The following is a 218876-nucleotide window of genomic DNA, read 5'->3' as shown; positions in this document are numbered from 1 at the left end:
GTCAATTCTCCTGCTCCTCGGATGCTGCCTGACCTGCTGTGCTTTTCCAGCACCACACCCTCAACTTTATACATACATTGTGCATATATGGATATTAAATATCCACAACTGTGTTTGTGAATGATTGTCACACAGTTTTCTGTTTTCATTTTGGTCTTTAGATGAACCTCATGTTTACTAGTTGTCAATATTAATTGCGGCATTGCAAGCTTCTGGTTTCTAAATCAAACCCAAGACTTCGCTTGGTGGTACTTTTCACTACAACAAAAAAACAGCAATTTACATTCATGGAACACTTTTAACATAGAAAAATGCCCCAGAAGTATTCACAGAAGTAGAACCAAAAGAAGTGGACATTAAGTCAAAAAAGGATTAGGATAAATCATCATGAAGTTTCTTTGAAAGAGGGTGATTTGAGTGACAGAGACATTTTAGGGAGGGATTTCCCTGTAAACCAAGGTGCTGAAAGCAGACCTTGAATAGTGGAGTGAAGAGAAATTGTAACTCTTTTTGTTGAATATTGTGACTGATGTTTATCTTACACTAGTGATGCAATGTAGTGGAAGGCAATACTGTTGTGGTAATATCACTGGACAAATAAATCTAAACCCAGTCTAATGTTTTGGAATGTCCATTTGAAAACCACTGGTAGATGGTGAAATGTTAATTCAATGAAACCTGCAATTATAAAGCTAGCCCAATGATTATCGTCTGACTAATGTGGGTTTTCATTAAAACATATCTAATTTACTAATGTCCTTCAGGGAAGGAAGTCGGCCATCTTTACCTGGACTGACCTACATGTGACCACCGACTCATAACAATGTGGTTGACTCTTAACTGCCCTCTAAAATAGCCTAACAAACCACTCAATTGTATGAAACTGCTACAAAAATCTAGCAAAGAATTGGAGCCAGGTGGACCATCTGGCATCAACCTAAGCACCGAAAGAGCAACAGCAACAGCAACAATTGACTCTGCAAAGTCCTTTGTACTTATGTGCAGGACTTGTGCCAAAATTGGAAAAGCCACTTTACTAGTCAAACACTAACCTAACATGGTTATACTCATGGAATCGTACATTACAGACAATGTCCCAGACACCATCGCATGTGTTCTATTCTACTACAGGACAGGCCAACCAGAGTAAACCCCTATCCCTTTCCTAGATGAACCAAAAAGTGTTTGCCAAATCCTGTTTCTCAGTTCTAAGCTTTGGAATAAACCTACAACAATAACTTTTAAGATGAAATCAATGGTAGGATTTATTATCAACAATACAGGGCAACAATACAGATAACAAAATTTATGTGTGCATGGGAACCTTGAGATCTTGTTCAGATAATCCGAAATTCAGACAATCAGTGTTCAGATAACCAAGGTTCAAATTGGGGAGAATTTCTTTTCTACTTCATTTACACACACACACAAGCATACAAGGTAGAAAGAAAAGAGAAAGAAGCAAGTTACAAATGATAAATTGCTTTAAAAAAAATCAAATATGTTGGTATTACTTTATGTGACCTAGTGTCCAGCAAGCCACTGTCCAATTGGGAGTCTGTCAGTTGACTGACCTTGTAGCAGGTCTTTTCCTGGGAGCTGTGATGCAGATAGATAGCAGTGGAATGTGCAACAATATCTCTTGTACTTGGAGAATTTAGGCTAGTTCGAAAAATAAAGTTTGAGATTCTCTCTGGAAACAAAGTTTTTGAAAGAGGGAGAAATGGAGAGCATGCCTTCAAGATGCTAAGATGTGGAGCTGCTCTTCTTGTGACTTTAAGACAGTAGCTGACTTAGAATCCCAGAATTGTAGATTTAAGCAATTCAACCAGCTGATTTGAGTCATGGAACAAAGACACACATAGATAACGTGCTGATGACCTATGTTGGTTGAATAGTTTGCCTTTAAATTAACAATCTTCAAGGAGAAAGTGAGGACTGCAGATGCTGGAGATCAGAGCTGAAAATGTGTTGCTGGAAAAGCGCAGCAGGTCAGGCAGCATCTAAGGAGCAGGAGAATCGACGTTTCGGGCATGAGCCCTTCTTCAGATTTATTTCACCATTGGAATTAGATTTTTATTGTCACGTGTACTCAGGTATAGAAATACATTAGAGTTTTCATTGTAAAGTTAAGGTAACTAAAGAATGATCAGTCATAGAGTCATAGAGATGTACAGCATGGAAACAGACCCTTCGGTCCAGCCCGTCCATGCCGACCAGATATCCCAACCCAATCGAGTCCCACCTGCTCAGCAGCCGGCCCATATTCCTCCAAACCCTTCCTATTCATATACCCATCCAAATGCCTCTTAAATGTTGGAATTGTACCAGCCTCCACCACTTCCTCTGGCAGCTCATTCCATACAAATACCACCTTCTGTGTGAAAAAGTTGCCCCTTAGGTCTCTTTTATATCTTTCCCCTCTCACCCTAAACCTATGCCCTCTAGTTCTGGACTGCTCCACCCAAGGGAAAAGACTTTGTCTATTTACCCTATCCATGCCCCTCATAATTTTGTAAACCCCTATAAGGTTGCCCTCAGTCTCCGAGGCTCCAGAGAAAACAGCCTGTTCAGCCTCTCCCGATAGCTCAAATCCTCCAACACTGGCAACACCCTTGTAAATATTTTCTGAACCCTTTCAAGTTTCACAACATCTTTTCCATAGGGAGGAGACCAGAATTGCGCGCAAAATGTGTCTCAATGTTTTCTCTTGGCCAGAGGTAACTGAAAGCAGTTCAAATCTAATTTTTTTAATGTCAGCTTTAGTTGAAATGTGAATGAGTTTCAGAAAGTCTGGAAATATCATCACCCTTGGCCATTTTATGAGTTCAGCAATGTTTACTTTAAAAATAAACAAAATTTCAACACAAAAATACAGATGAGAATACAGTTTTCTTTAGGATTTCTCTTTGTGCCCTCTGGCCATCACACCTTGATCAATTCAAATTTTTGAAATCAATATGTTGTTTTCAAGTTTGGTTATTTGCCAACGTAAGGAGGAGATTGTGTACTGTAACAATGGAGGCGATTATCCTGAGAGAGGTGCACACGGACCATTCTATCTCTTTCTTTTTCTGGGTAATTTAAAATGACCAAAAGTGGAACGTCTGAAAAGTAATAATATAGCATGACTAACTTCTACTATAATATTATTCAAATAAAAAATGAGAAATATACGTTAATGCTATTTTACAAACTAGTCATCAGGTACACAGTAGAAAAACAAAATTTGTGCCAAAACTGCAGTGACACATTTGTGTACCTTGTATCTAGGGTGTTCCCATTGATCACCAAAACAGACTTGCCTTTGAATCATACTTGGTTTTGTGAGCGTGAAGTATCAGAAAAACACAACACTTTTCACTTTGTGTTCCTCCAGCAGGTGGAACATGTTGGCTGTATTGATCTCTGTAAACCCCAGAAGTTAAATTTCAAGTTACCTCAGTCACTCTCAGACTATGACTTGGAAGTGACTATTGGACTGGGGTGGACAAAGTTAAAAATCACACACACCAAGTTATAGTCCAACAGGTCTGACAACGACCTGATGAAGGAGCGGTGCTCCGAAAGGTGGTGCTTCTAAATAAACATGTTGGACCATAGCCTGGTGTTGTGTGATTTTTAAATCTCAAACTAGTTACATAAGAGAAACAACCTTTTTATGATGTGTTGTGAATAGTGATAATGGACTAACAGCAATGTGTATGTCGGAGGATAGAAATACATATGGAAAGCATGTTGAATTCTGTTCAGGCTTTATGTTGTACCCTTAGGAGTTTAACCATTAAATCAGACTTGTGGGGAAATTTTTAGGTCATGGAATAAAAGGTACCATAGCAATGTGAATGCAAAATTGTTTGATAGGAAAAATTGTAATGGCTAATGGACATTTTCAGACTGGAGTCAAATAGTATGGCACTGGAAAAGCACAACAGGTCAGGCAGCATCCAAGAAGCAGGGAATTCGATGTTTCGGGTATCAGGAATGTGATGAACTTTTCAGACCGGAGGAAAATTGTAGTGATTGATATTGGAACCCTTGTTTTTTTCTGATGTATATTAATGTACAGGAGACAAATTCAAAGTTTGCAGATGACACAAAACTTGGAAGAATTGTAAATTGTGAAGAGGACATTATAAAACTACAAAAGACAACAAATTAGTGGAGTGTGCAGATAGGTGACAAGTAAGTTTCAGGTTGAGTTGAAGGTTTTGGTAGAAAGAACAGGAGTAGAGGGTTCTACATATATATGTGCAAGACTATTGAAGATTGAATAAAGCAGATAATATTCTTAGTTTTATTAACAGGGCATAGAGTACAAATGCAAAAGGTGATATTGAATTTGTACAAGACACTTGTTAGACCTTAGCTGAAGTATTGTATACAGTTCTGCATGCCACATTATGGGAATGATGTGAATATACTGGAGAGAACCCAGATGATTCCAAGGATGAGAAACTTCAGTTTTGAGGATATATCGCAGAAGTTGAGACTCCTACTTGAAAAGAAAAAGACCCAGAGGAAATCTTGAGTGGACTGGATAGAATGAAAACAGAAATTGCTGGAAAAGCTCAGTAGGTCTGGCAGTGTCTGTGGAGAGAAATCAGAACTAATGTTTAAGTGACTCTTCCACCGAAGTTCTGTGATTCTGTGAACTATGATGGTACAGAGTATCCTAAATCATCTGTTATGGTGTCTGTAGCTAAATCTTTTACAAACCTCAGTGATACTCCAAATCAAACTTAAGTTCATGTGATCTCTGAGCAAAACATGTCATCACACGCCATTATGGAGAGGTGATGGCCTAGTGGTATTATCATAGACTATTAATCCAAAGATTCAGCTAATGGCAGGGGATCTAGGTTCAAATCTTGCTGTGGTAGATAGTGGAGTTTGAATTCAATAAAAATCTGGAATTAAGAGTCTACTGATGATCATGAATTTATTGTCGATTGTCAGGAAAAAACCCATCTGGTTCACTCATGTCCTTTAGGGAAGCAAGCTGCCATCCTTACCAGGTCTGGCCTACATGTGATTCCTGACCCACAGTGGTTGTCTCTTAAATGCATTTTGGCAATCAGGGATGGGCAATAAATGTTGTCTTAGAAGTAACACTCGCATCACATGAATCAATAAAAAAACCACTTCTGATAATCCTGATATACTGAATATTTCTGAATTATTCTCAGTTAACCTATTTGTTCATCAACAAGAGTGTAATCTTGCTTTGTAGGACTTTCAGATAGTTATGTTTGGCAAATGTTTATATACAACATTTGTAATAAAATACCTTTTAAAGTATTTTCCACAAGAACACTTGTTTGCTAACAGTTAATCACCCCATGATGACAGTGTTTTCTGCATGTTCCGATCAGATGTCTTTAAAATTTAACAACAAAGGTCATCAAAGTTTCTGAGCATTATATCTGAGGAATGCTAATTTACAGACTTTAGTTCCCTCCCTGATTAATAGACCACGTATTACAGCATTTGGCAGAACATTGAAATACTCTGATGGATGGGTTGAATAGAAGAATGGAGAAAAAGTACATTAGGACATGGTCACAATATGAATTTGGTAGAGATGTAAGTGGGATGATCAACATGCTATGTAAGTCTTTATTTGAAATGTAAATCCTAACCTTCATTTACCTTTCCTTCTGAGAAAGTTTATAAATTTGATTAACACAAGGTAACCATAATAATATCATGCATTGCATGAAGTGTGAGAGATTTTTCCACAACACTTTAAATTATTAATCAGAAGTATTATTGTTATTAAGTTTGCATCACATACTTTTAGAATAAGTTGCAAATCTCCTTCTTTGAATGATTTCCACAATGTTATCATTATATATCGCTATAACATTATGTAATAGTCCCAATCCATTTGCCACACCCAGACTGTGTATGTGGCAAATTAAAATGAGCTTTGTTCAGCCCAGTTATATTACATTGTGAGAGTTGTGCTGGGAAATTTCTAAAGTATTACTATTGGGATGCCTATTGCTGCCAACCTGGGAGAAAGCCTACATTATCTTTCATAAGCCTATTTTGGGAGAATGATTTTTATAGTTTGATTACTGATAATAGACTGTTTATTATGAGTAGGCAGACTAAAGCAACATAAAGTAGAATTGAAAACTAGACAGTGTCCGATAGACAAGCATTTTATGAGCCCTAGTAAACATATTAACCTATGAATAATATGTTCCTGTGGCACACTGCCATAATAAATGGAAAATTTCAGTTGAAGAACATTTTGACATGCCCATTGATGGTTAATCATGGTGATTGCCTCAAAATCTTTCATGTTTTAGTTTTAAGACATTGTAAAAATTGTTTTTTTTGGTAAAATGCAGCCAATGGACAACCACAAACCACTGCTCAACAAAGCCGTCAAATTGCTGATTTATGGCTGGATTTTAGTTGACACAACGGGTCTCTGGGAGAATAGGCAGAGTACACCTGTTAGTTCCAGCAAAGTGGCCTGACCATATTCAAACACTAACATAGGTCTTCAGAAACCTGGTAGCAGAAATCCTGAGCATAGTGAGCTGCTAGATATGTAGAGGCCAGCAATTTTTCATTTGTTCACGTACTAACCCAAGGCCCAGGATCACCCAGGAATCCCTATGCCAAAACTGAGTCAAGGCAGGATGGGAATAGTGAGGGGAGGTGGGAACAGAGGCAGAGGCCAGGGAAAAGGGTAGTTTTCAGCACCCAATCCCCAACATCCACACCCGATGCCAGCTCCCTAACAATACCTGGAAACCGAAAAAAAAACCCTCAAAGAGGCTAGGGCAAAACTTAACATCAATTTCTGGGCTACCATCAGAAAGTACAGGAAAGCTGTAGGTTCCTGATTTAATTCTTGAACAATCATTGTAATACAATGGGTTCAGGGATAAAGGGGTGTCAATTGGCTCATTTTTAATTCTTGAACCACCATTGTGTTACAGTGGGCTTGGGGATAAAGGGTGTGAATTGGCTCAATAATAAATTCTGTGGAATTCCATGCCTGCTTTCTGCGTTAATTAAAGGCAGTTCCCTGCCCCCACAACAATGAGACAGGGCCTATTCCACAATTTCAGCATAGAGCAAAGTTTAGGGAAAAAAAATCCACAAGCTTATCAAGCAACTTCCAACAATTCCCCTCATCTAAACAACCTGCTTAACATTCTGGATTTTAGGACTGACTTTCCTCACTCTTCATAGTTCATGATCACGATAAAGTAATTTTACTTCTTATATTTAGAGACTGCAACGATACTGGTTTTCCATCGGTTTTCCCTTTCAGCTTCTAAGTGGTTTAAATCGCTCCCAGCCCCTAGTTCTAGACACTAATTTAGTAATCGTGATGTAATCAAAAGGCAGTGGACAAACGTTTGAGGGCAAAAGAATCTCTATGTTTATTGATATTGAGAAAAGTAACCTAGCACTACAAGAAAGCAAATGCACTAACACAAGGAAGATAATAGAACAGTACAAGAAAAGTAACACAAAATACCACCCCCCTCCCACTACTAAATTGGCTTTGGGGTCTCAGAATTATGCTCACCACTCCTATTGCAGTTTTGAGGTTCGTCAAATGCAGTTGTTCTGGCTCTCCGTATCCCGAATGTGTTAGGGGACTGCTCAGGCTAGTTTGAATCTGCTCATGCAGTTAGGTGCATTTTGGATGTTGAAACTTTATTGCTGGAACAGCACAGCAGGTCAGGCAGCATCCAGGGAACAGGAGATTCGACGTTTCGGGCACAGGCCCTTCTTCAGGAATGAGCAGAGAGTGTTCAGCAGGAGAAGATAAAAGGTAGGGAGGAGGGACTTGGAGGAGGGGAGTTGGAAATGTGATAGGTGGAAAGAGGTCAAGGTGAGGGTGATAGGTCGGAGTAGGGTGGAGGCGGAGAGGTCAAGAAGAAGACTGCAGGTCAGGAAGGCGGTGCCGGGCTGGAAGGATCCGGCTGAGACAAGGTGGGGGGAGGGGGGATGAAGAAACTGGTGAAGTCCAAGTTCATCCCCTGCGGTTGGAGGGTTCCCAGTCGGAAGATAAGACGCTCCTCCTCCGACCGTCGGGTTGTTGTGGTTTGGCGGTGGATGAGTCCAATGACCTGCATATCCTCGGTGGAGTGGGAGGGGGAGTTGAAATGCTGTGCCACAGGTTGGTTGGGTTGGTTCGTCCGGGTGGCCCAGAGGTGCTCCCTGAATCGCTCCGCAAGTAGGCGGCCTGTCTCCCCAATATAGAGGAGGCCACACCGGCTGCAGCGGATGCAGTAGATGATGTGGGTGGAGGTGCAGGTGAATCTGTGGCGGATATGGAAGTTTCCCTTGGGGCCTTGGAGAGAAGTGAGGGGGGAGGTGTGGGCGCAAGTGTTGCACCTCCTGCGGTTGCAAGGGAAGGTGCCGGGAGTGGTGGTTGGGTCGGTGGGGGGTGTGGATCTGACAAGGGAGTCGCGGAGGGAGTGGTCTCTACGGAAAGCTGATAGGGGAGGGGAGGGAAATATATCCTTGGTGCTGGGGTCTGTTTGGAGGTGGCGGAAGTGACGGCGGATGATGCGCTGTACATGGAGATTGGTGGGGTGGTAGGTGAGGACCAGTGGGGTTCTGTCCTGGTGGCGGTTGGAGGGGCGGGGCTCAAGGGCGGAGGAGCGGGAAGTGGAGGAGATGCGGTGGAGGGCACCGTCGACCACGTCGGGGGGGAAATTGCGGTCCTTGAAGAAGGAGGCCATCTGGGTTGTACGTATTTTGAACTGGTCCTCCTGGGAGCAGATGCGGCGGAGACGAAGGAATTGGGAGAATGGGATGGCGTTTTTACAGGGGGCAGGATGGGAGGAGGTGTAGTCCAGGTAGCTGTGGGAGTCGGTAGGTTTGTAGTAGATGTCCGTGTTGATTCGGTCGCCTGAGATAGAAACAGAAAGGTCTAGGAAGGGGAGGGAGGAGTCCGAGACTGTCCAGGTGAATTTGAGGTCGGGGTGGAAGGTGTTGGTGTAGTGGATGAACTGTTCAACCTCCTCGTGGGAGCACGAGGTAGCGCCGATACAGTCATCAATGTAGCGAAGAAAAAGATGGGGGGTGGGGCCAGTGTAGTTGCGGAAGATGGATTGTTCCACATACCCTACGAAGAGGCAGGCATAGCTGGGGCCCATGCGGGTGCCCATGGCTACTCCTTTTGTTTGGAGAAAGTGGGAGGATTGGAAAGAAAAGTTGTTCAGGGTGAGGACCAGTTCGGTCAGTCGAAGGAGGGTGTCGGTGGAAGGGTACTGGGTGGTACGGCGGGAAAGGAAGAAGCGGAGTGCTTTGAGTCCTTCGTGATGGGGGATGGAGGTGTACAGGGACTGGATGTCCATGGTGAAGATGAGGCGTTGGGGACCGGGGAAGCGGAAATCCTGGAGGAGGTGGAGGGCGTGGGTGGTGTCACGAACGTAGGTGGGGAGTTCTTGGACTAATGGGGACAGGACCGTGTCGAGGTATGCCGAGATGAGTTCGGTTGGGCAGGAGCAGGCTGAGATGATGGGTCGTCCGGGGCAGTCAGGTTTGTGGATTTTGGGCAGGAGGTAGAAACGGGCGGTGCGGGGTTGTGGTACTATGAGGTTGGAGGCGGTGGATGGGAGGTCCCCTGAGGTGATGAGGTTATGGACGGTCTGGGAGATGATGGTTTGGTGGTGGGGGGTGGGGTCATGGTCAAGGGGGCAGTAGGAGGAGGTATCTGCGAGCTGGCGTTTGGCCTCAGCGGTGTAGAGGTCGGTGCGCCAAACTAACTGGCGTTTGGCCTCAGCGGTGTAGAGGTCGGTGCGCCAAACTCATTTTGGATGTATCGGGTCAGCACTTGGGTTTTCTCTACTTCTGCTGGTTTATTGAGCTTAGTCTTTGCCTCAGTTGTGCCTGAGGACTTGTAGTGTCACTCAGGTTAGTTGGTACTTCCAATTTTGTTGGACTTAGTTTCTTTTTGGCGTGGTTGGTCACGACGTTTGTTGAGGCTTGCCATTGTTTTACAAACACACTCTCTCAGTGTTTGTCTTCTATTTCTGTATTCCCCGATGTAAGGTCAGGGCCTATAGCTGTGGGGCCACCCCAATCTCTGAGCCAGTCTCTGGGCCCATTGTCAATGTTTCTTTGTGGGCTTGATTGGTTTAATTGGATTTCTGACGCTTGGAAGAGGTGCTAATGATTTTGAATGATATTAGTATCTTCTATAGGCTGTGTGGCCGGAGGCTTGAAGACAGTCTTGCGGCTGGATTCCTTTGGTTTCGGGTTAATTGTCTCAGATTTACTTTGATTGTAACTGCAAAATGTTTAAGTCAATATTCCCTGCTGGACAGTCATTTCTTTGTAGTTGCCTCTGGAATACTCACTGTTCACAGGTCGATCTCATCACCTGCTTGTGGTTTTTAGTCTTCTGCTGACCCAATATAGTTTATTTTTAAAGGTCTTTAAAATTCCAAAGCTCTGTCTATATATTTCTAACACTGGAGATTTTTGCATAATATTACAAAGACCAACTATAGAAAATAAATAATTTCTAAATAGAGATACATTCGCACTGATTCCAAATGATGTTGTGCTCACAAATGACCATTGATTCATGAGCAGGAACTCCTTCGTGCCTTCCACACCATTTCGTAAGATCACAGCTGATGTAACTGTGGCTTAAATCATTTTTCTAAAGACCCTCAATACTCCTTTGTTAGTCAAGAACCTTTCTACCTCTTCATTAAAAAATATTCTCTGGCTCTGCCTTCACTGCTTTCTGGGGAAGAGGTGCTAACATCCTTTTCCAGCCATGAATTTGTGTCACTGCTAAAACTTAGATCCTGCAATGTGTAGCAGAATGCAATTTGTCGGCATAAAAAATATCCTTTGGCTTCAAAGCAGAAGTAAATGTTATTGGCCACATTGTTCTTGAGACAGCTTCCTTTTGAGTCCCCCTAACAGATGATGATGGTAGTGCAGTAGCTTGTACAATTTTAAGGAATGTGCACATTTTTTTATGTCAATAATAATGTCACCCTAGTATATATGCCCATTCTGCCACTGTAATTACATGCTAATAAAAGAGGCAATTTCCAGCTGGGGTCACTGTTTTCTTTCTTCATTGTATTCCTAAGGATGGGTGATAATTTGCATGTATGAATAGAAGATTAAAACTCATTCTTGATCATTAGGTAAAATCAAGACCAAGTGAATTGTAACCTGAGAACAGCAACAATGCTGTCACTATTGAGCAGTGTTAGCAAGAATCACAGAATTGCTATGGTGCAGAAGAAGACCATTCAGCCCATCATACCTGCACTAGCTCTTCAAATGACCATCATTACCTAGTGCCAGTCTCCTGCTTTTTCCCTGTACCCATACACATTACCCCTATTCAAATAAGCATACAATGGCCTTTTGAATGCCCCAACTTAACTTGCCTCCACTACACTTCCAGGCAGCGCATTCCATACTCACTGAATGAAAAAGCTTTTTTTCTTACAACACCCTTGCTGGTCATCAAGCAGACATCTTTCTCATAGTAATCTACCAAGAATCCATTATTGGTCTGTCTTACTCACCCACAAAAACATACAAAGAAACTACAAGCAAGAAGGAGGGACAGCCAGAAGAAAACAAGCTCTGAAATGCAGGCAAACAAAGATAGCTGACACATCTGCTCATGCTTTTATCTGGTGGTGAGGTCATGCAAAGAAATTTTAATGATATAAAATTAAGCATTCATTGTCTGGCTACGTTCATTTTCGAAGTACTCCATTTTTGAGAACCAGAACTGGTGGGATTCAGCTATGCAGTGACAACAAAGACCATGAGCAACTCAATGGTACTTTAGTACATGGATATAATTCGATAGCTGACAACTGAATAAAAGGAATGTCTATTGGGGTAATGATATAAAACAATATAGTAGCATCAAGCTGTAAAGTAATGGCAGACCAGGAGCAGCAGAGTTGCTGTTGGACCTGAACAGGTAGAAATATAATGGCTACTGTTGCATTGTTACATTACTGGACTCTGAATAAGACACCTGGATTAATGATTCAAATTCCAGTCGCGCAGCTATATTCAGTTAGCTAAATCTGAAATTTAAGGAAGGAAAAGTACCTATAAAAACAGTCATAAAAGCCTCAAAGAAAGTTGTTGTTCTTATAGAGTCTGGCCTGCATATAATGTCCTCATCCACAGCAGTGTGGCTGGCTATTAATTGCACCCTAAAATGGCAGAATAAATTACATTCAAAAAGATGGTTCACCATAACCTTCTGAAATTAGAAATGGGACATAAATGCTGATCTTACCAGTGATGCCATGTCCTGTAAATGGATTTTTTAAAAGTAGGATTTGTGGCAAAATTACTTACATGGAAAGTAATCATAAATGGCAAAACTGCCACTGACTGCAAAACTATCAGACTCATTGCAGGAATGTAAAAGTTGCTTATGTGTGCTTGTTTGCTAGGACTGTGCAATAGAATCAAGGCAATCTTGCACAATCTCAAGTCTGAGATTCACAAAACTCAGACAAGACTTTGAAGCCAAGCAAAATAATTCTGGGAGTATTTTCAACGTGAAAAAATACTTAGTACCATAACTAATGCTTTAAAGAGTAGAGCTGTGGAATATTTTGATTTGATTTAAGGCAATCTGGCATGGGGATGTTGGACTGAATAGTCTCTTTATTTCATTCTGTATGAATCTATGATTTGATTTATTATGGCGATTGTTGTTCAAATTATAAACTTTGCCTTGATGGGTCAATACACGCTGGCACAGAAAAGATCTGCCTCAGCGATGTGACATCTCTCTCTATTTTATCAGAAACTTTATGGTTCTTTGCATGTGGGTGGTGTTTACAACTGTAATTGCACTCAACCCAACCCTTTTTATTTGATAGAGTAATCTAAAATGATTACACTCCTTGCAATCAAATATGGCGTCTCAGCTTTTTTTTGGAAATCCAGAAAATGGTTTCATTAAATACACTTTTTTACTCACAGTTGTCTTTATATAACCTAGGTATAATGTATTTTGGCTCAACTGAGGGAACAGAAAGGAAAATAAAATGAAACTGGGACATTAATTTATTGGCTGTACTGAAATCTATATTCAGGTATACAAAGTGAGTCAGAAGAGTATACGTCATTTCCAAGTTTTACCGTTTTTGTAGTCATATAACCATAGAAACATATAACATTGGCCTATCAGATCTGCACTGACCTATCCGTACTAATTCTAGTTTCCTCCATTTGGACCATAGCCTTGAATGTTCTGACATTTTAGTGCTCATCCACATTTTTTACATTTTTTTTTACATTAGATTACATTATATTACATAACTTTTTTTTACATTACATTAGATTACATTTTTACATTACACTACAGTGTGGAAACAGGCCCTTCGGCCCAACAAGTCCACACCGACCCGCCGAAGCGTAACCCACCCATACCCTTACATTTACCCCTTACCTAACACTACGGGCAATTTAGCATGGCCAATTCACCTGACCTGCACATCTTTGGACTGTGGGAGGAAACCGGAGCACCCGGAGGAAACCCACGCAGACACGGGGAGAACGTGCAAACTCCACACAGTCAGTCGCCTGAGGCGGGAATTGAACCCGGGTCTCTGGCGCTGTGAGGCAGCACTGCTAACCACTGTGCCACCTTGCCGCCCACATATCTTCAAAGGTTATGAAGTTTCCTGACACTGCTCCCTTCCAGGCAGTGCATTTCATATTTACATCATCCTCTGGGAGACTACACATTTTAGCAAGAGAGATTGGATAGATTCTGGTTGTCTCATATGCCATCTTAACCACCTTATTAACCTTCCTTGCCATGTTCAGGGATCTGAGTATAAGAGTCCCAAGATCCCTCTGTTCTTTTGAGCTCCCTACTGTCGCATCATTCATTGAGTTCCCTTATTTTGCTACTTGTTCCAAAGAGCATCACCTCACACTTTTCAGGGTGAAATTCCATCTACCACTGATCTGCCCATTGGACCAAATCATCTATATCTTCCTGCAACCAAAAACCTTCTTCCTCAATATTAATTACCCGGTCAATCTTTGTGTCATCTGCAAACTTACTAATCATTACCAGCTCCCCCACCCCAGACACACATACACAGACACACACATCCTCATCTATATAATTTATACATATCACAAACAGTAAGGGATCCAACATTAACCCCAGGATTTGCCACTAGATTCTAGCCTTCAGTCACACAGACAACTTATCTGTCTCTTATCGTGAAGCCAATTTTGGATCCATCTTGCTAAGTTACCTGAGGTACCATGTGCATTTACCAACATTATCAGTCTCCCATGTGGAACTGACTTTGCTGAAATTCAAACAAACTACATCAATTGCACTCTGCTCATCTATGCACTGATCACCTCCTCGAAAACTTCAATCAAATTTCTGAGGAATGGTCTCCCATTAACAAAGTCATGTTGACAGATGGGGAATATCTATCACTGACTTAAAGTTTTTAAAATCATTTGTTCTTAAAATATGGGCAATGTAACCTCTTACTAGGTACCTTGAGAATATTTGTGATTAACTATATAATATTGGACTGCAGGCCAGATCAGATAAATGTTCTTAAGCTTTTTACAACATTGGTCAACATTTTACAATAAAATAACAACATTTGTGATAATTTCCATCAATTCCGAATGTTAATTCGCAAAGTGCTAAATTTATTAAATTTGAGTCTTGTGGCTTACAATCATAACTCTTTCAGACATGTTACCTAAGAGTCATTAATGCTGTAGAAAGAATAAAGGGTTATATCTTTGACTCTAAGCTCTGCACCACTTCATTCATTATTTCTGGTTTCCTCCCACACTCCAAAGATGTGTAGCTTAGGTGAATTGGCCATGCTAAATTGCCCATATTGTTCAGGGATGAATAGGTTAGGTGCATTAGTCAAGGGTAAATGTAGAGTAACTGGGTAGGGGAATGGGTCTGGGTGGGTTACTCTTCGGAGGATCAGTGTGGACTTGTTGGGCCAAATGGCCTGTTTCCACACTGTAGGAATTCTATGAATCTATGAAGTACATCAAAGCAGCCCCGATCTACTGGTGCAATTGTTTACTGTATAATATTTAAAAGTTGACTAAATTCAAATAGACTTCTGTTCCCTGGCCAACAGCTGTTCATCATGCATTCTGATGAAGAGTCATTGGACTCTAAATGTAAACTCTGCTTTCTGTCCACAGATGCTGCTGGACCTGCTGAGTTTTGCCAGCAATTTCTGTTTTTGTTACAGTTCATCATGACCATTTTCTTCCAAGTAGTAATTCCTAGTCATGTTTATTCAGGCAGCATTGCCATGGGATCTCCCAACCTCCCATTATAACTTCAGTGAAAATGTTGAAAAAGTTTTGAAAAGTGATTTTATGCCATTTCTGTTAACAATTTACTAACTTTGATCTATGAATGAAACTTTAGAAATGTTGTTAGGAAGTTGTCTTTATGTTCTTTAATGCTTCAAACTCACTTTATAACAGCATAGGCAAGATATTTGTTATCCTGGTAAATTACTGATATGTTAAAAGTATTTTCAATCAATGAAAATATATATTGAAGTTCAAGCTTTTTATGATGCCTTGTGCCATGCTGGAGGTAGATCCTGCATGCACACTGACAATGACATCAAACTGTTGAAGGCATGCCAAATCATCAGGTAACTCTCAGTGTAAACGCTCTCCAATTTTGCCTCATGGGTGACCCCATTGAAGTTCTCATGTGAGTCCTCTTAGAACAACACATCTCTGACTGCACCCTTTTGGGAATTAACAAGTAACTTTCCTATCAGCTGATCTGACTGCAGCTGTTTGTGCCCTGTGACACACAATGTGCCGATCCTGAACCTACAATGTCGCCTAGACTACATGTTGTGCTAACATTTGAATTGGAGGCTGTCAGATCAAGTGAGTCCTTTTTCTGCACAGGGCAATTGCAGTTCTTGTCCTATTAAGGCTGAAATAGCTGACCAAGTGGCATTGCTTGCATAGCTGAAAGCAGACCATGAGAAGAGAGTTTGGATGTGGGAGTGGGGATGAAGTGGAAGTCAAATTGTCCGTAATCACTACCATCTGCAGCTCTCACTTTATGCCACATTCGGATGAGGTGGCATGAAGGGAAGGTCATATGGCAAAAAAAAAAAATCATCCTAAAAATACTCAGTTGTATCAAATACAGCCATCTCTGTGATTAGCATCCTTATAATCCAAGAGTCAACTCCTGTGGACTTAGATGGTGCTGGAGTACCTCTAGTTCTGATTCTGCTCTGTGTAACCTGGACTTGAAAAACAGAGAAAAGAATATTAATAACCTTTCATGATGTATCTGCTATAACTGCATGACGGAATGTATGTGGAGGTGACTGTGGGGTTGGCACCATTGGAAGAAATGTAAGGGAAAGATAGAGTATCCCCAATGTTAGCCTAATTCCTGACTGCTGGAGACTGCTCATAATTGGGGGTGTCAAGCATTGATGATGGTCAGAGTCCTGAAACATAATCAGTTGGTAACATCATATGAATATGCATTCACTGACCTTCACCATCTGCATGAGGTCAATGAATTGCTGCCAGGGCCTTGGGATCACAATCTGGGATTGACGTCCCTGGTCACTATCTCCCATTCTATTTTGAAAGGTGTATCTTTTCCCTTAGCTCCATTATTACCCTGAATGGAGGCATGGCTTCTGATTTAGTCTCTGGGCTAACACCTTCTGTCGTGAATGCAAGGATCTCCTTTGTGTGTTTCACCATTTAATGTCCTTTTTAAAGCCACTTGTGCTAAAGAACAGCAGCTTCTGAAAAATGAATACAGCTCTTTTAACCCCATTTAGCAGGTGTAGCTACGTAAAAATTAGACAGGCTAATTGAAGTGTATGCTGCTCTGCTCTCCTTTAAACTAGTTGGGTGTACTTGACAAATGCTACATTGAACTGAAGAAGCAACACAAAGGTTGTGCTGCTTGCCTTTATGGTTCTGGGTACAGGCTAATCCCCATCAAAATCATATAAAGAAAAGGAACAGAGAGGGATGTGAAGAGTTATTTTGAACAAATTATGTTATTTATTTCACATGACCACAGCATTATTGGTACTAATTCTTGGTCAACAATATTGTTTCAGAAGCTCAGGTGCAGAAATTGGTCTTTTGTAAAGGCAAGAAACTGACTAGAGAATTAGTTTCTATGGAAAGAAAATTGTAATGTAATGTAAAACTTGGCTGCTGAATCTCTATTGCCTGCTTTGCACTTTGCATCAAGCTTATCTTTTCTTTCCATGTGAGGTGCACTATTTCACTGGACAGGGTGAAGAATTGGCTCAAAGTCTGAGCCTGAGCCATGGCAGTCACTAGAACCGCTACCTATTTTATCTGGAGATCACTAGTGGACCATGTCTGCAGGGAAGACATTACTCTAATGTCTGTCATTGTGACTCTAGAAGCTGCATGTAGACTCGTAGGTATACATACATGCAAAGGTCCAAATTTTCACCCTGACACCTGGGCTTTCTGGCACTGTAGAAAAAGCCAGAAATTATAAGGCCTGCTCCACACACAGTACTTACCATTTTCACAAGAACGAGAGTGTTATTAAGCTGGGTTTTGTACATGCGTGTTTTACTGAAACAGCTGGCCACCTAAATCTCTAGCTGCTTCTTTTGAAGTGGGCTTTTGGCATCCCTGTAGCATGGAACCTATAGTATACATGCTCAGAGTATGTTTGAAATTTATGGGTTCATTTGGGGAGCCAGGGTACCCTTTGGAGCGATAGGTTACCCCAATGGACATGGTCCTGGCACAGACCAGATATCCTTTGGAGGTAGAGATGTGGGGGAGTAGCTTTAAGATTTCCTTAGAGGGTATGGGTCAGGTATCCTTTGAGATTAGTAACAGCAGAGAAGATTGTGCCAAAAGGTGCATAAACCTGTTGAACAGTCAAATTGTGAAAGAAGTGGCAAGCCTGTCAAGAACTGACAAAATGTATATTTTTATGCATGAGAGTACTTTACTCAGTAGAGGTTAGTCTGCACTACTGGCTTGAAATTTCGAATCTGGGTAATAATCAGACTAAAGATTGCTCACTAACCTTTGGAGGAGTTTTTCAGGTGAACTTCCAGGCCATATGAAACAGAATAGTTAAGCCCATAAATCCGTGTAAGTAGCAATGGTGTGGGTTTTCAAAGTTGTATTTTATTCACTCATGAAATGTGATCATCACTGGCTAGGGCAGTATTTATTGCCTGTCCATGGTTGCCCTTAAATGCCTTCTTGAATTGCTGCAGTCCATGTACTGCAGGTAGACTCACAATTCAATTAGGGAGGACATTTCAGGATTTTGACCAAGCAGCACTGAAGGAATGGCGGTAGATTTCCAAGTCAGGATGGTGTATGGCTTAGAGAGGATCTTGGAGGTGATGATGTTTCCATGTATCTGCTATCCTTGTTCTTCTAGATGGAAGTGGTTGGGGGTTTGTAATGTGCTGTCTAAGAATTTTCAGTGAATGTCAGCAGCATATCCTGAAGATGGTACATACTGCTACTACTCATTTATAATGGTGGTGCGAATGGATGTTTGTGGATGTGTTGCCAATCAGGATAGCTGCTTTGTCCTGGATGGTGTCAAGCTTCTTGAGTGTTGTTAGAGCTGCACCAAGGCAAGTGGGGAGTATTCCATCACACTTTGACCTGTGCTTTGTAGATAGTGGACAGGCTTTGGTTACTCAGGAGGTGAGTTACTGGCTGCAGGATTCCTAGTTTCTGACTAGTTTTTGTAGTCATGTATTTATATAGCCAGTCCAGTTCAGTTTCTGGTCAATTGTAATCCTCAGGATGTTGATAGTGGAAGATTCAGAGATGGTAACACCTTTAATTGCCAAGGAGTGGTGTTAAGATCGTTTCTTATTGGACATGGGGCGGCACGGTGGCAGAAGCAAATGGTGGCACAGTGGTTAGCACTGCTGCCTCACAGCGCCAGAGACCCAGGTTCAATTCCCGCCTCAGGCGACTGTGTTTGGAGTTTGCACATTCTCCCCGTGTCTGTATGGGTTTCCTCCGGATGCTCTGGTTTCCTCCCACAGTCCAAAAATGTGCAGGCTAGGTGAATTGGCCATGCTAAATTGCCTGTAGTGTTAGGTGATGGGGCAAATGTAGGTGAATGGGTTTGGGTGGGTTGGGCTTCGGTGGGTCGGTGTGAAGTTGTTGGGCCGAAGGGCCTGTTTCCACACTGCAAGTAATCTAATCTAATGACCATTGCCTGACATTTGTGTGACATGAATGTTACTTCCTACTTTTCAGTCCAGGCCTGGATATTGTCCAAATCTTTCTGCATTTGGCCATGGACTGCTTCAGTCTCTGAGGAATTGTGAATGGTGCTGAACATTGTGGACTCATCAGTGAACATCCCCACTTCTGATCTTAGGTTGGAAGAAAGGACACAGATGAATCAGCTGAAGATGGTTGAGGCTCTGAAACTGTCCTAAGGAACTCCTGCAACAATATTCTGGAGCTGAGGTGACTGATTTTCAACACCTTCAACAACCTTACTTTGTGTCATGTTTTCCCTGTTATGCCTAATGGCTTCAGTTTTGGTTGGGCTTCTTGATGCCATACTTAGTCAGGTGAGGCCTGATGTCAAGGCCATTCACTCTGTCTGACCTCACCTTTGGAATTCAGCTCTTTTATCCTTGTTTAAACCAAAGCTGCAATGACATCAGGAGATGAGGTGGCCCTGTCAAAACCCAAACTGGGTGTCACTGAGCAGGTTATTATTGAGCAGCATTATGTGTAAAGAACACACCTAGTCCAGAAGTCTCCATTTGAATAATAGAATTTGGAACGTTCCAATGAAATGAAGTAAAACATTTTGTCAGGGAAAGTTAATTATTAAATAACCTAACTCCTGAGTAACTCTTCAACTAAACCCATGCTTACTTCATAACCCCACCCCACAACTATGCCTCCCCTAAAACAATTACACCTTGCAAATGCTGACCCAACATCACCCCAAGACCTGACCTTCGCTTCCCCTGCTACTGGACCTGATGTGAAACACTTCCCCTGCCTGCTGCAGTACCCAATGTCCCCCATTCCACTGCTGGAAACAACCAGAAACCCCACTTCACCCCCTCTCCCATTGCTAAAACTGACATGATCTTACCTGGCATCTTACTCTGTCCTTTGACCAGATTTCAACTGAAACCCCACAACAACACTGGATCTGACTGATCTATACGCAACTGGAACAAAACCTCCCAGACCTGACAGTCATCCTCCCCGATCCAACTCTGGACCTGATTTCTCCCACTCAGCCTGATCTACTCTAAACGTTGCTTCACTTACTTTGCCCCCTTGCCATCTTGCACCCTGGCAGGATACCCACTTTGCACAAGGCATCCTTCTCACTTGGCATCCTACCCAGCCATTGCCCTATTCCCTTCCCAGCCGGCACTCTGATTACCTGGGACCTTACCCACTGGATACTCTATTCGCTGAACACACTACTCCCTGCTGTCAGAATGGAAGCATGGCTGCTCATTTCTGAAGAAATGTGGAGATTCTCTAATTCTTAAATAAAGTAAGGCTGGAATAGCAATCTACACAATGCTGTCACTTGTCAAAAATCCAGTCCCTTATTTTTAAATTGTGATGCCTTATTCTCGATTCTTACACAAGAGAAGACATCCTCTCCACATCCACTCTATCAAACCCCTCAGGATGTCATCTGTTTCAATCAAATTGTTTCTTATCCTTCTAAAATCCAGCAGGTGCAAGCGTTGCATCATCAACTCTTTTTCTTATAAGAAAATGCACACATACCAGGAATAAAAGAGTCACGTTTGCTCTTTTCCAATCTAAAGGAAACTTTCCCAAATCTAGGGTATTCTGGAAAATTAAAGTCAACACAACAACTATTTAACTCCCTAGCTGTACTGTTCATTTCATGAATTATGATGATGTTTGAGTGATTGACTGTGCAATTTTGGTTCAGCAGCCACATTTGGATAGCAGTGAATGCAAATTGTGTAAATGAGAACAATGCTCCACCCACTTGTTATGATCCCAGCTGAAGTTATTACTGGATTAGTCAGATCTCAGACTTAAATTTGGCTTGATAGCTCATATTTAGTTTTTTTTAGTTGTTTAACAGTGTGGTCTTTCACTGAAATACAAGCAGGTAACACACAGATTTGTTTTAAATATATCATAGAAATTTATTATGTAAAAGGAAAGAAGGTAAAATAGAACAAACCAAAACATTTACATACAATATAATTTGAAAAATTTAAAAATACACAGCAAAAATATGAAGTTACATCTATTTCACCAGTATCACTTTGCAATACTCAAATACCAGAGAGAATTCCCTTCTCTATTACATTGATCAGGTTTGATTCAACTGTTGCTTTCAATTCTCAGTCTTGAGAGTTTGATAGCTTCTTCCTCGAGTATTCAAACAACTGAGTTTAGACTTTCTCAGCTTCAAATAACCCCTTGTAGGTTCTATCCAAAGTTCTGGTACGGGAATGTTCAAACTAAACCCTCATGCTGAGGTAATCTATTTCTTCACCTTTCTGAACTAACTCCTTTATCTAGGAGAAATTGTTTCATACACCTAACCTCAATCAGGATGCCGGCAAACTGAAAACAAAAAAGTTTCAAACTCTTCATGTTTCCTCTAAGGAAAAGATCAAATCAACCCCTGATCCTTCAAACCGAAAGCAATGTTTACCCTGTGTTTTCATAAAATTCACCCAGTGCAAACAAATTCCTATAACCACTCCAAGAAGGCTCTTTCTTATACTGGGTTAAAACAAAACTTGCATCCAGAAATACTGACACGTCTTATGTCCTAACGCTGATCCCAACAGCATCAGACTCAGCAATATCCTTGTTTTCAAGACTGTTTTTGCCAGCTCCTCCCTTTTGCTTACTTCCTTAGTTATTTACACATCCATCATTTCTTAACAGGTCTAAATATTTAGAATTAAGTTTTATTGTCACGTGTACTCAAGTACAGGAGTACAGTGAAAAATTTACAATGTCGCCATTCACAGCACTATCTTAGGTACAGTGTACCTAGGTACAAAATCTAAGGTAAAAAGTAGAAAAATAAAGAAATAAGTTAAAAGTTCAACATTATGGATATTATTAGTCTAATATAATAAATAAGAAATAAACTTTAAAGTTCCAAATTACAATCCTGCAGTTGCTCCGTGCTGGGATATCCCTGTTAAGGATCGATCTCTCCCAGCGCTGGGTTTGATCTCTCTCCCTACAATGGGCTTTGTCTCTCTCTGCACTGGACTTGTTCTCTCCCTGGGTTTGATCTTTCTGCACACTGGGCTCCATTTCTCAATCCCCACGCAACTGCACTCCCTTCTCACTGCTGACTACCATCCAGGCTCACTAGCCACCTCACAACGGGCCACTGTAGCCTGTTCTGGTGCTGCTGCAGATCCCTAGCCACTTCCATGATGCTGCCAACCACCAGAGTTTGCCTGGGTCCACCAACCACCTCATGGCTGACTGCCAAAGTCCCTGCTCTGGGCATTTAGCCCCTGCCACTACCACTCTGTCTCCATGATTGAGCTCCCTTCACAAGTTGGAGAAAAACGTTTTTTAAAAACTTCAAAAAGGAAAACCGTAGCAAGAAAAGAAGCAAAACAAAAGCAGTCAGACCCCTTTTTCAAGGGTCCATACCTGAAACTTAAACTTGTATTGTTTGCACTGAACTGTTTATCTGCTGTCTTTCAGTTTTTTGCATTAATTTAGATTTTGGGTACATAAAAGCTTATTTTGATTCATTCATAGATATGAAGGGAGGATCCACTGACTGAATGCAAAAAAAAAGACCGAACAGTCTAGCAACCAGGAAAGAGATGCATCCTGAAAGTGGAAGTGAATAAAGCAGAAGGCATTAGGTAAGCAAAAGAAAGACTTGCATTTATGTTGTACCTTTCACAATGTCAGGATATCTCAAAGTTAAAAAATCGCACCAGGTTATAGTCCAACAGGCTTATCTGAAAGCACTAGCTTTCGAAGTGCTTCTCCTTCATCAGATAGCTAGTGGGACAAGATCTTAGGACACAACATTTATAGTAAAAGATCAAAGTGTCAGACTGTGACAGACAGCCTCAGAATACAGACATATTGTAACCTCACATGTCTTTAATGAATTGTCTGAGCGGAGATGTCATCCTTTTTTATAAAACCTTAAGTTATCTTGGGAATGTGACTTGAAAGAAATTCTGGGATTTACATATTAATGAATCAAAACCTGCAACTCCTTCTAAGTGATTAAGACTTAACAACAATCTAGGTTTGTTCAATACATTTCATCAGTTGTATGATACATTAATGTTTTTATTATTAATTCTGTATCCTATGATCCTGCCCCACTAGCTACCTGACAAAGGAACAGCGCTCCGAAAGCTTGTACTTCCAAATAAACCTGTTGACTATAACCTGGTGTTGTTGATTTTTAACTTTGTCCACCCCAGTCCAACAACAGCACCTCCATGTCAAGGATATCTCAAAACGTTTTACAGCCAGTTAAGTACTTTTAGAAGTGTAGTCGCTGTTCTGAGTAAGAAACATGCATTCACATGCACACAATAAATAACAATGTACTAAGTATAACAAGCCATCCAGAAGCAGGTGGCAGCAGTGATGGACAGCACTTACTAGCTGGTTGTGTAGTGTTAATGCCACTAGACTAGTGATCCAAAAGCAAAAACAGATATTGCTGCAGAAACTCACCGGGTCCGGCAGCATCTGTGCAGAGAAAGCAGAGTTAACATTTCAGGTCCAAAGACCCTTCTTCAGGTGAAGAAAATGTGTTCCAACCATTTTCTAGGAGCCGCAACTGGAGAAGGGAGAGTGATGGCTGGATGCAGATTGCACTGGATGCTGCCAGCACTATGCACATCCTGGTTGCCAGATACCCCTCCCTTAGAACTTTCATTGTCCCTATTAACTCACACTACGCCAACAACGCATTTCAATCTGTCCCCACAATCTGGAGAGCTAAGACATTGAACTTTATTTCCAACTGTCCTTGCTGCCCCAATTCCCTGCCATTACACCTTGGTCATGCCCACCTTGCTCCTTTATGCTGCCCCTGTGCAGGCCCTGGTGGTGGTCACTGGCAGTAATCCCCAACTTTTGTAGTGTATTAAGCTCTCTGATACAATCCAAATTCCCCCCATTCAACTTGAGATTGCATGCTGTCATATTCCTTGTCCCAGCATATCCTCTGCTTGCGCTGGCCTTAAAAGATTTACTGCTAAACATTTCCTGTTCCGTACTGGGATTAATCCTTGGTCTTGAAAGTTCCAAACTGATGGTTGATCCTGGCACAGCCTCTGGTGTCTGTATGCAGACAGTGCCTGTGGCTAATAGTACTGGGACCCTCAGACAGACAAGACAGACCCCCTCCCCTACCTCCAACTGGACTGAGGACTGTCTCCCTACCAGTTTATGACATGTTTATTTGATAGAATGACTGTCTAGTATGTCTGTCGCACAGGCAGCTGGCACATGCTGGAGGCGTTGGATCGTTTTTTTCAGTGTGCCATATAATAAGATGTCCCCAACCCTCTGCTGAAACATTCCAACATTGATAAGCAAGGCCTGCCTGTGTTTATGCACTGAAGAGCCCCTTAATATGGCAGTAATGACAGTTCTCGGCTCTGCCTGAAGTACCAACATATTGACAGGCATGGCACAGCGTGGCAACGCAGTGGAAAGGCATGGATGGTGTGAACATGCAGGTAGGCACAAATGGGAGAGTGCTAAGAAAGCAAGCGAGCAACCTGGTGATATAGCGTGGTCTATTCCGTGACCTAGTCGATACAAGCAAAGTGTCCTTGCTGCAGCCTTCTCCATGCTAGTTGATGCTGCACCCTGTGTCTTGTGAGCAGTCTACCAGTGTATGGTAGAGATGCCCCTGATAGCTGTGATGGGTTGGCAGATGCTGGATGTTAGTGTCTGTAGATGAAAATTTTTTGCAGCTAGTGCCCAGTGTCCAAAATGGAGATTGTTTGGAGCAAGTGATAAGTGGAATCTGCCAGATTCATTATCAGCTTTGGTTTTTGAATCTTACCAAAGTTTAGCTTTTCTGATGAGTTTGGCAAGATGGGAGTCTGAATATTAATAAGAAGGCAGGTTGTGGTATTTTCAAGGTGTTTAATAATCACTGCCAAGTGAGAATCTTACCATGCCACTTGTAAAAAGCATAGTAACTGGAGTGAGATAATCTCAAAGTTGAGATGGGCCTGCTGCATTTGTGACCTGAATTTGCTGCATATTTCACTATAGGCCATGTCACTCAAACCCGTATAAGAGTCAGCCCATAGGGACAGAATAAAAAGAGGAAGATGAAAAACTAAGTATTTGAGAAAGAATAGGACAACAAAATAAATAATCTTGTTTTTGTGGTCTGGAATGGAAGATAAATTGTGTTTTTCAGATGCATCATATTTTCTTTTTTTTTATGGTGTAAACTTAGTTCATCCATAAAATAAAACAAAGTTCAGCAAAAATACAACATTTTTTTTGGAGTAGTTCTTTTCTGCTTATGGAAAAAATATTCTGCAAGTTTGAGCTGAGGAGTGGCAGGTGAAGTTTAATTTGGATAAATGTAAGATATTGTATTTTGGTAAACCAAACAAGGGCAGGGCATATACAATTAAAAGTAGAGCCATGGGTAGTGTTGTAGAGCAGAGGGACCTAGGGGTTCAGTACGTAATTCTTTGACGTTTGCATCACGTGTAGATAGGGTGGTTACAAAGGCATTTAGCATGTTTGCCTTCATTGTTTAGACCATTGAATGCAGGAGTTGGGACGTCATGTTGAGATTGTGCAGAATGTTGGTGATGCCCTTTCTGGAGTATTGTGTGCAGTTTTGGTCACCCTATTATAGGAAAGATATTATTAAGCTGGAGAGGGTTCAGAAAAGATTTTGCATGATGTTGCTGGGAATGAAAGGTTTGAGTTATAGGGAGAGGTTGGAATAGGCTGAGACTTCTTTCATTGAAGTATGGGGATTGACAGGTGACTTTATAGATTTTTTTTAAATCATGGGGCGTATGGATAAGGTTAATGGCAGGTGTCTTTTCCCTAGGGTGGAGGATTTCAAGACAAGGCATTTTTTAAGGTGAGAGGAGGAAGATTTAAAAATGACACAGGGAGCAATGTCATTTACACAGAGTTTTGCACTTTGTATGTGGAACAAACTGCCAGAGGAAGTGGTGGATATGGGTACAGTTACAACATTTAAAAGACAGTTGGATAAGTACATGAATAAGAAATAATTTGAAGGGATATGGCCAAGTGCAGGCAGGTGGAACTAGTTTAGTTTGGGATTATGGTCAGCAGGGACTAGTTGGACCGAAGGGTCTGTTTCCGTGCTGTGTGACTCTGTTGATCATTAATTTTGTGGTGACTGATGAATATCTAGAAACTGCAATATATCTTAGAATGGCAAGAATACATTCTCAGAATAGGTTAAACAATGCTGGTTTTCATTGTGCAGAAGTTAAAGCCGATTCTTAAAAGCAGTTGCCAAATCTGTTTCAAACATGAATTAGCTTTTTATTCATATAAGTGGAAAATAAACTGGAAAAAGATGAACCAATTGTATCAGCAACTAAATGCTGATTTAGTGGGCAGCACGCTGGGTGGCACGGTGGCACAGTGGTTAGCACTGTTGCCTCACAGCACCGGAGACCCGGGTTCAATTCCCGACTCAAGCGACTGACTGTGTGGAGTTTGCACGTTCTCCCCGTGTCTGCGTGGGTTTCCTCCGGGTGCTCTGGTTTCCTCCCACAGTCCAAAGATGTGCAGGTCAGGTGAATTGGCCATGCTAAATTGCCCATAGTGTTAGGTAAGGGGTATGAGTGGGTTGCGCTTCAGCGGGTCGGTGTGGACTTGTTGGGCCGAAGGGCCTGTTTCCACACTGTAATGTAATCTAATCATGTAATCTAATCTAAATGCAGGCACATTTTAGGATGTTCCAGATAGTCACATTTACTGACAAGATTGTGAAAATAAACTTAATTGGCTAATCATGTCATAAACAAAAAAGCTCCATTAACTCTGTCGATGTGGCATTTGTTATAAATGTTATGCAGTGTAAGCATGTTAGCTCGGTCATTGACATTTTCTGCATGTACAACAGATAAGGCAACTCTGATTATCAGTGTTGGAAATTTCAAGCATAGCCTGGATATATGCCAAAACTAGAATGATGCCTAGTGGAGCAAAATCTTATCTTGAAACTATGGGTATTGCACACAAACAGGCCATTTGGCTTAACTGGTCAATTATACTCTACTTAAGCTTTTTCCATTCTTATCATCAATTTTCACTCCATCTTTAAATTGCTGTGTAGAATACAGAGGAAGGAGCGAGGCATCAAAAAGTTTTGGACTGGGTGTGGCTGGGGGTGCCATGGAGGTGGTGGTGAACATGCAAACATATACATGGGGAGGAAAAATAGGTCATTTGTTCCAGCTCTGATATTTAGTAAGATTATGGCTGGTCTGATTATGGCTTCAACTTCACATTTACACCTATCTCCATGGCTCTCTTGTTAGTTAATAATTTATCTATATCCATCTTAAAAATATTCAATCACTTTGCTTTTGCAATGCTCTAGGAATAAAAGTTTTCCTCATCTCTGTCTAAAATCCTTTAATTTTAAACTAATTCTAGTTGCTCCTAGTCAGAGAAACATCCTTTCAACATCCACTGTCAGGATCTTGTATGTTTCAATAAGGTTACCTCCTATTCTTCTAAGCATCAATAGACCCAAGTCTAGCCTGTCCAACTTTGCCACCGAAGATAACTACCCACCATCCCACATATCAGTTGAGTGAACCTTCTCTGAACTGATGGAGAAGAAGATCAAAGCTAAAGATAAGATGGGAATCCTACAGAACCAAAGACAAAATGAGGATGGGATGGTGGGTTTGGAGCAGAACAGAGGAACCAAGGGTTGGTCAGGGGTGTAGTTTGGAAGAGTTGATGGGGTAATCAGAAAGGATTTTGAGATATTAGAAGGGTCATTGATGTCCAATCACAGAGGTTGATGAATCAAATAGACTGGGTATGGCAGGTAAGTGAAAAGCTAACTAACTGGGTCCAACTCAGTCTCATTTCTCTTAACATATTAATTTCCGAGAATTCAGAAAAATGAGCTGGCCAGAGGTAAGATTAAAGTGGTGGCTAATTGTGAGTCAGGAAGCTTTCTTTCAATTAAATTAGCAACTCCCTTCCTGGCAAACTCGAAATGTTAACTCTGCTTTCTTCTCACAGATGCTGCCAGATGAGAGTTATGCCAGCAATTTCTTTCTTTGACTCTGGTTTCTTTCTTGGAAGTCTCCCACTTATCTATTATAACTTCATAGAAACCTCAAATGGAACATGGAAACACAGAAACTGTGATCTTCAACATGTAGATTGTAATCAACTGGTAAATTGCAGAGTCTTTGGCAATCACCTCTTCACTTTTGTGGTGGCAGTGCAAAAACATGAGTAAGAAATATATTAAGAACTGACGTGTGAAGTATATTGCAGTACTAGGAACATAGGAGGCTATTCAGCCCATCATATCCATGCAAGCAGTCTGCAAGAGCAGCTCAACTAGTCCTGTTCTCTGTAGACCTAATAGGTCTGCACAGGCTGAAGAAAAATTATGAAGAATTCTGCTGCACCCCAATCTATCAAGCAACATCTGACCAAGGTCCTGGAAACAAATCATGACCACAGCAGTAACATCTGATGCCTCCACACTTGAAAGTAACCAATCATATTCTGAGGCCAATCTGCAGTGTGAGCAGCAGCATAGTAACATCGCAAATACAAGATGAAGCAATGACAATGAGCAATGAACCTGGACAAGTTAAAAAGAAATCAAAAATGTCAAACTTCCATCAGGAAAGGTAAAATGTTTTTCTGTTCACAGCTGGGAAACATGGGAGTGTTCACTTTATATGTCACAAAGTATGTTGATGAATTAAAAAAGGAAGCTTTGAAAACATTATATTAGGATGCAAACTGATTTCAAGGATAGTTTCCCCTTGAACATCATGCTTTGTACAAGACATTTGATGAGCTAAATACTGTTTTGGAAACTCAACAGTCATTTTTAAAAAAAATTCAGCAACACAAGTTAAGGCCTGCACTGAAGCTTCCCGATAAAGGGCTCCGGCCCGAAACGTTGATTATCCTGCTCCTTGGATGCTGCCTGACCTGCTGTGCTTTTCCAGCAACACACACTCAACACTGAAACATTTCATATTTGCCATCTTCTGGCAATTCACAAGAAATCATTCATGGGTGGCAAAGTAATTAAAAAGCAATGACTGTGGCCGCTGATTCTTTATCGAAAGACTTTAAGACCAAAGAAGAAATAATGACAGCAATCCAGAGCATGTCACCTGCTGCTTCCATGCTGGCAAAGGAGAAGAATTTTAGTCTGAAAATGCCTTTCAGCAGCCACAGCAGGACCTGAAGGACTGTGAATACTTCTCACTGCAGTTCAATGAATCTATCAACATGACCTCCACAACCAACTGATTGTTTTCGTGCATATGGGTTTAAAAGACAACTTAATAACAACTAAAGAGGATCTTCTCAACCTTTTACTCTTAAAGAGGGAACAAAGTGTGAGGACAAGGGATGAGTTTACAAGAAAATCAAAAGGTATATGCTTATGAAGAACACTCCAATTCAGAAACTGATTTCCACCATGACTGATGGAAAACACATGCTTGCACAAATGTGGGCTTTGCTGTAGTTTGCAGAATTGATCCTGATTTCCCTTTTTTTGTCAATTACCTCTGTATGATTAAGGTAATAGAATTTTCTCATGTAATGCAAGTTGTTGAGGTTATAAATTTGTTGTGAGCAGGAGTCATTTAGCACTGCTTGTTTAAACCCTTATTTGATAAACTTGATGCTGCCTATTGTTAGCTAATCTTCCATGCTAATGTGAGGTGGTGAAGATGAAGGAAGATTCTAGAAAAGAATGTTACAATCTGTTGCTTGAAATTGTCACTCTTCTTAATCAAGAAATGAAGTATGTAGTCAGCTGTCAGACAACATTTGGTTGTTCGACTTTGGGTTCCCTACAGACATAATGTCAAAGCTGAACAAACTGAACCGTGGACTACAAGGAAAGAACGGAGATATAGCACTTATCATTAGTGCTGTAAATTCCAACTAGATAGTGGTCTTCCAAATTAAAAAATAAAATGCTGCCCGAGTCTGGAGAAAGTACTAGAAAAAAAATCAAAGGAAAAGAAAAATGACTCTGTGCACACCTGAAGAAGTTAGCAGAGGAATTCATCATTCTAATTTCAGGAATTAGCTGTGACAGAACTAACCTTCAAACCCGTCCCTACAAGTAGATATTGCTGGTTTGGCTACCAAATTCCATCGGGTGTGTGATTTACAAAGCAAAGGAATTGATATGGACATAATTACTACGCAAAATGAGATTGAGCTGAAAGTGAGATTGAAGGATACTGATTTTTAGGGTCTGAGAAATGGAGACAAATACCAGCTTCTATCATTTTTAAAGTGCAATCTTACTTTCATTCCATGTAGCTCGACGAGACAGTGGTCTCCCGAATGAAGATAATCAGGTCCAAGTATCACACCCGACTCACAGATATCCATGTGATGGACTATGTAAAACTAACAGACTCAAACTACAACTCAGACTTCACGGCACTGGCAGATAATGTACAGTCTCTGATGTCATACTGAGATTGTGAGTAAAGAGCATAACAAATTACTAGATATATTCGGTTTTAGATTTATTTAGCATTAAAAATAAGCTGTTTTTTTCTGTAGTTTCTTAGAGATGGATCCTGGGCTGCATTTAAATTTAAAATGTGATCTTGTACTTAAAAAGATTAGATACCACAGCCCAAGAGAAATGTATTTTTTTATTTACATTTTTATTTTTATTTGTATACATAGATTTCCAGAGCTCTACTGTTGCTGGATGAATAAAACAACCCTCAAAATTTATGTCACATGCCCTTATTGTCACTAAGGCCTAAATTATCCAATCTATGGTCAGCATGAACATGGTACATCTGATTAAAGGGAACACCTTTCCCCGGGCTCATTATTTTCTCTTTCCAGTGGTGGGTATACCCATTCAAAATTGACTTATTCCAGAGGGAGTCTAAGTGTAGGTCCAGTCAAAGTTAGAACTCATGCATTCCAACTTTATATTTATCGTTTGAGTAGCAGTAGATCATTCGCACTTTATAAAACCTACTCTAAATGAGACAGATTCTATGAGGGCTGAATGATTTACTCTGCTAGATTACTGACCAGAAAGTGAAAACAAAACAGTAACCTCAAGTTTTCTATTTGTGAATTGGGTGTAGCACTTTGCCAACCATAAACATTTGAAAAGTAGGTCTCCACTAAATTTCAAAATGATTTGATATGAATAATGGGAATGATTGCTTTTAATTTCAAAACATTGTATAGTTTAGTTTTGGGTAAGATAATTTTTATTGACATTAATAATGCAATACTACATCATAAAGTTGCAAACTAATAGGGATCATCAAGGTCAAATTGTCCTAATTAATCTCATTAGGAAAGTTTAAAAGTGTGGTGCTGGAAAAGCATAGCCGGTCAGGCAGCATCTGAGGAGCAGGATTTTTTGAGCATAAGCTCTTCATCAGGAATGTGGGGCTGAGAGATAAATCGGAGGGAGGTGGGATTGGGGGGATGGTAGCTGGGAATGCGATAGGTAGATGAAGGTCGGGATGATGGTTGGAGAGGAGAATGGGGCGGATAGGTGGGAAGGAAGATGGACAGGTAGTACAGTTCAAGAGGGTGGTGCCAAATTGGCGGGTTCTGTGATAAGGTGGGGAAAGGGGACATGAGAAAACTGGTAAAATCAATATTGATCCCATATGGTTGAAAGATGAGGCATTCTTCCTCCAGGAGTTGGGTGGCTAGAATCTGGTGTGGAGGAGGCCCAGGATTTGCATGTTCTTCGAGGAGTGGGAAGACGAGTTGAAATGTTCAGCTATAGGGTGGTGGGATTGATTGGTGCGTGTGTCCCAGAGATGTTCTCTGAAAAATTCCATAAGTTGGCGAGCTGTCTCCCCAATGGAGAGGAATCAACACCGGGAGCAATGAACACAGTAGATGACTTGTGTGGAGGTGCAGTCCTGGGCCTCCTCACCTGATTCTAGCCACCCAACGCTTGGAGGAAGAACCTCCCCCTTGGGCCTCCCCCACGTTCCTGATGAAGAGCTTACACTCACACCATTGACTCTCCTGCTCCTCGGATGCTGCCTGACCGGTTGTGCTTTTCCAGCATCACACGTTTTGACTCTGATCTCCAGCATCTGCCATCCTCACTTTCTCCTCAATAGGAACGTGTCCACACATTGAAATACCATAAGATACAAAGTTCACGTACTAATGCACTTACACAGATCATTGATAGTAATACTGATGTTATATCTCCAAAGTCTGTCATTAAAGGAATATTACACCATTGGATATGATTGGATAATTATAACTATTGATTTTCTTCTAGTAGCCAAAACAACTTTTTCTCTAATGTTACACAATAAAAATAATGAAGTTACTGAAGAATACGTCTGATAACTTAATACATCTTTTTATTTGCTGGTGATATTTGCCATGTCATATACTTCCAATGTAGTTCTGTCTAATCGCTGAGCTCTCCATTAAGATATATAGTGCAAATAGAAACAGTGAAAAATATAGAAAAAGATCTTATTTATTATTTCTGTTTTTACATGGTTTAAAGGAATGACAACAATACATTAATAACTACAGTATTCAGGACTGTGGCAGTGTACATTAGGGGCTTAAGGGAACTGTCTTCATTGCAACGAAATATCAATATCAATAGAAATACCTTACACAATGAAAATTGCAAGGACAAAAATTATAAAATATGCAATGTACAGTTGTGCTAAAGAATTATGTTATTATCTTAATTGCTATTAATCAGTGATATGATTTACAAAAATAATGTCAGTTCCATGAAAAATTATATCCATATTACAATAAATTAAGAGCAAATGTCATTATTTGTTCTATGTACACTTTAATGCTACCTGGCTGCAGATAGATGAAGAACTATTTTCTTTTTTAGAACCTCCGGCAGTTTTGAGCACTAGAACCACACCCAGATGCTGTAAGCACTAAAATAGTTCCATATGTGAAGTGCAAAATCTACAGTTACAAATCTATAAATGTTTTATCATAGGCACTTTTGCTACAAGCAGATAAAAATCAAACTCCTTGTCAATATATGTTTTGCCACTATACTGGGTGGGAGATCAACCTTTTGATAACTGAACAGTGGTTTGTAAGAATATGCATATTATTATTATCAGACAAGATGTATAAAAGACAATTTTTAAACTAAATTTAAAGTTCAACACATCAGAAGACGGAGAATGGTGTATTTTGGAAATTAACATACATATTCAAGTTCTATGTTTTTACAATGGTATTGAGAATTGCTGTCAACCCTAAAGATAATTCTGAGGCTCGAGATAATAACCTGCACCTGGGATAACATGAAATCATGTTAACTTTTCAGAAAGCTATGGTTTATGATGGGTTGTTTATTTTTGTATGTTAACATTACCACAAGTTTTCAGCTTGTGAATTTTGGCCATGTGTTAACCAACTGGCATTATCAATCAATAATCTTCATTGAAAGACTATTTCTATTTAATGCACTGGAACACAGGATGCTCAAACATCTGTTATTGAATGGCTGAGAACACCAGCACCCAAACTTCCAATGAATACCAAAAAGTCACCATAGTTCTACTACACCATGTGACTGTCCTCTCATTAGAAAGAGAGACAACTGGTGGTGGTTTGATCTGAGGGTCACCACACTTCAGGCAAAGGGTTGAGAAGGAGAGTCCTTCATGATAACCTCAGCCAGTGGCAGGAATTAAACCCATGTTGTTTAAACCCATGACAGCCTACTGAGCTTAGAGTGTTAGGCACCTGGTAGAATTTTTGGTTTGAACCTCCACCAATCTTTTCCTTTGTGATTTCAGAGTTAACTGTCAGAGGCACGTGAGCTGAAATATTGAAAGTGGATTTTCAGACTTTGATTGGACAATTGACCCTGAGGGTTCAAGAGAGCAATAACCTTCAGGCCATTCAGTCATTCCTGTACCAAATCTATATTTACAGATTTGGTAACTATGACTGTGCCTTTGCCAGGTCACTATCTTTTAGGATGTTCATGCCTTTGCATACTAGAACATCAATGGGCAACTTGCAACATGGTAAGATTTTGTGTACAGTATTTGATGGATAAAACCACTTAGATTACATTACAAACATTTAATCCATAAATTGTTTAAAATACATGTTGTAAAGTAGTGTAACATATTCAATCAAGAATATTTTAAACAGTCTATTCATTATTCTATTATAACCGGTGTCTTTTAAATATATTCTTAACAATGCAGTAAAGATTTCGCCACAGTGCTATTAAAACCCTGTATATTAAATAGACCAAATGTTACCCCAGAATTATTTCACAAGAAGGAAAGTAGAGTGCAGTAGAGGCTTTTTTTTACACAAAGAAAGAATCATCTTAGTTTAAATAAAATGGCACAAAATAAATATGTTTTTAAAACAAAAATATCTAGCTGTAATGTCAGAAAGTATTCTTTGCTTTTTTAGTTTCAGTAAGTAGAATAACAATATTTGGGCATATTTGTAATTCCATTGACTGATAAAGCAAAGAATTATATCAAAAAAATTACATTTTGCTGGCATTTTCAGCAGGTCATTTTAATATTTTTAATTTTTTTTTACTTTAAACAAATATGGGTTCCCGAAAAGAGCAAATCTGTTCAGTTTATAGAAAAAAAAACAACCTGAATATCATTTGATGAGAGGGTCTTTATATTAAACAAAATGTTCCTGAGGTAGTGCATTCTAAAAGGATGGATTAACCAGGGACAGTCAGCATAGGTTTGTTGAGGGAAGGTCATGTTTTACTAGCTGAATTTAATTTTTTGAAGAAATAACAAGGAAGATTGATGAAAGATTGCAATGGCCACAGAATACATAGATTTTAGTGTGGCATTTGACAGGGTCCCACAAGATATAGTTAGAAAAAATTACAACCCATGGGATACATGGGAATGTGTTGATTTTGATCCAAAATTAGCTCAGTAACAGGAATCAAAGGATAGTGGTTGATGGATGCTTTTGAGAATGTGGTTTCTCGCAGTGTTCCACAGGGCTCAATATTGGGCCCCTTGCTGATTATGGTGAAAGTTAATGATTTAGATTTGACTGTAGGAGGCATAATTGGGAAATTTGCTGAAGACAGAAAAATTGGGTAAAAAGGTACATAAATATATATTTAATTACTCATCCCAAACCTGTATGGGTCCAAGTAACAAGTCTGGTGGAGAAGATACAGCAGAATTGTTTTTCATGTTTTTCAAAAGGTATATTTTTACTCTTGTTAATCTACTTGCATTTATTAATGCATTAATGTAATTGGTGACATAATGATAATATGCAAAACCCACATGTTAATGGTTTGTACTGCAAGAAAATATTGTAACCACAGTAACAGAAGTATCGCCTGTGCTCTTAAAGAGATCATAAAACCACTTGCTTCGGGGTATGCCCAAAATCCCACTTAAACTGTATTTCTGAGGTTTCTCTGATTGCCTGCTAAAGGAAAGGGGAACAGTTAGGAGAGTTCCCATAGATAGCCTCCTAAAGGTATACAAAAAATAAAAATACATGCAATTATATAGCATATTTCACAACTCCAGGACGTCTTAAGCCTCACTTTGATAAAAATTACTTTTCATAAATAGTTTCCATTGTGATGTACAAAACATAAATTGGCAGTTTATTAGTCCTGGCTGTTTTTAATGCATGTGTGGTTTGTGTCTCTCTAGAATAAATGAAATGATACATCGCTGCTGCTGTGTGGGGGAAAGTGGCATTTGAAAGCAGGACGTCCTATCTTGGTGTCGGATCCACTTACTGGAAGTTCAGGTAAGTGAGGCTGATTTAAAACATTTAACATTTAGTGTGTATTGTACACAATCTTGTATCTGTTTGTATATGAAGAATAACTATAATTTACTTTCAGACCATTGGATGAAATTACAGGATCAGCAAATGTCAATACTTTGTATTTGTAGCAAGGAAAACAAATTGTTTAAGTAGACTGAACATTTTAAACATATAAAATCTTTTTTTTCATATGTACATCTACTTAAATTTCAACAATTGAAATGGTATAAAAGAGAATTTAAAAATATGGTACACAAACCTTTGCTAATACTAAATGAAAGGAAGGACATCCGAACTGAATTTATAGAAAAATTCAAAGACTACCAATTCATAAATATTAAAATTGCTTACAGTTCAATAACATAGGTCTACTCATCATAGGCGTGCACTGAAAATTGCACTGCGAATCGTCACACTCAGAGTCAAAATATTGCAAATTAGTCCTGAGTTCATGTCAAAATCTAGTTCACAGTTGGTTGTGCATCCTGACCATATGTCAGATGCTGAACATTACTTAAGAGAGCCGAGTACAAATGCTTTATTCATATAAGTTTACCAGAAAAAGCTGCTTTTAACTTGATGAATGCTGTGGTGGGTAGGATGCAGGGTAAGTGTGAGGTTGTCATGATGACTTCAGCATGAAATTAAGATTGTTTAAACAACCGGACCTCTTTTTGAATTACAATCTGGTGGACATGGCTGACATCAAGGTTGGAGGGTGGAACCAAACAACCTCAGGATTCAAAGGGATCATTTCTGAGGTTAAATTGTGGGATGGTTTCATGGGGATATGGCACTGAGAGCGAGAGCCAAAGCACAAACGAGAAGGCACAATAACTTGAATATAGCTTGGGGGACCCATACGTAATGTTCAAACAAGTTCAATTTAAAAACTTGACCTGGCCTTTTCACTGATTCCCACCAGATCCCATGGTTGGCTCTTAAGTGTTCCAGTTAAATTCGTGAAGTGATGTTTTTCATGACTGCTGTGTTCTGGTGCTGTCTGATGCTCTTCAGTGTCTCAGATGAGTAAAGATGTGAGTAGGGAACATCCATACATGCTATAAACCCTCTACTGTCTTATACTCCATCATTATAATCCCCTTCCTCTGCAAATAACCACCAGGCAACCAGAGTTAAAATCAACTATTAAGTTGAAGGAAATGACTATTATATATCTTGAATTCCAAATTATTAAATTAATTAATTCATTTTTTTTCTATAGTGAAAAGCAGTCTCTTGGATACCTAGGGGTATGATATTACAATGACAGTTTAACACATATTAACATTAATCTTTTGCTTATCTATGAATTCATCTCTGTCATATTTTTAAATGGGACACAGTTCTTATTAAAATTGTGTTCTCATGAAACAGTTCTCTCATGGTGGTAAATCTGTCAAGTTTTTTACTGATGACTTTTGCTCTGAGATGTTTCCCATCTGTTAAATTGCCTCTTGCTTTGGAATAGTTTGCTGAGGAACTGATGTTGGTGGTTTTGATACAGAACCTGCTACCAGTTTGTATGGTTCTGATGCAGAACCTCCAGGTGGAGAAGGTAATGGAGTTTCAGGTGTGGCTGTGGTGCATATATAAAAGGAAGAGAAAAAAAGTTAGTAATTCTTTTAAGACAACATCAAAAATAAGACAAATTAAAGAAATATATTAGATTAGATTACTTACAGTGTGGAAACAGGCCCTTCGACCCAACAAGTCCACACCGACCCGCCGAAGCGCAACCCACCCATACCCCTACATTTACCCCTTACCCCTTAAGGGGCAATTTAGTATGGCCAATTCACCTGACCTGCACATCTTTGGACTGTGGGAGGAAACCGGAGCACCTGGAGGAAACCCACGCAGACACTGGGAGAACATGCAAACACCACACAGTCAGTTGCCTAAGGCGGGAATTGAACCCGGGTCTCTGGCACTGTGAGGCAGCAGTGCTAACCACTGCTATATTTTAAAAAGTTGTCAAGTCACAGTAATGATAAGTAATAAACCATTATGAACCCTGTTAAACACATCAGAGCAATTGTCCTTATTGTCTTACTGTACCCTCAAGTGTGGATTGGGTGAAGTGTCTAACAACTTAGCTGTCTAACAACAGCATGCTAAAAATGTAATTACTGCAGGTAAGTTAACTCAGTTGGTTAAAGTATGGTGCTTAATAACAGTGATGGTGCAGCTTCACCTGACAAAGAAGCAGCACTCTGAAAACTTGTGATTTCAAATAAACTTATTGGACTAGAATCTGGTGTCGTGTCACTTCTGTCCTTGTCCGCCCCAGTCCAACACTGGCACCTCCACATCACAACTTTCCAAATTATCTCTATCCTGCTGTACCCTTTGATAATCTTCCTCACTATCCACAACTCCATCAATTTTTCTGTTGTATGTAAATGTACTAAACAGACCACCTATGTTTTCATCCAAATAATTTGTATATATATTACAAACAAGAGAGATCCCAGCACTGATCCTTGCAGAACTTCTTCTGGGACCTCACCTGTGGCTCAAGAGGATACATACAAAGATCCCTTTCATGAACATTTCTGATGGAATTGGTTTTTTAACAAATCATAAAAACTAAATTAGAAAAGAATTGATATTAAAACATATGAAAAATACATTTTGAGCAGTATAAAATATAAAATAATTCTACAGATTGTCCAGTTATAATTTCAACTTTGAATACTTACAGATCTGCCCATTTTGTACTGGAGCAGGCATTGTGCTGGCTACTATCACATTACTTGCCAGGTGCTCCTGGACTAGATGAGGATGTAGTGAATGGTGTGTGTGTGGCGTCTCATTTGCAGTACCTGAAATATAAAGGATATTTGAGAATCTGGCAAAAAAAGAGACTGCTTAAACTTCTGTGGAACTTCTCCAGATTACCTGTTGAATTTCAGTGAAAGAGGAGTAGAAATTTAAATTGACCACCATACCTCTCCCTTTCCTGCAACACCATTCCTTGCAAGTACAGAATATGTAATATATTAACTTTTACCTTTTCCTTTCTCATCATCAAAGGTCACAAACACTCTATCCACGGCATTGAATGTTTAGTATTGAAATAACTTCACAGAGTCCATTACCCAGTCACCAAGTCACCCTTCATTTATATACGCACAGTACACCCTTTATTTACAGGTGCCCATTACACTGGCTGTGAGGCAGCAGTGCTAACCACTGTGCCACTGTTTATTTTTTTTTCCACACTACCGCCTAACTGCGGTAGTGCTTATTTTCCCCAGCACCCATGTTGTGTGTGTGCAGGTGTGAGACACAGTGAATGACACAAGGTGTACGAATCTTTATTCATTTTCCACCACCAGGAAGAAAGGAAACACCCAAGTGGCCAGTGACAAGCAGTACCCTTCACAAAAGGGCAATGCTGTGTGATCAAACAGTGAAGAGGAGGGCAGGGATTAAATCAAAATAGAGTTGGAGGGGGAAATAATGCACTCCACTCCCTGCGGCACCCACCTCTCCCTGAACAACTCCAGGGTGTTGGTGGACACCGCGTGCCCCTTCTCCAAGGACACCCGGGCTCTAACGTAACCGCAGAAGAGGGGCAGGCAGTCAGCCTTAACGACCCCCTCCACGGACCTGTTTGTGGCCAGTTTGATCTCCTATTTAGATTAGATTATTTACAGTGTGGAAACAGGCCCTTTGGCCCAACACGTCCACACCGACCCGCAACCCACCCATATCCCTACATTTACCGCCAAACCCAACACTACGGGCAATTTAGCATGGCCAATTCACCTGACCCGCACATCTTTGGACTGTGGGAGGAAACCGGAGCACCCGGAGGAAACCCATGCAGATACTGGGAGAACGTGCAACCTCCACACAGTCAGTCGCCTGAGGCGGGAATTGAACCCAGGTCTTTGGCGCTGTGAGGCAGCAGTGCTAACCACCGCGCCAATGTTTATCTTTTTTTTTAAGGGCAGTGCTGTGTGATCATCTGATTTTTTTTTCCTCTTTTTTTTCTTATAATTTAACCCCCACACTACCACCTAAGTGCGGTAGTGCTTATTTTATCCCCAGCACCCATGGTGTGTGTGTGCAGGTGTGAGACACAGTGAAGACATTCCTGTTCTTTTTTTTTCTTTTTTTCTTTTTTTTCTTCCTTTTTTTCTTATTAACCCCCACACTACCACCTAAGTGCGGTAGTGTTTATTTTATCCCCAGCACCCATGGCGTGTGTGTGCAGGTGTGAGACACAGTGAAGACATTCCTGTTCTTTTTTTTTCTTTTTTTCTTTTTTTTTCTTCCTTTTTTTCTTATTAACCCCCACACTACCACCTAAGTGCGGTAGTGTTTATTTTATCCCCAGCACCCATGGTGTGTGTGTGCAGATGGGAGACACAGTGAAAGACACAAAGTGCACGAATCTTTATTCAAATTCCACCACCAGGAAGATAGGAAAACACCCGGGTGGCCAATGGCAAACACTGCCCTTCACATCAAAGGACAGTGCTGTGTGATCAAAAACAGTGAGGGGGAGGGTAGGGACTAAATCAAAATAGAGTTGGAGGGAGAAATGATGCACTCCACTCCCTGCGGCGCCCACCTCTCCCTGAACAACTCCAGGGTGTTGGTCGACACCGCGTGCTCCTTCACCAAGGACACCCGGGCTCTAACATAACTGCGGAAGAGGGGCAGGCAGTCAGCCTTAACGACCCCCTCCATGGACCTGTTTGTGGCCAGTTTGATCTCCTATTTAGATTAGATTATTTACAGTGTGGAAACAGGCCCTTTGGCCCAACACGTCCACACCGACCCGCAACCCACCCATACCCCTACATTTACCGCCAAACCCAACACTACGGGCAATTTAGCATGGCCAATTCACCTGACCTGCACATCTTTGGACTGTGGGAGGAAACCGGAGCATCCGGAGGAAACCCATGCAGATACTGGGAGAACATGCAACCTCCACACAGTCAGTCGCCTGAGGTGGGAATTGAACCCAGGTCTTTGGCGCTGTGAGGCAGCAGTGCTAACCACTGCGTCACTGTTTATATCTGTCAGTCCAGGCATCTTGATTAGCTCAGGTTAACAACCCAAATCAAGGATGCCATAGTCAATAAGATCCACTGGTCAGTACAAGTATATTGTACATATTGTTCACAAGTTGATCCTTGTTATATTATTTAGTAATTCATGGGTTCCAGGGGTTGCTGGCAAAATCAGCATTTGTTGACCTAATTACACAGAAGGTGATGGTGAACCACTTTCTGAACTGTTGCAATTCCTGTAATGTAGGTACACCTATAATGTTGTGAAGACGGGAGTCCTAGGGTTTGATCCAGTGGCAGTGAAAAAGTAATGATCTGGTTCAAACTCAGGTTGTTGTGTGACTCAGTGGAGAACTTGAAAATGGTGGTGTTCCAATACATCTGCTGTCCAGAAGCAGTAGAAAGCATGTCTGAAATGAAATGCCAATATGCTGAATCTATAACATATGCCTGTGTGTAGAATGGCAGAGCAACATGTTGTGCATAGAATTAAGTGATACCAACAGATCAGATCAAAACCCAGCAGTCTTGTCCATCTTGTTCTGAATGTTGGTGAGCAATGAAAACTCAACAAATATCCACATCCTCAATGATGGTAGAGCCCAAACTGTCAGTGCAAAAGGCACAGCTGAAGCATCTGCAAATATCTTCAGTTATTAGTACCATGTGAAAGATTAATTTCAGTGTCCTGGGGTCTCCAGCATGACAGATAATGGTCTTCAGACAATATCACCCACTACTCATGATATTAAGAAATGGCCAAAGAGAATTGATACACCAAAGTCCATGTACTTTTACAATACTCAGGCTGTAGCACTATAAGATTTGTGCTATAGAATGAGAGCCAAAACTAGTCACATTTTTAAAGTACAGTTATATCGATCCAGAAATGTTGAAAATTGCCCAAATTGGCCAATAAAAAATGCAGGATAAATCCAATCTAGCCAATTGCCACTCTTAACCATTGGCAAAACGATAGATGGTGTCATTGACAGTGCTGTCAAGTAGCACTTACAGCATTAACATGTTTATCAATACTAATTTTTAATTTTGTTAAGGCAATATGGTTCTAGATCTTATTACAGCTTTGGTTCAAATATAAATAAGAGTTGACTTACAGATAGAGTTGAGAATAACTGCCTTTGGGTAGAATTTAAACCGGTGTGATACCAAGAGACCCAAGAAAAATTGAGGTCTATGGAAATGGGGAAAGATTTCCTCTGTTGCAAGTCATACTGAGGAAAAAGCTGAAAATTGTTTTGCTGGAAAGGCGCAGCAGGTCAGGCAGCATCCAAGGAGCAGGAGAATCGACGTTTCGGGCATAAGCATCGATTCTCCTGCTCCTTGGATGCTGCCTGACCTGCTGCGCTTTTCCAGCAACACATTTTTCAGCTCTGATCTCCAGCATCTGCAGTCCTCACTTTCTCCGTACTGAGGAAAAGGTGAGGTTGTGGAGGCCAATCATCTCAGCCCCAGGGCATTGACATTGTAGACTCTAAGTCCAACTACCTTCAGCTGCTTTATCAATGGGATTCTCCCCATTAAGAGGTCCTTGGATGCTCCTTAGATGCTGCCCGAACTGCTGCGCTCTTCCAGCATTTTCAGCTCTCCCCATTAAGAGGTCAGAGTGGGAATGTTCATGAAAGACTGCACTGCGTTCAGTACCATTTGTAACTCTTCAGATACTTGCTGGTAACAGTGATGTCTCACTGTTGAAGTTCCAAGTGAAAAGTTACCCTACTTTGGTACCCTACATTTGAATTCTCTCTGATTTTGCTGCCACTGAGATCCAACAAAGCTCAGCAACAGCTCACAAATCAGAACCTCACCTTTTGATAGGTCAGTTTCAAATCTTTAGAACTCAAGATAAAGTTTAAAATAAAATTAGAATGTCAACTCTGCTATGATTTTGTTTTGGTTTTCTTGGTTGGTTTAGAGTCTTCTCATTTGTTTCTCTCTTATTTCCTTTGCTTTCAGATGGTAACTATATAGTAATCTGCCATTCACACCTTCCCAGCCACATCTTTCGTTTCTCTTTTTGTCTCCTTACTACACCACTTCCACTTGTATCATGAAACCTTTGGTCATTTAATCTCTCCTGTCTTCCCTGTTATTGTTTTTGCTATCCTTTCCCTTCTGTTTATGTGTTAGAGGTAGTGGTTTAGTGGTAAAGTCACTGGCCTGGTAACCTCAGGCTAATGTTCAGAGGACATATGTTTGAATCTCACCATAGCCAATGGTGCAATTGAAACTCAAATCTAGAACATAAAAGAGGTGGACTAAGGATAATCAGATAACAACTGTTATTTGTTGCTGAAAACCCATCTGGTTCACAAGTTTCCTTTAGTAAATGAAGTTTGCTGCTTTTCTATGATCTGGTGTACATGTGACTCCAGACTCAGAACAAGGTGGATATCTCTTAACTATCTTCTGGGCAATTAGGGATGAACAATAAATGCAGTATCTCATGGGTGAATAATTTAAAAACTCTTCCCAGTTCATTTGAAAGGTCACAGAGCTACTTTTCTCTCCACAGCTATTGCCCGGCATGATTATTCCCTGTATCTTCTGTTTATATCTGAGATTTCCAGCATCAAAAATATTTTATTTTTATGTCAATTGAAATCTTGTCCTAATCTTTGGTGTAGGTTTTCTTTCATAAAACTGCTGTGTAAATCTCAGCGACGTATTTTATTTAAACTTTCCTTACCTCCCAGCAGCATCTCTTGAAGCAGGTTATCAATTTTAGCCATTCCAAAGAGTTTAACAAACTGGATTTGTTCTATCATTTGCCAAGTGATGCTCTGTAGAGTGGGTAGCAGTAGCAGCAGCTCTCCAAATCGACCCCGAGAATCATACTGTCTGTCATTAATATAGTCCTCCAAACTGACTTGCACCTGGAACCGCATACGTTTGATTTTGGCAGGGTTACTGAGTCCTTTGGCATCTGTGAACAGATGTTAATCATTATTTTAAAATTGCATTATTTCACCATATCTTTTGGTCTTGAATTCACAAATGAAAGGAAGATATTATCTTGACATAACTTTTTTGCATCTTCCTCAACTTAGGTATTTATTTCAATATATTTTTGTGTGTGTTAAGATATTTGCATTAATGCAACATGATTATGGCCATGGATTTTATGCTCAATCATTGGTGGATTTGAAGGTAGGTAAGGGGATGAAGTGTAAACTAAATGTATGGCCTTCCTGCCATGTACCAATCTTCTCCTGAGCTCGCTGTAATTATAAGAGAGTGGATTTTGAGGGTCAATGGCTCTTGGCTTATTGAGGCCCTGAAGTGTCAATCAGGTGAAAGCCCACGCAATGGCTTTAGCAGTGCAGGCCTACCTTGGACAAGGGTAGTGGGAGTAACTCTGAGTGTGTCTTTGGGAGGCACACTCCAAAAATGCAGGAAAGGCGAATTAGAGCAGGACTTATACATTTAATGGGGAGTGTTACTGAACAAAGAGACCTTGGAGTGCAGGTTCATAGTTCCTTGAAAGGGGGAGTCCCAGATAAATAGGATAGTGAAGAATGCATTTGGCATGCTTTCCTTTATTCGTCAGAGCATTGAGTATAGGAATTGGGAAGTCATGATGTGGCTGTACAGGACACAAAAGTGGTTAGACCACTTTTGGAATATTGTGTGCAATTCTGGTCTCCCTGTTATGGGAAGGATGTTGTGAAACTTGAAAGGGTTCAGAAAAGATTTATAAAGATGATGCCAGGGTTGGAGGATTTGAGCTATAGGGAGAGGCTGAATAGGCTAGGGCTGTTTTCCGTGGAGCATCAGAGGCTGAGAGGTGACCTTAGAGAGGTTTATAAAATCATGAGGGGCATGGATAGGGTAAAGGTCTTTTCCCTGGACTGGGGGAGTATCATTTTCTCAGTTTGTGACAAGTCAAATATTATTTGCAAATGTCCCTTACAAATATCATTTGTTTGAACACCTTATAGTTGCTAATCCATGCAATGGTCTATAATGCTGACATATGCCTGCTTCCCACCTGGATCAAAGAAAACGACTGCTTTCAGGCAGGCATATTCATTGTCATCGATCTGAAGCTCCTGAAATGTTTGCACCAGTTCATCCAGAATTCTAGTTGCTACACGGTTTATTTCCAGCTCTGGGCAATTGCGGGGAATGATGTAGTCATTGCCTTTCAAGATAAAAGCAAACAACATAGATTTTAGGGATATATTTTCAATATTTTGATCAGACTTTATTTTTTGTTTAATAAAGAAATTCAAAGATTCAATAACTCACATAAAGTGAACAAAATGAATAATTTTACCTAAGAGCAGAACATCTTTGTACATCATGGAACGCTTTGCTGCCCCAAGCAGTAAATGCTCCCCAGCATGTGCTCGCAATAAGGCAACCTATTCACATAAAGCACATGGCAATTAATCACTCTTCATTCCTAATAAACAGCATTGTTGATTACTAAAAAAAATTAGTGAACCTTGTTCCTGAGTATCTCATTAGCTTCCTTGAATGCACATATAATCTGTGATTAATTTCTCTTTAAATTATTTTATGGTCTTTGGCTCACTAGATTTTTAGGTAAAAATAATGACTGCAGATGCTGGAAACCAGATTCTGGATTAGTGGTGCTGGAAGAGCACAGCAATTCAGGCAGCATCCGAGGAGCAGTTCCTCACTAGGTTTTTAATCTAGGCATTTTAAAGTTAGAATTAGGCCATTCAGAGTGACATCAAAAAGGCACTTTTCACACAACTAATAGCAGAAATCTAGAACTTTCTTTCTCAAAAGACTTTGAATGTGGTGTCAATTGAGATTTTCAAGGCTCAGGTTGGAAAATATTTTCTAGTTCAAGGGGATCAGGGAATAAGACGCATCGATGGATCAGGGACACATTAATTGAACAACAGAACAGGCTCGGACTGCTGCATTGCCAAATTCTATGCTTATCTTTCCATGAAAGTACAACATGCAACATCCCATGAAATAGTACGGTGATATGGTATGAATCCATAAACTTTGCTAACTTTTCCCTTAATGCCAGTCTATATTCAATTTGACGTTCTATTAAAAGTGAAATTTTAAAAAAATCTCTCTCTCTTGGAACAGCCTGTGCTGAAATGTTGTCACTTCGGCTTCTTGGGAACAGATAGGGCATCTGTTGCAGCACAATCTGTACTAATTTGAGCTTCTTCCTAGTGCTGGCTCCACCCAAAGGACCGGCTCAGTTTGATCAATGCTGTAAATTGTTCTCCTGATTGAGGAATGAGCTGATGCAGGAATTTGTTGTGACAAAAGCATTTGTGTTCACTCAGCATGGGTTTTCATCTTTAGCACCTGTTTTAAGATATCCTTTTCATACCATGTTAGATTGGAATGTTTGACAATGCAGTTATCCATCTCATTTAAAAACTGGGCAGAATACTGCACATTCCAGCACATCTAACATTGTTGAAATATACTTTAGTCATCTCTATTCAGATTTATTTTTGTTGAAGACTGATTTTCTTTTCCAGTAAGTAATTCAGACCCAACTTTTAAAGTTACATGATCTTCTTTGTCTAAGCATGGCTACTAGTTTTGATCCAGCCCTGAACTTGCTGGATCCAGGCCAGATGGGAAAAGAGAAATTACTGCATGATATTTCTGACTAAATATGCTAAGTAGGAAAAGCAAAATCAATTTTATCTTTCAGTTATTTTGGGAATGAGACTATTCATCAGTTAAGAGTGGGAAGTGACACAGAAGTGCATGTAATTGTGTGCATATTCATATCTACGGGATGTTCAGGTGATCAACTTAACTGTTTTTGTTAATTGTGATATAAATACAAAGATCTAAACTGAAAAAAAAGTTGAAGAACAGATGAAAAGGCAGAAGGTATAATGCAATAGTCTAACTTCAGGTGTTTCTAAACCCTGAAAGTATTGGATTAAGTCTAATGCATGAGTGGAATTGTTGGAGTGTGACAAAATGATCCTTCTAGCCAGCAGGTGCACTATCTGAAAAGGTTAAAAAGATGTTTCAGGAAACTGGTGTTATCTAGTTTTTTGGAACAGAAATGCTGATGTGCTCAACAAATCATATGCTTAACAATGAGTGACTTAATACTTTATTTGTCCAGTGTTAATGTTTCTCACACTTGCATGAAGTTAACTGTTAATCTACAAACAATGTTGTGTACAACAACAAAATGCTTAAACATTAGCTCGAAGGAAAAAAAATGTTAATGAGGAAAGTTTTGCCTTCATAGTGAGTTTTCTATTAAGAGCACCAATGATAGATTTAGTATTACCTGAGACCATAATTTTATTATTGTAAACTTGCCTTTTGGCTATTTCGACCAATCTTCAACTTAATTCACACTAACCTTTCTATTTCCTGACCTGGGGAACTTCAAGTACCTCAGCCTCTACAAATGTCACTATAAAACCAACTGTAAATGTGAAAGAGTAGTTCAGCATGCAACTAACATTGCCCCACAAATATGTGAGTGAATTTGGGAACTTAGTGGGGACACAGGAGTGAGAGGAAAGGGGAGAAGGGGGTCTAAATCAAGCATTGTCAGCCTAAAATTAGTAGGACACTCCATCAACGTCCGTCAAGCATTTACTATAGCTTCGTCATAACCTCCAAGCTCTTATAATTCCATTGAATATATTCAGATGCAGTAACATCTGGAACTCTAACAACTCTACTCATTGGAATTTAGAAGACTGAGAAGTGATCTGATTGAAACATATAGGATTCTTAAGAAGCTGGAGAGAATAAATATTAAGAGGATGTTTCTACTCATGGGAGAGTCTAGGAGCAGAGGACATAGACTCAGAATTAAGGAATGTATTTGGAATTCCTTGCCAGAGAGCTGTGAGGCAGAGACTTTATGCATATTGAAGGCTAAGATAAGTAACTTCTTGATCAGTAAGGGAGTCTAGTGTTCTGCAGAGAATGTAGGAAAGTGGATATGAGAAATATTGCATCAACTATAATCCTATTGAGCGGAAGTGCCAAATGACCTACTTATGTTCCTATTTCTTATGTCCTTTGCACTCTATGCATTTTGCTTTTCATTGATTTCAAATCACTTCATCTTTGCAATATAATTGTAATGTTGTTCTCCTCATACATTCTTCCAAAATATCTATTATTTCTTCCTCCATGGGATATCCCAAAGCATCTTTAATCCTTGTATTTAACTGTCTGATTGCAGGCCAGAAAGAATGATATGGATTAACTTGGCTTCAGATATATCTTTTGTCACTACAAGAATGCTTCTGCTCTCTACCTTCTCATGCTGTGTTTATGAAAATCACAAACGCGGGGGATAAACTTTTAGGGGACTTTTCTTGTATCTCTTTTTATTGATAGAGGCATGGAAAATTGTGTAATTATTGTCATTGAATTTCTGTAGTGTTTCTGTTAAAGTTAGTAAAGACCAATGGGAGAGCCCTCATGGAAATTCACCTTTTGTTTTAGGTAATCGATTAGTGATTCCATTTCTTGCTGCACCGTTGTATAATTGTTACGTCAATGGGTCACATCTTATTATGTTCATTGTTTTAGTCACCATTACTGAAGTTGAAACATCTTTCAGTTCTTTTTCGATGTAAATCTAGCCTGCATGGAACCCCTGTACACAAAGCACATCGCCTGAGATATAACTTTGAATTAAATATTTTGTCAGTTCAGCTCTGCATTTGTGTGGAAAAGTGAGTTCTGCTGCTATTAATAAGTTAAATCAAAATTCAGTTGAAGCTCAGGTGACTCGACTTTAAGTGAAACAAACAGAAAATACTGGAGAAAATCAGCAGATCTGACAAGATCTGTGGAAAGAGAAACAGAGCTAACATTTCAAGTCTGGCATGGCTCTTCTTCAGAATGTCTCTCGCCACAGATTCTAACAGACCTGAGTTTCTCCAGCATTCTCTGTGCTGATTTCAGATTTCCAGCATCCCCAGTATTTTGTCTTTATTTGACTTTATGTAAGGTTGAGTATTAATGCTTTTCCACCAATGGTGGAATGGTGACTTCGTGGTTAGCACTGCTGCCTCACCGCATCAGGGACCCAGGTTGAATTCCAGCTTCGAGCAATTGTGTGTGTGGAGTTTGCACATTGTCCCCGTGTCTGTGTGGGTTTCATCCGGGTGCTCTGGTTCCTCCCAAAGTCCAAAGATATGCAGGTTAGGTGGATTGGCCATGCTAAATTGTCCTTAGTGTCCATGGATGTGTAGGTTAGGTGGATTAGACATGGGAAATGCATGGTAGGGAGGTGACTTGTTAGGCTGAATGCCTTTTTCCACATTGTAGAAATTCTAAGATTGTAATATGATTAATTGAGTGAAGAAAGTCAAGGTTCGTAATCAATAAACTGATGCAAAAGTCAGTACCACCAACATAACATTGTTCAGTTGTAACATTTTGTAAATCTGACTAAAAATAAGCATAAAACTGAGTTGATGAAAAGGATTACAAACCTGATCATCCAGTGGTAACTCACAGAAAGCTGGTATATATTTAGCCCACTCTACCAAGACCAAAAGTTGCTGTTTCATAGACTCACATACATCACTGATTACTGCAATCTTTTTAGACCTGATGTCACTGTTTATCACTGAAACAGGAGATGAGATCTGGAACCACAGAGAATAAAAATGACCATTTAAAATATTAAGCCCAATGTTATGATTTTCTTCAGGATGAACAAAATATTATCTTGATATCAATTTGTATTATTTCACGTGAAAACTTTCTGGTTGCCTTCTTAATAAACACTATGAAGAACAGCCATTGTTTGTCACTTAGGAATGTTTAAATACAAAGTTTGAAAGGGTATTAATAAATTATATCCAAATTATTGTCTTTCCAGAAACAAGCAGCCCAATTTATGGAAAGTCCACATTTTAAAGTGAAAAACATTTTAATGAAAAATGGAGAGAGTTTCTTCTCCCTGTCACTATGAACCTGCAAACCACATTCTTAGAAATAATGTAGAGTCATAGAGATGTACAGCATGGAAACAAAACCTTCAGTCCAACTCTTCCATGCCGACCAGATATCCCAACCCAATCTAGTCCCACCTGCCAGCACCTGGCCCATATCCCTCCAAACCCCTCCTATTCATATACCCATCCAAATGCCTCTTAAATGTTGCAATTGTACCAGCCTCCACCACATTCTCTGGCAGCACATTCCATACATGTACCAACCTCTGCGTGAAAAGGTTGCCCCTTAGGTCTCTTTTATATCTTTCCCCTCTCACCCTAAACCTATGCCCTCTAGTTCTGACCTCAGGAAAAAGACTTTGCCTTTTAGTAATAATGATTACGGTGAGATTAAAAATGGGAGTCAAGATACTGCTATTAGATTTGATTTGCTGAACTATGGCTTTTTTATTGAACAAAAAGAAGTGGAATGCTTTCTAAAATCTTTAGAATAATTGAAAACATTATAGTACTTTTCAATATATTTTATCAGCAGTTTTTTTTTTGAATGTTAGTTGAGAACTGATTATGGTCTTGCTTAAAGCAATATTTCTGTTTGGTTCCCGTGTGAAGGTCTGTTCTGTATTCGTGAAGAACTGTTTTGGTTTCTGCAGAAAGTACTGATTAATAGCTTGGCATGTGCAAGAAATGTCACTGTGCCTGAAATGTTTGGGTTCCTATTGGCTTAATACTCAGCAGGTTTATTCTTTTTTGAGATTTTTCAATGAAAATGTTAAAGGGGCGGGGAGAGGAAATTGTCTCAAATTCAAATATTTTAAATTGGTTTTTAGGTAGTTACTGCTTAGAATTATAACCATGTCAGTTTTTTTACTGAATTATTTTTGGCTTTTCTTTCTTCATTCACGGGATGTGAGTGTTGCTGGCTCGGCCAGCATTTATTGCCCATCTCTAATTACTCAGCAGGTAGTTCAGAGTTAGCCGTATTGCTGAGAGTCTGGAATCACATGGAGGCGAGACCAAATGAGGATGGTAATTTTCTTCCCTAAAGGACATTAGTGAACCAGATAGGTTATTCCTTATGATTGCATGATGCAATATACTTTCAAGGATTGATGAGTCTTTTTCATTGCTGAAAAATTTCAGATGGAAGGAATATCTACACACATTGCATCTGTTTCATCTCAGCAACACAGGTAACAGTCGCTCTCTGGTTCATTTCTCAGGGCAATTCCTGACTAATTAAAGTCAATCTGCTGGGGTTTAAACTCAAATTAAACTTGTCAGTCATTATGAAAGTGGTGCATTCTTCATGGCAACATCTCTGCAAATCAGCATCCACTTGCCAGCTAAATAGTATTCTCTTCTCATGGAGTATAAACACGTTGACTTCTCCATATATTGATATTTCTCTTGACAATCGACCTGATGAATGCTAAACTAGAAGTTTCAACAAAAGGTGTATTTTATTTACCAAATCTCAAGTTCTGTGCTATTTATGACTACTTATATTTCCAAATGGGATTATTCGGCACAAATAGGGATCCTCTATGAAGTTTTGGTACCTTGGAGAAAGTATGGGAAAGCTACTTTTGTAGCTGATGCCACTGGTTAAAATTCCTTAAATTAATATTCCATTTTACAGTGTTTGATCACAGAGCTGGAATTTTAATGGAATTTTGATAGGACCCAAGAACAGAAACGTTCCTCCATTCCTTCTGAGCGGTCATCATTTTTGCTGTTAGGCCACGTTCAACCAAGTATTTACAATGCTGTGCATGAGGGAGTTGAAGTCTTGGAAATTCCTACTGTTGGGTATTATTTCTCTTCAGCACAACTCCACATGATCTCTAAGACATGGGCTGCATAAACTGTGTCCCTGCCATGCTTTGGGTGGAAGGATATGTAGTGGAGAGAGGGGAGCTTGAACACCTTCCCAGCTTATTCCCTAACAATGTGTTGTATATGCAATCCTTCTGCTAGCCAGGAAGACCTTACTAGGCGAAAGTGAGGACTGCAGATACTGGAGATTAGGGTCAAGAGTGCTGTGCTGGAAAAGCACAGCAGGTCAGGCAGCATCCGAGGAGCAGGAGAATCGTAGTGTCCAGAAGAGAAAGCTTCAAATTTTACAACTGTTATTAATACTATTGTAAATGCAGGATAATTGTTTATTATAGTGGGAGTCAGATAATGTGATAGAAAGGATCATGTTTTGGTTTAGTATGTAGTCCACTGGGAACACTTATATTGTCTGAAAATTATTTTGTTAATATTTCCTATCAAGAACCAAAAAATGCTTTTGGACTTAAAATATCATGACTGATATAAGTTAAAACACTTTAAAGCCAATTAATAAAACTGTGTGGCACAATCTCAGGTTACAACCTTTGGGATTGAAAGATAAATACTCTCAACATTTTTTCCATTTTCAAGCATGGCATTACAGTTGTTACAAATTACCTATCTTTGAAAGATACATACCACATTGATGGAAGCTTTGCAAAGGACTCAAAGCAGGCAAAACTTAATCTCAGAACATAACTTATTGGTTAAACACTCAGTTATTTAAGGCTGACTTAAATACGTCATGTGCAAAAAGCCTTAAAATGAATCACAAGCCAGTGACCTCAGGAAATAATTTAAAAGTAAATGATTATTTATCTGGTTAATCTTATATCAATAGCCATCTTGAATGGCTATATCGACACTAATAAAAAAAAAGTCATGATAGTTTTGCCTAAAATTGTCAAACTGAATTCCCCATCACTATTTGTTAATTTGCTAACATGTTCTACTTTATTATTTGCAGACAACAGTCTCAATTTCCAGTATACTAAAAGTATAGTTTATTAATCATAAAGATGTGTCACTCATTTGGTAAACAATTGGAGTCAGTTATGTTAAGGACAATGACAGTCATTGTTCCTGAATCTTTTCTCATCTAACTGAAACAATGGACGGAGCAGAACAGTGAAGCTACGTCAGCTATAATAAAGGTGAGCAATTGAACAAGCATAACTCAGAAAGTTGTAGGGATACTTGCTAAATACTGATGGAGGAGTAACTGTAAACAGGCAGATTCTTCTTCTCCACATAAATGGAAAGATTATCTTGTTGAATATTTGGAAAACTTCTGATTTAATATTGGCTGCAGCACAAATAGGTGGATGGTTCATTCAGCTGCAGGATTTATAATAGTGATATTTATGTCTTTGATTTAATATGTGCTACCATAGAAATTTACAGTACAATTCTATTTTCTACAATTTAGGTTTCAGAAAAGTATTTATTATGATCTAATTGAGGTATATAAAATGCTAAAAGGGATTAAAAAGGTAGACACAGAGTGAATGTTTCCTCTGGTGAGGCAATGTAGAATGAATGCCATCATTTTAGGCTAAGGGTGACAGATTTAAAACAGGGATGAGGAGGAATTACTTTTCTCAAACGGTTGTGAATCTGTGGGATTCACTATCTGGATTACAGTAGATACTTGTACACTGAATAAATTTAAGGAGGAAATTTTTAATTAGTAATGTTATGAGGCATGGGATAGGAAAGTGGAGCTGAGGCTGAGGTGAGATCAGCCATGGTTGTACTAAATGGCAGAGCAGGCTGAATTGCCCATTCTTGTTCATAGTTCTTATAGTTCTTATGTTCTAATTTTAAAAACAAATAAATAAACAAAGCATCAAATAGAAACCAACATTTGTTTTACTCATGAAGAGAATGGAATTCATCAAAAGCTATTGCCATTGTATTAGAAACAACTGCAACAGATTTTCCCAAATTTTCAGATAAACATTGAAGTATGGCTCCATTGTTGTTCTGTTAAAGAATTGACTTTAAATATAGAAACTTATGTTTGTGGTACACTTTATTAAAGCAGTTTAAGCAAAAGAAGAAGGCAGACCTTATGTGTTTACTCTTTGGTTAGTAAATAGAGATTTTGGCTACAAAACATATTTTTCAATTGCACCTCAGTTGGCACCAAATTCAGCTGAGTCAGAAAGTTGTGGATACAGATCCTATTCCAGAAGCTTGAGCATAAAAAGCTAGATTGCCACTTCTGTGCAGGACAAAGGAAGTACTGTACCGATGCAGGTGCCACCTTTTGGCTAAGACGTCTGAAATCTCAGGTTGATATAAAAGAACATTTCACCTTTTGAAGAAAAACATGGAATTTATCCTTGCTGGTGTATTCATTATTTAACTATCAAAAAGCATTGCAAAAACATATTTCCTGGTCATTATCATTTTACTGTTTCTTGGATTGTGCTGTGGATATATTAGCTGCCATGTGTCCTACATTGAGATACTGAATACTGTTTAAACAAATTGCACTTCATATGCTGTAAAACACACATTAGAACATCCCAATGTTTTGAATGGTGCTATAAACATATACATTGCTTTTCTTTTCATAGATATCAACAATTATTCATAGGAAAAGATACTTATTTGATAAAATAACAGCTAGATAAGCTAAGATTACGGTACCTGACGAGAAAGAACCTCTGCTTGTATGAGTGCATTAATTGAAGGCAAACTGCTGTCCTCATAGCTGGACCGTCTCGTACTTATCCTGTCTCTTTCATTCTGCACAGCTAGAATGAAGATGATAACATTCAAGGCATTTGTACTTTATAGGTGTACATTTTAAATAATATTGCCTTGGAACAATTAAACATGTTGAAGTTTAGATTTAAAAATCAAAATGTTTGGCATTTGAAGTCATGTGTATATTATTGTATGTCTAAATATGATCAAGTTGAACAACATATTAAAGATTAAATAAATATTTTGACTGTTAAATATTTCAGAATATTTCTATCCTCATACTAGGTGATACTGGGTTGTAGAGTATATTTTATATGATCTGCCAGTGGTTTATAATATATGATAAAAAGCCTGAGGTTGAATATTGTTTAATCACAAAGTGGAAGGGAACCTTTGGTCATTCATATAAATGCTTAATGAGTGATCTCAAAGTTTATGAAGTAATATTGTCCTTGGATATGACTAAAAAATTGGCAGCTCCATATTAGCATCAAATTACATATACTGCCTAACCTTAAAGTTTTCATCAATAATTTTTGAGATTAAATATCCCTTTACCTATTCCAACAGGATAAAAATGTATTTTTCATCTATTCTCAACACTATCAACAGTGCTGCCTGCCCAGGGGTCCTGATGAAATCCTACCAGTAAGTGGGGACCTGCAGTTGGCTTTGAAGGAAATTTGTACAGAAATGTTGCTTAAGCGGGGATAGAATGTCACTTAGAGGTGCCTGATAACTGCAGAAACAAATAGTTTATGGAAGATCCTAGCTCTGATGGAAATTTTCAGAATATAAATGTTCAAGCTGAAACAGAGTCTGGATAAATTGCAACCCTCATCAAAAATCTTTAAGACTTTTGCAAAGATCTCTTGGCAATTATTGACAGGAGCATAGAGAAGCAGCATTAAGAAATGCAGAAAGGAAGTAAATGGGTTGAGAACCTAGACTGTGCTGTCATTTTCATAAAGGGGCAAAGTGCAGCCAGCGCTTGCAGGGACTAGTGGTTGGAAACTAAGATTTGGCCAGAATAGTGGCAGTAAATCTTGTGCCTCATACTCATATTGTATCTGCTGCTATCCTACCCAACTTGGACTGGGTATACAGAGGAAAATTCAGACCATCCAGTTTCTTCCCATTTGAAATGTGATATTTGTGGCTATTAGTGCCACCTGTAACCACCCAAAATTGTTGGAGGATGAATTGGACAACCCCAAAAGCAAACTTGATGATTGTGGTGCATGATGTCTATCAAATTGCCAAGCATTAACTTGCATGATTCCCAACCTATGGTTACACAGTGTTTAGGCACTAAAGAAGAGTTTAGATTAATTATTAACCTAACCTAACCTAACCTTTCAGTTTAGGTTTCAGGTAGAGTTGACATGGGACCCTTTCTAAGTGAATTCTATACAGTCGATGGCACTGTAACATGGAAAATCCTGTAATCAATAGAAGGTGTGCAACATCTTATTTCTCACAAAAGAAAAGTGGCTAGCTCTCTTACAGTAGGGAACATCAACAACTCCCATATGCATCAGCAGATGGAAAACTGCAGTATTCTGGAAATACCTCTGGCTTCAGCCTGGATAGCACTCAAGACATACTAGTCTGTCACACAATCACCACCATTAACAATGGCAATACAGTCGTTGCCTTCATCTGGCGTTTCAGTTATAACTACCGCAAGTGATAAATTTTAGTGATTACTGAAGCAATGAAATCTCAGACATTGTTCCTCACTGAGGTTCAGGCATAGAATTGCTCCTCAAACAACCTGAGTGGATATATTTCCTTGCTGAGAATCCTTCTCCTTTCCTTCTCCTCTCTGTTCAGCAGCCTGTACTTTTTTTGCATGGTCTCTGTTCATTCTCCAAGTAATGCTGTGTTCCATAGGGAATGCTTACTAGTGCGCCCATGAGCAACCGATTTTTGTGGAAGCCTACGTCACCATAAAAAGTCCTCTGGCACTCTTTGCTCTTTCTGTTGATTTTTGAAACATGAAACTATTACAAAAAGCAACAAACATTTGTAGATTTGTAGCAATAGCTAGAAATAATCAACTAATAGGGGCGGTACGGTGGCTAGAACTGCTGCCTCACAGCACCAGGGTCCCAGGTTCGATTCCAGCCTTGGGTGACTGTTTGTGTGGAGTTTGCACATTCTCCCCATGTCTGCATGGGTTTCCTCCGGATGCTCCGGTTTCCTCCCACAGTCCAAAGATGTGTAGGTCAGGTGAATTGGCCATGATACATTTCCCATAGTTTTAGATGCATTAGTCAGAGGGAAACGGGTCTGGGTGGGTTACTCTTCGGAGGGTCGGTGTGGATTTGTTGGGCCGAAGGGCCTGTTTCCACACTGTAGGGAACCTAATCTAATACGTGTAAGTGGTTTATGGTTCCTGTAAATAGTGCTGATTGGAGGGGACTGGGGTTGCACATGTTGTTGAAAGTGTTTCTAGCTACATGAGGTAAAGAGAGGAAATGAGCTATACTTTAGAGTTATCCAATTTCAATAAATTTTTTCAATGGTGCACAGGATCCATTTGCAGGTGTTGCTCTCCCATTTCAGCAGCTGTCAATTATTCTGGCTGTGGGAAGGAGAGCAGCCTTAAATACACAGACAATACATTCAAACTCAGCATTTAAGATTGGTGCTGAGTTTAAACAGACACAGTTTCTGCTGTTCAAAGAGCCTTAACTCTCATTGTGGAAGTCACAAATTTAGGAAATAAGAGTAATCTATCTTGCAGTATGGGAAAGGTCTGCTGAATTGTTATGATCTAAACTTGCTTAATCCCTAACTCTTTAGCAATAACAAGGAAGTGACAACTGTCGGCATAGCCTGGACTGGTTGGACTGAATGGTCTGTTTTTGTGCTCTATGACTCAAATAAACGATGGCCCATTGCTGAAATATATCAATTAACAGGCACTTATTGGAATTTGGAACACCTCACTACCATTTTTTCCTGCAATTTCAATAAATTTAATTGCTAATATTTTACATGGGTTATTATTTCAGCTGAGGCAAAAGTGAGGACTGCAGATGCTGGAGATCAGAGTCACGATTAGAGTGGTGCTGGTAAAGCACAGCAGGTGAGGCAGCATCTTAAGAATAGGAAAATCGATGTTTCGGGCAGGAGCCCTTCATCTGCCCTTCATCTTTCCTGATGAAGGGTTCCTGCCCGATACTTCAACTTGACTATTATTTCAGCTGAACACTCTATGAATGCTTAGGTGAGTTTCAAAATCTTGACATTAATTTATGTGAATGGAGTCTGAATTCAGATTTTAATTAACAATTCCAAAAAAAACTATTACAGGATTAGCTGATTTTGGTGTGGCAAACCAGAGTTTATTTTGATAACTGATTGATTCCTTGAGGTGATTTAAAATCTTTGAGCATATTTCATGAATGAGCTTTTTCAGTATTAAATGTGCATGAGTGAAAGCTTTCTTAGATTGTTAAAGGTTCACTTTTTTCATTTCTACATGACTTCTGAGGCCTGGATACTAGGAAGGTAGCTATGGAGATGGGATGATGGGTGCGAGAAGTCATGGAGGTATCATGGAGATATGGAGATGACTTTTGTAGGTATGAGGTAGTATGGGGTATGTTAAGGCATTGAAGGTGAGTACTAGCTGGTCTGAATGACACAAAACCTCAGTGAACCAAGCTGGGCTTTCTAGCCAGCCCACACTGGCACTCTCCTGCCTCCATCGTTATCTTAAAATTAATTCCAGAGCTGTTGGGCTCAACCTGCATATTGGTTGTTTTTCCATGGAGCTAGGTCTGCTGATTTCCCAAGTCGAACTTTCCACTTGATGATGAAAATATGGCCCAGCATTGGCAGGAAAATTGAGGCCAAAAATGGCACTGTAGGGACCAATCAATGTTGAACCTTTATTGAGATCTTGACTGACCTGTTGTGACATTTCTGGCAGATTTATTGAACAGAAGTTTAATGCTTGCCCCAATATGGAATCCAGCATGGCTCTTTTCCACAAGTGTGCACACATGCAATGAACAGCATTTGGAGCTCCCATGGCATCCTTAACAGGGACAAATAAGCCCAATTTCTCACTCATAATTTCCAAGAGGACTATTGGCAGAATTCTGGGAGAGGATACAAAGTTTCAATTTTTAAAAAATAAATAATGGAAATCTTTCAGGAATGTATTGGTTAAATGTGATTCAAACCTGCTGCCATTGTTTGCGTAATAGTTTACATTGGTTATGCTCACAATAACAAATGCTTTTATAAAGGACATTTCTTTCAAGAAGCTTTTTGGCTGAGCTCTAAACCCTCAGTTGTGGAAATTCCTCACAATCTTATTCATTAACATGTAAAAACTTTCAGGCATTAAATATACATAAGCCACAAAATTTTGCAATAATAGACTTTGAATGATCGTTAGAAAATCTGTAACACTGATGCATGCAGGCTGTAATTTGAGCAGTGTTGTCGGATAAAGGAATAATTGGCACCATTATGGGTATTGCTGGCAACGGAAAAAAAATGAAAGTGACGAATGGCATATGAACATTTGTGTAGAAAATCTACATAAAATATCTACTTAAACTGGGCTTCAAATGACAGCAATGAATTATTTAAATTTTTCTCTTGTATAATTTGGGCCCTTTAGTCAGGTTACAGCTAGGTTATTAGTGAGGCATATAGTATGCTCTATAAAATATCTTGAGTATTTACAAATAGCATTGGTTAATGACACATCAATTGCAAAATCCAGAATTGTTGTACATCTCTATAATGTGTATAAAATGTAATCAGTTGGATACAATGAATAACTTTTATGAGAAAAACATAGGAGTGCAGTCAACTGTCATAAAAGCAGTTCTCAAGGTTATGCATTGGTTTATCAGTGGAGACACTGTGTTCAGTCACACAATGCTGCTTTCTGAATGTTTGCTCAGCACTAACTGGTCATGGACCTCAAGTAAAGTCTATTTAATATTAACAGATTTCGGAAAAGATTCCAACAGACACTGGGGATGTCTTACTTTCATTTCTTTAGCTTCTGCTGGACGAGGGGATACAATAATACCAAGGTGTAAAAATTGATTTGCAGCTGAAAGGTTTGTAGAAACCGGATGCAAGAAAGACTGCAGAGACTTCAAAAGTCATTTTATCAAAGTCTGCTAGCTACAGATCCACATTTCATGTGCTCACATGGCTTGTAGGTGAAGTTGTAATGAACGTGGTGCTAGCTGGGGAATGAGTGCTCTTGGATGCAATTGCAACAGGAACCAGATCAGGGTTCAGCAGAGTTTAAGGTACGGAAGAGAATATTGGTGCTCTTGGCTCCAAATCATGGAATGCATTTTAAAAATAAACCACTTCTCAAAAACCCTTTTCAAACAATTTATTTGAGGGTTGTAAGTTAGGCTACAAGTAGGCTTGTTTTGGTCTAATACGTGCATGCACTTACTGCAAATTCATTTTTGGAATGCGTTCTAGACAGTAAACAGACATTAGATTCCTGGTTAACATATTCAACAATTTCAATTTCTCCATTAAGTGGGAAGTGGCACACTCACAATTCTCTCTCTCTCTAGACAAGTTCCTGTTTGTTAGTGAAACACAATTACAAACAAAGTAACACCATTCATAGGTATCCACCAGTTCCCTTGTATAATTTTAAATATAGACCAATCAATTCTATACTCTGGAAACGGAGGGTGCAAGGATAGAATTCAAAAAGATGGACTGTGAAGTTATTGAGCAGATTGATATAAGAAGCCAGGAAGCATTGAAAGTTTTGCACATTTAGATAAAAGAAGAGATCCTGGGCTGCTGTGGGAGATGAGAGAGGAAATTATGGGAGCCCTGACACAAATCTTTAAATCATCTCTGGCATAGGGAAAGTGCTAGACGACTTCAGAACAGCTGACATAGTTTCACTTTCCAAGAAATGGGATGGGGATAGACCAGGGAACTATTGGAGAAAATATTGAAAGAGAAAATTAATCTGCAGTTACCAAGACCAATTTGGCCAGGGATTGTCAGCATGACTTTGTCAGAGAGACTTTGTCATGCCTAACAAATCTGGTGGAACATTTGAGGAGGTGACCAAGTGTTTGGATGAGAATAGGGTAATTGATGTAGTTTATATGAATTTCAGCAAAGCCTTTGACAAGTTCCCATATGGGAAACTTATAAAGAATAAAAACACACATGTGATCCATGTTAACTTAGCAAGTTGAATTCAAAATTGGCTTCATGCTGTTTGCATGACTGGAGCCCAGTGTACAGTGGTATTTCCCCAGGGATCAGTGTTGTGTCACTTATTGTTTGTGATATTCATTACTGATGTAGATTAGAATGTGCAGGGGGGTCGGATATTAAGTAATTTTCCAGATGACACAAAGATTGGCTGGGTGGTTGACAGTGAAGAGTGAGGTGCTAGGTCCAGGTGAGTAGAAGAAATTAGCCAGATGGGCAAATCAATGGCAGATGAAATTTAACTCTGATAAATGTGAGGTGATGTACTTTGGAAGAAGGAGCAAGACAAGGAAGTACTCAGTGAATGGCAAGACACTAGGATGCTCAAAGGAACAGAGTGATCTTGGGATGGTTGTCCACAGATGCCTTAAGGTGGCAAAACAGGTTAGAATCATAGAATCCCTACACTTTGGAAGTAGGCCATTTTCCCCATTGAGTCCACACCAACTCTCCAGAGAGTATCCCACCCAGTCCCTGCATTTCCCATAGCCAAGCCACCTAACATGCAAGTCTTTGGACTGTGGGAGGAAACTGGAGCATCTGGAGAAAACCCACACAGACACAGGAAGAATGTTGAATGTATAGGCGTAAAGTGAGGACACAGGCTGCTAAAGCTTGAGAAAATTATAGATTAGGAATCCTTAAGCTGAAGAGCATAATGAGAAGACCATTGGAAAAGTTGAAGTGCCCAGCAGTTGAGAAGATATTTGTGTCCGCAGTGAGCAATGTTTCATAGAAAAAATAAAATGTTTTAGTCATAGACCAGATTTCTGGAAGGATACTTGTTCAAGTTGATCAGTACATTAAAGTACAATGCATTTAAACTTAGCAGAAATCAGTTGTGATGGAATCAATATTGATTAATTTTTAAAGAATTATTTAATAGGATGTCTGGGCATCACTAGCTAGGTCAACTAGTGCCATCCAGCATCTTGTAGCTCTTGAGAAGTTGGTGGTAAATTATTTTGAATCCACAGCAGTTCAACTATCCAAGGTGTAATGACTGTAATGAGGTCAGTTAGATGAACATCATAGAGTATGAGTTCCCTAATTGGGACTGTTAATCTGGTCCAATCAGAGAACCCTAGCAGACAGGTGAAAATAGGAGTGTCAGACATCCTGTTCACTCTGAGAGCTAAATCTGATGGAGCTGAGTCAGTGTCAAGGACTCTCCACATGTAAATAAAGAGTGTCTTGGTGATGGGATCATGGCGTCCGTGGGATTATTTCAGTAGATATATCAACAGTGCTGTTAGGCAAGAAAAATTCCAGGCTTTTGCCTCAGCATTAGTGAAGATTTGTTGATATATCTACCAGTTAAGATGGTCTGCAGCTGAAGGGGAACTTGGAAGTGGTGGTCTTCCTATGTAGTTGGTAATATCAGGGACCATTTTGTAGCATTGGAGTGATTGTAGAGTGAGCCTGTGTCGATGAAGAAATGGGTACAGTGTAGATAATGGAAAGTGGATGAGACAGAAAAAATGTGAATTGGAAATGGGGGAGCTTGGATGAAGGGATCATGTCATTTTTCACTTTGAATACCATGAAAGCAATGTTGTTATAACATTAACAACAAGAGGAATCTGGTAGAAAGGTTAGAGATGTTGTGAAGAATAAGGCAGTCAACTTTTAGGTCAGAGAGGAGTTATCTGAGCTTTTTGGGAAGATCAAAGACTGAGTACTGCATTGAGGTCAGGAATCATTCAAAGAGCAAGAGCTAAGGTCAATAAAGTTCGGTGAAATATTGCACAATCCAGAGATAATCAAAACTGATGAAGATTTTCTTCTTGACAACCTGAAAATTGATTAGAAGATGGAGATCAATTTGAAAGGCTGATGTATTTTAAATGTTTGTGTATACATCGGTGTATGTGTATGTGCATGGTTACAACTATAGCAAAATATGTTCATTTCATGACCTTGGTTAGAAGTGACAATAATAAAAATATTTTGTTTATGGGAAGGATACAACCACTAATGATACAGTATTTAGTTTTCTTCATAGACCAACATATTTCACAATTTATCTGTATTTAAGTTAGGTTGAGATTTAGCAAATATTGGCAAAAGATTGAAAGGAGTTGGACATGTTTAAAAGTTAGCACTCAGCATTGCTTTAAAGAGAAGCATCTGTGTACAGGTACACAAATGATCTTTAGCAGTGCATACTGAACTACATAGACACAACAGAGGAGGAGGTCATTCTGGTAACAACTTAAAAGTGTCTCACATGTTACCATTGGGTAAACTAGTAACCATCATCTAACTAATTTTTATTCAGTTGAAGATTTGGAGATTTTGGCTCAGTGATCCAGCTATTGAAATGACTAAAAGGTAAACATAAACAGCCAATTTGATTGGTATTGTGAGCCAAACGGCACATGTTTTAAATTATTTAGATTAGATTACTTACAGTGTGGAAACAGGCCCTTCGGCCCAACAAGTCCACACCGCCCCGCCGAAGCGCAACCCACCCATACCCCTACATTTACCCCTTACCTAACACTAGCAATTTAGCATGGCCAATTCACCTAACCTGCACATCTTTGGACTGTGGGAGGAAACCGGAGGACCCGGAGGAAACCCACGCAGACATGGGGCGCACGTGTAAACTCCACACAGTCAGTCGCCTGAGGCAGGAATTGAACCCGGGTCTCTGGCGCTGTGAGGCAGCAATGCTAACCACTGTGCCACCGTGCCGCCCAAATGACTAAAAGGTCCAAATTGGACCATAAGTCCAATTTAAATTTTGTCCTCACCCACAGAAATATGAGTCAAATTCCAAGTAAAATTAATTAGTACTTCAAAAATGGAGCTGAGGTGATGCGGCATAACATTTGTTGATTGGTTATGCGTAACAAACAGATTCTGTTGTACGTGATCTTGGAGTCATTACAATACAAAATGGTACAATTTAACCCATTGAATCTATGCCAGAAATTGAGGGAACAAGACTAAAAAAGAAAGGATTTATGCAGAATTTCTGCTCTCCAGTTATATAATAAGTGGGATAAAGACCATGACTTAAGATACCTAGTTCAGGATTCTCTAAGGTTAACATGCAGGTTCAGATGGCAGTTAGGAAGGAATGTTAGTGTTCATTCTGCGATAGCTTGAAAATGAGCGGGGACGAACAGCTAAGGCTGTACAAGGCTCTGGTTAGACCACATTTGGAATATTACTAGCATCTTTGGGCCCTATATCTCTGGAAGGATGCATCGGCCTTGGAGGTAGCCCAGAGGAGGTTTGCAAGAATAATACTGGGGGAAGAAAGGCTTGTCATGTGAAGAGTGGTTGAGGCCTCTGGGTCTGTACTTACAAGGATGAAGGGGAATCTCATTGAAACTTACAGAATATTGAAAGACATAGATATAGTGGATATGAAGGAGTTGTTTCCACTAGTAGGAGAGACTTGGACCTCAGAGTTAAGGGACAGCCCTTTAGAACTGACCTGCAGAGGAATTTCTTCAACCAGAGGGTGGTGAAACTGTGCAACTCATTGTCACTGAAGGCTGTGGAGGTCAAGTCATTAAGTGCATTTAAGACCGAGGTGGCTAGGTTCTTGATGATTAAGGGGATAAAGGGATATGCAGAGAAGTCAGGAGAGTGAGTTTCAGAAAAATAGCAGCCATGCTCGAATGGCAGAGCAGATTAATGGGCCAAATGACCTAAATCCGCTCATGTATCTTATGGTCTTGTGATAAGTATGGTTTGTGAAAGAACCAAGCCTCAGACTAAATGCTTCTTATTTATTCCTGTTAGTCTCCTTCTCTGAATTTAATTTACATTCCTTTACTTTATACGTATTAACTCCTTACAGGATCATAATTTCATGGACACACAAGCTGCTTTCTGATACTTTCCATCATTATCTATTCTGCATGCGCTAGCAAAATTGATGAGAGATGGGAGATGTTTTTCACCATGAAGGTAATTTAGAGCTACTGCTGCTAATCAGGAATGAGACCGTTCAATCATTTTTTTTTCTGTAACCTTAGATAGTAATGCTAATTCTAATGCCTCTATTGAAGTCAATGATTACATAAATCAAGAGAAATATAAAATGGATTGCCAATTCACCATTATCCCTTTTTCATACAGTGACAAAATTGTATACTCCTGGATGTCTTCTCTAGGTTAGTAAAGTGAGGAAGATAATTTCTGGCTGGGACATGTGAAATAATCACTTCTGAAGTTGAGGGCTCCAGATATTTTTTAAAAAAATGCTCTTTTTAAATCCAGAATCAAAGTTCAGTTTTAATTTTTTCCAACTATTCTTTCTACTCGCAGTACTTCTTGAGCTCTGGCTTTCTTAAGCCAGAGAAAATTCAAGATATCTTTTTGCATAATTTCTGTGAATAGTTTGAACTCAAGCTGTATGAAGTAGAAGGTTATTAAAAAAATCTCTTTTCAATTGGATATTTATTGGACTAGTTTAAACATATTTTCTTTATTTCAAGTTAGTGACAATAACAACTGCTCAATGGGACTGTTGTACATGCAATCCTTCTGCTAGCCAGGATATCCTTATGAGGCGAAAGTGAGGACTGCAGATGCTGGAGATTAGAGTTAAGAGTGTGGTGCTGGAAAAGCACAGCAAGTCAGGCAGCGTCCGAGGAGCAGGAAAATTTGATGTTTCAGGCAAAAGCCCTTCATCAGGAATGAGACTGGGAGTCTCGGCGGTGGAGAGATAAATGGGAGGGGTGGGGCTGGGGGCAAGGTAGCTGAGAGTGCAATAGGTGGATGGAGGTGGGGATGAAGGTGATAGTCGGAGGGGAGGGTGGAATGAATAGGTGGGTAGGAAGATGTACAGATGGGATGGGTTATCCTTAATGTTCTTGTTGAATATAGAGTGCTTTGGATTACCATTCAGTACACATTTGGATTTGTTACTTATTTGTATAGAATCATATAGTCACAGAGAGGTACAACAAGAGAATGGACCCTTCAATCCTATTCATCCATGCTGACCAGACATCCTAAACTAATCTAGTCCCATTTCCCAGCACTTGGGCCATATCCCTCTAAACTCTTCCTATTCATATACCCATACAGATGCCTTTTAAATGTTACTATTGTACCAGCCTCTGGCAGCTCATTCCATACACACACCACCCTCTGTGTGGAAAAGGTGCCCCTTAGATCCCTTTTAAATGTTTCCCCTCTCACCCTAAACCTAAGGCAATAGTTCTGGACTCACCCACCCCAGAGAAAAGACCTTGTCTATTTATACTACCCATGCCCCTCATGAGTTTATAAACCTCTATAAGCTTGAAAAACACAAAAGTTGTCAAATATCATAAGTCTTGCATATTTTTGTGTCTAGTTTACATTAGCAATTAGCAAAGTAGATTGTCCTTCCAATAATCTCCTTTGAAGATCTGAATCATATTTTTGTTTGGGTCTTATCTGACTGGGCACAGTGAACTGGCAGTGTGAATTGTGCTGCTTTAAAGCAGCGTACTATTTGGAAGGGTGGGAAACCTGGCAGAGAAGAAACTGATAATGGCCCAACTGTGTCACTTTAAAAGGAAATGTTGTAAAGGTAGAGAAGTCAATAAAGTAATTTATTTTACAATTGGAAAATTTAAACAAACTCTGAGTGACGAGTTCAAGTTAAAGAAATCTTCAAAGCTTACAAAATAATTTAGATAAAATGGTTGCCATACTTGTTTCCCTAAGTACTTCTTTTAAGTCGTGTTTGAACTGCACATTATAAGCTCTGATTGTCCATTTCCTGAGAGTGGGTCCTGATTATTTCTGCTGAAAATGTGTTGCTGGAAAAGCACAGCAGGTCAGGCAGCATCCAGGGAACAGGAGAATCGACGTTTCGGGCATAAGCCCTTCTTCAGGAAACTGATTATTTCTGGCCAGAGAAGTGGTCATCCATATCAAGACACCTTGAAAACTGAAGTCTGGGTCTTGGCAGTATTTCGATTCTTGTTTTTCTTTAAACATTTTTCTTGCTACTATCCAGTTCATGTTAAATAATGACATAAAACCTAGATAAACAGAAAAAAAGGTCCCATTCCATTGATGTATGATTGCATCTGTGTTGGCTACTGGAATCAGGCTTTTGTCGGTATGTGGCATTGAACTATACAGTACTGCATACAGAAGGAAGCCATTCATCCTGTTATGCTTATGCCACCTCTTTGGTAGAGCTATCCAAGTAGTTGCACAGCCCAGCACTTTCCAAACAGCTCTACCTTTCTTTCACACATTCATCTAATTCCCATTCTGGAATATTGACCTGAATGTTCATCCTCCTCAGGCAGGTAGCGAGAGCCAAGAAAATTCCAACTTGATCCAGTTGCTTCAAGGGAAAGTGCTGACAAGGAGGGGATTTACATAAATGGTGTCAGAACAGGCTGTAGTCAGGCAGGCTGACTTGCAAAAGTGTTTGGAGGCAGCTATATGGTCTGCCAGGTGCGAAGGTGGTCTGTTTAAAATGCCCAAGTCAATGTCTTGGGAAGTTAGCCCAAAGGTGACAAACCTATTCAGACTTTCCAGGATCACTTTTGCCTTTTTGTCCTGTGTCCAGTGTCTGGCCTCCTCAAGATCCATTTTGTCCATGAGAGGGTACGTTCTGAGCCAGCAGATGACCCTGGTTCCAAGGTTAGTCAGTAACCACAGTGGAAAAATATCCCTTATTTATTTAATTAAAGTTAGCTACTTTGCTTTAGCCTTCACTCCTTTATTCCTCACATATTGCCTATGCCTCTGTGCTAAGTTAAGCACCCCAACCCTCTCTCTATGACAGTTCATGTCCCCAAGTTGGTATTCCTATCCACCCCTATGCCTCCTCATAACGTTAATGCCAAGCTATGGCACCTCCACTCATCAACTGTACTCTGTATAGAATCAATGAACTATAGGAACAGTGGGGCATGTAGGGAAAACCTTTGGAAATCATTCTTTCATTAATTTTCACTATGGCTAAATACATTCCTTTTATTCCAGGCCAATTATATTGCTAATCAACTAGACTCTTTTAAATTGTCAACAGTGGAAATTGTAATACATGAAACTACTTTATTTTTTTGTAAATAATCTGTACACTTGGCAGAAAAGATCAAAAAGCCAGAGAAGTCAATTAAATAATATTTTCTTTGGGGTTCAAATGGAAATCGAATAGGTGCCTGGGCAAAAGTTAATAAAATGAAACAAGATAAGGAGGACCTTTTACACTTCACAAAAACTTTAAGACGCTGCAAATGACAACTCTTTGAAGGGTTGACACAATTCCATGAAAATCATATAGGAGCAGGACAATGGAACCAGCCAGCTCAGGAATATATGATGTGAGGTTGTGACCTGAACCAGAGCATACCTTTAAAAGGCCTTGGTGAACACTGGAAACCCTGAGAATAAAATTAGGAATCCAGACTTTGGCTATGGACTCCATTTCCAACTGGTCTCAGAGTCTCTCCAATGCCATGTTAATCCAACTATTGCATTAGTGCCTTTACTTGAGACTAGCTGAACCTATAGCTGCAAGTCCACTGAAATGCATAATTGTATGGTCCTGTAGGCTGTGCAACACGTTTAGTAGAAATTTGCCAACTCCATGTTTCTGTCTTGCTGCAGATGCAAATTCAACATAAATCCTTTAGGGTAATCTCAAGCAGTAGTGCAATACCTGTGCCAATGTTTATTCTGCTCTTCATTTTTCTCAAAAAAATAGTATTATGTGATGTAATGGAGCATTTTTCCATTGTTCCAATGAATGTGAAGTAACCAGAAACCAAACTTACATAAATGCTACAGATTCTGGTCTTATTTGGAATAAGACTCACCAAAGTATTTCATTTGGGTTTTGGTTATGTCTTTCCAGCACAAGAGCATTTCTATATGATGTAAAGACTCCATTGCCAATGTAACCTATTCTACTCAAGTTTCTTACCTTCTTTTTTCATTCCTGCTCTGAAGCACTTTTTTAATCTGCAGTATCTACATTGGTTTCGTTTGTCCTTATCTACAATGCATTGTCTGTTAAACCTTGAAGAGAGCACAAAAAGGTCATATTGTTAGTACAGTGTATTTATAGATGAAGTGAGAGACTTCAAACACTCTTTACAGTTAAACACAAACACCTTTAGCTTGTGTATTTCTCCACATCAGCATGCTATAAATAGAAGAATCTGATATTGAAACAAGTGTCCACTAACATTTTCAACAGCACAGAATGGAAAGGTAGGTCAGAGTGACATGGGGTGGAGGATGGGAGGGTGCATGTGAGAAGAGGCAGCATTTTGCTATGTATTACTCTATTTTATTGTCTCACTAAGGTTACAAAGACATGAATTATAGCTCCATAAGTGTCTTTGAAATATTTTGCTGTGCGAGACACAGTTCTTTGTTAGAACTTCAGCACTGAACCTCTGCTGTGGGATTAAATATACCTTGTTATTTGTGGTGGTTGCTCATTACAAGTTAAAAGTTTAATCCTTTTCAAAATAAATTACATTACGAATGGAAATAAACTAAAATCTTTCAACTAAAAGAATTCTCACTTTCTGATTTAATCATTCCTGTAAATTACAGAACAAATTTTCCATTTGAAAGTTTTTCTGTCTATACTCATAGTTCTTAAATAGGAAGGTGTAAGCTACTTTCTTGACAAAATTGATATAAGTATCAATTACTCTACTACAAACTCACTGACTCCCACAACTGCCCCAACTATGCTTCTTCACACCCTGCGTCCTGCAAGGACACCACTCTATTTTCCCAGTTTCTCCATCTCATCTATTCTGATGATACCATCTTTCACTCGAGTGCCTCTGATATGACCCCTTTTTCTTCAATGACAATCCTTTCCCACATTGGTTAACAGAACTCGCAACCAGGTCCAACTTATTTCCCAGACTTCTACCCTCACTCGTTCCCATCCCTGCCAGAAAATGATTGAGTTCCCCTTATCCTTCTTTCCACCCCACTAGTCCCTGCATTTAAAAGATCCCCTTCTGCCACATCTGCCACCTCCAGCAGGGTACCACCACCAAATACACCTTCCCTTCCCCTCCACTGATGGCATTTCACAGGAACTGTTCCCTCCAAGACACCCTGGTCCACTCCTTCATCACTCGTAACACTTCATCACTTCCCCCAATGGTGCTGTCCCATGCAATCACAAAAGATGTAATGCCTACTCATTCATTTTCTCCCTCCTCAATGTCTAAGGCCCTAAACACAGCTTCCAAGTGAAGCAGTATTTTACTCGTACTTCATTCAATCTAGCCTGACTAGTTTATTTCTCACAATGCGGTCTTCTTTACATAGTGCAACCAAATGTAAACAAGATGATCTCTTTACGGAACACTTCCACTCTCTCTGCAACAATAACCCTGACCTTCCATTTCCAGTGATTGCTATTTCAATGAACCACCTTGCCTCCTGTGCCAACACATCTGTCCTAGGCCTGCTCAATGCAAGTTCAAGGAACACTACCTCATTTTCTACTTCAAATCTTTAAATGCCCTAGGACTCAATATTGAGTTCCACAACTTCAGAATGTGACCTCTGTATTCTGTTTTTCTCACATCCTTACCCTTCCTGGCTGTGTGGTGTATATGTCTTGTCGGCTTTGCTCTCAGTGGATTAGACCCATTTTCTCCTTTTTACCATTAACATTTAAACTTAATTTAAATCTCTGTAATCTCCTTTATCACTATTATCACTGCCTTTGTCTTTTGTTCCGGGTAAGCTCACTATCTGTTCCACTTGCTCCTCCTCCCCCTCTAGCATAACATTTTCCACCTCCTTTTAAATCAGCAGAAGAGTTATACTGGATTCGAATAAAAACTCCATTTCTCTCTCCTTACATGTTACCAGATCTACTGAGTTCTTCCAGGACTTTCTGTGTTTTTCTCATCTATTTTTCTAATCGACCTGTTCACTGATTTTACTATGCACCTCTGGAACAGGTGGGATTAGAACCTGAGCCTCTTTGTCCAGGGTTAGGGACACTACCACTACACCACAAGAGGGCTCCACTTGCTCTTTGTTGGAAATATTGTTATTCTTTAAAGGGAAGATGGAATTTATGCATTGAATCCAAGGTTTATGCTTGAGACACAAAAAGAACTAATCATGTTTCAAATTTAATATTTTAGACCTTTGCCTTTCATCCATTCCCCATTAACAAGCTACTGTGAGCAACAATCCCTTTTAACAAAACAGTAATGTAGACAACCGCAGCAAATTTCACTTTCCTTGCTTTGTTTCAAAATATTTAACATTTGTAAGATCTGGCTGGAAGTCGGCAAGACCTGCCTTTAATTTTTTTTTGTTAATTATGTTAATTTTAATCGAACAGATTGAGATTCATACACTGATTCAACCATGACTGTGGCATGAGAGAGTGCACAAAACTTTAGTCACAGTTGTAACTTGGCAAGCTGTTAAGTAAATGTCATATTTTAGCCCTTCATGTCTGAACTGGTTACAAGAGAACCATCCAACATAATCCCATTTTCCAACTCTTGGTTCACTTAGGCTCTGGCACTTCAAGTGCATATCCAAATACTTCTTCAATGTGATGAGAGTTTCTGCCACTACCACCCTTTCAATTAGTGAGTTCTAGACACCTACTGCTTCAGGGTGAAAGTATTTCTCCTCAACTCTTACTACCAACAAGTTCTTGGCCAAGTTATTCACATCTTTGCTTGGAGAAGTAAGCCTGTCTTATCCATGCTATTACAGGCCCTCACAATTTTCTTACCTCTATTAAGTCATCTTAGATTTCAGTCTTCTCTGTTTAAAATAAAATAACCCCAGCATACCCAATCTATTTCAAAGCTAAAACTTTACAATGCTGGGAGCATCTTTGTAAATCTGCATTACACCTTTACTAATGTGATCCTACTTGTAGGCAAGGAGGATAGTATTGCAGGTAAAGAAAATATGGATTAATAAGTCATTCAACCCCTCGGGTCTATTTTTTTTCCACAATGAAGTACAATTTACCCTTTTATATTCAACCTACCTTATCATGGTTTCTATCCAGAATCCAATCTGTCAGGCAAAGACAAAAACAAAAACAGAAGTTGCTGGAAAAGCTCAGCAGGTCTGGCAGCCTCTGTGAGGATAAATCAGAGTTAACGTTTTGGGGGGTCAGGTGACCCTTCCTCAGAATCCCTGTCAGGCAAGGAGCTTGGTTGTGATGTACGTTGGTGAATGGACTGATGTTGTTAATGTTTAAACATGATTACCAACAAACTGAATGAAGTACTATTGAAAAAGGAAAAAAGTGAACATATTCTCTGAACTGCAAGAAAAGAATGAAAGTAGACTACTCCAAAAAGGTAATTTTAACCTACTCCATGATGATCCCTCTCGTGTATGGCAAGATTGAGTATTCTGTTATGTTGCTCTTTGCTGAACCCTCTGTGGGGAATATTAAAATAAATTAATTCAATAATGCGTGCCTGCAGTCAAACAAGTATTCATGTTACTCAGTGCAAAACACAGCAATTCCCCAGCTGTGGGGAAAATTACTTCTCATTGCAGTCAGAGAAAGAAACCGTCAGTTATTAAAGTGACCTAAATTGCTGTAGTTTCAATTGTTTTACTCAACGGTTCTGCAGAATCCAGAAGACATTAAATTCAATTATTTAATTTGTTGCAGCTTTAATTCCTATTAGGTGCGTGATGGATAGCCACCAAAGACTAATAATTATGATGAAATATAGAAAATGACTGCACACATGAACAGTGAGCTATGTAGCACTGATGCCTTGCAAACCTGACTGTTGTTGAATTATAGTGATGAACTTTTACAGCATTCTGCTCAAATCAAAGGTTGACTCTCCCATTGCAAACATGAATTGCTATTCAGACTTACAAAACTATCTTGTATTGTTCATGGAAAACCAGTTGTTGGTATAATAATTTGAACTAGATGGTACCATATTTAAATAAGCATGTTTAACAATGATACACATTACAAATGCAAGAAAGAAGAAAATGAAACCATGCTGAATTGTCTTAATTTGAACTGATGTGGAATTTCCTTTGTGTCTGTGTTAAACCAGTTTAATACCCTTTTATATTTTAATAATGTGGAGTATTTTTGTATATTTCTGTGGCTGAGATTCTGAATGAAATTTCATATTTATGACTGTACAAACTACTTGCTGAGTAGATGGAGTTCTACCTTTATTTCACTACCCTGTAGCAAAATTGTTATAGAGTAATAATTAGTGCTAATCATTAACAGACTGGGGATCAAAGAAGGAAATTTGTCGACATAATTCTCTTAAAACTGAAACTAATCTTTGTAAAAGTCCTTAATTGCTATGGCAGAGTCTATTTAGTTGCTGAAATAAGCCACTATTATATATCATAGACATATCGTAAAGGTTTTATCAATGGAAACTCTTAGCAAAGTTGCCATCTTTGGCTGGTACTAGGTGCTAATAGTAACCTTAACTTGAATCAAGCCATTCCTCAAACACTGAAGTCTGCTTAAGATCATTTTGCATTTGGCAGAAAAATGTAACTGCTTCAAAGGTTAATTGATGTCTTGCACAGTTAACCTTAAGCAAGAAAATTTACATTTGAGTGAATGGAAATTTCTTGAGGTGAACATTTTTTATAGGCCTGTGATTTAATCTCCATTTCAGATCCATTTTGACCTTTGCACCCTGCCAGTTAGTAGTGTAAAATAGTTAAGGTAGTGGAATTGGTGTGAGTATTGCTCTGTTCGTATGGGGAATAAAAAGCTTTTTGGAATAATTTGAATTTGAATTTTACAAATTTCTGATGAAGCATTCCACTATAACCAGGCATCCAACACAGAAGCTAAACAAAACAAAAATTCCTTTTCCATTGAACTCATTGAATATCTTGGATTGGGCAATTCTTTTCAGGGCAATTCGAGCCAGAACGTTGCTGTGTTTTGTTTTCATAATTTAGTTATCATAAATGGTTGAATAAGAACATTAGGGATAGCAATGGCCCATTCTCAAGCCTGGTCTGCTATTCAACAAGATCGTAGCCAAACTACACTTGCCCTATCCTTTTAATCTCTCATTCTTTTAATACCCAAACGTCTCTTGGTTTCCACCTCAAATTTAATCAATTATTGGCTATCCATTACCCTCTGGGATAGAGAATTCCAATGATTCATAACCCTCTAAATAAACTAATTTCTTTCATCTCAGTTCTAAATGCCTGATCCTTTTTCCTGAGACCATTATCCTTAGTTTTAGACTCTCTAGCCAGGGGAAACAGCCTGTTAAACCTTCTAAGAGTTTTATATGTATCAAAGAGATTACACTTCTTATACTGAACCTTAGAAAAGATTGGCTCCTTCTACTCAATCTGTCCCTCTGAGATAACCTTCTCATTCCAAGAATCAATCTCATAAACATTGGTGGCATTGTCTATGGACAGGTATATCTTTCCATTGATTCAGAGATCAAAATTGTGCATGATACTCTAGTCAAGGTCTCTCAAAAACCCTGTAGATTTGTGATAAGGCTTCCAAACTGCTATACATCAACTCCTTCCAAGAAATGTTATATCTGAATTGCTTTCTTAATTGTTTGTATTAACTTCCTGCTTGATGATCCCTGTCTCCCTCAGAATATCAAAATTTACTAGTCTGTCTTTTAAAACATTGATCTGCTTTTTCATTCTTTTTAGTAAAATGTACAATTGCACTATTTACATTTTATTCTATCTTCTACCTTATTGCTCAATCATTAAACTGATCTCGAGTTCATGATGGCTTCCTTGCATTCTCTTCACAGCTTCCAATGCACAAATTCAAAACTAAACTGAACTGAAATTAGTAAACCTGCTGAAATTTATATCATAAATTCCTCAGAGAATTCTGACATGCATAATTTACCTCCTAGAATTTATTTAAATTTAATGTGCAACATAAGGCATCTCATCACTGTGAAAATGGTGATAATCCTGAAAATGGGAAATCCTGTCCCTGAATGCAACACTTTCAATTTTGCAGGGGTAGGTTTGGGGATGTCCTGGGCTAAATGCATGGTTTGTGGACACATCTGACTATTTAAATGATCACTTGTCTCTATTCAAATCCCAGTTTGGAATTTCAGTTGAGTGCTTGGGATTCCCCCCATAATCTAAAAAAAGACAGGTTGGTTGGATTGGCAGTGCTAAATTGCCCATAGTGTCCAGGGATGTGTAGGTTGGGTGGATTAGTCTTGGGAATTGCTGTTTGATAAACAGTGCCAGGTTACAGGGATAGGATGGGGAGGAAGTGGGTTTGGATGGGATGCTCTACAGACAGTCTGTGTGGACTTGATGGGCCAAATGGCTTGTTTCCACACTAAAAAAATTGTATGATTCTATGATTTTGCTATCTCCACTATTTTAGTCGAGAAGTGTGCAGAGCAAATTTGTTTCAGTTAATTGAGTTTCAACAACTGGGCTATCCATTTGGAGACCTGAGGTGCCTCTGTGATTCTGATTCCTGTAAACCTCAGAAGTGGTTCAGTTGCCCTTAGAGTGTCATGTGTCCCTAATGTGTTCAAAGAGGCACCCTTTTGGATTATTGAAAATAAGTGGGAATGAGCCAAGGAAGTGCATAAGCCCAGTGGAACTACTGAACTGCCAAAGAATTGTCAAACTGTCAAGGGATTTTCCATAAACATTTCTATTACTGGATTAATACAGATTAATGGATCAGCGCTGCATGTCTGATTTCACAAGGATCCATTATGATAGTGGGGTGCCTTCCATTTCAGCCTGATTAACTGCTTCAAGTTGTTTTAGCCTCTTTGATTTGGGACTGTAATTCCAATACTTGGATATGAATTAAACATTTATTTTTCTGAGGCTTTAATGAAACAAAAGAATTCAAATGCATTAAATGTGATTTCTTTTTACAGACTTAGAACATTATTTTTCTTTTCTGCCTTGGTCCTAATGTCTGCTCATAGTGCATACTAGGTGAGTTGGCATGGGCAATGAAGGAGCAATGGTTGTGGTGAGTCCAGTCATACAATCCTGGACTGGCATAAATTGGAACTGAGCTATCCTAGGGATTCCCACCGCGCTGTTTGATAGAGAGTGCCAGGTTTTTAACTCAAAAATAATGAAAAAACACAGAGTATTTGTCCACGTCTGGATGGTTTGTGACTTGGGGAAAAATGTAGAGGTGTTAATATTTGAAAGCATCTGCTACCCATGTTCTTCTAGCTGTGACTTTGAGAAGGGCTATAGCAGGAATCACAGCAAGATATTACAGTGCGCCTGGTAATTATGCACTTGTAACAAACCTTCTCTCCTTAGTTCAGAGATTAAGAAGTTTTGCAAACATCAGACAGAATATTTTGACATTTATGCCAGATGCAGAAGGCATCCAGCACCATTCTTATAGACCCCAAGGCCCCAATATTTATTCAAAGTCATGAAAGAATCAGAAAACGAAAGTTGGATAATAAATCTGTCTGTGACTCCCACATCCCATGAATGAACAAAGAAATATATTAAAAAATCTAGAACATCTTTCTTTCTTAACTCCCTGGTACCAACGCATACTGATTATTTAAATTCCTCCATCCTGTAAGGACTTTCCATTCATTATGTGAGTTGTTGCTTATTTTAAAAGTAAGCTATTTCTCATTACTTCTGTCTTTCTCCCAAGCACAGTAACCAGATAATCATGTTACAACAAATTGGAGTTGAGTTATGTATACTGCCGAATATAATTATCCTGGAATAATTTAAATTGAGGGCCTGAAATTCTCTTTAACTAATTTGTTAATTTTAGTAATACAACCTAACCAAATAGTCCAAATGTTTGATTACACTGACTTCAATATGTCAAGTTAAGCTACATTTGGGGTATTGTCTTCATGTCATTATATCTATGCATGGGGATGATTAAGAAATAATGTTATTTTGCAGGTCGCATTAGTCAACAAGAACCAAGTTCCTCTTCTTTGCATTTTGTCATTCTTCAATATTAGTCTATAGTGCCAGTGAACACTGACCAATTTGCTGCAAGACCTTTGTGTGGTGCATAAGAAATAAATCACTCAAAGTACTGAAATAGTTTGAAGAATTTTACCTGCAGGAATACATGTGATTTTTTCGGACACTTCGTCTGAAGAACCCTTTGCAGCCATCACAACTGGATGCACCATAATGCTTTCCTGTAGCCCGATCACCACAAATTGCACACAGAGCGCTGATCCCAATGTTGTTAGAAGAATTCATGTTGGTGGCTTCACTTGGAGATGTATCTAAGAACAAGAGCAGTACATACAGTATTTCTGAATAAAGCTCAAATGCAGTTTAAAAAAAAGAAGAAAAAAAGGAAAGTTTATAATTTTATAAGTTATAAACTGGATCTTCTACAATTTGGAAGGGAATGTGGCCTGTCCTTTGAATATGTTGATTGTCACCATCAAAATCAATATATTCTGGTCTGAAGTAGAGTAATAGGAGAAGAACAGTTCTTGAAAAATCATTTATTTTTGATGTTGTAACCAAGTTTGGGATTTGAACCTGAGCGTTTTGAATGGAAACCTAATGCTTGCAAATCATTTTCTTCTTAGAGTAACTTCAAATTATATCACTACTTGCAAAGAAAAAGCTTCCCCTCTATAATATTATGTGAAAAAAATTACACAAAATATGGGCTGTATTTTAATGGAGTGGAGTACTATCAGCTTTTGTGTTAAACAATTTTCTTTCTAAAAACTTCTCTTCACAACTCATGCAGAGAGAATGAGGAAAGGGTTCTTTCACAGAAAAAAAGAAGAAAATACAGAACTTAGTTGAAAAGGTTAATGGAATGAAAAAATATGCTTCAGAAAGAATTATAGCAACAGTGGTAAAACATAATAGGAACATTTTATTCAGTAAGCAGACAGAGAAGAATAAAATTTACAAAGGATGCAAATAGAACATGATTGAGGACAAGATGGAGGCAGTTAAATATTTAGAATGGTCATTTATGCAACCATTGAATAGTTCTAGCATAGAAGGAAGCTATCTGGCTGTATTGTCTGTGTTGCTAAGTCTGGATGTACACTAGTTGTCATATTTGTGTGTACGTTTGTTGTCATGTCGGTGTATACACTTGCTGCATGTAAAACATTTCCCTGGTGCCACCGTTGGATTTTTTGCCATTCAATTTAAATCAGCTTCCACTGTTTCTTGACATTTTCTGCTCATGGGAGTTTCTCTCAATCTACTTTTCTCTAGACCCCTCATGATTTTAATACTTCTCTCAAATCTCCTGTCAACCTTCCTGTCTTGAAGGAGAACAACCACAGATTCTCTAAAGCATCCAGCTAACTGAAGTCAATCATCTCTGAAACCATTTTTGTATATTTTTTCTATCTTCTCCAAAGCCTTCATAACGTCTGTAGTGTGGAATTTAATGATTGCATCAAGAGTCTCTGGAGAATTAGCAAGAGCCCATATGTCTACTTTTGTTTTTGGGAAAGGCTTACTGTATTAAGAGCACATCAGTTAGTTCAGTGGCTAGCATTGAACCTTTTCAAGATTAAGAAACTTGGAGGAAGCCATAGCTTGAAAGCTCTCCATTCACATCAGTGCCACTGAAGGTGGTGGCAGCTGCCATTCATCCACATACCAGAGGCCCAGAGTCAGTGAAGGATCACAACTAAAGATGTGAGGTCAAGAAAGGGGTTGTGAGCTGGGAATCATGGAAGGGAAGTGTTGGATGGAAGGATAGGGGCATAGTACTTTGTATTCCCACCACCTTCACTTCCTTGACGCTGGCTTCCTCAATCAGGCAATGTGCACTTTTGGACAATGGATAGCACTTCTCCCCAGAAGCTCACAAGCAAACCCAAAACAGAAGGCAGATAGCAAATCCCCCACCCACTATTAGTTGATCGTTGGAAGCAGCTGGATAGCCTATTTGCTGAGTGCACTGCATCCTTGCTGCAGCATTACAATGATAGTTGTTGGTTGAGCTCTAAAGTACAGCTTTAGAGTGCAGAAGCATCCAGTCAGTAGACCAGGAGGGTTCTTAGAGGATGAAACATGTTGAATGCCACTTCTGAGGGCATGGGTACATGTGGCTCATGCCCACAGAATGTGTCTTAAGATGCTGATGCTTGGTTTCCAGTTTTGAGATCAGTTAGAGCAAGCAGCAAACTGAATCCATTAGACATTCTCTCTGGTTTACTCGTTGAGTTTTTCTAACACTGAGATTGTTTTATTGGCAAGATGGGAGGCGGAGTATTAATGAGGCAAATTGGGCTATTAACCAGATATTTAACAAGCAACAATCACTGTCACTTAACAACTTGCCACAGCCTAATGGGAATGCCACCAGGCTGTTTGTGAACGTTATAAGCTATGATGCAAAGAATGCTCTTGATGTCAAGATGGGCCATACTGCATTTGTAGGCCAATTTTCCACCACATCTCACCATAGTCCTCATCACTGAAGCTGCTATAAAATTCCACCCCTGTATTCAGTGCTTGACCGGTCACAAGTATTCACCATGAACTCCAATTAGTTAACTTAAGTAAAATTCACAATGTTGATATCAATGAGATAAAGCCAAAGATAGGTTACCTTGGCTCAAAAGTGAGAAAAACAATTATGATCAGTATTATGACATTAATAGAAATCTGGAATGAAATGATAGGCCATGCCTGCCATTATGAAGGAGTCAATCGATATTAGAGAGATATCACTTGGTTGGAGTTAGGTCAAATGTGCATATTCAAGAAGGGTTACAATCATGGGCACTGCATGCTAATTATCCTTGCCTCCATTCTGTGTAAAATAATGGATTAAATTATCGGGTGGAAGCTTAAAAATCATCTGCACAATAACCTATCGATAGTGTCATCATAGATTCACATATCATCATATCTAACCAAACTTTGAGGAATTAACAACCTATGTTGGTAGTAGAGACTTCCAAAGGCATTATAAAAAGTCCCCTTTGTAAAGTTATTAGTTAAATTCAAAGGCATAAGATTAGTGTAAATCTTTGTGATGAATGAGAAACTGATTTTGCATGGCGCAGTTGAGCATGTTCAACACAGAATGTCTATCGTGTGCACTAATGATCTGAGAATATTGCAACATTCAAGGAAAAGGGAGTTTCAGCAGTTGCTATGTTCAGTTCTGTCTTATAGTTAAGGGCAGAGCTTGCTTTGAGGTTTTTAAAAAGTTGCTCAGAACAATTCAAGGGTTATTGAACTGTCAATTTTATTTAGTTAGATGAAGGCATTTGAAGGAGAAGTCTTTCAGGTTACTATCAGTCAGGTACTTTGGGGCAGGGATTAAAGGCTGCATCTGAAATGGGTGTTACTTGAGCAAAGTCAAGATTAGAGTGGTGCTGGAAAAGCACAGCCGGTCAGGCAGCATCCAAAGAGCAGGAAATAGAAGTTTCGGGCAGGAGCTCTTCTTCAGGAAGGCATCAGGAAGGATTCCTGATGAAGGGCTCCTGCCTGAAACGTCAATTTTCCTGCTCCCTGGATGCTGCATGACCTGCTGTGCTTTTCCAGCACCACTCTAATCTTGACTCTGATCTCCAGCATCTGCAGTCTTTGCTTTCACCTAGTGACTTGAGCAAACTCTGAACAAAAGGCTGCAGAAGAATTCCAAGGAGCCAGTCGGTGTAGCTAAGTGCTGAGGCCAGGACTCAGAAGCAAAAAAAAACACTGAGGTCTGTGGGGCCTCAGAATTTAATGCAACAGAGAATGGTGTGAATGAAGCCCAAGAGCAAAACTTTCTTGGTGCAGATGAGCATGATTTTGAAAAAAATGCAGAGGCAGAGCCAACTTGATGAAGAAGTTAGTTGTCTGAGAACAAACTGGAATTGTGCCCATGAAGTAGCTGCAGGAGTGCAGTTTCCAGAATCCAAGAGAGTGCACTCCCATTAGGGAGAGTGAACCATAAGTACCTGAGCAGTCATCAAACCAGTCTACGATGGAACAGATTTGGAGGGAGCTCCAAAGCTATATCTTTGAAAGAGAAGAGTTGGAATCTCTTGTAAATTTTACATGAGATTTGATAACCCATGGAGTCTGCAGTCTGCAGTCCTATGAGATTTGATAACCCATGGAGTTACTAATGTCTGGGGGGAGGGAGGGAGCTTGTTGAGAAATCTATGGAATCTGTCTTGATCACACTTGCTATTTGATGTGCTTTGTGAGTTTGTTGACCAGTTTATCTGTTATCTGTTATCTCATGTTCATTCTGGATGCTAGCATTTAAATTACATAGCTTTGTGAATTTTTAAAAAGTTCTCAAGGGAATGTGGGCATCGCTGTTTAGCCCAGCATTAATTGTCCATCCCTAGTTGCCCTTGAGAAGGTGGTAGAACATAGAACATAACAGTGCAGCACAGGCCCTTCTGCCCTTGATATTGCATTGACCTGTGGAACCAATCTGAAGCCTATCTATCCTACACTATTCCATTCTCATTCATATGTTTATCCAATGACCATTTAAATGCCCATAAAGTTGGCAAGTCTACCATTGTTGAAGGCAGTGTGTTCCATGCCCCTACTACTCTCTGAGTAAAGAAATGACCTCTGACATCTGTCCTATATCTTTCACCCCTCAATTTATAGCTACGTCCCCTTGTGCTAGCCATCACCATCCAAGGAAAAAGGTTCTCACTGTCCACCCTATCAAACCCTCTGATTATCTAATATGTCTCAATTAAGTCACTTCTCAAACTTCTCTCTGATGAAAACAGCCTCAGACCCTCAGCCTTTCCTCATAATACCAGGCAACATCCTAGTAAATCTCCTCTGAACCCTTTTCAAAGCTTCCACATCCTTACTATAATGCGGTAAACAGAACTTTATGCAATATTCCAAGTGCAGCTGCAACAGAGTTTTGTACAGCTGCAGCATGACTTCATGGCTCTGAAACTCAATCCCTCTACCAATACAAGCTAACACACCGTATGCCTTCTTAACAACCCTTAGGCTGCCTTCTTGAACTGTTTTCATCCATGTGATGTAGGCAATCCAACATAACTTTAACATTTTGTTTTACTTTTATAACATGGCAAAGTAAAATTTATTTTTGTTTGTTCAAAACCATGGAATCTTGCATTTTTTTTCTTACATTTAGTCCTGGGATCTTTATCTATTTAAAAAAAAGTATTAGTTACTGCCAGATTGAAACGTAAATTTGACGGTTTAGGCTGGAATTTTAACAGTTCACATATTCCTGAATTTGTTATAGGGTGAGAAACAATGAATGCTCATTAGAAGAGTTCTGAAACAGTGTAGGCAAATATTAATTGGGTTCCTCAAGTATTTACTGTGTCTAATTGATATTACAGTTGAGGACTATATTCAGAACCTCAGTGCCATTTAATTGGATTTGATGATCAGACCAAACTGGGAGGAACTAGAGAAAGCTGTTCAAAATTGGAAAGAAAAGTATTCTTGGCAGATAAAATTTAGTGCAGAAATGTACAGACTATAATTCAAAACCAGTAGAAAGAATACCATTGAACGCTGAACTGAATACAGAAGGTAGAGACTTCATTAGCAGAAGTTGTGAACAAAACACAAAATATTCTGGTCAGCTATCATTGGAAAAGTACTTTCAGTTTTAGGTCACCATGACATTCACATGATAGAAGCCAATGAAGAATAAAGGACATGTAATGAAAACTAATCTGTATTAGCAGGCATTTAACACATTAAGGAAATTTTAAATGACTTAGGTATTTCAGGCTGGAAATGGAATCTCTAAGAGGAATTGGTTTACGGTATAGAAGATAATTAACGTTACAGAAGAAGAAGTCCAGAATATTCAATTCAGTTGTAGAAGTTGGAAAATAAGAAAGGTTTTTTTCTAGGAAAAGATAACTTCAAGACTGATAACGATTATTTCCCTTCATGCAGTCAGTGTTCAATGTTAGGAATAGACATCTAGGTAGTGAACTGAACATAGAACCATTGCATAAATTTAAAAACATTATACTAATTCATCAATTCATCAGGATTACCGTATGCCCCACTATGAATGAATTAATATGGGCTATATGGTTTGCTTCATCCATTATAATCTATTGAACTTCTTTATCATCGTTACCATCTACCTATCCTATTTCTTACATTTGTATGTATCTTGGGATGTTTGAACCACCTGCCATCCATCTGGTTTCACCTTGTGTATAAAACAGGCAGAAATTTAAGATAAAGCCTGCAATGAAATCCAGTGCAATTTGCAGCCTGGTAAATAAAACATGTTATCACTAATGGAGGGTACGCAACATTGTGAAAAGTACTGAAAAGTAGTGAAGTAACCCTGTCCAAATATAAGCTGCAAATAAGAGCTGTTAAGAGAAAAAGAAAATCTCCTTGAACCCAATTCTAATTAGGCTGAGAGATACAAAACTAACACCTGCCACTAGATTCTTATTGACTTATCTGTCATGTTAAATATATTAACCACATTAAAAGGTTAACATATTCAGTGACTTTCTTTCTGAATCACTGCCTATTCATTGCTACTAATTATGTACTTCAGTGAAAAGCATCTTTCTCTTCTACATTTGCAAAATATAGAGGTTAGTTTGTAATTCGTCTGCAAGTGGGCTTGCCATTTCAACTGTCAAATTTCTTGTTAGACAATTCCCTGTTTCATTGTCTCATACAATGCTAATTTCAAAGACTTTAAAATCTCTTATGTTCCATTCTAAAATTATTCAGAGTGAAAGCTGGTCAGACATACATTTTACATTACATATTATGAAATTAGTTTGGAACCAAATGTAAATTATCAAGAAAATATGGGAAATTATAATCTAAAACTGTACAACATTTTGCAAGCAATTTAATTACAATTAAATAAATATCCTTTTGAATGTGAGGATTGTATAAAGTAATTTTGTGGAGTGACAATCATAAGAATCACCAATTTAAATATTTTCAAGAGGAAAATAGCTTTGATAAAAGAAATTTGTTTTAATTTAAGATAACTGTTCAACCAAATTTTTCAGCTAATTTTGTTAATCTTCCCTTTCTCTAGCTCCTCTTTCTCCCTGATGAAGAATCCATTTTTATCCACCAGGCCAGTAATATATACTAGGAGGTTTATAGTTATACTTTCAGTTGTTCTAGTTGCAGTTATATTTTTTAAAAATACAAACTTAACACTTGATAACTACCTGAGGAATGTTTCTAATCTAAAAGTGATGGTGATTCTTTTTTGTACTAGTTAAGATGAAGAATAGCAGTATTTAACATGGAACATTGTTTTACTTTGGGGATTCAGTGCTATACTCAATAACTCAATAGCCACATGTAATATAAAATTCCACAGAACATATATTCCTCTCACTGGTAAATATTTTGCCTTAAGATAAACAAATCTGGTTAGACCAACAAAAGTTTGTCTTTAGATTGCATTTTAATGCTAAAAGAGGAAGGGAAGAATACACCTCAGCCTGCTACAACTGGTTGGAAAAGTACAGACTTGGGCAAAATGAAATAATGGAAAAGTTAGAAGGAGATCATATGAGAAATAACTACGGAGCATCCTAACCTGGCTGACTAGGCAAAGTGATGAGAAAGTAAGGAAACTAAAGGAGGCATATGATGCATAACAGAATAATGATAGTAATAAAAATCAGGAAGAGTATCTCAAATGCAAGAGGGAAACCAAGGCTAGAATAAGGAAGGCTAAGAGAAAACATGAGGAAAGGATGACAGGCTGCGCTAAGTCAAATAGTAAATGTTCTTTGAATACATTAATAGTAAAAGATTAGTTAAGGATAGAATGGGACCCTTAAGAAACTAGCACAGTAAGCTGCTCACTGAAGCAAAAGTTATGGTAGAAGTACTAATTGAATTCTTTGCTTCTGTCTTTAGCAAACTCGACCGTTGGTGACAACGGTCGAGTTGAAAATGTAGGGTTGAGCACCTGAATAGCATAGTGATAGATAAAGAAGAGGTGCTAAATAGGCTGGCAGCATTTCAGGTAGAGCAGCTGCCAAGTCTAAATGCATTGCATTCTAGATTGCTAAGAGAGGTAAAGGAGCAAATTGCAGAGCTGCTGACAAAAAAACTGGGGGCGGCATGGTGGCGCAGTGGTTAGCACTGCTGCCTCACAGCGCCAGAGATCTGGGTTCAATTCCTGCCTCAGGCGACTCTGTGCGGAGTTTGCACATTCTCTCCATGTCTGCGTGGGTTTCCTCCAGGTGCTCCGGTTTCCTCCCACAATCCAAAAATGTGCAGGTTAGGTGAATTGGCCATGCTAAATTGCCCGTAGTGTTAGGTGAAGGGGTAAATGTAGGGGAATGGGTTACGCTTCGGCGGGTCGGTGTGGACTTGTTGGGCCGAAGGGCCTGTTTCCACACTGTAAGTAATCTAATCTAATCTTATAGGCCTCCCTGAACACAGGAATTGCCCTTCAGGACTGGAGGATTGCAACTGTGACACCATTATTTAAGAAAGGAATAAAGGTTAACCCAGGAAACTACAGACCTTTCAGCGTGATGTCAATAATGGAGAAACTGTTGGAGACCATAATGTGGGATAAGGTAAATACATACTGAGTGAAAAATAAGTTAATACTGGATAGTCAAGAATAGATCATGCCTGACAAATTTGATTGAGTTCTTTTAAGGTAGGCATAGATGGGCATTATTCAGATTGGAGACTAGTTGAAAGTATTGTTCCCAGGGATCAGTATTCGGACGCTTGCATTTTCTGATTTAGATAACTGATTTGGAAATAGATGTTGACGGAAAATGTCTAAATTTGCAGAGGGTATTAAGTTAGGAAGAATAGTGAATTGTGAAGATGATGATGACCAAGTTCAGAGGGACATTGACAAGTTGGCCAAATCAGCAGGCACCTGGCAGATGAAATTAGATTCAGAGAAATGGGAGGAAATGCATTTTGGTAAAAGAAACATGGAGAGACGATACAAGGTCAAGGGTACAACTTTAAGAGAAATACAAGGACAAAGGGAACTTTAGGGTTCATGTGCATGATTATCTGAAGGTGACCAGGCAAGTTAAAACACTTGTTAAGAAGATGTATAGGATCCTTCAGTTTATAATAGAGGCATAAAGCATAAAAGCAAGCAAGAGATGCTACACCTCTAAAAATCATTTGGAGTATTGTGTTCAGTTTTGGGCACCTTGGAGAGTTAAGATTTGGAATGTGTTGCCTGGGAGAGTAGTGGAGGTGAATTTCATGGGAATTTTCAAAAGAGAGCTGGATAACTATTTGAAAGTGATGAGTTTAGAGAGCACAGAGATAGGACTAGAGAATGGGATTAGTTGTGTAGCTGTTTCAGGAGTGGTACAGACACAGTGGGTTGACTGGCCTCCTTCTGTACTGTAAAATTCTATGATTCTATGGTCTTGGAAACAGGGTTAACACAAAGCTGGTAATCTCCTAATGGGTCATGTGCCTAACCATAAAACCACTCTTGAGTTAAGATGGTAATCTCCTATAGAGGGGCCACAGGATGTCTGCAGTGGAAGATTGGAAAAATGTTGCACTGATGTATTAGGAATGCTATTCTGAAATAGAGAAGAGGCATACCTTTAGGACACATATTTTAGGAGCATGGAGCTGTACTGTATGGGTTTATTAATTCAATGATGGGTGCCTAGTTTCCAGAACACAATGGCCACTTGTTCTTGTTATTTGGTCTTGGGGCCCTGAAACTTGCACATGGTATCTATCACAGTTAAATAAGGCTAGTCATTGAAGGGTGAATTCAAACCCTGTGGTTTGAGTTTGTCTTTAGCGATTCTTATACTATGCGTCATAATAGAAGAATCTAGTAAATCCTCATTACAAGTAATTATTGTAATGTACAAACATTGCATTCCTCAGGTATATAGCATTAAGCTTCGAGTCATAAGTCGAGTGTTCCAAGGGAAGATGCAGAATGAGACCTTCATACATTCAGGTCACAGCTATGAGATAGTGATGATATTATAAGAATGTCTCTTAAAGGCATACTCGCAATGAGACATAACACAACATCCTGTCCAAACACTTACAAATGTGCAATATGTGCAGAAATGTTTGATGACATGGAATCATTCCAAATACAAAGGAAGATTATTTTGGTTGTTGGTGCTGAAAATTCTACAATCATCAGTGAACAAGCCCAATTCTGACTTTATGATGGAAGGAAGATAATTGATGAAATAGCTGAAGATGTTTAAGCTAGGTTACCTTGGATACCTTGGACTAAGATAATTGAACTCCAATAATCACAACTATTTTCTTTTGTGCTCCATGTAACTTCAACAACAGAGATATTTCCTCCTGATTCCTATTGACTGCAGTTCAAGGGCATCTTGATATCAAAAGCAGTCACTCTGACCCCATCCTGGGAGTTTAACTCTTTTGTCTATATTTGAATCAAGGCTATAAAGTGGTTAAGATCTGAATGGCCCTTATAGAACTCAAATTGAGCAACAATGAGCTGTTTATTAATTTGCAAATGCTGCTTGATAGCACTGTCAATGGAGCAGTAATTTGATGGGTTATATTTGTCCTGTTTTCTGCAGCAGGACATACCTGAGGAATTTTCCACATTGCTGGGTAGATGCCAGTATTGTAACGGAAACAGCCTGATTAAGGACATGACGGGTCCTAGGGCTACGTACCATTGAAGAAGGTGGCTATAGCAGTAGTTGATTCATTTGTGTTTATCTTCCAAAGTTCTTGAGATTCTAGAATGATTTCTGTAGATTGGAAGGGAGCAAATATCACCTCACTATTTAAGGAGGGAGCAAGGGAGAAAACAGGGAACTACAGACCTGTTAGCCTTACTTCTGTAGTAAGAAAAATGTTAGAATCTATTGGAAAGGATAGGATAGATGGACACCTGATTGATAATGATCTGATTGGGTATAGTTAACATAGTTTTGCAAGTGGGAAATTGTGTTTGATGACTTTATTAGAGCTTTTTGAAGAAGCTACAAACAAAATTGATCAAAGGAGAACCATTGGATATATTATACTTAGATTTTCAGATGACCTTTATAATCCCCACAGAGAGCTGGTTAGAAAAATTATGGGATTCAACTTACTGACATGAATTAATAATTGTTCTCTGTCTGTTATCTAGGGTCAGAATTGATTGGACATTCTCATGTTGGCAGGTTGTAACTAGTGGACTATCACAAGGATCAGTACTTGGACCCCAGTTGTTCACAATATCTAGTGATTCGCAGTTGGGGTTAAATATAATGTTTTCAAAATTTTGGATGATGCAAAGCTAAGTTGAAATGTGTATTATGAAGAAGAAGCATAGCAGCTTCAGGATGATTTGGACAGGCTTAATGAATGGCTAATGGAACATAATGTCGATAAATGTGAGGTTATCCACTTTAGTATGAGTTACAGAAATGCAGATTATTACGGGCAGCATGATGGCTCAGTGGTTGGCACTGCTACCTCACAGCAGCAGGAACCCCGGTTCAATTCCAGCCTCAGATGACTGTGTGGAGTTTATACATTTTCCCTGTATGGGTTTCCTGAAGGTGCTCCGGTTCCTCTCGCAGTTTAAAGATGTGCAGGTTAGGTGGATTGGTCATGCTGAATTGTCCAGGGATGTGTAGGTTAGGTGGATTAGCCATGGGAAATACAGGGATAGGGTAGGGGATTGAATCTGGGTGGGATGCTGTTTGGAGAGTCAGTGTGAGCTTGTTGGGATAAATGGCCTGTGTCCGCACCATAGGGATTCTATGATTACTTAAATAGTAAGAGGTTAGACAGTGTAGGTGAACAAAGGGACCTAGGTTTCCTTGTCAATAAGTCACTGAAGACTAACATTCAGCTGCAGCAAGCTATTAGGATGGATAATAGAATGTTAGCTTTTATTGCAAGAGGATTTGAGTACTAGTGATTCGCAGTTGGGGTCAAATATAATATTTTCAAAATTTTGGATGATGCAAAGCTAAGTTGAAATGTATTATGAAGAAGAAGCAAAGCAGCTTTAGAATGATTTGGACAGGTTTAATGAATGGCTAATGGAATATAATGTCGATAAATGTGAGGTTATTTACTTTAGTATGAGTTACAGAAATGCAGATTATTACGGGCAGCACGGTAGATAAGGATAATAAAATGTTAGTTTTTATTGCAAGAGGATTTGAGTACAGGAGTGGTGAGAGTTTGATTCAATTTTATAGGGATTTAATTAGACTACACCTGTAGCAATGTGTGCAGTTTAGGTCTCCTTTTCTCAGGAAAGACATTATTGCCATACATGGAGTGCAACAGAGGTTCATCAGACTAATTCTTGGGATGGCAGGTTCGTCCTGTGAGGATAGATTGAACAAACTCAGCTTAGATTCTCCAGAGTTTTGAAGTATGCGAGATGATATCATTCAAACTTACAAAATACTAAAAGGGAAAGACAGAGTGGATGCAAATAAAATGTTTCACCCGATTGGAGTCTAATACCCGGGAGTATAATTTAAAAGTAAAGGGGATGTCCCTTATGTCCTAGAATCATAGAGCTATAGGGACATACAGCATGGAAACAAACCCTTTGGTTCGACTCCTCCATGCCAACCAGATATCCTAACCCAATCTAGTCCCATTTACCAGCATTTAGCCCATATCACTCTAAACCCTTCCTATTCATAGACCCATCCAGATGCCTTTTAAATGTTGTGATTGTACCACTTCCTCTGGCAGTTCATTCCATACATGCACCATTTTTGTGAAAAACTTGTCCCTTAAGTCCTTTTTTAATCTTTCCGTTCTCACGTTAAACCAGTGCCCTTGGGTTTTGACTCCCCCACCCCAGGGAAAAGACCTTGTCTAATTACCCTATCTGTGCCTTGCATGATTTTATAACTCTCTCTAAGGTCACCCCTCAGGCTCTGACACTCCAGGGAAAAAAAGCCCTAACCTATTTAGCCGCTCCCTACAGCTCAAACTCTCCAATCCTGGCAACATCCTTGGAAATCTTTTCTGAACAACCATGATTGTTCAGCAACACTCCCCATGACCTTACCATTAAGTGTATGAGTCCAGCCCTGATTTGCCTTTCCAAGATGCAGCACCTCACATTAACTAAATTAAACTCCATCTGCCATTCCTCAGACCTTTGGCCCATCTGATCAAGATCTCTGTACTCTGAGGTAACCTTCTTTGCTGTCCACTTCACCTCCAATTTTGGTGTCATCTGCAAACTTACTAACCATACCTCCTATATTTACATCCAAATCATTTATATAAATAACGAAGATCAGTGGTCCCAGAACCAATCCTTGTGGTACACCACTGGTCACAGGCATCCAGTCTGAAAAGGAACTCTCCACTACCATCCGCTTTCTATCTTTGAGCCAATTCTGCATCCAAATGACTCCCCCTATTCTGTGTGATCTAACATTGCTAACCAGTCTACCGTGAGGAACCTTGTCGAATGCCTCACTGAAGTCCATATTGATCATGTCAAGTCCTCTGACCTCATCAATCTTCTTTGTTACATCTTCAAAAAACTCTTCTAGACAAAGAGGATTTATTTTTACTTGGAGGGTTGTGAACCTTTGGAATTATCTATCTCAGAGAGCTGTGGAAGCTTAAGGTAGAGAGTGAAAGATTTTTGATTACCAATTGTGTACAAGATTGTGGTAAAAGGCATTGAAGTTTTCAATCAGCCAAGACTGTATTGATAACGTGGCAGGCTCAACAAACTGAATTACACACTCCTTCCCGTCCTATGTTCCTATGTCTTCAGGACTATTATAGAATATTATTGGGGCCATCGTCTTTATTGTATTTAGTATCTTCAGCCATTTCCTGTTATCACATCAAGTGAATCAAATTGTTTAAAGATTAGCATCAGTGATGCTGGGGATCTTTGGAGGTGGTCACAGCGCTCCATGGATGCCCAGTTTTGACATTATATTGATTTGAATTCCGTCCTGTTTAGTGGTGTGGTAGCACCCCATAACATGATGGAAGGTATCTTTAGTGTAAAGTCAGGACTTTGTCTCCACAATGACTGTACAGTGGCTCCTCCTACAAACATTGTCACGAACAGATGAATTGGCGATTGGTGAAGATGGAGATTTTCAAGTAAGCTTTTCATTCTGGTTGGTGCCCCCACTACCTGCAGCAGATGCAGTGTAACAATTATGTCCTTTTTCACTCAACCAGCTTGGTTTGCAGTGGTGCCACACAGGCACTCTTCACTACGGACATTGAGGTCCCCCACATCCTTGTCAAATTCAGAACTTCATCCGAGTGGTGATCAGCATGGAAAAGTATTGATTCATCAGCTGAGGGAAATTGACATAGTTACTTGCAGGTGGTTTCCTTGCATATGTCAATCATGATGCCGTGAGGCTTCATTTTGATTTGATTTATTATTGTCATATGTACCAGATGCAGTGTAAAGTATTGTTTTGCATGCTAAGCAGACAGATCATACCTTATGTAAGTAAATCAGGGTAATAGAACAGAATGTGAAATATAATGTTACAGCTACAGAGAAAGATCAGCTCTAGTATATGAGAGATCCATCCGTTCTTAAATTTGCTGGAACATGCTTTCAAACTTTTGTATCTTCTGTCTGATGGAAGAGAATATAACCAGGGTGGGAGGGGTCTTTGATTATTTAGGCTGCTTTCCCAGTCTTAATGACAATTATTATATGGTCATCATAAGGCAAGAACTCTTAATGTCATTATCTGCCATAGTTGGATTAAATCCATGTCCCCAAAACATTAGTTTGGGACTCTGGATTGCTAGTCCAATGATATTACAACTATGCCATAACCTCCACAGAGTGACAACTATGAAATGGAAATAATCTAAAGATGGGTCTTGAAGATTTTGAGTGTTGGAGCTGTGCCGATTTCCTTTGGCAGCTTGCTTCATTGTGGGATTGTACTTGAGCAGAAATACTGTTGTTATATTATCTTAGGAACAAATAGTCTTAATAGTATACGTGGATGGCTACCTCTTATTTTCTCGTAGTTGGAGGGGCACCAGGTACTTCTGCCTGTCAATTCCGACCAGTTCATTCCATATTTTGTAGAACGTGGTCATTTTTCACCCTGCTTTGCTTTTTGACTCCCATTCCAAATTTTTGACCGAGGATGTGACACTGGGGTCTTTCTCATTTTGATTCATGCTAAATCATTTCAAACCACAAAATCTGACTTCTGGTATGATTTTTGTCACATACTTATCTAAATGTTGTTTTTCATGTTTTTACTTTTGATCAGAAGAGTTCATTATTCTGCTTTTCACATTCAGACAGGGCAAGAGTTTTGTCTCTTTACTAAGATCAACATCTCTGGGACACCCGCACCAATCAACCACACCGCCCTGTGGCCCAACATTTCAACTCCCCCTCCCACTCTGCCAACGACATGGAGGTCCTTGGCCTCCTTCACCGCCACTCCCTACCACCCAACGCCTGGAGGAAGAACGCCTCATCTTCCGCCTCAGAACACTTCAACCCCAGGGCATCAATGTGGACTTCAACAGTTTCCTCATTTCCTCTTCCCCCACCTCACCCCAGTTCCAAACTTCCAGCTCAGCACTTGTCCTACCTGCTTATCTCCTTTTCCACCTATCCACTCCACCCTCCTCTCTGACCTATCACCTTCATCCCACCCCATCCACCCATTGTACTCTTTTCTACCTTCCCCCACCCTCCTCTCTGACCTATCACCTTCATCCCCACCCCCACTCACCTATTGTACTCGATGCTACTTTCTCCCCACCCCCACCCTCCTCTCATTTATCTCTCCACCCTTCAGGCTCTCTGCCTGTATTCCTGATGAAGGGCTTTTGCCCAAAACGTTGATTTTACTGCTCCTCGGATGCTGTCTGAACTGCTGTGCTTTTCCAGCACCACTAATCCAGAATCTGGTTTCCAGCATCTGTAGTCATTGTTTTTACCTATGATCATTACCTTTCGTTACATGACAACTTTGTCATTTAATCTCTCCTGCCTTCTGCCCTATCGCGGGTCTTTCCTTTTTCTCGTCCTCACCTCTCACCTCTTTCAATGGCGTAAACCCATCATATTTCTGCCTTGCTTTAGCTCCGAGGAAGAGACCAATTGAACTCAAATTTACGATTTTTCTTTTTCCACAGATTCTGCCAAATCCTGCAGAGTGTTTCCATCATAAAGCATATGCTTAGTTTTTTTGTTAGTTTGTTTGGAAAGAGTTAAGGCATTGTTTGCAATACACTCTGAACCTACAGACTCAAATAGTGTACAGGGCAATGACACATGGCCTAAATACTATACAAATAAATGGACACAAGTATAAATACTGAATATTACGCAAAACCTGTGTATTACCCATTAAGAAAAGTGTAGCAACTATGTAGGCTCACTATGAGTTTTTAAAATTTCATGTCAAACGAAGCTTCCAATTTTAATAGAATATTCTTATTGCAGAAACAGGTCCTTCTTTACAATGGGTTACAGTGTAAAGTGCAGCATCAACATATAGTTATAAGTATCATTCAGAAATACCTAACATCAGTTTAAAATATTGCCAAATCTTGTTACATTGTTTTACAGATGTTTTTTATAAATATCTCTAAAAACATATAAATATCTTTAAAAACATGTTTTAAGAAGTTTAAAGTTCTCAATTTTTAAATGTCTTTTTATATTTATTTTGGGGCGGCACGGTGGCTCAGTGGTTAGCACTGCTGCCTCACAGCGCCAGAGACCCGGGTTCAATTCCCGCCTCAGGCGACTCTCTGTGTGGAGTTTGCACATTCTCCCCGTGCATGCGTGGGTTTCCTCCGGGTGCTCCGGTTTCCTCCCACTATCCAAAAATGTGCAGGTTAGGTGGATTGGCCACGCTAAATTGCCGGTAGTGGTAGGTGAAGGGGTAAATGTAGGGGAATGGGTCTGGGTGGGTTGCGCTTCGGCACGTCGGTGTGGACTTGTTGGGCCGAAGGGCCTGTTTCCACATTGTAGGTAATCTAATCTAATCTAATCTAATCTAATTTCTACATTGCCATAAAACTGTATTAGCAAAATATTCTGAGAAGTATAGATCACACTGGCTGCAATCAACAAGCTTAGATAAAAATAAAAATTCCCAGTTCGCTGTTGTACTCCCACTAATTTATCTCAAATTGCACCTTTCACTGTTTTGTTCCCTTTGTGATACAGTCCATTTATCTCAACCCCAGATGAGCCTCCTGCTTTCACAGGCCTCCATGGTCTATCCCCTAATAAGCTCCCTCACCATTATGAACCAACTCCTAGGATGACTGTGGCACAATACCTGGACTACAAGGTCACAGATTACTGGACTTGGGGAAGACCAAGCGCTAGACTGATCATGGCCAGCCCAGACTGGAATTGGATGAGTTCCTTGACTGGGTGTGAAGATACCTTCTGACTGACAGTGGTCCCACTTCAACTCAGAAAGCAGATATGAATATTTGCTTGAAGCACATGCATTGTGTTTGCTAGTGGGCAGCACCGTGGCACAGTGGTTAGCACTGCTGCCTCACAGCGCCTGAGACCTGGGTACAATTCCCGCCTCAGGCGACTGACTGTGTGGAGTTTGCACGTTCTCCCCGTGTCTGCGTGGGTTTCCTCCGGGTGCTCCGGTTTCCTCCCACAGTCCAAAGATGTGCAGGTCAGGTGAATTGGCCATACTAAATTGCCCGTAGTGTTAGGTAAGGGGTAAATGTAGGGGCATGGGTGGGTTGCGCTTCGGCGTGTCGGTGTGGACTTGTTGGGCCGATGGGCCTGTTTCCACGCTGTAATGTAATCTAATCTAATCTACATGCTGTAGGTTTGATGTTGGCCTAGTCCTAGCAAAATGTCCACCTCCTTGCCTGTACAGTGAGGATGACAGGACCATGAAAGTGGTTGCTGCTGCCAAGTAATTGCTGACTTTGTGTCAGGAATTTGTGCCACCAAGTTTCTCAGCAAAGGAGAAGGGAATTGGAAGTGGTATAGAAGTAAGGCTAGTTGGGCTAACAATGGTATACAAGTGGACATAAATAAGGTAGCTTCTGCTCAATGGTATGAATCGCAAGTTCCTATTTAAAGCATAAGGGAACTACTCAAATCTTTTCTCAACATAGAGGTTCTGCTTTGCTTTCACATCCTGACAATAATTCCTTGACCTTTTCATTATTATCCGCACTACAAGGAAAATCCAATCCTATTCTATTTTAACTCCATTATTTTAAATTACAAAAAAACTACTAAAATGGCAGAAAAAAATACCTTCCAAATCTATTTACCAGAATTGTTAATAATAACTTTAAGTTTTAGATCTTTATTTTTCCAAGTTAGATGTTCTGAGTTGTAAGTGCAGTCCAGTTTGACCGACTGGACTTGAAGTGAGTTTACTGAGTTCACTCAATTCAACCTGACTAATTCAAAGAATGAACCTTATGAAAAATCAGAGCCATGAACCTTTGCCTTCCTGCTTCATGGCAATGTGTTTGAATAGCTTAGGGCTCACCCATCATGTCCGACAGCGGTGTCCTAGAAATGAGATAATTGACCTCCAACAATGACAACCAGGTATGACTAAACAGCTAAGAGTTTTCCCCTTGATTCCTATTGACACTGCTTTTGTGAGTAGTCAAGGGCAGTCCCTCCACATCTCGAGTTTAGCGTTTTTGTCCATGTATGAACTAAGACTGTAATGATCTCAAGACGTGAGGAGATATATTCACTTAATCAAATCAAATCATTTTCTGATAAGTAGTAATCACTGAAAAAAGTTGATCACCCTCCAGTGTTTTGCTGCCAATGAAATTCTATGATGTTTTCATGACCATGCATCAGGAGCGCCAAAGTATAGTAGAAATTTTAAAATTATAATTTAAAAGATGACTGATATAGTCAAAAACAGTTGTTCTATGCAAGTTAAGTGGCTGTCTGGACAGGGAGAGAGAGAGAGAGACATCCTCTGAATGTCACCTATGGAAATGAAACCTGTGGATGCAAAAGGAACTTCAAAACATTTGTCAAGGGGGAAAAAGGTGTGGAATCAAATGGACTGTGATCTCTTGTGACTATAAAGATAATGAGAGGCTGATGACTTCCTGCCTAACAGCAAACCATTCTTATGGTTCATGTACCAAACTATGGACACATTTATGATTTTTCCCTTCCAAGAATCTGCTGTTTGTGAACATTTCAAGACTGATCTGCTTGCGTTTGTGTTTGTTTTTACTTTTTTGGACTCACCTTGTATCTATTTTGAATGTATATGTGTTGCATTATGAGTTCTTCTCATGTTTAGTAATTAATAAACTGGCTCTTTGTTAATTAAAGAAACCTGGTTAAAGTGACTCCTTTTAAAATATTTGTTCATTTGGATGTCAAAGAAAATCAGCCACAAGGGAAAGAATCCTTTTAAAATTATCCCTGCTGTAACCAAGGTTTTAGGGTGAATAAAGAAAGGGAGCCAGTTCATCCCTCTTACTGGGGAGCTTAACAATTTGTAATCCCATCTTGAACTGTAACAACTTGGTTTCTGGGTGTAACAGCTGTGATATTCCAACTGTGACAACCATCTTGCAGACTGTAAGTCATACATGAGATAATTACCAGGTGATTTGATTTGCTTTGGTTGGTTGAGTGAAGAACATTGGCTGGGATGACACGTGAACTCCCCCTCTGATCTTCAGTGCCACAGACACTTTGATTCCCAGCTGAGAGGGCAGACAGTGCCAGGGTTAAACACAACACCTGAGAGCAGCCGTTCTGAGGCTTCAGACTCGGGCAGTACCAGGCTAGATTATCTGCTCAAGTCTTGGGAGTGGACTTTAATGAGAAAAAGATTCCACTGATCAATGGTGGACATGTGCCAATAAATACAGTTGCTCTGCTTGGCTAAGCACTCCTCCCATGTTCCTACTTGATTCAAGCCCGTCTCTGGTGAAGAAATTGTGGTATTTTATCCAATTACCAGCCAGCTATAAGTCTTGGGGTCAGTAATATACCAAAGTATGTCCCTGAGACTCTGTCAAGATGTTCTGCCTCAAGAGTGCTAGTACTTGGCTACAAAAGTTCCCTTGCCCGCTGGCAAAAAGCAATTTCCTCCCTTACCATCTCCAGGGAGTGGAACATTGTACCCAGGGAGTTCAATTTCAGAGGCATGTTAAGGGGTATAATGCCGCAGTTTACATATTATTGGCAAATGCCTTTCCACATATAATTGTGCATAATCTTTATTGACAGGACTAAGTTCTGGGTAGTGGAAGGAAAGACAAGGAGGTGATAATATAGCAAAGAATATCTCCAGTCACATTTTTACCATGTTCTCATCAGACTTGATGGAAAATTATCTAGCGAACAGTGCAGAATAACTTGAAAATTAGCAAAAATAAATCTCATAAATATATTAATAATTAAATCTAACATACTTGGAATCCAAATAGTTATAATCCAATTTTTGCAACATTTTGAAAGCTACTTTTAATCTATTTCAAAACACAATATTTAAGGCTAACTGAAATAAATCACAATTGATATTGCGAGAGATTCTTGACAAACCTTTTGTGTTTTAAATGCTTGGAGAAAAGCTTCATAATATCTACAGCCTGATAATTTTTATCATGCATTAATCCTGCATTAAACCATTGAGAAACATATTATCTGACTAGAATCCAACCTTAATTTTTTTTTGTGGTTTTTAATACTGACAATAGGCCTAGATAACATACAAATGAAAGACATTCTTGCATCAAAGTAAATCTATGTTGTGTAGGTTAATTTATTAGCATGGATAATATGCATAACTGCATCCTGTTAACCATTGCCTTTAATGGGTTTTAGATGAAGAAATTAAAAATCAGATTTAACTGCCTTCCAAGTGGCATTAAACTTAAAATTGTAGAGAAAGGGTCAGAAGCCAGAGTATTGTCACATTGACAAAACTGCTCACCTGCATATCACACAAATTTGTAATAAAGGGAGATTCAACAAGAGCAATTTCTCCACTCAAAATACTTGTACTACACTTTCCTTCCTTTTCAAAACGAAGCAACTTAGGAAGAGGACAGTTTCAACATTTTGGCTCATTAGCAAAATTAGTGTTCCAGTATGCCTGAAATATCATTAGGGCACGGAATACTGCATTATTCTTTGCTTCAGTAATGTGTATTACCCTTGTTTCATCACCAACATCACCAACAGACTTTCTGAAACAAGTAACCTTCATGGTTTCTCTGACAGGCATTTTTATCAAATTATGGGGATCTTTGTGCAAAATTTCAGAATTATTAGGAAGAGAATAAAATTATTCAAAATGGGCAATGTCAGAGATTTTCTCTACACATGCCTATTACTCTTATATTTCCTTGAATATTCCATAAATGAAAAACAACATGAAACTAATCTTTTTTCAGTACTTGCAATATTTACTCTTTGACAACAGACATTTTAAATTGAAAGTTACAGTATAGTATAACATTTATGTTTCCCATGATCAGAAAGCTGTTAGGCTGCTGAGTCACTAGTTCGGCTCGGAATGCAAAGGTATAGGACTGAACAGAAATTGAAATGAAAAATAAAACTGTGGTTCTCAAAAGCAACAGGGCATATTTTGAAAGGTCATATTGGAACAAGTATCAAGAGAAAAAGCATGGTAGTTTGTGAACACAATTCATTTATTCTCAAATTCCACAGAAATGTTAAAAAATGGCTTTAAGGTGGTGTTGTGTTGGGGTCATTTTGTTATATATTCAAATACATTACAAACTCCACAATGCTGCATTTGATGCCATTGGAGAGAGCTGGTAAATTGGCGTAATGATGAGAAGAAAATGGGCAGGCAATCCTGCAATATCTAACCATTTTATGACTTCTACCTGCTCCCCAGCTCATCTCCAGTGTGCTGGTGAAATCCAACTGTTTGTTATTCCATGGATTGGGTGGATACAGTAAACTTGTATCCCAGCCACTCAGCTAATACTTAAGGTGGGGCATGATAAAAATCTTTTAAACTGCCTTATTTGTAGGTGGACGGAATATGCAACGTGACAGTTATGGTCAGATTAACTTATATCGATCAGCATGTTCCCCTATTTTTTGCAACCTATCGCCTTTCTTTTCAAATCTTTATGATTCTACTTCAAAGTTCAAGAGTCATAACTAAATCCTTTAGGTGAGTACATGGACAAGAAATATTGAAACACAATAACACCATTATTGAAATTTGTAGCAAAATGTTACTCTGATATTTGTAGCAGTAGAATGGTCCACATTATTGCATATAAAGTTATATGCTTAAATTTTCTTTTTTTGCCACAAAAACACCATGACCATTTTCATGGAATAAACATTGAGGTGGAATCTAAACATTCTTCAGCTAGTAAAACTTCCATTCATAGTGAAATGGGAGCACATTACTCCATTATAGAAATGCAAATTATAACACCAAGCAAGTTAAGGGATATACAAATCCCATCATGAGCAGTCCACACTTTTTAAAATACATATGTCCAATGTGTTATTTAAAGTTTAAAAAGTTTGAAATTTTTACTGTAAATAAGACTGCAACAGAAACTTGCCTACATCTAAAAAAACTTGCTGCTTTAGTTTTGAGATTTTCAAGCTAGCCATTGAAAAGTATTTGTGTGAGATTCCTCCTGCCTTACAGAGACAGAAACAATCAGTTTTACTTTAATCATCATTGGCATGCATCAAACAATCTAAATATCTCTGAATCTGGAAGTGGCAGGGGTTTGGGTAATGTGTGTTAAACAAGGATCCTTTAATGGTCAACAAATTACCGATTAACATATTTAATAGAACCCACTGCCTGTTTTAAGTAGCTGCCTGGTATGCACTAAAATGGGCCTGACATATTCAGCAATGGACCCAACATCAGATAGGATACATTTGATTCACTGCTAAATTTATTATGTTATACAATTGTTTCATGCACAAAACAAGAGTGCAATATACATCAACTTCTGTTTGGAAAGGTCTTATTGTCAAGCTATGGAGACAAAGGGGAAGATGAGAAGGAGGGCAGCCTTTTGATATGTTAACTGTCATTATTGACAAAGAACTATTGTAGAATGGATAAATGACAGAATAGATTTAGACATGTGACATGGGATACTTTTCTTAAAGGGCTAGCTTGCTAAATCCGGTAATTGGAATCATTTGAAAGTTTTCCTGGATAAAATTATGATTTATACAAATTTCCCTAATTTGTTTTATTCAATAGAGTAGGCTTAGGATTCAAAGCTTTTCTCAATTGATTCCTTTAAATTAGTTGAGAATTTTGAATATTGTTAGCACGTGAAAATGTATTTTTTTAAAGAATGTTTATACATCTTTTAAGCCATTCTATCATGCCATAGAAATGCTGCAGTCTGTAGCATTACCTTGCCTACAGCTTTCAGCTAGACTGAGCTACCTGGTGAAGAGATTTAAGTCAAGCAAAGGCATCAAACAATCTGTGAGAATTTAAAGGCATATTTGACTGCATCCAAAAATATTTTTAAAAATCTTCCACCAAAAATGTAGAAGCACCCAAATAATAAAAATAACAGCAAAAGTTATTTTAACCTTAAAAGGTGGCATTCATCCTAAATTTAGGACCTGGGTTCGGTTTATTTTTAAATAGTAATTTACTGTTATTGTCAAAGTGATTTGCACAGGTTACTGATCAATCATAAATGTCAATCTTGTTAATTACTGCTGTATCTTAAAACAATGAGAGGAATTAGAATTTCATAGTTTTTAAGAAATGATTTAAGAAAACAATATCAGCAAAAATATCATGAAATTCAGTCCACATTGATTGCTTTTATCAGTAAACATTACTTGATGATTTATGCAGTATTGATAGTTTCTAATGGATTGTGTTCTAATCTTGGTAATTGATTACACAGGGACAGTTTCCAACTGAGATGCTCCCATAAACATTTGTACATAAATTGGCTTCTCTGTTTACTGAAAAATCCTTCTAAACATCTTGCAATGGAGCTTTTAAGTCAGTAGGGTAATTACAATAATTATTTAAAGTCAGTAGGGTCCACTATAGATCCATTATAGCATAGATTATTCCAAATGACTTGTAAAAATTATCCTCACTGAGGTTTGATTTTTCTCTCTTAAATGAGGTAGTAGTTAAAATGGAGGCTGGATTGTCATTTCAAAACCAGAATGAACCAGTGTGTCTCTTGTAAATAATCTTTACTGCATTTGACAAAATGCAGAACACCACCTATTCCAGTTACTCATATTCTGAGGCAATAATAAATTAACCAGAAAGCAAAAGGATAATTTTGAAATATAATAAGTGTGAACGAAAGCAACTTTATAAGGAGCAACCTCATTTTTGCAGAATACTTGAAAAAGTAACATGACTTTCAAATAAATATTTTATCCTATTCTAAAAGTTAGTTCTCAGAATTAATGTTAGAAATTAAAAATTATTATATAATGGTTTTGTTGCAAAACTCTCACTATTGATTGTTAATTAAAATGTACGAGTGGACAAATACGTTGTACGTGATTTTTTAGCACATCTGAATGTACAAATAATGCATTTTGACTGTCTTGACTTCCTCAGCTTTAAAAACACAAAAACAAATTAACTTCCAAACAGTCCTTGTTATATTTGTGAAAATATCAAACAGCCTTTTACATGTGTATTGCTTAAAAATCATCTAGACTGTGTGGCACACCAAAATAAGTACAGCTTCTGTTACAAACATTCTAAAGATTTTATATTTGTTTTCAGCATTTGCTATTTATGCAGAAGTGAAATGAAACTCTTGTTTGGAAAATCACACACCATATCCATTTTAAATCCTGTAGTCTGACAGTAAAATCTTTGGAACTCACCATTACCCATGGCTAACACTTGCATATTCTCAAACTCCAGAGTTGTATAAGCAGGGTCTAAGGCAGCAGTGTAATCTGGCAAGTCCATTTCTATCAGAGCTTTCGACAAGCGCATTGTTACCAAAAACTCCACCAATCCCCCTTTTCACTGAACTTCTCAGAAGGTTGACGACCACTCTACCAGACTTACATTGAGTATCTCTATCAGCTATGATGTTTAACAAGCATCTTACTGAAATGAAGTGCTAGCTAGTGGAGCTATATGCTGATGAGGGGTGGAGGGGTTTTCACGTTAATATTTAATCTTGTCTCCTATCAATACATTTTTTTAAAAAAAGAAAGCACTGATTTCCGAGGCAGCTTATTATTTAATGACATGCAGTTTGCTGATCTCAGCTACTGTTTGCTTAATAATTGTTAGCAAAAGATGATTGGGCTGAGTACATGTTATTATATCACTGTTTGCTCTCCACAGCCAATCCTTACTTTCATGTAGAATTGTTAAACCAAGAAAAAAAGATTTACTTTCGAGCCCATAACAAAACTCTGAAGTACTATACCTGGGTGGAATGCTCTACTGTGGTTGACAATCATTGAAACACAGTTTGTGCCGTATTATTAACACACAACAATGATTTTAAACTACTCATAGTTCAGAGAACCTATGTTGCTGTGCCAAAATGGAGCATGTGAAATAAAACTAACAATGTAGCTGTTTATTATTGCTTTCTTGGAACACAAATTTCCCACAAACTTGCAATGTAATGAGTTTACAGAATTCTCTTGAGATGGTTTTTGGTGAAGCAACTTAAAAAAACGTCTCCACAATACAGATATTTCATAGAATATCTTTCCAACTGTAAATAGGAGTTGTGGCGGTTATGTAAGTGAAATATGTGCCTTGGAACAATGTCTTTAGCAGCACAGTTTCTCTCTTCTGCAGTAATCATTAATGACTAAATTTTAATTGGCCTTCCAGTGGCTGTTTGCTTTTGTTAACTATCCAAACAATCCCACCCATTGCACATTCATTTGATTTCCTTTTCCAACTTACAGTGGTTGTTTTCCACTTCCATGTGACATAATGTCTTAGTGATAAATTGTTTCTGTCATGTAACTAATTTGGTGCTGAGGTATTTCTACCCTGTTGCAAACCAAAATGAAAAAAAATTCTTCTGCTCTACCTGAATGCAGTGATGGAACAACTGAAGAAAGATGATCTTGTAGGAATTATTTTGGTTCTACTGTTAAAACATGCTGTTTAGACAAGTTGAAGAAATCACACATACTAAAAACTAGTGCAGGTTCCTCCAGCTATGAATGTTTTTGTCAGAAGTGCTTTGTGATTGGAACTTTAATGGTGCAATCACTGCCAAGCAGAATTTTTTTTATCGTTCAGTCAAATTATCTCCATTTGAAGGATTTTATCTTCACCCTGATGTGTCAATGTTTGTAAATCCATTTCGAATTTTTATTTTATTATGTATTGTTCATTTTATTATTTAAAGTATAAATCTGCAAACAGCTCCAAATATTTGTGACGAACATCAGAAGGAAATTTTTTGCCTAGGATAATGTATTGTTAGCTGACTTCAAAACATGTCTGCTTCTCATTTTCATTGTTCTAGTCTGTGAGTTTACAAACCAGTCCACAAAGGTGAAATTTAATCAATTAAACGTAAGTAATGAGAGCAAAATTGTGGCAGATGAATTTCAATGTAATTTCAAGTTAAATGTAATGTAATCCATTTTGAACCAAAGTAGGTTAGATCAGAATATTTTTTAAATATTAAAAATTAGGAAAAGTGAAAGTCTAGGGTGATTTAGTGGCCTACCAGATATCACTAAAATGTAATAGTCAGACACAAATAAAACCAGAAGGCTAGCCATTTGAACAGAAAGGGGAAGAATTTTTGCTATAGTTATAGGAGGCTCTGATTATTCCACATTTGGAGAGTTGTGTACAGTTCTGCGTGATACCTCATGCAGCATATTTTCTGGATCTGCAGATTGTTAAGGTGCAAAGATGGCCTTGAGTGGAGTGATGTGCTCTTCCTGTCAGTTGTGGGAGATTAGGGAGAGTTTCCATGTTACTGATGATTATGTCTGCAGATAATGTGTTTGGCTGTGAATTCTGTTGTATTGCTTGGATTGGTTGGAACAGTAATTAGAGGCAATGAGGAATTTATAGCAGCCAGGGGGTGTGATGGATGGCAGTTGGGGGAAGGTGCTGCAGATACACTCAGGTAGATGGGCTATCTCCAGGAAAGTTAGGAAACGTAGGTGGGTAGAGAAGGAGTCTCTTGTGGCTATCCCCATCTCAGACAAGTATACTGGTATGGAAAATGTATGGGGGTGAGAGACTCTCAGTGAATATAGCACAGAGAGCCAGGTTTCTGGTGCCAAGAATGGCTCTAAAGTAATGAGGGGTACATTAGGTTCGAAGCGATCAATTGTGTGAGGGGGCTCTCTAGTTGGAGGCACAGACAGACTGTGGCCAGCAGCGAAAAATCAGGATGGTGTGTTGCCGCTCTGGTGCCAAGATCAAGGACATCTCGGAGACGGTGTGGAATATTCTCAAAGGGGAGTGGGACTGGCAGGAGGGTGTTGTACACATTCAAACTAATGACTAAGGAAGGGAAAAGGATGAGATTTTGAGGAGAGAAAATAGAAAGTTAGGCAGGAATTTAAAAGTAGGTCCTCGAGGGTATAATATCTGGATTACTCCATGTGCTACGAGCTAGTGAGAGTAGGAATAGGAGAATAGAGCAGATGAATGTATGGCTGAGGAGTTGGTGTGTGGGAGAAGGATTCACATTTTTGGATCATTGGAAGCTCTTCCAATGAAGAGCTGTACTAGAAGTGACTTGTACTAGAAGGACGGATTGCACCTGAATTGGAATGGGCCTAATATACTGGCAGGAAGATTTGCTAGAATTGCTTGGGAGGATTTAAGCTAAAAAGGTGGGGGGGGGGGCATTGGGGGAGGGTGCTGAACAGGGAGATAATGAGGAAAGAGATCAGTCTGACACTGGTACAGTTGGGAAAAGGAGAACAACAAACAGTCACGGCAGGTAGGAACAGAGCAGAGAAAGAGGTAGGATTGATAAATTAAACAGTATTTATTACAATGCAAGAGGCCTAACAGGTAGGGTAGATGAACTCAGGGCATGGTTAGGAACATGGGACTGGGATATCATAGAAACATGGCTCAGGGATGGACAGGACTGGCAGCTTAATGTTCCAGGATACAAATGCTACAGGAAGGATAGAAAGTTAAGCAAGAGAGGAGGGGGAGTGGTGTTTTTGATAAGAGATAGCATTAGGGAGGATATTCCGGGTAATACATTCAGGGAAGTTATTTGGGTGGAACTGAGAAATAGAAAAAGGATGATCACCTTATTGGGGTTGTATTATAGACCCCCCAACAGTTAGTGGGAAATTGAGAAGCAGATTTGTCAGGAGAAATCAAGTTATTTGTGAGAATAATAGGGCAGTAATGGTAGGGGATTTTAACTTTCCAAACATAGAATGGAACTGCCATTGTGTTAAGGGTTTAGATGGAGAGGATTTTGTTAAGTGTGTACAAGAAAATTTTCTGATTCATTATGTGGACGTACTGACTGGAGAAGGTACAAAGCTTGACCTACTCTTGGAAAATAGGGCAGGGCAGGTGACTAAAGTGTCAGTAGGGGAGCACTTTGGGGCCAGTGACCACAATTCCATTAGTTTTAAAATAGTGATGGAAAAGGATAGACCGGAATTAAAAGTCAAAGTTCTAAGCTGGGGGAAGGCCAACTTTGATGGTATTGGGCAAGAACTTTCAAAAGCTGATTGGAAGTAGGTGTTCGCAGGTAAAGGGGCAGCTGAAAAATGGGAAGCCTTCAGAATTGAGATACTGAGAGTCCAGAGATAGTATATTTCTGTTAGGGCCTAGTTTAGAGTGGTGCTGGAAAAGCACAGCAGGTCAGGTAGCATCCAAGGAGCAGGAAAATCGACTTTTCGGGCAAAAGCCCTTCATCAGGAATGGTGTAAGACAAGGCTGGTAGGTATAGGGAATGCTGGATGACTGGAGAAATTGAAGTTTTGGTCAAGGAAGAAAAGGAAGCATATATACAGCAGGGATCAAGTGAATTCCTAAAAGAGTATAAAAAGTCAGTAGAAGTATGCTTAAGAGGGAAATCAGGAGGGCAAAAAGGGGACATGAGATAGCTTAGGCAAATAGGGTTGAGGACAATCCAAAGAGATTCTGCAAATACATTAAGGACAAAAGAGTAACTAGGGAGAGAATAGGACCCCATAAAGATCAGCAAGGCAACCTGTGTGTGGAACCGCAAGAGATGGGGAGATACTAAATGAGTATTTTGCATCACTGTTTACTATGGAGAAAGCAATGGGAGATATTTGGGGAAATAAATAGTGACATCTTGAACAATGTTCAGAAGTGCTAGATGGCTTAAAACACATAAAGGTGGACAAATCCCTGGGACCTGATCATGCGTACTGTAGAACTCTGTGGGAAGCTAGGGAAGTGATTGCTGGGCCCCTTGCTGAGATATTTGTGTCATCGTAGTCATAGGTGAGGTGTCGGAAGATTGGAGGTTGACTAACATTGTGCCACTATTCAAGAAAGGTGGTAAGGAAAATCCAGGGAACTATAGACCAGTGAGCCTGACATCAGCAGTGGGCAAGTAGAATCCTGAGGGATAGGATTTACATATATTTGGAAAGACAAGGACTGATGTGGGATAGTCAACATGGCTTTGTGCATGTGAAATCATTTCTCATTTGAAGAAGTAACAAAGAGAATTGATGAGGGCAGAGTAGTGGACATGATCGAAATAGACTACTATGGCGTTCGACATAGTTCCTCATGGTCGACTGGTTCGCAAAATTAGATCACATGGAATACAGGGAGACCAAGCCATTTGGATATAGAACTGGCTTGAAGTAGAAGACAGGGTGATGGTGGAGGGTTGCTTTTGAGACTGGAGGTCTACGACTAGTGGTGTGCCACAAGGAATGGTGCTGGATCCATTGTTTTTCATCATTTATGAAAATGATTTGGATGTGAACGTAGGAGGTATGGTTAATAAGTTTGCAGATGACACCAAAATTGGAAGTGTAGTGGACAGCGAAGAAGGTTACCTCAGAGTGCAGTGGGATCTTGAGGAGATGGGTCAATATGCTGAGGAGTTTCAGATGGAGTTCAATTTAGATAAATGTGAGGTGCTGCATCTTGAACAGGCAAATCAGGGCAGGACTTATACACTTAATGGTAAAGTCCTGGGGAGTGATGCTGAACAAAGAGACCTTGGAGTGCAGGTTTATTATTCTTGAAAATGGAGTCACATGTAGATAGAGTAGGCAGAAGTCGTTTGGAATGCTTTCCTTTATTGGTCAGAGCATCGAGTGTAGGATCTGGAGGTCACATTGCGGCTGTAAAGGACTTTGATAGGCCACTTTTAGAATACTGAATGCAATTCTGATCTCCCTGCTATAGGAAGGATGTTGTGAAACTTGCAAAGGTTTAGAAAAGATTTACAAGGATATTACCAGGGTTGGAGGGTTTGAGCAATAGGGAGTGGCTGAATAGGTTGGAGCTACAGAGGCTGAGGGGTGACCTTCTAGAGATTTATAAAATCTTGAGGGGCATGGATAGAGTGAATAGCCAAGGTCTTTTCCCTGGGTGGGGGAATCCAAAACTAGAGGGCATAGGTTTTAGGTGAGAGGGGAAAGGTTTAAAAGGAACCTAAGGGGTAACTTATTCACACAATGTGTGTATGGAATGAGCTGCCATAGGAAGTGGTGGAGGCTGGTCCAATTACAACATTTAATAGGCAGCTGGATAGGTACATGAATAAGGGTTTAGAAGGATATGGGCCAAATGCTGGCAGATTAGGTTAGATGAATTTAGGATATTTGGTTGGCATGGATGAGTAGAACCAAAGTGTTTATTTCCATACTGTATAAATCAGCAATTAATCAACTATGTTTTTAGATTAAAAATCTAACACCTAAAGGACCCCAAACACATTTAATCTGTGTCGCCTTTATTTTCCTGTCTGTACCAGACACGCACTCTATTTTAAACTTCTTACCTGTGAGTGTGTTTATATGTTAGTAGGTAATAAAATTCCATGTTCATTCACTCAAGAGAAGCTTGTTATTGGCTCCTTCACTTTGACTGTGTTAACTATGTTTTTTAATTGAAGTGTAATAGCTGCAGCTAAACAGAAATAAAAATATTTGCTGTGACTGAGAAAGGTTATAAAGAGATGAGCCGAATCATCCTTCATCATTTGATCATAATACTCTTCCTGAGTGTGACAGCTGACTTTCTGACAGATTTATCAATGTATCAACTATCTCTGTGTGTATTGATGACCACAACTAAAATGATCTGTAGTAGACCGTGTGCATGTCCTCACCCCCTGGTGCCCAATGACACACTTGGTAGAATTTAATTCAGGTGACAAAGGTCTTACCCATTGACACGAGAGCCTGAAAGAGTCCTGCATTGCTTCCTTATGGGAATGCCCGTCATTTTTAAGTGCCTGTATTACCTCTGTGTTAACTGATATACTTTGATCCCAGATTCAACAATACCTTGAAATAAAAATCACATCTGGATAGAACCTTGAGGCATTAAGCTGGCTCAACAGTTGATTCGGGACCCATTCTGCCTCTTCTAGGGAAGGCCTCCCAAGTTACATGCCAATTGGGATTCCGCCAACAGGTCTCAACCTAGATTTAAGACCACAACGATGTAAGTCTTGCCCCAGAGAAGGTGCCAGCCAATCACAACAGTGGATCCTGAATTCAGTAGCCTCACATAAAAGACTCTGGCTGCTGCAGGAAGTAGAGTGTCTGTGGAGTGACCCAGGACATGGTCAGTGATGTGAAGACGGGACTTTTCTGATTGGTGAATGTGGAAGAAGGGGTCATAAGCAACTTGGATACTGATTCCCAGTGTCCAATCCCTTGCCCGATATCCTTGATCAGGCACTGAATGCCTTTATTTTTGACAAAGGCACAACAATTTCCCCTGCATACCCCAAGGTGATGTGCTGCCCACACATAGAAGCGAATGGCACCCTGAATGGTTGCAGCTGGGCTAATAGCAGTGGCAGTGTGCTCAGGATTTTAATCCTTCATTGGCTACCAGTGCCTCAATTGGCAGGGGGGTGGTGGGGTGGTGCGGGGGGTGTGGTGGGGAAGGTCAAGCATGGGCCTTGCCACCCAGAACTCAATTCAGGCAAAGGCTGGAAAGAGTGAAGCTTCTGTACCTCACTGCCTAATGAAAAACCCCGCCTGCCTCTGAGTTAAGCATCTTTGGGAATAGAAGCTTTAATCTCTGGTTTTCAAATCCGTCCGTTGTCTCAATCCTCCCTCTATTTGTTGTTTCCTTCAGCCCTTCAATTCTCTCCAATCTCTCCTCTAATCCTGCCATCTCACACTTACTTCACCTCAGCATTGCTCCAGTTATACCTTAATTCAGCTGCCTAGGCCTAAGGTAGGAATTTACTCCCCATAAGCCTCTTATACCTCTCTTTCCTCCCTTAAAATGGTCCTGCACCTTTAGTTTCAAAACATGAAATGTGTTGGAACATTTACCAAAATGCAATAAAACATTAAGTTAGTCTAGTTAGACTTTACATGGTTGAATTGTGGTTTTCAATGAAGGCACAAAGAGAAACTATATTAGAAGAGGAGAAAGTTGTATTGTAGTTCTGAATGAAGTTGAAGAGGAATGAAGCCAGACAGAGAAGGATGAAGAAGATTTTTAAACTTGAGATTGCGAGACACTAATATAAAGGAAACCAGCCATTGCTGGCTTAAACTAAATGCTACAAAAATAACTTAGAATGATTGAATAGTTAAATAAGGAAAGATTGTAAACTTATGCTAAAAGAGCAATCGTTCACTTCTCAGCCTGAAAATTTCCAAACTCTCCAAAAGTCTCAGTTTGCATGAAAAGGATTTCCTCCTCTACATTTCAGAATTGCAACACTTTTGATGACTCACCCTACCCTATTTGTTTGACTAAGAAAACCTGTAGAAATCACTAGCCAGCCTCATGTTTGTTGTCTAGAGATTCTTCTTTTGAAGTATTTGGTGTGATAAACTATGAAGTGGGTTGCTTGGAACTGTGTGGAGGTCATTTTTGCATTAATCTGTAGATAACAACTTGGAAATTTGACAAACAATGCTATTTTTCATTTCATACAGTTTATTCTTCTCTGAATCTCAGCTGAAGTGTTACACATGAAAACATTTATTCACTTAAGCGCGACTCAAATTTTGGACTATGTTTCTGTATGAACATACCTGCATCCAAAATGGTTTGTGGACATTTCAATCTGCATTTGTACAATGTTCCCAGAAGCAAGATAAGCATTTCTGTTTGAAATAGCATGCATTTTCTTTTATGACTTAATAAGTGACAGGTTTAACATGATAGCATCCTCATTGGCAATGATCAACTTTGTACAAGCCAATATATCCTTCTTCTACTGAACAGATATTTTGATGTCTATTATTTAACATCCACTTATAGCAATGTTCAGTGGAAACTCCTTTATTTCAAACCTCTAGGACACAGAGCTACGTGCAATTTTAGTGCTGGAGATACTCTATTAGAGCTGTTAAAGCAATTGTAGAACTGTGAATTTAACTTCCTATGCTGTTTATGAGGGTTTCTAAAGCACATGTATTCATCTTTATGTATTACAACCTTTCTCTCTTTTCGGGCAACATACTAGTATAGAGTTACCAAAAAACTGCACAAGTTTAGGTATTAGGCTATGTAATTAAATACTGAGTAAAAACAATATTGTCCTAACTCATAAAGAATATTCTGTGATAGATCTTGTGAATTGCAAAATACTAATTTAGTGAATTTTTGCAAAATGCTACTAGGAGCTCTACCCCTACCACATACACATTCTGCATTTCCTTAATTTTTTTTAATTCACTCATGGGGTCACTGGTTAGGCCAGCATTTATTGTCCATCTCTAATTGCCTAGTGTCAACCACATTGCTGTCTGTTTGGAGTCACATGTTGGTCAGACAAGGTAGGGTCAGCAGGCTTTCTTCCTTAAAGGACATAAGTGAACCAGATGGATTATTTTACATATAACACTAGTTACAAGTTGCCATTAGGCCAGCTTACCCTAATTTTACCCTAATCCGATCTTTTATTGGATTTAAATTTAACTATCAGCCAAGGTAGGATTTGAGTCCATGAGCCTGGGGTTTTGAATTGACATAAATACAGTGGGTGTAGTAGATGACATAAACGTGGACTTTGACAAAAGGTATTTGATAAAGTCCTCCTAATGACTTGTTAACAAAACTGGGGAGACTTGGAATAGATTGAGAATTTAGAGAAACTGAGGTTATAGAACATAGAACATAGAACAGTACAGCACAGAACAGGCCCTTCAGCCCACGATGTTGTGCCGACCATTGATCCTCATGTATGCACCCTCAAATTTCTGTGACCATATGCATGTCCAGCAGTCTCTTAAATATCCCCAATGACCTTGCTTCCACAACTGCTGCTGGCAACGCATTCCATGCTCTCACAACTCTGTGTAAAGAACCCGCATCTGACATCCCCGCTATACTTTCCTTCAACCAGCTTAAAACTATGACCCCTCGTGTTAGCCCTTTCTGCCCTGGGAAATAGTCTCTGGCTATCAACTCTATCTATGCCTCTCATTATCGTGTATACCTCAATTAGGTTCCCTCTCCTTCTTCTTTTCTCCAAGCTCAGTTAACCTCTCTTCATAAGATAAGCCCTCCAATCCTGGTAAACCTCCTCTGAACCCTCTCCAAAGCATCTTGTTTTCCTAAGAGCGATGAGATTCTTCAAGATTTTATTTTGATGGATAGGGAGAAAATGTTTCACTGGCAGAAGAGATGATAATCAGAGGACTGAATTTGAAGATAAATAGCAAAAAGCTTTAAAGGAAATGAGCATTAATTTGTTTCTATAGGTTGTTCTGATCTAGAAGGCATTGAAAAGGCATTGGAAACCAATTTAAATGTTGTTTTCAAAAGGTAATTAAGCATACATTTGAAAGGAAAAAGGAGAGAGTTTGTGGAAAGTGTAAGGGAAATTACTGTAGATTTTGCAAACGTAATATCTTTGCTTTATACAATTACACCATCACCTCCCCCCCCCACCAAAAAGTAGGTCGGCTCAATTTTCAATGATTTTCATCTGAAGTTAATGCAGAATTAAAGTACGGTCAGTGGTCATTTTACTTCATTAATTGGGGATACAGTATCTTAGGCACTCTGTAAGTTTCCCAATTAAGATTTTTTTATTAACATAGAACTTCTGTTTCCAGTTTCATATCTTCCACCTCCATGTGCAAGCCATGTACAAATGTTTTTTTTTACAACAGATTTTGCGCAAAGAATGAAGTAATGTACTGACACCCACGTAGACCTGCATTTACATTAATATTTTTAGTGGAATCTCAAAAATATGCTCACTTTGGATTGTAAAATTCTAGTTGTAATTCTGTCCTTGAGAATGCAATATTTTAATGACTGTGCATTTACTCTTAAAATAAAATTACTTAATAGTTTATTTATTTCAATTTGCTAGAAAGTTTCTACTACAAAAATGTACATGTTAATAAAGGATAATTCTTGAAGAAAGAGAGAAGCAATGTAATAATTAACAGGTACAATTCTGCAGGATTCTCTAGAGCATTGAGTTGACTGGTTAGGTTTTGTTACCTTGAGTTTTATTGGGATTTGAATGAACAGGTCTGTAGTAATTAAGATTAGATTCCCTACAGTGTGGAAACAGGCCCTTTGGCCCAACCAGTCCACACCTTCCCTCCGAAGAGTAACCCACCCAGACACTATGGGGCAATTTAGCATGGCCAATTCATCTAACCTGCACATCTTTGGACTGTGGGAAGAAACCAGAGCACCCGGAGGAAACCCACACAGACACAGGGAGAATGTGCAAACTCCACACAGACACGGGGAGAATGTGCAAACTCCACACAGACACGGGGAGAATGTGCAAACTCCACACAGACACGGGGAGAATGTGCAAACTCCACACAGACACAGGGAGAATGTGCAAACTCCACTCAGACAGTCAATTAAGCCAAGATCATGTAAGAAAAGAATAGCAGGTAACATAAAAGAGAATTTCAATGTCTTTTCTAACATCAAAATAGTAAAACAAAAATCAAAGGAAGTTGCTAATTAAGGACTGAAAGAACACTTTCTGGAGGCAGAGGGCCTACCTAATGTTCACAATAAACACTTTGGTCTCATCCTCCTCTTTTGTGAAGTCAGATATATTCTCACATAAAGAATGAGGGTGCAGAAGGGTTGGATAGGTAAGGCAGTGTCACCTAAAAAGTGTCAGTGCACAAATTAGAAAAGCCACCTAGTTTGAGTGGGAGGAATCTAGGTCACTGAAGAAGGGAGGGGTGTACGTAGAAGGTACTGTGGGACCATAATCTTTTAATCCACCTTAGCTTCCGCCGCCTCCGCCTCCGAGCTTACTTTCACAATCAGGACTCCCGCCCACCATCCGAGGACCCCTTCGCCGACCTCCAACACACTGCATCCACCTGGACACCCCATGCTGGCCTATTACCCACCCTCGACCTCTTCATTTCCAACTGCCGCCGGGATGTTAACCGCCTCAACCTGTCTACCCCCCCTCCCCCACTCCAACCTCTCACCCTCACAACGCGCAGCCTACCAGTCCCTTTGCTCCAATCCCGACCTGACTATCAATCCATCAGATAAAGGGGGCGCAGTGGTAGTCTGGCACACTGACCTCTGCACTGCTGAAGCCAGACGCCAACTTGAGGACACCTCTTCCTATTGCCCCCTCGACCATGACCCCACCACCCCATCACCAAACCATCATCTCCCAGACCATACAGAACCTCATCACCTCAGGAGATCTCCCACCCACAGCTTCCAACCTCATAGTCCGGGAGTTCTGCACTGCCCAGTTCTATCCCCTTCCCAAGATCCACAAGCCTGAGCACCCTGGCCGACCCATTGTCTCAGCATGCTCCTGCCCCACTGAACTCATTTCTACCTACCTCAACACTGTCCTATCCCCCCTAGTCCAGGACCTCCCCACATACATTCGAGACACCACCCACACCCTTCACCTCCTCCAAGACTTCCGTTTCTCCGGGCCCCAACGCCTCATCTTCACTATGGATATCCAGTCCTTCTACACCATATCCGCCATGACCAGGGCCTCCAAGCCCTCTGTTTCTTCCTCTCCCGACGTCCCCAACAGTACCCTTCCACTCTCATTCGTTTGGCCGAACTGGTCCTCACCCTTAACAATTTCTCCTTCGAATCCTCCCACTTCCTCCAGACCAAAGGGGTAGCCATGGGCACCTGTATGGGCCTCAGCTATGCCTGTCTCTTTGTTGGCTACGTAGAACAGTCCATCTTCCGTAATTACACTGGCACCACTCCCCAACTCTTCCTCCGCTACATTGATGACTGCATTGGCGCCACTCGTGCTCCTACGAGGAGGTTGAGCAATTCATCAACTTCACCAACACATTCCACCCTGACCTTAAATTTACCTGGACCATCTCTGACACTCCCTCCCCTTCCTGGACCTCTCCATCTCCATTAATTACGACCGACTTGACACTGACATTTTTTACAAACCCACCGACTCCCACAGCTACCTGGATTACACCTCTTCCCACCCTACCTCCTGCAAAAATGCCATCCCGTATTTCCAATTCCTCGCCTCCACCGTATCTGCTCCCAGGAGGTCCAGTTCCACCACAGAACACACCAGATGGCCTCCTTCTTTAGAGACCGCAATTTCCCTTCCCACGTGGTTAAAGATGCCCTCCAACACATCTCGTCCACATCCCGCACCTCCACCCTCAGACCCCACCCCTTCAACCGTAACAAGGACAGAACCCCCCTGGTGCTCATCTTCCACCCTACCAATCTTCACATAAACCAAATCATCCGCCGACATTCTTGCCACCTCCAAACGGACCCCACCACCAGGGATATATTTCCCTCCCCACCCCTTTCCACCTTCCGCAAAGACCGTTCCCTCCGTGACTACCTGGTCAGGTCCACGCCCCCCTACAACCCACCCTCCCATTCTGGCACCTTCCCCTGCCACCACAGGAATTGCAAAACCATGCGCCCACACCTCCTCCCTCACCTCCATCCAAGGCCCTAAAGGAGCCTTCCACATCCATCAAAGTTTTACCTGCACATCCACCAATATCATTTATTGTATCCTTTGCTCCCGATGCGATCTCCTCTACATTGGGGAGACTGGACGCTTCCTTGCAGAGTGCTTTAGGGAACATCTTTGGGAGACCCGCACCAATCAAGCACACCACCCTGTGGCCCAACATTTCAACTCCCCCTCCCACTCTGCCGAGGACATGGAGGTCCTGGACCTCCTTCACCGCCGCTCCCTCACCGCCAGACACCTGGAGGAAGAATGCCTCATCTTCCGCCTTGGAACACTTCAACCCCAGGGCATCAATGTGGACTTTAACTGTTTCCTCATTTCCCCTTCCACCACCTCACACCAGTTCCAAACTTTCAGCTCAGCACTGTCCCCATGACTTGTCCTACCTGCCTATCTTATTTTCCACCTATCACTCCACCCTCCTCCCTGACCTATCACCTTCATTCCCCCCCCCCCCCACTCACCTATTGTATTTTATGCTACTTTCTCCCCACGCCCACCCTCCTCTCATTTATCTCTCCACCCTTCAGGCACTCTGCCTGCATTCTTGATGAAGGGCTTTTGCCTGAAACGTCGATTTTACTGCTCCTCGGATACTGCCTGAACTGCAGTGCTTTTCCAGCACCTCTAATCCAGAATCTGGTTTCCAGCATCTGTGGTCATTGTTTTTACCTATAAGGTATGGTACAAAAGGGTTAGAAGGTAGTAAATGTTGAACTCTCAAAAGTGTGGAATGCAATAAATTTAGTAACTTTCAGACATTTAGCATAATGTTGGTAATGAGGAAACCTTTACACCCTATAATCCAGAATATCATGATTGTCACTTGGGGAAAAAAATTGGACTAATAAATGAAGTCAATTGCATTTGTTAAAGACAATTCTTGGCCGACCAATGCCTTTAATAAAGTAATGGAAAAGGTTATTATAAATTAGTGCAATAGATGACATATATATGGACTTAGGCAAAACGTGTTTGATAAAGTGCTCCTCATGACTTATTAGCAAAATTGGGGAGACTTGGACTAGATTGGGATTTTAAAGAAACTGAGATTGTTTTCCTTGGAGTGGTGAGGTTTGTCAATACTATATTTTGATGGATAGGGACGAAATGTTTCAATGGTAGAAGGAACGATAACCAGGGAATGAATTTGATGATAAATAGCAAAAGAGCTTTGAAGGGTAAGATAATTCATTTGTTTCTACAAGTTGTTCTGACCTGGAAGACACTGTCTGAAAAGGCTTTGGAAGTCAAATGAAATGTAGGTTTCAAAATGTAATTATGCATATATTTGAAAGAAGAAAGAATGGCACTTTATGGAAAGTGTGGGGGAGAATACCATAGATCTTGGAAACATGATGTCTTTGTTATATGCTCTCTGATTCTTTTACACCTGATATGTCGAAGCCATTTAGATTCTACTCAGAGTAGAAATGGTAGCAGAGGCTTAGATTAGTTCACAGGTTGGCGCAATATTGAGGGCTGAAGGGCCTGTTCTGCACTGTATTGTTCTATGTTCTATATGTAGGAACACCACTGCCTGCTAGCTCCCTTCCAAGGCATACACTATTCTGACTATTATAGAAAAGCAAAAAGCCTCGATGGAGTGGACATTGCGAAAATGTTTACACTAATAAGAGAGACTAGAACCTGAGGCCACAGATTCAGCATGAAGGGACAATCCTCTAGAACTGAGATAAGGCGGAAAGTTTTCTGCTGGAGGGTGTTGATTTTGTGGAACTCATTGTTGAAGGCTGTGGAGGTCAAATTATAAAGTGTATTTAATACAGAGATGAACAGGTTCTTGATAAGTAAGGGAATCAAAGATTACAGAAAGAAGTTAAGAGGATGGGATTGAGAAACATATCAAATGGCAACGCAGACATGATGGGCCAAATGGCCTAATTCTGTTGATTTATATTGTCATCGCAAAGTTTTCATCCTCAGGCATTCGAGAAGGTGGTCTATTGAGTTAATGGATGCATTCCTGCTAATTTTCCAAAACACCCTTTATTTTAAAAATGTTTCATCAGATTTTCCAAATGGAAAATCAATTTTAAGGAGTAATAATTGGAAATGAATGTATTGGTCATGCTGGAGAATTGTTTTGAACTCTGTAAAGCAGGTCAGATCAGTGTGCATCATTCTCCTTCTGGGTGGGAAGTAACAAATATAAGCCTTCTTAAAAAGAAGGGAGGGAGGCAAAAATTCTCAAAAATCGCTAACAGGAAACTGTGACTAAATTGGCTTGGTATTGCTTGTGGGGAAGAGGTTAAAATTGATCATGAAAGAGATTCTGGCTGTGCATTTAGAAAATCTCAAGGTAATCAGGAGCAGTCAGAATGATTTTTTAAAGAGGAATCATACTTAACCAATTTATTGACATTCTTTGAAGGAGTGACATATACTGTAAATAAAGGGGAAACCTGTAGACATTCTGTATTTTAATATGAGGAGGTAGTTGATAAGGTGCCACAATAAATGCTAGCCGAGCCAGTGACACCCTCATTCCAAGAATGAATAAAACAAAAGTCAAAGGTTATTTTTGAAAATAAAAGCTCCAGGTATAGGGGTTCCTTATTAGCACGGATAGAAGATTGATGGCTGGCAGAAAACAAGTGTGTACAAATGGGTTTTTGTCTGATTGTCTGGTTGTAATGAGTGGAGAGCCAGAGTCTCAGCTATTTACAATTTACATCAATGATGCAAAGGCATTATAGCTAATGAGCAGATGACACCAAGGTATGCCTGAAAGTATGTTGTGAGGTTGACATTAGGAGGTTACAGACTGATATTGATAGATTGGGTGAGTGGGCAAATATCTGGAAAATGTGGGAAAACGAGAAGTTGCTCATTTTGTCAGAAAGAATGAAAAAGTAGAGAATTATGTAAATGTTGAGTGACTGCAGAATTCTGAGGTGCAGAGGGATTGAGGGATTCTTGTGCATGAGTCGCAAAATGTTAGTATGTGAGTACAGCAATTAATCAAGAAGACTAATGGGATACAAGTTACGATATGCTTCAGTTATTTAGGAGATTAATGAGACTATGTCTCAGCTGCTTTTTGCAGTTTTCGTCTCCTTATTTAAGGAAGGATGTAAATGTGTTGGAAGCAGTTCAAAGGCGATTTTCTGGATTGAAGCCTGGAGTGAGGGTCAAAAAGTGTGGCGCTGGAAAAGCGCAGTGTGTAAGGCAGCATCCGAGGAGCAGGAGAATCAATGTGAAGAACACAAGCTCTTCACATTGACTCTCCTGCTCCTCGGATGCTGCCTGACCTGCTGTGCTTTTCCAGCGCCGCGCTGTTTGACTCTGACCTCCAGCATCTGCAGTCCTCACTTTCTCCTGATACCTGGGGTGTTGTCTTATGAGGACAGATTAGACAGATTGGGCTTGAATCCACTGGATTTTGGAAGAGTGAGGGGTGATTTTACTGAATTCCATAAGATTCAGAATAGTCTTGACAAGGTTGACATGGAAAGGATATTTCCTGTGGGTGAGACCAGAATGAGGGAACACTATTTTAAAATTAGGAGGACGACTTTTTAGAGCAAGAAGAGGAGATTATTTTGTTGTCAGAGGATTTTATAACTTTGGAACTCTATGCTTCAGAAGGTTGTGAAGATGGAATCAGTTAAAAAAAAGGGCAGAGTGAGATAGTTTCTTATTCGGCAGGGAATCAAAGGTTATCAAGGATGGCTTGGAAGGTGGAGTTTGAAACATAAACAGATCAGCCACAGTCTTATTGAATGGTGCAGCAGTTTTGAGGGACTGAACAGCCTTCCTTTATGTTTCTATAATGTATGCTTCTATTTGGTATGTTTCTATATTAATTCCCTTCTTAACACCATTGGTGTTCCTGCACCCCAAGGACTACAGCTCACCACCACTTTCTCGAGGACAACAAGGAACGGGCAATAAATGTTTGTCTAGCCAGCAATGCACATGTCCCATGAATGAATTGAAAAAAACTATAGAAAGGACAGCAAATCTCGGATTTAGTAAATATTTAGCAGTTCAGTGAACAAAGCATTAACTATGGAGCGCATCAGTCATGAGTGATACGTTGTTATAGCTGGCGTTCTTCAGATAAGAATTAACCTGAGTGGACAGACTGGTCTTCAGTTTGAAGTTAACGATCTGGGGACAGGTTTTCATTCTTGACGCATCATTTCCTGCATCACCTCTACCTGCCTTAAGAGAAAGTGCCTTGCAAGTGATTTTGATACAAGTTGAGAATGGTAGGGCAGGGGGATCCACCCAGTGGTGTACGTTTGCTCGCTGAGCTGGTAGATTTGTTGTCAGACATTTCGCCACCATGCGAGGTAAGATCATCAGTGAGCCTCCGATGAAGCATTGCTGTTCTGTCCCGCTTGCTATTTATTGGTTTGTTGTGGTGGGTGATATCATTTCTGGTTCTGTTTCTGAGAGGATGGTAAATGGGGTCTAAATCAATATGTTTGTGAATGGAGTTCCGGTTTGAATGACAGGCCTCTAGGAATTCCCATGCATTCTTTGTTTAACCTGTTCCAGAATGCATGTCACAGAGTCATGGAGATGTGCAGCACGGAAACAGACCCTTCAGTCCAACCTGTCCATGCCGGCCAGATATCCCAACACAATCTAGTCCCACCTGACAGCACCTGGCCCATATCCTTCCACATCCTTCCTATTCATATACCCATCTAAATGCCTCTTAAATGTTGCAATTGTACTAGCCTCCACCACTTCGTCTGGCAGCTCATTCCATACACGTACCACCCTCTGCGTGGAAAAGTTGCCATTGAAATCTCTTTTATATCTTTCTCCTCTCACCCTAAACCTATGCCCTCTAGTTCTGGACCCCCCGACCCCAGGGAAAAAAACTTATTCTATTTACCCTATCCATGCCCCTCATGATTTTGTAAACCTCTATAAGGTCACCCCTCAGCCTCCAATGCTCCAGGGAAAACAGCCCCAGCCTGTTCAAGCTGTTCCTATATCTCAAATCCTCCAATCCTGGCAACATCCTTGTAAATCTTTTCTGAACCCTTTCAAGTTTCACAACATCTTGGAAGGAAGGAGACCAGAATTGCACGCAATATTCCAACAGTGGCCTAACCAATGGCCTGTACAGCCGCAACATGACCTCCCAACTCCTGTACTCAATACTCTGACCAATAAAGGAAAGCATACCAAATGCATTCTTCATTATCACATCTACCTGTGACTCCACTTTCAAGGAGTTATGAACCTACACTCCAAGGTCTCTTTGTTCAGCACCACTCCACAGGACCTTATCATTAAGTGTATAAGTCCTGCTAAGATTTGCTTTCCCAAAATTCAGCACTTCTCATTTATCTGAATTAAATTCCATCTGCCACTTCTCAGCCCATTGGTCCATCTGGTCAAGATCCTGTTGTAATCTGAGGTAACCTTCTTCGCTGTTCACTACACTCCAATTTTGGTGTCATCTGCAAACTTACTAACTATACCCCTTATGCACACATCCAAATCATTTATATAAATGATGAAAAGAAGTGAACCCAGCACTGATCCTTGTGGAACTCCACTGGTCACAGGTCTCCAGCCTCCAGAAAAACAACCCTCCACCACCACCCTCTGTCTTCTACCTTTGAGCCAGTTCTGTATCCAAATGGCTAGTTCTCCCTGTATTCTGTGAGATCTAACCTTGCTAACCAGTCCCCCATGGGGAACCTTGTCGAATGCCTTACTGAAGTCCATATAGATCACGTCTGCTGCTCTGCCCTCATCAATCCTCTTTGTTACTTCTTCAAAAAAACTCAATCAAGTTTGTAAGACATGATTTCCCATGCAGAGAGCCATGTTGACTATCTCTAATCAGTCTTTGCCTTTCCAAATATGTGTACATTCTGTCCCTCCGGATTTCCTCCAACAACTTGCCCACCACTGACGTCAGGCTCACTGATCTATAGTTCCCTGGCTTGTCCTTACCGCCTTTCTTAAACAGTGACACCACATTAGCCAACCTCCAATCTTCCGGCACCTCACCTGTGACTATCGATGATACAAATATCTCAGTAAGAGGACCAGCAATAACTTCTCTAGCCTCCCACAGAGTTTTAGGGTACACCTGATCAGGTCCTGGGGATTTATCCACCTCAATGCATTTCAAGATAACCAGCACTTCCTCCTCTGTAATATGGACATTTTCATGTATTGTCCTAGTCAAATGGTGTCCTTCTTTGTTTGTTTGTATGTGTACCAGTGATAGTTGGTCATGTCTTTTGGAGGCTAGTTGGTGCTCATGTATCCTGGTGGCTAGTTTCATGTCCAGTGTAATGTTTGTTGTGGTCCTTGCAGGGTATTTTGTTTATGGCGTTTGTTCTGCTGGTTGTTGGTACGGGCTCCTTTAAATTCATCAGGAGCTGTTTCAATGGTGGTAGATTTCTGGGCTACCATCATGCTTAGGGGCCAGAGTAGTCTGGTCGTCATCTCTGATTTGTCTTTGATGTATGGCAGGGTGGCTAGCGTCTCTGGGTGGATTGTGTCTTCTTGTTTAAGTCTGTTGTGCAGGAATTGGCGGACTATGCTTATCGGGTAACTGTTGTTCCTGAATGCATTGTCTAGGTATTTTTCCTTGGCTTCTCATAGTTCCTGGCTGCTGCAGTGTGTTGTGGCTTATTTAAATAATGTCCTGATGCAGTTCCATTTGTGGGCACTGGATGATTGCTCCTATAGTTATGTATCTGTTCAGTGTGTGTGGCTTTCCTGTAGACACTTGTCTGATCTGCTCCAGTGGAGTCTGCTGATTCCTGCCCAACCGGAAGTGATATCACCCACCACAACAGACCAAGACACATAAATAACAAGCAGGACAGAACACCAGTGCTTCATTTGAGGCTCACTGATGGTATTACCTAGCATGACGATGAAACATCTGAGAACAAATCTACCAGCTCAGCGAGCAAATTTACAACCTAATGGTATCCCCTTGCTGGTCAGCAAGTGTGGTCTGCATTTAGGCTGACCAACCCTGGAAAAGGTTCAGAGGCAGCCCAGTGCTATAGAAATTTATCCCAGTAACAATACTAACAGGCCTTCCAGCTCGGATTTCACCAGTTTCCTCATTCCCCCTCCCCCCACCTTGTCTCAGTCAAATCCATCGAATTCAACACCGCCTTCCTAACCTGCAATCTTCTTCCTGACCTCTCCGCCCCCACCCCAGTCTGACCTATCACCCTCACCTTGACCTCTTTCCACCTATCACATTTCCGACACCCCTCCCCCAAGTCCCTCCTCCCTACCTTTTATCTTAGCCTGCTGGACAAACTTTCCTCATTCCTGAAGAAGGGCTTATGCCCGAAACGTCGATTCTCCTGTTCCCTGGATGCTGCCTGACCTGCTGCGCTTTTCCAGCAACACATTTTCAGCTCTGATCTCCAGCATCTGCAGACCTCACTTTCTCCTCAAAGATAGAGCAAGAGAACTTGCTGGGCCCATGACAACAAAAAAATTCAATGCAATTCAAATTCAGCCAAAAAACCATAAAATTCAGCCTGTGGTATGAGAAATAGTGAGTTTTCGGTATTGAAATCATAATTTCAATTGCAGAACTGTGAGGGGCCACCAAAATAAAATTGAAGGTCAGAGTGGAAACACTGCTTAAGAGAAATTGGCTGCAGCTATTCACCTATCAGCTCCTACTCAAATGATTGAGAACATGAGGCAGAAACTGGCAATTCTTCCATGAACAGTGGTAAAATTATGCAATAGCAACAGGTATGTTAAGCAAACAAGTACAAGTTGCTACACATTCGTCACTGTTGAGAAGAGACTATTTTCAAACATATTCCACACAAAATCACTCTGATGAGCAGAAAAAAAGCACACAACAGAAGCTTAAAACCCAAGTGAACATTCAGTATGAATGCTGGGTATTCCATACCAGGGAGCAAAGCAAGAAAAAGTCTGTTGATCAATGTACAAAGTCATTAACTCAGCTGACAAAAAAAAGTGTCCATTTGTGCAAGGAACAGATGAGCTAATTAGAGACAAGATTATATTAGGGATAAGGGATCTAAAAGTGAAAGCGCACCTATTGAGAGAGGATAAGTTTACACTCAGGAGAGCAATTGACCTCTCCATAAGGATCAAGGTTGTAAATCAACAGCTAGAGCATATTCATTGTTGGACAGACTTGCTCTTGCGTTCTGCTGGCAGATGATCCAGGTACCCAGGGCACAACAATCACAGACAAAGGGCAGGCTGCAAATGTTGCAAAAGAAATTAACTACATTATGCGATTGACAAGATGATGTGTCTAGCATGAGGAAAGTAATGTTCTTACTGCAAAAAGCAGAATCATTTTGTACACAAGTATATGGCTGAAAAGAAGCATATAAGCAGATACAAATTATCACTGAAGATGGCAGCTGAAGATCACTATATACCATATAACAGGTTGGTTTAGTTAGCTCAATATTTGAGACATGGTTTGTCAATATTGGAATTAGCATGGCAGAAGGAGCACATTAAATTAACAAAAAGTGTCCAGATAAACATTGGTATGTCGCTACAATGTCGTGATCTTCACAAATTTGAGCAAAGTGACTGAACAAAGTGATTAAGAAGTGAAACCCACAAAAGTAAGGTTAAGATGATATAATGGCATCACACGTATGCCAGAACACAGATTACTTTTGAGCTCACTGTAGTAACATGAACAATGATATGATGTTCCAGGTCTTTGGCAAACAAATGTCATTCATCTCAGTCAGAGCAAGTCTATACCTTGGACTGATAATCCATAATGTGCTATAGAAGTTTGCAATATGTTGCAGCTCACTAAGCCATTGACAGTGGAACAAATCCTAGATGAACACAAAGATATCTTGACAGAGTTAGGATATCTTCCAGTAGAATGTCATCTCAATGCAGATAAGAATGAAAGACTAATTCAGCACTTGCTGAGACATGTTCCAATTGCCCTCAAGGCCAACTTGAAAGATAACGTAGAAGAACTGGAAAAGAGGGGAAAAATCAAGAAAGTGATGACTCCAGCAGAATGGATCAGCAGCACAGCATCATTGAGAAAAAGTGAAAATCTGACAATATGCATTGACCCAAATAATCTAAGATATGTCACCATTACGTGCCAACCATTGATGGAGTTTTGCCACAAACTGCAAAGACAAAATTCTTCAACATCCTAGTTGTGAAGGATGGTTACTGGCAAGTGAATCTGGATGAAAGCAACAGTTTTTTTGGATACCTTTTGGGAGATGCAGATACAATTGCACATGTAATTTAGCATTTCACACTGCTCCAGAAGGTTGTCTTTGAGTCCATTGTGACTCTTCTTCTGAACTTTCCTTCTTCTGTGGTCCAACAGGATTTAATTGTTTGACTTGTTAAACTTAATTGTTTTTGATGTCTCCTCAGTTTTGAGAACGAGTCATATTGGACACAATATTCATTCTGTTTCTTTCCCCATAGGTGCTGCAAGACCTTTAGATTAGATTAGATTAGATTACAGTGTGGAAACAGGCCCTTCGGCCCAACAAGTCCACACCGCCCCGCCGAAGCGAAACCCACCCATACCCCTACATTTACCCCTTACCTAACACTACGGGCAATTTAGCATGGCCAATTCACCTGACCCTGCACATCTTTTGGACTGTGGGAGGAAACCGGAGCACCCGGAGGAAACCCACGCAGACACGGGGAGAACGTGCAAACTCCACACAGTCAGTCGCCTGAGGCGGGAATTGAACCCGGGTCTCAGGCGCTGTGAGGCAGCAGTGCTAACCACTGTGCCACCGTGCCGCCCACAAACCTGTTGAGTTTCTCTAGAACTTTTTGATTTTATTTAAAAATTTTTGAACTTTTCAACAACCTCAAACAAAGCCAGCCCAGGTGGTGATTTGGAGCCTGCAAGGAGCAGTTGTTGCTTTGATCATATCCAGAGGGAGTGAACAATCAGACGTACTGTAACAACTGTGGGCACGTTTGTCCATCGTCAGAAGCTGTTTCTTGAATGCAGATTAGGAACAGATGAATGCACTACCTACACAGATCATACATCAACCATCAGAAGCAGAGGTCCACAGCAATCTAACAACAGAAATAGAACAACACCAGCTACCACAGCAACAACAAATGACATAGGAACAATGCTGAGATGAAAAGTTGGCACTGGAAAAGCACAGCAGGTCAGGCAGCATCCGAGCAGCAGGAGAGTCAATGTTTCAAGCATGAGCCCTTCATCAGGAATGTGGGGGGACCTGAGAGATAAATAAGGGGTTGGGATGAGGTTGGAGGAAAGGTAGCTGGGGAGGGGATAGGTGGATGCAGGTGGGCGGTGATTGTGATAGGTCGGTGGGGAGGGTGGAGTGGATAAGTGAGAAGGAAAATGAACAGGTAGAACAGGTCAAGAGGTTGGTTCCAAGTTAGAGAATTGGATCTGGGATGAGGTGAGGGGAGGAGAGATTTGAAAACTGGTGAAGTCAATGTTGATGCCATGCGGTTGAAGGGTCCCAAGATGAAAGATGAGACGTTCTTGCTCCAGTCATCGGGTGGTTTGGATTTGGCGGTGGAGGAGGTCCAGGATTTACATATCCTTGGTGTAGTGGGAAGGGGAGTTGAAGTGTTCGTCCACAGGGCGATGGGGTTGTTGGGAGCTTGTGTCGCAGAGACGTTCCCTGAAATGCTCTGCAAGTTGGAGAGGAGACCACATTGAGAGCAATGGGCACAGTAGATGAGGTGGGTGGATAGCAGAAAAATCTCCGCTGGATGTGAAGAGATCTTTTCGGAATGGTGGTGAGAGGGGTGCTGTGGCTACAGGTTTTACACCTTGTGCAGTGGCAAGGGAAGGCGTTGTGTGTGGAGCATGGGTTGGTGGGGGGATTTGGACCTAACGAGCAAGTCATGGAGAGAATGATCTCTATGGAATGCAGATAGGAATGGGGAGGGATACACAGGACCATTACACCTTGGTGAAGCAACATCACGCAGATGAAAACCAACTAACATGAACACAAACATAGCATAAAGAGCAGAATTATTTAAGGACTTCTGGGTGAAATCTGATGGGGTCTGAGTGACATGGTGAGATTTGTGGCAGAATCAAACAACAAGTCCTGCAAAGGTCTATCTCAATGCAAGAATATCATTTATGTTTGTTTTTTGTTAAGCAAGGAGGCAAATTTGTTACTTCTATGCTTCTCCAATCCAGGAGGTGGATCACTGTCAGTCCTGTGTCCCAATAGCAGCTGGTCTATGGGATAGGGCTACCACAGTTATGTATTGGCATCTATTGGGCCTGAGCAAACCTCATCCAGAGCTGGTCAGTCGGGTCATTTAAGGAGGTGGGCCACAGTCAGTCCAGGGTATTACTGATGACGAGTGGTCGTCCGCCGCATGACGGAGAACACACATTGGGGTCATTGCCACAAATGTATCTTCAAATGGTTTTCTTCTTTCTCCCCCTCCCATTGCATCTTAGTGTAGTCCCAGGTTTTAGAGCTGGAGTGGGTGCTTGGCAGTGATGCCCATTAGCCCTAAAGATTTAGTCGGGTGATCCCAGAAACGTTTATGTCTGGATGGCCCCAGACATATTCTCTTTGCCAGCGACAAGTGAGCCCTCTTCAGCTTCAACTGCCAAGGATTGGAGGTAGGTCATCAGGATGGATGTGGAGGGGCCAGCCACCTCTGGAGAATCCTGAGAGAAGAATTCTGAGGGGTCTTTGTGCAGTTCCTATGTACCTTGTAGCACCTCCCTAGATTCTTGTGAGGAAGAGGCACCTGTATTCCCATCCTTAGTCACCATGCCTTCAGTTCTGAAGACTAATGACTAGGGGCAGAGAGTTCAGGTATGTGTGCCTCCCAGCAGACCATGAGGGTGCTGGGCCTGAACCTGCGTGGTAGCCATCAACCTGATCATAGAAACAGAAGAACTGTCACATGACCCGCTGCACTCCTGCAACTCTGGGCAATGAAAGCTATTGTGTCCCACATACCTGACTGCCTGTCCGACACTTCCTTGTGCATTCTGATAAACATGTCTGATTGCTGACACCACAGGGTCTTGTCCTGCCTGTGGATGAACAGTTCCCTGAGTGCCAGAGACACGAAATGTTTATCTTTTGCCAGCTGTGCAGCTGTACTCCTCAAACGTTCTAAGGCACCGAGGTGTCAGTACCTGGGCTGCTGGGATTTGGAGGAGGCAGCCTTACTGATGCTTTCTCAGAATCTCCATAATCTCACCTTTCGAGGAAGTGGCTCCTAGCGGAGTAGCCGTTTCTCTGATGTGGTAGTGGGCATGCAGGTGTCACAGCCAGTGCTGAGGAGAGGTATACAATGGATGAGACTAACAGCAAGGTGTATGTGAGAATTATAGTGGAATGGAGAACAGTACTTTCTCAGTAGGCAGGACATCGATGTCTTGACATCCCACAGGAACATTCTGATCATTTCCTGTAAAGGCCAGGATTCTCAGCTTATAAGAGCCTAGGAGTGAAATGTTGCGCACCCTTCACCTCTCCAGGTCCTTTCTACCTTGTTGTGGGCTGTCTTCTCCTGGAATGGGAGAAAGGGAGCGATTAAGTGAGATGAAAGTGAGTGAGATGACTGTTAGTGCTGAGACAGGTATTCAAAAAGTGGTGAGGTGTCCCAAGCAGGTGAGGAGGCAACACAGAGATCGTGTAGGGTTAGTGGTGTGGGAGATTGAATGGGACTTAGAATGAATGAGAGATTATGTTGCAGGCAGTAGTGACAGTGGCAGAGCTTGAGCCTTGTTGGGAGGTTGGTGCAGTAACAGAGATACAGTGTCATTTATCCTAGTGGAATAGAAAAAGTCATTGACCTTCTCACGGCACTGCAAGCCATTATCACTCCATGAGATGGCACTAACTTGGGTGGTGACCTTGGGCCAGGCTATAAGGATGTGCGAGGGCTTCCCCTGTCAGTCCTTTGGGAAGAGAATGTTCTTCCTTTGTACTACCCTGTCCCCCAGGAACCCCAGGTCCTGGGTGACAATCATGGTGCCAATTTCCCCTTCTCTGACATGTTTCAATTACACCCTTGACCAAGCAGGGCAGTTTGAGTTCAGACACGAAACATTAACTCTGATTTCTCTTCACTTTCTAGCAACTTCAGTTTTTGTTTCAGCTTCAGATCCTGCTAACTGTTAAACCATGACAGATACTAAGTGAAAGGTAAAAGTCACCATCGTCACAGAGGTCCTTGCGCATTGGAGACAGATGACTGGTGGTGGGTTTAACCTGAGAATCACCGTGCTTCGGGCAAGGGTAAGGTTGAGAAGCTGGAACCTTTGTGGCAACCTCAGTCAGTGTGGGAATTGAACCCACACTGTTGCTGTCACTCCGCACATTGAGATAGGGCTGTTCGATTAAGGACAAAGTAGCATATAACCATTGACCTAACTACTGCAGCCCATGGAGGAAACATGTTGGCAATTATTGCTGTGGTTCCAACTGAGATGGTGACCATTATCAGATCTGAAACCATTGAGGGTCACACAATCCTCATTGCTCATCTTACTTTGACATACATTACCTTCCCATCAATGGACAATTTTTTTCTGATTTACCCATTGCAAATGCTGTAAACGCACACAGGCTGCTTTCCACCCCTCTCCACAACTCCCTGCTCCTTTAAGTATCCAAGAACTGCTTGGTTTTAGAATGGGAACAGAGTGATGAAGAAGAAGCAGCACCTCTGATACTCACGTTCTCAGCCACTAACTGTCATAGTGACACTTTGCATACTTTACAGTACAGCTTGGTGGTGGATGTCACTTGTGGCTTTCTGCAGGGCAGACCACAAGGTCAGATTACATAGATGTGCAAAATGTTTGCTGCAGAAGATACTGATGAGCACTGTTTGTTTTCCCAGAAAAAAAGGGTAGTGGGTGTGCACAAAGGATTATGCCAAACCAAGAATGCTCTACTTCTATTGAGTTACTAATTCTATTCAGTTCAGATTCAAAGTTTTAGCTCATATCTTCTAGAGCCAAAGCTGCTTCAGATGTCCTGCAAGACCATTTCCAGTCTCCTGGACTGAAAGACAACAGCATCCCACGAGACATGTTGCAACTCCGATAGTAGCACTGTAGAGGAGCACGATGACAGGCATTGGCGCACAGAAGACAGACACTAAAGGAATGCATGAGAGTGAATGGTTGACATCTGTGTGCAATATGACATGATTTTAATTTTAAACTTGGTTTGGAAAGTTAATTTTTCAGATCATGTTTGTGTTATCAGTGTGACCAGGCAGATAATGTGATGGGCAGTGACAGACATGAGCTATAGCACTGTCGGTCAATAGGGAATTTGGGTTGCAAATGGTCAGGTAACCCTACCAGAAGGGGCTGTGTTTGTTTCCTCCTTCTTTGCTTCTTTTCACCACCTCAGCCGGTCACCATATAAATACTGTATCTTTATAATGTTGCAAGATTGTGTAGCTTCAAGATTAGTGTGGTGCTGGAAAAGCATAACAGGTCAGGCAGCATCTGAGGAGCAGAAAAATCGATGTTTCAGGCGAAAGCCCTTCACCAGGAATTGCCGGATTTTCATGCTCCTTGCATGATTTCTGACCTGCTGTGCTTTTACCGCACCACTCTAATCTCTAGCATCTGCAGTACCTACTTCTGCCTAGATTGTGTAGCTTGACCAGTTGATGCTGTGACAGTTGTTAATTTTACATGTTCCAGATTCTGGCATTCCACTTGCAACATGAAGAATTCTTTCCTCATGTCATGCTTCTTTGTCAGTAACCTTATGATTGTGCCATCTTGTTCTTGATCCTTTCCCCAATGGAAACAGTTTCTCCCTTTCTGCTCTCTCCATACCCTTCATGATTTTGAACATCTCTATCAAATTCTTTCTTAGTCTTTTCTTCCTTAAAGGAAATTATCCCAACTACTTTAATCTCTCTATATAGACTTAAGACCCTCATCTCCAGAAACATTCTTGTGAACCTTTATTGCACCCTCTCTAATCCCTTCTCATCCTTCTTAAAATATGATTTGGAGATGCCGGTGTTGGACTGGGTGTACAAAGTTAAAAATCACACAACACCAGGTTATAGTCCAACAGGTTTAATTGGAAGCACACTAGCTTTCGGAGCGACGCTTCTTCATCAGGTGATTGACTATAACCTGTTGGACTATAACCTGGTGTTGTGTGATTTTTAACTTCTGAAAATATGGTACCCAGAAGTGGAGGGATTTCTCTGATTGAGGCCAAATCTGTGTTTTGTTCAGTTTGAATAGAACTTCCTTGCTTTTCTAGACTTGCCCAATTGATGAAGATTAGGATACCATATGTTTAATTAAATACTCCCTCAGCCTGTTCTACCACCTTCAAAGATTTATACTCATATATAACTAGGTCTCTCTGCTTGTGCATTATCTTTGGAACTGTACATTTACCAATGTGTTTATGGTTGTTTGACATTCTACACCAGCTCCTTGTGCTTCACAATAACCCCAGGTTTTGTACTATCAGCAAATTTTGAAATTATATCTAGTATTTCAAGGTCTAGGTCAATATATATAACCATGGCAGTGTAAGTGCATAGACGCATAGCACCTTAAACAATGCAAGTTCAGAAGTAGCCCCAAAATGGTGTTTTGACCTATTTTGAATCTGCCTATTTTAGGGAATGAGCAGATTCTTCCATCTGAATCGATAGATCTGTCACACACACAATAATGAGGTTCAAACCTTTTTCATATTGAAGTGCTGAGCTATGGCCAGCTAATGGAACCAGGCACCTCCCTTTGGTAAATAGCTTAATTTGACCAGAATTGCCAAGAGGTTGGGAGTTTCAATCAGGTTGGAAGGCCCGTGGTAGCTAACCTTAACAGGTATATGTTGGGATTGACTGGGAGAGCAAAGGTTGGAGTCTGGGTGGAGGTGTGGTAGAGACAACCATCTGGATGGAAAGGACATTGAGGTCAGGAACATGAGCACTGGCTGTAGCTCACCATGTGCTTTATATGGGATCCAGCTGAATGTTCATTTTTTAAAATCTCGACAGTACACTCATGTAAATTTCTGTTAGTTGTGTGGCCACCTAAATGTGTACACTGTCAATGTGTAGGTGTGTCTCGACTAGAAAATTGGCTGGAGTACAATTTTAATGGAAATAATGAAAAGTGGTCCTCCTGACCACATATTTGCAGGATGTGTCCTGTTGCAACCACTGCTCAAACTCCAGTTGTGACTTCACTGCAGCTCCCACTGATCCTGTGACATCCACTTCCAACCACCAACCTGATTATTGCCACTACTCCGTCAACTTCCACCCACATTCCAGGCTTAGGTCCTACCAACTGATCCCTGCATCCCTCTACCAACCATTCCTCCTGGCAACCAACTGGCCTTCTGAACCAATCACCCTCATCTCCGAATGTAATGTGCTCCCTCAGGTTACTTTTCCAATGAGTTTCTCAGTGGCTCAGTGATAATGGGGCTTGAGGCCCACTTGTGGGTATGTGTTACACCTATCAATTCAGGTGAAAGGTCAGTTCCTGCATCGTCCAACTCCCAAATTGGACACATTTAATTTTCTAGACAAACTGTTTTAAAAACTTTATGTAACAATCACAATGTTGCAGTGGCTTATTTTCAGAAAGTAAACACATGTCCTTTGTTCAGATGGTGAATCATTTAAAGATCTGATCACTTCTTCTTCATCTCATTGCTCTGTTTTATAATCTTAAGTTTATTTTCCACATCTACACAAAGCAATGTCTATGTTATTCATTGCATTGTCCTACACAATGTTTTAGTTAACATGAAATGCCTAGCCATATCATTTAATCTAGTTCCAGATAAAATTTGTTTTCCTATTTCAGCTAAGGGTCTTTTATCTGCTGTCTGATTCTGCAGGCATCTTCCTATTCATGAAAAGGTAAATCACTGTGACTTACATGCAGTCAATTTGAAACTAATCATTGGAACCTGATGGGGCATTTTGATCCTGCTGTCATCTTTTTCATAAAGGGAAAACACTTGGAACATCAAGAAAGCTGTGTCAAAATCTGTGATCTGTGCCTTGGGGTGAATATTTCAAATGCCTTTCTTTCATTTTTCTTTGCCTGTTTAATAGAAATGAAATGCAATGGCCCTGCAAAGCCTTGGCAACTTCATTTTGATCACTAACAAGGGCCGTTTGGTCCTGCTACATTGTGCACCGTCAGTGAGATGTCTCCTGATTTAAACGCCATGATGGCTGAGAGTGTCATGAATGGTGCAGCAAAAGCCATTCCTGGCTATTACACAGGCTGCAGTATCCCACAAAACTGTTACTGGTTCTGTCATGCCCTTGAGAGGGGTGGGGGGAGCAAAAGATTTTACTTGCCTCTTTCTCCCCCCCACTGCCTTGGTTCTCACCCCAGGTTCCACCCAGTTCCAGAGATAAAACACCCATGAGAACTAATGAAGGTATACCAATCTTCAGAAAAGCAGAAGTAATAGGTGCTTCAATGTGACATAGGACCTATATTGTTTCCAGTCCACTTTGTAGCCACGCTGCCTCCCTCTCACCTGATAATCAGTGAGTATGTCCAGGAAGGGCCAAAGGATTTATTTTGAATTGAATTGAATTTATTGTCACATGTACCGAGGCACAGTGAAAACTTTGTCTCACGAGCAGTACAAGCAGATCACAGAGTTAAGTAGCATAGATAAGTAAATAATAAGTAAATAATGGCAAAAACAAAAACACATGGAAAGGCGAATTAAGAGTTTGTGAGTCCACTCAGTATTCTAACAACAATAGGGTAGAAACTGCTTCAAAACCTGCTGGTGTGGTTTATGTGAGACAGCAGACACACCGGTAGCTCAGAGTTAGTGTCTGATAAGAAAATATTGACGCCCCATCTGGCTGCCATTTAGATGTAAGAGATCCCATGGCCTATTTGAAGAAGAGCAAATAATACATGTATTGTGCTGAAAAAAACATTCTTTCATCCACCAGAATAAAATGCTATTTAGGAGTTAATTCATTTTCTGCTTGTGGCGTTTTGGTGTTTGCAAATTTGTTTTTGCTTTTAACTAAATAACAAGTGTAATTCATTCATGGTGAATCATTTTAATTGAGTTATTTTGAGAACATGAACGGCACTAAATAAATGACAAATTCTTTATTTCCATAGGATTTGATGAACACAAACATGCCAGTGTATGCAAGACGATATTTTGAAATTAACTTTCTGAACATAGACTGGGACTGGCATAATGTTAAGGGTTTGGATGGGGAGAAGTGTATTAAGTGTGTACAAGAAAACTTAATTATTCAATCTGTGGATGAATTTAACAGAGGAGGAGCAATACTTGACCTTCTGTCGGGGAATAAGGCAGGGAAAATAACTGAGGAGGAGAACACTTTGGGGCAAGTGAACATAATTCAATTAGTGTTAAAATAGTCATAGAAGAGGATAGAACTGATCAAAAAGTTAAAGTTCTAATTTGGAGATTGGCCAATTTTGACTGTATTAGACAGGAACTTTCAAAAGTTGATTTGGGGAGGCTATTTGCAGGGAAGTGGATGGCCAGGAAGTGGGAGGCCTTCAAAAATGAGTTACTGCGAGTTCAGAGTCAGGATGTTCCTGTTAGATTTAGATTTTTTTCAATATTGTCACTTGTACCTAGATACAGTGAAAAGTGGATAATGTCACCGCTTTCTGGCGCCATCTTGGATTACAGAATAAATTACTGAATAAATTGTATAAATGATAAAATACTGAATAAATTAATATTAAATTGATATTAGTAAAACTGAAACAGCTTCAAAAGTTCATCTTTCCCTCTCCACAGACTTCACCCTCTTTGCTTCTCCAGTTGTTGCTTTTTGAAATCGTTTCTGGGATCCTGACAATATGCTCCTTTTCTACCACCACTAGCACCAACACTTCCATGTCTGAGCTGGAGACGGTCACACTCTGTGGGTCCCCCACCTTCTCTGATGTTGGACATCGACTGATGGGTCCTGGTTCTGAGTTGAATGACAGGGTCCCGGCTCGTCTTCCAATGCCAAGATGGAGCAGGGATGGAGATACACCGAGGCCTGGCCTCCAGCAGGAGGACATCAGGAGAGGCATTGTCCAACCAAAACAAAAAAATGTTACTGAACTGGAAATGATGCCATGTGGATGTGGCTGAACCCACTGCATGAGCCATGAGCTGCCTATCCCTGCGCTCAGGAGCCAAATGCTGCCGACACCACCGCTACCATCTTGATACTTGTTTGTTAGTGTGAAAGGCAAGGCTGGTAGGTGTAGGGAATGCTGGATAATGACAGAAATTGAGGTTCTGGTCAAGAAAAGAACGCGACCCATGTCAGGTATAGACAACTGGAGGGTAAAAAGGGGACATGAAATAGCTCTGGCAAATGGAGCTAAGGAGAATCCAAAGAGATTCTATGAGAACATTAAAAGCAAGAGAGAAACTAGGGAGAGAATAGGCCCGCTTAAAGATCAATGTGTCCATCCATGTGTGAAACTACAGGAGACGGCTGAGATGCTAAACAAATATTTTGCGTCAGTATTTACTGTAGAGAAGGACATAGAAGCTAGGGAGCTTGTGGAAATAAATAGTGATGTCTTGAAAACATCTCATATTACAGAAGAGGAGGTGCTGGGCATCTTAAAACACATAAAGGTAGGTAAATTCTTGCAACCTGATCTTAGACCACTGTGGGAAGCGAGGGAAGTGATTACTGGGTTCATCAACAGACACAGGTGAGGTGCTGGAAGACTAGAGGGTGGCTAATGTGATGCCATTGTTTTAGATCGATTGTAAGGAAAAGCCAGGGAACTAAAAATTGGTCAGCCTGACATCAATGGTGGGTAAGTTGTTGGAGGGGATTCTGAGGACTGGGATTTACATGTATTTGGAAAGGCAAGGACTGATTAAGATTGTGAACATGGCTTTATGCAAGGGAAGTTGTGTCTCACTGACTTGATTGAGCTTTTTGAAAGGGTGATGAAGAGAATTGGTGAAGGCAGAGTGGTAGACGCTGGCTGTACGGACTTCAGCAAAGCGTTTGACAAAGGTTCTGCATGGTAGACTGGTTAGTAGGATAGGTTACATGGGATTCAGGGGGCGCTAGCCAATTGGATACAAATTCGACTTGATGGTAGGAAACAGAGGGTGGTGATAAAGGGTTGTTTTTTAAACTGAAGGCCTGTGTCCACTCGTGTGCCAGAGAGATCAATGCTGGATCCACTGCTTTTCATCATTTATATAAATGATTTGAATGTGAACATTGGAGGTATGTATAGTTAGCTTGCAGGTGACACCAAAATAGATAGTATAGTAGACAGTGAAGAAAATTATCTCAGAGTACAATGGGATCTTGATCAGATGTGCCAGTGGGCTGAAGATTGGCAGATGGAGTTTAATTTACATAAACGTGAGGTGTTGCATTTTGAGAAAGCAAACCAGGGCTGGACTTATGCTTTTAATGGTTTGACCCTGGGGATTTTTGCCGAACAGAGACAAGTGCATAGTTTATTGAAAGTGGAGTTGCAGGTAGACAGTGCAGTGCTGAAGGCTTTTGCACACTTGCCTTTATTGGTCAAAGCATTGAGTATAGTTGGGATGTCATGTTGCGACTGTACAGTGAAGCCACTTTTAGAATACAGTGTACAATTCTGGTTGCTTTTCTATAGGAAGAATGTTATTAAACTTGAGAGAATGCAGAAAAGATTGACAAGGATGTAGCCTGGAGTAGAGAATTTGAGTTATAAGAAGAGACTGGATTAGCTTTTTTGCCTGGAGCATCAGAGATTGAGGGGTGATCTTATAAGGGTTTATAAAAACATGAGGGGCATGGATACGGTGAATAGCCAATGTCTTTTTTCTTGGGTAAGGGAATCCAAAAGTGGAGGGCATAGGTTTAAGATGAAAAGGGAAAGATTTTAAAAGGGCTTGACATGTAACGTTTTCATGCAAAAAGATGGTGCATGTGTGGAACAAGCTGCTAGAGAAAGTGGCAGAGGCAGATACAATTACAATGTTTAAACGGCTTCTGGATGAGTATTTGACTAGGAAAGGTATAGTGGGATAGGAGCCAAATGCTGGCACATATCACAAGGTCAGATTGGGATGTCTGGTCAGTTTGGATGACTTGATCCAAAGAGTCTGTTTTTGTGCAGTATGACTCTATGACTGTAATAAATAGTAACAGCCCTGGGTGATGACATTTTGTGGAGATCCTCGGTTGTGACATTCTGTAATTTTCATTTGTAGCCATTTTCTGTTTGGTTGATTGTTTGTTTCTCACTACTATGAAATCACTCTTAATAACTTTCTATCAGAGTTAAGAGTCAAAGAACAATTGTAGATGAGGATTAAGGTCAATAAGCACTGTCGTTGACTGATGCAACTGTTTTTTCTTTGAAATTACAAACTCCAGTTTGTGAACAAAGTCCTGTCTACTTTGCTATATGAGTCTCCAACCACTGACCAAACTCCAGGTGAAACAACTGCTGAGTTCTGCTTTCCCAGGCACACTGTTGTACTTGCTCTCAGTCCGTTGCCATTGGTGAACTTCGAGGAACAAAAGCAACTGCTACACAGTAACCTACTTTGTGGAGATTGGGATCTGAAGTATTACAGAGAGAAACATAATTACATATAACTGGGAAACTGATCATGATTTCTCAAACAAAAGGTACGTTTCAACCAAAATCTACAATAAATTCAAGAAGCAATCCCTTCCCTTGCCTGTTTTATTGATTTTCTGCTTGCATTAGCAGTTTTGAGCAGTTACATTTAGTAAACAATCAGTCTGTTGTATATGACTGATTAAGGGGTTTGTGGAAACAGCGCTTCACGTGGTTAACTGATAACTAAGAGGGAACTTCATCTTATAAGAATACTTCCAAGATTAATGTGGACAATGTGGATGTTAATTGATAATCTGCACAAGTAGACTCCAAACAACAAAATGCTTTCAGGTTTTCAAATGATTTGATAAGTTTGAAATAAAATGCAAGTAGCAAACAATGCAGCTGCCTTAAGTTCCTCAACCTTTCACATAGTAGTTCTTGTTGACGTGTGAGATTTGCACAACAGTTTCAGCTTTGCAGTAGAATAACTGTGATTGGTGGTCTATTGGTGTGATTATTTAGCCATTATTTACTTATTTATTTGACTTATAATGTTACGTGGAAAATGAAACAGTGTGGCACCAACCAACTTGTGAAAATGTTGTTTTCCAATTAGTTAGTTGTCCTTGGCTAGACTTCAAGAGAAGTTCAATAAGGTAAAGCTTGGTAAATGTCTTATTTTTGTCAATTTTTGATTGCTCGTTGGTATATGAGTACACAAATCACATGACTTTGACAACCACACATCATATACCACTCCAAGCTAAACAAAATCAACATAAATGTCTCTTCACTAATTAACTTTTGCAAGAGCAACAGTCCATAAAGTAATTTCCTAGAACCCTGATAGCTACATTCATTCCCAGGATGAACAAATATTAACATGTTTTGCAAATGTTCATGGTGAAATGTTTTTCTTGTGAAATCCAAGTGAAGGGTCCAGGCCTAAATGACAGGACAACACCGAAGCTGAAGGGAGCAAGAGGAATGGGGCAAGTTTAAAGGCAGTTGGCTTTTAACACAGTTGGCAATTTGCACAAATCTTAGGTTTTTCAACATGTGATTGTAATTTAAAAACTGAAAAGAAGCACTTGCACATATGCAGCAACTTTCGTGATCCAAGGATGTCCCCACATTTTACAACCAATGAAATATACCCTGATGTACAGTCGCTGTTGTAACGTAGGAAATGCAGTCATCAATTTTGCACGGCAAGGTCTCATGAACAAGAATGCGATGTTGATCAGATAATCTGCTTCTGTGATCTTGATTAATGAATAAATATTGGCCAAGACACCGAGAATACCTCCACTACTCTTCTTCAAAATAGTGCTGTGGGACCTTTACATCTACTTAAAGAGGCAGGTATGGGTACATCATTACATGCAAAAACACACTTTGAAATATGACACTCCTTCAGGACTGAACCAAGGTATCAGCCTAAACTTTTGTCCTGGAGTAAGACTAGAAAATATAGTTTTCTCACCAACTTGATGGAAGAGTTCCAACAACTGATTCATGGTTGACGCGCATACATTAACTTACATGTAACTAAATATTATAATTAATGGAATTTTATAGATCACCTTTGATAATTACTGCATAATTTGCTACGCCAGCAATGATTTTATAATCCATAGTACCTTAGAAGGTGCTAGATTTTGACAGGATTGAATTGGCATAATAAAGTTGGCTAAATAGAAATATGTAGGATGATATTGTAATTTTGAACCTTCCGTGTGGTGTTACCCTCAATAGGAAAGTAACTTGAAGATTCAGGACTATATGAATCATAAAACATTAATTGCAGGCACATCAAGTAATTAGGAAAGCAAAACGAATGTTATAATTTGTCAAGAGGATAATTAAATACAAAAGTTGGGAGATGATGCTTCAGTTATATAGGCCACCAGTGAGACTGCATCTGACTGTTCAAACTATTGATCACATTATTTAAGGATAGATGTAAATATGTTGGAATAGGCGAGTTGTCCTATGAGGCTCGACTTGTATCTACTGGGGTTTAGAAGAGTAGGGGACAACTTGATTGAAATTTATAAAATCTGAAAAGGTCTTGACCAATTAGATGTAGAAAGGATATTTTCACTTATAGAGAATCTAGAACCAGTGGTCACTATTTAAAAATCAGGAATTACAACTTTAAAACAGAGGGTCATGAGTCTTTGGAAATCTGCCCCTGAAAAAAAATGTGCGGAGTCCTTGAGTATTTTTAAGGCAGAGGTAGTTTGATTCTTGTTAACAGGGGTTTTAGTGTCAACAGAAACAGGAAGGAATGTGGATTTAAGGTTACAATCAGATCAGTCAGGATTTTATTGAATAGCAGAACAGGCTCAAGGGCTGAATACCTATTCATGCTCCTAATTAATATGTTCAATTGTTCATATTATAGTTGTATCTCCATGTTGTGTTCCCATTAAACACAGTTCTCTACTGAGACCAAGATTGCAGAATCATTCTTATGTGCCCTGTATACCTTTGACATTCATAAGCTGCAGTTATATTTCCATGCAGAAGCATTGAAACAAAACCAATGGCATATCTTGGATTGAGATGCCATTTTAACTGCAGAGTATATTAAAGCTGGGTTGTATGAGGTGGCTCACATTGGAGAAGGAAGGATTTATATAGCTGGACCTTGACAAAATGTGAGATATAACTGCTGCATGTTGTGGGTTTGTAACATTTTAGTCTCACAACAGAGTTTATTTTTTAGTCTCGCTATCCATATATATATAGGAAAATTAAAGTCATCCAGAGAGTGTGAATTCACTGATCTATGTTTCCTAACTTTAACAGTACTTGTGCAGAACTCCTTCCTGGCAAGGAAAATCCAATCACAACCTGCAATATAACTGGGTGGTGCCATTTGCACTTTGCCCACTATAGTTATGGGCCTCAAACTACCAATGGTGTTTAATAGCAGTCTAGCACCTGACTAGGTTTCTGAAAGGCAAGCAATCATTCATTTTCTACGGATCATTATACAGTTTTGATATAGTTATCTTTCAGACATTACAATTAATGTTATTTTAAGTACTTGTAACCATCATAAGCCTTTCATAATCTTATTGACAATGTTATATTCAAAATAATATATCATTCGGCATGAACATAAAACTTCATTTTAATCTCCTATTTCAATGAAAACCAAAAGGAAAGAACTTGCATTGCTAAAGCTCCTTATAGCAGGAGGTTAAGCTAAAGGCAAAATAGGTTAGCACAACCAGCAACACTTCCAAACTTCAGTTGAGTGAATACTTATGGTAGCAGATTTTCTTTTTTTTGCCAGACATAGGGCTAGTTTTTACTGTTAGCAAGATTCAGGATTCTTTTCATTTGCTCCCATACTGAGGTCATCTTAGTGCAGACATCTTGCTTTGCCAGCACTTGCTTTGGTAATGTCCCACTCATATTGTCATTGTGACTGCTTATTGTTCATTTATTTAATGTGTGTGTGTGTCAAAACAACATAGATCATTTCTTCCCATTTCTAAAACTAGACCTTGATTTGATACTTTGGAGTTTTCTATTTTTGTCTTGCTGAAGTGGCAATGGCAAGGTACAGATTGTAATGATAAAAAGTTGGGACACTGAAAGGGGTTACCTTGAACTGGTTCATCTGGGAAAGAATAGGTTTTAGAACTATAGAATTTGCAGTTCAGAAGCAATTCAACCCATTTTACCTAAGGAAGTTCTTCAAAATATAGCTTTCTACATAAATTCTCAACTTTGCTTTGTTTCCTGCTTTGCATGCCGATTTATATTCTTTCTTTTTAACTACTTCTCTTCTGACTCTCATTTAGTAACCATTTGTGATAAAGTGTTTCAAAAATGAACAATCCCTGTGTTATTCAGATTTTAAGCTTATGTATGATTCATTGGGGTTTTAAAATAGCGTTTGTAGCACTGTGGCAGACTTTAAAATTTCAGCTATCTTTTTAGTGGATCTAATCTGTTTTGTGGTTCACTATTGTGAAATTCAAATGGGTTAATTTACAAAACAGCTCTATTAGCTGCAAACCTGAACTATTGACGAGCGGAACAGAAATTTCAGCACATTATCTCCCCAATTTTCTATTCATTAATATATAGTTGTTCTACATTCACAAAACGAATCAGACCAGATGTTAACTAAGAAAGTCTGCAGGATATTAATTACAAAAAGCGAAAGAAAAGTTTCGACCCCAAGTGTGCTGTTAGGCACAGAATTCACAAATGGTAGGCTGCAAACCAATAGTAAACCCAAGTTATTTTTGATGATCAGAACTCATCACAATGCAGAAGTTCAACTAAAGTATGTTTTGCTTCTTGGTATTAAAATTTCCTACACTACACTATAACTTAAAAATACTTAAAACAGTAAAATGTAAAGGTGTTTTCCATCTGTTTTCAATTTAACACAACAAACGACTGCACACTCATCCTTGTTGAAACACTGACAGGAATTCACCTTTGCAATGCAGTTTTAAATTGACAAAACACATTGAAAAATATGGGGAAAGTTCAGGTTGTAATCCGTGCTGCACTTTTAAAGTTGTCCAAAATGCTATAACTTAGGTTTTATGTGGGTTTTTTTTCACTTTTGCCAATAAAATAGATCAAGAAATTTTGACTCGTGTGCCTATTTTACATTTCAATTGATTGATTTCAAAGGAAATGAAAATCCTGAGAGATTTAAAGCAGTTGGCCAATTTGAACTGCCGGAGTTGCCAGAAATGTTGAGAAAATTGAATACAAATCATATTAATAAAAGATACAAATTTAAATTTTTTGGAAGAAATGAGTTAGGTTTGCAATGAATAGGTTGCTCATAATGGGATTTTTTTTGTGTTACATGACTCCTTTTTAAAAACATATTGCAATAATTAAAAGTGTTCTGGTAATCTTTTGTTAGCAAAATAATAAAGTTGTCTCTTAACTCTAGCTTCAAGTTATTTCTTGCTTATAGTTTCTTGCAGTATAGTTTCCTGAAGTTAGAAATAACTAAATAAAGATATTAGTAGATGAACACCCAATGTATTTGCCTGCTACTTTAACTGAAACAGCCTGTCACTCTTCTTCAGACAACATGTTAATGGAACACAAAGAATAATTTGAAGATTTTGCATTCAAATTTAGTCACTGCCAGATGGAATTAGTTTTTACTTACAGTAACTTGAATAAACCTTAAAGATATCTATTGAAGATGATAACTCCGATCATCTAGAGTTAGTATTATTTACCATCCTGTAGTTCTGGTACCAGGGTCTAATTTATCAGTTTGTGTCCCACATAAAGAAATGGTCTATTGAGATTTGTGGCTCAGGACTTGCCATGCTTAAAGCTGAAATGCTGTCAATTTTCATTATTCACTATCAAATTATAATCATTCTGCTTATTCATCAATATAAATCTTCCAAAAATGCGTTAACTAAATTGAAAATTTTCTCAATGTACCTCTGATTCCAAACCTCTTAAATGGTTTGAAGGCTTAACTTTCCAAAAAAAAATCTATTATGATCAAATACTTAAAGCATTAATTATATGTCAGACATGTACACTAGGTGGGAGTAAATCAAATTATAGGGTACGGACAATTCATAGTTATCCATTTAGTAGAATGCTGGTAATTCTTTATCAGCTGTATTAATAGGTATTATTATTTTATGTGGGAAATATGTGACTCGCTATAATGTCAGTGCAAAAGTCCATAGAATGCAAATGAATGGGCAAGTGAAATGTCATGAACTATTGGCATTATTAATTCACAACTTAGAGCAAAATCCAGCCCAAAGTAAGTAATGGTTAAAGGTTTTGTATATGAATGTGGATTATAAGTTGTGCTTGATGATAATATGGATCAAGTATCAATGAGGAATCAAATATGCATACATGTAGTTGACATTTTATTACAGACTAAGCATATCACATATGTTTAATCCTCATTTATACCTTAACACTGGGCGGCACGGTGGCACAGTGGTTAGCACTGCTGCCTCACAGCTCCAGAGATCTGGGTTCAATTCCCGCCTCAGGCGACTGACTGTGTGGAGTTTGCACATTCTCCCCGTGTCTGCGTGGGTTTCCTCCGGGTGCTCCGGTTTCCTCCCACAGTCCAAAGATGTGCAGGTCAGGTGAATTGGCCATGCTAAATTGCCCGTAGTGTTAGGTAAAGGGTAAATGTAGGGGGTATGGGTGGGTTGCGCTTCGGCAGGGTGGTGTGAACTTGTTGGGCCGAAGGGCCTGTTTCCACACTGTAAGTAATCTAATCTAATCTAAACATCCAAAATGAAAATTGGAGATACCCAGTACATCTAAATATTCCTGCAGTAATCCAAATCTGAATCTATGTCAAACAGAGGGAAAGAACATCTCCTGCTTCTTCAAAACATATCAGTTCAGTTTTTTTGATCATTAGTACAGTATAAAAAAATCCTCATGCTTCCCACATCATAAACTAAAAACAACACTGGATAAGTTTTCTACTTCCAGCTCGAGTAGAAAGGCTTCATGGCAATAAGTGTGGTGTTTCCTCTGAAATTATTCCCGGCCAGCCTGAAGTCATCTTCAGTACACATTCATGGAGAATTCTTTGCCCATAGACCTTGCTGAGGGAGGGTGGAGGGAATTGCAAGAGGTATAAATTGGTCTGCAATTGCAGTTCTTGATGTTTTGATTTGATATTTGAAGTGGTAGCTTAATTTTGGAACAGATAAATGCATTGCCCAGTCACCATTTCATTTTTAAATGTAACATAATATAATGGGTTCTTGGTTTCCCTTAATTTTGAAATTATGTTTCATTGATTACAGAATTAATTCACTAATCTTGTTGGACATGAATTATTTAAATATAAATCACTTGTTAGTAGGAAAATTGGATGAGGTTAAAGATTGAAAATGTGTTGCTGGAAAAGCGCAGCAGGTCAGGCAGCATCCAAGGAACAAGAGAATTGATGTTTCAGGCATAAGCCCTTCTTCAGGAATCTTCAGATTCCTGAAGAAGGGCTTATGCCCGAAACGTCGATTCTCCTGTTTCTTGGATGCTGCCTGACCTGCTGCGCTTTTCCAGCAACACATTTTCAGCTCTGATCTCCAGCATCTGCAGTCCTCACTTTCTCTTTAGGTTAAAGGTTCTCATATATTGACAAAGCCACAATTAAAGTGACCCCACAGTGCCCTCATTCACCTCTCCTAATGGTATAACTGGGATTATTTTATGTGAGACTATTCCTGCACTGAGTATTTTTTATTTGATAAACTGTAGTATTAGATTAATACAATTTCTGCTGTTAAACATACCAATATAAGACCTCCAACAACTTTAAAGAGCTTTCAGGAGTCAATAGTTAACACACTTATTCATAAGATGTATTTTTTTTGGACAGGACAGTATTGGAAAGACTTATGGCCTAGATTTCTTAAAAAATCTGTATTTTTCAGTCCCATTCAGCACATGTGTGTTGATAGTTTAGCGATTTTCATGTGGAACTTTGGTTAATTTAAAACTACTGGATGTGGTCCAAGTATTTTGCAATATATTCTCAAATAAGATTGATTGGTCATTGCCTAATACATGTTTTCCGGAGGAAAACCACGTAATGGCTCCTTTCTTGCACAATGTATGAAAGTTATTACAAATTTCTGATGCATTTTGTAAATAATCTATTGGATACAGCTTACCCTATTTGTTAAACTTTCTGTTCTAATGTTACAATGCTAATGGAGCTTAACTCCTATTCTACTCACTATATTGTAATGTGTGACAATTTTAAGTCCTAAATTTAATAGGGATGGTGTATGATTCATTTTATTATGTTGATGATGAAATTGTCAACAGGAATTGCAAAACCATATTATTTATGAATCTTTTCTACATTGATTCTTAGCATGTGGACAATGCTTACTCTTTATTCTTCACCTCTTGTTCCCTTGAGAAGCGGAATTCTAAGCTGGCTTCGTGAATTGCTGTAGTCACTGTAGCAAATATACTCCTACAATACTGTTAGGAAGAGAGCTTTAGAATTTTAACTCACTGATGATAAAGAACAAGTGATGTATTCCCAAGTCAGGTTAGTGATGTGACCTGGAGACCTGAGACCTGGAGGTGATAATCACATGTTGTTATAATTTTTCTAGAAGATAGAGGTCATGGGTTTCGGAGGTGCTTTCAAAGAAACCTTAGTGAGATTCTGCAGTGAATCATGTGCAACACATTGCAGCCACAGAATGCTGGCTGAAAAAAGAAGTGGATATTTAAGTTTGTTAATGGCGTAATGATCCTGCTTTGTTCTGGATAGTTTTGGATCTTCCTGAGTGTTGTTGCAGGTGCCTCTATTTAGGAATCTGGAGAGCATTTCATTACTCTCTTGACTTATTCTGAAAGATACATTTTGAGCCAGATATCTGTTGTTCAGGGGAGAGAAGGCTTAGGTTATTCATCTTCAGGACTTACCATATTTAATAAAATAAAGCTTTCTGATAAAATGACATTGATCCTTTGTGGACTATCTCCAGTTCTTATAAAGTTTATATTTTGCACTTTTTACATTAATATTTTTATGAATAAATCTACTATGGCAGGTTAGCCCATATTTATTGATCACTGATGTTATATTAAGCATTGCTCAGATTCTCAGGAAATGTGGAGGGCATGATGCATATTTTCAAGTTCTGCTCCAAGGTACTCACCATCCTTACCTGGTACTATATCACACTTCCTTCATTGTTTCTGGATAAAAACCCTGGAACTGCCTTCCTATGAGCACTGTGACTATATCCACCCCAGTACATTGTAATGGTTCACAAAGGTAACTCACTGCCACTTTCTCAAGGAATGGACGATACAAGCTGCCCTTACCAATGATATCTCAACCCATGAACAAATAAAAAATATAAACAACTCATTAAAATATAGGAAATAGCACACCACAATAGTTGATCTATCTCTAGTTACACGACATTTTTTTATATTGATACCAAAATATTCCAGCCCCAAATTTGACATCTGACCCTGATCCTAAAGAATCTTCTTGGGTCAGGTATAAGCTTCTTAATTAAACTGCGATTGACAGGCACCTGCAGGATAAGGAAACACTCAGGCTATTAGCTGCATAAAACGCTGTAAGTCTATTGAGTTGTAGCTTTGTCCTATAAATAGGTAAAAGCAGCCAGTCCACCCCTTTCTAAACATAACTTTGCATCAGGATCATACTCAAGTTTTAAAAATATCCACTTCAACCTCTTCAGGCCACAATCTTGGCTGAATTCCTCAGATAGTCCAATCACAATAGAACGGAGTTAAGCATAGTTTGAGAATAAAAGATGCAGGGACTCCTGAGATCGGCAACAGTTCTGAAACATACCACAAAATAAACTGAATACAACACTACAAGCATGCATATCTGAGTCAATCCCAACCTCACCATCAAAGCTGTGGATAAAGGGGGTGCAGTGGTAGTTTGGTGCACTGACCTCCATAAGGCTAAAGCCAGACGCCTACTCGAAGACACCTCCTCTTACCACTCCCTCGACCATGACCCCACTCCCCCATCACCAAACCATCATCTCCCAGACCATACAGATCCTCATCACCTCAGGAGATCTCCCACCTACAGTCTCCAACCTCATAGTCTGGGAACTCCGCACCGCCTGATTCTACCTCCTTCCCAAAATCCACAAGCCTGAGCACCCTGGCCCACCCATTGTCTCAGCATGCTCCTGCCCCACTGAACTCATCTCCACTTACCTCGATACTGTCCTATCCCCCCTAGTCCAGGAAGTCCCCACATACATTCGAGACACCACCCAAGCCATCCATCTCCTCCAAGACTTCTGTTTCCCCGGCCCTCAATGCCTCATCTTCACCATGGACATCCAATCCCTCTACACCTCCATCCGCCATGACCAGGGCCTCCAAGCCCTCCGTTTCGTCCACTGCAGACATCCCAAACAGTACCCTTCCACTGATACTCTCATTCGTCTGGCTGAACTGGTCCTCACCCTTTACAATTTCTCCTTCGAATCCTCCCACTTCCTCCAGACCAAAGCGGTAGCCATGGGCACCCGTATGGGCCCCAGCTATGCCTGTCTCTTTGGCGGCTACATAGAACAGTCCATCTTCTGTAGTTACACCGGCACCACTCCCCAACTCTTCCTCCGCTACATTGATGACTGCATTGGCGCCACCTTGTGCTCCCGCAAGGAGTTTGAGCAGTTCATCAACTTCACCAACACATTCTACCCTGACCTTAAATTCACCTGGACCATCTCTGACACCTCCCTCCCCTTCCTGGACCTCTCCATCTCCATTAATGACGACCGACTTGACACTGACATTTTTTACAAACCCACCGACTCCCACAGCTACCTGGATTACACCTCTTCCCACCCTACCTCCTGCAAAAATGCCATTCTGTATTCCCAATTCCTCCGCCTCCGCCGCATCTGCTCCCAGGAGGACCAGTTCCACCACAGAACACACCATATGGCCTCCTTTTTTAGAGATCGCAATTTCCCTTCCCACATGGTTGAAGATGCCCTCCAACGCATTTCATCCACATCTCGCACCTCCGCCCTCAAACCCCACCCCTCCAACCGTAACAAGGACAGAACCCCCCCGGTCCTTACTTTCCACCCTACCAACCTTCGCATTAACCATATCATCCGCCGACATTTTTGCCACCTCCAAACAGACCCCACCACCAGAGATATATTTCCCTCCCCACCCCTTTCCGCCTTCCGCAAAGACCATTCCCTCAGTGACTCCCTGGTCAGGTCCATGCCCCCCCAACAACCCACCCTCCCGTCCTGGCACCCTCCCCTGCTACTTAAGGAATTTTAAAACCTGTGCCCACACCTCCTCCCTCACCTCCATCCAAGGCCCCAAAGGAGCCTTCCACATCCATCAAACTTTCACCTGCACATCCACCAATGTAATTTATTGTATCCGCTGCTCCTGATGCGGTCTCCTTTACATTGGGGAGACTGGATGCCTCCCAGCAGAGTGCTTCAGGGAACATCTCTGGGACATCTGCACCAATCAACCCCACTGCCCCGTGGCCCAACATTTCAATTCCCCCTCCCACTCTGCCGAGGACATGCAGGTCTTGGGCCTCCTCCACCACCGGTCCCTCACTACCCGACGCCTGGAGGAAGAACGCCTCATCTTCCGCTTGGAACACTTCAATTCCAGGGCATCGATGTGGACTTCACCAGTTTCCTCATTTCCCCTTCCCCCACCTTACCCTAGTTCCAACCTTCCAGCTCAGCACTGTCCTCATGACCTGTCATATCTGCAAATCTCCCTTCCCACCTATCTGCTCCACCCTCCTCTCTGACCTATCATCTCCATCCTCACCCTCATTCACCCATTGTACTCTTTGCTACCTTCCCCCACCTTCCTCTCTAACCTATCACCTCCATCCCCACACCCATTCACCTATTGCACTGTTTGCTACCTTCTCCCCAAACCCCCCCCAACAATTATCTCTCCACCCTGGAGGCTTTATTCCTGATGAAGGGCCTTTGCCCGAAACGTCGATTTTCCTGCTCCTTGGATGCTGCCTGACCTGCTATGCTTTTCCAGCACCACTCTGATCTAATATCTGAGTCAAAGCTGAGTTATTGAAAGTTCTAAAAGAATCTTGCTAAGACAGGGTGCGTATGATCTGGAACGTCCACAAAATGTATGAAACTTCTTTTGCCTATCAATACATTATTGAAAAAGAGTGATTCTTCTTAAACACCTCATCAACAGTGGGGGGGTTTCTGGATTGAAATAAACATCTTTAGTATGTTTTTAATTGGCATTGACGATAGTTTCTTGCCATCATTCTGCCCATAGTCATGCAACTCTTCTGGTGGAGAGATCAAAATCGTTTAAAGCACCAACAATCACAGTCAAGCGGCACAATGGGCTAGTCAGCAAATCACTAATTGCTCATGTGCATAAGCATTGGTAATAATTTTTTCCTAATATCAAACAGAATTTCTTACATATTAATCAAGTTTAAGGGACAGATTTTAATGTCCTGACACCAGAAGTGTAGCAATATGAAGGACCAACAAAACCAATGAAAACCAAATACAAAATGGAGGTTTGGAAGCTCTTGAAGAAGTATGAACAGATGCAAAGATGAAGCTATGTCAAACAGATCTTATTGATTGATTTGAGGTGGTAACTCAAAAACTGAATCAGAGAGTATGTATGGATGTTATTTGTTCAGACTTCCAAAATGTATTCAACATGAGGAAATTGTTGACAAAAAGTGCATGAACTGGATCGTAACCTATTGGTGTTAAATTGAAAGGAGATAGAGTGAATAAAGTGAATGAGTATGTACTCAAATTGGTAGGAAGTGACCATTGGCATCCACCAGGGAATGGAGTCAGTTTTCTGACAACACTGAGGTATGGAGGACTATGTGTCTTGTAGATGGCAAGAGAAGTTTGCAAAGGGATCAAAGAGGGTAGAGGGAAAAACTATGGTGAATACATTTATTTTGGGAGCTGTGATGTCATTTACTTTGGATGTCCTAAAAGCGAGGTACAGAATATAATTTAAGGGGCTGATGGTCTGTTGACTTTTAATTCAAGTTGACTTGAATACAAAGGATTTGAAGTTATTCTTGTAGTTATCTGAAGCTTGGTTAGACCTGAACAGAATACTCTAGTTATTTCTGGCACTGGATCTCAAGGAAGCCTTAGATTCAATAGCAGTACAGGTTCAATTCAATTATGAGGGCAGGTTGCAGACTTTATGGTATTTATTTAGATGACTGCTCCCAGTACATTGTAATATTTGCTACATCCACCAAGTATTGGGTAGAGATTGTTTGAGGTTGTTCATTGCCATCTATTCTCCTTTGACTTGGGCCTATACAGTGATTAGTGGTAAAGCGTACACCACCTTAGATTACCTACAGAAGGGGCACGGTTCTTGGATGAAGAGAAGGTTTATTGCATGGCAGCAATAAGTACAACTACATTTGGTCAAGTATAAATTACTAGCACATTAAAGAGTTGGTACAGATACATCTGCTCCCTCTGAAAGCTAGAGTAAAGGTTCTTGTCTTCACCTGCAGAATGTATGTGACATCAGTCGAATATTTTGATAGGGTGAATGAGTTAGAAAGCCTCTGGTTGGAAAACACAGCAAAAGGAAAATTATCTTAAGTTTTGAGATGGTGATGTAGTCAGAAAACATTTGTTCCCATAATGGCTTGTGGAAATCTAGTACTCTTATTTTAGTGTATTGAAAATTTCAAAATTGAAATCGGCAGGTCTTTAATACAGAAAGATATTTAATGGTTACAGAACTGATGCTACTTGATGGAATTAAGGGAAATGATCAGGCTCAAGGGGATGGATGACCTTTCATGTCTTTTTCTTGAGGCAATTATATGTGTCATTAATAAACCAGCATACCTAATGATTTTAAATAGTTTATTTTAAAAAAAATCCTCCAGGTGAAACCAGAGCAGCATGAAACCACAATACAGCATTATCTAGGCACATGGAAAAATCTTATGACCCTGCTTCAGCATTACATGTGATAGAGATGATGAAATGAGTAACCTAAGCAAGATTGGTGAGATTGCCATTTTCTTATTTACTGTGATTTCCTACATTACATCCAAATGTAATGAGGGAAGTGTAAATGAACATACATTAGAGTAAACATGGAACATTTCGGAAGGTGGAATTTTCGGCCAACTATGAATTGCTGTGGAGCATCTGCTAAGGCAACTGTTACAGTCTCTGTTGACATTTTCAACACCCATCACTTGAACTTCAGTAACTGGACTTCATCACAATATCAATCCGACTTTAGGAACACAAAAATGATTGTCAATCAGAAGGTCAATCACTACTGTTATAAATAATCCACAAAACAAGCATTCAACTTTGATGTGAATTCTTACACAGCTTAATAGGAGAATAGAGTTACAATTATTAGATTGTAACACCGGCTGATAATTCATAATTACTTTATTATAATTTCATGTTTATCAATATGAAAATGTGGTTTCAGCAAACAAATCAAAAGAGGACCGTTATTAGCGTAAACAACATTCAAGTTGCACTTTTGGCCTCTAGAGAGCTCCCAGTTGTGGTGAAATTGGTGGTAGTGGTGGATAACCTTATGTTTCAAACGCATTAATTCCCATTTCCATGGGGATGGGGAATGTTTCAGACATGCATGTTTTACACTGAAGTGGAATTCTGCTGGCTTTGAGTTAAACCCAAAGTGTACAGATAAGACCTGGTAAAGCAGATCTGAATTTTGCTGGTGTATTTTCAAAAGTGCCTCTTTGGAAAGGTAAAGTACCTCTGGATTAGGTCTCAGGTGACCTTTCCAAGTGTGCCCTTGGTGTAGGTAAGATGACCTCTAAGGGAGATAACGTGCCTTTGGAATTGTAAACATGAACATGTATAAAAAACACACTAATTGTCAAGCTCATTGGAGTTCACAACAAACCTGTTGAAATCAATAGTCAAAACTGTTAGAAACATCTGCCAAAAGCACTTGTGAAAGGGAAAGCTGTGTAAGTATTCAGAAATCTCAGCCTTTAAACCTTTGAATAAATGATTGAAGATTATTAAAATAATTGCTTGTTATTTTCATTCCATCTGTTGACATCTGCCTGAGGATTATCATTACTGGATTAGAATGACTGATTCCACAGTCATCCATCTTAATAGTAAAATGAATCCCAGTTCGATTGGCAGCTGCAAGTAGTTTTAGAAACCTTCAACACTTTAAATCCAACCCAATCTAACTAATCTCCAAACTCTGAGACCCAGGTCTCTGCTCTGCTGTCTGCAACTGAATCCTTGATTTTCTGCACCACAGACCACAATCAGTGCGAATAGGTAACAGCACCTCCTCCACGACAATCCCCAACACTGGCACCCCACAAGGCTGCATACTCAGCCCTGTAATGGTGAGGCTGAAGGGATGATCCCTATTTCCTTCCATACTTTTGAACTTTAGACACGGTACCAGATCCATGATACAGAACGATCATGTCCTTCCGATAGTGTGGCAACCAGAACTGCAAACCACATTCAATCTATGGCCTGATCAATGTTTTATACAGTTCTAACAAGATTTTCTAGCTCCTATGTTCTAAGTGCTGGCTAATGAAGGCAAACATTGTGTATGTCTTCATCACCAGTGTACCTGTGCTGACACCTTCAGGGATCTATGAACCTGTACACCATGGTCCCTTTTTCCTCAGTGCTCCCCAGGGACCTACCATTCATTGTGTATGACCTTTTCTTATTGGATCAGCTCACACTTATCAGGATTAAATTACATCTGCAATTGCTGTGCCAATTTATCAGCTGATAGATATCAGACTGTAGCTTGAGACCATCCTACTCACTATCAACAATTTTCCACAACATCAATTTTCATGTCTTCTGCAAACTTGCATGCCCTCTGCATTCCCATCCAAGTCATTAATGTACATAAAAAAACAATAAAGCTCCCAGCATCGAACCATCTGGTACATTGCTGGTGCAATCACAAAAATAATCCTTCACCATAAGCTTCTGCTTCCTATTTGCAAGCCAATTTTGGATGCGGTTTGCCAAATTGCCTTGGATTCCATGGGCTATAAGCTTTTGGACCAGTGGGATTCATGTGGGATCTTGTCAGAGGTCTTACTAAATTCCATGTAAATCACATCAACTGCACATTATGTGGAGGTGTCAGTGTTGGACTGGGGTGGACAAAGTTAAAAGTCACACAATGCCAGGTTATGGTCGAACGTGTTTATTTGAAGTACAAGCTTTTGGACCACTGCTCCTTTGTCAGGTAGGATCATAGGACACAGAATTAATAATAAAAGATCAAAGTGTCATAAACTGATGTGATATATTGAACAAACCTAGACTGCTGTTAAGTCTTTAATCACTTAGAATGTTTTGCAGGTTTTGATTTATTAATATATAAATCCCAGAACTCTTTTCAAGTCAAATAACTTAGGGTTTTTTTAAAAATAGGTGACATCTCAGCTCAGACAATGCTTTAAAGATATGAGGTTAGGGTCTGTCTGTATTGTAACATTGAATTCAACGAGTTCTATTTCCAAAGTAGAAATTTATAAGATGTCACATGGGCTGACTGCCTACAGATTGTGTACTATAAAGTAGAACTTATCTGCAAGTACAAATCTACAAATGCAAATTCACCTCATAGACATATGTATATAAATTCTATGTCCTATGATCCTGCCTCACCAGCTACCTGATGAAGGAGCAGCGCTTCGAAAGCTTTTACTTCCATTGGACTATAGCTTGGTGTTGTATGATTTTTAACTTAGTCCCATAATGATGACAGTCGAGTAGCCTAGGCAGTGGGATTCTCCATATTTGCTGACTTCTGCCAAATGCAAGGCCATAACCTGGTGTTGTGTGATCTTTAACTTTGTCTACCTGCATTAATATATCCAGTCACCTTTTCAAAAACTCAATGAAATTAGTCAGACAGGATCCCCTACCAACAAATCTGTGCTGACTATCCTTGATCAATCACTGCCTTTTCAAGTGTTGAGTAATCCTGTCCCTCAGAAAGTTTTCTGATGGTTTCCTGACCACCAACATCAGACTAATTGGTCTATAATTAACTGCCCTATTCCTGCTGCCCTTCATGAACAAAGTAACCACATTAGCTATCCGCCAGTCATCTTCCACTTCACCTGCAGCCATATATTAAATATCTCCACCAGGGCCATATATTAAATATCTCCTGCTTTCCCTGTTATATTAGCCTGGGATGCATCTCATCAGGCCGTGGGGATTTGTGCACCTATACACCTGCTAAAATATTTAACACCTCCTCTTTTTTAATCTTAACATGTTCTGGAAGTTCACTGTCCCCACTGAAATCCCCAACTACATTGTCTTCCTCCTTGTGAACACAGATGAGAAATATTTATTTAAGACCTCATCCATGTTTTCTGGTTCCATGCACAGATTACCCTTTTGGTCTCTAATAGGCCCCACTCTTTCCTCTTGCTCTTAATATACTTATAAAATGCCTTGGGGTTTTCCTTAATCCTATCTGCCAAAGGTATTTTGTGGCCCCCCTCTCTGTGCCTTCCTAATTTCATTCTTAAACACCCCCTCCACACTCCATATTTCTGAAGGGCCTTCCCTGTTTTTAACGTGTTGTACCTGATATATGCTTCCTTCTTTATCTTCAGCAAATTCTCAATATCCCATTAAGGTTGCCTGGGCTTGCTGCCCTTGCTCTTCACTCTTAGAGAAACATGCTGGGCCTGAACTCTTACTACTTTTAAAAGGACTCCAAATTTCCAAGTGTATATATACTGGCAATAGCTGCCTTTGGTCTATATTTGCCAGAAACTGCTAAATGATTTTGAAATTGGCCCTCCCCAATTTAGATAATTAACCTCCACAGTATCCGTATGCCTTTCCATACTGACTTTAAAATTTGGTAAAACAAGGACTGCAGATGCTGGAAACCAGATTCTAGATTAGAGTGGTACTGGAAAAGTACAGCAGTTCAGGCAGCATCCGAGGAGCAGAAAAATCATGAAGGGCTTTTGCCCGAAACGTCGATTTTCCTGCTCCTCGGATGCTGCCTGAACTGCTGTGCTTTTCCAGCACCACTCTAATCTAGAACCTGACTTTAAAATTTGCAGAATTATGGTCACTATTCCCCAAAATGCTCACCCACTGACACTTCAACTACTTGACCAGCTTTGTTCCCTAGCGTTAGGTTTAGCACTGCCCAAAACCTAGTAGGACTTTCTATATAGTGACACTAAAAGGTCTTCTCGATGCACTTTAAAAATTCCATATTGTCCTATACTTTCCCACCAAGATCATCCCAGTTGATGTTGGCAAAGTTTAAATCCCTGACTGCTATAACACTATTCCTCTCACACCTCTCTGTGATTTATCTACATATCTGCTCCTCTTACTCCCTGAATGTTGGGAGGCCTGTAGTATAATTGCAACAATTTTTTAATATCTAAGCTCTTACCGATGTGCCCTCATTTGAAGAACCTTCTAAGACAGCCGCCCTCATTACTGCAGTGATGGTTTCATTTATCAATATTGCAACACCCCAGCACATCCCCACCCTCACACCAGAAACACCCATACCCTGGAATGTTGAGCTGCCAGTCTTATTCTTCCTTCAACCATATCTAAGTGATTGCAACAAGATCATATTCCAATAAATCTTCTCCCCTTGCTCTTCTGAATGGTAGTAGCTATAGGTTTGCAATCATACAGACTTAATCTTGGTTCAACTATAGTGGATGATTTGATTACAATATAGATTTGGTTCTCACTCATAGTTGATTAAACTTGAATATTTCTGCAGATGTTTTACCACATGAAGAAAATTTCACCAGTTTCCTTTTGAAACAGATGATGGGGACTAAAAGAAGTTTAGTTAAAATGCAAGTTCTTTGATAAGGTCACCATAATACTTGATAGTAAAAATGGATTTTAATAATGCTTTGAGTTTCCTTCAATTTGCAATAATGAAATAGGAGGAGGAGAGTGAGTGAGGGTAATGCTGTTGATGTTGTGTCCATGATTTTTTAAAAGGTATTCTATGCAGTGCCACACAACAGACTTGTAAGAAAAGTTATAGCTCTTGAAATAAGTAGGACAATAGTAGCAACATGGATACAAAGTTGGCTGAGCTATAGGAAACAGAACGATGTTTAATGGATATTTTTCAGTTTGGAGAAAGGTTTGTAGTAGGGTCAGGGATTGGTTTTGGAATTTGGATGCACCTGATTAGATTAGATTAGATTCCCTACAGTGTGAAAACAGGCCATTTGGCACAACAAGTCCACACTAATCCTCTGAAGAGTAACCCACCCAGACCCATTTCCTGACATTTACCCCTGACTAATGCACCTTACACTATGGGCAATTTAGCATGGCCAATTCACCTTACCTGCACGTTTTTGGACTTTGGGAGGAAACCGGAGTACCCAGACAAAACCCACTTGATGTTCAGAGGACAATTTCAGAGTTTGCATACGATGTAAACTTTGAAGATTTTAAGATGTGACGAGGACAGTGCAAAACAACAAATGGATATTAACAAGTTAGTGGAGTATGCAGATAGGTCACAGATAAAGTTCAATGGAGAAAAGTATAAACTGATACATTTTTGGTAGAAAGATCATAGAAATACAGTATAAAATGAAAGATGTTATCCTAAATGGGTTTTAGGATCAGAGAGACCTAAAGCTTTAATGTGCTAAAATCACCTCAGGTGGCAGGACTTCCAGGACCAGCACTTAATAAAGCATTCAGTATCCTAAGTCTATTATTAACAAGGAGGAATTTGTATGGACCTCAGCTGGAGTATGGTTCAGGATGTATATTTTAGGAAGAATGTGAATGCAGTGGAGAGACAACACATAAGAGGTTTATGAGAATGGTTCCTGGGAGGAGAAACTTTAGTTTCTGGTGTGATGGTGGGGATATTGGAGAGGTGCATAATTGATAAACGAAACCATACCGTAGTAATGAGCAGGATGTCTTAGAAGGTTCGTTAAATGAGGGCATCTGGGTTAAGAGTTTAGATAATAAACATTTTGTTGCAATGATACTACAGGCCTCCCAACAGTCGGGGTGCAAGACGAGCAGATATGTAGACAAACCACAGAAACATGTGCGAGGAATATGTTTATAGCAGTCAGGGAGTTCAAATTTGCCAACATCAACTGGCATGACCTTTGTGTAAAAGGATTGGACAGGGTGGAATTTTTAAAGTTCATGCAGGGGGACAATTTGGTGAAGTTGGATCTATTTCCCTTGGAGACGAGAAGGCTTAGAGGGGATTCGATACAAGATTCATAACTATGAGGGAGCTGGGCAAAGTAGATATTCAATCAGCTGGATTGGGAACAGAGGCAAGGCATTGACAGGCAACATTTTCTCATTACGTAGCTCTATTATAGACCTGATTCCAGTATTGAAAATCTAGCCTAAAATACTATAAACAATAGATATTACTAATACTCCAAAATAGATATTAAAGTCATTCTGGATAGGTACTTTCAAAGTGCTTCACAACCAATGAAGTATTTCTGAAGTGGAGTTATTATTGTAAAATAAAAGATTATTAATATTTGTAAAAAAAAATTAAGGTAACTAATTTGCTGCAGCATAGTGTGCAAAATATAACTAAAAATCTTAATTATGCATTTAATCATTAAAAACTACTTATACAAATGAACCAATGCCTCCTTGAAAATAACAAATGCCACTATCTAAGCTAATCAACTCAAACTATGGAACTTGTTAATACCCTTTGTTTTGCACTGTCCTCGTCACATCTTAAAATCTTCAAAGTTTACATTGAGTTTTGACCATTATCTTATCAAGCCACGGGCTGGAAAAATAACATATGCTCTAGCAAAACAGGATCTGGAACTATGCCTCCTGTTTTGGAGAAAGTAGCAATCAAAAACTATTTTTGTAGAACTATTTATTTCCTTATATGGGTGTAACAAAGGTGCTGAATGTGTAAATTCCAAAAGCTATTTCCTTTTGTTGATGTGCTACAGGTAAGTCACATGCTAAACAAATGTTTCCCAGCAACTTCAATACTACCAGTAAACAGGAGCTATGCAAAATAGTGAAAATAATGAGACAGTGTTCCTCCAGTACCAAGGGTGCTACATGGACAGCATAACTATATACATCATATGGCATAAAGTTCATAAGAAGTACAAAACACGCAAGTTATAGTGTAATAGAAGAATGATGTAGCAATTAAGATACCACAGAGCCATAGATTTTTGAATTACTGAATTACATTTAACATGCTATCAACTATGTGCTCCATACCCTCAATTAGTAAATATCCCACTTATTTCTAGTTTCTGAATGTTCTAAGTTATAACATTTACTGCTTGTATTTCTGTGTATAGCCATGATAAAACAGAATTCAATTCCTAGTTTACAGCAGGCGACATGGTGGCCAGTGGTTAGCACTGCTGCCTCACAGCGCCAGAGACCTAGGTTCAATTCCTGCCTCAGGCAACTGTCTGTGTGGAGTTTGCGCATTGTCTACGTGTGCCCCTCCCACATGCAGGTTAGATGAATTGGCCATGCTAAATTGCCCGTAGTATTAGGTGTAGGGGAATGGGTCCGGGTGGGTTGCTCTTCAGAGGGTCGGTGTGGACTTGTTGGGCCGAAGGGCCTGTTTCCACACTGTAAGTAATCTAATAAGAGAAGTGACTTTATTCGTAAGTGATTATTTTACTATGATAATGACTGATTCTGACATGTAATAATGATTACTTTATTTCTTTATTTTTCTAATTTATACCTGAGATTTTGAAACTAGGTATCTTTGTACATAACTTTATAGTAGAGTAGAGAATAGGTTAGCTTTTATTTGTCATTTCTACCATATGCAACTGATACAGTAAAAATGAGACAGTGTTCCTCCAGTACCAAGGATGCTACGTGGACAGCATAACTATACACATCAGACATGGCATTAAGTGCATAAGAAGTGCAAAACATGCAAGTTATAGTGTAACAGAAGAATAATGGACAATAGACATTTTTTTCCAGCAGCAATATGAAAGAATTTCAGATTTGAAAGAGTCTGATTATACAGTGTTAAGAAGCCTGATGGTTTGGGGCAAGGAATTGTTGCACAGTCTGCCTGTGAAAGACTGTACGCTCTGGTATCTTCTGCAAGATGGCAGGAGGGAGAGTGGTAAGGACTCTAATACTGATCTTTTAACTTAATTTTTGCATTTTTCTAATTTATACCCAAGATTTTGTACCTGGGTATCTTTGTACCTAAGATGGTGTCAGAAATGGCGACTTTGTACACTTTTCGCAGTACTCATGTATCCCTTTACTTGAGTATGTGTGACAATAAACCTAATTCTAATCCTAATTCTGGGATTAGTTTTGCAGCAAACATTCATTTCATTGTCACTTCAGCAGTCAATGACACTGATAGAAATACTTCTAGTGCCTTTATGATTACACAAACTTCAAGCAGAGTAAAATTTTAGATTGTGGTACCATTTTTATTATGAATACATCCAATTACTGTACAAAATAACATTTGCTGGACAGCACTGTATAAATTTACAAAATTAAGCTTCATAGACCAGATTTGCAGGATTTATTCTGATTTAATCATAACAATAGTTTCCCAACCCTGGTGCTCAGAAATAGGGAAATTCAACCTGTCAATCTCCTTCAAACATTGATGCTACTTCTCATAAAGTGTGCATAATGAGAAAATTACAAATAGTTTTGAAGGTTTAGCTTTTTTATCATTCTTGATGCAACAATTGGCACAGACAAATGGACTGAATGACCTCCTTCTCAGCTGTATTTCTTAGGATCATTCATAACAGGACAGTACTATTTCTGAATGTTATTAGGGAGACGTTTTGACCCTGTTATGTAAACATGTGAATCATACAGAAATTAGTGTTACAATTATCAAATTTATACCAAAACATATCTGTCACTTGCCAGATACAATGTCATTACCAGAAGCTTCTATTCCAATTTTCTGTGCCTGATCAGTAAAAACTCCTTTATAAAAAGATGAAACATTGCTTTGAAGCTTATAACAGATTGAGCCTTTAACTCCATGCAATAGGCTACTGAAAGAGTTAAACATCTAGCAGGATTACAAATTAGGCCTGTGAGCCAATAGAGTTCATCATAACAAGTATGAGACACAATAGCCCATTCTGGTAAATCATTATAAATTTAGTAGAAGCAAGCTGGTACTAAAAAGAACACCAGAGGATGATCAATAAATCATGCAGCACATTTTATATTTAACTTAACAAAAGCTTTTAATTGCCTTGTTTGTGAATGCTGAGTCAGATAACTCTGTGTCAAAAATGCATCTTAATGAAACACAAAGAATTCAAGTATAACTTGGAATTACTGCTAACAAAAAATTCTACAGCAATCCTATACTTTGTCATAATCCAATTTGAACAGAGAACTCTTAAAATCTGCAGTTTGAGTACACAGAAAGTTAAAGTGAGTGTCCTGTTAAATGTTTAAACCGAACCATTTTGCAAATCAATCATAGATTTTGATAAAGAAGATCAATTATTAACAGGAATGCCGCTGACACTCATTCCTCTGCTTGATGACTGAACACAGATAAGTGGTAAGCATTCATGTATCTTAAGTTGTCAATACTCTACTCAAACATTTAAATAAAAATTCTTTTTTGTACACAGAATACTGAGTTACCTAGCCTGTGATTTGAAATCCTTTTTTTTAATATAGGTGTTTTGACTATATTTCAATGTGAAAAATATCATGTGATAGGAATGTAATTTCTATCACATCTAATAGATCAGACCAAAGATGAAGTCAAGGTTGGGTATTACCAAACACACAGAATGAACATGCTATCAATGTTTACTAAGCCAAGAACATTTATTTTATTGTAGCCATCACCTTCTAGATATTAAAGATTCCTGAATATTCAATCCTTCTTTCTAGAGTCATACCTTACTGAGGTTTGTACAGTTCCTTGAAGTATCCAATTCCACAAATGCTGGTCATCTAAAAAGTGGGTTGCATTCAGTAAACTAGCTGTCACAGACTTATTTGTGAACACAATGTTGATTATTTTATCAACATCCAACCTATTTCTTGATGATATAGCATTCCTTTTTGGTTTGAAGTTTTGTATTGCATACATTTCTTTAAACTGTACAACTGAAAATTTATGCTCGTTGCAAATGATAAAATTATATCAGTCATCTCCATCATCTGTTTTCTGATGCTTTGGTCAATCAGTTATTTGAGGAGAAAGTGAGGTCTGCAGATGCTGGAGATCAGAGCTGAAAATGTGTTGCTGGAAAAGCGCAGCAGGTCAGGCAGCATCCAGGGAACAGGAGAATCGACGTTTCAGGCATAAGCCCTTCCTGAAGAAGGGCTTATGCCCGAAACATCGATTTTCCTGTTCCCTGGATGCTGCCTGACCTGCTGCGCTTTTCCAGCAACACATTTTCAGCTCAATCAGTTATTTGCCATGGACTGTTTTTACATTAGTCGAGCTCACATGGTTTAAATTTATATAATTTCACACCAAACAATCATGACCTTTCAACTGCATGCGGAAACACACCGCATAATTGAATCATTCAGGATAATTGAATGATTGGCAACTTTAGCAGACATAGGATATGTTTATCTTGGAGCATTTAAATGCCTTATGTCCCAAGGCAATAAGATAATGCTCATCAGTAAAATAAGAATTGCTTTCAGCCCTTTTTGTTGAAATAGATTCAGACACTAATGTACGAGCAAAGTTTTGTTTACAAAATTAAAAATTGACAAGGCATGGCTGGTCCACAAAATTTAGATTAGATTAGATTAGATTACATTAGATTACATTACAGTGTGGAAACAGGCCCTTCGGCCCAACAAGTCCACACCGACCCGCCGAAGCGCAACCCACCCATACCCCTACATTCACCCCTTACCTAACACTACGGGCAATTTAGGATGGCCAATTCACCTGACCTGCACATCCTTGGATTGTGGGAGGAAACCGGAGCACCCGGAGGAAACCCATGCAGACACGGGGAGAACGTGCAAACTCCACACAGTCAGTCGCCTGAGGCAATTGAAATCTAGCCAATTGCCACCTACTCTTAATCATCAGCAAAGTAATAGATGGGGTTATCGACTGCCCCAGCAAAAAATACTTACTCAACAATAACCTGTTCACCAATGTACAGCGTGGTTTCAGTCATGACAATACCATTTCAGCCCTCATTATAAACTCTGTGCAAACATGGATAACAATTGAAATCCATAGGGGAGGTAATAGTGAGACAACTTGATATCAAGGCAGTATTTAACTGAGTGTGGCATCAAGGAGAATTAGTAAAACTGAAGTCAATGTGTATCAGGAGGAAACCTCTCCACTCTTGAAAGGCTTATCTACTGTAAAGAAAGGTGGCTTTGGTTGTTGGAGGCCAATCATCTAAGCTCAGCATATCCAGCAGGAGTTAGTCAGACCACTTCCTAGACCAAACATCTTCATGTGCTTCATCAATGACCTTCACTTCTTCAAAAATTCAGTTCCATTCACAACTCATTAGATACTGATGTAGTTTGCACCTGTACACAATGAGATTCAGACAGTATTCAGGTTTGGGATAATAATGTGGTGACTAATGTGTGCCACACAAATTTTCTTTTCCTTTTCTTTCATGGGATGTAGGCATCTTTGGCAAGGCCAACCCATTCTTAATTGTCCTTGAATTGCTGGGCCATATTGGAAGACACTGGGTCTTGAATTACAGACCACAGAAGGATTGTAGATTTCCATTTATCAGGTGACTTAATAAAACTAGATGGAATAATTGTTGCTCGGTTCATGGTTGCCATAACTGAGACTAGTTTTCAACTGCAGACATAACTGAATTTGAATTCCACCAGCTTTAACAGTAGAATTTGAACCAATGTCAGCAGAGAATTAACTTGGACCTCTCAAGTTCAGTGATAGCAAAGCAATGTCATAGTTTTTGCCTATCTCCAAAAAGGGAAAGACTCAAAACCTCTGTTTGACATTTCGTTGTTAATCAACTATAATCAACATTCTCTGTGTTACTATTGACCAGAAACTGAACTGACCTTCCATATAATGTGTGGGGAGTTGGTCAAAGACTATGAATTCTTCATCGAGCAACTTTCTTCTTCACTCATCAAAGCCTGTCCACCATCTAGGAGACACAAAGCAGGATTGGAACGCTGTCAACTTGCCTGGATGCATTTAGCCCCTACAACACTTAAGAAACTCAACACCATCCAGGAAAAAGGACTCAGCCTGCTTTCCATTCCTTCCACCACTAGGATATGTTGGCTGCAACGTGCACCATCCAAAAGATACACCACAGCAACTCACCCAGACATCTTCAATTACACTTCCCAAACATGTGACCTCTTTGATTGTATATTCTTATGGACGCCAGTAGTTCACAAAGGTGACACTATCACCTTCTCAGGGGCAGTTAGGAATGGACAATAAATGCTGCTCTGTCCCCTAGTGTCCGTGCCCCATAAATAAATAAATAAATAGTTGTTGTAATGTTAGCAAGATTAATTAAACAGAAAGCATTAGTGCACTTAGACCTTCCTGACTGTCTTTATTGTGTGCAAACAGCAACCACAAGAGGCCTTTTGATTAAGCCATCAAATCTCACACTTACAAAGTAATTCCTTTAATTGCTTTGCAGCAAACACTTAGATTTACACAGAAATCATGTTTTAGACGATGCTAATGACAGAGAGCTTTCTACCTGTGCGACATTGGATGAGTTGATAGAACTGACACGATGTTCATTCTTCTGCTGTGATTCAGCAGCAAAGGCTTCCAAATTGTCATTGATACATTAATGCCCAGCAAGCTTCTGAAACTCTCTATTCAAAGGTTTCAAGGCAAATGATAGATCCGGAGCGTGTGGGCTGTAAGTATAATCCTTTAATGCCTGTCACACTGAGATTTGATTGGGGACAGAAATGAATAGACTAATAGGCCATAATGGAGCACTTTATTGTATCATTCAACAAGACTTCTGACAGTTTATCCATAGGTTAGAAATGTATTCAATATTAACCCTCTTTTGACACGGGGATTCTTTGAATTATTGCGTTACTTCTTATACCTATTTTGGGGCGGCACAGTGGTCAGCACTGCTACCTCATAGTGCCAGGGACCTGGGTTCAATTCCAGCCTCTGGCAACTGTCTGTCTGGAGTTTGCACGTTCTCCCCCTGTCTGCGTGGGTTTCCTCCGGGTGCTCCAGTTTCCTCCCCCAGTTCAAAGATGTGCAGGTAAGGTGAATTGGCCATGCTAAATTGCCCGAAGTGTTCGGTGCATTAGTTAGGGACAATGGGTCTGGGTGGGTTACTCTTCGGAGGGTCGGTGTGGACTAGTTGGGCTGAAAGGCCTGTTTCCACACTGTAGAGAATCTAATCTGATACAAACAACAGGGAAGGACAAAGTTGGGGTAGAATACTATTGATTAACTTCAGGTCACTTGAAAAAAATTGGGTTTGTTGTTAATTTTTTTGTAATGGGTTTTTACTGAAGAAAGTTTATCATTCTAAGTATTACCATTTCATTCAGGATCCTTTATGTCTATTAACTTTCGTGAATTGAGTTTATTGTCCCGCCACTGAAAAAAATCTTGTTTTTCCCTGCCTCCAGTTTAAAGAAATGCATTTTACTAAATTGCATGAAAAATGTTACAACTATTGTCTTGTCAGCCTCTTTGTTCTTATTTTGAAAGAGCCTGATAGCAGGCATTGTGTTTGGAGTCCTTTTAAGAAAGTGCTTCATATTTGCATATTTTAAAACCCTAACATTACTTAACAAGAAAAGAAAAAGTGAACAATAGTTTAAGATCAGGAACACCAAGTTCAGAAATTCCATCTTATGGAAATGGTTGTGTTCAGCCAGTTTGATAATGGTGAAGTATTTGTTTCGAGTGAGTAAATCCTTCTCTGATTGTCAAGATATCTGTGCCACTAACAAATATGTTTACAAGACAAATGAGTAACTAGTGGGTCTAAGTGTGACGTTGTTTGGCAGTTGGTGCAGCCTCCATTGGTGGAATGATCTGTTGCCACAATATAGGGATTCTATGATCCTATGAATAATGCATACTTGCTTTCTCATGCCCAGTGAGTCGAGGAACAGATAGTTATTTATATTGTACACAATGAGGAAGAAGACTACATTTATCATTCCTCTGGTTCGGCAGAATGACAGAAAGATGGAGTGGAAGCTGTAAAAAGGTCGAACTCTGTGCCATCTTGGAACTGTCTGTCAGAGCAGCCTATGCACCAAGCATCTTAATGTACATCAGCATTTGAATTCTCCTGTCACCTCATGAAGTTCCTTATCTGACTCTGTAGCAGAACTTATCCTTCCCCATAACATCTGGGGAACTGGCACAAAAAGCATCCTTTCTAACCCCTACCCCCTGCAGCCTGATTCACAGCCCTACTCAACACTAGCTTCTAAAGAATGAGAAGTGGCAATATCTGAACTGATGGCTGTGTGTGAGAGATCAAACAATGAGGTTCCATTAGTGCTGATCTGCTTCTTTCTTGCCTCCAGCTGTGGCTGCTGAGGCTGGATTGCAGAAAATTAGAAGCAGGAAGTGGTCGGAAAACAACTATTCCATGGTCATATCATCAGCAGCTTGCTCAGCATGTCAGATCGCAGGATGAGGTTGTAATGGCATTTGAAAATGGCAGAAGCTTGGCACCAGCCTCAGTGTTGCTGGTGACACTGGATGTCACAGGCTATGTTGCAGCAACTGCCATGGTGGAAAGAGCCATCTTCCACAGAAAATGCAGGAATCCTTGTTCCCACTGGGGTCCGCTCTGCTCACTTTCACTGTGTGTAATCCTATCTGCAAGAGAAAAGGAAGAATTTTGGTGCATGTGTGGTGTACATGTGAGATTGGGTTCATTGCTGGATTTGCGAGTATGAAGTGGAGAATCTGAATGCTTGGCATGATGCCTGAGAGCCACGTGCTGTGTATGGGCTTAAGGACCCTGGAGCAACCCTGTGATGTTGTTCCCATGCGGACAGAGACAGAACACGTAAGAATGTGATACACTGGAAGAATGTCACTAGAAAAATGAACACATGAAGAAGATAGTTTAGTTCTTAATAATTATAATTATAAATTCAAGCCTGATATATCTATGATTATCATATATATCAGTATTAATATTTAATAAATAATCATAGAACCTTTACAGTGTGGAAACAGGCCATTTGGCCAAACAAGTTCACACTGACCCTCCAAAACGTAACCCACCCAGACCAATTCCCTACCCATTATTTCCCCTAGCTGATGCACCTATGGGCAATTCAGTGTGGCCAATTCACTTAATGTGCACATCTTTGGACTGTGGGAGGAAGCCAGAGCACCCAGAGGAAACCCACGCAGACACAGGGAGAATGTACAAACTCCACACAGACAGCCGCCCAAGGCTGGAATTGAACCCAGGTCCCTGGTGCTGTGAGGCAGCAATGCTAACCATTGAGCCATCGTGCCACAAGTCTAAGCCTGAAGACAATTCTTGACATTGCCTTCTCCCCAACCAGTTGGTCTTGATCCCAAACACATTGTGCAGCATCAAACCACACGATAAAAGACTAGGTACTGGTTATAGTGTATGTTAGGAGATGTGCACATCAGGTAGTCTGAGAAAGTGGAATGAAGGGTCAGGGATATCATGTGAAGATGTCTTCATGTACTTGACTGCCCATGTGAGATTATTAGATTTCTTGTAGTGCTGCTGCTAGGTCATTAGAGTCAGACACTAGGAATTAAAATCCCTGCATCAATCATTTTTAATTAGGTGCCCCTCTGATACCACACAAATCATAACGTCTCTATAAATGAACTTGTTTAGTTGTATCCTGCAGCACATCCATTACCTGAACCCTCTTTCTCGATGTTCTAAATTGCAGCATCAATATTCAGCAGCTGCATCCTGTAACATTATCCTTGCAAAAAGGAGAAAGAATAGGAGCTGGCTGCATTTGGTGCTTTTGTTGCCTGGGTCTCTAATGAGAGTAAAGGCAACTGATTGTAAGCCAGATATTAATTCTATGGCAGACATTAACTCTATGCTACAATCATGGAAAAGAGGAAGCAAAAACAAACGTCCACTGCCTACTTCAACAGAACTCACTCAGGGAGGTCACAAAACATGAGCTTTGCACCCAAATCACAGTAGAATCCAAACTTAAGTTCAAAATACCTGGTAAATATGATACTTATTTTAAACTCTTGTCTGATATTACATCTGTGCAGTACCTTGGTACATTTTCCATGTTACTATATGCGTTTTAAAAAATTATTCAGGGGATCTTGGTTACAATGACTGCACCAGCATTTGTTGCCCAGCCCTAATAGTCCATGAGAATAGAATGGTGAGCTGCATTCCTAAGCCACAGTCATCCATTTGGTGTGGTTACCCCAAGGTGCTGTTAGAGAGTGAGTTCTAGGGTTTTTGATCCAGCAACAGTAAAGAAATAGTAATATCTTTCAAATTCAGGATAGTGTGCAGATGAAGATGAAGTTGTGGCAGGTGATGTTTCCATGTATCTGCTGCCCTTGTCCATCTAGATGGTAGTGGTCATAAGTTTGAGAGATGCTGTCTCAGTAGGTATGGTGAATTTCTGCATGGTGCATCTTGTAACTGGTACACACTGCAGAACAACTTTGGTGTTGGAGGGAGTGAGTGATTGTGGATATGGTATCAATAAAGCAGGCTTCTTTATCAGGGATTCTATCAAGCTTCTTGAGTGTTGACAAAGGTGGTGTCATCCAAGAAAGTGAGGAGTATTTCATCACACTCTTAACTGGTGCATTGTCAATGCTGGACAAGTGTTGAGGAGTCTGGAGGTGAGTTACAACAGGATTCTTGTCTTTTGACCTACTCCTGTATTCACAGTATTTATGTGGCTAGTCAAGATCAGTTCCTTCTCTAAGTCCCAAGATGTTGATAGCAGGGCATTCAGTGATTATCATATCATTGAATGTCAAAAGATAATGTTGGTACCCTCTCTTGCTGGAAATGGTCATTGCCTGGCACTTGTTAATTGGCACATGTCTGTCCAAATCTGGTTATTGTTTGGTCATGCTGCATTTGGGCAAGGGCTGCCTAAAGCATTCATAAATTATGGTGATCATTGTGCAACTATCAACAAATGTTCCCATTTCTGGCCTTACAATGGAGGATGACCATTGTTGAAGTAGCTGAAGGCGGTTGTGCCTAGGAAACGTCTTGGAGAACTTCAGCAGTGATGTTCTGGGGCTGAAATAACTGACCTCCAACAACCACAACCATCTCATATGTGCCAGGTATGATTCCAACCAGCAGAAAGATTTTCTCATGATTCCCATTGACTTCAGTTTTGCAAGGGTACCTTGAGGTCACACTCGGTCAAATGTTGTTATGATATCAAGGGCTGTCACTTTCAATTCAGCTCTTTTGTTTATGTTTGAACCAAGGTTATGATAAGGTCAGGGGCTGATTGCTCTGGTGGAAGCAGTGTCAGTGAGTCCTAAGTATGTGCTGCTTGATAGCATTGTTGATGACACCTTCTATCACTTAACTGATGACTGAGAGCAGGCTAATGGAGTCATAATTGGCTGGGTTGAATTTGTCATGCATTTTGTGCACAGGACATACCTGGGCAATTTTCCACATTGTTGAGTAGATGCCAGCATTGTACCTGTACTGGAATGGCTTGGCTAGAGGCATTGCAAGTTCAGGGGCAAATGTCTTCAGCGCAACTGTCAATCCACAGCATTTGTAGCATCCAGTGCTTTCAACGATTTCTTGATATCATGTGGAGTGAATTGAATTGTCTAAAAACTGGCACCCATGATGCTGGGGACCTCCAGTGGATGTTAATGCAAGTAATTGTCCCAAGGACAATATAATGTATATCACTTAAGACTGGAAGAAAATGGACTGGACAGAACCCTTTGTTTAAGATAATGTTTCTGATGGAGTTAATGTCATGTTAGGTTGGCCCCACTCATTCTATTGCTGTCACACCCAAGTTGTGAGCGGAGGCAAGAAGTTTTACTCTCGCTGCATCAGGTCCTGATATTTATTCATGCATGTAGTTGTACATTTTGCTAACGTGCAACAAATCTACTGGTTATCTAAGAACAGTGACCCTTTGTTGAAACCCTATGTTTGTGTATCCTCCTCAACTAATCACAAGGTCGACCCAAAACAAAGCAGAGACAAAGAAATGTTTGATGGCAAAAGAACCCATAGCTGGTATGTCATACTGGTAGAGTTAGCAATTACTACAAACATCAGGAGTAATCACATAGAAAAAGATCACATGGTTGCATCTGACCCTCACCACAAGGAGAAAATATCCAGAAGAAAAGAGAGAAATTCAAGCAAGTGAATTTAATAATCTAAGAGCAATATTGGTTTAAGATGATACAGTCAGCAGCTGAAATACAAATAAAGAGAGACAGCTGCAACCATGGAAGCACCAAAAAGATAATTTTAGCCCTCCAGAAGCAAATCTTCATCAGAAGCTGTTAAGACGTTCTGGACCAAGAGCATGGACTGGGAAAAGGGAAAATAAAACCTGGCCACACTTAGAAAATGCAGTGACCTCAGAGAAGGGAGTTTTGTAAGGGGCATCTGAAGGCTCCAGAAGAAAAAAGTTAGAAACCCCCAAGGGTAAACGAATACCTGTAATAAACAGTTCAAAGATCAGACAGGGAAGGAAGGGAATGGCAAGGGATGGTTTCTTCTCACACAAGGAGTGTTAGAGCCTCAGACTTCAGACTCCACAATACACAGCTACAAGGAACAGTGAAAGGGCCAGTAGGGGATCTTAGATTGAGGCTACCAAATTGGAAAGGCCTCAGCAATTACTTATGCCGACAATGAACTAAATATGAGAAAATCTGATGAATGAGTCCAGCAGAAGGAGAAAAGCCAGGCAAATTAAAGATTTAAAAGGACCGTCATCAATAATTAATCTGTGAGGATGTAGAAAGATTTTTAAAGGCTGCAGACAGAAAAGTTATTTAATATTTGTGTGAAAGTTCTTGGTGCTTTAGACCATGAAGGGTAGGAATTTTACTTCGGATTAAGCAGGAACACTCCCTTGCCTTACACAAGACAGGAAAACATCAGGGTTTAATTCTATCTGATGGGCAGATCAATGGCGGATGGATTTTAACCTTGAGAAGTGTGAGGCAATGTACTTTAGCAGAAGTAACAAAGTGGGGAGTACTTAATGAATCATTGGACACTGGAAAGCTCAGAGGAACAGGGAAATTTGGGGTGCTTGTCCAAGATCCTTGAAGGTAGTGGTAGTTAAGAAAGCTGATATAGTCGTAGCATCCATTTTAAGAGCAGAGAGATTATTTTGGAGCTGTACAAAATCTTGGATAGGCCACAGCTGGAGTTCTGTGGGCAGTTTTGGTCACCACATGACAGGAAGGTTGAGATTGCAGTGGAGGAGGTACAGAGGATGTTGCCTGGATTGCAGCATTTTACATAGGAAGAGAGGCCAGATAGGCTCACGTATTTTCTTTCAAGCAGAGAAAGCTGAGAGGTGACCTAACTGAAGTGTTTAAGATTATGAGGGAAATGGTCAGAGTGGATAAGAAGCAGCTGATCCCCTTATCTGAAGGGTCAATAACCAGGGAGCATAATTTTGAGGTGAAAGACAGGGAGTTTAGAGGTGACTTGAGGAAATCTCTTTCACCCAGAAGGTAGAAGAGGTCTGGAATGAATGACCTGAGAGAGCAGTAGAGGCAGGAAGCTTCATAATCTTTTAAAAAGTATGTGGCTGAGCACTTGAAATGTTATAACATTCAAGGCTATGTGTCAAGTGCTAGAAAGTGAAATTAGTAAAAATAGGTCAGCACAGATTTGATGGGCCAAAGGGACTCTTTGATATTGTAAGACAGTATCTACCATTTTGATCACTTAAAATATGGAAAGCCATGAAAATGTCTGGGGAACATAATAATTAGTCGAAGGATGAACAGATTCAATTCAATTTAGAATAGTATTGGTGAAGGCAAGAGTAGAAGCTTAAAGAACAACAAAGTTAAAGCAATATTATACAGATTTATAAAAAAAACTTTACAGTAATAAGATTGATTAGCACACAAGAAGAAATTGGAAAGAAGATATAATATTTCCTAGCAGATTCAAGTTCAATTACAGCAATGGACTGTACAAAATCCAAAATTGTACTGTATGGGACCCAACAGTTCTTAAAGTACAGCAATGCCTCAAAATCAAACATGAAATATGGAAGTTATACATTGTTATAAAGTTGAAGAAAAGGAGGTGGTTACACATGCAAAGACCTTTAATATAGTAACCTCTTATAGAAAAGATAATTGAGGCATTTATTGGGGAAATTGGTGATCCCAATGATAGAGTATTCACAGAATTTGTTTGTGCTAATGACCATGATGTTGAATTGAAGCTTACAAGTGGCTAGATTTATATCCTATCAAATAAGTTACCATGGCTGAAGAGAAAGAAACTACAGAGATGAGACAGTTTGACATTGGTTGAATAACTATGAAGACCATAAAAACACTGCAAGTTGCACGACAGTTGACATTTATAATTTTTTTCACAATCAATAATCTTCAATTTTGAGCTAACATGCATATCATAACTTCAACTTCCTTCAGAGAATATGAGCTTGACTGCCTTTAAGAGAACAACTGGTCCAGAAGGAAACATCAAATTATTGATCAAGAAACAAATAGTTGTTAAAAATCTTTCATAGGACCAGCTAGAATCATGGCGGAATCCATAAAGAAGAAAACATTTGTTGAGGTGACTGACAAAGGCATAAAAGAAATGTTCCACATCACCGAGAAGAAACAATGGTCAGCAAACTAAAACAAGGTCAATCAAATGTGTCACAAAGGCAAGAGTGACCAACGCTGTGCCACCATTATGTTGAAGAATGGCCAGGTCAAGAATCCAGCAAATTAGGTGAGGAAACACACTCTGAGTGCCAACAGCATTTCAAAATCATGGATGATTTACTAGTGAATGACAAAATACTAGGTTATTCCTGTTTCTCTTTGGGAAAATATACAGAAAATGAAACACTAGGGACACTTAGGCATCTCCAGATGTACAGTAAGGGTTCAGTAAATGATGTGGTGACCAAAGACCTTAACAGAGATTGAAATATCATGTATCATTGTCCAATCTGCAACTGTACAGCATTGTCAAATCTGGAAAACACCATCATCCCAGGGAAATCAGAAGCTAAAACTCTGCAAATCCTGAATAACCAAAGGGTTAAACAGTCAGGGAGAGGAAGAAATAAATAGCATAACTGTTACTGGAGAAAATGTATTGGGGAAACTAATAGGTCTAAGAGCTGTTTGGTTACACCCAACATATTAAACAAAGTAGCTACAGAAATATTGGATGCACTTGTAGTAATCTTCCAAGAGGCCTTAGATACTGAAAAAGCCACAAAGGATTGGAAAATTGCCAATGTAACATCTTCATTCAAAAAGGGTCAAGAAGACAGACAAGAAGATAGCTTAACATTTAGTGTCATAGAGATGTATAGCATGGAAACAGACCGTTCAGTCCAACCCGTCCATAGCAATCAGATATCCCAACCCAATCTAGTCCCACCTGCCAGCACCCAGCCCACATCTCTCCTGAGCCCTCCTATTCATATACCCATCCAAATGCCTCTTAAATGTTGCAATTGTACCAGCCTCCACCACTTCCTCTGGCAGCTCATTCCATACCCGTACCACCCTCTGTGTGAAAAAGTTGCCCTGTAGGTCTCTTTTATATCTTTCCCCTCTCACTCTAAACCTATGCCCTCTAGTTCTGGACTCCCTGACCCCAGGGAAAAGACTTTGCCTATTTACCCTATCCATGCCCCTCCTGATTTTGTAAACCTCAATAAGGTCAACCCTCAGCCTCCAACACTCCAGGGGAAACAGCCCCAGCCTGGTCAGCCACTCCCTATTGCTCAAACCCTCCAACCCTGACAACATCCTTGTAGATCTTTTCTGAACCCTTTCAGGTTTCACAACATCTTTCTGATAGGAAGGAGACCAGAATTGCATGCAATATTCCAACAGTGGCCGAACCAATGTCCTGTACAGCCGCAACATGACCTCCCAACTCCTGTACTCAATACTCTGACCAATAAAGGAAAGCATACCAAATGCCTTCTTCACTATCCTATCTACCTGCAACTCCACTTTCAAGGAGCTATGAATCTGCACTCCAAGGTCTCTTTGTTCAGCAACACTCCCTAGGACCTTACCATTAAGTGTATAAGTCCTGCTAAGATTTGCTTTCCCAAAATGCAGCACTTCTCATTTATCTGAATTAAATTCCATCTGCCACTTCTCTGCCCATTGGCCCATCTGGTCAAGATCCTGTTGTAATCTGAGGCCACCCTCTTCGCTGTCCACTACACCTCTAATTTTGGTGTCATCTGCAAACTTACTAACTGTACCTCTTATGCTCGCATCCAAATCGTTTATGTAAATGACAAAAAGTAGAGGACCCAGCACTGATCCTTGTGGCACTCCACTGGTCACAGGTCTCCAGCCTCCAGAAAAACAACCCTCCACCACCATCCTCTGTCTTCTACCTTTGAGCCAGTTCTGTATCCAAATGGCTAGTTCTCCCTGTATTCCGTGAGATCTAACCTTGCTAATCAGTCTCCCCTGGGGAACCTTGTCAAACGCCTTACTGAAGTCCATATAGATCACATCTACCGCTCTGCCCTCATCAATCCTCTTTGTTACTTCTTCAAAAAAACGCAATAAAGTTTGTGAGACATGACTTCCCACGCACAAAGCCATGTTGACTATGCCGAATCAGTCCTTGCCTTTCCAAATATATGTACATCCTGTCCCTCAGGATTCCCTCCAACAACTTGCCCATCACAGACGTCAGGCTCACCGGTCTATAGTTCCCTGGCTTGACCTTACCACCCTTCTTAAACAGTGGCACCACGTTGAAAGTTTTAGAATTATTATAAATGATGTAATAGCATTTACAACTACAAAATATAATCAAGCAAATTCTATTAGAATTACTTAAGGAGATAACAAGCAGGATAGATAAAGGGAAATCAGTAGATGTAATACGTCTGGCTTTCCAATAGGTGTTTGATTTTGATAAGGTACCATATATAGGTTACATAATAAGATAAGAACCCATGGTGTTTGGGGTGGTATGTTAGCATGGATAAAGAACTGGCTAACTAATACAAGTTGGAGAGTTGGGAAAAGGAGGAGCATTTTCAGCTTGGAAACCTGTAGCTGCTGGAGTGCCAGAGGGGTCAATACTGGAGCTTCAATTAATTATAATATACATTGACTTCGATGACAGACTTGAGTGAACATACCATTGCCAAATAAGCAGGTAGTGAGGATGACACAATGAGTCTACTGAGAGATATAGGCAAGTTAATTGAATGGACAAAAACTGACAAATGGGATGTAATGTGGGAAAATATGAAATTATGCACTTTGGTAAGAAGAAGAGGAGCTAAATATTATTTAAATGGTGAAAAACTACAAAAAACTGCAGGAACAGAGGAATTTAGTTAACATCATGTGTGCCTCACAAATAAATCATGTTTAAGTGTTCAGCAGGTAAGAGGGAAGGAAAATGGAATGCCAACGTTTATTTTAGAGGACATAGACTACAAAAATACAGAAATCATGTTAAAATAACTCAATGCACTAGGCTGAACAAACCAAGAAAACTGTGGTTCTGAGGAAGGGTCACCAGACCCAAAGCATTAACTCTGACTTCTCTCCACAGTTGCCTGCCAGACTTGCTGAGCTTTTCCAGCAATTTTTGCTTTTATTGGCAAGAAAACTATGAACAATTTTGGAATCTTTGTCGATGGAAAAATATACTTGCATTGGATACAGTTCAAGAAGATTTAGTAGTTTGGTCCTACATATGGAGGGATTTTCTTATGAGTAGGGGTTGACTAAGTTGGGTCTGTACACATTGAAGCTTAGAAGAATGAGAGGTAGTTTTATTGAAGCATCTAATGTTCTTTGGGGCTTGACAGGGTAGATGCTAATAAATAATTTCTCCTTGTGGGAGATGTGTATGTGTCAGCGCCCTAAGGTCCTAGTAATTATGCAAAACATAATTGTGCTTTTTGCTCTCAAGCAATGAACATTATAGCCAAATAAGAACAGTGCCTCTTTGCCACTTAGCACTAGATAGGCCTAGACAAAGCAAAGAAAAAGGGGAATCAGTGGCAGTGAACTACTTTAAAAAAACCCTTACCCGCTACCATATACTGGTGGAGGTGGTGATTACCACAAGGTGTCAAAAGCTGTCATCTGCGAAAATATCACAATGAAAATGAAATTTTTTACTGACCCCTTTAAATTGTCCCAGTGGGTGTCCTTCCCTCTGAATGCGTGTTCAGCTATGAGAGATTAAGTTAGTATTGGCTGAAGAGTTCAGGTCAAAAGTCATGCCATTCGCGTCTCTATGTTATGGTCCTCTATTCTATTTTCTTCTAGCACTCAATTCTAATGCCTATAATAGCTATTCACCCAAATGGATATCTGGTACAGCCAACATCAAATATATACTTGTTTGGCACAGACAACATTTTGAACTCAAAACAACAACGATAGCACAAAAAAATTAGTGACATACGCAATTTAATTTTGTAGAAATGACAAAGAAAAATAGAAGGTCACAGCAGCACACCAGATGAAGTGAAGATAGTATTGTACAGTGTCTCGGTGACGGCATTTGTACTCGAAATAATATGAGGTTGGACGTGGTGAAAGATGCTATTCCATCCCATTTAAAATGGACTAAAAAAGCAAAAGAAATTGAGAAAAAAACATTGAACAGTGAGGCTTACTGCTACTTCAGCTGGCTTTCAGTAAATTGGAACATTCAGCAATTCTATATTCCAAATATAATGTGATATCAATAACAAAATTCAGTGTTTAAAATCTTTTGTGAATTTTACAATTGATGTTTTAGAAACCCCAAATGTTTTGGGTTTTTTCTTTTGCGATATGTGACATCATACCATACAAACAGAGGCATTGTTTTAAAATTGAAAATGTCCATACAGTGTCAAATGGATTCCCAATCTGTAGCCCATCTGTGTGTCAGCAAGCAACTTTATATTATGTAGCCTGGTTAGGTTATCATGTATGAAGTCTTTTGAAGATGGAAAGATGCCAAGGCTTTCCATTGTAGCTTACACGTGATTGTGTGTCCTGCTGCATGTTGGGTTTGCATGTGAACCAATGAAAGCTGCAAGATTGTGTAAAATTCAGTGAATAGTAAACAACTGAATAGATCAAATGCAACATATTAACACATGCAAGCTGATGACACAAGTGATAAGTGATATTATGCGTTTTTTGACTCCCTTGACGTATGCTGTTTTGTGCACCAGTTCTTGAATCACATGGGTAGTGTACACAGCCTGGTGGTTGGCATGCTGCACTACTATCCTCCAGCAAGAAAACCTCAGACTGTCAAACTGAGAAACATTTATTGCACCCAAACATTTTGAAACAACTTCACCTGTTGCCCACAGACTCCCATCTCCTGCCTCCACATTTGTTTTATGGAAAACTTCCGTTTTGTTAGCCACTTTGTTCTCTCATTTGGAAAAGCTGGAATTAACTTAAATATTTTCAGTCTTTCAAAAAGTGACATTATAATTTCCCGAGTATTCCGTGAGTGTTTGTTATGGAACTCATTTTGGAGAGAAATCCCTGCAAGATCATTCTGGTAGAACTTCAGTTAGCAGCTAAGTTCACTTTAGTCTTGCCACTTCATTGCCACGATCAAATGATTTACCCTTGAACTTTACAGAATTTCATCAGCAGAGTCTGAGGTTCTGCTTGAGCCATTTTTTGAAGATGTTTTGTAATTTCAGTACTAGTTTATAATTTGCCATTTTAGCCTTTTTAAAGTGCTGAGGCTGACATTCCACTCAGAATATCTAACACCTAAAAGTTAAAGTGTTAACATTTCATAAACAGGAAATGTGAACTGAGATTATTGTAGAAAGTAAATTCATACATATGCATTGCTAAAACGATGGAAAATAGGCTATAATTTTAAAGTATAAGGCATTATCATTATGTATGTCCTGACCTTTTAAGTAACTCAATTTTCAAGTTATGATCCTGCTTTTATTAGTTTTGCTGCATATTTTGCTCCTGTTCTGCTTGCAATAGTTTGTATTACATGGAATGTTATGCATCTATCTCATGGATTCTAATCCCATTCTGGGGACTGGACCAAGAAATCTAAGTTAATATTTTAATATATTTGCAAGGGGTTGCTGCACCATTAGATCTCCTACCTTTTGGATGAGGTATTAAATCAATGGACTTACATTGGACAGGAGAACTTAAAATGCTTAAACATCTTGGGATGAAATTCTGCAAGCGTTCTCCTGCTCTGCTCCTATAATTTTAGGTGAGGACAGAGAGAAACAATGGAAATAATAAGCAATACTTTTCCAGAATTCCTGCTGTTTCTCTGCTGAGGTTGAGATGAACAATCAGGAAAACATTTGTGGAAATTAATCCTGTTTTATTCAGAGATGAGAAAATAGCCTAAGATAAAATTAGCATAAAATATTATTTTTAAAAATTCAGCAAAGCTCTTAGAAGCAATCAATCCTTTTTTGTTTATTGTAAACTGGAATGTATTTCACATTATTTTATGACTAATAGGATGTTTAGCCTAAAGTTCCAAAACTTTCATGTGAAGGTGAGGTGGTACTGACAAGAGAAAAGATTTTGGGTGTACATGAAATATTCTGGAATCATATTTATCGATATTCTGAATGTAAATTCCCTTTGATGTGTTTAAAAGTTATATCCAACACCCCAAAATGATGTATATCTGCAAAAGACATAATAATGAAGACAAGAATTGCAGTTCTCAAAATTACATCATTTATACCAGCATTACAGTTGACCTAAGTTATACTTGTGAAAAAACAGGAAACAGTAAAAATCCATTGTGTTTGACTATCTTATAATTACATTGAAAACATCACTTTTGGCCAAGGTGAATTGAAATTGCTGTGGAACTAAGAAAGAATATCTACAAACCACCTTTCAGAAATTTTGGCAAAGATTTCTTGTCACAACTAATCCGTCGGACCTGGTGCTCTTATTGTGGATTCCCTAGCAGCATTCCAAATATTTTTTTCTGATGAAGCCAGTGCAGGACCAGGTAGATGAGGAAATGAAAATGACACATAGGATCAGCCTGAAACATAGGAGATAAAGACCACTTAGTGGGTGCACACTGACTACAGTCTGTGGACTGCTCTCTTAATGATGTCTTCGAAGAGACCCACATAAGGAGGCAATAAGTTGACATAGAATTCTTTCAATCCTCACATCACTATATGGTTTTTACAGTGCACACATTTAGTTCCAGCATGCTTTTCACAACCAATCTAGCTACTCCTAGTATCTCTTACCTTTTCTTAAAACTATCTTAAGTGATTTGTCAAAACAATGCTTAAAATCCAGAGACGTCAGTTATGTTTGAGCCCTTAGCTCAGCATTCAGATGTAGGGGAGTCAAAATAGGCCCTATCACTACTGAAGGTACATGGAACAACTTGGTCCCGTATTCTGTCACCATATAAGCAGTCCTCTGAGAGGATTGCCTAGGGAAGTAACATAAAATATCAAGAGGACAGAGCAATGCACCCTAAAGACAGACTCTGGTTATGCTACTTGAGTTGGTCCTGATTCTGAGTACGTACTGATCAACAGAGGTCAGGCCTAATGTCTTGAATTAGATTGTGTACACGCTGAGAAATATTGCCTTTTGTGTCTGTATAATGCCTGCCAAATGCTCCTCAAAGACCAAAAGGCTCCCGATCAAAGCATCCACTTTGGCTGCTCTGATTATTCTGTTGACCTTTTGCGGAAATGGTGTAGATATTCAATATCACCTGCGACAAGAGGTCATTGATATTGAACATTCCCATGACAGTCTGTCTATTTCTGCCCTCTAAAGGGTCCTCAATGATTTCGTGTGCATGTAATATTCATATACAGCAGGACTCCTAAAGCCCTCAGACTTAGTATAGTTTCATTCTTTATTATTAAATCCTGTTTTCAACTTTGATGCTTCCAGTACCATGAGGGTAAGGAAGAGGAATGTCACCCAAGCAAAAGAATGGCAGAAAGGGGTCAGAGGAGCAGATAATTTACTTTGGTGCATTTCATTACACTGCAAAGATGTTCTGGGTTTCACTACGATGGGATTAACAATTTGATAGATTAGTATTTCAGTTTTGCTTCAAGAATTATGTTAAGAGTGTTATGTAATATCTTGGTAGAATTGCTGCTTCTGAAAATGGCTTTATTGATGCCTGAGCTTGTTTATGTAAGCATCTGGAATAACTCATGTTAACTACTCTTTGAAGTCATGTGAAATGTTATGGAATATATGGATGTCTGGTAAAAATAACATTGTTCATTATTTGAGCACATTATTCAGACATGAAATGGGGTGAAAATTTCTGCTGCTTTGATCTGTGCTGGTAATGGTGAAAAAATTGGGAAAATGAAAAAAATCAGGTTCTTGACGTCAAGAACAAAACCTTCTAGTTTTCCCCTTTGGGTTTAAACAGCAAGTTCTGAATTTCGTTCAAGAGCAGTGATTACCTTATTTCCATGCACTTATTTCTCAGGATTAGTTAAACTTGCTTCATTGACTGTAGTTCTCAGTTCTCCATTTCTTCATATTGCTCTTGTCTGGGCAGGTAGCTCACAGCAGCAGCTCACCATTTGCTTCTCTGGGCCTTCTGATAATTCCATCTTCACCACAATGTCCCTACATACCCTATGGACCCTGTCAACTTCCACCATCTATCTCTGCAAATGAGCATCAGCAAACCACCAGCCCCATCAACTCACACACCACATTTTTCCTTTCAGACTTCACTTTGGAGCTCAGTGCACTTTTGACTTACACACCTCTGCCAGGTCGCTTTGCATTCAGGGACACAAATGCATGTCGATCATTTACACACAATGCATCTTATGGCTCCAAGCTTACTTTCTTAGCACTCATTATTTATGCTAATTGCAGGCTGCCATTCTCAGTGGCAAGCATTTCTTTTTAGTGTAGAGGGTGAGGCACACAGCTTGTCACAGTTTGGTGCATTGAACAGTCAAGGGGATGAAAATGTTGCTGTATGGCACTATGCTATGCCAATATCACATATACAGTACGTATCAACAGTTTATGCCACAAGCACTCTGCATGTGCTTCAATGAAATGGCTATGTCTAAAACTCAAAGGGGACCAGTCCTTTGTTTGGTCAAGAGGGATTATGGTCAGTCAGGAGTCACCTCTATAGTCAGTCAATTCCTTCCCATTCCAGTCCAGAGAGTTGATTACAATCAGTCCAAGGGATCACAAGTTTGGCAGTCAGGGTGCTCCAAAGATATCTATTCCACAAGAGGGTCAAGTTTTCCTGCAATTGGACAAAGGGAAGGACTGAGTATAAACACAATGGATGAAAGAACAGTTAATTGAGATGCAGGAGCAGCAGTGGTGAGGTGTCCCCAGTGTGAGAGTATGAAGTGCAGTGATCAGGGAGGATGAGGTTGGTCAGAGCATCTGGGTGGTCATGAAGCATGGAATAATGAAAGTTCTCATCCATGAGTGTCCAAGAGATGGAAGTGCAATGGTAGGGCTAGAGTAATTGGTGATTCTGTAATTGTAAGGTAACAGAGAGAAGATGGTGACAGTTACCTTTATAGAGCACAGGAGATCATTAAAAGTTTCTTAACTGGTATGTTATTTTACACCAATGTAAACAAAATGACCCTACCTCATCAATCTTTCTCAGAGGCTGTAATTTCACAGTTCTGGTACGATCATTGTTAACAAAATTATGCACTTTCTCCACTGTTTGTATGTCCTTTATCTATGAGAAAACTAGGATTTGCACAGTGCTGTCTGACCAGAGTTCTTTGCCAGTTGAATATAATTTTAAAAATGAGGTTCTTAAACCCTAAAGTAAGTTCCATTGCTTTGTTTATTGTTTTGCTTGTCTGAAATGCTATTTTAATGGTTTGTTCAGTTGTACCTCCAGGTCCTTTACTTTTTTTTAGTCCACTTAGTTTCTCACTTTCTGTGGTGTAACTGAGGTCTCTGTTTTTCTTATCAGGGCAGAATTGCACAAGATGAAATTCAACGTGTTCAGTAAGTGACTCAGTTAAAAGGATCTCTTGGCTGTAAAGGGTCTTCGAAGATGGTGTAAAATGTCTGGATCTAAGCAATTGAGGAGGTAAGCTTGTTGCTTCTCTGAGGCTGCTGAGCAAGCATACAGATCCATTTTAGAGAATGGAGTGGTGCAATAAAGCAACCACTACAAAATTATCACATGCAGCATTGCTGAACATGACAAAAGGGGAGGCTGCCTGTAGCTATGGGATGGATTTTACATTTTCTGATTTGGTGAGGGAGGCAGAACAGAAAGTGAGAGCTCGCTCCTGCTCCCACTGTCTCAGCTCATTGAATCAAGCATTAGATGGCCTATTGGCCAGTTGGAAGGCAATGCAAAGGATTAATGAGGAGTCTCGCCCAGGATATCACAGGGTAGGTGGGTTATGCTATGAACAAGAAGTGAGGTCATGGCTAAAAACTTAGAAGTTTGCTCTCTGAATCTGGTTTCCTTTTGTTTTCATTGCAGGCTTAGGAAAAAACAAACAATCAAGCTCAAAAATCATACATTACTGCCATTATCTGCTGCTGCAGGCGACCATAATCCCAGTGGCAGGCGTTTGCTTCCCCTGTTGTGTTATAAACCTTTATTCTTGCCATAAATGCTTCCTAAATTTTTTCCCATCTGATGCACAGGATAGGCAGCAGACTGGAGAAAGTGGTGTCGCATTCTAAGAACTCTTTTACAAGCTCAATCAAGGGCCATTGAGGGTGAGGGTGGAGGCAAGCATTAGGTGAGGGCATGCATTAGCATAGGGGTAAAGGCAAGACATTTTAAAGTTATTGCTCAAGATATTCTTGCACCCAGACTATGGCTATGATTCCTCTGACGGGCCATGGCCCATGAGTCATCGAGAAGCTGTCCAACTCCTTAAAATCTGTAGGGGGTGAGTAAATGTCCATCCCTGCAATAGAGCTGGCCATTTTGGAATTATAGATTGAAGGTTCATTGCATTCTTTATCAGTGCTGGTGAAGGTTTGGGATAGTAGAAGTCTTTGAATGGGATCTCCTGACCATTTTATAGATCTGTGGAGTCTCTATAATCCTGAAAATATTAAGGCTCTTCTTATAGAGTTCCAGGTAGTGTGCATCCACAAACTTTCATAGGTAGTTGCTACATGTGTGCGTGTCAGGGCTTCATGTTGGCCTAAAATGCAACAGGAGCAGACATCTTTACATTTGCTGCTGTTGTCATTGGAAGATCTCACGATTAACCTGATTCTGTCTGACCCGTCTAGTTCTAGCTTTATCTGCTTTTATTTAAGATTTGCAGCATTTTATACTTTCTACTATGAAATCAAGTTTATTTCATATTTTATCAGTGTATGTTGTAATTATGTGATTAGTGAATTAAGTAAGCTGCATATTTCTTCTGAACTGAACCATTATCACAAAACTATAGAACAACTTAAAATAGCAACAAAGGAAAGGACATTCTCAAAATTCCAACCCAATCTCCTCTCATTACTATTGCAGTTTTCTGGCTTTTACTGCCATATTTTGCAGTACCAATGACTTGTGGCTTGTGGTTGGAGTAATCATGTAATTTGTGGGATTTCTATGTATAACTATAGGGTTATTTCTTGTGAGCTTAGCTTTGTACTTTGAGTTACTAAGTGGTGGATTTTCAGTGTATCTGAAGTTATAAATGAGCTTTCAAGTATTTCTGTAGCTTCAATGATTTGTTTTAAAAACAGCTTTTGAAGAATTGCTTCAGAGTGAACAGGTTTCGTGCATTTGATAATGCTAATCGATTCCTGTTTACTGAGATTACTTTGTTGCATTGCAACACAAAAGAGGCTCGTTGGAGTCTTCTGGAAAAGCTTAAAGACAGTACCCATAGGTGTTTGAGGAAGTTGATTAGTTTCATTTTTGACTTTGAGTAGGTTAGAGTGAGAAGCATTAGGTAAAACCCTGGAGTGATCATTTAAAGCTGGGTACATTTAAGCAGGTGTATGATAACTCCAAGAAGAAGCAATTTTCTGTATCTTTCTACAGGTTGAGGCCACAAGACTTCAACGTAACAAGACATGAAATACAGGACACTGGTGTGAGTGGTGTTTTAGGTAGTGTAGCATTGGTGTGTTTTGATTATTATATAGAAACTGTTTTGTTCCTTTTAGATTTATAAAGAAGTGTTTTGGAATTAATTGGGTTTTACTTGTACGGTGTTTTAACAATCTATGAATGTATATTATGAATGCATCATTTGGATTGTTATTTATATCTTCATTTCCTTTGTTAATAACTTTCCATTTTATTGTTAAAGTGAAATCTACAGGAATGCATGTGTATGTTCCAGCACAGACCATTTTGATAAAGCCAAAATAAATAAAAATATGATTATCAAACCAAGGATCTGAATTGTGCAGTAATAACATCATCTGGGATATTAACAGGGTAGAAAGTTACCATTGATCCTACTTTCTGTGCTGATTCTAAAGTCCTATCTAATTTGCAGTGGTAGAGCAAAAGCCACTATTGAGTCTTAACAAGAAGAGGTACTTAAGAGGTAATAATAAGGGTTGCTTATTGTGTGACAGCAAAGGGTACAAGTTACATTCACTAGTTAGGCATAATTACAAAAACTATCAGGAGCCAGAGGTGACATGTTTGCCTCCATTAGGACCTTGTTTTAGACTGCCTCTTCTTCACTCAAAGATTGTGACATCAGTGAATTGGGTAGAGCTGAATCTAGCTTCAATAGTAACTCTATCACAACCATTATCTAATACAACATTTGCTTCCTAACCCATCAGGTTTCACTTAGAGTCATAGAGATGTACAGCATGGAAACAGACCCTTCGGTCCAACCCGTCCATGCCGACCAGATATCCCACCCAAACTAGTCTCACCTGCCAGCACCTGGCCCATATCCCTCCAAACCCTTCCTATTCATATACCCATCCAAATGCCTCTTAAATGTTGCCATTGTACCAGCCTCCACCAGCCTGTATGGCAGCTCATTCCATACACGTACCACCCTCTGCGTGAAAAAGTTGCCTCTTGGGTCTCTTTTATATCTTTCCCTATATATCTCACCCTTTTTATATCTCACCCTAAACCTATGCCCTCTAGTTCTGGACTCTAGTTCTGTCAGATCACCTTCCAACATTGCTATCACTGACAACTTCATCACCAAACCAAATGGATTTTGCTCCACTCACCTCTCTTTTGCTTTCCAGAGATTCTGTTTCCTTTGTGATACTCTTCTACTTCTGTATCTAGCTTCTATTTCCTTAGGATCTTCCTCTGGCCCAGACTCCTTCTGAGTAAAGTGTAAATTAACTGCTATTTTATGATTGACTGTTGGAGTTTCCCTATTTATAATCTCCTTTACAGTCTGCATTTCCCAAGTCTGTTAATTCTTTGGCTATTCCCCCAGCTTTGTTTTCACAATACCTTAGTGTATGTCCCCATTTTTTGCTAAAGATGCAATACCAGTTCTTTCACTTACCTTAATTTTCCCTTCTGGGCTTGTCTGCTATTTTTACGTAAACATATTTCACCTCACCTCATCTGTGCCTGCCTCTTATTTACCAATGAGGAGTGAGGAAAGTATGAGACATATTGAAAGCATGGTTAGACTTAGTGTAATCTTCACATCTATAGACTTCGAAGTGAAGGGATTTGTCATGAGGCGATCCCTGCACATGTCCAAGTGGGATTATTTTATCCTGAAAGTTAACCAAGTTTATTCAAATACAAAAAATATATTTTATAATATCCTGGAAATAAAGACGGATGCCAGGAAGATACATGGGAAAAAAGTGTTATAACTCTAAGAGGAAAGGTTAATTTCGCGGCACTGACTCCTTATCACTAAGGATTGAATTTAGAAGACAGAAATTTAGTAGTTCATAGATTAAATACATTTCATTAAACATTTCATAGGTTGTAATCCTCATTATGTCTTATCTAAGCAAAGCTTCATTTAAATTTAAATTACTTTTAGATCTATACTCGATTCATCACATTGAAGTATCAATTTTGAGTGTGATTCTACAGCTGTGGTCTCCCTTTTTCAATACTTGTTGTTTCTTATATCATCCATCAGTGAACTTTTCTGTTTGTCAATCCAGAATTGAGGGCGTTAGCAAATACACAGATGCAATAAACTTGGAATAATATTTGAGCAAAAATTGAACAGGATGTAGTAATTATAGAAATTAAACATGAACAATGAACTTTGCATTTCTAAAGCTATGTCTTTCCCATTGGCAATGTTGCTTTAAACAGGTTTCAATTATATATTTGATATATCATGTTAAAAATGTTTTTCCGATGCATTTCCATTGCAATGCTGAATTTTACTGGCTACCTTCTGGACCGGAAAACTGGCAGGTATAAGTGTAAATTAGGATGTCATGCCATTGGCATTGTGGCCCATCTGCCCCACCCCAGTCTTATGGGTGGCAGAAGAGGCTTCCAACAGCTCAGCCACCCACAGCCAGTCAAGAGAAGTTAATGCCTAATTAAAATCATCCCATCACCACCTCAGTGGGTGATTGGAGAGTCCTGTGCCAAAGTGCACAGCGGTGGATTAAACCTGTTGATGAGTGAAAGAGGTTTGCTCACTTCATGCTTCCTGTACCAGTTTTTACCTTTCTGCCTCCACCCTTCTCCCATTCCTTGTCCAACATGCCCCCTCCATCTCCCTCATGCCATGGCCTGCCGACCTGACCCTGAGGAGATCTCAGTTTGGGGCATCCATGATTCCCTTCCTGCCTGGTCACCTGCAATTCTAGCAGTGGCCACCGATTGCAGTGTGGAGCATAGCTGGCCGGATCCGACTGACTGGCATGTCTATGAGGCAAGACCTCCTCCTGGAGATGGATGAAAGCTTTATGATAATTATAAATTTAAAGTGGGTCAACTCTGCTTAGCTGAGCTTGCCTTGAAATGTACATTTGAAAGCATAAAACCTGTCCTCACAATATAATGAAGACCAAGATTAAAAATATAATATCAAGCAAAATTAATCAGGTCTAGGGTGAGTGGTTAGCACTGCTGCCTCACAGCACCAGGGACTCTGGTTCGATTCCAGCCTCAGGCAACTATCTGTGTGGAGGTTGCACATTCTCCCTGTGTCTGCATGGGTTTCCTCCACGTGCTCCGGTTTCCTCCCACTGTCCAAAAATGTGCAGGTTAGGTGAATTGGCCATGCTAAATTGCCCATTGTGTTAGGTGTCGGAGAATGGGTCTCGGTGGGTTGCTCTTCAGAGGGTCGGTGTGGACTTGTTGGGCCGAAGGGCCTGTTTGCACACTGTAGGGAATTTAATCTAATCTAAGTAAATAATCCACAAGAACATATGAACAAGAATAGGAGGAATCCATTCGCTGAAGTCATAGTTAATCTGATAGTGGCCTTATCTTTACTTTCGTGTCTGACCCCCACAATCCTCAATTTTCTTGTAGATAAAAATCTTTGTGAATCAGCCTTATATATGTTCAATAATCAATTAATTGATTATCATGAATACTAGAGCCATAGAACTACATATCTTTCTAGTCAGCAAATAAGGGAGCTGTTTGAAATACAGAGAGCAATACAGAGAGCCACAAGGCTGATCTCCAGTGTGCAGAGATTGGGTTAAAATGGTAGTAAGCTGTCTTCCTAAACCACTGCAGTCAGTCTGGTGTAGGAACACACACACTGCTGTTAGATAAGGAGTTTCAGAATTTGACACAACAACAATGAGTATCAGTGACATAATTCCAGAGTCAAGATGGCCAGCAGCTTAGACGACATCTGGCAGATGGTGATCCTTGATCCTGTGCCCATGTTTTTCAAGGTGGTACAGATCATGAGTTTGGAAAGTAATCTTAAACTGCCTTGGCAAGTTGCTGCGTTGCATCTGATAAATAGTGCATGTAGCAGTGATGGTCGAGGGATTGAATCTTTAAGTTGATAGATGAGGTTTCAATCAAGGAGGCTGCTTTTTCCTGGATGGCAAAAAGCTCCTTCAGTGTATATTGTTGGACCTGCACTCATCCTAGCAAGTAGAGAATTTTTCATCCCACTCTTGATTTTTTCCTTGAGATGGTAGACAGGTTTCTGGGAGTTAGGAAATAAAGCCATTTTCAGTGACCATTCCTACTTCTAACCTTAGGATAGAGAAGGCATCATGGATGAACATAAAGATGCTTGGCCCTAGGATGCCATACTATGATCTGTTTTTCCTCCACAGACAGAAATATATACAGTCTGGCAGATTAAGAGTAAAGATATAAACCAACATGTTTAACATCAGTGTGGTACTGAGAGGGATGCTTTGTTGGAGATTAAATAGAATACTAAACCAGCTTCCTGTCTGCTTTTTCAGCCGAATAAAAATGTATTATTTGGTTAAGAACAGAAGCGTTGTCTTTGTATTTTGGCCAACATTTATCCCATTAACCTAACATCACTGAAAAACATCTGGATATTTATCCCGTAACATTACACTCTGTGCAATTCTGTCATGTTTTATACAGCACTTCTGCAAAAAAAAAGGCAACACTTCAAAAGTATTGAATTGGTGTTAAGCTTCATAAGATGTTCTGATGTTGTGGAAGATGAAATTATTTCTTTCCATGTTAAACAGTATTCGGAGCAAAGAGAAAATTTATAGCAAATTACAAACTTTCTTGAAACAACAAAATGCTTCTCCTATGTTACCACTCAACATTAAACTTTGCTGAAAATGTGTTGCTGGAAAAGCGCAGCAGGTCAGGCAGCATCCAAGGTTCAGGAGAATCGACGTTTCGGGCATAAGCCCTTCTTCAGGAGCATTAAACTTTGGCCTGTCATGTTTAGAGAGGAGCTCTACTATTGTCCCATGTTGACCTCAAAATGACTGCTGTCTCAGTCACACATGCATCTTACAGAAAGAAAACAAATTAATATTCAAATTTCCAAACTCTACCTTAAAGTCACTGCTACTTGTTACATAAGTTAATAGTTCAAAAGGACAATGCGGAAATTCACCCAATCTAATGATATAACAGTCTTTTGTGAGGTGAATCAGGCAGTCTCGCACAAGGTCCTAATGAAGACAAATATGCTGTCACTGGCTCCTGATAGTCTTTGTAATTATGCTTAACTAGACAAATGATGTATTGTAATCACACAGTTAACTATCTCTTCTCTGTAAGATGGGTTCCTCTCCTTGTTAAGACTCCTTAACCACTGATAATTATAGATCAGCCCTTTGACTCACCATGTTAATACTGCACCGGTGAACTGGTTGATTAGAAAAATATTGAAGAAGGAGAATTAAGAGCTCTTGTGGCACAGGGGTAGTGTCCCTATTCTAGGCCTCAAGGTCTGGGTTCAATTCCCAGAAAAGAGGATTGATGGCAGTACTATATCTCCATCAGCCAGAGCCTAATATGACAATACTTATAAATCCTTTAAACTATGCCCTTATAAACTGTCTTTTCTGTTAAGGGAATATGCACTCTAAGAGTATTCCATCGACAATTTGAAAATTGAAATCACTGAGGTGGACATTTACATAGAGCAGAATTATACCATTCTCGAGATTTTCCATTCTCTGCTTCTGGTTAAAAAGTTAAGGGAGTTTGTCAAAGGAAAACTGATCTGTAGCTAGTTAACAGCTAATCAGAGGCTGGTTGCTTCCCAGCACTTTGAGACAGTGTTGAGTCCTGTTGGATCAGCATTTAAGTAGGTGTTAAAGAGTCTTAACCCAAAAGAGAAATGCTGGAAAATCTCAGCAGGTTTGGCAGCATTTGTAAGGAGAGAAAAGAGCTGACGTTTTGAGTCTAACTGATCCTTTAGGGAGTCTTGTTGGGTACTAAGCTAGAATGATCCAGAAAGGGTGGGGGGAGGGGGAAGTGGGATTATAGTTTGGAAGTGCAGTGGGTGGAGGGTACCTTTAAGACCTAACAACTTGGGGGGCTTTAGATGGCCCGTGAAGAAGGGATTTCTTGCCCTGCTACACCCTCATGCATGGAAATTTGCTGGGCAGACCATTTGGCATTAGTCTACCTTGATGCTAGGTAAATCACAGTGGTGGAGCAATGAAACCATGAGTTGGAAATTTACTGCCCACTCAAGGACCTTAATTGGCTCACTGGTGGGGTTACTTGGCCAACATTGTGCCCACTGGTAAGTGTGCTGCAGGGGGCAGGAATATGAGTAGATACTAGGAAGGCACCAATTGGAGTTAACATGTCCTCCCTCCCATTGGTGGGTGAGACCACATTAATTAGATTACTTACTTAGATTACTTACAGTGTGGAAACAGGCCCTTCAGCCCAACAAGTCCACACTGACCCGCCGAAGCACAACCCACCCAGACCCATTCCCCTACACCTAACACTACGGGCAATTTAGCATGGCCGATTCACCTAACCTGCACATTTTTGGACTGTGGGAGGAAACCGGAGCACCTGGAGGAAACCCATGCAGACACGGGGAGAATGTGCAAACTCCACACAGTCAGTCGCCTGAGGTGGGAATTGAACCTGGGTCTCTGGCGCTGTGAGGCAGCAGTGCCAACCACTGTGCCGCCCACGGCATGAAACATTAATGCTAGGAAATGCTAGAAAATGTTCAAAATCAATTTTTAATAACTTATCTTGGTCTCTGACATTTTGGTATGATTTCTTTCAACATGAGCACTTCTGAGTAGATGAAAAACAAATTAACAAATCTCCTGGAGCAGTGTTCACAGTCAGCCAGAAGACATGTAGCCTCCAATACTACAAGTGATTGAACTATGTAATGTACAATGCTTCTCTTAATGCCAGCCTTTCATCATTCCTTCATACACCGTTTAGAACCTTGAGTACCTTATCTTACATGCCATACACTCCAGAGCAGTAGCATTACTGTCTCAGTTGTCAACCTGAGCTGAGGTTGTATCTACAATTGCCTTTGTTACTCAAATCTAGATGAAGGTTCTCCTTAAACTTTCAGTAAGAGAAGACACTCGGTGTCAGTGAAACTCTTAGTAACTTAGGGATCTGGAAAGGGTGAGTACTAGATATATAGAGTATGAAATTTGAAAATATAGGTAGGATGAGGGAAATGAGCAGCCCATAAGACACCCAGGTTGAAAGGGCCCATGCATAGGCAGAACTGTTGCTATCATTCTGTCGCACAACTTATTGCCTGATGGGAAGATTATGTTTCCAAATTTAGTCCATTCACTCACCATTCATCAAAGAATCTGTGTTCAGCTGCAGGAAGGGTTCGCATTAGAGTCACCTACAGAACCAGGGATCAAAATGTGATTTTGAAGAACTTGTACAAGGTTTATTGAAGTACTCTGGAGAGTTCTTGAAGACGCAGTGAGTTTCTGGATTTAGGTAGAGTTCCTGTATCCAAACAGACGGCACAGAGCAGTACCTGCCCTCACAAAAGCTGCAACAGATGTGGGGACTGCCATGACAGTGCTCTTAGTCTCCAGCACAAGTAGGAGATGGAGCAGAGGCTGTGTAGAGGGTAAACTCTCCCCAGTGATCTCTACCATGTTTGAGCGGCAGTCCTCGATACTCTTTGACAGTAGCAGGAGTCTGTCTAAGACTAGTCAGTTAATGTACTTCATTGTACATGACCATCTGTATTCTCCCATATGCTGTCACATCATAATCCTTATTTGAGTTTTCTTTAATAAAATTTATCGGTCTCTAGTAAAATGGCACATGAGCCATCCTTTCCTCCTGGAGAGGCTACAGCTCTCATGCTTAATACAAAGCACATTCAAGCCAATATCTGAGCTGGTGGCTATCGTACCAATGCTGGGGGTTTTCACCAGTGCTGAGCTATTGCTTTCTTTTGTCACTCTGAGGCTGCTTTAGCTGGGCTGGTGACAATTCTTGGATATCTGAGAATAGAAAATCAGAAGAGGAATGCTGTTGGGAAGGAACAGGGTGGTGTCAGAAACAGGAGGATCATGTTCATGCTATCAGCAGTTTGCTCATAATGACAGTAGCAGGAAAGGGTGAGCTGAGAGTTGAGAAGGAGAATGAGGTAGGAACATGCTGTATCCACAATGACCAAGGATGATGGGCTCTGCCTCAGCTAACCTCAAGATGTGGAGAACCACCTCCTCTATAAAAATCATGAGGTGCAGGAGTCTGTGTCTCCTATTGGCTCTGCTCTGCTCCCTTCTATTATGTGCCATGCTGCCCTGCAAGAGAGAGAAATACTGTCAGTGATTCTGATGCAACATTTGGGTGATGTGCCTGTCATAACTGAATAACTGGAGGTTTGTGCAGGGAACAAGAGATGACTGAGACCAGCTGCTGTGGTAGTGCTTGGAGGTGAAATATCTGAATGTTAGGCTTGAGTATTGAGTGCCAGAAGCTGCCGCTGAATATATGATGCATAGAGTAATGTAATGAGCTGGCGGACAATAGTTGGGAAACATCACAAGAGGATGTATTCACTGATCTTGACTTGCTTTATGAGTTCATTAGACTTCTCTGGTCCTGTTATATCCTCAGGGATAGATGCCAGGAATTCATCTTCTTGGCCACTTGTTCTCAGTATGTTTCTGCGGGTGGTCCTTGAGGGTCTGATGTTCACTCGAGCTACCCTTAGCACTTTGCATCGAATCCTCGCCCAGACCCCCACCCTCTACAAACTGCAGCCTCTTTATTCATTCCCTGGATATGGATGTTGCATTCAAGAATAGAATTTGTTGCCCATCCCTGACTGTATCTGAGCAGAGTCGATTCCAGAGATATTTCAGAGGACAGTGAAGAGTCAACTATATTGCTGTGGATCTGGATCAGGACAGCATGGCAGATGTCCTTCCCTAAACGACGTTACCGATGGGTATTTACACCAAACAATGTTAGTTTCACTGTGACCAGAACAGAGAATTTAACTTGTGAGCTAGAGAATTAGTTGGGGCCTAGAAATTGACCGATGAATTTTCTCTGAGGAGAAAGTGAGGTCTGCAGATGCTGGAGATCAGAGCTGGAAATGTGTTGCTGGAAAAGCGCAGCAGGTCAGGCAGCATCCAGGGAACAGGAGAATCGACGTTTCGGGCATAAGCCCTTCTTCAGGAATGAGGAAAGTTTGTCCAGCAGGCTAAGATAAAAGGTAGGGAGGAGGGACTTGGGGGAGGGGCGTCGGAAATGTGATAGGTGGAAAGAGGTCAAGGTGAGGGTGATAGGTCAGACTGGGGTGGGGGCGGAGAGGTCGGGAAGAAGATTGCAGGTTAGGAAGGCGGTGCTGAATTTGATGGATTTGACTGAGACAGAGTGGGGGGAGGGGAAATGAGGAAACTGGTGAAATCCGAGTTCATCCCTTGTGGTTGGAGGGTTCCTAGCCGGAAGATGAGGCGTTCTTCCTCCAACCATCGTTTCGCTGTGGTCTGACGATGGAGGAGTCCAAAGACCTGCATATCCTTGGTGGAGTGGGAGGGGGAATTGAAATGTTGAGCTACAGGGTGGTTGGGTTGGTTGGTCCGGGTGTCCCAGAGGTGTTCTCTGAAACGCTCCGCAAGTAGCCGGCCTGTCTCCCCAATATAGAGGAGGCCACATCGGGTGCAGAGGATGCAATAGATGATATGTATGGAGGTGCAGGTGAATCTGTGGCGGATATGGAAGTTTCCTTTGGGGCCTTGGAGGGAGGTGAGGGGGGAGGTGTGGGCGCAAGTCTTGCACCTCCTGCGGTTGCAGGGGAAGGTGCCGGGAGTGGAGGTTGGGTTGGTGGGGGGTGTGGATCTGACGAGGGAGTCACGGAGGGAGTGGTCCTTTGGGGCCTTGGAGGGAGGTGAGGGGGGAGGTGTGGGCGCAAGTCTTGCACCTCCTGCGGTTGCAGGGGAAGGTGCCGGGAGTGGAGGTTGGGTTGGTGGGGGGTGTGGATCTGACGAGGGAGTCACGGAGGGAGTCTTTGGACTCCTCCATCGTCAGACCACAACAAAATGACGGTTGGAGGAAGAATGCCTCATCTTCCGGCAAGGAATCCTCCAACCACAAGGGATGAACTCGGATTTCACCAGTTTCCTCATTTCCCCTCCCCCCACCCTGTCTCAGTCAAATCCATCAAATTCAGCACCGCCTTCCTAACCTGCAATCTTCTTCCCGACCTCTCCGCCCCCACCCCAGTCTGACCTATCACCCTCACCTTGACCTCTTTCCACCTATCACATTTCCGACGCCCCTCCCCCAAGTCCCTCCTCCCTACCTTTTATCTTAGCCTGCTGGACAAACTTTCCTCATTCCTGAAGAAGGGCTTATGCCCGAAACGTCGATTCTCCTGTTCCCTGGATGCTGCCTGACCTGCTGCGCTTTTCCAGCAACACATTTCCAGCGATGAATTTTCTCCTCCTGTCCATCTCCACCGGTAAGGCTGCATGCCCTTCATGGTCCCATTTCTTTTCTGGAGCACTTCATTCTCATTGTGCACAGTTGCAGCAATAATATTCTGTCGAAGTCTGCTGTAATTCAGTTACGTTTTACAATCTAATATTGGTTCAATTTATCTGCTCCTTTAAAAATCCTGAATAAGTGAATAATATGCCCCCCTCTTCTCTTCACCAGAATGAACAATTCAAGACACTTCAACCTTCCTTCAGTTTCAGATCATTGAATATTTCCTGTTAATTTGGTTTTGTTTTATGAGTTACACCCCATTTCTTGGAAATTCTTCTATAACGCGATCGTTGTGTTCTTGTTCAACTCCGCATTCTAGAAAAATTTCACTTTTGAAACAGTGCTTAGAGTGTTGGCGATGTAATCACTTTACAGCCAATACATGGTTTAAAAGTTTGTGCTTTAGAAACAGTGTCCCCAAGTCGTCAATTGCATTGTAGCGAATTCATGTTAACAAAACACACGTTATAGCAGAACGACGTGCAATTCAAGACCTAGAAAGTAAACAGTAAAGAGGAAGACTTGCATTTTAATGACTGCCAAATATCTCAAACCAAGTTACAGCCAATAAAGTATTTTTAGAAGTGTAGTCACTGTTGTACTGTAAGAACCACATATTCAAGTTGCATCGAGCAAATTCTTACAAATAGCATCATGATAATGAACTGATGATCTGGGCTATTTTTGTTATATTGACTGAGGTGTAAATATTGTCCTGCACATTGGAGATGACTTACTGCTGCTCTTAAAAGTAATGCATGGAATCTTTTATAATCAGCCAGGCAGCCAGATGCAGCCTTGGTTTAGTCCCTCAGCCAAAAGATGGGATCTCCAACTGTACTAATATTTCCTCAGTACTTCATTGGATAGTGAAACTTGATAGGTTCTATAAATGAGATGAGATTTCAATCTGGAACTCTGTGATTCTGAGGCAAGAATGCTATTAGCAGAAAAACAATTGAAACAGAGTCGAAAAGCATGGTGCTGGAAAAGCACAGCAGGTCAGGCAGCATCTGGGGAGCAGGAAAATTGACATTTCGGGCATAAACCTTCTTCGGTGCTGCCTGACTTGCTGTGCTGTTCCAGTGCCACACTTTTCGACTCTGACTCTCCAGCACCTGCAGTCCTCACTTACTTCCTGAAAACAGTACCCCAAACCAAATGATATCTTGTCCACCTGCTAGGGTTTGTGCTCTATAATGCAATGACAAAATATATAGCTTGCCTTTCTTACTGGTTTAATTCACTCATTCACCAAACTCCTTTCCTGTGTTGAGCCCTAAGCCTCAGCTATTTAGTTTATAACATTCCAATTCATTATTCACTTCAGTGGAAATAAACAAAAATAGAAGAGATACAGAGCAAGTTATCAACCCATTTTGCATCATCACACAATCAAAATGACTTCCTTAGATTGTCAGAGGTAAACTTAAATTATTTTGACCAGATTCCACTCTGAGCAGTTAAGCAATGATAGCAATGGTTTATTTAACTTGCATTTGCTCATGGATCTGTGTATGGCAATTTATTGCCTGTAAAACACCTAAATCATGTAGCACCTACAATGGGAGATCTTGTATCTCAATGAATAAAGCAATTAACTATATATCTCATGAACTAATCAGATTGAAACACCATTAAAGAGCAGCACAGAGTCTGAACTAGGAAGTGTCAGTCTTTTTCTAGTACCTTGATAATTGTGTCAATTCTGTTTCCTGCTCTTACCTTGAATTGGAAAACTTTAGCAGCTTTGCTTCCAACTTCTACCTTTCCCTTACCTTCACATAGCTCATTTCTTTTCTTCCAATCACTTCCCTGACTTCTCTGTCTCCATTTCTGGAGATAGGTCAACAAATACTCTTTATAATCACACTCACACCCCTTGCTGTCTTGACTTTTCATCTTCTCAGTCTATTTCCTCTAAGGACTCCATTGCACTCCTCAATTTGTTCTTCTTTGAGGCATTTGTTCTCATGATGCAAGCATTCCCAATGGTATTTTGAATATGTCTTCTTTCCTCAATTGAAGATTCCACAAACTATGGTTGACTAGGTCTTCGATCATGTTTGTCTCATTTCTGGCACTTCTTCCACGCCTTTACTTTCCTTCAAGAACATAAGGTTCCCCATGTCATCATCTTCCACTCAACTGGCTTCTCTATTCAATGGACCAATCTCTGACATTTTTGCCAACATTGGCATGTGCCACAATTGAACTCATTTTCCCCTGTCTGCTTGTCACAGCATTCTGAGGGAACCATTTACTCTACAATATCATGGCATACTTCCCAATTTACTCCAGCATCCAGGCTCCTTCCCAAAGAACCCTTTCATATAAACATAGGAGATATAATATCTGCTCTTTTATCTCCACTCTCTTTGCCAGTCAAGGCCTTAAGCACTTCTTCTACATGAGGTATTAATCTATTTGTATTTTTTTCTGTTTAGTATACAGTACGTGCTATTATCTCTATTACGGAGATTAAAGTGGAAGAGCATATTATGGAATGTCACCATTCAGTCCACAAGCAAGACCTTGAGATCCCCTTTATCTGTGATTTGACTGCTCCACCTTATTCTCAGTTGACCTCTCCATTCTTGACCTCCTGTAGTGTTCCATTGAAGCTCATGGTCAAACATCAGAACTTTGTGGACTCAATGTTATGTTCAATAATTTTGGATCATAATCTGTACCTGCAGTTTGTTTCCCATCCTTTGTGTGTTTTGATCTGCTCTTTTTTTTGAGTTTGAATAGCAGCTGTTCACCATCCTGTAATTCACACCTCTGCTCGACAGATGTTTTGTTTCTTTGCTTATGTCATTACCACTCCTTTTGGCCCTGCACTATCAACTCTTTTGTTACTTAACCTCCCTTTTTTTGATCCTCTTCCACCCACCATGATTTAATCTGTTTGAAACATTTCTAACATTTCCCCATATTCTTGAAAGTTCACATAATTCCTGGAGAGTAAACCCTCTTCATCTCTCTATAGAGATGCTGCATGCCCTGCTGATTATGTCCAGTCATTTCCTGTTTTTATTTTATATTTATTTTAATTAGAACATTTAGTTAAATGTCAAAAGGAAGTAAAAGAGAGGGAAAGTAAAAAATCCACCAATTAAAATCTGAGCAAATGAGACTTCACACTTACAAGCTCATTTTCAATGCTAAAGAGGCTGCTTGGCTGTACTTAGTTCTGTCATGCCATGGAAAATTAATTGTCCTGGAGTGGACAAGATCTGTCTTTTTGTGACAAAGTGGGTCTAAGTAGAGAATTTGTCATGCCAAATGCAACATTTGAAAGTTGAGCAAGAGAGCTAGATGGTATTTATGCAAAACTAATGGAAGACTGCATCTTGGAAAGCAACATTTAATTTTACCACTTTTCTATGTAACAGCACCTACCAGACTTAAATTGTCATCTAATGTAGACATAAATAATGGAAAGTGTCATTCGCTTCACTCCATGTTTCTCAACTCAGTCCAGGTCCCTTTAATAGATTATGTGGAGAGCAAGGCAGAAATTGAGAGTATATGCACATTGACAATATATTAACACACACTTATATGTCTGTACATATGTATATATATGAAAATTATATTCAATTCAGTCAAGGGAAGGTAGATATCCAAAGTGTCAAATGAATAGAGTGTAGCTCCTAGTTATTTTCTAGTTCAGTCAATTGCAATTGGTTGCTTTACTGTTCTAATTCTGATTCTAAATAACAAAGCAAGTAAACTGTCATGTTGAAGTTGCACCTTAACACAACAAAACAAAAAACAATGTATTTTTAAAAAAATTATTATGATAGTTTGTTTTGTGTTAATTTTAGTACTTAATTATTGACATATTCAACTTATGGTTGTACATAGAAAGACAATGGTGGATTGAATAGAAGGATGCTGCTTTTTTTTTAAATAAAGGTAAACTTCCTGCATACTAAGGAAATTGAGAGACTGCAGTGTGCTCTGTTTCTCAGAGACATGGCTCACCTCATTGTGCCTTACAGCCTGTGGGTTCCTCATTTCACTGAGTGGACTACTCAGTGTCCTCAGGCAAGGCAAGGGGTGGTGGGTTCGGCCCCCCTATCAACACCTCCAGGTGCTCAGTCACTGCTCTCTTGACCTCGAATATATCTTACAGTGAAATGCTGGCCCTACTGCCTGCCACAGCAGTTTACTTCAGCTATCATGACAGTAGTCTACCGTACCTCCCTAAACAGAAGTGAACAGCACACTTGATGAAGTATATAATGCTGCAGTCTTGAGACAGAATACCCTGCAGCCTTGTTCATTGTAGCCTGTGAGTCCAACCTGGCCAACCTCAAGAATGGCTTACCAAAATGCTATCAACATGTCTCCTATTCCACCAGAGATCCAAATATCTTTGACTATTGCTATATCAAAGATGCCAACCGCTCCATCGCACCAACAGATCACAACACTTTGCTCCTCCTCCCAGTTCACAAGCTAAAATTGAAGCTTGAGAATCCAGTACAGAAAATAGTGCAGTGTTGGTCTGAGGCAACAGAAGGGCTTCTCCAGGACTGCTTAGTAGGTGTACTGGTCCATCAAGAACACAGCAGCCAACCTGTACGAGTGTGCCACTACCATCACAGACTTCAATAGTAGATGTGTAGAAGACTGCATACCAAAGAAGTTAATCTGAATGTTCCCCAACTGGAAACCATGGATGAACCTGAGAGATTCATTCCCTACTGAAGTCAAGGTCTGAGGCTTTCAAGTCAGACAACCCTGACCTATGCAGGAAATTTAGGTTGTCTTTGCCAGGTCATCAGAGATACCAAAAGGTAATACCAAAGCTTGAGACCCAGAATAACCACATGGACGCCCATCATTTGCAGCAATACTGACATGACATAACAGACCAAAGCTGAAGAGAATTGCAGGCAACAATACATCCTTACCTGATGAGTTCAATGCATTCTATGCTTGCTTTGAACAGAAGGTCAGTGGAATGATGTTACCTGTTCCAACAGCTTTAGGTGCATCTGTACCCACCATCACCACCACTGACATTAGATCAGCCTTCTTGAGAGTGAACCCAGTAAGGGCAACTGACTTGGATGGAGTGGCCAGTTGTGAACTCAAAGCCTGTACAGACCAGCTGGTGGGAGTATTCACTGACACCTTTAACCTCACCTTACTATGATCTGAAGTCACCACCTGATTCAAGAAGATCACTATCATCCCAGTGCCTAAAAAAAATCATGCAGTGTGCCTCAATAACTGCCGCCCGGCAGCTCTGACCTCCATAAGTATGAAGAGTTTCCAGAGGGTTAGTCATGGCTCACATTGACTCCAGCTTATCAACTTGCCTTGATCATTTGCAATTTGCATACTATGGCAAGGCCCATGGCAGATGCTATCTCTCTGGCCTCCCTGGAACATCTGGGTAAGAAGAATACCTACGTCAGGCTCCTACATATTGACTACAACTCTGCTTTCAACACTATAATTCCAAACAAACTCATCTTCAAACTCCAAGACCTAGAACTCAGCTTCCCCTTTTGTAGTTGAATTCTCAACTTCCTGACCCATAGATAACAACCAGTAAGAATAGATGGCCACACCTCTTCCACGATAATTCTCAACACAATACCCCACAAGGCTGCGTACTCAATCCCCAACTATATTCCTTATGCACTCATGACCGTGTGGCCACATTCCATCTAACTCCAGTTACAAGGTCACTGATGACACCATCATTGTAGATTGGATCTCAAACAACAACAAGACAGAATACAGGAAAGAGATTGAGTGCTTAGTGGCATAGTGTAAAGACAACAATCTCTCCATCAACATCGGCTGGTCATTGACCTCAGGAAGCGGAGTGGAAGGTACGCCTCTGTCTGTATCTGTGGTGCTGAGGTGGAGATAGTCGAGAGCATCAAATTCCTGGGAGTGATGATCATCAACAATCTGTCCTGGTCCACACAATTGATGTGACAGTCAAGAAAGCAGAACCCACCTCTACTTCCTCAGGAGGCTAAAGAAATTAGCATGTCCATAAAGACACCCACCAATTTTTATAGATGCACCAGAGAAAGCATCCTATCTGGATGCATCACAGTGTGGTGTGGCAACTCCTTTTCCCAAGACTGCGAGAAACTACAGAGAATAATGAACACAGCCCAGTCCATCATTGCAAAACAGCCTTCCGTCCATTGACTCCATCTATACTTCCTGCTTCCTTGGAAAAGCAAGCAACATAATCGAAGACCCCTCCCATCCCCAGTTATACTCTCTTCTACCCTCTTCCATCAGGCAGAAGATATAAGAGTTTGAATACACATACAAATGGATTCAAGACAGCTTCTTCCACACTGTTATCAGACTTTTGTTTGAATCTCTCAAATGTTAATGTTGATCTGTCTCTCTGCACCTTCCCTGCGGCTGTAACACTGCACTCTGTTCTGCTATCCTGATGCACTTTGCACAGTACAACCTGCCTGTACATCATGCAATACAACGTTTTTCACTGTATCTCAGTACATGCGAAAAAGAAATAAATCAAACTCAAACTCAAATTCCACTGCTGTCTGAAGATTCAATTTGATCATTATCAGTCTTACTGCTGTCACTCATACTGAGGGTGGTTCTTTCCATATGCTTATTTTTTTCAGTCTGTGCATAATGTGTAAATTATGTAGGTGTAAAAGATACTCAAATGAAATGTATGATACGTTTGCTGTAGTTAACCATTCCTTCAAAAATAAATAAATATAAAACATGTAGGACCTAACTGTGGTTTACATTCAATCAAACTGAAGTCAAGCTAGAGTCCATATTTTTACTTTCTAACTTTGCATTTTGCCAACCTGCCCTGCAGTATCTCTCGGGTTAAGTCGTTTTAAAAAATGGCTACAGGACCCTTTAAATGTAAGTACATTAAATATACCCTGCCCCTTATCCAGTCAAGTAAAACACGTTTTACAATCAATCTAAACAGCCTGTCTGTTCATCCCTGACCCAAGTCAGGCAGAACCTCATTCCAAATTAAATCTAAGCATTGACCTCACTGCAGTCAAGCAAAATCCCACAACTTTTTGCAGTAAATCAGAATAATTGGTAACTTTACCTCAGTCAGGAAATATGCATTGGTCTAAACTTTCACTGTGGGTTTAATACATTATGTACATTTATTTGTGCACTGACTTATTTTCCTGTCAGCAGGCACAAGCTGTGCCCAGTTTTACATCCTGAACTGTGTTCATAAGATTAAGCAGCATGAATTTGAATTCATTGGGTTTAACCTCTGTTTCTTTTTAATAGCTATTGAGTAAGAGAAGGCTCAGTTTAGAAATAACAAATTTGAGCAACATTTGTCAGGTTGTTTAATTGGAGAATAACAAACTCAAATGTTGAAGAAATAGTTTTATGAAGCAAGTAAAATTTGGACACAGTTTGTGAATAAATTTCACATTGATGACCACAGTAATGTCCAGACTACATATATTTACTAGTTTACATCCTACTGATTTTATAGTTTAAACTATCAAAAACAGTCAGGGAGTTACTACGTTCAATATTGCTGTAGTAAAAGGGCCAAAGGTAGCATTCACAGCATTGAAACAAAACCACTAAGTTAATAATAGTATTGTTTAACATTGATTGAGCCTTTCATTTTCTCAATCACTAAGTCCACTAAGTTAGTAACCCCAATGGTATCAGCATTTAAAATAAATAGAACATCCCACTAAAATAGACAAAAAAATTGAATACATGTTCAACTTAAAGATGCATTATCAATTTCATTTGAAAAGAAAATGAAATATCCACTTTAATTGCATGTAGTTATAAATTAGAACCACCTATAGATGAATTCTACCATGTGTTCGAAGTTACAAGGACTTACATTCTAAGGGAAACCAACCCTTTATGATTGAATTACTGGCCCCTTGTGATTGCTTCAATAAATCTTTAATGGAGTTTCTGAGGTCAGTGAGTTTCTGTGTAAATCTCCACTTACTTTTTACACCTCAATTGATTTTGCATAATAGTAATGCTGGATAATGGAATACTTTTTCACATGGCCATTCTAGCTCAGCATCCAGTGTCGCCAACACAGTGATAAAAATGCAGATTATACATTCTGGGATATATAAAGGACCTAGATAGTTTTGTGCTAAGGACTGGATTGAGTCTGTGCAAATTAATTTTGTATAAATTCTTTACAGCTGGAGAGGAAAGTGAACTGCTATACTCTCAATCCAGACTGGGAGTGAGCCTGGAATCTCAAAGTTGAATAACTGCTGCACATTGCCAACCCACCAAGATTGGGCTGAAGTCACCAGGACTTGAAATAAAACCTCTTAGAGCACTCTTGGAAACAATGATAATCTGGACATTGAATAAGAACACACAATATTAATTATTTTCTTGTAATACTTCCGTTTATTTGCTGTAAAAAAAATTAAAGATGGGAAAACAGCTGTTGACAAGCAGTCAAGAATCACTCAATTAAGTAATAATGCACCTTTTTGCTTTCAGGGTTGTGTTGAGAGCAGAATGTGGTGCCATAGGACTGGACGTCTTTGATCACAAATGGAAGGATTCTGGTTCAGAGTAAATGGAGCAGGAGATCATGTGATATACCTCCCCAAGAATATGATCAACTAGGATTGGAAATCCTATTCTACTCGCAGTTCCTCGACTTTACGTATCTGAGTCAAATGGACCCGAATTTCTTTCTGATGAATCATAAAGGGACTAGAAATAGAAGTGTCAATAGTAGTGGAAGGAAATTTGGCATTTTATATAACCAAAATAAAAGAGATCTTGTCTGGACTGAATCACCTCGTGTTAATCAGAAGATTTAATATTGTGATAATACTGAAACTGTATTTTGTATGAATAAATATGATTTTGTCCATACCAAGCCTCTCCTCCCACAAAAGACTGTTGTTAATTATACCATAATAGATTGCCTAATACTGAAACCTCCATCAGCGTACATTTATATCCAAAAGTAAAATTTTGTGTGTACAACTTTACTGCTTTTGCCTCTAGTTTTTGAAATGGGTTTAAGTAAGGCCACGTTCCCATTTCAACAACTGAAGTATGTTTATGGCCCTCTGCTAAACCGTTTTGATGTACATTTGTTTGCTTTTGTCTGTTGCTTCTGTTGACATTAGGCTACCATTAAGCACATATGGTTTGTATAGAATGGTTACATCCTCACTAAAACTTCACCTTTAAAGGATATTGCTGAGAAATCTACTGTGGCTGAGCCCAAGGGTGTACTTTGTGGCCAAGGATAAATCTTCATGTCAAGAAGCACTGGCTCCACAAGATATATTAATTGATGTCTTCCATTGTTCTGTTTGTTTCCCCCTGTACTGTGGTAGTTTTGTCAGTAGATTTTCTTTCCAGAATGGAAGAAAATGAGACCATATGGCTTTATTTGCTTTTCCAGTGCAATAAAGTAACTGATCAAATGGCTAACTGCAGTAAACAATATTGCTTCTGGTTCTGTTTTTCCATCTGCACCAAAATGAAGATCATTAAACCAGTTGCAATCTTCCTTGCCTATAATCAGTTGCCATCCTGCACATTTTCTGCTCTTTACAGCAGCTCAGGATTGTAATTAAGATGTGTTGCTTACTGTCCTACTCTAAATCAGCCTCTGTCAGTGTCTAGAGTCACTGAATAATACAGCACGGAAACAGACCCTTCAGTCCAACTCTCAAAAACGTGCAGATCCTCTCTTTCTTCCTTTAATCTTTAAGCTTTAAACTCTTGACTTTCTATATATATGTTAGATTATTTATACATTATTTCTTTTTTCTTTCGCCTTGGTGTTGTTCTGGCCTTGAATCTTCACTTTAGTGTCAAACTAAAACTCTCATTAGAGAAATTATTTTAACTAGCTGCATTGCCAGCATAGATTAAAGTTCCGTAATGTTTCTAACACTCAGGATTCTGGCTGGTATAACCATTGAACAACATTGCTACTTTCTGAGCAGGCCAGGCTTATCTCTAACTGATAGCAATGACATCCTCAAATTTCATTGGGTGGGAAGATCACAGGAAATGGTGTGTGAGGACCCATAATTGGGCAGCAACGCTAGGGCACAGATGCTGACATTTCTAAAAAAATACGTATACATTTCCACCCAATATTTGGCCAGATTGACTCGCCTGCTGATGGGCAGGAGTGGAAACTTGGTGCAGGAGTCCATAGTCTAGCCAGAGTGGGAGGCAAGAAGAAGCAGAAACGAAGGATCCAGAGTGATAAGAAACCGATGAGAATGATCAAGAGGGTAGGGAAAGTAAGGTGACATCCAGGAGAGGTGTAGCCTGGCACAAGGGAGATTTAGCTTCCTACCTATGGGTGACCTGCATACCTACTCAAAAGAACAAGTTAATATTGGGTCCATTAAGAAGGTAGTGAGATTGGAGTAGTTGCGTGACTTCAGTTATTTTAAACACCCTTTTGACAGCAGGAGGCAACTAACATTAGAGTGGTAAAGGTCATACTTAGATCCCTTCTGGATATAGGGGAAAAAAAGAGAAAAACAGGCCTGGCTATTTACACAGGAGAGTTGTTTAGGTGAACATGGGGGTGGGAAAAGTTTCTGATGGGAAATCCAAAAGGATGAGTTTTAACTCCACAGTATTTGTCTTTTCAGAATTTCTTCTCTGAACTTAACCTGAGTGTTAGGCTTGGCTTTCAGTAATTGTGTGGGGAAGATTTGGCAGCAAGCTGCAGGACCTACTAAAGCCAATCACGGATTGTGGGAAGGGTAAGACTGGAGGTTGCGATCCCAGAGTGAGTGGGTATCAGATCCTGAATCCCATAATGGGGTGGCCTAATCCCCAAACCGAACATAGCCAATTTCCTAATGATATCAGATCTATAACACCAGGGAGCTTTGAAAGAGAGGGTTCAGGTGCAGGGAACTTGGCATGTGCTGGAGAGTGCAGGCCTGAAGCAGTGTTGTGAAGACATGTGCCTTCAGAAGCTACCTTCACCCTTGTTCAGTTGTAAAATCTCCTGAAGTCAGGGAAACCTGGCCTGTAATGTAAAACCTACAAAGGAAGTTAAATTAATCTCATTAAAATACTTAAAACTCCAACCAGACTCTTGGAAGCATGATTATCTACAGCTATTTTTCTCACCTCTGTAAATCCTAATGTTGGATTGGCATCAAAGCACCAGGGACCTGGGTTCAATTCTAGCCTGGGTGACTGTCTGTGTGGAATTTGCACATTCCCCCTGCATCTGTGTGGGTTTCTGTTCAGTGCTCTGGTTTCCTCCCACAGTCCAAAGATGTGCAGGTTAGGTGTATTAGTCGTGCTAAAATTTCTGTCGTGTCCAGGGTTAGATAGGCTCGGGGGATCAGCCAAGGTAAATGCAGGGTTATGGGATAGGGTAGGGGACTTGATCTGGGTGGGATGCTCTTTGCAGGGTTGGTGCAAACTCGATGGGCTAAATGGGCCTCCTTCTACAATGTACAAATTCAATGATTCCATGAAGAGCTTTCTGTTGTCAAAACTTTCCCGAATGTGTTCTTTCCACATAACTTGCACTTACTTCTTTTAAACTGATACATCCCCATCAAAAGTTTGAAACAAGCACCATCTGCAATAATTCCTATGAAGAGTCATGTCTTGCACATTAGCGGCCTGCCTGAGTTTAGGAACTAAAGGGCATAGATTTTGAATTTAGTAGAGATCAAAAATTTGAAAGACGCCAACAAGAAATTAATATCTCCAATGTTTACTCCAATGCACAATGACAAAATCTACACCCTGTCTTAACCATTATGTGCAGATTGTAATGTCCTCCACGATTGTGGAAGGCATTTAATTGGGCAGGAGCACAGGTGGTGAGGAACTCGCCACTTTGCTGCCTCTTTCTCTGTAGGTTTTAGGTGGTACTGCCTTCCTGTCTCATCACCAATTTAAGGTCTTCAGTGGCCAATTAATGCCCAACTAAGGGTATTCACTCAGCAATATTTAGAGCAGCCATGTCAACATTGCTTGCTAGCTCCCAGAGAGTGTCCTTCATTTAAAGTATCCCCATGCCCATGCTGCTGGCAGTCTTCTTCCCCTAATCCACATCCTGAAATTCCTCTTCCACCATTACTTGCCAGTAGCCTGGGTCTCTCGGTCATCCTTGGTCATGGCTGGTGGTTTGCCAACATCAGTCACTGTCTTCCTGGACAGCCTGCCAAGTCAATGCCTAATTTTCACTTAATATCCTCCTATAAAGAGGCAACATGAGGCTTCAACCGCTCTGAAGTCGATATACAAATCTGTCCTATATATGGGAGATCGCACACAGGAACTAAAAGTCTGTTGACTATGTGCACTGAATCTTCCAAATGCAACAGTATCCAAGATTTATAGCATTGTTATAACCTTGTTTTGTCAACTGTTGGTCCTTTCTCTACAGTTGTTACTATTCTGTATTACTGATAAGGAGGATGCATTGCAGGTTTGTTAAGTCTGTTGATTATTCAGCCCCTATTTAAGTTAAACCTAAGAGTTGTTGCTTGGCCAGCTGGATGGAAATTGAATTCTGTTGTTAAACCTAATGGATCATGTTCCAAAATGAATATTTAATCCAGCCAAAAGCAGTTTATATGCCAGTAGTTAATTAGTGCATTACTAAAATTTGATGTTCTGAAGCTCAGAATCCTAAATACACTTTACAATCCACTTATGAAAGTAATGCTGCTCCTACCATTTCAAATAGACTTCCTTTCTAATTTATGAATCTGTGACATAGCTTTCATTTAGTTGTTAAGCTCATGACATCTTCCCTATAAAACTGTTCAATAAAGATTTGTCGTGAGTTGAAAATGAATACACAAAGTACAGCTGAGATTTAAGGGACAACTTCAATTTAGCAATAAAAGGACCTGTAAAATATATTTTTACAAGGTTTGAAAGCTTTGATCATTTATATTTTCATGAAGCTTCAGTAATTGTGTGCTGAACATTTACCATTGATATAACTATTGTTAGTTGGGTCACAGCAGGGCAATGGTGGGATATGGGTTTGGTCCCAATACTGATGTGGAGGACAGTTGCATTGTTGAGGTGACAGGGTACTGAACAGTTTTGCTTTATGTTGTTAAGTTTTAACCCCAGTGTGTAACAGATTTCTTGCCCAGGAGTCAGTACTAATGGCAAGCTTGGCTTTTAATAAGGCTGGGAAAACTCTGATGAGAACCGCATGTCTGATCTTGGGATCTATGTACTTGATGGTGAATGCTTGAAGTTCTGGCTCCTCCTAGCCAACAGCAGTGCTGCTATAGTTATTTTCCTTCCAACTCTGTCCTTGCTTCCCATTCAGCTGTTTTCCCACACTCAAAGCCAAGGTTGGCCATTGTTAGATTGAAGGCTGTGAACCTCATTGAAATATTTACATTGCCTCCATCTCCTGAGTTTGAGCTAGATTTAGGATCTATAAAATTCTATGATTTGAATTTCCAACTTCTATAAGTGAGGCCAAAAGAGTAAACATCTTGAGGGACTCAAGACTTGGTTGCATTTCCCAGTGACCAACTGAGAAAGACCAACTGAGACCAAGTGACAAAGGCCTGGTGAAAACTAAAATGTGGCTTTAAAGGATTGGATGTGGATTCCTATTGAGAAAGTACTTACAGGATTTTTGGCTGATGAAGGAAACTGCTAGATGCTGGTTAGAACAATGACCTCCAGCCCAAAATATTGATATATATCTTCCAGAAGATTGTTTGCAATCTCATGGAGAAATCCTCCACTGTGCACATGCTTTTAGCATTCCATGGCAAACTGAAATCCTTCATTGTGCCACACTAAATATATCCATCTATTATGCTCAATTCCTCATGGTCTCACCATAGAATCCCCACAGTGCGAAAACAGGCCTTTTGGCCCAACAAGTCCACACCAACCCCCCGAAGAGTAACTTACCTAGACCCATTCCCCGAACCTATTACTGTACATTTACCCCTAATTAATGCACCCAAACTACACATGCCTGAACACTATAGCATAGTCAATTCAGCTAACCTGCACATCTTTGGTTTGTGGGAGGAAACTAGAGCACCCAGAGGGAATCCACGCAGACACGGGGAGAACATACAAACACCACACAGACAGTCGCCTGAGGCTGGAATCAAACCTGGGTCCCTGGTGCTGTGAGGCAACAGTGCTAACCACTGAGCCACCATGCCATCCAGTCTTTGAGTCTTTCTGCAAACAAAACCCTCAGTTTCGTATGATATGAAGTGGATTGAGCCCACACGACCAGCAGCCTGGGCTCTTTCATGTTCCAGTTGTAACATATAAGTCTAATGAGTATTACATTCAATTGAAAAGAAAGAAGGACTTGCATTTGTAAAGCCGATGAGCTTTGAAGGACAATAGCTATTATAATATAAGAAAGGGTAAAATAAAGTCACCATAGTCTTATCAGATCATACAGCTACGGTCTTATTAGAAAGAGATGACTGGTGGTGGATAAACCTGGAGGTTACCAAGCCTTGGTGATGGGAGAGGTTAAGAAGCAGAATTTTTCATGGCAAGCTCAGACATTGCAGGGATTGAACCCATGTTGTTCGTACTACTCTGCATTGCAAACTAACTATCCAGACAAATGAACTAACCAACCCTCAGGGACACAGCACACTAATTTACACTGATATAAGGATACCATGGAGAATGCGTCCTCCCACCACCACCCCCAACCCCAATCCACTTCTTTGAAATAGGGCCCAGTATCTTCTCCTCCTCCTGGAGAGGGTAGATGGCACCTCTCATAGGACAGTATTTTGTCTGTACTCTATGTGAGCGTCAGCCTGGATTTTGCGTTCAATTTTCTGGAATTGACTTGAATGAACAACCTTCTGATTTAGAGGCGAGTGCTATCAATGAAATTGGGGCTGACATACACAAACCAAAATTTCTCAGTAATACACCAAGCTTATTTTTCAATAAATTTGCAGTACCAGCAAACATCATCACAAATAGTACTCCTGACTTAATATCATTAGCCTATTAATGTTGTCAATTATCAATGGCACAATATATGCTGAGTGGCCTCGCTACTGACTGTTACAACAATGCAAATAAAGCAAATATAGTACCAATAACAAATGAACACAGTGTGTGTTAAACACACGTACGGTCTTCACTTGAAGTGCACCTGTTTTGGGTGGGTGAGCAGCTTGAATTAGAAACCCACCTGTTGCCTAGAGATAATGTCTGGGGTATTTGATGGGTTTCATTTAATTCACACTGTCTAATTTCCTGTTGGTTCTGGGTGAAATGTTGGCAACAGCAGAAAATTGTGGGGTCTATAGGCCACCTGCCAAGATAAGGTGAATGGCCTCACTGACTGTTGTGATCATCCTGGAGGAGTCACACAATCACAAAGTGAACTGAATACGGCATGAGGCGATGAGGTTGGATGTATGATTGTGAGCTTAGGCAAGGGAATTATCCCCTACTATGCCCACAAGAAACATGAAAAATAAATATAAAAATTTACTATTTTGTGCTTGTTCAGGCTACTGGATACAAGTGAAATCAACAGAATCTGCCATAAAATGGTACCTTCTTCCTATGGTTAGATGAACCTACTGCCTGGACAGTTGAGCAGGTTAATATTTCAGTTGGACAGTTCCTTGCGGCTCCTGGGTGAAGAAATAACTTGAATAGATTCTTGGTAATGTCGATGAGCAAAGAGATCTCTGTGTCCAGGTACATAGATCCTTGAAAGTTGCCACCCAGGTTGACAAGCTTGATAGGGTTGTTAAGAAGGCATAAAGTGTGTTAGCTTTTATTGGTAGAGGGATTGAGTTTCAGAACCATGAGGTCATGCTGCAGCTGGACAAAACTCTGGTGTAACTACACTTGAAGTATTGTGTACAGTTCTTGTCACTGCATTACAGGAAGGATGTGGAAGCTTAGGAAAGGGTTCGGAGGAGATTAACTAGGATGTTGCCTGGTTTGGAGGGAAGGTCTTATGAGGAAAGGTTGAGGGACTTGAGGCTGTTTTCATTAGAGAGAAGAAGATTGAGAGGTGACTTAATTGAGACATATAAGATAATCAGGGTTAGATGAGTTGGACAGTGAGAGGCTTTTCCTTGGATGGCAATGGCAATAGCTAGCATGAAGGGATGTAGCTTTAAATTGAGGGGTGATAGATATAGGACAGATATCAGAGGTAGTTTCTTTACTCACAGAGTAGTAGGTGTGTGGAATGCATTGCCTGTAACAGTAGTAGACCTGCCAAATTTAAGGGCACTTAAATGGTTATTGGATAGGCATATGGATGAGAATGGAATCACATAGGTTAGATGAGCTTCAAATTGATTTCACAGGTCGGCGCGACATCAAGGGCTGAAGGGCCTGTACTGCGCTGTAATGTTCTATGTTCTATGTTCTATGAATGCTTCTAATTGCCTAAACAGCCTGGTTTTTTTTGCCTGGCTGATGGGATTAAGCGCTTCCCCAAACTATCATTGAATGATTACAGTACTGAAGGAGGTCATTTTTCTCATCATCATTGCGCTGCTTCCCTGGAAAAACACCTCAGCTAGTCCAATCACCCACCTTTTCCAGATAGTTCTGCAAATCGTGTCTCATAAAGTGCAACATTGTATTTTAAATAATAAACAATAATATCAGGAAACATGCAAAGCACTTAATCAATTGAGGGGTTCACATAACCACCAATACTGATTCAAATGTGATTTTGTATCTATGCATTGAAAACACCTTGTAAAAATACTGCAAGTAACCATTATCTTTTCTTCACAACTTAGATGCTGCTGCTGCTGTTGGCAGATGGCATTGTATTATTATGCGATACTGTACATAACTTCCATGTTTTCAATTCTAGTTTAATGAAGTTTCTATATGTTAAAATGCATTTCAACAAAACATTGTTTGATTTCAAAGTAACTTAACACTTTGGAAGAAATATTTTTACAATGATTAGTTAGTTGCTGCATTTACAAAGACATGTCAATGAGACTTAATGTTGTACCACAAACTCGCATAATTTTGTACTATGCCAATATACCCATTCATCAGTCATTCTTTTAAACTCAAGTATAGTTCAAGTGTAAAAGTATTGTTCAATGGATGATACAAAGTATTGAAATAACTGCGAAAATGTTAATCTTACCTGACAGAAATAGGTATGAGAAGATTGCGTTTTACTTTGCAAAGTCACAGTAATGCACATATAATAAAACTGTGACCGAAATGAACACAAAGACTCCTGTTGCCATGGAAGACTTTGCCACATTAAATTTACAACAGGGCTAAAAGACCAGCTGATCAAATGGCTCTTAACTATAAGTGACTATGTAACAGCTTCGATCACAGAAATCAATATTAGATAGTCCATGCTGGGGAAGGGAAAAAAACAAAGACATGTTCCAGAGCTTACTGAAGACTTTTCATCCATGTTCTTCATTCACATCTAGCCAGAAATAAAAGATAAAATTAAACTCACCGTATGGAATCTCCATATTTGCATTAGTGTGTGTGCTTACGTTAACCATCCTTCTCTTTGCTGGACTCTGAGTTTTAAAACTGTGGCCACAAGAAGTTTTGAGGAGTAAAAGGAAAGTTAACAAAGACTATTTCACGTGATTTTCGGTGTTACGAGTGATTGTGTGTGTATTATGTTATCATATTGATTCTTCTAATCAAGCCTAATGTGGGTGGGGATGTTAAACAGTAACCAGGCTGTTTTGGAAGAGAATCTATAAGGGAGCAGTTACTATGGCAATCATGAGGTAAGACAAACTAAAACAAAGCTGTATTAAAGCTTTTATTGTAGTGGCTTTTAAATTTCATCCTGGCATTTATTTTTTAGATATTTTTCTGTATGTGTTTTTACTGTAATTGTGCTGAGACAATCCCCTTAGTAACAAAGCCTTTTAATGGTGTAAAAGACTCTCACAATAACTTTTGGCTTTTCTTAAAAGAAAATTGCTCTCATTAGTGAGCTATTCTGTTTATTTTATCAACAAGAATAATTTCTGGCTTCTTAGGCAACCTTTCAATTAATTTTAAACTGCTGCTGCAGCTGGGATCTGTCAAGTAATTCACATACCTGATTATTAATAATTAGTAAATAAAGCTTAAATTGATCATTTTCTGATTGACCAATAGATATGAAACCCTGATAGAACTTCACATTATTAGAAAATAATTGGAAGGATATAACTAGAAGGTTGTATTTTAAGTGACTGATATCAAAATGAATTAACCAGTCCGTTCCATATAGGAATTTTTAAAAATCAGGAATTGATCAAAGTAATATGCAATCTCCTCTGGCAATGAACTTGCAGATCGCCCAACTACAAGGTGTAATTATTAACAATCCAAATCTGCATATGACTTTTTTCTGTTTTCTTTCCAGCATGCATACATCCTCCACATCTTTAAGGTACTTCATGGCCAATTAAGTTGAGTCACTGTTATCGCTGCAGGCAAACACAACAGCCAATTTTTACACAGCAAGATTGACAAAGAAACATAAGCAAAATGGTTGTTTCATTTTTCTTTGGTGGTGTTAGTCGAAGGATAAACAGTTGGCAGAACAGTGGCAGATCTTCAGTTTTCATGTCAAATAGCTCCATGGGATATTTTACATTCAGTTGAGTAGGTACTCTGCGGTTTAGTTTAATATCTCACTGCAACAATGCAACACTGCTTCTGTTCGGCACTGAAATATCAGCTGAGGTTATGTGCAGATATCCCTGGATGGAGTTGAACACACAATAATCTGACTCAGGGACGTGTCCTACTGAGTCAAACTGTAATTCAGTAGTTTGATAACCAGCTACTCATACAGAATAACAGACTTAACTCAGGGTCCAAATGGAGGCAGGAGCTGAAGAAAATGGATCTGGGAGTCCTGCATTTCTTTCCAAGCTTGCCAATTTTCATGAGGGTAGGTGGGAGTAGACCCTGGATCCTATGTAGTCCTATTCAGAAGGCAATAGACGGCAGTGTGGGCTGTTTAAGAGCCCATCTTTGGTAAATATTTTTAATTTTCGGGAGTCAGCCAGAATATTGCTGCGCAATGGTGTTATCTCAACTGTGTGGAGACATGAATCATAGTTTGGGGGTGGGAAGAGTTTTAAAAGTAAGTAAAATGGTTTTGCTCCCTACAGAGTTCACCATATCTTTACTGTAGCATGAGTTCTATCTGTGTTCATTAAAATGAATCATGGCAATGTTGAAAATTGGACGATGTAACATTCCACGAATCAATGTGTCTGTCAGATTGTTAATTCTGGCAAACAGCAACCATCAATTAAAAGATCAACATTCTAAATGTAGAAAAGTTTGCATTTGTCAAAATAGTAAAATATAGAATACATCTTATAGAATTGAAAGTAACGCATAGCATGAACATAATCGTTTCAGCTTTTCGTGTTATTTTTGTGTTGACTTATTGTCTTGGCATCTGTTGCAAGAGCATTTCTGAAGTCAGTTTATTTACTTGGGTAAGTTATAAGAGTTTTTACAGGTAAATTGTCTAATTATTTTACAAATACTTGACTTTGTTCACAGCTGATTTGAAGGGTAAATTTGATTACTTGGGGAGATTTATGGGCTATTCAATGGATTCTAACTGTTACAACAAACTTTGGAGTTCTGTTCATAAGATGGAGAATAGGGATCCATTTGAGAAGATGCATGTGAAGATGAGGGGATAATGGGTTGGTGGCTTGTGGGGGCGTGGGTGACAGTGAAAGAATCATGTGAAAGGGTGGTATGAATTGATCAGAAGTTTCATTGGCAACCCAACTGGCCATTAAGGGCCCATTTAGCCCAAAGGAAGACAGGTGACCTGATATGTACTGCGGGTGATGACTGGCTGGACACTCACTACCATCTTAACCCATTCTTGGTTAGGGGATGATTATGAATTGTAAAATTCTGGCTAAGGCATGTCTGTGAGAATATAAAAGATATCAATTCAAACTTAACTGAGGACACAAATGAGAAAGCCACCCAATGAAACACAAGGTCAGTGCAATAAAAGCATGGGCAGCATTGTCTCTAGGTATGCTTCAATCAGGAATTTATGCAATGGTGTATGACCTGTAGTCATGATGGGTATCCTTGTCCCCCAGCAAGCAGCTGCATAAGGCTCTTTGACCGTCAAGTGCACAAGGTACACAAGAGTGCTCCAAGGTATAGGAATTGCACACACAGCAGGCATATACCTCCAGGAAGTCGTAACTGTCATCGGAGATTACCTGAATAGTTATTTCAATTGATGAATCCTGCAACCTTGTCTCACAGCTGTCACAGTGCCACTAGTACAAGCGATGGGAGCCTGCACTTGGGGGAAGCCAGTTACATTTCTGAATCCTACTTCCCGGGCTGCAACATTGATTTCATCATGGGGAACAAAATAAACTGATGTGAATTTTTACAGATGGCATCAATCACTATCCTGATGCAATTGTGGGTGCAAAGCTGAGACCTGTAACCTTCACAGCCACTGGGAGAGGATGGCCCTTCACTCATGCATCCCTCAGGTCCCACTCCAGCATTCAGGACAGTTTTGTCAGAGTATCCCAGGACTTACAGATCCTTCTGTGATGCTGTGCCTTACCTATGCTGAAGGAATGAATTTGGGGGAGAAACACTGGTGGTCCCCATGCATTCTGGCAGATCCTGTGGCTGTATTCTCTGCCTGAGCTGGGTGTTTATTGGTCGGTGCAGTGTTTCCTGTTGCTCTTGAACTTGCTGTCAGTCCTGCTTCACCTTTCTAGGAAGGCAACCATACTGATCAACATCCCACCAATGGCAAGCAACATAACAGACATTGACCATCTCCAACAAGAGAAAATGCAACAGTTGTATTGTATCTCCCAGATAGCATCCGTATACTATTAAAAGACTCCCATGATATCATCAGTGTCTCATAGTTTAACCTGAAAATCTCAGGCTCCATCTGAATTCAGGCCAATTGAAGCATGACCTGCTACAAAATAGCCTTAATGCTACCCAAAAACATGCCTATGTCTGTAAATGTAATGCTTGTAATAAACTTTCCATTGGATCTTTCAGTACCACACTACCAATGTTTTTTTTTCTGTCGTAAGGGATAAATAAGTGTTGTCACATCAGGTAACAAACCTCAATGGAGACAAACAAAATGAAAATCACTAAGAAATTACCTTACTTTAAATGGCATTACCATTACTGAATCCCTGCTATCAACATCCTGGGGTACAATTGACCAGAAACTGAATTGCACTAGCCATATAAATACAGAAGCTACAAGAGTATGTCCGAGCGTAGGGATTTTGTGGTGAATAATTCATCTTCTGTCTCCCAAATGGCTGTCCACCATCCACAATGCCTCATCCATTCGGGAGTGTTATGATATACACTTATCCGGATGAGTGCAGCTCCAACATCTTTCAAGGTGCTCTACACCAATCAGGACAAAGCAGCTCACTTATTGACGTCTGATTCACGATCTTGTGATGATACTATGGTTTTAAGAGGTGTATTTTGCCCTGGTCTTTTTTTACGAAGGGAGACTGAGACGGGTATTGAGCTTTTTTTTAATCACCTAATAAAGTAAACAGTTTGAGAGGCTTTTTTTTAACATTGGAACAATAGAAACAGCATGAAGGGGTAAGGTGAAGCTCCCACAGAACCAGGATTTTAGTTGAACTTTCAGTAGCTACTGGGGTTTGGAAGCTGCTAAACATCTCTCGCTGCTACAGCAAAACATTTGCATTCTCTCTCTGTGTTTTCTCTTGATGTTCTATCCTCCTGGACTGAATTAACATTGTATGTGAGACAATCTATTTTACTGAGTTTGCCTTTGCCAAGGGTGTGTTTGTGAGATGTTACTATTTTGGAACAGCTAATCAGTGCTATATTATCTTCTTAAGTATTTCAATAGAGCTACAGTTCAGCTAGTTTTTAAAGTTCTTATTTTGTCTGTCTTTTACCTCGAGTATAAGAATGTTTTGTTTCAAGCCTGGTGGTTTGACCAAATGAATTGAATCCTTACACTTGCCTTTAAAAATAAGAAAAAGTCGAAGTCTAGGCTATCTTCTTAATTTAATTTGAGGGAGTTTGGTCTGGTCCATAACAATCTTTTTGATGTACAATGGCAGCAGTTGCCATCCACATGCTGCACCACAGCAACTCATCCAGGCTCCTTCAAAAGCTCCACCCAAACTTGCAACCTTTACCATGTAGAAGGACAGAAGAAGCAGATGCATGGGAATACCATCTCCTGAAAGATTCCTCCCACGCCACACACCATCAAGCTATAATGCCGTTCCTTTACTGTCTTTGGGTCAAATAGCAGAATTCACTCATAAGAACACATGGACTGTGGTTAAAGAAGGCTGCTCACAGCCACTTTCTCCAGGTCAATTAGGTATGGGTAATAAATGCTGGTCTACCTATTAATGTCCATATCCTATGAACGAATATAAATAAGATATTTGCTGATGATTAGTCAATGTTCAGTTCCATTCATAATTCCTCAGGTAATGAAGTACTCAACAAAGCCTGGACAACAGCTTGCCTCAAAAATAGCAAGTATTATTTGGATACATTAGTGCCAAGTAAGTTAATACTCCAGTAATAAGGTTTAACCTTTGACATTCAGCAGCATTACCATTATGGAATCCTTTGCCATTGATATCCTGCGGATCACCAGCGATCAAAAGCTCAATTCAACTTCCACATAAATGTTGTGACAACAAAAGCAGATCAGAGCTTGGATATCCTGTGTTGAATAACTTACCTGATTCCTCAAAGACTTTCCACCACCTGACGTCACTGGCCCAGATAAGTGCAGCTGCAACTGCACTCAAGAAGGTCCACACCATTCCTAGACAAAATAATTTTCTTTATTGGCACCTCAACCATCATCTTAAAATGCACTTGCTCCAAACGTGGTACATTGTGGTTGCAGTGTATAATGTCTACAAAATCCACTGCAACAATTCACCAATACATCTTCAACAAGACATCTCAAATCCATAATCTCTAGAAGGCACACAAACATAAGGGGAGCAGGCTCATGGGGAGTCCGCAAACTCCCTTTCAAAATCACACATGGTGCTACTATTTCTTCATCATCGCTGGATTCAAAAACTGCAATTATTTCTTAAACTGTGCAGTGTGAGTACCTACATTACATAATGTACGACAGTTCAAGAAGACAGCTAACCAGCACTTTCTCAAGGATGTTTAGGGATGGACAATAAATGCTGGGGGAAGTAAGGCCCATATCCCAAGAATGAACAAGTCTTTCTCAGTCATTGAGTCATAGAGATGTACAGTACAGAAACAGACCTTTCAGTCCAACTTGTCCATGCTGACCAGATATTCTAACCTAATCTAGTCCCAATTGCTAGCATTTGGCCCATATTCCTCCAAGCGTTTCCTAATCATATGCCCATCCAGATACCTTTTAAATGTGGCATTGTACCAACCACTTCTTCTGGTTGATCATTCCATACATGCACCACACTCTGTGTGAAAATGTTGCCCCTGAGGTCCCTTTTAAATTTTTTCCCACCTCACCTTAACCTATGCCCTCTAGTTCTGGACTTCCCCACCCTAGGGAAAAGACCTTGTCTATTTACCCTATCCATGTTCCTCATGATTTTCTAAACCTCTGGGATGCCGCAGCCTATTCAGCCTCTCCCTATAGCTCAAATCCTCCAACTCTGGCAACATCTTTGTAAATCATTTCTGAACACTTTCAAGTTCCATAATATCCTTCCTTTAGGAAGGAGACCAGAACTGCACACAATATTCCAAAAGTGGCCTAACCAACATCCTGTACAGCCGCAACATGACCTCCCACTCCTATACTCAATGCTCTGGCCAATAAAGGATAGCATACCAAATGTTTTCTTCACCATCCTATCTACCTGTGACACCACTTTCAAGGAATATGGAAGCTGCACTCCAAGGTCTGTTTGTTTAGCAACACCCCACAGGACCTTATAATTAAATGAATAAGTCCTGCCCTGATTTGCTTTCCAAACTGCAACACCTCACATTTATCTAAATTAAACTCCATCTGCCACTCCTTAGCCCACTGGCCCATCTGATCAAGACCCTGTTGTACTCAGGGGTAACCTTCTTTGCTATCCACTACACCTCCAATTTTGGTGTCATCTGCAAACCTACTAACTATACCACCTATGTTCACACCCAAATCACTTATATAAATCATGAAAAGCAGTGGATCCAGAACCTATCCTTATGGCACACCACTGTCACAGGCCTCCAGTCTGAAAAGCAACCCTCCACCACCACCCTCTGTCTTCTACCTTGGAGCCAGTTCTGTATCCAAATGGCTAGTTCGCCCTATATTTCATGAGATCTAACCTTGCTAACTAATCACCCAGGAGGAACTTTGTCGATCACCCTACTGAAGTCCATATAGATTACATCCACTGCTCTATCCTCATCAATCTTCTTTGTTACTTCTTCAAAAATCTGAATCAAGTTCGTGAGACATGATTTCCCACACGCAAAGCTATGTTGACTATCCATAATCAGTCTTTGCCTTTCCAAATACATGCAAATCCTGTCCCTCAGGATTCCTTCCAACAATTTGCCCACCACCAGTGTTAAGCTCACTGGTTTATAGTTCCCTAGCTTTTCCTTACCACCTTTCTCAAATAATGGTACCACGTTAGCCAACTTCCAGTCTTCTACCATCTCACTTGTGACTATTTCTTATTCAAATATCTCAGCAAGGAGCCCAGCAATCACTTCCCTAGCTTCCCACAGAGTTCTAGGGTATACCTGATCAGGAGGAGAAAGTGAGGACTGCAGATGCTGGAGATCAGAGCTGAAAATGTGTTGCTGGAAAAGCACAGCAGGTCAGAAAGCATCCAAGGAGCAGGAGAATCGACATTTCGGGCATGAGCCCTTCTTCAGGAATGAGGAAAGGTCCTGGGTATTTATCCACTTTTGTGTGTTTTAAGACATCCAGCACCTACTCCTCTGTAATATGGGCATTTTTCAAAACATCACCATCTATTTCCCCACATTCTATATCTTCCATGTTCTTCTCCAATGTAAACACTAATGCAAAATATTCATTTAGTGTCTCCCCCCATCTCCTACAATTCCACACATAGACTGCCTTGCTGATCTTTGAGGGGCCTTATTCTCTCCCTAGTTACCCTTTTGTCCTTAATGTATTTATAGAATCCTTTTGGATTCTCCTTAACCCTATTTGCCAGAGCTATCTCATGTCCCCTTTTTGCCCTGCTGATTTATCTCTTAAGTGTACTCCTACTGTCTTTATACTCTTCTAAGGATTCACTTGATCTATCCTGTCTATACCTGACATATGCTTCCTTCTTTTTCTTAACCAAAACCTCAATTTCTTAAGTCATCCAGCACTCCCTACACCTATCAGCCTTGCCTTTCACCCTAACAGGAATATACTGTCTCTGGATTCTCATTATCTCATTTCTGAAGCCTTCCCATTTTCCAGCCATTCCTTTACCTGCAAACATCTGGCCCCAATCAATCTTTGAAAGTTCTTGCTTAATACTGTCAAAATTGTCCTTTATCCAATTTGGGACTTCAACTTTTAGATCCAGTCTATCTTTTTCTGTCACTATTTTAAAACTAATAGAATTATGGTCACTGGATCCAAAGTGTTCCCCCACTGACACCTCAGTCACTTGCCCTGCCTTATTTCCCAAGAGTAGGTCAAGTTTTGCATCTTCTCTAGTAGGTACATCCACATACTGAATCAGAAAATTTTCTTGTACACACTTAACAAATTCCTCTCCACCTAAACCTTTAACACCATGGCAGTCCTAGTCTATGTTTGCAAAGTTAAACCCCCCCTACCGTAACCAACCTATTATTCTTACTGATAACTGAGATCTCCTTACAAATTTGTTTCTCAATTTCCCTCTGACTATTGGTGGGTCTATAATCCAATCCCTTTCTTATTTCTCAGTTCCACCCAAATAACCTCCCTGGATGTATTTCCAGGAATATCTTCCCTAAGTACAGCCGTAATGCTATTCCTTATCAAAAATGCCACTCCCTCTGCTCTTTTGACCCCCTTTCTATCCTTCCTATAACATTTGTATCATGGAACATTATGC

General features: G+C 40.0%; 1 protein-coding gene and 1 long non-coding RNA gene across 4 annotated transcripts; one reads left to right on the top strand and one right to left on the bottom strand.

Annotated features, from left to right (window-relative positions):
• Window positions 1–34398: 34398 nt before the first annotated feature.
• Window positions 34399–210366, bottom strand: hnf4a (hepatocyte nuclear factor 4, alpha). 3 transcript variants are annotated; one of them, XM_087994907.1, is made up of 10 exons: window positions 210230–210366; window positions 76956–77130; window positions 68802–68896; window positions 54590–54696; window positions 49625–49780; window positions 45460–45547; window positions 45172–45324; window positions 43870–44106; window positions 38829–38951; window positions 34399–37702 (listed from the first exon to the last, which is right to left on the bottom strand). In XM_087994907.1, the coding sequence occupies exons 1-10, from the start codon at window positions 210276–210278 to the stop codon at window positions 37569–37571; spliced, it is 1317 nt and encodes a 438-aa protein (XP_087851033.1). In that variant the 5' UTR covers window positions 210279–210366; the 3' UTR covers window positions 34399–37568. The 3 variants fall into 3 exon arrangements, with proteins under 3 accessions (XP_087851033.1, XP_087851034.1, XP_043566238.1); XM_087994908.1 differs by lacking the exon at window positions 210230–210366 and adding an exon at window positions 101866–101884; XM_043710303.2 differs by lacking the exon at window positions 210230–210366 and adding an exon at window positions 101676–101859.
• Window positions 136350–202219, top strand: LOC122560083 (uncharacterized). Its single transcript, XR_006314636.2, has 3 exons — window positions 136350–136597; window positions 180346–180465; window positions 201256–202219. It is a non-coding gene; the product is annotated as an uncharacterized LOC122560083 (long non-coding RNA).
• Window positions 210367–218876: the final 8510 nt, after the last annotated feature.

The sequence above is a fragment of the Chiloscyllium plagiosum genome, unplaced genomic scaffold (assembly GCF_037043375.1).
Source record: "Chiloscyllium plagiosum isolate Xiang-an unplaced genomic scaffold, Cpla_swu_hap1 HiC_scaffold_15, whole genome shotgun sequence".
Classification (NCBI taxonomy): Eukaryota; Metazoa; Chordata; class Chondrichthyes; order Orectolobiformes; family Hemiscylliidae; genus Chiloscyllium; species Chiloscyllium plagiosum.
The sequence above is the reverse complement of the archived record's forward strand: the minus strand, read 5'-3'. Positions and strand labels throughout refer to the sequence as shown.

Bases quoted from the DNA above. Each gene is read 5' to 3' on its own strand.
- hnf4a (XM_043710303.2), bottom strand. From the start codon at position 101,790: ATGCGCTTGTCGAAAGCTCTGATAGAAATGGACTTGCCAGATTACACT. The intron at 45,548-49,624 runs GTTTGTAATCCT...TTATGTGAATAG, and splicing joins AGTTACCACTGGATGATCAG to GTTGCCTTATTGCGAGCACA. The intron at 44,107-45,171 runs GTGGGAAGCAGG...ATCTGTTCACAG, and splicing joins AGTCGTTTTCTTTGATCCAG to ATGCCAAAGGACTCAGTAAC.